This window comes from Geotrypetes seraphini, chromosome 3, assembly GCF_902459505.1.
Source record: "Geotrypetes seraphini chromosome 3, aGeoSer1.1, whole genome shotgun sequence".
In the NCBI taxonomy this organism is placed as follows: Eukaryota; Metazoa; Chordata; class Amphibia; order Gymnophiona; family Dermophiidae; genus Geotrypetes; species Geotrypetes seraphini.
The window spans coordinates 22490564-22778921 of NC_047086.1; the positions used below are offsets into that span (position 1 = coordinate 22490564).

Consider the following 288358-nt stretch of genomic DNA (forward strand, 5'->3'; position numbering starts at 1 on the left):
GGGCTTCAGTATTTGGAAGTGTTCACAACTTTGAGAATACATAGTAACATAGTAAATGAAAGCAGAGAAAGACCTGAAAGGTCCATCCAGTCTGCCCAATGGTACACACTCTATCTAATATAATATAAGCCTAAGCCGCGCATGCGCACTCCCATCGCGTGTTCCATTTTCCGTGCGCTGTAGGGCACCGCAGATAAGAGTGTGCATGCGCACAAAACACTCTCTCTCCTCCCCCGAGGCGGCTGTCGGATGCGGCGGCTGTCGGCTGTGCTGTTCTTCGGTCTGCCCTGCTCCTTGCCTTAGTATATTTTTAAGATGAAAGACGAGGCAGCGGCTCCTCTCAGGATCCCCACCTGCGTCAGAAGTCCGATGCAGTCGGGGATCTTGAGAGGAGCTGCCGCCGCCGCATCTTTCAACTTAAAAATATACTAAGGCAAGGAGCAGGGCAGACCGATCTTCAAAATGGCCGCAACTCCTGCACAGAATGCCAATCCAGGGGAGTAGGCCAGCCAGCCATTTGGCCAGGGGACAGAAGCAGCAGAAGAAGAGTGGCTGGATTAGAAACTGTTTTCTTTTTAGTTCCAGTTCATAGCCTCCCTGCCCCTTTTCCTGCCTGGAAGGGAGGGGCAGGAGCAGATGACCCCTGCTGCTCCAGAGTCTGAAAAGTAGTGGGACTGTGTTCCAGACTGTTAGGAGCAGCGCTTTTGAATGCTATGGTTTCTCCATTGCTCTCTATGGAACTGAGCCCATGTAATGGACAGGGGGGAGGGGGGGCAGAAAAATGAAGGGAGGCCTACTGCTGGACAGGGGGAGCAGGAAGGAGATAATGATGTACAGGGGGGAGGTAAAACAAAGGGAGAAGGGCTGCTGCTGAATAAAGTGAGCAGTGATGGGGTGGTGGAGGACACAGGGGAGGTAAAAGGAAGGGAGAATGGACGGGGAGCAGGCAAGGGGTGGTTGTGGACAGCCAAGGAAAAAAAAAAAAAAAAAAGAAAAGACAGAAATACAGAAAGCGGCTAAGGGGAGAGAAAAAGAAATAAAGACAGACACACACACATATATTCTAGCACCCGTTAATGTAACGGGCTATAAGACTAGTAAATTTATAATTTAATTGATCCTTTTTCTTAGATATTTCTGTGCCAGAAACCCATAGCTCTGCCTGGTAGTGTGCTTAGGTTTTATCTACTGGAGTCTCTGTCAAAGCTCACTCCAGCCCATCTAAACCATCCCAGTCATCGAAACTCTCCCCAGCTCGTCTTCCACTGAATAACCATATATGGGACGCAGACCGTGCAAGTATGCTCAGTACTTGCCTTACTTCTTCAGTATATACCGTTATTTTCTGATTGGAGATTCTCTGTGTTCATATCCCATGCTTGTTTGAACTCTGTCACCATTTTCCTCTCTACCACCACCCTCGGGAGCGCATTCCTAGCATCAACCACCCTTTCCGTAAAGAAGTTCCTAACATTACTCTTGAGTCTACTACCCCTCAATCTCAATACTCTCCCCCCCACCCACCTCAATGACGTTTGAAGGTGGGCTGGTAGGAATGGATGTCATTAACAGAAAATGGTCTGCAATGGATGTCATTGACAGAAAATGGTCTGCAATGGATGTCATTGACAGAAAATGGTCTGCAATGTCATTCTCCCTGCATGGGAAGATATTTGGCAGCTTGCCTTCTGCTCTTTAAAATCCAAAATGGCCCCAGCTAAAAAATGAATGAAGTCGTTCTCTTATTATAATCAGCACTGCTACTACATATGTATTTACGATGTGATCTGTGACAAAGTTCTCAGCGAAGTTAAGGAAACTGCCCTGAGGAGTTGGAGCTTCTGTATATGTAATTAAGTTTATTGCCTGCTTCTGTGGAAGAAATGACTGTTAAATTTATCTGAAGCAATTCAGTACATAAGAGTGGTTCAATTCAAAGCGCATCTATCGTGTGGTCTCAATTATTCAAGAGGGCTGTGTGAACGGTAGCAGCCTCTCTCAGCCTCCTGGAACTGTCTCCAATCCTGGCTCACATATTATGTATTTGGCTCCCTTTCATGCTCTGAAGATAACACTAGATGAGCGCCTAGAGTGATCCTAAAATGCCAGGATGTACCCTTAAATTACTGCTTGCAACTACTGTCAATTGTCCTGAGAAGAATGGCAGTGACGTTTTATTACAGGGAGCTTCGTTGGCTCCCATTTGAGGCCCGTGTAACGTTCAAACTGGGAACACTCTGCTATAAAACCTTATATGAACCTTATATGGTCAAGCACCTGAGTACCTGTTAGAAATATTTACAACAAACCGTCCACTGCGTTATTTGTTTCTCCCCTGGTTCGAGGTTATGTGTACAAGAAGTTCCAGCAATGTCTAATTGCTTTTCATGCAACCAGCTGGGATAGGGAGTTAAAGTTCTTTATTTGGCAGGTCCTGTTCTTATATACATTACAGAAAATTACTGAAATTAGTCTTGCTTGTAAAATTTTTACAGAACTGAATTGATTGATGTCTACTTTGTAGTTCACTGGGAATGTCCAGTTTTCTATTTTAGAGAACCGCATCAATTCGCGAGGTTTGGCGGTCTAGAAATGTAATGGACTACCAAAGAGCCTACTTTTACAGAAGATGAAATACAAAAAATATAAGTGAACCCATAAAGCATTGAAGCAGGATGCTCCGTGTTAGAGAAGAAATCACTCAAATATGAAGTATCATATCACCTACATTTTATATATTTTATATATAACTTGCAAGATCTTCAGAGGCGCTTCTCATGAGCTGCATTCTGTGCCACAAAAGATTTGTGCATTACACCGTTCATATGATCAAGCGTTCTTATTTTTTGTATTATATTTTTTTGTTTTACTTTGTGAACTCACTCTATAAACTCGTAAATCTAAAAGACAATTTTTCAAAATTGCACTTAGCTTTATAAATCTTGAAAAATGCTGTCGGGTAGGGACATGTTGCGCCTCACGGCTTTATCAAGGAAGTCCCCCCCAACTCATTTTTGCACCGTCATCCCGATTCGCGTTCGAGAATGACACAGGAATGGGTACCCCCAGTTAACTGAGGGGTGGAGACAGAGCAGGGACAGAGCCTTCAGAGATGGGTACAAATTTTGTCACCCTGCTATTCTTTAGGTTGCCAGATTCTAACACGGTGGCTTAGTTAGGCTCACTAATTGAAGCTGCCTGGCGAAAGCTAACTAAAATCCACGCCTAACCTAAATTAAATCAATTAGCTTAAATGGCATGGTAATTGACTGTACCATTGAAGTTGAGACACTTTCCCACGCCTAATGATGTTTACTTGAAAAGTAGGGGTGCAGACTAGGCATGGTAGACTTAGGCGTCTCTAGATATCCGAGTTAGGTGCTGGTAAAACCTGGCCTAATATACCGGTGCCTACCTCCAGGATGCTTAGCTATGCTTAAGCACACCTAGGCACCACTAGCCAGGATTCTGTAAACGGTGCCTAACAGTTGATTGACAACCATACCAAGTGGTGCTTACAATGTAGGCTCCATTTATAGAATCTGTCCCTAAGAGTCTAGCCTTACTAGTTCCAGCTAGATGGAACAGCATCTATAATCATTGCCCCAGGAACATTTGATAGACTGTGAATCCACCGGGACAGGTATGGAAAAATGCTTGAGTACCTGATTTGTAACCTGTCCTGAGCTACCTTAGGAGGACGGGCGAAAAAAATCAAATAAATAAAATGCTAGTATCAATATGTAAAAACTTAACACATCTTAGACAACTGGCAACTGAATTCAATGTCATACAGTGAAAGGTTAGAGAAAATGGGCCTCTTCTCTCTTGAAAAGAGGAGATAGAGAGGAGACATGATCGAAACATTCAAAATACTTAGTAGATAAGGACAAGTTAACATAGAAACATAGAAACATAGAAATAGACGGCAGATAAGGGCCCACGGCCCATCTAGTCTGCCCACCTTAATGTCCCTCCCCTACCTTTGCCCTGTGAATAGATCCCATGTGCCGATCCCATTTGGCCTTAAAATCAGGCACGCTGCTGGCCTCAATCACCTGTAGTGGAAGACTATTCCAGCGATCAACCACTCTTTCAGTGAAAAAGAATTTCCTGGTGTCACCTCGTAGTTTCCCGCCCCTGATTTTCAACGGATGCCCTCTTGTTGTCGTGGGACCCTTGAAAAAGAAGATATCTTCCTCCGCCTCGATGCGGCCCGTAAGATACTTGAACGTCTCAATCATGTCTCCCCTCTCTCTGCGCTCCTCGAGCGAGTATAGCTGTAATTTGTCAAGCCGTTTTTCGTATGGTAGATCCTTGAGTCCCGAGACCATCCGGGTGGCCATTCTTTGCACCGACTCCAGTCTCAGCACATCCTTGCGATAATGCGGCCTCCAGAATTGCACACAGTATTCCAGGTGGGGCCTCACCATGGATCTATACAATGGCATAATGACTTCCGCCTTACGACTGACGAAACCCCTTCGTATGCAGCCCATGATTTGTCTTGCCTTGGACGAAGCCTGCTCCACTTGATTGGCAGACTTCATGTCCTCACTGACGATTATCCCCAAGTCACCCTCTCCAAGGTAGGAAGAACGAGAGGGCACTCTCTAAAGTTAAAAGGGGATAGATTCCATACAAACGTAAGTAACATATAGTAACATAGTAGATGACGGCAGATAAAGACCCGAATGGTCCATCTAGTCTGCCCAACCTGATTCAATTTAAATTTTTTCTTCTTAGCTATTTCGGGACAAGAATCCAAAGCTCTACCCGGTACTGTGCTTGGGTTCTAACTGCCAAAATCTTTGTTAAAACCTTCTCCAGCCCATCTACACCTTCCCAGCCATTGAAGCCCTCCCCAGCCCATCCTCCACCAAACGGCCATATATAGACACAGACCGTGCAAGTCTGCCCAGAACTGGCCTTAGTTCAATTTTTAATATTATTTTCTTATTCTAGATCCTCTGTGTTCATCCCACGCTTCTTTGAACTCAAGTCACAGTTTTACTCTCCACCACCTCTCTCAGGAGAACATTCCAGGCATCCACCAACCTCTCCGTAAAGTAGAATTTCCTAACATTGCCCCTGAATCTACCACCCCTCAACCTCAAATTATGTCCTCTGGTTTTACCATTTTTCTTTCTCTGGAAAAGATTTTGTTCTACGTTAATACCCTTCAAGTCTCTCCTCATACGTCTTTTGACGCAAGCCTCCTATCATTTTCGTCACCCTCCTCTGGACCGCTTCAAGTCTTCTTATGTCCTTCGCCAGATACGGTCTCCAAAACTGAACACAATACTCCAAGTGGGGCCTTACCAATGACCTGTACAGGGGCATCAACACCTTCTTCCTTCTACTGACTATGCCTCTCTTTATACAGCCCAGCATCCTTCTGACAGCAGCCACTGCTTTGTCACACTGTTTTTTCGCCTTTAGATCTTCAGACACTATCACCCCAAGGTCCCTCTCCCCATCCGTGCATATCAGCTTCTCTCCTCCCAGCATATACGGTTCCTTCCTATTATTAATCCCCAAATGCATTACTCTGCATTGAATTTTAGTTGCCAGGCATTAGACCATTCCTCTAACTTTTGCAGATCCTTTTTCATATTTTCCACTCCCCCTTCGGTGTCTACTCTGTTACAAATCTTGGTATCATCTGCAAAAAGGCACACTTTTCCTTCTAACCCTTCAGCAATGTCACTTACATACATATTGAACAGGATTGGCCCCAGCACCGAACCCTGAGGGACTCCACTACTCACCTTTCCTTCCTTCGAGCGACTTCCATTAACCACCACCCTCTGGCGTCTGTCCGACAGCCAGTTTCTGACCCAGTTCACCACTTTGGGTCCTAACTTCAGCCCTTCAAGTTTGTTCAACAGCCTCCTATGAGGAACTGTATCAAAGGCTTTGCTGAAATCCAAGTAAATTACATCTAGCATATGTCCTCGATCCAGCTCTCTGGTCACCCAATCAAAAAATTCAATCAGGTTCGTTTGGCATGATTTACCTTTTGTAAAGCCATGTTGCCTCGGATCCTGTAACCCATTAGATTCAAGGAAGTACACTATCCTTTCTTTCAGTTCTTCTTCACCCAGGGAGTGGTAGAAAACTGGAACATTCTTCCGGAGTCTGTCATAGGGGAAAACACCCTCCAGGGATTCAAGACAAAGTTAGACAAGTTCCTGCTGAACCAGAACGTACGCAGTTTAGGCTCGTCTCAGGGCGCTGGTCTTTGACCTAAGGGTCGCCACCTGAGCGGACTGCTAGGCATGATGGACCACTGGTCTGACCCAGCAGCGGCAATTCTTATGTTCTTATGATTAAAAAACCCTGCAGAAGCTGCTTTTGAATTTTAATGATATCATGTCTTGTCTGCCTTTGTGTGGCAATAAGACTGTTTTCTTCTTCTTTGTGACTCTGTACAGCGCTATAAAAATAATTAGTAGTAGTAGTCATCTTGTCTGCTGATCAAACTCCTACCATCTGCAATGTCCTGCCATCATGGGCTCAGCTGCACTATTACTGCAACACAGTCATTCATTGTTGCTGGTTTCAAGAAGCATTTCTAGCATTTAAAAAAAAAAACATATACCGTATTTGCCGGCGTATAAGACGACCCCCCAACTTTTACAGTTAAAATATAGAGTTTGTTATAAGACTACCCCTTCTTCCGCACACCTTCTGCACAACAAATAAAACTTAAAAGAACATCAGAATTTATTTCAACAATTTTAATTAATTCACTAAAGCTGAATAGAACAATAAACCCATGGGAGCTGCCATGCTATTTGTTTTCTAAACTGTTAACCAAACTGAAACTGTCAATGATAGAAGGAAGATAACACATAGAGGGAGAGAGCAAGTGCCGGGCAAGTCCCTAGCAAGTTTGCTGGCATGACAGTTTCCCTTTAAAAGCCTTCAAAAGCCTCCTGTTCGCCCCCGCAACTTCCTTAAGGGCTAGACTCCACACACGGCCGCATGTGCGAGAGACGTAGTAAAGAGAAAAGGGGTGGGGCCAGAGCGCCGCTGCTTCCCGCTGCGCAGGATGAAGGAGCTGGCACCCTTGTCACACTGATGTCCCGCCATGGCCCCGCTGATGTCCCGGCAGGTTTACTAGTACCGTAAGCACCGTAAGGAGGTAAGGAAGGAGATGTTAGGGCATGTAAAGTAAGGGCATGTAAACAGTACCCAGCGTATAAGACGACCCCCGACTTTGGGGAGGATTTTAAGGTACTGAAAAGTCGTCTTATACGCCAGCAAATACGGTAATTTCCTCTTCATCCACTACAGTGTAGGGCAGTGTTCTTCAACCGTCGGTCCGTGGACCGATGCTGGACCGCAGAAATTTCCTGCCAGTCCGTGGCCAGCATGTGCCTTGGGCCTGAGCTCAGTGCACAAAGCCGTGGGTGGCGGCTACTATGCGAGTCTTGCGCCAGAACCGGCAGCCTTCTCTCTGACGTCACGTCACAGGGAAGGCCTCCGGATGATGCGTGGGACGCGCGAGGAGCCGCTGCATGTGGCTTTGTGCAAACTGCGGCAGTGAGGAAGAGGGGAAGTGAGGAAGAGGGAGCCAGCCGCGGGCAGCATAAAACGGCCAGGTGGGAGTTTGTTGCAGAGGGGGAGGGAGATAAGAGAGACAGCTGGCTTTCTCAAGGCGTTGTTAGTAAACAAGAGAGGGCAGGACACCCAGCCTCATCCAACTGCCGTGATGAAGGGATGGCACATGGAGGGAGGGAGACAACAAAGGTAGGGAGAATGATTTTATTTTCAATTTAGTCATTGAATTGTGTCAATTTTGAGAATTCATCTGCTGTCTATATTTTGCACTGTTCAGAAAGAAATGTATTTGTTTCTTTTTCTCTGGGGTTGTACTGCATCGCAGGGTCTTGAATCTTAGGGTTTCCTTTGTATATATTTTAGTTTTTGGTCCCTTATTTGCATAGGGGATATTCTGTGTTCTGGTAGGAATGAATGTTGAGAAGCATACAGTGTGCTTTGTGTGGTTTAATTTTGTGGTTAACCATTATGTGTTGTTAATAAGATTATATTGTGTATATATATGAAAAATGAATGGAAAAAATAGTGTTACAATTAGGACTATTATGGCAAAGATGGGCGAGGTCTGGCTCACGACTTAGCCCAGTGCTCTTCAACCGCAGGTCTGCGGACCGGTGTCGGTCCACAAAATAACTCTTTTATTTCCGCCGGTCCATAGGTGTAAAAAGGTTGAAGAACTCTGGGTCTCTTCTATACCCATAACTGAAAGATAGAAACATGATGGCAGATAAAGGCCAAATGGCCCATCTACTCTGCCCACCCACAGTAACCATTATCTCTTTCTCTCTCTGAGAGATCCCACATGCCTATCCCAGGCCCTCTTGAATTCAGACACAATCTCTGTCTCCACCACCTCTTCTGGGAGACTGTTCCACACATCTACCACCCTTTCCGTAAAAAAGTATTTCCTTAGATTACTCCGGAGCCCATCACCTCTTAACTTCATCCTATGCCCTCTCATTGCAGAGTTTCCTTTCAAATGAAAGAGATTCAACTCATGCGTATTTACATTACGTAGGTATTTAAATGTTTGTAACTTCTGTTTAAATGACATCCGGTCAGCTAACTCTGTTTAACTGACTTCCTAACTTCCACGACTTCTTCATTTGTAACTTTGTTTAACTGATGTGAACCGCCTAGAACTCTCTGGGTATGGCGGTATACAAAATAAAAGTTATTATTATTATCTCCCCTCTCCCGCCTTTCCTTCAAAGTATACAGATTGAGATCTTTAAGTCTGTCCCCATACACCTTATGATGAAGATCACACACCATTTTAGTAGCCTTCCTCTGGACCGACCCCATCCTTTTCATATCTTTTTGAAGGTGCAGCCTCCAGAATTGTACACAATATTCTAAATGAGGTCTCACCAGAGTCTTATACAGTACAGGGGCATCAATACCTCCTTTTTCCTACTGGCCATACCTCTCCCTATGCAACCTAGCATCCTTCTAGCTTTCGCCATCACCTTTTCAACCTGTTTGGGCCACCTTAAGATCACATACCCAAGTCCCGCTCTTCTGTAGTGCACATAAGCTCTTCACTCCCTAATCTGTACTGTTCCCTCTGGTTTTTGCAGCCCAAATGCATGACCTTGCATTTCTTAGCATTAAATTGTAGCTGCCAAATTTCAGACCATTCTTCAAGCTTCGCCAGGTCTTTCTTCATGTTATTCACACCATCTGGCGTGTCTACTCTATTAACTTATAATAGAAGAAAACAATTTGTTCAAACGAACAGTAATTGCATAAGCCAGAGAACAAATTGATATCAAGTCAAATTGATTAACCAGACCTCAAAATACCCAAGGCACTACTTAATGATTTTTCAAGCCCTACTGGGGTGGTAATTCATCATTGGTCTGTGCGTGTGCTGGTTATTTTCACGTATTCAGAGCTTTTTACATTATTTTTGGTGCTCATATACATAGGAGGCATAGCCCCTGACGAAACATGGTGTGAAACGGTTGGGCAGCCGTTGGGCACAAAAGATAAGTGCCTTCCTTTCTTTAGCACCTTAAGCACTAAATGCACTTTATATTTATCAAATATTATCAAATTAAAAAGATTTGAGCACATGTCACTTTACCAAGACCAATGATGAATTACCACCCCAGTAAGGGCATGAAAAATCATGAAGTAGTGCTTTGGGTATTTCAGGTCTGGTTAATCAATTTGACTTGATATCAATTTGTTCTCTGGCTTGTGTCTACTCTATTGCAAATTTTAGTATCATCTGCAAAGAAGCAAATCATACCCGACAACTCTTCAGCAATATTATTTATAAAAATGTTTAAAAGAACAGGCCCAAGAACAGAACCTCGAGGCACACCACTGGTAACCTCCCTTTCCTCAGATTGATCTCTATTGCTCACTACCCTCTGTCGCCTTCCACTCAGCTAGTTCCTGACCCAGCCCGTCACTTTGGGACTCATCCCAAGGGCACTCAGTGTATTTATTAGACGTCTGTGTGGAACACTGTCAAAGGCTTTGCTAAAATCTACATACACCACATCTAACATACTCCCCTATCCAATTCTCTGGTCACCCAGTCAAAGAAATTGATCAAATTTGTCTGACAAGACCTACCTCTAGTGAATCCATGTTGCCTCCAGTCTTGTAATCCACAGGATTCCAGAAACTTGACCATTCTCTGTTTCAAAAGTGTTTCCATTAATTTGCTTACCACAGAAGTCAGACTTACTGGCTTGTAATTCCCTACTTCCACTTTTCTGGAAAGGGACCACATCCGCCCTTCTCCAGTTCTCTGGTACCACTCCCGACTCTAGAGACTCGTTGAAAAGGTCAGTCCTACATGATGTAGAAACACAGGTAACTGAATATTTGAAAAGGTTGTACCAAAACCACATCAAAATGGAAGAGACAGACTTTGTCCCCGTGTCATTCTCTATCAGATGTTTAAAAAAAATCTACAGACTTAATTGGCCACTGAAGTTAGAGGTGCTCATTATTTGACTATACCCTCTGTGAGAAAGTTTCACTTTTTCAGGAGCTGCACTTTTTCATTTGCAGATGTACAAGAATGGAATCCTCTTCTGGAATTTTTAAAACTTTTAACTGATACCACTGTAGTTATATACTATTTGTGAGAACATAAGAATTGCTGCTGTTGGGTCAGACCAGTGGTCCATCGGGCCCAGCAGTCCGCTCACGCGGCGGCCCTTAGGTCAAAGACCAGTGCCCTATTTGAGTCTAGCCTTACCTGCGTACGTTCTGGTTCAGCAGGAATTTGTCTAACCTTGTCTTGAATCCCTGAAGGGTGTTTTCCCCTACAAGAGCCTCCAGAAGAGTGTTCCAGATTTCTACCACTCTCTGGGTGAAGAACTTCCTTACGTTTGTACAGAATCTATCCCCTTTCAACTTTAGAGAGTGCCCTCTCGTTCTCCCTACCTTGGAGAGGGTGAACAACCTGTCTTTATCTACTAAGTCTATTCCCTTCATAACGTAGAACAAAATCTTTTCCAGAGAAAGGAAAATGGTAAAACCAGAGGACATAATTTGAGGTTGAGGGGTGGTAGATTCAGGGGCAATGTTAGGAAATTCTACTTTACGGAGAGGGTGGTAGATGCCTGGAATGCGCTTCCGAGAGAGGTGGTGGAGAGTAAAACTGTGACTGAGTTCAAAGAAGCGTGGGATGAACACAGACGATTCAGAATCAGAAAATAATATTAAATATTGAACTAAGGCCAGTTACTGGGCAGACTTGTACGGTCTGTGTCTGTGCATGGCCGTTTGGGGGAGGATGGGCAGGGGAGGGCTTCAATGGCTAGGAGGGTGTAGATGGGCTGGAGTAAGTCTTAACAGAGATTTCGGCAGTTGGAACCCAAGCACAGTACCGGGTAAAGCTTTGGATTCTCGCCCAGAAATAGCTAAGAAGAAAAAAAAAAAAAAAATTTAAATTGAATCAGGTTGGGCAGACTGGATGGACCATTCGGGTCTTTATCTGCCGTCATCTACTATGTTACTATGTTACTATGTATTATCTTGAATGTTTTGATCATGTCCCCTCTCAGTCTCCTCTTTTCAAGGGTGAAGAAGCCCAGTTTCTCTAGCCTCTCTCTGTACAGCAACTCCTCCAGCCCCTTAACCATTTTTGTCGCTCTTCTCTGGACCCTTTCGAATAGAACTATGTCCTTTTTCATGGCCCAGTACAGCGGCATGGTAACTGATCAGCCACTCAAAAATGTTTAAAGAAATATAGTTCACTAGTCTTTAAGCCCGTTACATTAACGGGTGCTAGAACATATGTATGTGTGTCTGTCTTTATTTCTTTCTCTCTCTCTCCTTAGCCGCTTTCTTTCTTTCCGCCTTTATTTTTCCTTGGCTGTCCTCTGTTCCTTTTTCTTCACCCCCCCTGTCCATCAGTATCTCTTTCCTTCTCCCCCTGTCCAGCAGTAGGCATCTCTTCCTTTTTTATCCCCCCTCCTCCTTCTTATCCCTATGATACTCTTACCTTGCTCTGTCCCTGATCAGAGGTTCCCGACAGCCGCCCAGTTGCACCCATTGGAAAAGTTCCCACTGCTGCATCCCGCACCCCTCCTGACGCGGCTCCCGCTGTCCTTTCTGTCTGTCTCTATCCCTGGCCCCCTTTGCCTGTCTGTCTTTCTGTGTATCTCCCTGCCCCTGTGTCTTTCTTCTTTCTCTCTCTGTCTGTCTGTCCAAAGCAGCATTCCATCCCCCTCCATTTCCCTCCCCCCACACCAGTTCCCTGTGCACCTGCCCCTGTGTCTTTCTTATTTTCTTTGTGTTTCCCTTCCTCTCTCTTTCTGTCCAAAGCAGCATTCCCTCCCCCTCCATTTCCCTCCCCCCACCAGTTCCCTGTGCAGCAGCATTAGCGTTTCCTCTACCCCTCCTTTCCCTTCCCGCGGTCTGGACTACAAATGTGGTGATTACAGCAGCGCTTGCATCAGTCTCCACACGCTGCTTCGGGTCCTTCTACTGCCCTGATTTACTCTGGCACGTCCCTGATGACATCATCAGAGACGCGGCAGAGCAAATCAGGGCAGTAGAAGGGCCCGAAGCAGCGTGTGAAGACTGATGCACATGCTGCTGGAATCGCCATTTGGGCCCGCGGGAAGAGAAGGGGGTGGGTGTCAAAGGAGGAACGGAGATCGGTGGCGGCAGGAGGAACGGAGATTGTCGTCTGGCTGCGGTCGGGCTTGTGTAGAGCAGGGAGGCTGTGACGTATTAAGCGAGCAGGTGGTGATGTAAAACCCGCGCATGCGCACTCGTGTTTTCACGACGGATCAGGGAACACGTTTTTTTTAGTGCGCATGCGCGGCCTATCATTTTATTATATTAGATTCTCATTCAGAAAAAGGCATTCCACTCAGTGTCCCCAAGCTCTGTTGAGTTCAATTTATAAATCCAATGCTGTTCATGTTGTCTCATAGTAGATGACAGCAGATAAAGACCCGAATGGTCCATCCATCTGCTTAACCTGATTCAATTTAAATTTTTTAAAATTTTTTCTTCTTAGCTATTTCTGGGCAAGAATCCAAAGCTCTACCCGGTATTGTGCTTGGGTTCCAACTGTCGAAATTTCCGTTAAAACCTACTCCAGCCCATCTACAGCCTCCCAGCCATTGAAGCCCTCTCCAGCCCATCCTCCCCCAAACGGCCATACACAGACAAAGACCGTGTAAGTCTGCCCAGTACTGGTCTTAGTTCAATCTATATATATAAAATCGGATGTATGTATGTATGTGTGTGTGTGTGTATGTGCCGCGATCACGCAAAAACGGCTTGACCGATTTGAACGAAACTTGGTATGCAGATCCCTCACTACCTGGGGTGATATGATCTGGGGGTCTCGCGGCCCACCTGCACACATGGGCGGAGCTACAAACAGAACATCAGATTTCACCCATTCATGTCAATGGAAAAAATGTAAAAAGCTGCCATTCTCACAGTAATTCAAAAACGGCTTGCCCGATTTGAACGAAACTTGGTATGCAGATCCCTCACTACCTGGGGTGATATGTTCTGGGGGTCTCACGGCCCACCTGCACATGTGTGCGGAGCTAAAAACAGAAAATTAGATTTCACCCATTCATGTCAATGGAAAAAATGTAAAAAGCTGCCATTCTCACAGTAATTCAAAAACGGCTTGCCCGATTTGAACGAAATTTGGTATGCTGATCCCTCACTACCTGGGGTGATATGTTCTGGGGGTCTCGCGGCCCACAACTCTATGTTGCTTGCTCAAGGGTGGGTTCACCCAAGAATTTATATGTTCTTGCTCCTGGAGGTGAAACTAAAAATGTTGTTTATAATCAAGTTTTGCGTTAGTTGTATTGTATTCATTTTGTCAAATATTTCACATTATAATTTGAATATATATGTGTGTGTGTGTGTATGTATGTATGTTCCAGCATAACTCTTCAATGCATGGACAGATTTCAACCAAACTTGACATACACATTACTTACTATCTGAGGACAAACACTGTGGGGGTGGGAAGGGGGGGGATATGTAAAAATGATTGAAAATGACAGATTTAATATCTACCCCATAGTGTTTTCGGGCTCACAGATGAATACTCAGCATAACTCTGAAACGCATGGAGAGATTTCAACCAAACTTGGTACACATATGACTTACTATCTGGGGAAAAATATTGTGCAGGTGGGACGGGGTAAAATACTGTGGGGGTGGGAAGGGGGTGATATGTTAAAATTATCAAAAGCGACAGATATTAATGTCCAACCCATAGTTTTCGGGCTCGCAGAGATGAATACCGACACTCCCGATGCCGTTTAAGTCTAAGTTCAGCCCCATAGAGAGGGACATTCCTTTGGGACATGTGGAGGGTAGGGGGGTTGGGACATGGGGGTGGGGCATATGGGACATGTGGGGGGGTAACGTGGGGGGTGGGACATAGTGGGGTGGGACATGTAGGGGGTTGGACATTTTGGGATAAATAAATATCCGGGCAACGCCGGGTAATCAACTAGTATTTAATATTATTTTCTGATTCTAGATCCTCTGTGTTCATCCCACATATGCATTGACTGTGGCAACGGAAGGTACTTCTGTTTTAAAAACTAGTAGACTGAGGTCGTTGATGATCGACTGGGACTATGTATTTTTTTTTTTAATTTATTTTATTTTAGGTATTTATATACCACCTATCAAAATTATCTAAGCGGTTTACAATCAGGTACTCGAGCGTTGTTCTCTATCTGTCCTGGTGGGCTTACAATCTATCTAACGTACCTGGGGCAATGGGTCACAAGGAACAGTGCAGGATTTGAACCCACAACCTCAGGGTGCTGAGGCTGTAGCTCTAATCTCTACACCACTCCTTCCTTGATTTATGTACTGTAATTTGTGTGTGTTACTGCTGCGCTCTACTTTGGATATAAAGCAGGTTATAAATGCAATGCAATAAACAGTAATAGGCCATGATTTCAATATTTCCTTTTATTTAATAAACTATCACTTCAGCAGGATCTATTGTTAAAAGCATTTCTATTGTCTTTCTGTACACTATACAAATCACATAGAACAATAAAAACAATTCCTGCTGAATCTTGAAGCACGTTTGCTGATAACACATTTCATCAGTGCTTATTCATTACAAATATCAGTTCTTTCAAAATTAAATATATTTAAATATTTCTATAAAATATGTGCAAATTTAATAGAACAGCGTGGATGGTAAAAAGGAAATAAAAGGAGCTTTGAGGTAGGAAAGTATTATATCTACCCTGTACTACAGAGTAAATTCTACAGTGCTCTTTAGGTTGTTTGGTTAATAAATAAATAATTTACACCCCCCCGCACCCTTTTTGCAAACAGCGCAAGAGGTTTTTAGTGCTGGCTGGCGCAAATGCTCTGCGCTGCTCCGGCGTGTTGGCCGGTGCTAAAAACCTCTTGCGAGGTTTTGTAAAAGGCGGAGCTTAATGTGACAATCCAAGGAAGTCCTGTGTAGTAATATACTGGACAAAATTCTTGTTGAGATTATCGCTCGTGAATCACACTTTTGGGAACATTTCTAATGGTTGGTTCTTCCAGCAACAGGTAGTGAAATCACAACTCCCTGTCTCTGTAACTCTCGCAGAACGTCCAATATGGAATCCAATTCTATTCTAAACCTCTCCAGCTCTTCGTTTTTCATCTGTGCAAGTCGTTTCCACTTCTCAGCTTCTTGAAGTTGCTCTGCCTCAGTGACAGATTGAGTTTGTTGTATTATCTATGTTTAAATACAAAGAATTTCACAATTACCTTATAAATTGTTTTGGAATTTCAATTTCTTGAACTCAAGCACAGGAAACAGCGTATGTGAGTAATTCTATAGGAGGCCATCTATAAAAAAAGTGAAAAAGATTTCTATACTATGCTTATTTTATAAAGGTGATGTGGAATGGCATTTTAGAAAGGATTTGAGATATCCAGGTTGTGACTTCTATAATTGTTCAAATATTTTTTTTAAAAAAAGGTCCTGCTGGCATAGATCATTTTCTAAGATATAAGCAGGATCGAGTATCTATGTTGTAGGTACGCCTGGTGTGCGACCCATGTCAGTAATACACATGTTGGGAAATTCAGTGGCAAACCAACCTGTCACTTAAATGTGTAAGGTTTGGGCTCCTAATCTGAGTCTCCACATCGATCCCTCGCAATTGCCCTGATCATAAAATAATCTGGGTTCTACCCCTGATCTTTGAGTCCCCTGAACCTCCCCTATGCTTTTCCCTGTTACAAAATTCCTTGCACATACTCAACCCAACATTCTCTCACTCCCCAGAACCTCTAAGCTGCCCCTGGAGGGTATCTGTGGTGATGTAGTGGAACAGGGCAGGAGCAGCCCCCCTGCTGCCTCACGTAGCTCTGGGTGGTAAGATAGCTGACCCCTAGTGGAAGTACTGTGAGACTACTGCTAGGGGTCATCAGTGTCATACTGACACCCGGAGCTAGATGGGGTGGCAGCAGAATCTTCCTTCACTGCTGAAGTACACCACCAGAGATTGTCTGCAGATGAATCCTAGGGGTGGCTGGAGTGTCTGGGGAAGTTGGGTTTGAGTACATGGGAGGGGTTTTGCATCAGGAGAAAGGGCATGGGGGATATTGAGGGAGGGGCTAGCCTGCTCAGAGGTGATCAGACCAGGGAAGTGGAAATGGTAGTGCCATCGTGGGTATGCATTTTGACCTACTCTAGATGTCCCTTAGAGCAGGTATAAAATTTATATTGGGGGTCAAATTTGCACTTCTCTTCTAGAAAGGGGTATGCACATTTATGTTGTATTCCCTCCAGTCCTGCTCAAGCTATACCACCTTCACATCTGCATATGTTGTTGATTTAGACATTTCAATCCTGGCTTACTAAAATTAGATGTTAAGACATTTAAACGTAGATGGAATTTAAATGTCTAAATCACAAATGGGGCTTTTAAAATAAGATGGATGGAGAACCCCAAATGGGGCTTTTAAAATAAGATGGATGGAGAACCCCAAATGGGGCTTTTAAAATAAGATGGATGGAGAACCCCAAATGGGGCTTTTAAAATAAGATGGATGGAGAACCCCAATTGGGGCTTTTAAAATAAGATGGATGGAGAACCCCAAATGGGGCTTTTAAAATAAGATGGATGGAGAACCCCAAATGGGGCTTTTAAAATAAGATGGATGGAGAACCCCAAATGGGGCTTTTAAAATAAGATGGATGGAGAACCCCAAATGGGGCTTTTAAAATAAGATGGATGGAGAACCCCAATTGGGGCTTTTAAAATAAGATGGATGGAGAACCCCAAATGGGGCTTTTAAAATAAGATGGATGGAGAACCCCAATTGGGGCTTTTAAAATAAGATGGATGGAGAACCCCAATTGGGGCTTTTAAAATAAGATGGATGGAGAACCCCAATTGGGGCTTTTAAAATAAGATGGATGGAGAACCCCAATTGGGGCTTTTAAAATAAGATGGATGGAGAACCCCAAATGGATCAAGACGTGATGAAAGAGTGAGGCAAAAAAGTCCAACACAGACAAATTGAATCGTAAAGTCAAGAACCTTTAATGTACATATGTAATACATCAGCTGTATCAGTAATGGGAAAGGCGACGCAAAACGGCCTTGTTTTAGAAAAAAAACAAATGGCTGCGTCAGTAGTCTTAAAACATCAACAATGTTAAACTGATAGGATTGAATGAGAACAGCAAATCTCAAAAATTCTGAACTGGTTGTCACTATGTGCGAACCACAATTGAACCGTAATGCCAACTTCACAGATTTGGAAAAAAATAAATCTGTGAAGTTGGTGCGAAATGGGCTACAAAATGGCAAATGAGGTTCAACGTGGATAAGTGCAAGGTGATGCATGTCGGTAACAAGAATCATATGCACGAATACAGGATGTCTGGTGCTATACTCGGGGAGAGCCCCCAGGAAAGAGACCTGGGAGTACTGTACTTGTAGATAAGTCAATGAAACCATCCGCACAATGTGCGGTGGTGGCGAAAAGAGCAAACAATGCTAGGACTGATTAAGAAGGGGATCACAAACAGATCTGAAAAAGGTTATCGTGACGTTATACCGGGCCATGATACGCCCCCACCTGGAGTACTGCGTCCAGCACTGGTTATCGTACATGAAAAAGGACATAGTACTACTCGAAAGGGTCCAGAGAAGAGTGACAAAAATGGTTAAGGGACTGGAGAAGTTGCCGTACAGCGAGAGATTAGAGAAACGGGTCTCTTCCCCCTCGAAAAGAGAAGACTGAGAGGGGACATGATTGAAACACTCAAGATATTGAAGGGAATTGACTTAGTAGAGAAAAAGAGATTGTTTACCCTCTTGAAGGTGAAGAGAACAAGAGGGCACTCGCTAAAGTTAAAAGGGGATAGTACAAACGTAAGGAAGTTCTTCTTCACCCAGAGAGTGGTAGAAAATTGGAACGCTCTTCCGGAATCTATCATGGAGGAAAACACTCTCCAGGGATTCAAGACAAAGTCGGACAAGTTCCTGCTAAACTGGAACATATGCAGGTGAGGTTGGATTCTTTTAGAGCACTGCTCTTTGACCTAAGGGCCGCCATGGAAGCGAACTGCTGGGCACGATGGACCACTGGTCTGACCCAGCAGTGGCAAGTCTTATTTATTATTTCTATAGCAGTACCAGATGCACACAGCGGTATACACTAAACATGCAAGAGACGGTCTCTGCTCGAAAGAGCTTACAATCTAATTATGACAGACACACTGGACAAAAATGGTGAATAAATATATGCTTTATGTAGGGAAATACAAAGGGATGAAGAGGTAGAGAGGGTAGGGACTACAGAGGGAATGAGAAACAGATATGTGTTTCAAGTTGGAAGTGTTGGGACCTAAACGCAGCTTTGAAAATGTGGGTTTTGTGCCTGGATTTGAATAGCACCAGAGATGGAGTCCAACATAACGAGTAAAGCAGGTTGTTCCAGGCATAAGGCGCAGCAAGTTGGAAAGGGTGGAGTCGGAAGTTGAGCGTAGACGAGAAGGGAACAGACAAGAGAGACTTGCCTGACGAACTGAGTTCCTGGGTCAGAGTATAGAGAGAAATAAGAGAGGAGAGATATTGAGGCGCCGAAGAGCAAATACACTTGTGGGTCAGTAAGAGGAACATAAGAATTGCCGCTGCTGGGTCAGACCAGTGTCCTAATTGAGACAAGCCTTACCTGCGTATGTTCTGGTTCAGCAGGAACTTGTCTAACTTGGTCTTGAATCCCTGGAGGGTGTTTTCCCCTATGACAGACTCCGGAAGAGCGTTCCAGTTCTCTACCACTCTCTGGGTGAAGAAGAACTTCCTTATGTTCCCATTTTAACTTTAGAGAGTGCCCTCTCGTTCTCCCTACCTTGGAGAGGGTGAACAACCTGTCCTTATCTACTAAGTCTATTCCCTTCAGTACCTTGAATGTTTCGATCATGTCCCCTCTCAATTTCCTCTGCTCGAGGGAGAAGAGGCCCAGTTTCTCTAATCTTTCGCTGTACGGCAGCTCCTCCAGCCCCTTAACCATCTTAGTCGCTCTTCTCTGGTCCCTTTTGAGTAGTACCGTGTCCTTCTTCATGTACAGCGACCAGTGCTCCAGGTGAAGGCACACCATGGCCCGGTACAGTTTGAACTGTATGCGGACAGGGAGTCATTGAAGCAACTTGAGGAGATGGGTAACGTGGGCATAACAACACTGGTGGAAAAAGAGGCCTGCAGCGGAATTCTGAACAGATTGCACAGAGTGAAAGCCACAAGTTCCGTTCTTTGTTTTGGGCCATTCTTCTCGCACAAGATTTAATATCGCTTCTCAGTTGTTTCCTGCAGCTCTGCACACATAAATGGTGAAAATTCTTTCATTTAGTTTGTGTTTTCTAAAGTTTGTTTATGCTCGGCTAATCGCCATGATTGTTTTTTTATAGTTTCCGTGTTGTCCCCATTTCTCTCCTTCCCCTTTTCCCCAACCCTTTTCTTTATTCTTTTTATCACTTGTTTTCCCCATACATAAGGGACTTTTCCATGACACAAAATAGCCAAAATGTTTTTATATAGAGGATCCCTTTTACAGAGACATAGGGCTCCTTTTACTAAGGTGCGTTAGGGCCTTAACGTGTGGAATAGCAAGCGCTAGCATGTTGTAATTTTGTGCGTGTGCTAAAAACGCTAGCGTACCTTAGTAAAAGGAGCCCATAGCAGCAAGACCTCCGTGGCAAATGCATCAAAACCCATTCAATTCCTATTTGCCACCATGGCTTTGCAAAAGGGGCCCATCATTCTTTCTAGATTATTCCTCCCATTTCAGTGAGCTATTCGGGTTTTTTGTTTTCTTTTAGTGACAGCTTGTTCAGCATTTTTGTAATTTACTGTTCTCATTTAATCCTATCAGTTTAAAATTAGGTAGTAAATAAAGGTTCCAATGTGAAAAACAATATAACTAGTTTTTGCTATTGGATAATACATTTTTAAGCATATCTAGCTGAGTCATAAGAGAATAGTTAGGTTTCTCAAATTTAGTAACATAGTAGATAACGGCAGATAAAGACTCGAATGGTCCATCCAGTCTGCCCAACCTGATTCAATTTAATTTTTTTTTCTTCTTCTTAGCTGCCCGGTACTGTTCTTAGGTTCCATCTACTTAAGTCTCCATCAAAGCTCACTCCAGCCTATCTAAACCATCCCAGCCATCGAAGCCCTCCCCAGCCCATCTGCAACCAAACGGCCATATACAGACAAAGACCGTTCAAGTCTGCCCAGTACTGGCCTTAATTTCTTCGGATTCTAGATCCTCTGTGTTCATCCCACGCTTTTTCTCTCCACCACCTCTCTCAGGAGCACATTCCAGGCATCCACCACCCTCTCCGTTTTCTTTATGTTTCTTTTTCAAGAAACACCGATATTCTAGAACACACATCTTTATTTATCATAAGATTTTGTCTCTTCACTTTTTATCGTTTTTAAAAAATATTTATACCTTTTTATATTTATAGTCACAGTTTTAATTTATAATTGTATTTTTTATAAATGGAATTTGCTTTGAGGTATTTATATAGGAAATATTTTTTTCACTCAGCTTTGGAAAGCATTGCCAGAGGATGTGGTAAGAGCAGTTAATGTAGCTGTTTTTGGGTTTTTTTTAAGTTTGGACAAGTTCCTGGAGGAAAAGTGCTTAGTCTGCTGTTGAGACAGATATGGGATGGTAGCATGGAATGCTGCTACTATTTGGGCTTTACCTGGTACTTGTGACTTGAATTGGCCTCCGTAAACATGGGATAGTGGGCTAGATTGTCCATTGGTCTGACCCAGTAAGGCTCTTCTTATATTCTTTATTTTTTCATATTGATTTTCAAATGTATTTTCATTTCTTGTCCATGTTTAGTCTTCCAGTTTTTATGTCAAACAGTCCAAGTTGATACATTTATAAATTGCATTTCATTTGTCGTGTTTTAAGACTCCTGACACAGGTATTTTTTTTTTTTTTTTTTGCCAAAACATGGATATGTCAAGTCATCCTTCTCATCTTGTCTCTACAATTCGATTTGGCTATAAATTGGACTTTTTTGCCTCACATTAAAAAAAGAGAGTGTGGCACAGTGGTTAAAGCTACAGCCTCGGCATCCTGGGGTTGTGGGTTCAGACCAACGCTACTCTTTGTGACCCCCATTGCTCAAGGTACATGAGATAGATTGTGAGCCCACCGGGACAGACAGGGAAAAATGCTTGAGTACCTGAATAAACTCATGTAAATTGTTCTGAGCTCTCCTGGGAGAATGATATAGAAAATTGAATAAATAAATAGCGTGACAAGCTTCAGCCTCTGATAACCAGAGCTGGTATTGTGATGTCATAATGCCTCATTCAACCAATGCCTAAGAGCCAACCTCATCAGTGATGTCACAATGGCTTGATTGTTCTATAGTTGGCTCACCTTTAATACACTTCAATTTCTAGAGTGGTGCAGTGGTTAAAGCTACAGCCTCAGCACCTTGATCCATGCTGTTCATTGTGACCCTGGGCAAGTCACTTAATCCCCCCATTGCCCCAGGTACATTAGATAGAATGTGAGCCCACCGGGACAGACAGGGAAAAATGCTTGAGTCCCTGAATAAATTAATGTAAACCGTTCTGAGCTCCCCTGGGAGAACGGTATAGAAAATTGAATAAGTAGTGTGAAAAGTTTCAGCCTCTGATAACCAGAGCTGGTATTGTGACATCTTAATGCCTCCTTCCACCAATAAGAGCCAACCTCATCAGTGATGTCACAATGGCTGGATTGTCCTATACTAGGCTCACTTTCACTACATTTTGATTTCTAGAGTGGTGCAGTGGTTAAAGCTACAGCCTCAGCACCTTGAGATTGTGGGTGCAGGTCCATGCTCCTCCTTGTTACCCTGGGCAAGTCACTTAATCCCCCCATTGCCCCAGGGACATTAGATAGATTGGGAGCCCACTAGCACAGACAGGGGAAAATGCTTGAGTACCTGAATAAATTAATGTAAACCGTTCTGAGCACCCCTGGGAGAATGGTATAGAAAACTGAATAATAAAATAAAAATAATAAATTTCACGCCTACCGACCAGCCGCCCTCTCCCCTCCACCTTGATTCGCCGCCGCATAGCGGCGGACCGCTGGACACGCCTACCGACCAGCCGGTACATGATTACAAATACTTCCTCACTTGCGGCGCACGCTCACCTTGCTAGGAAACTGTTTAATAACATATTTGCTTACTTTAGTCATTGGTACAGAATTGTTCTGCTGCATGCCTCAAAGTTTAATCCGATTCACCACGCTGTCACTGTAAGTCTATAGTATCTAGGAGACCACTTTGATTGTTTTACTATTTATTCTCCTCTCAACTGGATAGTTTCTTATTTGAATTGTTTTAAGATTTGTTTTAAACTCAATTTTAATATTTGTCAAGTCAGGTACCTTGTAGTCCTTTTGTCTAATTTGCATTTTGTTTTTATGGTTTTTACATTTTTTCCTTTTGTTTCCATTAGCCTTCTCCCCTCCACCTTGATTCGCCGCCGCATAGCGGCGGACCGCTGGACACGCCTACCGACCAGCCGGTACATGATTACAAATACTTCCTCACTTGCGGCGCACGCCAAAGGAGCGCGAACAAGGAGCAGGTCCTGCTGCTTAATGCTCTCCTTTGTGCGCAACTTTGGGTGCAAAGTTCGAGGAACCTATGGTACTTCCCTATTATTTTTTATTCTCATTTAATTATATCTACGATAGTCGCTTCTGCATTTTCCTTCGGTAAATCCCTCCTTAAAATTTTACCGCTTTTAATAGTACTATTATTTAATAGTATAATGGAACCCAAGTCTTTTCCAATACCCTCCCCAGTAGCTTCTACAACATTCAATAAGCCTCCGACCCGGATCATTTTAGATAAAAATAACACAAATAACTCAGCTGTCCCCCCAAATAACTCTCTTAATATTGCTATGATCAATGTCCGTTCACTGCGTAGCAAACATCATGTAATCAAGGATTTGATAATAGAACATTCCTTAGACATTCTCTGTATTACAGAGACATGGCTTTCAGAGGGAGATGAGGCCTATCTCTCCTATGCAAGTCCCTCAGGTTACAACTTCAATTATAATCACCGAATCGGAAAGAAAGGTGGAGGTTTAGCCATAATTTTTAAAACAAGTCTATCTCTAGTAGTAGAATCCTCTCTAACAACAATATTATCGAATCTCTTCAAGTTAAAGTTAACTCGAAGCCTAAAATAGATTATTACTATTATACATCCCTCCTCCAATTAATCAATCAGTGGTAACTCATTTACTATCCATAATTTCTGACTTTTCTACTACATCACAAATGTCTTTACTTTTAGGTGACTTCAATGTTCACTTTGACGATACCTCTAATTCAATTACATCTGATCTTTTAACTCATATCGATGATCTTAGTTTAGAAATACTAAATTCAGACCCAACTCATATCCACGGTCACACTTTAGATGCGATTCTTGTCCCTAGTATATTAAGTCCTAACTTCTCTCAACCTACTTCACTTCAAGTCCCCTGGTCTGATCATTATCTGATTCAAACCAATTTATCATTGCCACCTTTTAATGCTGCATATCATGCCCCCAAAACTATTACAGTAAGAGACTTTCAACACACAGATCATTCACTTGTTTCAACTACATTTGCCATAGACTCCGAAAAATTTAGTTCAGAACCTCTAACTGAACAAGTAAACATGTGGAACAAGGCTTGCAAATCTTTATTAGACAAGATAGCACCTCTTGTAACTAGAAAAATTTCTTCAAAAAAACAAAAAAATCCTTGGTTTAATGCTTCTTTAGGCCTCTTAAAGAAACAAACACGTTCAGCTGAACGTAAATGGCGATTCAAACCTACCCAGGAAAATTTAGATAACTATAACAAACAATCACAATACTATCGACAATCAATTAACAATACTAAGAAACAATACTACGCAAAAAAAATTTCTAATACTAATAACTCATCAGCCTTGTTTAAAATTCTTAAACAACTAACTACTTTCAAAAATAAAAAATTAACTCTGACCGACGAAACTCCAACAGCTCAAGCTTTAGCCAATTATTTTCAAGAAAAAATAAATCTGATCAGATCCAAAATCACTAATAAAATATCCACAAGTACCAACTTACCCAGCCCTTCAACAAGCGACAACATGATATCTAGGTCCCAGACATTTCACACCACATTATCAAATTTTCTATTGCCATCTTTGAAAGCCATAGAAAACACTTTACAATGCATCAACATTAAAGACTCTAAACTAGAGCCCATCCCTCCATTTTTTTTGAAACGTCACTTTACAGTTTTTGGGCCATATATTCTTCAAATTATCCACACCTGTCTATCTACAGCCAACATCCCGCCAAAGACCCCAAAAATCAAAGACCCAAAAAATAATTTGAATAATTGCTCTAACTATCGACCAATTGCAAATCTTCCTTTTTTGTCTAAATTAACTGAAAAAATTGTATTTCAACAATTGGCCGATTATGTCGAAAAAACACACGTACTTCACCCTAATCAAACTGGTTTCCGTATAAACCTTCTACAGAGCACTCATTACTCGGTCTCACCACATCCATAAATTATTATCTTGACCATCATAAATCTGTTCTTTTAATTTCCTTAGATCTCGCTGCAGCATTTGACACCATTGACCATCAACTCTTATTACAACGTCTTTTTTCTATAGGTGTAGCTGATCAAGCCCTAGAATGGTTTCATTCTTATTTTTCCGAAAGAGCCTCTACAGTTCAATTCAATAATTCAAAATCAAAACCCTTCCATTCTAACTTTGGTATCCCACAAGGTTCTATTTTATCACCTTTATTATTCAATGTTTACTTGGCGCCTCTTTTGACTCTTTGTCAATCAATAGGATTTACGGTGTACGCTTATGCGGATGATCTCCAAATATTGCACCCTATTGAATCAACTAACCAAAACGAGATCCAGGCAATCAATCAAAAACTAAGTAAAGTTCATGACTGGTTAAACAGCAATAAGCTATCATTAAGTATTTCAAAAACTAATATTCTCTTATTCCCCGGAAACGAAGGAGCACAACTAATTTCTCCAATCATCATTGATAATATTTCACTTTCACCAATTACAACTACAAAAATTTTAGGGGTCCTTATCGATAGTAAGCTAACATTCCGTCCTCAAATAAGCGCATTGGTCAAAAACTGCTTTTATAAATTAAGAATGATTCGATCATTGGCCCCCCTTCTTGACATTAGTTCCCTCAACGTTCTGATCCACTCGCTCGTAATATCAAAAATAGATTATTGTAATTCGCTGTTAAAAGGAATTTACCACAAGCTAAACTAAACTAAACTAAACCTTAGGTTTTTATACCGCACCATCTCCATGGTTGTGGAGCTCGGCACGGTTTACAGGGATTGTAATAAGAAAGGAACTCCAGGGAAAGGGTTAGGTGAAGGTCGGAGGGGAGAAGAATGTCTGAGAGAAGGGATGACAGAGAGGGGAGAAGTTAGATTTTGGAGAAAAGCCAGGTTTTCAGATGTTTGCGGAAGGGTTGGAGAGCACCCAGGTTCCGAAGGGGGGAGGTGAGGTTATTCCAGAGCTCGGTGAATCTGAAGAGGAGGGAAGTCCCCAGTTTACCTGGGTGGGAGATGCCTTTTAGTGAGGGGAAGGATAGTTTCGATTTTTGGGTATGTCTGGAGGTACTCAGATTCGAGGAATTCCAGGAGAGAGGAATTAATGGAGGAAGGATGCCGTGGAGGATCTTGAAGGTTAGGCTGATGCATTTGAAGTGGATTCTGGAAGTTATTGGAAGCCAGTGAAGCTTGGAAAGGAGTGGTGAGACGTGATCGAATTTGCTTTTAGAAAAGATAAGCTTGGCCGCGGCATTTTGGATCCGCTGGAGTCTGTGGAGGTTTTTCTTCGTTAGGCATATGAAGATGGAATTGCAATAGTCCAGTCTGGAGAGGATGATGGATTGGACGAGAATGGCAAAATGATTTTGATGGAAACAGGATCTTACTGATCTCAGCATATGAAGGTTGAAATAGCATTTTTTTTACCAGGGAGTTGAGGTGGTCGTTGAAGGACAGTGTAGAATCAATGATGACGCCCAGGACCTTGCTGGAGAATTCGAGCTGCAGAGAGGAGCCGGAAGGCAGTGGGATTGAGGGGGGTAGCTGAGCTAATTTTGGGCCAAGCCAAAGTAGTTTTGTCTTGGATTCGTTCAATTTCATTTGGACGGAATGGGCCCAAGATTGGAGGTTTGAGATACAGGAGGATATGTTCAATGGGAGATCGGTGAGGTTCGAGTCGGTCTCGAGAAGGACAAGGATGTCATCAGCATAGGTGTAGATTGTTTCAAGGGGGGATAGATGGAGGAGTTTTAGGGAGGACATATAAATGTTGAAGAGGATAGGGGAAAGAGGTGAACCTTGCGGGACTCCACAGAGTCCACAGAGAGGGAATAAGCAGTCGGGTGGACAATGGGGAACCCATAGACATCATTTACCTCGATTTTCAAAAGGCTTTTGACAAAGTGCCACATGAAAGGCTGCTTAGGAAGCTGTGGAACCACGGGGTGGGAGGGGATGTGCACAGATGGATCAAGCACTGGTTGTTGGGTAGACTGCAGAGGGTTGGAGTGAAGGGCCAATATTCTGACTGGCGGGGAGTCACGAGCGGTGTGCCACAGGGATCGGTGCTGGGGCCGTTACTCTTCAACATATTTATCAATGACCTGGAAAAGGAGGCAAAGTGCGAAGTTATAAAATTTGCAGACGATACCAAACTGTGCGGTAGAGTTAGGTCCAGGGAGGAGTGTGAGGACCTGCAAAGGGACCTGGACAAGCTGGAAGACTGGGCAAACAAATGGCAAATGTGCTTTAACGTGGAAAAATGCAAGGTCATGCATATAGGGAAAAAGAACCCGTTGTTCAACTACAAATTGGGGGGGGCATTGTTGGGAGACAGCAGACTTGAGAGAGACTTGGGTTTGCTGGTGGATGCATCACTGAAGCCATCTGCACAGTGCGCAGCAGCCTCGAAAAAAGCCAACAGGATGCTGGGCATCATAAAGAGGGGCATAACAACCAGGACGCGGGAAGTCATCATGCCATTGTATCGAGCGATGGTGCGTCCACATCTGGAATACTGCGTTCAGTATTGGTCACCACACCTCAAGAAGGACATGGCGGTACTTGAGAGAGTCCAAAGGAGAGCAACGAAACTGGTAAAAGGGCTGGAACACTGCCCATACGCCGAGAGGTTGGATAGGCTGGGGCTCTTCTCTCTGGAAAAAAGGAGGCTCAGGGGAGATATGATAGAGACCTTCAAGATCATGAGGGGCATAGAGAGGGTGGATAGGGACAGATTCTTCAGACTGAAGGGGACAACAAGTACGAGGGGGCATTCGGAGAAACTGAAGGGAGATAGGTTCAAAACAAATGCAAGGAAGTTTTTTTTCACCCAAAGGGTCGTGGACACTTGGAATGCGCTACCGGAGGAAGTGATCAGGCAGAGTACGGTACAGGGATTCAAACAGGGATTGGACAGATTCCTGAGGGATAAAGGGATCGTGGGATACTGAGAGAGGTGCTGGGATGTAACACAGGTATAGAAAGCTAACCAGGTAATAAGTATAGAAACCCAACAGGTCGTGCATGTGCAAGACCGGAGGGTTAGGACTACGATGGGATGATAGGACTTCAATGAGAAACCAAGGTGGCAAGGGAGCCCCTTCTGGTGATTCAGACAGGTCATGACCTGTTTGGGCCGCCGCGGGAGCGGACTGCCGGGCAGGATGGACCTATGGTCTGACCCGGCGGAGGCACTGCTTATGTTCTTATGTTCTTATTGGTGTCCAGGGGGAGGAAGAGGTGCCATTCATGTTGACAATGTAAGAGCGGGAACGAAGGAATTTTGAGAACCATTCAAGGACGGTGGAGGTGATGCCAATCTCGGAAAGCTGGTAAAGTAGAATGTCGTGATGAACGAAGTCGAAAGCGGCAGAGAGGTCAAATTGCAAGAGGACAGCGAACTTGTTGCGGGAGTGAAGTTGTTGGACCTTAGAGATTAGGGAGGTCAGTAGGGATTCGGTGCTGAAATTGGGACGAAAGCCGTATTGGACTTAAAACGCTTGCAGCTCATTCAAAACACGGCCATTAAGATAATTTCAGGAGCCTCAAAATATGATCACGTTACCCCTTTGCTTAAAAATGCCCACTGGCTGCCTATTTCACATAGGGTAACGTACAAAATAGCCCTCCTGACATTCAAAACTATCCAGACTAATTCCCCAGCTTTTATTGACAGACTTCTGATCCCATACGACCCTCCGAGATCTTTAAGATCAATATCCCAGTTCAATCTTAATATTCCCTCTTTAAAAATTATTGGCACACGCCGCACCTCAATCTTCTCCGTGACAGCCCCTACGATCTGGAATGCCCTGCCACTTTATTTAAAAATGGAAAAAAACTTAAAAAATTTTAAAAGCAACCTAAAATGCTTTCTTTTTAAAGACGCTTTTAATTGAAGTACTGTATTTTAGAGTGTAACTTAAATCAGTTTTTTTTTCTTTTTTAATTATTCCTAACCCTTTTGTGTTTACCTTAACCGTTTCTCTCATTTACTATTTCAATTGTATTTCACCCCCTTCCCAATTTGTGTCCAATGTAACTGTCCATTGTACGTTTGTCGATAATAATTTAGTTAGTATCGTGGTTAGCCTTGTAGTTTATAGAAAGTATGTTTTAACTAATGACATTGTTTGTTGAAATGTTATTTATACTCTGTACAACGCTTTGAAGAACCGAGAAAGCGTTTAATCAAAAACTAAATAAACAATAAACAAACAATAAACAATTATCATCGGTTAGCAAATAAAATATTCTAGCATGGGCAGATTTTTAGCCAACATTGCCTCTGTGTGCTCCAAGTCTACCTGCTGTAACTCTTGCTCTCTTTGTGCGTGCCTTATTTCCATATACTTTAGTTTATTTTCCAAGGTCAAAAAGTGCTTCATTTTCGGACTATGGCTCTCTTTGGCTTCCCTCAGTTCTTCCAATAGGTTTGCTACCTGAAAATTCCAAGTAATTAACAATTATTTAATAATTTCATGGCACATAGCACTTTGAGTGTGATTTATGAGGAGCAGCTCGGTTTAAGGCATCAGAATGTTTGTAAATGTACTATAATCATATCAATAACCTTTTATAACATGCCCGACTAGTAGAAAAGCACGCTAGTGGGGATGCGCACGAGCAGAACTCTCAACTAGGTTCATAGATAATTCTAGCATGTGTTGACATCTAAAGCTCAGTTTTAGTTTTCAGCAGGATAAGTATGAGGTATTAGGACAATGTAGGCTTGATTGGTTAAGATGGAACTCCATCACAACTTTAGGAAGGAACTTAGGTGCCTCCAGAGAACTACTCCGTTGTGATGAATTTTAGTGTAAGGTGGGTCCACTACTAGAGCCTGAAACTCAGTGACTGTGAGCTGAAGTGACCACCACCAGGAACACCATGTTCTTGGTGGAGGAGCAGCCTAGTGGTTAGTGCAATGGCCTGAGAACCTGTAAAACTGAATTAGATTCCCACTATATCTTCATGTGACTCTGGGCTAGAGAATGACATGGGGACAAATTTTTTCCCGTCCCCATGGGAACTCATTTTCCTGTCCAGTCCCTGTGAGTTCTTTTCCTGTCTCTTCCCCATTCCTGCAAGCTCCGTCCTCATCTGCACAAGCCTCAAACACTTTAAAATCACAAGTAGCAACATTCTAGAGCTCAGATTGTGATGTCATAATGCCTCATTCCACCAATGCCTAAGCTCCGTCCTCATCTGCTCAAGCCTCAAACAATTTAAAATCATAAGTATTTGAGGCTTGTACAGTTACTTAAGGCAGAGCTTATAGGAATGGGGCAGAGACAGGGACTGTGACAAAATTTGTGGGGATAGGATGGGGAAATTGAGTTCCTTGCGGGGACGGGGGAAAAATTTGTCCCTGTGTCATTCTCTGCTCTGAGCAAGTCACTTAACCCTCCATCGCCCCAGGTACAAAATAAGTGCCTGTATATAATAAGTAACCGTTTAGATTGTAACCACAAAACAGACGATACATCAAGTCCCCTTTCTCTTTGTAGGTCAAAAACTTCAGAAGGCAGGAATCAAGTAGCTTAAAAGAAACTTTCATCAGCTGGATGAGGACCACATTGAGTTTCAAACTAATACAGTGGAACCTTGGTTTACGAGCATAGTTCGTTTCAGAAGTATGCTCGTAAACCAAATTGCTCGTATAGCAAAGCGAATTTCCCCATAGGAAGTAAGGGAAACTCACTTTGATTGGTTCCACCTCCTCCTCCCCTCCCCCGAGGCTACCGGCGCTGCTCCATACCCCTCTCCACGATCCGGCAACCCCCCCTGTGAACTGGCATCCTCCCCGCCGCTCGCGTCGCCCCCCTACCCTGCGATCCTACATCCCCCCCCCCGAGCACCGCAACGACATCGCTTATCCCGATTGTGCACCGGCACCAGCACCAATGCACAGGAGGTGTCGGTGCCCGAAGATCCTCCCTCTTCGGGCCTGGGCTGGGCGGTGCGACGGAGATCCTCCTTCTTCGGGCCTGGGCTGGGCGGTGCGACGGAGATCCTCCCTCTTCGGGCCTGGGCTGGGCGGTGCGACGGAGATCCTCCCTCTTCGGGCCTGGGCTGGACGGTGCGACGGAGATCCTCCCTCTTCGGGCCTGGGCTGGGCGGTGCGACGGAGATCCTCCCTCTTCGGGCCTGGGCTGGGCGGTGCGACGGAGATCCTCCCTCTTCGGGCCTGGGCTGGGCGGTGCGACGGAGATCCTCCCTCTTCGGGCCTGGGCTGGGCGGTGCGACGGAGATCCTCCCTCTTCCCTGTGCTGGGCTGGACTGGGCTTTGAGCATTTGCGCATGCTCAAAGCCTTCTGGTCTCGCTCTCTCCGAGATTCTCAGATTCAGAATCTCGGAGAGAGCGAGACCAGAAGGCTTTGAGCATGCGCAAATGCTCAAAGCCCAGCCCAGCCCAGCACAGGGAAAAGGGAGGATCGCTGTCGCACCGCCCAGCCCAGCCCAGGCCAGAAGAGGGAGGATGTTTGGGCACCGGCACCTCCTGTGCATTGGTGATGGTGCCGGTACACAATCGGGGTAAGCGATGTCGTTGCGGTGCTCGGGGGGGTGCGAGCGGGGGGATGCTGGATTGCGGAGGGCGGGGTGGCACTCGTAAACCGAGTCAAACTTGGTTTCCGAGGTGCCGATTTTGTGAATGTTTTGCTCGTCTTGCAAAACACTCGCAAACCGGTGCACTCGTAAACTGAGGTTTGACTGTATCTTAAAAGATGGTATATGGGATAAAAAAATGGAAAAATCCACAGGGGAAACGAAATCCTCAAAATTGGAGCATAGAGTGTTATGACAAGAGTGGTTGACAATCTCAGAAACCATACTGGATAAATGAAATAAAAATTCTAAGCCAAGACTTACAAGTTCCACTGTTGCATCATCGATTCTCAAAACCTCCCCCAACCTGTATATAACACTCTAAAGCAGGGGTAGGGAACTCCGGTCCTCGAGAGCTGTATTCCAGTCGGGTTTTCAGGATTTCCCCAATGAATATGCATGAGATCTATTTGCATGCACTGCTTTCAATGCATATTCATTGGGGAAATCCTGAAAACCCGACTGGAATACGGCTCTCGAGGACCGGAGTTCCCTAACCCTGCTCTAAAATGATTAACTATAATCTTTATTACTTCTCTTGTAACGCTTCCTTATTTGTTAGAAGTTAATTCCAAGGATGGTTGCTTTCTTTAATATTCTTAATAACTTATCTTTCACCCAGCAAAGAAATTTGTGAACTTATCTTAAATAGATGCCAAATTCATAGCCCAAAACCATAAAATTAAATCAAAACATATTTCTAATTACCTCTTTTTGCAACGTTTCCTCTCGAACTTGAAATATTGCAAGAGCCTCTCGATCTCTCTGAAGTTCATTAACTTTTTCTTGCAGATGCTTTATGAGGATCTGGGGAAATGTTTCAGTTGGTCAAGTGAGGGAACTTAAGAATAATGGATTACAATACAAAGCACACTTTGCAGCTGATGTGAGTTTTAAACACTTACAGCACAGCTCTGTAAAAAGATGCTACTAAATCCACAAGTTATTGAATTTGAAAACCAATCGCTTTCTTATGGTGTCAGGTCAAAAGCGCGCCGGGACAAAGGCGCGCCCAGACAATTGAGCGCAGTGTGGAGGTGCGCGCTGCAGAAAATTACTGTTTTTAGGGGCTCTGACGGGGGTTTTTTTGTTGGGGAGCCCCCCCCCAGTTTACTTAATAGAGATCGCGCCGTGTTGTGGGGGCGTTGTGGGGGGTTGTAACCTCCCACATTTTACTGAAAACTTCACTTTTTCCCTGTTTTTAGGGAAAAAGTTAAGTTTACAGTAAAATGTGGGGGGTTACAACCCCCCAAGCCCCCCACAACGCCGGCGCGATCTCTATTAAGTAAACTGGGGGGGGGGCTCCCCAACAAAACCCCCCCGTCAGAGCCCCTAAAAACAGTAATTTTCTTTGGCGCGCGCCTACGTCTTGCGCTCAGTTGTCGGCGCACGCCTTTGTCTTTCGCGGTGTTGTCTATGAACCCTTTCTTACTGCGGTTTGATTTGCAAGATATTATTTAGGGGGTGGGGAGAATTTGGGGAATGCGCTTACCTAAATGAAACAAAACTCAATTCTTTGCCAGGCCTGGATACAGAAGCATAACGGGTTGTTGTTTCTTCATGAGGAAATAGTGGTGACAAACAAACACCAGGACAGCAAATTGCCAGGGAGGCCACTCAGTAAAATCTAAGGTTTATTTACCAAATCTGATAAAGCAAAGACCCAACATGGCTGTGTTTTGGGAAGTGTCGCCTGCCATCAAGGGTCTGCTGGTTCCAAAGAACGGGCATATGTAAACACCAAAACACAATATTGTACATTTTTCTTTTGGTCAAAAAATGCAGTCACTATAATGGAACTAAAGCTGTTTTGTTTTGTTAATTACAGGCTTGTATGAACAGCAAAAAAAAAAAGGCTACCTTGAGTACTTAAACCCACAAGAGTCCAGAGGGTCAGTGGGGGATTTTATCAGCTGGACTGGAACCATAAAGTCAGTTGTTACTACATCTTTTATTTTTTTCAAATTACTGGGGATTGTAAAAGGTATGCGGAGGAGGCGGAAGGGAGGTAAAGGAAGGCACACTCAGTTGGGAAAGAAGGCAGGAGGGATCCCTCCTATCCTGGCCCACCATTGGCCCAGTAGGCCCGGTGGAGGCCTGCAAGGCATCAGGAGGGAGGGAGAGGGCACAGGGAAGGGAGGAAGGGGGTTGGGTGCAGAACCTGGTAGGGAGGGAGGGGGGGGCTAGGTACAGAGCCTGGTAGGGCAGGAAGGGAGGGGGGACAGGATGCACAGCCAGGGAGGGAGGAGGGCTGGGAACAGAGCCTGGCAGGGCAGGGTACTTGAATATTAGCCCCCCCTCCTTGGTTTATATTTGAGTCAACCTTTTTTCCTCCTCTTTTGGGGGAAAAAGGTTACCTCAATTTATATTTGGGTCAGCTTATATTTGCGTATACACAGTATCTACACGATACTGATTCATAGACTTTAATGAGCAATCTCTTTGGTTAAAACCAACAGAAACATGATGGCAGATAAAGGCCAAATGGTCCATCCAGTCTGCCCATCCACAGTAACCATTATCTTTTCCTCTCTCTAAAGAGATCCCACGTGCCTACCCCATGCCTTCTTGAATTCAGACAGTCATTGTATCCATCACCTCTATCGGGAGACTACTCCACACATCTACCACCCTTTCTGTAAAAAAAGTATTTCCTTAAATTACTCCTGAGCCTATCATTTCTTAATTTCATCCTATGTCCTCTCATTCCTTTCAAATGAAAGAGACCTGCCTCACACACATTTATGCAACGTAGGTATTTAAATGTTTCTATCATATCTCCCCTTTTCCACCTTTCCTCCAAAATATGCAGATTGAGATTTTTAAAGTCTGTCCCTGTACACCTTGTGACGTAGACCACCGACCACCTCTGCTCCAATTCCATCACTAGAGTCTTATACAAAAATTCTTCACCCCTAAACTGTACCATTCCCTCAGACTTTTGAAGCCCAAAAGCATGTCCTTGCATTTCTTAGCATTAAATCTTATCTGCCAAATTTCAGACCATTCCTCAAGCTTCACTAGGTCCTTCCTCATGTTTTCTACACCATCACGGATGTCTACTCTCGTGCAGGTTTTGGTATCATTTGCAAAGAGGCAAATTTTACCAGTCTTTCACCAATGTCACTTACAAAATTGTTAAAAAGAACAAGGCCCAAGAACCTAACCTTGAGACACACCATTGGTAACATCCTTTTCCTCAGAGCGATCTCCATTGACCATTACCATTTGTTGCTCTCCACTCAACCTGGTTCTGACTCAGTCACTTTGGGGCCCATTCCTGGGGCACTCAGTTTATTTATTAGATGACTGTGTGGAACACTGTCAAAGGCTTTGCTATAATCTAAATACACTACATCTAGCACTCTCCCTATATCCAATTCTCTGGTCACCCAGTCAAAGAAATTGATTAGACTTGTCTGGCAAGACCTGTTGCTATTGTATCCATGTTGCCAAGAACAGGTCATTGAAACTTTAGTAAGGCAAGTTTCCATGGAATGCAGGGGGCGAAAGCCTGACTTAAGTGGATCCAGAATAGCATGGGATGAGAGGAAGTCCAGGCAATGGTGGATATGTTGGCTCAGAAGAAGAGGAGGGAAGTCTAGTGAGAGTTTCTTGAGGAGGGGTGTGACAACGGCATGTTTGAAGGCATCAGGGACAGCTGCAGTGGAGAGCAATAGGTTAAAGATGTGACTGATAGGAGGGATGACAGAGGGAGAGATAGCACCGAGTAGGTGAGTGGGAATCGGATCGGAGGAACAGGTAGTGGGTTTGGAGGATGAAAGAAGATGTGTGATTTACTCCTCAGTGATCTCAGAGAAAGAGGAGATGATGGCAGGTGTTGAGGGGAGGTTAGTAAAAGGGGCATATGGAGGGAGGGGAGGGGGAAGCCGCCTGGTTGAGAGCTCAAGGTGAATCTTCTGAATTTTATTGTAGAAGAAGTCTGCCATTCTCTGGGGAGAAACTGAATAGGAGCTAGGCAGCGAGGGTGCTTTGAGACAGACTTATTTGTTGGCCTCTCTTAAGAATATGATCAGTTTCTTGAAATCTCAGTAGGTTCGTTATCAGAGTCCTTGGGGCATATTAGAATCAAGTTATGGTTTTAACTCTTGGTGTGCTTTCAATTTCACACTAGAACTGCCTCCATCCCTGGAAAGTGAGTGCACATACTTGATTATGGTGTCTCTTTCAGCACCTTCTGCCTCTTTGCGGATGGTACCAAAATCTGCAATAGAGTAGGCACGCTGGATGGTGGGAATAACATGAAGAAAGACCTGGCAAAGCTTGAAGAATGGTCTGAAATTTGGCAGCTACAATTTAATGCTAAGAAATGCAAGGTCATGCATTTGGGCTGCAAAAACCAGAGGGAACAGTACAGATTAGGGAGTGAAGAGCTTATGTGCACTACAGAAGAGCGGGACTTGGGTGTGATTGTATGTGATGATCTTAAGGTGGCCAAACAGGTTGAAAAGGTGATGGCGAAAGCTAGAAGGATGCTAGGTTGCATAGGGAGAGGAATGGCCAGTAGGAAAAAGGAGGTATTGATGCCTCTGTATAAGATTCTGGTGAGGCCTCATTTAGAATATTGAGTACAATTCTGGAGGCTGCACCTTCAAAAAGATATAAAAAGGATGGAGTCTGTCCCGAGGAAGGCTACTAAAATGGTGTGTGGTCTTCGTGATAAGGCGTATGGGGACAGATTTAAAGATCTCAATCTGTATACTTTGAAGGAAAGGCGGGAGAGGGGAGATATGATAGAGACGTTTAAATACCTACGAAATGTAAATGCGCATGAGTCGAGTCTCTTTCATTTGAAAGGAAGCTCTGGAATGAGAGGATGAAGTTAAGAGGTGACAGGCTCCGGAGTAATCTGAGGAAATACTTTTTTACAGAAAGGGTGGTAGATGCGTGGAACAGTCTCCCGGAAGAGGTGGTGGAAGCAGAGACTGTCTGAATTCAAGAGGGCCTGGGATAGGCACGTGGGATCTCCTGAAGAGAGAAAGAGATAATGGCTACTGCGGTTGGGCAGACTAGATGGGCCATTTGGCCTTTATCTGCCAATATGTTTCTATGTAATTTATAGGTTGAGATGGTATAATCTTATGATTTTGCTGATGTATGGGATCTTTATGTTGTGCAAATTCTGAAATATGTATGTAATACTGTGAGCCGCCTTGGATAAAGGCGGCTTAAAAATGTTTTAAATAAAAAAAAAAAAAAATATGCCTCTGCAGAATTTCCTGGACTTTTTTTTTCACAGTCCCATTTTTCTTCATGATCAGAACTTTTCACTTCAGCACCTTCTATTTACTCTACAAAAAATTCCCACTTTTTCTCCAACCAGACTACCAAGTCAACTATCCAGATTTCCCTCAGTACTTTTCCTACACTGTCTCATTCCGGGAATCGACCCCAGCTGAGGTGAGTCCCCTGCACCACATGTGCTACTCTCTCACCCAGGCTTTGCGGCCTTCGCTGCATATAAGTCCAGTGGTTTATTCTTTACTATTTTTGGCATGGTCTGTGAAAATGAACTAGAAACTATTTCATCTTTACATGGGACTATATTCTGTATTGCTGGTTTAGAAAGTTGGAGGGGCTTTGGAGCTCAGTTAAGTGCATCCGTCCACCATTATTGGGGAGTGTGTGGCGCAGTGGTTAAACCTACAGCCTCAGCACCCTGGGGTTGTGGGTTCAAACCCACGCTGCACCTTGTGACCCTGGGTAAGTCACTTAATCCCCCCATTGCCCCGGGACAGACAGGGAAAAATGCTTGAGTACCTGAATAAATTCATGTAAACCATTCTGAGCTCTCCTAGAAAATTGAATAAATAAATAGCGTGACAAGCTTCAGCCTCTGATAACCAGAGCTGGTATTGTGACATCATAATGCCTCATTCCACCAATGCCTAAGAGCCAACCTCCTCAGTGATGTCACAATGGCTTGATTGTCCTATACTTGGCTCAATTTCTAGAGTGGTTCAAGCTACAGCATCAGCACCCTGGGGTTGTGGGTTCAAACCCACGCTGCTCCTTGTGACCCTGGGCAAGTCACTTAATCCCCCCGTTGCCCCAGGTACATTAGCTAGATGGTGAGCCCGCTGGGACAGACAGGGAGAAATGCTTGAGTACCTGAACAAATTCATGTAAACCGTTCTGAGCTCTCCTGGGAGAACGGTATAGAAAATTGAATGAATAAATAAATAAAAAATCCTTCACTATCCTGTTAACTTTATCCGTGTTCCTGGCTCCAGCCTCTCTATCTTTGCTCTATGATAGGAGGGTGGAAAATTCAAAAGGTAAGATTTGTTCCGGTAGCTTCTGGAGTTATCTGGTTAAGTCTTTTGAAAAGTTGCCTCAATGAGTATAGAAGTACCGGTACTTACCTCTTGGGTTGAGATTTTGCTACTTAGCTCTGCTGTTCTGGAAGAAGAATGCTCTATTGCCTGGTGGCAAAGAATTTTCTCTAATTCTTTCTGATGGGAAGCTTTCAGGGCTGCCAGGTGCTCTGCCGCATCATCTCTTATCCTGTAAGATAGTCACAATAAAATATAGATTTGTTCTAGAAAGACTCAAATTCATGACTTTGGAAAAAGTGTATTATTTTATAATTTAGTTATTCCAGCATTTATATGGTGCTCTTATTCTAGGCATTTTACCACAAACATCGGCATTTTTAACTGTGAAAGCCATGTAAGCATGTATTTTGAGTCTTATAGTGCTCATTTTCAAAGAAAATGGATGCCTCAAAGTGTCAAAAATACATCCATCTGCTAAAAGTGCCTTTCAAGATTATCACGGGAACTTTCAGCAATCATTTTTTACTACGGAGATTGCCAGGTAGGAGCCTAGAAGGATGCTCCTGCCCAGCCTCAATGGACATAGAAACATGATGGCAGATAAAGGCCAAATGGCCCATCTAGTCTGCTCATCCGCAGTAACCATTATCTCTTTCTCTCTCCGAGAGATCCCATGTGCCTATCCCAGCTCATTTTGAATTCAGACACAGGGACCTAAGGTAGGCCTGCAGGGTGGACCAGGAGGGGAGAGGGTGGGCTGGTTAGTTAGTTCTAGTCACCGTGAGGGAGGAATCAATCGGTAACTCCAGCTCTCTGCACTACCGGACCACCAGGGCAGTACTGGAGACCTATGGTGGGTCCAGGATGGGGGGTGGACCGGCTGTCTGACTGCAGATATGGCAGACAGGAAGCCAGGGAAGGGAGGAAGGATCGTTTATGCCCCAGTACCGGTACCTGAATATAAATCATCGGTTTATATTCAAATTAACATTTCCCCCCTTATTTGGGGGGAAAAACATATGACAATAAGATTCTCAAATCCTACAGGAATCAAATAAAAGACTATTCACTCTACAACCTTTTCATTCCTGGCAGCAAAATGGTGAAATCCTTTACCAGCACAACTAAAGAACACCCCCTCCTACCAAAACTTTTGTACAGGCCAAAAAACCTATCTATTTGGAAAAAGAGATTATGTGCTTACCCTGGGGTAAGGATCTAGAATCAAAAAATAATAGTAAATATTGAACTAAGGCCAGTACTGGGCGGACTTGCACGGTCTGTGTCTGTATATGGCCATTTGGTGGAGGATGGGCTGGGGAGGGCTTCAATGGCTGGGAGGGTGTAGATGGGCTGGAGTAGGTTTTAACGGAGATTTCGGAAGTAGGAACCCAAGCACAGTATCGGGTAGAGCTTTGGATTCTTGCCCAGAAATAGCTAAGAAGAAAAAATTTAAATTTAAAAAATGTAAATTGAATCAGGTTGGGCAGACTGGATGGACCATTCGGGTCTTTATCTGCCGTCATCTACTATGTTACTACGTAAGCTCTTTTCCAGTGGATAGGGTACTGTCCCCAAGGCCGCGTGCCATCTTCAGAAGGAATCCGGTTCGGATTTTTCCCCGTGCCTCTTCTCCCCGTGCCTCTTCTGTACTTCACTGAGCTCCTTAGCGTCACTCACAGTTTGCACCCAAGCACCAAAGGCCACCAATGTGAAAGAGACATCCAGAACAATCAAGGTCAGAAATAACTGTTCTGCTCAAAGGAGTAACATGAGACTATCAGCTTCAAACAGCTGGCAAAAGCCTCAAGGGAGCTCAGAAACTACTCCCGCATAGAGAATGACACGGGGAAAAAAATGTGTCAAATATTCCACTCAAATCAGAACCCTACACGGAAATAGATACACACTCTGCAACACTAAAAGGCCTTAATCACGCACATTAATCATCCAAACAGCACAACATAGAACAGCAGGAAAAAAACAAAAAGAAAAAAGAAGTGGAGAAAAAGCCTCAGTTCTGCTTCATCTGGCAAAAAACTCCACTTCTTCAAAATAAACACTCCTGCATATGAACAAAACGTATAGAAAAGGGGGGTTGCAACCCTCCACATTTTACTGTAAACTTAACTTTTTCCCTAAAAACAGGGAAAAAGTTAAGTTTTCAGTAAAATGTGGGGGGTTACAACCCCCCACACCCCCCACAACGCCCCCACAACGCGGCGCGATGTCTATTAAGAAAAGTGGGGGGTTCCCCCCCACACACCCCCGTCGGAGCCCTAAAAACAGTAATTTTGAGTGGCGCGCGCCTCCGCGCTGCGCTCAATTGTCTGGGCGCGCCTTTGTCCCGGCGCGCTTTTGACCTGACACCGTGATTGCCTGCAGAGTGATATCAAACAGCACGCTGGAGCACATCGCCCCAAAGCGTGATATTGTGGGCAAGTGAGCACTGCAGCACTACGGTCCAGGATCTTGCAAAGGAGGCAGATAAAAAAGAAGAAACCACTTAGCGGCTACTGGCATCCAGGCACTTCTCAGTCCAAAACTTCACCTCCTGGGCCTTGCAGCCAGTAAACCCAACGGGGAACCCTCCGTTTCGCTTCGTCTCGCTGCGTCAGGGGTATCGGTTCCACTGCTTCACATGCATACTTTCCAGACCCACCATGCTTCTCAGGCTCTCATTCCACTTCACAAATATGTCCCCGTCCCCACAAGCTCGGTTCCCGCCCCGTCCCCACAAACCGTCTGATCCCATCTGCACAAGCACTGAATAGTTATGATTTTATACGGAACTTATTTTATTAAAGTATAAAAAGCAACAATATTCTGTACAATTGTCATTTTATAAACTCAAATAATACACAGCAAGGATCAAGAAAGCCCTGTCTCCCCTCTTCTTCACAAATATCCCTCCACTAGTCAGAAAACGGAATAAGCCAAATTACTACAAAAAGCTACACAGAAAAATTATGCTAACAGAATACTGCAGTCACACACGACAGGAATAGTGTTAGGGGAGTGCAACTAGGGCACCTGCCCCCTGGTCAGAGAGAGCCCTAAGCCAGTTGGAGGCTAAAGAAACATGGCGGTAACAGCTCTGATGCTCATAGAATTCCCATGAGCGTCAGAGCTGTTACCGCCGCGGCCGGCGCTACAAACTAGAGAATGACACGGTAACAAAATTCATCACCGTCCCCGTCCCCGCGGAAAATAATCCCATGTCATTTTCTAGTGTCTATTTCAACCTCGGTCCTTCTACACCAGCATTCTTCAAAGCAAAGCTTGCGGGTCAGTGGTTGTGGCCATTCATACTCTGATTCTTATGGGAGCCAAGGATAATGAAGCCATTGTGACATCACTGATGTGATTGGCTCTTAGGCACTGGTGGAATGAGGCATTATGACATCACAATATCTGCTCTGGCTACCAGAGACTGCCATTCTGTAGTGTCTGTTTCAGCCTCAGTCCTTCTACACCAGCATTCTTCAAAGCAAAGCTTGAGGGTCAGTGGTTGTGGCCATTCATACTCTGATTCTTCCCTCTCTCCTTAAAGAATGACATGAAGATGGTTTCCCGCGGGGACGGGAACGGTGATGAATTTTGTCACCATGTCATTCTCTACTACAAACCACACTACGGTTTTGTAAAAGGGATGGGGGATACTTTTTCACAGAAAAGGATGGCTTATCATATTAAAACTAACTTTAGTCATGTTTTCCAAGGAACAGTCACATACAATGATATTTTGGTTAAAGTTGGTGTTTTTAATCTGTGAGTCTTACATCAATAATGTCCCCAAAGAAGTCACAGGGAAATACTTTTAAAGCCAATGGGATGAAATTTTTTTCATTCAGAGAACAGTTAAGCTGTGGAACGCGTTGCCAGAGCATGTGGTTAGAGCAGGTAGCGTAGCTGGTTTTAAGAAAGGTTTGGACAAGTTCCTGGAGGAAAAGTCCATAGTCTGTTATTGAGAAAGACATGGGGGAAGCCACTGCTTGCCCTGGATCAGTAACATGGAATGTTGCTACTTTTTGGGATTCTAGAATCTTGTTACTCTCTGGGATTCCGGAATCTTGCAATTCTTTGAGATTCTGTATGGAATGTTGCTGCTCTTTGGGATTCTAGAATCTTGTTACTCTCTGGGATTCCGGAATCTTGCTATTCTTTGAGATTCTGTATGGAATGTTGCAACTCCTTGGGTTTTGGCCAGGTACCAGTGACCTGGATTGACCACCGTGAGAACGGGCTACTGGGCTTGATGGACCACTGGTCTGACCCAGTAAGACTATTCTTATGTTCTTAATGATGTTAACATTATTATTCTTAATATGTTTTCTTTAAAATAATTGTACAGCAAATCATTTGATCTTCATCGGAGGCAAGTGCTCTGATAAACTGACCCTCATAGGTTGCATTTGCTCTAGGGAACTTTCCCTGCTTAATGCCTGTGCAATCAAATTCACGGTGAAAAGATTTTGATCTGCAACACTGTTAACATCTCTATGTGCCTGAAACCCATCATTTTAGGTCAGCACTTGCCAAGCATTCTGTGGCTACAACCCCATTATCATGGCCACAGAAAGGAGGCATGGACTGCTGATTTCTCGATGGAGGACCCATGTAGTGGCATAGCGAGGGTAGGAGGTGCCTCTGGCGGCAGTGCTGCCCTCCCCCTCAGCGTCCTCCTTTCTTACCCCCATGCCACACTCGCACCTTCCCTCCCCCCATACCTCTGTAACCCCCCTTTTAACAAAACCGTAGTGCGGTTTTTAGTGCCAGACGGGGCAGTAACAGCACCAACGTTCGTAGAATTCTTATGGTACCTGGCCCAAATCCCAAAGAGTAGCAACATTCCATGCTACCAATCCAGGGCAAGCAGTGGCTTCCTCCATGGCTTTCTCAATAACAGACTATGGACTTTTCCTCCAGGAACTTGTCCAAACCTTTCTTAAAACCAGCTACGCTACCTGCTCTAACCACATGCTCTGGCAACGCGTTCCACAGCTTAACTGTTCTCTGAATGAAAAAAATTTCCTCCCATTGGCTTTAAAAGTATTTCCCTGTGACTTCTTTGGGGACATTATTGATGTAAGACTCACAGATTAAAAAGACCAACTTTAACCAAAATATCATTGTATGTGACTGTTCCTTGGAAAAACATGACTAAAGTATTCGGACATCGACTGGCCCGCCTACTCCACAGGGCTTTAAACTAGGTAAGTCGGGGGAGGGTACATACTTATATCCCAGAGCAGTAAGAAACCACCCTGAGGAGGCAAGTCGCACTCACACTACCAAGTCTAAGGTAAGTACCAATGATACCCATGATAAGTCAGGGAAAAATATCACTGAATTTTTAGGAGCCACACTAACTAAGAAAGTAAACTCTTCACAGATATGGAGGGCTATGTATATTAATGCACACAGCTTGGGTAATAAGATTCTAGAATTAGAGACTGAGATAACAAACGCCGATCTTGACGTGATAGCGATATCCGAAACCTGGTTCACGGAATCGCATGGGTGGGATATGGTTATACCAGGGTACAACCTACTTCGTTGCGACCGAGTGGGTAAATTGGGAGGAGGAGTAGCGCTATACACTAAGGAAAGCATCAAAACCACCAGAATCACAGATGTTAGATACACCGGGGAATCCCTCTGGGTGAATCTGGCCAGAGGGAATGAAAAATGCCTATACCTTGGTGTGATATATAGACCTCCCAGGCAACAGGAAGATAAAGACATGGAATTAATCGAGGACATAGAGAATATCACACTGCGCGGGGACTCAGTAATGCTAGGAGACTTCAACATGCCAGATGCAGATTGGAACACACTCTCTGCGACTACGGGTAGCAGCAAAAGAATATTAAACTCCATAAAAGGTGCACATCTCAAGCAATTGGTATTGGAGCCCACCAGGGACCAGGCGTTACTAGACCTAGTCCTCACCAACGGAGATAGTGTCACGGAAGTCTCAGTAGGAGACACACTGGCCTCCAGCGACCATAATATGGTATGGCTCAACCTCAAGAAAGGATTCCCAAAAACAAACACAGCAACAAGGGTTCTCAAATTTAGAGGCACAGATTTCAACCGCATGGCAGATTTCGTCCATCAGGAACTACATAAACAAGCACAAACTGACAATGTGGAGGATATGTGGTCGTCTCTGAAGTCCATACTACATGAAGCAACAGACCGATACATAAAGACAGTAAGTAAACGCAGGAGAAACAAAAGACCCCAATGGTTCAGTAAAGAAATTTCAGACCTAGTTAAATAGAAAAAAGACGCATTTATCGCCTACAGACACTTAGGCAGAGAGGGGGCAAAAGAGGACTATATAGACAGATCCAAAGATGTCAAAAAAGCAGTCAGAGAGGCCAAACTCCAAATGGAGGAAGATCTAGCACGGAAAATCACGAAAGGGGATAAATCTTTCTTCAGCTATATCAGGGACAGGAAAAGAAACAAAGATGGGATAGTACGCTTGAAGCAATCGGATGGTAACTTTGCTGAATCAGACTCTGAGAAGGCAGAATTACTAAACCAATACTTCTGTTCAGTGTTCACCCGCGAAGCACCGGGAGCTGGTCCACAGCTTCAGACGGGAGATAACCGGAAAGACCCGTTTCAAGATTTCGAATTTACGCCCAGTAGTGTCTACAACGAACTATCAAGACTCAAAGTACAACCACCTCAATGTTTTCCTTCAATCTTCACCTCTGGGCAGCCAGCAGTCTCCGTATTCTTGCTTAATATCACAAATATCCAGGAAGCAAAAGCTCAGGTATGGCAGTAATTGCATTCGGAGTTACTATAGGAACCAAAACCACATCTAATTTCTTTTCTGAAAGCTTTCTAAGGGCAGCAACCCCAGACGGTGCCCTTCACAGAGCTGCTCCGCTATGAGTAACATCTCCTGGAACCAGATTCAAATATTCTTTTTTTTGTTAACTTTTACTCAATCACAAAATGGCGCGTTGGTGATCAAATGAAGCCAAGTTTGGACTTTATTTATCAGCCGCCTTTGACGAACTATCAAGACTCAAGGTAAACAAAGCCATGGGACCGGATAACCTACACCCCAGAATGCTCAGGGAGTTAAGGGAAGTCCTGGCAGAACCATTATCTGTTCTTTTCAATCTTTCCCTAAGCACAGGAAGGGTCCCCTTGGACTGGAAAACCGCCAATGTAATACCACTCCACAAAAAGGGCTGCAGGACAGAGACAGCAAACTACAGACCAGTGAGTCCCACGTCTATAGTGTGTAAACTCATGGAAACACTGATCAAACAGCATATTGACACAATCCTGGACGAAGAAAAACTCCATGATCCACACCAACACGGGTTCACCCAGGGTAGATCCTGCCAATCTAATCTGATTAGCTTTTTTGACTGGGTTACTAGACAACTGGACGCCAGAGAGTCACTGGACGTGGTATATTTAGACTTCAGTAAAGCATTTGATAGCGTCCCTCATCGAAGATTACTGAACAAGCTGAAATCGATAGGATTAGGAGACATTCTAACTACATGGGTTGGGGATTGGCTGAGCGGTAGACTTCAGAAGGTGATGGTGAACGGTACCCCATCCGAAGCGTCGGACGTGATCAGTGGAGTGCCGCAGGGATTGGTCCTGGGCCCGATTCTATTCAACTTATTCATAAGAGATATGACGCAAGGACTTAGAGGAAGGGTATCACTGTTCGCTGACGACGCCAAACTTTGCAATATAGTAGGCAGATGCTTATTACCTGATAATATGACACATGACCTACTGCTGCTGGAGCAATGGTCAAATACTTGGCAGCTGGGCTTCAATGCTAAAAAATGTAAGATAATGCACGTGGGAAACCCACGTAGAACTTATGTACTAAATGGTGAGATCTTGGTTAGGACCACGGAGGAACGCGATCTAGGAGTGATCATTAGCGAGGACATGAAAGTTGCCATTCAAGTGGAGAAGGCTTCCTCCAGGGCAAGACAAATGATGGGATGTATCCGCAGAAGTTTCGTCAGCAGGAGACCTGAAGTTAAGATGCCGTTGTACAGAGCCATGGTGAGGCCTCACTTAGAGTACTGTGTTCAGTTTTGGAGACCACACTACCGAAAGGATGTGCTGAGGATCGAGTCGGTTCAGAGAATGGCCACCAGGATGATCATGGGGTTCAAGGATCTCACGTATGAAGAAAGACTAAAGAAATTGCGGCTGTACTCACTTGAGGAAAGAAGAGAACGGGGAGATATGATTGAAACGTATAAGTACATCACGGGACGCATCGAGTCAGAAGATGATATCTTCGGGCTCGTGGGACCCTCGACCACCAGAGGACATCCGCTGAAAATCAGGGGAGGGAAGTTTCATGGCGACTCCAGGAAGTACTTCTTCACCGAAAGAGTGGTGGATCATTGGAACAGACTCCCACTCCAGGTGATAAAGGCCAGCAGCGTGACGGATTTTAAGAAAAAATGGGATACTCAGGGAGTAAATTCAGGGGGGGATACCTGGAATGGGCAGACTTGGTGGACTATAGCCCTTTTCTGCTGCTTTTTTCTATGTTTTTATGTTTCTAAAGTTAGTTTTAATATGATAAGCCATCTTTTTATGTGAAAAGTTACCCCCCCCCACCGTTTTACAAAACCGTAGCGTGGTTTTTAGCGCCGGTCGCAGCAGTAACATAGGAACATTAGATCATTTGCTATTTTATTGTCCTAAGATACTGATTTTTTGGAAATCAATTTGGGGACATATTTTAGAATCTGAGATTCCTTTAACTTATGAAGTAGTAATTTGTGGTACAATTTTGCATATCAAAGATCCTCTAGACAAATATAAAAGACGTCTTTTTTGAATTATGACAAATATAGCTATACAACTGATTACAAGGAACTGGAAAAACTGGGATCGTCTCAACTTTACATTCTGGTGGGCAAGTCTATGTCTAATCTGTAAATATGAGAAAATGAGAGCTGATTTGATAGGGAATATTATAAACTTTAAATTAATTTGGGGTCCATTGACATCTTTTGTAGAATTATTATAGTTATGTTTTTTTGTTGTTAGATAAAATGCACATACGGGGGGAGGAATATAAGTTTTTTAATTGATTATTTTTAAGGAAGGTAATTGGGGGGGAAGGTGGAATTTTTGAGGATTGATAAATAAGTCTGAATGGTTATATATGTGTGATTTATGTTTTAAAAATGTATAGTGTATTTCGGAAGCTAAGATAAAATTTTATAGATATCTTAATGATAGTGAATAAGGTGGGTGGGGGGAGGGTATTGATCTGCATTAATCCTGTAATATATTAAGTGATGTCTAAAGTGTACAATGTTTTTATTATCTCTATTTTCACTTGTTGAAAGTGTTTTTAAAAATAAATAAAGATTATTTAAAAAAAAAAAAAAACAACAACAAAAAAAAACATCTCTGACACTGATGGGAATTTTAGCAGCATTGGAGACTGTTACTGCCACGCTACAGTTTTGTAAAAAAGTGTTTGCGCGCGTGTGTGGGGGGGGGAGGGTAAAAAAGGCAAAAAAAAAAAGTTAAAACTTGAATTTTTTCTAACTATTTAGCGACCCAAGACATGAGAGTGCCCATTCTTGTTGGGAGTAAGACTAGAAGGTTTAACATTCTCTCAATCTAAACTTTTGGACCTGGCATTCATAACTGCTAGACTGACACTAGCTCAGCATTGGCGTATGTTAAGTGTACCTACACTAAAGGCTCCTTTTACAAAGGCACACTAGGGCGCTAAAATGCCCCTCGCGCTAGCCGCTACCACCTCCTTTTGAGCAAGCGGTAGATTTTTAACTAGCGCGCGCTAATCCGATGGGTGCGGTAAAACCCGTAGCTCACCTTTGTAAAAAGAGCCCTAAGAGATACGAGGGAACGTTTAGGAACAGTGTGTGAAAAATATAGACTTTCGGCCCTTTTAACAAATCAATGGGCAAAGTTTAATGATATATGGGAGAGTTATATTGAATTGGAAAAAGAAGCTTTATGAAAGAATTGAGATGTATATTATCCTACCCTTATGGATTGGGAATCCAGGTCTCCTGGGAGGGGGGGGGAGGTAGTGGAAGGGATAGTTTTAATTGTAATATAGATAAGATGCATTATCTTTATTAGTTTATTCATGCTGCGAATTACAGTGGTACCTCGGTTTACGAGTGCACTGGTTTGCGAGTGTTTTGCAAGACGAGCAAAACATTTGCAAAATCAGTGCCTTGGAAACCGAGCATGGCTGGATTTACGAGCACCCCCCCGCAATCCGGCACCCCCCCTGCCTCGAACCGGCACCCCCACGCCACGATCCGACCCCCCCCCCGACACGATTGGGCACCCCCCCGCCGCTTCTTACCCTCATCTGGGCACTCTTGAAGACCGGCCCTCATCTGCTGGGCCTTGAGCATCTGAGCATGCTCAAGGCCTGCGAGTTCACGTTCTGAACGTGAACGTGAACTCACAGGCCTTGAGCATGCTCAGATGCTCAAGGCCCAGCAGACGAGAAGTCTAATCTTCTAGAGTGCCCAGATGAGGGTAAGAAGCGGCGGGGGGGGGGTGCCCAATTGTGTCGGGGGGATGTCGGATCGTGTCGTGGGGGTGTCCAATCGTGTTGGTGGGGGGGGGGTCGGATCGTGTCGGGGGGGGGTGCCGGTTCGAGGCAGGGGGGGTGCCGGATCGCAGGGGGGGGCCTTCGAGGGGAGCAATACCGGTTCTCGGGGGGGGGAACGCATCAAAGCGAGTTTCCATTATTTCCTATGGGGAAACTCGCTTTGATAAACGAGCATTTTGGATTACGAGCATGCTCCTGGAACGGATTATACTCGTAATCCAAGGTACTACTGTATATCTAATATTAATTATGTGTTGTATTGAGATTATTGTATAAAAAAAGAAAAGCTCCCATTCTCAACATTTTGGATCCACAGTCGTCATGTTTTCCCTGAGACGGTCACACATTTCTTTAATTATAATGGCAGCTCCTTATGGAATTTAACTTACTGCATTAGTCGAGTCTGTGGTTTTCTTACCTTCTAATGATGTTTTCTTCTTGTGATAATTTAGCTTGAAATTCCTTTCTTTGCTGGCTATTTTCCCCAGACAGCCTTTCCATCTCGAGCTTTAACATTTCATTCTCACGCAAGACTTCAGAAATATGGATATCGGCAAATGTATGCGGCTGGTAGGTTTTTTCATCCAGAGTTCCTGGGAATGGTTCATTGTTCGTATAACTGGTTTTCTGAACAACTTCTTTCTTTCCCCTTTTGGCACTTTTTTGCTTATTTGCGGTCGAAGTCTGATTGGAGAGCAACGTCATTCTCTCCTTCTGAAGTCGCTCCATAGTTTTTGCGAACTCTTCTACTTCTTTGCTCTTAGCAGCAAACTCCTGGTTGAGCCGCGCAAATCTGGCTTTAGCGTGAGCGTGTTCCACCTGGTGCTCAATACATTGCAAATCGTTATCTTGGTATTCTTTTTTACAGAGTTCGAGTTTACTATTCTGATCCAGTAGAAGCTCTATTTCTCTCTGAAGTTTCGCTACTATGGACTTATGAGCTTCCTTAATGTCACACAGCTCCTGTTCTAGTGCTTTAAGACTGTCCATTTTTTCAGATAGCTTTTGTGGTTCATTTATTACTTTGTGGGCAAGCAGCTGTTCAAGTTCCATAATTCTGTGCTCATACTGAAACTGGAAGGAAAAACACATTTTATGGAAAAAATTATATACCCCCTATATTTTTCTCATTCCTAAACAAAACGTTACACATAACACAAATTAAACTATTTAATAAGCGAAACCTCTATAATATACAGTGGTATCTCGGTTTACGAGTGCACCGGTTTGCGAGTGTTTTGCAAGACGAGCAAAACATTCGCAAAATCGGTGCCTCGGAAACCGAGCGCGCCTCAATTTGCGAGTGCCCGCCCGCTAATCGGCACCCTCGAGAGAACGTGAACTCTCAGGCCTTGAGCATGCGCACATGCTCAAGGCCCAGTACAGGAGGCAGATCTTCGGGCACCGGCAGGTCATGCTGGTGCGGGTGCGGAGGCTACACTGAAGTAAGAAGAGGGTTCGGGTGGGTTGGGGGACCTCAGGTCGTGGCGGGGGGTGCCCGATGGCGGCGGGGGGGGGGGGGGGGTGCCGGATCGGGGGGGGGGGGCCTTCGGGGGAGCAATGCCGGTTCTCGTGGGGGGGGGGGTGGGGGGAACAGCGCTGCTGGCCTCAGGGGCGGGGGTGGGAACCTATCAAAGCGAGTTTCCATTATTTCCTATTTCATATGGGGAAACTCACTTTGATAAACGAGCATTTTGGATTACGAGCATGTTCCTGGAATGGAGTATGCTCATAATCCAAGGTACCACTGTACATAACATAAATTATATTGAAGAAAGGTAATACTAAATACATTTACCAGTACTAAAACTGCTTAGCATAAGAAAGAGAATAAGCTTACACCCACATACTACCGTGTTTCCCTGAAAATAAGACAGTGGGTCCTAAAAATGCAGTAGGACTTACTTTTGGGGATGTCTTATTTTTTTCGTGTACAACAATCATCTCTCCCTTCCTCTCCTCCACCCCAATTCTTCCTCTTTCCTTTTTCCCCTCCCCTCCCATGTGCAGCATCTTTTCTCCTCTCTTGCCCATCCCTTTGTGCAGCATCTTTCTATCCCTCCCTCCCATCCCCCTGTGCAGCAGAACCCCGCCAACCCTCCCAATGTGAGACTGACATACCTCCGCTCCGAGGCCTCCTAAAGCAGCAGGGGTGGGGATCGCTGAATCGATGAGTCCGATTGTTTCAGCAAATCAGGCAGCACTAGTGTCAAGGATGGAGTCAGGGAGGGTTGGAGACATTCGGGGGTCGATCTTAACTAGGGCTTATTTTCGGGGAAACAGGGTATGAGGCCGATATTTTAAAAAGCTGGGCTCCTAAATCAGGTGCTGAAAATGTACTAAAATGTAGGATTCTATATTAGCCCTACAAATCAGTGAGAACATGAAGACTGCCAATCAAGTGGAGTAAGCTTCATCCAAGGCAAGGCAAATCATAGGTTGCATACGCAGGAGTTCCGTCAGCCGTAAGCCTGAAGTCATTATGCCATTGTATAGATCCATGGTGAGGCCCCACCTGGAATACTGTGTGCAATTCTGGAGGCCGCATTACCGTAAGGATGTGCTGAGACTGGAGTCGGTCCAGAGAATGGCCACCCGGATGGTCTCGGGACTCAAGGATCTCCCGTACGAGGAACGGCTGGATAAGTTGCAGCTGTACTCACTCGAGGAACGCAGAGAGAGGGGTGACATGATCAAGACATTCAAGTATCTCACAGGCCGCATCGAGGTGGAAGAAGATATCTTCTTTTTCAAGGGTCCCGCGGCAACAAGGGGGCATCCGTGGAAAATCAGGGGCGTGGAAACTGCACGGGGACACCAGGAAATTCTTTTTCACTGAAAGGGTGGTTGATCGCTGGAATAGTCTTCCACTTCAGGTGACTGAGGCCAGCAGCGTGCCTGATTTTAAGGCCAAATGGGATCGACACGTGGGATCTATTCACAGAGAAAGGTAGGGGAGGGTCATTGGGGTGGGCAGACTAGATGGGCCGTGGCCCTTATCTGCCGTCTATTTCTATGTTTCTATGTTCAGAAATCCCAATAAATAAATTTGCCTAGTTAAATGGCTGGTATTAAAAAAAACAGCTGGATTTATTTCTTTGGATAGATTAATAATAATAATAATTTTATTTTTATATATCGCCTAACCAAAAAATGGTTCTAGGCGGTTTACAACAAATAAGCACAAGTCATACAGTGGAGAGTAATTTTAAAAGGAAAAACCAATTCCAAACAAAATATAATAAACAAGAATTGGTCCTACAGTAGAAAATATGATTTAAAAGAAAAATGCAATTTAAAAGAATGGTTCTAAGCAGATTACAACAAATAAGAACCGACCATACAGTAAAAATACAATTTAAAAGAAGATACATTGCATGACAGAAGCATAGAATTATTAATCACTTTTATGAAGAGATTCACCCAGCAGTTCAGCAGAAAAAGAGCAGTATGTGATCCTGGAAATAGCTTTTCCCCACGTGAAATTTAAGATACTTCCTGTGACTGGGAAATATCTCAACATGGGTACAGGCATCCTTTAAATCGTGGGGAGAAGGGTGCCCAAGGGAGACCATCCTGAATTTTCCCTTGAGCAGATGCTTGTTCAGGCTCCTCAGGTCTAGGATGGGACGAGATTCCCCTATTCTATGTGTTTGTAAGTCTAATTTTTTTCTTTTGTCCTTCCTATCATTTTACCTTTTTGCATTAACTACACCCCTCCATCTCCCTCTCCGATTTACCTTTTTCCCTGCCATCTTTAATCCATTCATGGGCACTGTGTGGTTTAGGAGTTACATAAACAACATTTATTCTTCTTCTTGTCTAATGCCAAGTGATACATCTTTAGGTAGGCCTTTTACTGTCATAATGTAATTAACATAATTTTTTAAATTTATAAGAACATAATAACATAAGCAATGCCTCCGCTGGGTCAGACCTGGGGTCCATCGTGCCCAGCAGCCCGCTCACGCGGCTGCCCAACAAGTCCAGGACCTGTGCAGTAATTCTCTATCTATACACTTGTATCCCCTTTTCCAGCAGGAAATTGTCCAATCCTTTCTTAAACCCCAGTACCGTACTCTGCCCTATTACGTCCTCTGGAAGCGCATTCCAGGTGTCCATCACACGTTGAGTAAAGAAGAACTTCCTAGCATTCGTTTTGAATCTGTCCCCTTTCAACTTTTCCGAATGCCCTCTTGTTCTTTTATTTTTTGAAATTTTGAAGAATCTGTCCCTCTCCACTCTCTCTATGCCCTTCATGATCTTGTAAGTCTCTATCATATCCCCTCTAAGTCTCCTCTTCTCCAGGGAAAAGAGACCCAGTTTCTCCAATCTCTCAGTGTATGAAAGGTTTTCCATCCCTTTTATCAGACGTGTCGCTCTCCTTTGAATCCTCCGAGTAACACCATAGCCTTCTTAAGGTACGGTGACCAATATTGGACGCAGTACTCCAAATACGGACGCACCATCGCCCGATACAACGGCAGGATAACTTCTTTTGTTCGGGTTGTAATACCCTTCTTGATTATACCCAGCATTCTATTCGCTCTCTTAGTGGCCACTGCGCACTGTGCTGTCGGCTTCATTGTCATGTCCATCATTACCCCTAAGTCCCTTTCTTGTGTACTCTCATTCAATAACATCCCTCCCATCGTATAGTTGTACCTCGAGTTTCTGCTTTCCACATGTAATACTTTACATTTCTCAACGTTGAATTTCATCTGCCATCTCGTCGCCCATTCCCCTAGTTTGTTCAAGTCCCTTTGCAATTCTTCGCAGTCCTCTTTAGTCCGAGCTCCACTGAATAGTTTGGTGTCATCCGCAAATTTTATTATCTCACACTTGGTCCCTGTTTCTAGATCATTTATGAATATATTAAATAGCAGCGGCCCGAGCACCGAGCCCTGTGGAACACCACTCGTGACCCTCCTTCAGTCCGACTAGTGGCCCTTCACCCCTACCCTTTGTTTCCTACCCGCCAACCAGTTTCTGATCCATCTATGTACATCTCCTTCTACCCCATGGTTCTTCAGTTTCCGGAGTAGACATTCATGAGGCACCTTGTCAAAGGCTTTTTGGAAATCTAGGTATATGATGTCTATGTGGTCTCCTCTGTCCATCCGTTTGTTAATTCCTTCGAAAAAGTGCAATAAGTTCGTTAGGCACGATCTCCCCTTGCAGAAACCATGTTGGCTGGTTATCAGAAGTTTGTTTCTTTCAAAATGCTCATCGATGTTCTCTTTTATCAGTGCTTCCGCCATTTTCCCCGGAGCCGAGGTCAGACTCACTGGTCTGTTGTTTCCCGGGTCACCTCTTGATCCCTTTTTAAAGATGGGCGTAACATTGGCTATCTTCCAATCCTCCGGGATCACGCCTGTTTTCAGGGATAGGTTGCAAATAGTGTATATAGATACTGCAGAACAGCAGCATCTGGTTTAGCTGGCGAGCTGTGGGGACAGTTTTGGATGCCTGTTCCGATTATTCTCCATCAGTTGTGTTTTACAAAGGAAAAAAAACCCATTAATTTGATGGTCCTGCTTGGCTATTCGTCAGACTGATTCTATGAGGGACTGCTCAGCCTATTTGTACTGCTGATAGAATGCCCCTCGATCTCTCCCTGCTCTTACTCTCTTTCTCCCCTCTGTTTCTCTCTCTCTGCTCCTTCCTCCTTCCTCGCTTGCTTCTTCCTACTGCTGGCTCCTGCTCGTGCTTCCGAGCCTTAGGTCGGCCGTTGGCTCCTCTCCTTTTAAGGGAGAGCTCGGGTAATGACTCCTCTGACGCGGTGGGTGTGGGCGGAGTCTTGTTTAAGAAACTGTCTATGAGCCAAGTGTGTGCTGTTTGGGCAAGTGTGTGCAGGGTCCCAGGAAACCAGACTAGGCCCTGCCACAGGGGGTTATTTCTGTTCATTCAAGAACACTACAGCTATCTCAGGGGTAGGCAACTCTCCTTGAATGCAAGAAGGAAGCTAGTCGGGCTTTAAAAAATATTCACAAGTAAATTTGCCTCCACTGCCTTCACTACATGCAAGCGCATCGTGCATATTCACTGCTGACTTGTACAACGCCAGGGCTGGAATTGCCTATTCCTGAGTGAGATGGGAAGGATCTGGAAGAAAAGTACATTTTTGCGAGGGGGTGGGGGGGGGTTTCATGGCTGGAGGTGGGACTTTAGCACTGTTACTCTATCTTTCCCAATTCAAAAGCAGAGTGGCTAAGAAGAGGGCAGCGACTTTGTGCCATGAGGAACTTTTCCACAGATAAATGGTAAAACCAGAGGACATAATTTGAGGTTGAGGGGTGGTAGATTCAGGGGCAATGTTAGGAAATTCTACTTTACGGAGAGGATGGTGGATGCCTGGAATGTGCTTCCGAGAGAGGTGGTGGAGAGGAAAACGGTGACTGAATTCAAATGGGATGAACACAGAAGATTTAGAATCAGAAAATAATATTAAATATTGAACTAGGCCAGTTACTGGGCAGACTTGCACGGTCTGTGTCTGTGCATGGCCGTTTGGTGGAGGATGGGCTGGGGAGGGCTTCAATGGCTGGGAGGGTGTAGATGGGCTGGAGTAAGTCTTAACAGAGATTTTGGCAGTTGGAACTCAAGCACAGTACCGGGTAAAGCTTTGGATTCTCGCCCAGAAATAGCTAAGAAGAAAAAAAAAAAAAAATAAAAAAAATTTAAATTGAATCAGGTTGGGCAGACTGGATGGACCATTCGGGTCTTTATCTGCCGTCATCTACTATGTTACTATGATAAAAAATAGTTTTTAAAAGGCTAGGCGGAGAGTGTGGCCTAGTGGTTAGAGGGACAGCCTCAGCACTCTAAGGTTGTGGGTTCAAACTCTGCACTGCTCCCTGCGACCCTGGGCAAGTAACTTAATCCTCCACTGCCCCAGGTACGTTAGATGGATTGGGATAGATAGGGAAAACGCTTGAGGTATCTGTATGTAAACCGCTTTGAATGTGGTTGCAAAACTACAAGATGGTATACAAATCCCAATTAGTTTCCCTTTTCCTCATCAACACACATTAATAACACGCGTTACTGGGTGGATTTTTACTGCAGATGGCTAATTAACCCAGCTAAAATACTATAGAGGTCAAAAGGTATGTAATTTTTGTCGCACTGAAAGGAGTCCTTCCAAGGAGCATGCTAATGCTGGAAGAAAAAGCATTTGCATAGATGGTATTTTCCAAATCATTGCAAAATACTATCTGCTGAAAAAGCACATGCCAGATAGTTCCAAAGTGAAAATTCAGGCCTACTTTTACTTTCTGACTTTGTGCAAATCCTGCAGATAAAAAAAAGGTATGTGTTATTCCAATATGGACATTGTGAACATCCTTCTCCGTATGAGCCATGTTTTTGTGAAGATATACGCAAATTAAATGAGTCTAATACATTGTTAAGTGATGCTGTCTTCTTAATGTGAATACACTACTTTCTCGAGTCTAGAAAGTAATTTAGCAAATAACAGGCGAGGTACCTTCATTTTTTGAAACTGTTGTTCCATGCTGCGGAGACTTTTTTTAGCTTCCTCATCTTTCCCTTCCAGATCTTCTTCTAACTTTTTTATTCTTCTTTCCAAAAATGCAACTGTGCTGGGCTTAGCTGATCCGCTGTCACACTCGTTGGCTGCTGCAGCAGCGTATATTAGAGCAGGCAAAGAGTTTGGGTGTCTTCTTTTTATAATTCCTTCCATCTTTTTCACCTGTTAGTTGAAAAAAGTTTCAAGTTTTATGAAAATTTGATAAAAATGTTTATAAAAAATTTCTAAGCGATTTACAATGAAAATATAGGCATCTTGAAACATAAACAACAGACAATAGGTTTAAAAATCTTTATTCATTTTCAAATCAAACAATAAGTGCAGAAAAATTTATCATAAAAGTAATTTCCATATAGCACTATAATATCTAACACATAAAATCTAGTAGTGTAAAATCCCCACCCACCCACCCTTCATCACATTCTCAACTAAAATAGAATCCTATATAATAAAACCCTAAGGGTTTCGTGTTCCCTGCCGCCGTGGTGTGTGATCGGTGGCCGTGTTCCATTTTAGAACCCGGCGGCAAGGAATACTCTGGCCACTCCCCTCCTCCCGCCCTCACTCACCAACCGCTGCTGCTGGAGGAAGCTGCAGGCAAGCTCTCTCTCAGCGGCGCCAGAGCCGCAGCATCGCCGCCCAGTACCGCTGCCGAAGCCGCTCTTCAAAGGAGCCTGGTGAGAATAGCGGCCGCCTGTAACAAACTTCGCAGGCCGCTCAGCACCTCAGTAGCACGTTTCCTCTGACGTATGCGATCGCGTCAGAAGGAACTTGCTACTGAGGTGCATAGCGGCCTGCAAGGTTCGCTACAACTGGCTGCTATCCTCACCAGGCTGCAAACGAACATGCTGGACAGGGGAGCAGGTAAGGGGCGCTGATGGGCCGGGGAGCAGGGAAGAGGGACAGGGGGAGCACGGAAGAGGTGCTGATGGACGGGGGAACAGGGAAGAGGGACAGGGGGAGCACAAAAGAGGTGCTGATGGACTGGTGAGCAGGGAAGAGGGACAGGGGGAGCACGGAAGAGGTGCTGATGGACGGGGGAACAGGAAAGAGGCTGCAAACGAACATGCTGGACAGGGGGAGCAGGTAAGGGGCGCTGATGGACCGGGGAGCAGGGAAGAGGGACAGGGGGAGCACAAAAGAGGTGCTGATGGACTGTGAGCAGGGAAGAGGGACAGGGGGAGCACGAAGAGGTGCTGATGGACTGGGGAGCAGGGAAGAGGGACAGGGGGAGCACGGAAGAGGTGCTGATGGACGGGGGAACAGGGAAGAGGGACAGGGGGAGCACAAAAGAGGTGCTGATGGACTGGTGAGCAGGGAAGAGGGACAGGGGGAGCACGGAAGAGGTGCTGATGGACGGGGGAACAGGAAAGAGGCTGCAAACGAACATGCTGGACAGGGGGAGCAGGTAAGGGGCGCTGATGGACCGGGGAGCAGGGAAGAGGGACAGGGGGAGCACAAAAGAGGTGCTGATGGACTGGTGAGCAGGGAAGAGGGACAGGGGGAGCACGGAAGAGGTGCTGATGGACGGGGGAACAGGAAAGAGGCTGCAAACGAACATGCTGGACAGGGGGAGCAGGTAAGGGGCGCTGATGGACCGGGGAGCAGGGAAGAGGGACAGGGGGAGCACAAAAGAGGTGCTGATGGACTGTGAGCAGGGAAGAGGGACAGGGGGAGCACGAAGAGGTGCTGATGGACTGGGGAGCAGGGAAGAGGGACAGGGGGAGCACGGAAGAGGTGCTGATGGACTGGGGAGCAGGGAAGAGGGACAGGGGGAACACAGAAGAGGTGCTGCTGGACACGGGGGACATAAAAGGAAGGGAGAAGGGCTACTGCTGGACAGGGGGAGCTGGCAAGGGGTGGTGGTGGACAGCAGAGGAAAAAGAGGCAGAAAGAAAGAAAGACAGAAAGAAAGCAGCCAAGGAGAGCGAGAGAGAGAAAGACACATCTATTCTAGCACCCATTAATGTAACGGGCTTAAAGACTAGTATACTATATTATACAACATATTATAACATATTGTATTAAATTACATCCCAAATCCACCCTCCCCCTTGAGTGTGCTAGATAAAACTAAAAATGAAAAAGAAAAGGAACAGAAAAGAAATGATGTCTATTCATCACAATACTTTTCCAATGACAGACAATATACCTGTCAAACTTGTTAGGGAGGATAAAAAGGAAGAACTACAATTTTCTTAGAAAAACACATAAATGGGGAAGAACATTAGGGAAGGGATTAAGAGCAGTCTAAGATATGACTGTATTTGTTCATGGCAGGACAAAAATTGTGAGGAGGTGGACCGATCAATCAAATTATTCTTGTTATTTTTCAAAAGCTTCTATATAGAGAAAGCTTTTGAGGGAGCCTTTAAATCTCTCCAGTATGGTTTCTTCTCTAAGGTAAAGTGGTAATTCCATGTTTGGGGAGCGGTAATTGAAAAAATTTCAGCACGCCTGGTATTTATAATTTTCAAAATGTGTATTGTGGTGCTGCTAATAGTCCTGGAGTCCAATAAACATTTTTACAAGGTGGCAGTCTGTAACACCTGGAAGACTTCCGAGTTCGTCAAGCCCTTTCCCTTGTTTAAAAGCAGTCTGAAAACCCACCTTTTTGATATAGCCTTCAATCCATAACCCTACGCCCCACTGCACACCAACCCAGCCAGCTGATTAACTGTTTCCCTTAACTGTCATCCTGTGGTGGATACATGGAACGCGCTACCAGAGGATGTGATAAACAGGAGCACGCTACAGAGGTTCAAAGAAGCTTTGGATAGGTACTTGGAAGACAAAGGGATTGAGGGGTACAGATAAGAGTAAAGGTAGATTATAGGGATGGGATTAGAGGTAAGTTACACAATTAATCAGGGACCACTGTTCAGGCACTAGGCCTGATGGGCCGCCGCGGGAGCGGACCGCTGAGCAAGATGGACCTCTGGTCTGACTCAGCGGGGGCAACTTCTTTCTTCTTCTTTCTTAGATTGTGAGCACAGCTGGTTTTAAGAAAGATTTGGACAAGTTCCTGGAGGAAAAGCCCAGAGTCTGTTATTGAGAATGACATGGGGGAAGCCACTACTTGCCCTGGATCAGTAGCATGGAATATTGCTACTCCTTGGGTTTTGGCCAGGTGCTAGAGACCTGGACTGGCCACCATGAGAATGGGCTACTGGGCCTGACCCAGTAAGGCTATTTTATGTTCTCTTTTGAGCAGGGGCTGTCTTCTTCATTGTGACTCTGTACAGCGCTGTGTACATCTGGTAGCGCTATAGAAATAATTAATAGCAGTGAAGAGTGTGAAGAATAGTGTGAAGAGTTTCAGTCTTTGGGAAGCAGAGCTGAGATTGTGATGTAATAATGCCTCATTCCACCAATAAGAGCCAACCTCATCAGTGATGTCACAATGACTTCATTGTCCTGTACTCCCCTCTGCCCTCCAACCCAGCCTGCTGATCCATTCCCCTTAACTGTATCCATGGCATCCTGTTTGTCTGTCTTGGCTGTTTAGATTGTAAGCTCTTTCGAGCAGGGACAATCTTCTTTGTGACTCTGCGTATGTCTGGTAGTGCTATAGAAATAATTAGTAATAGTAGCAGTAGAGTTCCCAGGAACCCTCTGATAAACTCGTTATATTACCCTGTGGCATCTCACTGGACATTAAGCAGTTGTTCTGAAATAACACAGCTAGAAGATCTTCCACTAACAAGAACTTTTTTGAAAGTATTATTATAGGACTAGTATTTTAGCCTGTTACATTAAAGGGTGCTAGAATAGATGTCTATTTTGGATTTTTTTTTTTCCTTTTGTCTCTTTCTCCTTGGACGCTGTCTGTCTGTCTGTCATTCTTTCTGTCTGTGTCTCTCCCTGGCCCCCTTTCTATCTTTATTTCTGTCTCTGTTTCCCTGGCTCCCTGTATTTCTCTGTTGTGCCATGCCTGCCTGTCTCTCAGTGGCCCCCTTCCTATGTCCATACTGTTCCATCCTATGTCCTTAGTGCCCTCAGTGCCTCCTATATCCTTAGTACCCCAGTTCGTCCTTCCCATGTCCTTAGTACCCCTTCCCATGTCCTTAGTGCCCCCAGTGCATCCGTCATGTGTCCTTAGTGCCCCCAGTGCCTTAGGCTACTGGGCTTGATGGACCATTGGTCTGACCCAGTAAGGCTATTCTTATAAAGCCATGTTGCCTCGGATCCTGTAACCCATTAGATTCAAGGAAATACACTATCCTTTCTTTCAGCAACACTTCCATTATTTTTCCAACAACTGAAGTGAGGCTCACCGGCCTGTAGTTTCCTGCTTCATCCCTGTGACCACTTTTATGAATAGGGACCACATCCGCTCTCCTCCAATCCCCAGGAATCACTCCCGTCTCCAGAGATTTATTGAAGAAGTCTTTAATAGGACCCGCCAGAACCTCTCTGAGCTCCCTCAGTATCCTGGAATACAACTAGTTACTGTTGATGAAACATGGTTACACCACTATGATCCTGAGACAAAATAACAGTCCAAGCAATGGTGGCACTCAGGTTCTCCAAGGCCAAGGAAATTCAAGACCCAAAAGTCAAAAGGAAAGGTCATGGATAGCCACAGTGGTTTGGGATCAGGAAGGTGTTGTAATGACAGACTATCTTCCAAGGGGCCAAATAGTTAATGTAGAATACTACTGCAACTTGCTATCTCGATTAAAGAAGGCATTGAAAGAAAAAAGGAGAGGGAAGCTGCAGAAAGGAGTTCTATTTTTGCAAGACATAAGAACATAAGAATTGCCACTGCTGGGTCAGACCAGTGGCCCATCGTGCCCAGCAGTCCGCTCACACGGTGGCCCTTAGGTCAAAGACCAGTGCCCTAACTGAGACTAGCCTTACCTGCATACGTTCTGGTTCAGCAGGAACTTGTCTAACTTTGTCTTGAATCCCTGGAGGGTGTTTTCCCCTATAACAACCTCTGGAAGAGCGTTCCAGATTTCTACCACTCACAAGGTTAGCAAAACAATGGATGTTTTGATGCAGTTGGGGTTTCAGTGCATAGACCAGCCATCCTACTCACTAGATCTTGCTCCATTTGGTCTTGGAGAATGAGTTGTACAATGTCAGCATCTATGAGACAAACTTGGTTTTTTCTGTTGCACCGAGCTTTCTGGACCCCTGTTTGATTACAAAAGTTAGATAGCTCTAAGTCAAATAAATGTTGGCATTGTCATCTCGAAGTAGGGACTTTAGATCATTTATTATTCTATTGTCCATTCATTTTGGCTTTTTGGAAATCGATATGGGGCCAAATAAATTGTTTCTTACAAAATCCTGTGGTTTTATCCTATGATACTATTTTATTTGGAATGACAATGAGGAAAAAAAGTAAAATTTCTGCAAATAATAATAAATTATTACTTATTATGACAGGAGTTGCCATTCAGCAGATTACATTCAATTGTAAAAACTGGAATAGATTAAATTTCAGTTTTTGGTGGAATTTACTGTCTCATATGTATAAGATGGAAAGAACGTTAGCGTTGCAGAAAGGAAATTTTAATAATTTTCAGGAGGTTTGGAGACCATTAATAAAGTATTGTAATGAATAAATTATCATTTTTCCTCAGCTAATATAATTGTACAGGGGTGTGGGAGGAAGTCTATTTATATATTGATGCGTTGGATTAAAAGAGAATAATTTCTATATGTAATCACATGTGTAATAACAGGGTTGGGAAGGAGGGATTTATATCTATTTTTAATTGTGATATTAATAAGAATAGATATTCAAGTGATATTGTATAAGTATTATTGTTATTTTCTGTTGCACTTGTTGTAAGATGAAAAAATGAATAAAGAATATTGGAAAAAAAAAAAAAAGATCTTGCTCCATCTGACTATTTTCTATTTCCAAACCTTAAAAAGCGTTTGAAAGGGCGATGATTTTCAACTGGTTCGGAGGTGATTGCAGTAGCGGAGCAGTATTTCAATGACAAGACATCTGGGTACCTTTTGGAACGGTTACAGAAACTTCAGACATGATGTGCCAAGTGTATTGAACTTAGGGGTGAATATGTGGACTAACTTGTAAGTTTCATGAAACATAGAAACATAGAAGATGATGGCAGAAAAGGGCTACAGCCCATCAAGTCTGCCCACTCTGTTTACCCACCCCCTGTCTATGCCCTAAAGTCCCAATTTCCTTATCTTGACCCTCGTAGGGATGCCACATGGGTATCCCATTTATTCTTAAAGTCTGGCACGCTGTCTGCCTCGATCACCTGCACTGGAAGCTTGTTCCAATGATCAACCACTCTCTCTGTGAAGAAATACTTTCTAGTGTCGCCATGAAATTTTCCGCCCCTGAGTTTGAGCGGGTGCCCTCTTGTGGCCGAGGGTCCCTTGAGAAAGAAAATATCATCTTCCACTTCGACACGTCCCGTGAGGTACTTAAATGTTTCAATCATGTCTCCCCTCTCCCTACGTTCCTCGAGAGTGTAGAGCTGAGAAATTTTAAGCACCCCCTCATATTCCTCAGAGTGTATTAGGTTTACAATTGTTAAACGAATCATTAAAAAAACTTTAAAAGTCACATACTTGACGTTCAAGGTCCTGAATTCTTTTAGCATCAGCAGCTCTGCCTTTGTGGCGTTTCTGTTGTTGTACAGACTGATTACCAGCTTCAGTTTTGAGCTTTTCAACCTATTCAGAAGAGAAGATAAAAACGATCAAAAATAGTAAGAATTTCATATTGGCTACTATGATAAAGCTGGTTTGCAAAACTAAAAACAAGAAAAATGGTCAAAGAAGAAAGTCCTTTCTTTTCTCAGGCAATCCTCTTGACAAAGGAATGGGCAGCCTAGAAAATAATTAGATAATAGTAACGTTGATTACTTGAAATTTTAAATGGAAGAAATCACATCAAATAAGGTCCATAAGTTAAAAATGTAACCCCCCCAAAAAAACAAAAAAAACAAAAACAGATTAAAGCATAACATTTAACTACAGAAAAACAAACAAGCTGGTACCATTAAGGTGATTATACTATGATCATGGCTCCTAGAGAATGACATGTGAATGGAATTTGTCCCCGTCCCCACGGTTAACTGCGGGAAACCATCCCTGTGCCATTCTTTAAGGAGCGAGGGAAGAATCAGGGTATGAACGGGCACAGCTACTGACCCTCAAGCCTTGAAGTGAAGAATGTTGGTGTAGGACTGAGGTTGAGAGACACTAAAGAATGACACCGGATGGTTAGAATTTAAGACCAAAAGCATTGCCATACTGGGACAGAGAGACGATCCATCAAGTCCAGTATCCTGTTTCCAAAAGTGGCCAATTCAGGTTCCAAGTACCTGCCAGAAACCCAAAGAGTAGCAACATTCCAGAGCCGAGATTGTGATGTCATAAAACCTCATTCCACCAATGCCTATAAGTCAATTTCATCAGTGATGTCACAATAATAATAACAACTTTATTTGAGGACCGCAATAACTCGCAGTTCAATGCGGTTACAACAAAAGAGAACTGCTTGACGCCCCGCGCTCTCCGCCCCCACTCTTGCTGGCTGCCCCGATTCTCTGCTCTGCTCTGCAGCGCGAGCCCGTGGTTTTAACCCGTTTTAAACCCTTGGGTTAAAACCACGGGCTCGCAAAAAGTAAAAAGCAGTCTACAGCCCTTTCACCTCTGAGTGCAAACACCCCCACCGGAGCCTAAAATTTGGGCAGCTGCTTCCTGCAAGCATAGGAAATGTGCTAATTCGGCAACACATTTTAGACAGAAGGCAGAGGGGAGTAAAAAATAAAAAGTTTCCATGCGCGGAGAGCATGCGCAGACCATCTACATGCATCAGGATCGCTCTTCAGCTTCGGTGGGGGGTGTTCCTCCAATCACCCCCATTTGAATATGGACCTGTCGTGAATTGGTCGGCCTGCCACAGATCGGATGCAATCGGGCAGGTTAGTGAATCCAGCCCATAGCTTTTACTGCTCTGACACCTTCATATCACCCTTTTTTATCTCCCTGTCTCCCACCCTCCCTTCCCTCTTCCTGTAAGACTATCATTTGAATATTTTTATGTTTTACTCTTATATACCGATAGCTGTCTTCATTTGCTTATCTCTGATCGAAGAACGATTACCTTCTCTATAGCTAATCTAATCATGCTTTATTTAATCCATTAAAAAAGGTATCACTTGGATTTCCTTTGTTTTATTGGATTCTATGAACTTCACTATCCTTTCCTTCAGCAACGTTTACATTATTTTTCCAATAACTGAATTGAGGCTTACCAGCCTATAGTTTCCACTTCATCTCTGCGACTACTTACACTAGTAGTTTATAAAGACAGACACCCAAATCTTTATAAAATAGGATCAATATAGTCACCTCAAAAGGCACTCTAACAAGGCTCCCTCTTCTAAAATGACCCTCTGAACACATACCGTATTTTTCGCTCCATAAGATGCACTTTCCCCCCCCAAAAAAAGTGGGTTAAAATAAGGGTGCGTCTTATGGAATGAATATAACAATCCCCCCCCCCCCAAAAAAAAACCCCAGTACCTTTTTTTAAATCCCGGTGGTCCAGCACGCTTTCCGCACTCCTGTCTCGCTGGACGGCTGCCTACTGACCTGTTCCCCTGCTCTCTTGCCGGCAGCAGCAGTGGCAGAGTGGCGCACGAGGCAAGCGCATGCTTTCTGTCTGCCTGGTCCCATGCTGCTCCCTGAATGACTGCCGTCAGTTGCAGCCATTCAGGGAGCGACGTGGGACCAGGCAGGCACGCAAAAAGCATGCGCCTGCCTTGTGCGCCGCTCTGCCATTGCTGGAAGAGAGCAGGGGAACAGATCAGGTTGCAGCCGTCCAGTGAGGCAGGAGCGCAGAAAGCGTGCTGGACAGCCGCGATTAAAAAAAAAAGGTACCCGGGGGGGGGGGCAGCTGCCTTCTAGACCTGCCTGGGGGGAGGGCTCTGCCTACAGCTGCCTACCATTAGACCTCCTACCACTAGACCTGTCCCGACCTACCACTAGATTACCAGATGGGGGACAGGGCACAGGAAAGGATGGTGGGCAGAATTTTTTTTACTTGGGTTTTCCTCCTCTACAGGGGGGTGCTTCTTATGGTCGGGTGCGTCTTATGGAGCGAAAAATACGGGTAAGTGCCAGATTTTACAGCAGAGCACTGACGTCTGGAAACAGTCTGTTAAAGAGCCCTAGTGAAAAAACTTGTTTGGGGGGAATTGTGAACTGGTGTCAAAGCACCAAAGAGAAGTGATCGCCATTGCTTGCTCGATCGCTCATGCCACCCTAGATACAAATGACCAGTGAGCTTACACTTATGTCTGCCTTTGAGAAGGTGTAAATGCAAGACGTCGGGGTTTTTTTTAAAGTGTGCATACATTGCAGTTGCAAACTTGGAAATACAGGCATAATTTTTGGCTGCCTAAAATATATTTATTTCTTCAATTTCCTATACCGTTCTCCCAGGGGGGAGGTCAGAACAGTTTTACATTTTTCTCCGTCTGCCCCAGCGGGCTCACGATCTATCTAATGTTCCTGGGGCAATGGAGGGGGGGGGATTAAGTGGCTTGCCTATGGTCACAAGGAGCCGTGTGGGTTTGAACCCATAACTTCAGGGGGCTGAGGCTGTAGCTTTAACCACTGCGCCACACTCTCCCCCTTGAAAATTGTGCAAGCCTTTTAAAAATGACGTTCCCACACTTTTACCTCTAGTTTGAGCTTCTGTATTTCTTCATTTGCATTCCTTAGTCGAACTGTATCTTTATCTAGAATCTCTTGGTTTTCTCCGTACCACTCTAGTCTCTTATTCAGACGACAGATTTCTTGTTTATATGATTCCTCCATAGCCTTCATCTCATATGATTTATCATCTACAAAGAAAACCACTCAATTGATGAGATGTGATGCATGAATGCACCCAGAAGAAGCATTCCACTCATTACAGATTCATATGCAGCCATATGAAAATATAAAACCATTCTGAATTTATGTGCAGATGTTTTTAATTACAGCGAGTATGTTTAGAGAATTCCTACAATTTACTATTCTGAATTAAACAAATTTGGACAATGTTTGCTTAACCCGCCACATATTAAATTCAGCATATAAAATGAATGCAATCTACACTGACTGTGTATTTGGATTTTCAAAAGGCATTTGAGAAATTAACTCATGAAAGACTTCTGAGGAAATCAAAAAATCAGAGAGTGGGTTTAAATGGTCAATATTCTCACAGGGGTCTGTGCTGGAACCACTTAAAAAAAACAAAAACATATTTAGCGATGATCTGAAGATGGAAATAACTATTGAGAATTACCGTATATGCTCAAATATAAACTGAGATTTTTGGGCCAGAAAAATGGCCCAAAAATGGGGGTCTCGCTATATATTCGAGCCACCACTCCCAATGCCAAGAAGTTTCAAGTTTAATAAAAATTTATCAGTCTTCTAAGCGGTTTGTACATAATAAAATAGTGTAACATACATTAAAACATACAGGACCTACTAGAACGACAGGATTAAGATAAAGAATTACATTATAAAAGTAAGCAGCTGCCACCGATGCTATATGGTCCTCTGGTGCGGGGCCTTGAGCATCTGCGTATGCTCAAGGCCTGCCAGCTCCCTCCCTCTCTGAGATTCCAATACAGATTCTCAAGGCCGCGCACTGGATCACCATACAGCGCCGGAGGCAGCTGCTTACTTCAGGTTCGGTGGCTGCAGCAACATCTTTCTTGGCATCAGGAGCAGTACCAGCTTTGTTCAATCGTAAGCGGCTGAGGGGGGTTATCCATGAAAGATGGTGGTGCCTTTATTAAGTTTGGTGGCTGCAGGAACAGCTTTCATCGGTGTTGGGAGCGGTAGAAGCAGCTTTCTTCAATGGTAAGCACGATGCAGGCTGAGGGGGAGGGCCTTTTTCTTTGAAGGACACGGAGGCCCCTAGTTCTCCTGGCTGCTCCACACTCAATTCACTCCTGCTAGGGCTACCACCTACTGTATCCCCTACTAAAGACTGTTGTACTGGTTGCCGCTGAAGGCATGAGTAATATTTAAGTTCTCTTGTATTTGCTTTAAACTGGTTTGGGGATTGGCCCCTACCTATCTTTTGTCTCATTTTGTGCTATACAACTCTACGAGGATAACCAGAAATTGTAATTTATTTGCCTATCCAAAAATTACTGGCTGTAGATACAGGTCTTTTCTGGATAGGACTTTTATCGTTTCAAGCACGTAAGCAGCAGTCCTGGTTAGGTAATTACATCAGTGGAGTCAGGCTGTCTTACGGCGCATTTGGGAAAGAAATTAAGACTGTACAGTTTGATAAATTCATTTCCTAAATAGAAGTTATATTAATAACAATAATTCTACTCTTGACCACTCTTAGGAAATTGTATCCTTGCTATTTGTATTTTGTAGTTCGCTGATTGTCCAGCTCTCTTCAGTGTAAACCGCACAGAAACCGTCTGATTGTGGCAGTATAGAAGAATAAAGTTATGTTATATTATGTTTTATTTCTCGTTCTGTTTACACTCTTCCTCATACTTCATCCTTCCAAACTACCTACATTTGTCCCAGCTCAGGGAGACTGGGTTGATGGATCGAGTTTTCAATGGCTGGCTGAGAAGTGGGGACATCCATGAAAGATAGTGGGCGGAGGTTTTCTGCCCTGTGTTGTGCTTGTTTAATACATTGAAGGCAAGGTGGGGATTATGGAGCTGTGCAGTTAGTATGGTTGGGTGAACTGGAGAGGGCATGAGTTTGTCAGGGTTTTTTTCCCCCCCTATTTATACCATCCTGTTCTACAGCACATTACTGCTTCTTACCTTCAGGCTCATGTAGCCATTAGGGAACCTTCATGGGCAGACCCCAAAATACATTTTTCTCAAAGGTTTCTCAAGCTACTAGGGGATGTAGGAACAAAAACCTAAAATCAGAGGAACTGTTTAAACTCCTGTTATTGTAAATGTGTGGTTCTGTGCCAATAAAAATATTTAAAGTTTAAAAAATTGTGTTAAAACTTATGGCAAGGATCTTTGTAGACTCTCTTACCAGGATCACCCAAATTTCTAATCTCGGTTTATATTCGAGCCAACCTTTTTTTTCCTCATTTTTTGGAGGATAAAGGGTAAACTTGGTTTATATTCGGATTGGTTTATATTCAAGTATATATGGTAAATTTGCTGATGGCACAAAGTTGTTCAAGGTTGTTAAATCGCAAGAGAACGGTGAAAAATTTCAGGAGGACCTTGTGAGACGGGGCATCAAAAAGGCAGATGATGTTTAATGTGAGCAAGTGCAAAGTGATGCATGAGGGGAAAAAGGAACCCAAACTATGGTTACTTAATGCAGGGTTCCACATTAGGAATCACCACCCAGGAAAAGGAATGAGGATCATCGTTGAGGATACATTGAATCCATCAGCTCAGTGTGCAGCGACAGCTAAGAAAGCGTAGAACGTTAGGAATTATCAGGAATGGAATGGAAAACAAAAATGAGAATGTTATAAAAAAAAAGGGACATGTTAGTCCAAGATTATGGGGGAAAACGTTTTTCTGAGGGGAGAGAAAGAGCCACTGATGAAGAAAGGTCAGGTCGGCAGAACTGATGAAAACATTGCAAACATTCATCGAACTGTGCGTTAAAATTGCCAGCTGATTGCAAGAAGCATAGCAGACCAAGTAACATCGATAGGGAAACAGGAAAATCTTAACTGAAAATCTTGGCATGAGAAAGGCATGTGTCAAAATGGTCCCGAAAGAGCTCACCAATGAACAAAAGCAAAGGAGAGACGAAGTTTGCCAAAACCTTTTGGAGAGGCAAGACGATGCTTTAGGCTGTGTTATCACTGGTGATGAAACATGGGTGTACAAATACGACCCTGAAACAAAGTGCACAATGAAAGTCAGCCTATTCTTCACGGCTAAAAAAGTTCTGCCAGTCCAAATCAAGAGTCAAAACGATGTTGCTAACCCTTTTTGATATCAGAGAAATTGTTCATTATGAATTTGTACCAACTGGGCAAACAGTTAACCAAATTTACTTTTTGGAAGTGCTGAAAAGGCTACATGAAAAAGTTAGATGAAGACAACCTGAACTTTTTGCCAACAACTCATGGCTCTTAGATCACGACAGTGCACCAGCTCACACGGCACAGTCTGTGAGGGAGGTTTTAGCCAGAAATCAAATTCAAGTTTCAAGTTTAATATGTTTTTGATTAATCGCTTCATCTAAATTCGAAGCAATGTACAATATGATAAAATACAATGTAAAAACAGAATCATAAAAGATAATACTAACAAGGTTAAAAAACAAATTTGACGAAACTGGAGACAAGAGGAAAGTATGGGGGAAAAGTTACATTTTAAATAAAAAGAATAAACATAAAGGGAAAGCACATAAGGGAGGGATAATGATAATAATTTTAAAAAGATAAAATTTGGTAGGAGAGTAAAATTGGAAATGAGACTTGAATGAAAACTTTATGAAATTCTCATGATTATTTAAAAAAAACACTTAGAAGCATAGTTAGTTTAAGAATGCGTCATTAAACAGGAATGTTTTTAGTTTACATTTAAATTTTCCTAAATTAGATTCTTCCCTTATAAAGCTCGGTAGAGAATTCCATGTCTGGGGTGCAGTGACTGAAAAAATAAACTGACGACGCGTATTTATTATTTTTAGCGATGGAATCGTTAGAAGATGCTGTGCAGCAGATCTTAAAGTTCTATTAGCTGTATAAGGGATAAGCAGTTTGTGAATGAAAGCCGGAGTTTTATAGAGAAGTGATTTAAAGGTGAGCAAGCAGAGTTTATATATTATTCGATGACCCACCGGAAGCCAATAACTGTAGTGGAACACCTACTCTATTCACCTGATCTGGCCCCCAATGACTCTTTTCTTTACTTGAAGGAAATATTGAAAGGAAGACATTTTGATGACATTCAGGACACCAAGGATAATACGACAACAGCTCTGATGAGCATTCTAGAAAAAGAGTTCCAAAATTGCTTTGAAGGGCGGACCAGGTGATGGCGTCGGCACAGAGCTTCCTAAGGGGAATCCTTCGAAGGTGACCATCGTGACATTCAGCAATGAGGAATGTAGCACGTTTTCTAGAATGAGTTTGCAAACTTAATTGCCAGGCCTCATATGTCTAGTAGCTCTATAGAACTGCATTCTCGAGAGAGGTGGTGGAGATGAAAATGGTGACGGAGTTCAAAAAAGCACGGGATGAACAAAGATGATCTAGAATCAGAAAATAATAGTAAATATTGAAGGACTAAGGCCAGTACTGGGCAGACTTGCACGGTTTAGGTGGACTGGAGTGAGCTTTGACGGAGACTTCATTAGATGGAACCCAAGTACAGTACTGGGCAGAGCTTTGGGTTCTGGCCCAGAAAGAGCTAAGAAGAAGGAAAATTTAAATTAAATCAGTAATTTAACGAGAGGGTAAGGTTGGGTCTTTATCTGCCGTCATCTATTATGTTACTATTGGTAGTAGTAGTAAAATAGGATCTTTGCTAAAATAACACATTAGCGGTAAAATCCAGAGCGGCAATGTTATCTGTGGCAAGGGTAAAATTTTGGAACTCCCTCCATGACATCCTGAGGACCTGTTCTGACCGTTTACAGATTAGAAAGATGTTGAAGACACAATTGTTTGTGGAGGCTTTTCTCTGAAATTATGTTGGTAGGCATATGTATATATATATATATTTTTTTTTTTAAATCTTTATTGAGTTTTCAAAGCTGCCAAAAAGTGCAATACAATATTCATACAAATAATAATCATCAAATAAGCACTTATAATCCATCAGTATCAATACAACCTCCCCACCCAACCGACATTTTCATCAGAGAATAAAATCACACAAAAGATATATCCCCTCCCCCTCCCTGGATGTTTGTGTATTATACCACCAGAAATAAGGATAAAAGACAATTATAACGAATCCACAAAAGACGTCAATGGGCCCCAAACTAACTTGAATATCTTAGAATGCCCCAGCATATCAACGTTCATCTTCTCATACTTATAGCTTAAGCATAGATTCACCCACCAAAAAGTAAAACTATGCTGATCCCAATTTTTCCAGTTACGTGTAACCATTTACATGGCTATCCCAGTCATAATAAGGAAAAGCTGACATTTATATCTATCCAATGAGAGTTTGAGATGCAATATCATCCCGCATATGACTACCTCAAATGTCAATGGAATCGAGGATTCCGGTATGGTATTAATCTGTCCCCATATTGACTTCGAAAAGTTGAGTATCAAAGGACAATAGAACAGCAGATGATCCAGTGTCCCTATGTCTAGATGACAGTGCCAGCAGCTATTAGATTTAGAACTATCTAATTTCTGTAAATGAACAGGGGTCCAGAAACTTTTGTGTAACAAAAAAAACCATGTTTGTCTCATAGATGCTGACACCGTACATCCATTCTCCAAGTCCCAATTTGTGGCCATTGAGACGCAGAAATCTGTCGCTTTATCTCAATGCTCCAAATATCTCTAAGATAAGTTTTTGGTCTCCTATTCATATAACCAGATGTTAATTTATACCACTGAGCGGCCTGATGCCCTAGGACAGGGGTAGGCAATTCCGGTTCTCAAAAGCTGGAGTCAGGTCAGGTTTTTAGGATATCCACAATAAATATGCATGAGATAGATTTGTATCTCAAGGAGGCAGTGCATGCAAATCCATCTTACACATATTCATTGTGGATATCCTGAAAACCTGACCTGGCTCCAGCTCTTGAGGACCGGAATTGCCTACCCCTGTCCTAGGGCATCAGGCCGCTCAGTGGTACCCCTGCCCTAGGAAAACCGTCTGGAAGCACAGGACCTGCAATGATTTTTTTTAGATTACGCCGATCTTCACAAAAGGTTCAAGGAGAGATCTGGGAAACTAAAGACCAGTGAGTCTGACCTCGGTACTGGGAAAGATGGTAGAGGCGCTGATAAAGGATCGCATCATTGATCACCTTGATGGACACGGTTTAATGAGGATCAGCCAGCACGGTTTCAGCAAAGGCAGATCTTGCCTGACGAACCTGCTGCATTTCTTCGAGGGAGTAAACAGGCGGATAGACAAGGGCGACCTGGTCGACATTATATGTCTAGATTTTCAGAAGGTGTTCGACAAGGTTCCACATGAACGACTACTTCGGAAAATTGCAAGCCATGGAATCGAGGGTGAAGTACTCACGTGGATTAAAAACTGGCTGGAGTATAGGAAACAGAGAGTGGAGGTAAATGGACAATGCTCAGACTGGAAAAGTGTCATCAGCAGGGTGCCGCAGGGCTCGGTGCTTGGACCCGTGCTCTTTAATCTACTATAACAAAACCCTAAGTGCACATGCGCACTCCTACTTCCGTGTTCTGTTTTCCGTGATCAGTAGGTCTCCGGCAGGTAGGAGTGTGCATGCACGCTTAGGGTTCTGTTTTCCGTGCTGTTGTTCGGTCTGGCCTGTTCTCTGCTCACCTTGCTGTAGTGTATTTTTAAGTTGAAAGATGCGGCGGCGGCTCATCTTACGATCCCCACCTGCGTCGGAAGTCCGACGCAGGCGGGGATAGTGAGAGGAGCTGCCGCCGCGTCTTTCAACTTAAAAATACACTACAGCAAGGCGCGCAGGGAGCAGGCCAGACCAAAGCTTCAAAAATCCCAAGGCTTTACAAAGGTGAGCAAATCCACAGCCCGACAGAGGGCTCCGTTTTGAAGCTGTGGCTCTCATTGAACTTCCAATTGGCTGGCTCCCTTGCCGGAGTTAATTTTCAGTTTACAAGTGACGCAGCGGCTCCTCTCACGAGCCGCACCTGCGTTGGAGAAGATTTCCAATGCAGGCGGGGAGCCGGCCAGACCGCGGGAAGAGAAGGGGAGATGGAGAAATCCTGCTGCTGCACAGGAAAATGGAGGGGGAGGGAATGCTGCTTCGGCTTCTGCACAGGGAAGTGGGGGAGAGGGAAAAAATGCTGCTGCACAGGGAAATGGAGGGGGAGGGAATGCTGCTTTGGCTTCTGCACAGGGAAGTGGGGGGGAGGGGGAGGGAAAAAAATGCTGCTGCACAGGGAAATGGAGGAAGAGGGAATGCTGCGGCTGCTGCACAGGGAAGTAGGGAGGGAGAAAGAAAGTAAGAAAGACACAGGGGCAGGGAGAGAGACAGAAAGACAGACAGACAGACAGACAAAGGGGGCCAGGGAGAGAAACAGACAGAAAGAAAGACAGCGGGAGGGAGAGAGACAGAAAGAAAAAAACAGGGGTAGGGAGAGAGACAGAAAGAAAGACAGACAGACATATATTCTAGCACCCGTTAATGTAACAGGCTTTATAAATGATCTGGACATTGGTACAATGAGTGAGGTGATTAAATTTGCGGACGATATGAAATTATTCAGAGTAGTGAAGACACAGGGGGATTGCGAAGATCTATAAAGTGACATAATCAAGCTCGAGAAATGGGCAGCGACATGGCAAATGAAGTTCAACATGGATAAGTGCAAAGTGATGCATGTTGGTAACAAAAATCTCATGCACGAATACAGGATGTCCGGGGTGGTACTTGGAGAGACCTCCCAGGAAAGAGACTTGGGAGTTCTAATCAACAAGTCTATGAAGCCGTCTGCATAATGTGCTGCGGCAGCAAATAGGGCAAACAGAATGCTAGGAATGATCAAGAAGGGGATCACGAACAGATCAGAGGTTATCATGCCGATGTACCGGGCCATGGTGCACCCTCAGCTGGAGTAATGCGTCCAGCACTGGTCGCCTTACATGAAGGACACGGTACTACTCAAAACGGTCCAAAGAAGAGCGACTAAAATGGTTAAGGGGCTGGAGGAGTTGCTGTACAGTGAGAGATTAGAGAAACTAGGCCTCTTCTCCCTTGAAAAGAGGAGACTGAGAGGAGACATGATCAAAACATTCAAAATACTGAAGGGAATAGACTTAGTAGACAAAGACAGACTGTTTACACTCTCCAAGGTAAGGAGAACGAGAGGGCACTCTCTAAAGTTAAAAGGGGATAGATTCTGTACAAACGTAAGGAAGTTCTTCTTCACCCAGAGAGTGGAGAGCTGGGACGCTCTTCCGGAGTCTGTTGTAGGGGAAAACACCCTCCAGGGTTTCAAGATTAAGCTGGACAAATTCCTGCTAAACTGGGACGTACGCAGGTGAGGCTGGACTCATTTAGAGCACTGGTCTTTGACCTGGGGGCCGCCGCATGAGCGGACAGCCGGGCAGGATGGACCACTGGTCTGACCCAGCAGCGGCAACTCTTATGTTCTTATGTATGGCTTGCTTCAACTGCAACCACTTATAAATTTGAGACTTTGCAACGCCAAAAGATTGTTGCAGTCGTGAAAAGTCAAGCCTTTTCCCTTTTGATAAAATCTCATCTAGTGCTTCCAGAAGATTCCAGACTCGCCAATTTGAATCTTGGAGTTTAGCCATCAGGATTGATAAGTAGATTTCTCTACTAGAAATAAATTTAGAAATAAATAACCCATCTTAACTTTTTAGCTCATGATAATAACTTCTGCCCTTAACCCTTTCAGGACCAAGGGACCTATGTGTCCCATAACTTTAAAATCCTATAAATTTTGATTGGGATAGTCTACAGTTCTAAATTTGATATGTACGGATTCCATAGGATACTGCCTTTATGTAAACAAACTGGTTCCGACATTCATTCATTAGCGTCGTTGCCAGATTGACGAGAAGATTCACTTGCCACACTGTCCATAAGCCAGAAGTTGGATTTTTTAAATAAAAATAATGATATTTCACAAAAAAAAATCAATTTTTTGGCATCTGCAAGCCCTTTTTACCATAAAAATGTCGTCAAAACCACAAAAATTGGCCTACGATCCTTATGGTCCTGAAAGGGTTAAGGAGGCAACTAATTTGTTATCCAGGCAAATTATCTTGGAAATTTATTATATAAGAGGGCAATTTTCCATCCCCACGGAGAGCTTCCATGTCTGTGGATTCAAAGTAACATTAGAGTTTGAACTGTATTCTGTTAAATCCTGCAACAAGAAGATTGGGGTAAACAACCACTGACATAGAACCATAGAGTATGACGGCAGAAAAAGGACCCAACAAGTCTGCCCACTCAAGAACCCTCCCTGACCTGAAGTGTGAGCAGCATTTGTCTTTGCAAGATCTCTCTCTTTCCTCAGCTGTGCCATATCTACTTCAAGAACAGATTTGTCTTGCTTGAGTTGCTTCACCTCTTCCAACAGATTGGTTTCTACCCTCTTTAAAAGAGAAAAGATGGTATTAAATATGATATTTAAAAAACATTTTTCACAATATTTTCAACAATTCTAGGAATGACCAATTATGAAAATATATTTTAAAGCTATTTACCTGTAGCAGGTGTTCTCTCAGGCAGTAGGCACATAGTCTCACAAGTGGGCAGAAGCTGCTAAGGACACTGCCAAGTGCACTGTCACTTTTAATCTTTAGGCAGTGCCCATACTGTGCACGCATGCCAGTGCCTTCCTGCCCAACACTGGCTTGCAGGACTATCAGTTCAGTAACAAAGCTAAAAAGTCAAATAGGGGAGGTGGGTCGGTTGTGAGAATATATGCCTGCTATCCTCAGAGAACACCTGCTATAGGTAAGTATCTTTGCTTTCTCCAAGGACAAGCAGGCATAATATTTTCTTATGTTGAACTCTCAAGCTGCCAGAATCATGTCTCTGGAAGAGGTTAAACATTGAATACATAGGAGCCGGGAGAATCCCTAAGGGGTTGGAGGGAAAGTTGGCTTTAAGTAGAGAACAGATTTTGCAGAACTGCTTGCCCAAACTGACTGCCTCATCTGGAGCTGTGTTCTAAACAGTAGTGAGTATTAAACATATGGATTGAGGACCAAGTAGCCATTAAAGCCTGTACGTTGTGGGCTGTCACGCAGCATGATAGCGTCAACTAAGCCTATGCAAAGGAGATACAGTCCACTAGCCAAGTGGAGATGATTTTTTTGCATACCGAAACTCCTAGCCTATTAAGATCAAAGGTGGCAAAGAACCTCTATGTACCTTAGAATGTTATAATGCTCCATGGTGCGACCTCACCTGGAGTATTGCGTTCAATTCTGGTCTCCTTATCTCAAGAAAGATATAGCGGCACTAGAAAAGGTTCAAAGAAGAGCAACCAAGATGATAAAGGGGATGGAACTCCTCTCGTATGAGGAAAGACTAAAACAGTTAGGGCTCTTTAGCTTGGAAAAAAGAAGGCTGAGGGAGATATGATTGAAGTCTACAAAATCCTGAGTGGAGTAGAACGGGTACAAGTGGATCGATTTTTCACTCTGCCAAAAATTACAAAGACTAGAGGACACTCGATGAAGTTACAGGGAAATACTTTTAAAACCAATAAGAGGAAATATTTTTTCCTCCAGAGAATAGTTAAGCTCTGGAACACATTGCCACGATCGGTAGCATGACATGTTGCTACTCTTTGGGTTTTGGCCAGGTACTAGTGACATGGATTGGCCACCTTGAGAACTGGCTTGATGTACCTTTGGTCTGACCCACTAAGGTTATTCTTATGTTCTTATGTTGTGATAGAATCTTGTATAGGGAGGATTCGATACAAGGGCTAGGAACTGGTTGACTAGAAGGCAACAGAGAATAGTGGTAAATGGAGCCCACTCAGAGAAGAGGGATGTTACCAGCTGTGTGCCACAGGTTTAATTCTTGGGCTGGAATAATAAAAAAAGGAAACATTTCCATAATGTAAATTAAATAATCTTTCTTCCAGTTCAATAATTTTTATTAAGTATTTTAAAGGATACAAGAATCATTTAAAGTACATAGAAACAAAATAAAGCTTTCTGTATATAGAGTATACAAATCTATGTTTAGCTATAGAGGAGCAAAGGCTCCAATTATTGAAGGTATATGTAAGGGATATGTAAGATAAAGATGAGAGAGAGCAGTAAAGGAAAAAGGAAAGAAAAATGAAAGAGAGAAGAGAAGAGAAGAAAAGGATAACAGGAGTGTCTAAGAAGATGAGCGCACATAGGAATCTAAGAATGACCATGGAGATTTGTTATATTTCAAGTTCATGCAGGTTTTTTATGCGAACGGGCACACCGTTTGGGCCAACGTACAAGTGATAACAACCACCTGCGAACAACTATTGCTAGATACATCAACTGGAAAGAAAAGGAGCTTATCATGCAAGCTTTTCGGAAATCTGGTCGGCTTGAATATGAAGGACAAAAACTGCTACTATTCAATGACTACTCTTTACATGTATCCTCCCTTCGTAAGGAGATGGCACCACTATGCTCCATACTTCATCATCGAGGAGTGCGATTTGCACTTATATATCCGGCATCCCTACGCATTTGGCGTGATGGGAAATCACACACCTTCACAGACAAAATAGCTGCTCAACAATTTGTAGATTCTATACCTGTGACAGTAGCTGGCGGCGCCCTGGCGAAGGATCCAACGGTTTAACTCTTATTATTTTTGCATCTTTTAAACCTACCTTAGATTGATCAACATAGAGATATGACATCCTGCTTGGATAGTTCCAAATTCACTGCCTATTTGTCTATTCATCTTCTTATAATTCGTAATGTATTGTATATACTATGTCGTATATTATGCTAAATTAAGCACACTAATCTCAAATTTTCTGTTATTGAATAGGTGTGGAATTTACTAGTTGTTCCATATGTGTTATTATTCCGTGATCACAGGATCACCTTTAAAATGTTTTAAAATATGTAGAATAGTGTGGTCCATTCTTTTTCTGACCATATACTATGCTGATGTTATTGATTTCTTTTCTTTTACTTTCACAATTTTTTTATCTCTCTTCTTAGACAGGAGTGTCTGCCTGAGCTTACAATTATATCAATTATTTTTTCTGGACAGAGGAGATATAATCTATGATTCAACAATATATATCATATATTATGGCTGATTTACATGTTTTTTCCTTTAATGTGAATGGTCTTAACCATCCCATTAAAAGGAAAAAGATAGCTAATTATGTTTCCAATAAACATCCTGATATAATTTATTTGCAGGAAACCCACCTCCTACCCGCTGCTGCCTCGAAATTTCAACTAAAGGGATTTTCAACTCACTTATATTCCCCTGCAACTCATCAAAAGAAAAATGGTGTGTCAATATTTCTTAATGATAAACTGTTTCCCGTTATTCACAATTCTAAAATAGACACGGAAGGAAGATGGTGTCTAGTACATGCTGCGATACACTCAACTAATTTTATTTTTCTTAATATATACGGCCCGGTCAATGACCACCCAGACTTTTTCAAAGAGCTTCAGCTGGCGATAGTTGAATTTGGTACTTGTTCTCTTATATTGGGAGGGGACTTTAATCAAATTCAAGATCTATATATTGACAGATCTTCTTCTTGTAAACCCTCCAAATCCAAGTCTTTCACAGCTCTTCATGCTTTAAAGGACGCCTTTTCTCTTGTGGATCCTTGGCGCCTGCTTTACCCGAAAGGTAGAGAATACACACATTTTTCACCTCCACATAATACATACTCGAGAATTGATTATTTTCTCCTATCCCCTTCTCTTATTCAAGATCTCACCAATACCATTATACATCCAATCTCTCTCACGGATCATGCTGCAATCTCTTTATATATATCCATCTCAGCCCCACAAAAGGAATCCCCCTCATGGCGGCTAAACAACGCCTTACTGCTAGACGAGGAAATTATTGAAAAAATCAATTCTTTCACTGCGGAGTTTTTTGAAAATAATTCTAAAGATCCTGAAATTTGCCCTTCCATTGTCTGGGAAGCATACAAGGTAACCCTTAGAGGTGAATTGATTAAAATTGCCTCTTGGAAAAAGAAACAATCCATGAAAAAGGAAAAAGATTTAGAAAACTCCATCAAAACCTTAGAATTACAACATATGTCTAATCACATACATGACCCAAATACTTTCCAACGTATTCAAAATCTTAAATATGAATATAATACTTTAATTTCATATGCAGCTAGGCGTGATATTTTTATCTCTAACTCTGGTCATTACATGGGAGATAATATAATGGGTCGTCCTTTGGCCAGATACCTCAAAAATAAATCTAAAAGACAACATATAACGGCTATTCAGAATCCATCAGGTCAATTAGTCAAAACCAGATCTCTAATTTCCTCTCAATTTGAAAAATTCTATACTTCTTTATACCAATCCGAATCTACTACTCCTGAAACAGATATAGACTCCTTTCTTACCTCATTAACTCATCCGACCATTCCAGAATCTGTTAAAATGGAACTTGATTCCCCAATAACTATATTAGAAATTGAAACTGCCATTTCTTCCTTACCTGCTGGGAAAGCCCCTGGCCCAGATGGCTTTACGAATGAATTCTTTAAGCAATTTCGCAACCTACTAGCTCCTCATCTCCTTAAATATTATGACTTCCTCCATTCCACTCCGGACATGCAATTCAATTTCACCGAGGCCACCATTGTAGTAATCCCTAAACCTGACAGAGATAACACTTTGGTTAAAAACTTTCGCCCCATCTCTCTCCTCAATTTAGACTACAAGATAATGGCAAAATTACTTGCATTAAGACTTACCAAAATAATCCCGTCGCTTATACATAAAGATCAAACAGGATTCATTAAACAAAGATACATAGGAGACAACCTGCGCCTATTTCACTATATCAACGCTCATGCTAAAACAATGTCAGACCCTGTAATAGGCCTAGCTCTCGATGCTGAAAAAGCCTTTGACCGAGTGGAGTGGCCTTTCCTTTTCCATGTCCTAAAGTGGTATAATTTTGGCCCATTTTTTTACAAACTGGATAAAAACGCTATATCATCAACCCACAGCTCGTATTAGGATTAACAATTCTTTATCCAATAAATTTCCCCTCCATAGAGGCACTCGACAGGGCTGTCCTCTCTCACCATTGCTATTTAATTTAGTGTTGGAGCCACTCCTTTCAGCTATACGACAAAATCCCTCAATTAAAGGTATTCCCTCTTCTGATCGAGACTTTAAATTAGCAGCTTATGCTGATGATGTTTTAATTTTTCTGAGGGACCCTTTACTCTCCCTTCCTAATCTTATTCATATTATCACTCAATACTCCCTCCTTTCCGGTTACTCTGTTAATTGGGAGAAAACATTCGTTGGGGTCACCAGGCCAAGTTGCTTTGGTAGCCAAACTTGGAAGAAATGATAGAGGTCTTGGTCTGCTTGGAGCTCAGTTAGCCCCACTACTCGTATATTATTACGACGCTGACGGTTCTCTTGAGCATCTAAACGTTCTGTTAATGTTGTCACTTGAGTCTGCAAATTAATCACACTCTCCCGTTCTTGTAGTACTGCGTCATCATTTTCAGATATCCTCTGTTCTACTGCTGTAATACGGCCAGCCTGTGTTTCAAAGCGGTCATTAATGCAGTCAACTGCTGATTGTATTTTATGAAGTTTATCTTCCAAGGATTTAATGACCATTTTTGAAATTTCTTGTGCCCATTCACTCCAGTGCATCGAGGTTGGAGTGGGAATCGGTGACGTCGCCATTTTGAGCACTGAGCAGTCAATTTTGTGTTTCGGTGTTTTCGCCGATTTTACTGGCATGTCGGGTTGTTGCGCACTAACAGGAGAGCTCACTCACCCACAACCGTCGACAGGGACCCCAGATGAGGTGATTTGATTTGTTTTGTTTATTAGGCAGAACGAGTTCAATAACTCCGGGACATTCGTGACTCCCAGGTCTCCCAGTGTTGAGCAGCGCATGCGAATTCAGGTTTTTCTTTTTTTTTTTTTTATCGGTTTCAGATACAAATTAAAGTTTCTTGCATCGAGTTCTCTCCGATTGTATAGAAATAAAAGATATAAAAGCACGGTTTAATTTAAAAATAGGTGCGGATGTAAGGAGCCGTTACACCATACGTGTAATCACCGTGGCAATCAGGCCACGCCCCATTTTTTTTCCTTTCTTTTCCCCTTTCCTTCTTCCTTCCTTCCCTCCTCCCTTTCTTCTTCCCCTTCGGGCTGAGAAAAGAGGAAAAAAAAAAAAAAGAAAAGAAAAAGTGAAGGGGAAGGAAGATCGAGGCGTCCCCCTTCACTGCACCGGAGGAGCCCGAAATCGGCGGTTTGCCCCGCCCCCAACAGCCACTTTCGGCACAGTCCCTCCTTCCTCCACCCCTCGAGCAAGAGAGATTTACCCTGCACTACTCATTTAGGAGCCTTGCTCTCCTCAGCTCATTCAAGTGCTACTAAAGATTAATCTTCCAGCCTAAATAATCTTTCTTAAGCCACAAAATTAGGTGGGAATAAGCCAGAAAAGATAAGGAGATCCCACAAATAAAAAACAGTTAGAAAGAAAGGCCTTCTTTACAAGCTATATAAAAATTAGCTATCAAGAGCTATAAATTTCTTCAAGTTAAGGAAGGCCCTCAACTGCTACAGAAGGAAACCCTCCCTCCAAAAAATTCTATCCCCAAATACTTTATCACACATTTACAGGAGTAAGCTAACATAAAAGTTCTACTCAGAGTCAGGAATTCCTGTCTCATAACTAACCAAACAGTTGTCTTTGTTCTTGCGTTTGAGAGAATGAGCTAGGGTATTCTTAGAAGAGGTCTCAGTGCTATGGAATGATCAGACAAATGCATGACTATGACACAGCCCATAGAAAGCTAAAGACCTGGCTTTTTCTAAGGTAGGGGGAGGTTCTGTATAAAAAGAGGGATTGAAAAGGGGTTGGAGTATAGATGGGGGAATATTTCCTTTAGTTTGCATGGTATTTTCTCTATCTAGGTGCTTGCATTTATGCCAGCCAAATAACTGGCTTATGTACTGTGACCTTAATGCAGCAAGGGCGCAGTAACTTACAGTATTATGTAGGATATGTGCATACATTAGAGCACATACTCCACTTTTGTGTATACCGCCCTTGCAAATATGTGCTATGTAAGATAACTTGAGTACCTGCAAAACAGCACTATGAAGAATATCAATATTTACATGTATATATGCATATATATGTCATTGTTTTAAACATTTACAAGCAGAAAACAAGGTGTGGTTAAGTGCAAAGTCGTACAGTAAATTCAGGGAGGTATGCCCAGCATGTGCTCCGCATTGGCTATATAGAGAAGACATCTACCCCAGGGACTTGTATTCCTTGCCTTGGCACACGGCACAGATGCACTCGCACTACCTGCTAGGGCATAGAACGGACATCTCAGTGTGTACCAAGATTCATCCCCCTCCCCCCACCAACCACGCTATCCCCCGAGGAGATTTATTATGGGCCTTGTTACAGGAGAGCTGGTAGTGAGGCTGAACTTAACACCACCTCTTGAACTGGCGTGATGTGCTGCTGTGTTATTGACGATCATGACAGCTAGTGTCCGGTAACATCCCATGTGCTAGCTGTCATGTCAGGCTACATCCCATCTCCACCCATGACCAGCCCATAATCACACTAAGCAGCTGTTGTGGAAATTTTACTACAGGGGCTGGTTTTAGCATGCAGGGGAGCATTAGTAAATAGGCCCCGATATGTTGACATATTCAGCTCAGCATGCAGTGCAGGTCTTCTATATATTTTTATTTGCATTTTTGGTTTTCAAATTAAGCAAAACAAACTTCTTGTTTTTACCTGGGCAGCTCGAAGTTCTGACATTAGGGTTGAAAAATTCCAGTTTTTAAACTGTTCAGAATCAGGACTTGTATGCTGCCGTACATTGCTTTCAATCATTTTTTCTCTAGTTGAAAAGAAAAAGAAAAAAAAAATCAGTTTAAAAATGGAAAGGTATTCTCTATAGTGGCCTCAACCTAGTGAAGAGGGGCAGGAATCGGCACTTACATGTGTATTAAGGAGGTGCACAGGGATTCTTCTTCAATTTCTTTTCAGATTTTGGGATTATTTTTCCCGATTTTCAAACTTTTTTCTGGCTTGCTTCAGTATGTTTCAGCTAATGCATTTTTTAAAAATGTGCACGAGTCAGCTTTACGCATTAATTTGTAGGTTAACACATTAAATTGGTTTTGGGTGAGCACATTAAATATTTTTAGACATGCTAAACCAAATGTATCCCTAGCATTTATCTTACAAAATACACACATAAGCTACTCAGGCCCATATGGAAGTTAGGGTATTCTGATAAAGAGGATGTAATGATGGCAAATTAGCCTCAGTATAGAAAGACCTCAGGAATTTGGGCACTGCCGAAATCTCTGTTAAGACTTACTCCAGCCCATCTACACCCTCCCAGCCATTGAAGCCCTCCCCAGCCCATCCTCCACCAAACGGCCATATACAGACACAGACCATGCAAGTCTGCCCAGTAACTGGCCTAGTTCAATATTTAATATTATTTTCTGATACTAAATCTTCTGTGTTCATCCCACGCTTCTTTGAACTCAGTCACAGTTTTACTCTCCACCACCTCTCTCGGGAGTGCATTCCAGGCATCCACTACCCTCTCCGTAAAGTAGAATTTCCTAACATTGCCCCTGAATCTACCACCCGTCAACCTCAAATTATGTCCTCTGGTTTTACCATTTTCCTTTCTCTGGAAAAGATTTTGTTCTACGTTAATACCCTTCAAGTATTTGAACGTCTGAATCATAGTTACTGGATGCTAGGGTCTACCTTAGGGGTTAGCACCCAAGAAAAACATCTAGGTGTCATCGAAGACAATATGCTGAAACCATCTGCCCAATGTGCAGCCAAAAAAGCAAACAGGGATGGTAAATAAAACCAAGATTATTATAATGCCTCTGTATCGCTCCATGGCGAGACCTCACCTTGAGTGTTGCATTCATTTCTGGTCTCTATATCTCAAAAAAATGTACCGGAATTAGAGAAGGTTCAAAGAAGAGCGACCAAAATGATAAAGGGGCTCACAATCTATCTAATGAACCTGGGGCAATGGGGGGAATGGGTGGTTCGCCCAGGGTCAAAAGGAGCAGGGTGGGTTTGAACCCACAACCTCGGGGTGCTGAGGCTGTAGCTTTAACCACTGCACCGCATACTCCCCCTTTTCCATTCCCCTTCCTTTTTTCCTCTTCTCCCCATCAAGTTCATGAATGCAGGACACCAAACTGCATCTGCCCCAAGGTCAGCATAGCCAGATGGGCTCAGTTGCTTATCACTAGTCTCTGCCTCTTGCAAGTGTGTGTGTGTGGGGGGGGGGGGGGGGGGGTAGAAGGGTGATAGTCAACCACGGTTACTGCTCTGTCTATTTTTGGGTGTGGATCCTGGACTCCCCGTGGCTGCTTTTTCTATTGCCACTGGCCCCTTTTTGCTCCTGTGCTCCTCCTCTGAATATTCCAAGTTATTAAAAAATACTAACTTCATAGATGATAACTCAGCCAACAGACACTGATTTTCTTTGAACATCCTCTCTTCATTTGTCTTGTTCTGTGCCTGGAGTCCTTTCACTTGCTTATATAATTTTTCATTTTCCTAGTAAAAATGAGAAATTCCACAATGATTAGGCCCTACCTAAGTTACAGAACAAGCTTACATTAGCAAAAGACAGAAAAGGCCCTACTATATTGTGATTTTAAAAAGTTGCTATGCCTCCAATATTAAAATTTCTACTGTAATTTAAGTCAGAGGTTAGCAATAACAAAAAAGTAGACCATCCAATTCAGCATTTTCACTGCATAAGCAAATACGATGTTAGGAATTATCAGGAAAAGAATGGAAAACAAAGATGAAAATGTTATAATGCCTATGGTATGGCTGCACCTTGAATACTGTCTGCAGTTCTGGTCACCATATCTCAAAAAAAATATAGTGCAATTAGAAAAGATACAGAGAAGGGTGACAAAAATGATAAGAGATGGGACGACTTCCCTATGAAGAAAGGCTAAAGCGGCTCGGGCTCTTCAGCTTGGAGAAGAGACGGCTCAGGTGATACGATAGATGTCTATAAAATAATGAGTGGAGTGGAAAGGGTCGATGTGAATCGCTTGTTCACTCTTTCCAAAAATACTAGGACTAGGGGACATGTGATGAAGCTACTAAGTAGTAGATTTAAAACAAACTGGAGAAAATATTTCTTCACACAACTTGTAATTCAATTCTGGAATTTGTTGCCGGAGAATGTGGTGAAAAATCAGTTAGTTTAGCGTGGTTTAAAAAAGATTTGGATAATGCCCTAAAAGAGAAATCCTTAGCCTATTATTGAGATGGCTTGGGGAAATCCACTGCTTATTCCTAGGAGAAGCAGCATAAAATCAGTTTTACTACTTGGGATCTAGCTAGGTACTTGGGACCTGGGTTGGCCACTGCTGGAAACAGGATACTGGGCCTGATGGACCTTCGGTCTGTCCCAGTACAGCAATTCTTATGCTCTTATATGAGCCAAGTATAGGACAATCAAATCCTTGTGACATCACTGGTGAGTTTGGCTCTTAGGCATTAGTGGAATGTGGCATTATGACATCACAATCTCAGCTCTGGAATGTTGCTACTCTCTGGGTTTCTGGCAGGTACTTGGGACCTGGGTTGGCCACTGCTGGAAACAGGATACTGGGCTTGATAGACCTTTTGTCTGTCCCAGAATGGCAATTCTTACGTTTATGTTTATTATACAAAGATTCAAAATATCACTCCAAAAGAAAAGCACCACCCAAGCCAAGAAAGCTGTTTTATTACTTAAGCGAAAGAAAAGCCTCAGACAAACGGAGAGGTGGACCCACTCTCTTCCACCCAAGCATCATAGGCAAAAAACCTTCTCAGAAGTTTAAAGTTAGCAGGTGGGAGCAAAAAAATAGCCGAGAATGATTAATGGTAAAAACCACTGAACACAAAAAGGCCAGTCCGATGATCGTTTCGTGGCTGGTAACCACTGCTTCAGGGCCTTAGTGCCAAATCCAGGCTATCAGTACGCCTTAAATTACTTCCACAATCATTCTCCTTATGGGCTTGGCTTACCCTGTTTCAGTAGAGACCAGTTACCCCTGGAGGTTCTTGCACACGTCCCAAATCTTTCCAAGGCTCCCTCAGCCTACAGCTAGGAAAGGGGAAGTTTCTCTCTCTCCTCAGGACTCCTTCCATCCTCAGAGATTTTTCTCTCTTGTGGGGACCTCTCCACAATGATTCTCCTCTGTGGTATATAAACACCTCCCTGCTGAACCCCGTCCCCTGACTCAGCAGGGTTATCTTGTTAAGGTGGCTTAGCACTGAGCTGTAAAGCTCAGTGCGGTCTGGGTCATGTAGTCCGCTCAGTCTTGGGCTTGCAGCCCCTGCTGTATGGAGGTGGAATAGTAGCATTAGTGGAAGATAACCCCTCACTCTTTCACACCCCTCCCCCTCAGCTCAACACTACTGGGGACTCTTCTCTTTGGGGAGCCTCCCCAAAGGGCCGAGGGATACTTATTCTAAGGGTACCTAGGACCCCCACCCACAAAGGGAATCTCCGTGTATATTATTCAGAGTGAAGAAGGATGCTATTTTGTAGAAACAGGCCAAATGCTAAGATGCATTTATGTCAGCACCACATTAAACACCATAGTGCTAACCAGGGAGACACCTCTTAAGCAGTGTTCTTCAACCTTTTTACACCTATGGACTAGCAGAAATAAAATAATTATTTTGTGGACCGGCAAACTATTAAGACTGAAATTAAAAAAACCTATTTCTGCCCCGTCTCCACAAGCTCGGTCCCTGCAAACCATCTGATCCCATCCGCACAAGCCTCAGTTATGATTTTATATTGAATGTATTTTATTCAAGTATAAAAAGAAACAATATTCTGTACAATTGTCATTTTATAAATACAAATATACAGAACAAGGACCAACAAAACCCCTGTCTCCCCTCCCCTTCACATATATCCCCTCTATCAAGAAAATTGAACAATCCAAATTATTACAGAATGCTACACAGAAATATCATGATAACAGAATACCACAGTTACACATGACAGGAATATTGTCAGGGGAGTGCAACAGGGCGCCCACTGCTATATACCCGGCAGGAAATTTAATCGTGTGGATCTCGCCGGCCCTGCGCAGACTGGCAGGAATTTTCTGCGGACCAGCATCAGTTTGTGGACCGGTGGTTGAAGAACATTGCTCTAAAGGAAAGCAAATACTAATTTCAAAACCATCCAGGAGCATAAAACCTTTGAAGTTAAAATGATGAAATATTTTGACATGCACCAGACAGGGTTTTCTATCACATTATAAACCATAAAATGATACTCTTTATTACACTCTGATCATTCAACCGTCTGTCCCAGTTTCTCTACCTCCCCACGAGACTGTCATTGGCATGCTTTTATGTCTTATGCTTATTTCTGATCTGACAAAGATATTGCTTTTGAAACCTAATCAAAAAATGTATCTGAGTTTTCATGTCCCAGCACAGTGACTAAATTATGCCAGTTCTCATAGGACATCACCACTAAAGTTGCTCAACATGGGTACAAATTAAGTGAAGTGGAGAGCTGGCTTCCTAAAGTAGGCTCTTCTCATGACACTGCAAGCAGCTGCTGCTTCAAATATTGAAGATCAAAAACAAAAAATCCCTAGAATAACTATAAACAAATGGGGTTATAGGAAATTTACTATTAAGTTGTTTTTTTATATATTTATATTAGTCACACGTGTACTTTGTGCCATTCACTTCACTTCTTATAAACAAATTCATCATACCATTTTTATCAATTAAATAAAGCACTTGAATTAATTAACAGCCCCTCAATGAACTAGGAGGAAGGTATATCATACATGATGAACAGATCTTAGCGCATATGTTATCCCAGGAACCTATGGATGATGCACACTCCCTCCTGCCATCGGCTCATTCCCCACCGCCGAACTTCCCCTAAACCCCTCATCAGCCGAACTTATGGCAGGAGGGATGCCCACTCTCTCCTTCTATCAGCCCATTCCCCCCCTACAGAACTTATGGCAGGAGGGATGCCTACTCCCTCCTACCGTCGAGCCCCCACTGTCGGGTCATCCTCCTCCCACCATCACCGTCCCCGTCCCCCCGTACCTTTAAGTTGGGAGCAGGATGGGTGCTCACTCCCTCCTGCTCCTCCAGCCTCCTCCTGCACAATGCGAGCCTTAGGCCTTGCCTTGATGCATCCCGGTGTTAGCCTTAGGCTCCTCCCTAAGGAAATCCCTGATTGGCTCAGGCACCTACCAAGGGAGAAGCCTGAAGCGCCTGAGTCAATCAGGGCCTTAGGCCCCTCCCCATGTATAACATGATGCACCGGGGTGGGGCCTAAGGCTTGCATTGCACAGGAGGAGGCCGGGGGAGCAGGAGGGACTGAGCACCCTTCCTGCTCCCAACTTAAAGGTATGGGGGATGGGGACATCCGGTGGCAGGTGTCCGGAGGAAGTGGGCATCCCTCCTGCCGTTTGTTTCTGGGGGGGAGGGAAGGAGAGGGCCCAATGGCAGGAGGGAGTGGGCTTCCCTCCTGCCATATTTTTCAGCAAAGAGGGGTTTTTGGCCAGCGGGTGAGGGAGAAGGAGGCTGATGGCAGGAGGGACCGGGCATCCCTTCTGCCATATTTTTAAGCGTGGTGGGGGGAGCGTCGGTTGGCAGGAGGGAGTGGGCATCCCTCCTGTCATTTGTGGGTCGCCATGTGCTAGGGGGGTGAGTGTTTGTCAGGGGTGGGGGATGCATTTTTTTGACAGGTCTGCCTGTTTTTTTATTCATTTCTTTTTTATGGGGCAGATATTTTGCGTGTGTAATACATGCAAAATATCTGTGCCATGGAAGAAAAAAAGCAAAAAAAAAACACCCCCAGGCAGACCTGTCGTTAACAGTTACCGGCAGGTCTACAGCACATAAGCACCATAAAACCTGATGCAAAATAGCCAAGCAAATGTTAGTGAATCAATCACTTGGCTATTTTGCATGGGGTTTTACTCATTTGCATGGGTTAGATCGGATTGGATCGGAAAATGAAGAAAAACACGCGGTGGGCCTTTTAGTGAATTGGTTGGGTAGCAGTGATCATCGCTAAACCTGATTTACAACATGCACCGTGATCATTTGCATTGGCTGTTACCAGAGGGAAGCGACCTTATGCCGACTGAACGAGGATTCTCCATCTGCCGGACTAGACTAAGGCTCGCTGTATGTTTGTAGCCCATAGAAGATAATTCCATCCCCGGGGGGGGGGGGGGAACCGACGTCTGCTGGACCCAAGGGTGAAGCAGGAATTTATCTCTTAGTCTTGCTGGGCTAGAATAGTCTTGTTGGTAAGATAGGGTTTGTTCGGGACTCTTGGTGATTGTGCCAAGCCAATCATATTAGATTTGCAGCTATATTCTTATCAGGAATCATATTGTAAGGATATATATTGTATGATAATTAGTCATATTTTCTAATTATTTAGTGATTATACATATGTACTAGTTGTTTCCTGACATATCTATAAAGATATTTTGTGAATAATTATTAGTTTATTATTTACAGCTTGATACACACACACATATATAATTATTCTATTTCCATAATAAAATCAGTTTCAGATATTTTGGTCTCATCATTCCAATAAGATTGCGTAAACTTTTGTTAATACTGACGGGGGTTGCCATTCAACATATTACTGGAAATTGGAAGGACTATACTAAACTTAATTATACCTTTTGGTGGAATTCAGTTTGTCATATTTATAAAATGGAGCGAGTGCTTGCTATACAGCAAGGAAATTATAATAGTTTCAAAAAGATTTGGGGGCCATTGATTGCATATTCTAATGATTAGACACCTTGGACACCTTTTTATTACATAGGACTATATTTAATGTGGGGATGGGGAGGTTTGTTATGTGATTTCATGGGTTTATTCCTGACGAATGGGATGGGCGGGGGAGGGGTCTTTTTTATAGGCATTTGACAATAATTGTTAGAATGTCAAGTGATTTGTACGAATTATCTGATTGAATATTGTACACTTGTTGCAAGAGTTAAAACTGAATAAAGAATTAAAAAAAAAAAAAAAAGATTGCGTAAATCTGAACCTCCGTATTCGCTGTGATAGGGGATTAACAGACTCACAAATACAGAAAAACCGCAAATAACTTTTTCATAGGTTATTCGCTGTTTTCTATTAAAAACCACCGTGAATACGGTGAAACCGCGAATAACATGGCGGGAGACCCGGCCTGTTCCTGAAGGAGAGGCAAAACACGGTGAACAAAGTGCTGGCAAGCAGCGATTTTTCTCCGTAAACGCTTGGAATCGGCGATTTCTCTATGCAGGCCGATGTAATTTAGGGGGAGGAGCCAGCAAGCTAAAAACCGTGAATAATCGAAACCACGAATACAGAGGGAGAAGTGTAGTAGGTGTGCTTAGCCCTAGACAGGAGTTAGAGATGCCTGACGGTTTACACCCTAATTGTTTCTACATAGTGCTAATAGTAAGAGTAAATATATCCCCTATATATTACTAAGGGCTCCTTTTACAAAGCCGCGCAAGCAGTTTTATCGCGCGCACTGGATTAGCGCACGCTAGCCGGAAATCTACCGCCTGCTCAAAAGGAGGCGGTAGCGGCTAGCTCACGCGGCAAATTACCATGCACTATTCTGGGCATTAAGATCCTCGTGCGGCTTTGTAAAAGGAGCCCTAAATTCATCTTACCTGCTGGTAACCTTGCAATAGGGTTTCTTGCTCTTGAATTTCTTTATGTAGTTGTTTCAAATCTTCCTCGGTGACGGGATCTTTTACTTCTCCAAACAGCAACTTGGTTTTTTTACTTGCGTCTTCTCTGCTGTGCAGCTTAATACAGATAATAATCTCGGTATCTTTGTTAACACAGAAAGGCTTGCAAAACTGACAATAACAGCTGGTGATTTTCACTTAGAACAATGAAACAAACTCTCTATACATTTCCCCCTCCCCATTCGCGGTTTCGGGAAAAAGAAAAAAAAAAAAAAAAACATCGTTAAGTCTTCCCCCCGGCATCCCGGCCTTACCTGGTGGTCTAGCGGGCTTTCGGGGCAGGAGCGATCTTCCTACGGGAACTCAGAGCAGCCATTTCCTAATGGCGATCTGCACGGGGCAGGAGCGTAGGAAGATGGCTCCTGCCCCAAAAGCCCGCTAGACCACCAGGTAGGGCCGGGAAGGCGGGAGGGAGGCGGGGGTGGGTCAGAGTCGGATATTCGCGGTTTTTCGCCATTCGCGGTCCGGCTCTGCCCCTATCCCCCGCGAATCCGGAGGGAGAAGTGTAGTCATTTTTCTACAATATGACTATTATTAGATATTACAATAACCATTAATCACTCCAGTTTAATTCAGCAAAGCAGGGCACATATTTATTTTAATTCCATAAATAATTTATTTAATGAAAGCATGGTTCATATATGTGTGAGAAGCAGTTTGGTAATAATACAATAATGCAAAAGATTTATATGGACAAAACTGATTTCTGCAGCATATACTTACAATAGGCCCATTTATTGGGAAAATGCACTCAATTCACAAAAATTTTCATTTACAGAAAGGTAAAAAATATAAAACCAATAACCTCCCATCACTCTCTACCAGCTCCCTACCATTATCCCCCATCTAGAGGCAGAACCATAACATATTGCTAACAAGAACCCCAAAACTATCTCAAATGATCTCTCAAAGCCCCCGATATACAACTATTTGACCTTTGGCCATACTCGGGCAATCTTCTAGCTCTGTGGTTCCGCAGACAACCCTATCAAATCACCGTCAACAACATAGCTCTTCCTCCTCAAGGAAGTAAGGGAGTGAAAGTTCGTATTCAGTGTTTGCTGTGCTTGCAGGATTTGAGGCAGCATGATTTTACTAGAGGTGTGTCTTGTCATCCAAAGCCGATTCATAATTTTCAATGGGTGACAAGAGAATTGGATTGAGGGTGAGCTCTAGCTGTGGCGTGTGTAGATTTCAGTAAAGCCTCTGATGAAGTTCTATTCTATGCGCTGTATTTGCTAGTCACCAATCCCTAATTTTAGGTTCTAAGTGATGTAGAAGTAACAAAATTAATGCACACATCAAAAGCTACCGGTGGCGGGAAAAAAGCGCGCGGGACAAACGTGCCCCGACAAACACGAGCAGACAATTGAGCGCAAGAATTCAGCGTGCTGCCGTAAAAGCTTATTTTAAAGGGCTCCGACAGGGTGTGGGGGGGATCCTCCCCTTTACTTAATAGTGTTTGTGCTGCCGTGTTGGGAGGGGTGTGGGGGGTGTAACCCCCACATTATACAGAAAACTTAACTTTTCCTCTAAAAAATAGGGAAAAAGTTAAGTTTCCTCTATAATGGGGGGGTTACAACCCCTCAAAACCACCCCCAACGGCAGCGTGAACAATATTAAGTAAACTGGGGGGGTTCCCCCCCACACCCCCGGAGTCCTTTAAAATAAACTTTTACGGCAAAGTCTTGTGCTCAATTGTCTGCTTCCATTTGCCGGCGAGCGTTTGTCCCACGCACTTATGACTGTGATGGTCTCTATTATAACTGACTCCGTGACTTTTCACTAGAGTTTGGTTATGGGTCTGAGTGTTCACTTAGAAATCTAGAGTCACTGTGTGACCATAAAAGTATTTGGTTGTTTATTTATGTGGAAATAAGGTGATTATTTTTTGAATTATGAACCAAAGCTACCACATTAAAATAATCATCGACGTTCTGAGGTAATAAAACCGCATTTAACTGTCATTAATACTTAATAAAACTAAAATAAGAAATTTGCCTTAAATATAAATGAATATATAAATATATATATATAAAGGAATATATTTAATGTGGGGATGGGGAGGTATGTTATGTGATTTAATGGGTTTATTCCTGATGAATGGGATGGGTTGGGGAGGGGGTCTTTTTTTATATGCATTTGGCAATAATTGTTAGAATGTCAAGTGATTTGTACGAATTATCTGATTGAATATTGTTTACTTGTTGCAAGAGTTAAAACTGAATAAAGAATTTAAAAAAAAAAAATTCTTTTTTTTTTTTGTAAATCTTTATTCATTTTACGTCTTACAACAAGTGTAACAATAAATAACAATTAAAATTGAATACAACACTTGAATCTCTATTGTATTCAACATTAAGTTTGATACTTTTTCAGGCAAGATCTCTTCCCTTTAGGCTTACTGGTTCTTAATATCCCAGATTACCCTGGAAGCATGGATGTTTTATTGACAGGTTACAGATCACTGTTAAGTGGGTGGCACTGCGTCTTACAGTCAAAATGAAGGCAGTTACTGGGGGTGCCCGACATCAGAGTTTATAATCAGGCTTGCTTACTGCGTCATGTTAGTGATTGGGTGTTTGGCACCTCTTTCTACACTGATCTTTCTATGGAGCGGGATCATTTTTATCCTCTTCATCTTTTGTATCTCCTTCATGCCCCTCTATCTAAATTGCCGAGATCCTGTAAGCGTAGCCTTCTGTTTCGGTCCTTGTGGACAGCGTGGCACCAGACTCTTCGGTTGTGGAATCAGGACTCCCATACTAGTGCCCTTTTGCCATTGGTGGGGAACTTAGCTTTCCCTCCGGGGGTTGGACCCTCCGTTTTTGGTCGCTGGAGGGCACGGGGGGGTGGAGCAGTTAAGGCATGTTCTGCAGGATGATGGGTCTCTACTTTCTTGTGCCGCTTTGGAGGGGAGGGGGGTTCCTGAGCTTGGCCTTCCTTTCGCATATTGTCAACTCAGACATTATGTGGCTTCCCTCCCGGGGAGTTCCTTGAGGGGGGATTTTGGGACCCGGCTCTGTACTTTTTTGACAGCAGATCCAGATACTAGGGTCTCCATTTCTTATTTTCATTGCCAGATTATTGCTCTTCGCCCACCTAGGGTTTTTCCTGGGATTTTGGAGGCTTGGCAGCGTGACTTGGGCAGGGACTTGGGGGTCAATTTTTTGTTGAAGATCCTGAAACGTACAACGGGCCTGGTATATAGTGCTGAATTACGTGAATGTCACTATCGCACTGTCCTGCGGGCCTATGCTTCCCAAAGCCAGGCTTACTATATGGGTTGTATTGGCACTCAGTTATGTGTTCGATGTTCGGAGGAGGTTAATTCTTATTTTCATGGTTTCTGGAGTTGTGAGGGGATTCAGGCCTTTTGGAAGGCGCTGGCCTCCTTCTTACAGGGCTTGGTGCAGGCACCTGTGCCGGTCTCAGTGCTTTCTATGTTGTTGCCCAGTTTTCCTTCCTGTCCATGTATACTTCTTCTGAAAAATTATTTCTTAGTAAATGTTTTATTTTGGGGAAGAAATGTATCTTATGTTGCTGGCTTTCTCCTGAACCCCTCTCCTTTTGGCATTGGAGGAATCGACTTCACAAACTTATGGGCTGGGAGGCCCGTTTGGCCTGTTCTTCTCGTCGCCGGAGCAGAGACTTCGTTAACACTTGGACTCCATACTTGAACATTTTGTCCCCTGAGAGTCGTAGCCGTATCCTGAACAGACTCCACCTTTGATTCAGTGCATCTATTTGCCATTGATTTTCCCTGTTTGAGAGTTGTATGTTTCTCTGGGTGGGTGGGGTGGGGGGTTTCTCTCTGTGGGGTGGGGGTGTTGCTTTGATCATGGAGGACATCAGACTCCAGTCCTCCGCGGTTGTTGGGTGAAATTGTATACCCTGTTTTCTACTGCTATTGTACTTGCTTAATAAAATAGATTTGAACATTAAAAAAAAAAAAAAAAAATGAAGGCAGTTAACTCTACATAAAATGTTAACATAGCAGCAAATGTAGTGCAGTTAACACCCCCTGAATAAATAACTGCATCATGTAATCTCCAGTGGAGTAAATACGTGGTAAAGAACGATGCTGGGAACACCCTCAACAGTTACCCACCTTAACACCTTCCAATTAAACAAATACCATAAATAGATTGTAACCTACCCTCTCTAACTGAATTCCATATGTATTTTTCATACAGTTCTTCACTGTCAGTTTAATTTCCATCCTATAAATTCACATAGAATTTTTCTTTTTTCAACCATCTTTATTTTCTCTTCTTTATTAATTTCCAGGTACTTTAGTTAGATTGTGAGCCTTCGGGACAGTAAGGGAATTTTTTAAGTACCTTCTTACTTCTCATTTATAATCTTAATGTATATTTTCTTCAAACCGCTTAGAACCTAACGGATGTAGCGGTATATAAGAAATAAATTACATTACATTACATTAACACAGAGGCTTTGAAATGACCAAAGTTCAGTAAACAGAGCTCTCGGTCTTTCTTCTCCATATCAATTTATAACTTATTCATAATTTATTTACAGAAGTTAGATAGCTCTAAGTCTAATAGATGCTGCCACTGTCATCTTGAAGCTGGGACATTAGATCATTTGCTATTTTATTCTCCATTGATGCATGCTTTTTGGAAATCAATTTGGGGTCAAATAAATAGCTTGTTGGAAAATCCGGTGGCATTATCGTATGATACTGTGTTATTTGGTACATCAATGAGAGCTAGGAGCCAAATATCTTCTAAAAATAACAAGTTATTACTCATTATGACAGGGGTTGCCGTACAGCATATCATGAGAAATTGGAGAAATTGGGATCGTCTGAATTATAGCTTTTGGTGGAACTCTCTATGCCACATATTTAAAATGGAAAGGGTAATCTTTTTTTTTCTTTATTAAATTTCAATTTTTTATGACAATAATAATCATATGAAATCAACAGTATCCAACTGATATCAATAAAAAGGGAAATACAATAAAGGGGTAAATTGAACAAAAGTTTAACTGTTTATTAGTCCACAATAATATAAAGGAGGAGTTCCAAAAAAGATCGAAGACTATTTAATTCCCTCATTTATTAAGGAAAATAATGGTAGCCTGAAATGGACCTAGACTAAATTTCTTGAGCGTTCATTCCTGAATATTGACAGGGGTATTTGCAGACCTCACCTCATTTTCTAGAATATGGAAAGGGTAATTGCCATCCAGCAAGGGAATTTCTAAGAAATTTCAGGATATTTGGTAGCCATTATTATTAACAAAATACTGCAATGAATGAGCACCATTTTTTCCCCTTAAAAATGCACGTCCAAGGTGGGGGAGGGGGTATTTTGGTTTTCTTATGAGTGCAAATTGAGTATGGGGGAGGGAGGGATAAGGAATCTGAATTAAATTCTGATAGGCTATTAAGTGATGTATTTAAGTATAAAATGTTGTTATATGCTGTTACACTTATTGTAATTTTTAAAAATCAATAAAGAATTATAATTTATAACTTGATTGGCTTCAAATTCAAAAATCTTGTCTGTTAAGTAGAAAGAGAGCAAATCAAGATCGCATGGCATCTGGTTTCTGCATGCATTTGCTAGAAAAAAGAAGAAGAGGGGAAGGAGATGATTTCGAGATAAAGGAAAATGGCACCTTGGTTTGAAGTCAGAAAAATGTACTGTTAAAGCAAAAGAAAAGCCTCAGATGAACGGAGAGGTGTACCCACACTCTTCCACCCAAGGCTTTCCTTTCGTTTTAACAATGTTCCCCCGGTCGTTCGCGGTCTGCGGTTCCCGGTCCCAGTCATTCGCGGTATTTTCTGACCACGAACCGACGACAAGGAGAGGACAGCGGGAGAGGTAGGAGAGAGCAGCCGGAGCGCCGGAAATCACTTGCAGTATGCTCCGACCATCTCTTCCTGCACTAAGTCGGGCCTTATCCAATCAGGAGCTGCTTTGACACACAGCTCCTGATTGGATAAGGCCCGACTTAGTGCAGGAAGAGGTGGTCGTAGCATACCGCGAGTGATTTCCTGCACTCGCGGCGCTCCGGCTGCTCTCCCACTGCCCTCTTCAGTCTCCCCCATGAAAAAACGTATTCGCGGTTTTTCAAGATTCGCAGGGGTTCCTGGAATGGAACCCCCGCGAATATCGGGGGAGTACTGTACATTTTTCTGGCTTTTTGGTGTGGGTGGTTATAATATTGGAGTGATTTGTATTTTGGGGTTGGATTATTTCCCTCCATTCCTCCTATTTTTCTATTGTGATTTACCTTAGTTTGAAGAACATAGATTTCTCGTTTTAGCTGAAGGATTTCTTTCTCATGTTCTGCTTTCATCTCTTCCGTCTTGCACTCCAAGTCCTTCTCTCTTTGTGAGACTTCTGCTTGAAGCTGTTGAACCAGATTACGTTCTGCATTCCATTTTGCTTCAGCTTCTTGTAGTCTTTTCGGTAAAACAGATTCTCCTTGAATAGATTTGATAACATAGGATGAAGAATCTTGTTCTAGATGGAATTCAGTGGCATCGCTCACAGAGTTCACCTGCAAAATACCATTACCGTTCTGTTTTTTTTTTCTTGCAACAAATAACAGAGTACAGCTCCGAACCAAACTATCTTTTCCCGTCAATAAATAAGAAAAAGGATAACTACAAAGTAGTTTGAGAGAAACATGCATTGATGTCAGAGGGATGACTGCCTCAGATATCAATGGTCACAGAGTAATATAAAAATAGAGAATATAACAGTTTATAAGGCCCATTAAAATATGCTTATTTTCTATTCCTGTTGATTGCCCAGCTTTATTTACTTTGCTACAATTAAGGATTCTTTGTGATTTTTGCCAAATTTCTTGAATACTGTTTTTTTGGTTTTTTTTTACATCCACCATCACCTCTCCACTGAGAGGCTGTTCCATTTCAAGAAAAGAGTATATCATAACACTTCTACTTAACCCCTCCAAAACGGTATCATTCCCTTTCTCTAGAACTTTCCATTCGTTCACTGAATTTATGAAGAGATTACTCTTCTGGGGAAGGGGCTAGAAGTAAAAGAGGAAAGCAAGTTTGCATATCTGTAATGGGCGGTCTCCAAACCAGAATAAATCAGCCACACAAACGGAGGCAGATATGAAAAGAGTCCTCAAAAAAACCCCAAACTTCTGAGTATGTACCGAGGTTCTGGTTCACCTGCTTCTGCAAGTCTCCTCGGCAAAATTAAAGAGGGATACGGCATATGGACTTGTTTACCACCTTTTTGTAGTTACACAACCACATTCAAAGTGGTTTACATACAGCTACTCAAGCATTTTCCCTATCCGACCCACTGGGCTCACAATCTATCTAATGTACCTGGAGCAATGGAGGGATTAAGTGACTTGCCCAGTGTCACATGGAGCAGTGCAGGGTTTGAACCCACAACCTCAGGTTGCTGAGGCTGTAGCTTTAACCACTGCACCACTCTAGAAATCAAAATGTAGTGAAAGTGAGCCAAGTATGGGACAATCAAGCCATGTGACATCACTGATGAAGTTGGCTCTCAGGTACTGGTGGAATGAGGCATTATGACATCACAATGCCAGCTCAGGTTGTCACACTATTTATTCAATTTTCTATACCATTCTCCCAAGGGAGCTCAGAACAGTTTATATGAATTTATTCAGGTATTCATGCATTTTTCCCCTGTCTGTCCCTTCGGGTTCACAATCTATCTAATGTACCTGGGGCAATGGGGGGATTAAGTGACTTGCCCAGGGTCACAAGGAGCAGCGTGGGTTTGAACCCACAACCCCAGGGTGCTGAGGCTGTAGCTTTAACCACTGCACCACTCTAGAAATTGAAGTGTATTAAAGGTGAGCCAAGTATAGGACAATCAAGCTATTGTGACATCACTGAGGAGGTTGGCTCTTAGGCATTGGTGGAATGAGGCATTATGATGTCACAATACCAGCTCTGCTTATCAGAGGCTGAAGCTTGTCATGCTATTTATTTATTCAATTTTCTAGGCCATTCTCCCAGGGGAGCTAAGAATGGTTTACATGAATTTATTCAGGTACTCAAGCATTTTTCCCTGTCTGTCCCGGGGCAATGAGGGCATTAAGTGACTTGCCCAGGGTCACAGGGAGCAGCATGGGTTTGAACCCACAACCCCAGGGTGCTGAGGCTGTAGCTTTAACCACCGCACCACTCTAGAAATTGAAGTGTATTAAAGGTGAGCCAAGTATAGAACAATCAAGCTATTGTGACATCACTGAGGAGGTTGGCTCTTAGGCATTGGTGGAATGAGGCATTATGATGTCACAATACCAGCTCTGCTTATCAGAGGCTGAAGCTTGTCATGCTATTTATTTATTCAATTTTCTAGGCCATTCTCCCAGGGGAGCTAAGAATGGTTTACATGAATTTATTCAGGTACTCAAGCATTTTTCCCTGTCTGTCCCGGGGCAATGAGGGCATTAAGTGACTTGCCCAGGGTCACAGGGAGCAGCATGGGTTTGAACCCACAACCCCAGGGTGCTGAGGCTGTAGCTTTAACCACCGCACCACTCTAGAAATTGAAGTGTATTAAAGGTGAGCCAAGTATAGAACAATCAAGCTATTGTGACATCACTGAGGAGGTTGGCTCTTAGGCATTGGTGGAATGAGGCATTATGATGTCACAATACCAGCTCTGGTCACCAGAGGCTGAAACTTTTCATACTATTTATTTATTTATTCAATTTTCTATACCATTCTCCCAAGGGAGCTCAGAAAGTATATATGAATTTATTCAGGTATTCAGGCATTTTTCCCATCTATCCCTGTGAGCTCCCAATCTATCTAATGTACCTAGGGCAATGGGGGGATTAAGTGACTTGCCCAGGGTCACAAGGAGCAGTGTGGGTTTGAACCCACAACCTCAGGGTGCTGAGGCTGCAGCTTTAACCACATTCTCCCCTTTACATTACATTAGTGATTTCTATTCCGCCAATACCTTGCGGTTCAAGGCGGATTACAAAAGAAGTTATCTGGCCATTTCCAGAGGAATTGAAGAGAAGAGCGAGTTGTTTCCGAGAACTGGGAAGAGTCTTGAAATGCTCGTTTGTCTTCAAGGATTTCTTGAATATCAGGGTTTTTATTGATTTTCTGAACGATTTGTAGTCTGGGGTCGTTATCGCTAAATTGGAGAGTGGGTAGTCCAGTTTTGCTGCTTGTGCGACTAGAAGGCCATCGTACAGTTTTTTCGTTTGACGTCTCTGATTGGGGGATGCGTGAACGTTTTGTGGGTTCTCCTATGTCTGGTTGAGGCCCTTTAGATTAGGCAGTTGTTTAGGTAGGCTGGGCTGTCTCCGTTTATAAGATACCTATAAATAATGCACCTTATGAACTCAGAAGGAAGCTTTCACTGGCATGAAGTACTAAGGTAAACACCAGCAGTAAACTTCAGAGACTGAGATCATACCCAACACACTCTGGCTACCTCTTTGAGTCAATCGTTTAAACAATGAGGCAGCTGGACCTCCTAATGGTGGTAATGTGATACCAAATCCAATATAAAAGATAACAATAATAATAATAATAATAACTTTATTCTTATATACCGCCAACAATCTTGCGACTTCTAGGCGGTTCACAATAAAGAGAAACTGTACAGACAGCGAATTACAGAGTATAGCAGTGTACATCTGATAATGGGAACATTAATGATAATAACAACAGTTCGTATGCTGCAGGGCCTTGAAGTGCCCTGCGGCTTGCAAAGAATTAGAAAAATTCCATAAATTGAATGGGGTATTCATAGTTTGTGATTGGGGGTTAACGGTTTACAAATTCAGTTTTGGGAATGATATTGCGAAGGGGGCTATTGTCCTGGTTCGTTCCCTAGGTGTTTCGAGAACAGGTACGTTTTTAGGTGTTTCCTAAATTCTCCATAGTCATTTGTGTGAGTAATTAGTTTTTCTAAGTCTTTGCCCCATAAGGCTGCTTGATACGATAGAAGTTGTTGGTGGTATCTCTTATATTTGCATCCTCTAGCCGGTGGGGAGACGAATTTCAGGTGTGTTCTTCTCTCATGTCTGTTGGATGGGAATGAGAAGAGGTCTGTTATGTATTTAGGGGCTAGACCATATAATACCTTGAAGCAGAGACATCCCAGCTTGAACTTCGTGCGTGCCTCCATTGGCAGTCAGTGCAGGAGTTGGTAGGAAGGAAGGTGAAAAAACGTGAAAAAAAAAAAAGCCTCAAACTTAAATAGCAGCATAAATACAGAAACTCCTTGCTGCCTTCAGTCCTCCATAGCCCCAGGTACATTAGATAGATTGTGAGCCCACCGGGACAGATAGGGAAAATCCTTGAGTACCTGATTGTTAAAACCGCTTAGATAACCTTGATAGGCGGTATATAAATCCTAAGAAACTTAAAAAAAAACTTTTAAAACTTATCAATGGCATAATAAAACTCCACAGAGAACTTGTTCCAAATCTCAAAAAAGGTCCAAACCACTGTCTATGCACAGGAAAATTAGAGAATTTATCTTCATAGTTAGAGAATCAAACACTTTTTTCATAGTCACCAATTGTTCACAAAATCTTCATGTCTTTAAATCTTCAAACACTCCGGTAGCGCCAGAGGTTACACTGGCTTCATCAGGGGAAGTCCTTCATATCCATGCAACCCCAGTGGTAGTGTCTGTGTGATACTACCATTGGGATTGAGAGGCACTCTTTTGAATCCAGGCCATAGATTGTAAAAATAACTGGGGGACATTCCTGCTCTCTTTGTTACCAAATAGACCACCAGGGGATATCCCCAATAAGGTCTGGAGGCATCAGATGGTAGGAGGAATCTGGGGCTCCTTGACGTGTTCTGGGTGGGAGAGATCCAGGGCTATTTGACTGTTAGGGGGTATGGCACAGGGAATTACATTCCTTCTGTTGTAGGTGAAGGGGGGGGGGACCGATGACGACTGAGGTCTGGGGATTTTGACTGTCACAGGGGGAGGAAGTGAAAATGTGGCATTGTGAGACCTAAAGGTGAAGGGGAACAATACGTAGAAGTTGATAATGATAAAGTAAAATTGTTCAACAAATATTTCTGTTCTGTGTTCACAGATGAAGGACAAGGAGTAGGACCACAGAAGACAAATTTTAATTAAGAATGGAGGTGTGGTAGACCTTGACCAAATTTCAGAAGACTCAAAAGATGGTGCAAGATAGGAAGGATATGAGGATACTGAAGGAACTTAGGGAATTTCTGGCGAGTCTGTTGTCCGATGTTTTCAATGTTTCTGTAGAGTTGGGAGTGGTCCCAGAGGATCGGAAAAGGCCAGATGTCGTCCCTCTCTGCAAAAATGGAAGGCGAAGGTTGGGAACTACAGGCTGGTTAGTCTTACCTCAGTGTTGAATAAATTAATGACAACGCCACTTCTAAAATAGAGAACAGAGAAGTTTCTGGAATCAAATGGACTGCAGGACTTGAGGCAGCAGTATTTTACTAGAGGAAGGTCTTGTCAGACTAATCTGATTAACCTCTTTGACTGGGCGACCAAACAGATGAATTTAGGGTGTGTGCTAGATGTAGTGTGTGGAGGAGTGTGTGGTGCAGTGGTTGGAGCTACAGCTCAGCACCCTGAGGTTGTGGGTTCAAATCCAGCGCTGCTCTTTGTGATCCTGGGCAAGTCACTTAATCCTCCATAGCCCCAGGTACGTTAGATAGATTGTGAGCCCACCGGGACAGATAGGGAAAATGCTTGAGTACCTGATTGTAAAACCGCTTAGATAACCTTGATAGGCGGTATATAAAAAAAACCAAAAAAAAAAAACCTAGTGTACAGTAAAGCCTTTGACACAGTATCACATAGGCAACTGATGAATTAAACTGAGTGCCCTTGGTCTGGTAGCAAATTGAGTTATCTTAGAGAAAAAGATGTTACCAGTGGTGTACCACAGGGATTGGTCCTTGGCCCAGCTCTTTTTAACATCTTTGTGAGTGAAACTGTGGAAGGGCTGTTGCTGGCTAAGATTTACCTCTTTGCAAATGATATGATGGTGTGGATAGCATAAGGAGGGATCTAGTGAGGCTAAAAGAATGGTCCAGAAATTGGCAACTAAGATTTAATGCTAAAAAATGTAGGATCATGCATTTGGCTACAGAAATCCAAGGGAGTGAACATAAGAACTGCCATCTCCGGATCAGACCTTCGGTCCATCAAGTCCGGCGATCCGCACACGCGGAGGCCCTGCCAGGTGTACACCTGTCGTAATTTATAGTCCACCATATCCTTATATGCCTCTCTTAAGGAGATATGCATCTAGTTTGCTCTTGAAGCCTAGGACGGTCGATTCCGCAATAATCTCATCTGGGAGTGGTACCATTTAGGAGAAGTGTGGCACAGTGGTTAGAGCTACAGCTTCAGCACTCTGAGGTTATGGGATCAAACCCACGCTGCTCCCTGTGACCCTGGGCAAGTTACTTAATCCCCTTATTACCCCAGGTGCATTAGACAGATTGTGAGTCCAACAGGTCAGACAGGGAAAAATGCTTGAGTACCTGAATAAACTCATATAAACCGTTCTGAGCTCTCTTGGGAGAACAGCATAGAAAATTGAATTAATAAAATACATCAGTGCTCGAAAAAAAAGCAAGGGTTAGAAGGAAAAGTGTGCCTTTTTGCAGATGATACCAAGATTTGTAACAGAGTAGACACCGAAGAGGGAGTGGAAAATATGAAAAAGGATCTGCAAAAGTTAGAGGAATGGTCTAATGCCTGGCAACTAAAATTCAATGCAGAGTAATGCATTTGGGGATTAATAATAGGAAGGAACCGTATATGCTGGGAGGAGAGAAGCTGATATGCACGGACGGGGAGAGGGACCTTGGGGTGATAGTGTCCGAAGATCTAAAGGCGAAAAAACAGTGTGACAAGGCAGTGGCTGCTGCCAGAAGGTGTTGATGCCCCTGTACAGGTCATTGGTGAGGCCCCACTTGGAGTATTGTGTTCAGTTTTGGAGACCGTATCTGGCGAAAGACGTAAGAAGACTTGAAGCGGTCCAGAGGAGGGCGATGAAAATGATAGGAGGCTTGTGCCAGAAGACGTATGAGGAGAGACTGGAAGCCCTGAATATGTATACCCTAGAGGAAAGGAGAGACAGGGGAGATATGATTCAGACGTTCAAATACTTAAAGGGTATTATCGTAGAACAAAATCTTTTCCAGAGAAAGGAAAATGGTAAAACCAGAGGACATAATTTGAGGTTGAGGGGTGGTAGATTCAGGGGCAATGTTAGGAAATTCTACTTTACGGAGAGGGTGGTGGATGCCTGGAATGCGCTCCCGAGAGAGGTGGTGGAGAGTAAAACTGTGACTGAGTTCAAAGAAGCGTGGGATGAACACAGAGGATTTAGAATCAGAAAATAAGATTAAATATTGAACTAGGCCAGTACTGGGCAGACTTGCATGGTCTGTGTCTGTTTGGTGGAGGATGGGCAGGGGAGGGCTTCAATGGATGGGAGGGTGTAGATGGGCTGGAGTAAGTCTTAACAGAGATTTCGGCAGTTGGAACCCAACACAGTACCGGGTAAAGCTTTGGATTCTTGCCCAGAAATAGCTAAGAAGAAAAAAAAAAATATTTAAATTGAATCAGGTTGGGCAGACTGGATGGACCATTCGGGTCTTTATCTGCTGTCATCTACTATGTTACTATGTAAGACTTGGGAGAGGAGGGTGTGTGTGATTATTTTTGACAATATTAAGGTGGCCAGACAGGTAGAAAGGGCATTTGGAATTGGCCAAAGCAAGATGGATGCTTGAGTGAATAGGAAGAGGAATGGCCAGCAGGATAAAGGAGGTGATCATGCCTCTATATAAGTCTCTGGTGCAGTTCTGGAGACAGAACCTTCAAAAATATATAAGCAGGATGCAGTTGGTTCACAAGGCGGCTACTAAAAAGGTGAGACTCAAACAGAGTCATTTATATAAATCAGGGTGTAACTGCCAGATAAATTACTGTACAGTATACATTTTACTTACTGACAGATTATCGGTTCAACCAGAAAAGGGGCATACCATCAAATTAAATAAATGAGCCTCAGACAGCCATGAGGCACCCAAGTCCTTGCTGTATTTCAAAAGCTATAGCACATCTTATTGACTCCTCAATCATAGGCTTGTCTTGCCATTGGGGAAAGCGCAGTAAAAAACAACTCATCAGCAAACGCCAAATGAGAAAAACCTGCGCTTACCCACCTAATGGCAGAGCACAAATGTGCCCCCTTTCTTCAGGCAAACACAGCAACACAAGGATGTAGTGAAAAAAGGCTTGAAAAGCGTGAATGTAGTCAACCCTTTCACTTAGCTTGAAAGCTGGCTTCTTTGTACAGTTCCTTCTCTGTATTTGTGGGGGTTAGGAGCAGAGCCGGCCTGCAAATATGGAAAAACCGTGAATAATATTCAGGCCGGTTCTGCCCTTATCCCTGGCTTCCCACGGCTATTTTTAGCCCTGTAAGCCCCCCCCCCTTAAGCCTTACCTGGTGGTCTAGCGGGTTTTCAGGCAGGAACGATCTTCCCACGCTCCTGCCCCGTGCAGATCGCTCACAGGAAATGGCTGCCTTGAGCTCCCGTACTCTCTCGAGCCATTTCCTGTGAGTGATAGAAACATAGAAACATAGAAAGATGACGGCAGAAAAGGGCTACAGCCCATCAAGTCTGCCCACTCTTCTGACCCACCCCATCAAGTCTGAGTGCTAATGACCCAGATCCTTAGCTCGACCCCCATAGGGATCCCACGTGGATGTCCCATTTATTCTTAAAGTCTAGCACGCTGGTGGCCTTGACCACCTGCACCGGAAGTTTGTTCCAGTGATCTACAACCCTTTCTGTGAAGAAATACTTCCTGGTGTCACCATTAAATTTCCCTCCTCTGAGTTTGAGCGGGTGCCCCCTTGTGACCGAGGGTCCCCTGGGGAAGAATATATCGCTTTCCGCCTCGACACGACCTGTGATGTACTTAAATGTCTCAATCATGTCTCCCCTTTCTCTACGCTCCTCAAGAGTGTATAGCTGTAGTTTGCCCAGTCTTTCTTCGTATGTGAGACTCTTGAGTCCGGAGACCATTCTAGTGGCCATTCGCTGGACAGATTCAGCTCGAAGCACATCTTTTTGGTAGTGTGGTCTCCAAAATTGCACACAGTATTCCAGGTGAGGTCTCACCATGGCTCTGTAAAGCGGCATTATGACTTCAGGTTTGCGGCTGATGAAGCCTCTATTGATACATCCCAACATCTGCCTTGCCTTGGATGAGGCCTGCTCCATCTGTTTGGCAGCCTTCATATCAGCACTGACGATTACTCCCAAGTCCCGTTCTTCTGAAGTCCTAGCTAGTGTTTCCCCATTTAAGGTGTAAGTTTTGCATGGATTTCCGCAGCCGAGATGCATGACCTTACATTTCTTAGCGTTGAAGCCCAGCTGCCATGTCGAGGACCAGTTTTCCAACGTGATCAAATCCTGCGTCATATTATCCTTGAGATTGCTTTCACTTACTATATTACACAGTTTGGCGTCGTCGGCGAACAATGTTACTTTACCCTGAAGCCCTTGGGTCAAGTCCCTTATGAATATGTTGAAAAGGGATGGTCCCAGGACCGAGCCCTGCGGCACTCCGCTAGTCACTTCCGATGTCTCAGAGAGGGTGCCGTTGACCACCACCCTCTGAAGTCTTCCACTCAGCCAATCGTTGACCCATGCAGTTAGTTTCTCACCTAACCCCATCGACTTCATCTTGTGCAATAGTCTGCGGTGTGGGACACTGTCAAAAGCTTTACTGAAATCCAAGTACACTATGTCCAGAGACTCTCCCGAGTCTAACTTTCCCGTCACCCAATCAAAGAAGCTGATTAGATTGGATTGGCATGACCTACCCCTAGTGAATCCATGTTGACAGGGATCCCTTAGGTTCCCCTCGTCCAAAATCGTGTCTAGTTTACCTTTAAGTAAAGTTTCCATGAGTTTACATACTACTGATGTGAGACTTACTGGTCTGTAATTTGCAGCCTCTGCTCTGCAACCTTTTTTGTGCAGAGGAATGACGTTGGCTGTTTTCCAGTCCAGGGGGACTCTCCCCGTACTTAGGGAGAGATTGAAGAGTACTGCTAACGGTTTTGCCAAAACATCGCTTAGCTCTCTGAGCACTCTTGGGTGCAAATTGTCCGGTCCCATGGCTTTGTTCACCTTAAGTTTTGACAGTTCACTGTAGACATCAGCAGGTGTGAACTCAAAATTCTGAAATGGATCTTCCATGCTTTGCTTCATTTCCAGCCTTGGCCCGTGCCCTGGTGCCTCGCAGGTAAAGACCGAGCAGAAGTAATCATTCAGCAGTTTGGCTTTATCGGAATCTGTTTCCACATAATTCCCGTCTGGCGTTCTAAGGCGTACTATCCCATTTGTGTTCTTCTTCCTGTCACTAATGTACCTGAAGAAGGACTTGTCCCCTTTCTTAATGTTCTTCGCTAGAGTTTCTTCCATTCGAAGTTTGGCCTCCCTGACTGCTGTTTTGACCGCTGCAGACTTTGTCTTGTATTCAATGTTTGCTTCCTTCTCCCCGGTGCGTTTGTATAAGAGAAATGCTCTTTTCTTCTCCTTGACGCGGTTCGAGACCTCATCAGTGAACCATTTGGGTCTCTTGTTTCTTTGTTGTTTATTTACCGATTTAATGTAGCGGATAGATGCCTCATGAAGGGTCGACTTCAAGGTTGACCACATAGCTTCCACATTATTAGTTACTTCTTGAACCTGTAGTGTCTGATGAACGAAATCTCCCATGCGTGCGAAGTCAGTGCCCCGGAAATTGAGTACCCTTGTTCTTGTTTGAGATCTAGGGAAGCCTTTCCTAAGGTTAAACCATACCATGTTATGGTCACTGGTGGCTAGCGTTTCTCCCACCGAGACCTCCGAGACGCTTTCCCCGTTCGTAAGTACCAGGTCCAGGATGGCCTGGGCCCTAGTAGGCTCTAGCACCATTTGTTTGAGCTGTACTCCCTTCATGGACGCTAATATCCTCCTGCTATCACAAGTTGTTGCTGAGAGTGTGTTCCAGTCTACATCAGGCATATTGAAGTCTCCTGATAGAACAACATCCCCCCGCAAGGTGATATTCTCAATGTCTTCGATTAATTCTGCGTCTTTGTCCTCCGATTGTCTAGGAGGTCTATATACCACACCAAGGTATAGGCATTTTTCTCCGCCTCTGGCCAGGTTTACCCAGATAGATTCCCCAGTATACTTGACATCCGTGATCCTGGTTGTCTTAATGTGGGAAGATCGCTCCTGCCTGGAAACCCGCTAGACCACCAGGTAAGGCTTAAAGGGGGGGGGGGGGGGGGCTTACAGGGCTAAAAAAAAGCTCAAAAAATTAAAATTTATTTTTTGGTCAAAAATCACGAATAACTGAATCCGTAGATATGGAATTCGTGAATATGGAGGGGGAAGTGTAGTAGACTCTCTACATTGGGAAAACACTATGCTATGAACAGGCTAGCTTGCCCTAAAGGTCCATCACTGCCACGAGCCACTTCTGGATGAGCGGCAGCAGTCCATCCTTACTCAACAAGAGATGTCGCTCTTCCAGACATGGCGATGGGAGATTTATTACAAAAAAGAGTGATTAAAATGAACACAACTAAAATTATGAAGACTCAGGCTTTAAGATTTAAAAGCAGACTGAAAAAATATGCAGAAGTGGATCAAACACTTTCCTGCACACGAGTGTAGAATATAAAGCACTCTTATTACCCAAGCATCCATGTCGGGTCTTTTTATCTGTCGATAATAAAAAGAGTGTTTTATATTCTACACTCATGTGCAGGAAAGTGGTTTTTTGTTGTTTGTTTTGTTACATAGGGGTTTTCTCCTTTTGTTTTGTACTTTCAGAGGAACAGTGATCCACTGACTCCAGGGATTCAGTGCAGCAAGGTAGAAAACAAGGGATAAGGAATCAGTGATGGAAGAGACAACTCTCATTTTAATAATACTTTCTGCTATAAGCTGCAACATCCATATCCAAACCTAATTGCTCGATATCAGTGTTCCAACATTCATCAGGACCCTTGAAGAATGCAAAGTTGTGCCGAAACACGGCCCATGTAGGGTTCGGTCTTTATTGCCATTCCTGGGAGTAATTAGTATATTGTGCTAATGCTTGGTACTGTATATGGTTTTGGAGGGAATTTTTTGCATTAAAGATTTTTTTTTTAATTTTGCTGTTTTTACATGAGGATTCAGTCATAATACACTTTTACATCAGATGTCTCCTGTTCCATCCAGGGACTATTGTTCTACTTTTGTTGGGAATGTCTGACACATTAAACTCTACATTAGAGAGTTGCACGGGGACAGAAATCCCACCCATCCCCACCCATCCCCGTCAGGATCCTCTCCGTCCCCACCCATCCCCATCAGGATCCTCTACGTCCCCACCCGTCCCAGCCTGGATCCTCTCCATCCCCACCCGTCCCCGCCAGGATCCTCTCCGTCCCCACCCGTCCCCGCCAGGATCCTCTCCGTTCCCACCCGTCCCCGCCAGGATCCTCTCCGTCCCCACCCGTCCCCGTCAGGATCCTCTCCATCCCCACCCATCCCCGCCAGGATCCTCTCCGTCCCCACCAGGATCCTCTCCATCCCCACCCATCCCTGTCAGGATCCTCTCCGTCCCCACCCATCCCCGTCAGGATCCTCTCCGTCCCCACCCGTCCCAGCCAGGATCCTCTCCATCCCCACCCGTCCCCGCCAGGATCCTCTCCGTTCCCACCCGTCCCCACCAGGATCCTCTCCGTCCCCACCCGTCCCCGTCAGGATCCTCTCCGTCCCCACCCGTCCCCGCCAGGATCCTCTCCGTCCCCACCCATCCCTGTCAGGATCCTCTCCGTCCCCACCCATCCCCGTCAGGATGCTCTCCATCCCCACTCATCCCCGCAAGGAATTACCTCCATCCCTGCCCATCCCCATAAAAAGCAGCAATTACTTCTGACAGGATCATCAATTCCACAGTTTCTTTTGTGTTTGCGCTGCTGTTTTCCTTGTGGAATCTCTTTGGTGGAACCCTTTTATTGTTTTCTGTTCAGGTAATTAACTTATAAACCCCTTCTTTTACTAAGGCTGACGTGTCCATTATATTATATGGACGAACCTTGCTTCCAAAGCCTTCCATCCCCATGGGAATCCTGTTGGCTAGAGGGGGGTCCCCGTGGGAGTCCCGTGGGTCAGAGAGGGATCCCCATGGGAGTCCCGTGGGTTAGGGGGGGTTCCCACGGGAACCTCGCGGGATTCCCACGATCCCCGTTCCCGTGCAGATCTCTACTCTACATAGGACAGATGCAGGAGCTTGATTTAAAGGTCTCATGTACTTACATGTGGAATATGGTTGAGCACATATGTTGTCCGTTTAATCTTCTGTTCAGGGTTCTTAAGATTTGATTGGTCAGAGGCAACCACAGTATCTGTTTTAGAGGCTGAAGCACTTTTGGCCGTTTTTACAGTCCTAGTAGCAGACAATGTACCTTTATTTTGGAGACACATAAACAAGACAGTGTACCTGCTATCATAAATCACAAAATGGTTTATTAGCATCAGCCCAAACAAAAACTGGCCTCTCTTTTTTGTACTTCATTTTACAGGATAAAATGAGGAAATACAAACAACAGTGTTTACTGGCTTCTATAAGAGAACAATAATAAAACCCTTAGCCCATATGCGCACTTCAAACTCTGTGGGTCCGTGATCTGTGGAGCCGTGCTTGCACAGTACATCGCCGAGCGCCGGCAGTTGACCACTGGGGTTGATGTGCTTTGGGCTATAGGGAGCATGCGTGTGGAGCGGGTGGGGGGGAGGTGAGGGGAGAGGGCGTTTCTGCTCTTCCGATCTGGCTGCCGTATTATAGCGGGTGTGATGACCCCCTTCCTACACCAACACGGAAGATGAGACGACGAAAGGTAAAAAATGAGAACATGACCGCAGCTCTTCGGCGTTGTAAGGGGTGCTGCTGGACAGGGGGGAGGTAAAAGGAAGGGAGAAGGGCTACTGCTGGACAGGGGGAGCAGGGAAGGGGTGCTGCTGGACAGGGGGGAGAGACAGAAAGAAAGAAAGACAGACAGACAAACAGTGGGCAGGGAGAGAGACAGAAAGAAAGGGGGCAGGGAGAGAGAAAGACAGAAAGAAAGATAGAAAGAAAGAAATGTCTAAGTCTACATATCTGTTCTAGCACCTGTTAATGTAATGGGCTAAAAACTAGTTATATTAATAATGAAACAGCCCCCCAAGTTGTCTTTGGTCGATAAGATTTTGTAAAGAAATGGGTAAAATGAAATATGCTATAAGAGGCAGAATTTGCAAAATGGAAGCAAAAATGAGAGCTCTGGCAAAATATACTATATAAATTACTACCTGAACTATTTCAGGAGAAATACATTCATCTCTTTCAGTATAGTTTACTTGCAGCTCATCAATGCAGCTGTTCAAAGGATATACCCAGTTTATATCCTTTTGAAGGTGTGGTGTCCACTTGTATATGGTACTCCAAATGAAGTCTCGTCCTACTGAAACAGAACCAACATCCCAACCCTTTTGCTGATGGTCATTCCTGTCTCTAAGCACCCATGCGTTTGCTATCACCTTCTACCTGTGTGCTACGCACAACCCTTTGTAAGGTTAGACTTCAAAAAGAGATCGTGTCTTGAAAAAGATACAAAATGGATGAAGTCAGTCTAAAATGGTCAGTGTTATCTTACATACAGCAGATTTAAAAATCTAAACAGGTATGACTTGTATGAAAGGAGGTAAACAGAAGTAGGAGAGAAAGACATTTGAGTGTCTCCAAAGAACAAATGTACAGGAGGAAAGCCAAGGGAGCATGCCTCTTTCAATGGACAGAAAGCTCTAGAACAGTGTCTCTCAAACTGTGTGCCCCAAAGAGATTCTGAGTGCGACACGAGAGATTCCAGAATTTTACTTTATTTTTAAAAATTCTCTTCATAAGTATACACTAGAATAGATGACATGTATGTTGCATACACAAGAGTCTGTTACGAGCATCTGTGTGTGTAAGGATAACTGCCCAGACAAGCATCATTCTTTGACGTGATTGGTCCTTGAAAACTAATGGCAATTAATTTTAGTTTTACTTTTATGCACTCATTCTCTCAGTGGTCAGTTATGGATGTGAAAGCTGGGCACTAGGGAAACAACAGAAATATCATTTATCCTACACAACATACTTCACGGAAACTCAGCCACTCCCCTCATCCAACTATTCACAACGGCTTGGTCCACCTCTAGGAGAATCCTCAATAGAATGCAACTAAACATGCCATTCGCAAAAAATCTCCACTACAGGAGAATCTTCCACTCCATGTTTACCTTCCTGGGAATAAAGACTTGGAACGACCTCCCACATGCAATCTGATTGGAAACTAGCCACATCTTATTCTGGAAAAAGCTGAAAACTCTTCTCTTTGACAATTAAATCTTTATGCCCCTTCTTCCCCTCCTCTCTCATGCCTTTCCCTCAGTCCTCCCCTGCCCTTTTCCCCTTTCTAAGTAAGTCGCCTGCACAGGTTTGTATGACACACAAATGGAAGATTAGATAGATTAGAAAGAAGACCGACTCACTTGAGCTTTGGTGCTGGAGAAGGATTTTAGGCGTGCCATGGACCACTAGAAGAACTAACAAATTGATTCTGCAAGAGATCAAACTAGCTATGTCACTGGAAGCCCAAATAATGAAGCTACACTGTCTTATTTTCATCATACCATCAGAAGAGAGAGATCACTGGAGAAGGACATCGTGTTTGGGAAGATCGAAGGAACCAGGCGAAGAGGGCGACCTGCAATCAGATGGCTGGGCACGTTGAAATCAACCATGGGGATGATACTGGAAGATCTTTCTGGACTAGCACAAAACCAATTTCTTTTTAGATCCACCATTTATCAAGTTGCTAGGACTTGAACACGAGTCAATGGCAGCTAACAACAACAGTTATTCTAAATAGAGCAACAAAGCAATCGAGGCTTTGTTACCGTTTAGATCATCTTATCTTTGCAAACTTAGATTTTGAGCTCTGACAGAAATTAAATAATAAAAAAAAGAGAACTGCAGATGGTGGATGATGAAATGCATGTTTGCTTGTTGCTTATCAAGCCACGTTTTGAGTTAATTTGTAATAAAAAATAAGCACACCCATAGCGTTGATTAGCAATTCTATTCTATCTACTTTAGTTTCACCGTCGTTACAATTACCCATACTTAGCTTAAAGAACTTTAAATAAATAACTCTCAAATTCAATTTTTTGTTGGTTTTGCAATTTTACAAATTTCAATTATAATGTGTCATTAAAAACCATATGTTCCATTTAGTGTGCCGGAGCTAAAAAGGTTTGAGAGACTCTGGTCTAGAATGGGGAGGGGGGGGGGTCATATGATTAGAGTGATAGGCTCTTTCCAACAAAAGTGGTGGGTGAATGGAAAAGCCTTCCAGTGGAGGCGGCGGGCAAAACGGCATTTATCAGAATTCTAGAAAGCCTAGTCCAAGCCCATAGGATTTCTGAGGGAGAGAAAAGGATTATAAAGCTGAACATGGGGGTAGAGGGATAGACTAGATGAATCATAAGGTTTTTATCTGATATTGTGTCTTATGTTTCTATATACAGTGGTACCTTGGATTATGAGCATAATCCATTCCAGGAGCATGCTCGTAATCCAAAATGCTCGTTTATCAAAGCGAGTTTCCCCATAGGAAATAATGGAAACTTGCTTTGATGCGTTCCCCCCCCCGAGAACCGGCATTATTCCCCTCGAAGGCCCCCCCTGTGATCCGGCACCCCCCCCCACGATCCGGCACCCCCCCTGTAATCCGGCACCCCCCCTACGATCAGGCACCCCCCCTGTAATCTGGCACCACCCCCCCCCCGACGTGATTGGGCATCCCCCTGCCTGAACGTGAACTCACAGGCCTTGAGCATGCGCAGATGCTCAAGCCCAGCAGACGAGGAGGCCGATCTTCGGGGTGCCCAGATGAGGGTAAGAAGTGGCGGGGGCGTGCCCAATCGTGTCAGGGGGGTGTCGGATCATGGCGGGGGGGTGCCCAATCATGTCAGCGGGGTTTCGGATCGTGGCGGGGGAGTGCCCAATCGCGTCGGGGGAGGGGGGGTGCCAGATCGTGGCGGGGGGTGCCGGATTGCCGGGGGGGGGGGGGGCGCTCGTAAATCGAGCCATGCTCGGTTTTCGAGGCACCGAATTTGCAAATGTTTTGCTCGTCTTGCAAAACACTCGCAAACCAGTGCACTCGTAAACCGAGGTACCACTGTATGTAATAGAGAAAGAGAGAAATTCTAATAACTTAAGTATTTCTGTGAAAAAGTCTGTTTGGGGGGAGACTATGTTTAAGGGATTAATATAGATAAAGCAGGGAGGGGAGGCTTATGGATAAACAGAAAACGAGCCAATTGATGCTAACCCCAAAGTTATACTCTTAAATCCTTTGAAAATCAACTTTATTTATTAGCAGTATGCTTGCAAAATCCCATGTACATGGCATGTTAATTTGCATATTCCTTATTTGAACAAGAATATTTGGATTATCTCATACATATTAATGCTTGGATTTACTATCAAGTTTTCATACCTGAGTCTTAAAGGAAGCTAGGAGCGGATATAGATACTTCTGTTTTATAAACCTGAAAATTCAGCAAAATTTCAGCCATACTTAGATTTATGCTGACAATTCAAAAGACTTCCTTATTTTTAGCATGGCAAAAAATATAGTATTCAGAGCAATGTGCTCAATTTTGCCCTTCAAAATATACAAATTAAAATTGTAACATTGCAAGCTAACAGTAAAACAGCAACTCAAAATAATGTATCAGTTTTGTTCTTTATGCTTTTTTAATTATTTATTTAGATTTTATTTCCCTAAAATATTCAGCAGTTTTATTATAAAATCATATTAAAAATTGCTAGTTACTGCAACTGATTACTTCAATCATTACACTGGTCAACAAGCATTTTGCTACTGGAGTTCTGTCATCTGTACCTTAACAAGGGCCACTTGCTGACTCTAAATCTGAAAACAGTTTTCGCCTATCACATCCTGTTTTTAAGTTAGAAACATAGAAACAGACGACAGATAAGGGCCACGGCCCATCAAGTCTGCCCACCCCAATAACCCTCCCCTACCTTTTTCTGTGAAGAGATCCCACTGACGATCCCATTTTGTCTTAAAATCAGGCACGCTGCTGGCCTCGATTACCTGTGGTGGAAGATTATTCCAGCGATCAACCACCCTTTCGGTGAAGAAGTATTTCCTGGTGTCACCGTGTAGTTTCCCGCCCCTGATTTTCCATGGATGCCCTCTTGTTGCCGTGGGGCCTTTGAAAAAGAAGATATCCTCTTCCACCTCGATACGGCCCGTGAGATATTTGAACATCTCGATCTTGTCTCCCCTCTCTCTGCGTTCCTCAAGTGAGTATAGCTGCAATTTTTTCAGCCGTTCCTCATACGGGAGATCCTTGAATCCCGAGACCATCCGGGTGGCCATTTGCTGAACTGACTCAAGTCTCAGCACATCTTTGCGGTAATGCGGCCTCCAGAATTGTACACAGTATTACAGATGAGGTTTCACCATGGATCTATACAATGGCATAATGACTTCGGGTTTACGGCTGACAAAACTCCTACGTATACAACCTATGATTTGTCTAGCCTTAGATGAAGCTTTCTCCACTTGCTTGGCAGTCTTCATGTCCTCACTGATGATCATCCCTAAGTCACGTTCTGCTACAGTCCTCGCTAGGATCTCACCATTAAGGGTGTAAGTCTTGCATGGATTTTGGCTGCCAAGGTGCATGACTTTACATTTTTTGGTATTGAAACTTAGTTGCCAGGTCCTGGACAAGCGCTCCAGTAGGAGTAGGTTGTGCACCATACTGTCGGGTATTGAGTTTCCGTCTGGCACTGTGCTTTTGTCTGTTGTGTTCTTGCCTACTACACTGCATAGTTTGCGTCGTCGGTGAATAGCGCTATTTTACCTCTAAGCCCCTCAGCCAAGTCCTTTATGAAGATGTTGAATAGGATTGGGCCCAAGACCGAGCCCTGCGGCACTCCGTCGTTTCAGAGGGGGTGCCGTTCACCACCACCATCTGAAGCCTACCTCCAAGCCAGTCCCCAACCCATGCTGTCAATGTGTCTCCCAATCCTATAGAGCTCATCTTGCTCAACAACCTGCGGTGTGATACGCTATCGAATGAGTCAGTTTGTGTTTATATCATTTTTGTCAATAACACTACTTTAAAACATTGGAATTTACAGTATTTGTAACACAATATTACATTTTAGGACAGCTCATCGATCACGTATACCAGTAATTTGAAAGTTTATACTAAAAAGCAATTGTGCTGCTTTTTATACCTGTGAATTTTATATTTTGTTTGTTTTTGTCTAAGATATTATAATTATTATGAACAGATGAGATTGTGTTAACCATCCTGATCATTTCTGTTATGTCTGCGGACAATTTACCGCACAGGATCAGCGAAAGAATCTGTCCGGCAGACTTCAAAGTGCATTATTTTGGCTGTAAAGTTGGCGACCAAGATACAGCGTGGGCACCTCATGTGTGCTATTCCGGATTAAAACAGTGGCTGAATGGGAAACGGAAGAAGATGCCTTTCGCTGTACCCATGGTGTGGCGGGAACCAACAAATCATCACTCCGACTGTTATTCACAAAGAGGAATAAATGAAAAATGGTGCATCCCGATGGCCCGTCAGCAATTAAACCCGTTCCTCATGACTCGGAGAATCCAGTTCCAATTCCTCCTTCCACATCTGTAGCACAATGTGCCGAAAGTTCAGATGACGAATGTACCTCTGCTGCGGTGGAGGAGTTGCATGAACCTGAAGTGCTAACTCAAGAAGATCTTTAATGATCTGGTTAGAGACACGCAGAACTGTTAGGTTCAAGGCTGAAGCAATGGAATCTTTTAAGGCAGGAAACCAAAATATCTTTTTTTCTGTGATCGTCACACCATCCTGGCTTCCTTTTACCAAAAGGTACAAGCGTAAAGGCAAGTGTCTCAAACATTTCTGAATAAGCCGATGTCCCTTTTGCGTGAGTTAAGAGAGGCGTAAATAGATGCTGTAACATGTCTCCTTATTGTCTTCACAGTAAACTCCTTAACACAAGTTTGGTGCGACACAGTTCATACTCGCAATATTGTGCGAAAACTGTCTAAAAAATCAGTTAACGTGATCTCAGAAACCTGACGTGCTAGCTGAATTTCAATTACAGATCTGAAATCAGCGTCATTAAATAAACTAAGAACCCTTCTTAAGTTCTCAGTAGCAAAGAAAAACTTTTTTTTTGTTGTTGACCAGTGTTATACTAAATACACTACTTAATAAGTAAAAAACAAAAAAAGGTAAAATAATCCATACCTTTTTGCCTTGTATGATCCACAAGAGGCTTAGCTTTCCAGTTTGGCTTACGTATTGTCTCTTTTGAAGTGTCATTTTCAGTCACTGCTGAAAATGATCTTACAGGTGAACTGGTTTTACCATAACCAGAGCTCTTCACAGACGAATAACGACTTCTCTGAGGTTTCTTAATCAGAGAAGCTGGGATTCTGAACTTCTTATCCAGTGATTGCATCTCTACCTCGTTATTTAATGCACCGTCCCAGGAGTCACACTGTATGAAGAGACTATTACTAGTTACTACACTTGCTCAATAAACAAAGAATAAACTTCACAGGAATGTAGCATGTGGTAATTATTGAAACAATCTCTAAAGCAGGGGTGTCCAACCTGCGGCCCCGTGAAGTATTTTGTGCGGCCCCGGTCGAGGGCGATGCAGTGTTTTCCTCTGCTGCCCCCGGGTGTTTACCGTCTTGCCGGCTCCCTCCTCTGTCTTGCTGCAGCGTTTGCGCGTTCCCAGAAACATTTTTTTCGGCCAGTGCGGCCCAGGGAAGCCAAAAGGTTGGACACCCCTGCTCTAAAGTATTCTCTGGAAGAGCATCATGGCGCGATCAAAATCAATTATCCTGGCCAATACACTCATTTTAGCAGCAGCTATTCTCTCAAACCCTGAAATGTATACTATTACCAATATTTATCATTTTTATAGTGCTGCTAGATGTACCGGGTGAGGCACAAAAAGAGTACCGTATTTTCACGCATATAATACGCGCATTATACAAGATTTTACAAACCAAGCATAACCATGCGCTTTATATGCGTGAGCGCGTTATACAATTGTTTTCTGTCTTGCTGGCGTCCTCCTCCATCTTCCTGCAGCGTTCGCTGAAAGCCGCAGCAGCGGCTTCCATGCGCCTCCTGCGGCTGGGAAGCGTTCCCTCTGACGTCATAGAAACATAGAAATAGACGGCAGATAAGGGCCACGGCCCATCTAATCCGCCCACCCTAATGTCCCTCCCCTACCTTTGCCCTGTGAATAGATCCCATGTGCCGATCCCATTTGGCCTTAAAATCAGGCACGCTGCTGGCCTCAATCACCTGTAGTGGAAGACTATTCCAGCGATCAACCACTCTTTCAGTGAAAAATAATTTCCTGGTGTCACCTCGCAGTTTCCCGCCCCTGATTTTCAACGGATGTCCTCTTGTTGTCGTGGGACCCTTGAAAAAGAAGATATCTTCCTCCGCCTCGATGCGGCCCGTAAGATACTTGAACGTCTCGATCATGTCTCCCCTCTCTCTGCGCTCCTCGAGCGAGTATAGCTGTAATTTGTCAAGCCGTTCTTCGTGACATCAGAGGAACACTTCTGGGTCAGTCGCAAGAGGCACATAGGATCCGCTGTCCGCGGCTTTCAGCGAACGATGCAGGAAGATGGAGGAAGATGGAGGAGGGCGCCAGCAAGACAGAAAACACCGCATCACAATAGAATAGGCATTACAATAGAAAACCTGGGAAACAAAATGAGGAGCATGCGCGGTATACGCGTGGGCGCGCTATACCAAAATTTTCTTACATAAATTCCTTGTTCCCGCACGCTATACCCGTGTGCGCGTTATATTCGTGAAAATACGGTAACCCCCCTACAAATCTTTTTGCTGTTTTCTCAGCGACTGCTTGGGTTTTCAACGTGAAATTTTACTGCTTTATTTGTTGCTGTTATCTATGCTTATGTGCCGAGAGGAATGGGATTATTTTTAATTATGGTGAAGTTGCAGACTTTTTAGCCTGACCACCCAGCGATTTTTAAGTGTTCAAAAATGTTTGCATTGTGAAACCACCATTAAAAAAAAAAAGGGGGACCAGCTTACTGTTAGTGATGTCACAGTGACGTAGACTTTTGGCTGTGGAGCAACGTTGGAGACCTATCACAAGCATCCACCCAAAGCCGCAAACAATCACTGAACACAAGGAAGCGCTGCAGATGACCCTGGGATAGCCTGCCCCAGCGACTGATTGACAAGGCTGTTAAGGATGTCCCCAAGTGACTGAAAGCCTGTGTTATAGCTGGGGTTGGACACTTTGGCCCTGATTCTGGAAGCGGCACCAGAAGATAAGCAACTGCAGGCGTGCTACCGCCATTAAGGGGTCTTTTACTAAGGCGTGCTAGCCGATTTAGGGCACGCTAACTGATTTAGCATGTGCTATTCGATTTAGAACGTGCTAAAGTTTAGCGCGTGCTAAATGCTAACGCACCCGTTATATTCTATAGGCGCGTTAGCATGTAGCGTGCGCCAAATCGGCTAGCGTGCCTTAGTAAAAGACTCCTGGAATGCTCTCCCAGAGGAGGTTATTGCGGAATCCACCGTTCTAGGATTTAAAAGCAAACTAGATGCGCATCTCCTTACGAGAGGCATAGAGGGATACGGGTGACTAAAATTACGCCTGGCTGGGCCTCCGCGTGTGCGGATCGCCGGACTTGATGGACCGAAGGTCTGATCCGGAGATGGCAGTTCTTATGTTCTTAATTGGTTCAATTGCCTTTAAGCAACATGGTAATTAAACCATTGTTCAAAAACAATTAAAATTGCATTAAAAAAAAAAAAAAAAGATGGCCATCCACCAGTGCCTATATTTAAAATGTGGTAGCAAAAGATCAAACCTATTTCTGCTCAAGGAAATACAGAGTCAAAACAAAGAAAGATCAATCTGAAACCTGGAACAACCCCTGTGGAATCCCCCAAGGCTCGCCACTATCCCCAACACTCTTCAACCTCTACATAGCCACACTCGGCACATGCCTAGACAAATTAGACATAACCTCATACAGCTACTCAGATGATATCACCATCATCTTGCCTTTCAACCAATCCACCAATGACACAACAATCAAAATACATACAACATTAGAAACAATATCACAATGGATGAGAGACCACAAACTAAAATTGAACCAAGACAAAACCAAATTCCTACTTCTAGAAAAAAAACAAAACACCCTCCATAACAAACCTAGATTTAAACTCCATTCTATACCCCCTACAAACCAACCTAAAACTGCTGGGAATAGTAATAGACAAGGGCTGCACCATGCGACTTCAAATCAGCAAAATGGTTCAGAAGGGATTCACAACCATGTACAACCTAAGAAAAATCAGAAAATATTTCAATAAAGAACAATTCAGTCTCATGGTCCATGCGCTAATCCTGGGCTTCCTGAACTATTGCAACAGCCTATACCTGTCATGCCCCGCCTATACCTTAAAATAATTACAAACGGTGCAAAACACAGCTCTTAGATTGATATATTCATTGAAAAAATACGATCACATTACCACTGCATACCAAGACTCACACTGGCTCCAATATAAGCACGCATACAATATAAATTCTTTTGCATCCTCTTCAGAGCCCTAAATGCTACCTAAACAAACACCTGATCATAAATAACACATCAAGACCAAGGAGAACACAGGCTCTCTTCACCCATCCCCCAGCAAAAGGCATACAAAGCAAAAAACTATATGACAAACTACTAGTCACCAGAGCAGCGAAAATAGACGGCCACCTCTCCAAGCTCTGACCAAGATGACCAACTACAAAACATTCAGGAAAGATCTGAAAACTATACTTTTCAAACAATTTGTCAAATGAGCTCATCAAAAACCTTATAAACCCTCCTCCAAGACCCATCGCTCATGCTAGTCTTCAATTTGTGTAAGCTCACTCTATCTATCAACTCTTTAAGCTCCCTGGGAATGCCCAGGCCAACTTTTTTTGTAAACCGCCTTGAACTGAAAGGTATTGGCGGGATAGAAAACACTAATGTAATGTAAAACCATAATAGAAGAATAAATCTTAGATTTTTGAATTTTCCATGTGACTTGGCTATATTACTTCCAAATATGGTTTATTTATATCTCCCCTTTAACAAGGTGGGTTACAATACCACATTCACAATAAGCATTACAAACATCCGTTAAACACACATGTATAAATTTCATCAACATATCATACCATTTACCCAGTAAAAATGCTCAGCACCCATGCTTCATTTCCCCAAAAAAGATGTCTCTTCAAAAGTCTCCTATAAAAAAAAAATCACATCTTTTTGCTTTCTAATATACAATGGAATAGCATTCCACGCTTCTAGACCAGCACAAGAACAAGCTCCCATTCTTGTGACTTTCAACTTGCCTGCTGTATAGTAGGAACAAATAATTACGTGATATACACTTGATTAAACATCTCCGAGCCATTCCATGAAGGCGAAGGTAAGTTAGCAACAGCAGTTTATATCGTATTCTAAAATCAATCTTCAACCTGTAAAGTTTCACATAAAATTCAGAAATATGGTCAAATTTCCCAATACCAAACAGAACGTGAATAATCAAGTTTTGTGGAGCTTGTTGAAATACCTGAATGAGATACTACAGTACATTTTTCTTCTGATATAATTCCTCCTCTTAACAAGGTTTTATTATTTGAATATGACTAAGAAAAACGTTCAAAACAGAAATAAATACGATACCATCTGTAAAGCAGCAGAATTTGGACTTGAATAATATTTCTGCAATTTTGGAAGAGTCAGTTTCAGATACTTTGAGAGTCTCTTTTGTTTTCAAGCAAGATTTGAATAATGTATTGAAATTATATTTCCGCAATTTGAAGCCCTATTTTTTGGGACAGAGAGTTTGGATATATCCGGATGTTACTAAGATAACAAGAGCGAAGGAGGGCTTTTCTTTCCTATAGATCTAGGATCTATAATTGATCTAGGAGCTACATTTAGATTGTGCTATCCATGCAAATGTTTAGTAAGATTAGGAGGTTTAAAATATACCCTATAGTTTTTGATCCAGAGCAATTAAAAACCTTCATAGATCTAAAGAAGATCATTAAGGATTAGTTGGCTGATAGATAGAATACCGCTATACAAGTGCTCTGGCTTTGTTGTAATTATTATTTAATTTTCTTCTATTGACTCTTTTATTGTTTTGGGGTAACCCCCTTACTGTATTTGTGGACTAATGAGGAGATTTTGGAGAAATGTTTTCCTGATTTGTTTATGATATCCAGATTTCTGTAGCAAGTGGATACTTGTGTGTTTTATTTTAAAATGAAAATAAATAATTAAAAAAAAAAAATCCATTATACACAGCCAAGCCACATGATACCATCACATATTCTCTGACCCCACTTAGGCCTAGATGTACTAAAGATACCGAATGAATCGCTGTTGGCCGTTTCTCTGGCCAATTCTCAACAAGCGATCGATGCACTATCAAGTTTGCATGCAAATGTTTTACACGGAGGTGCAAATCATTTGCATGCAAACCCGACAGATCAATCGCTTAGTGAGTGATTAACAAATGCACAGAGCCCTAACAGCAGTGACAGGGGAAGCAGCCTCCTGTCACTGCTGTTAGGGCTTCTTTTTTTTTTTTTAAATGGCACAGATGTCAGAGTATTCCATAAAACAGGGCCTGCAATGGAGAAACAAGATTTAGTGGTCTTCACATAACGCACTGTATCTCTTTTACATGTGTCAAGCAACAAACGGTTCTCAGATCTCAATGTTCTGGATAGTCTATACAATATCAAGCACTTAGCCAAATAGTCTAGCAAGGTATCTTGTTTCCATCTTTGCTGATATGAGGAATACATCTGGTCTGGGCTTCCACCATGGTATTTTTAAACAAAATCTATGCCTGGTTTATAGTCCTAACCTGATCCTTCTAGCTTCTTTTTATCAATTTTCCTCATTTTATCATAGTCACCCTTTCGAAAATTAAATGCCTTCAGAGTAGATTTCCTTTGCGACATCACTCCCTTGTTCTTGAGGCAGTATGAGGAAGAAAGGGAAAATTTGTGCATCAGATTTTTTCAGCTGGCAGGGATTTGGCTACCCCACCAGCCATTGAACAGGTACTGCAGCTTTGGAGGAGGTCTGTACCAAAAATGGGGGGGGCCTAAGAAAACTCCCTCTTATTTTCAGCATCTCTCTCCCTCCCCTCTACCTTCAGGTCCATTATCCTCTTCTCTCTCTTCCCTCTCTCCCACCTACCCAAGTCCAATCTCTCTCTCTCTTTTCTCCCCACCATCTCAATCTCCAGGTCCATATCTTCCATCCTTCTGAGTCCAATATCTCTCACTTTCTTTTCTTCTCCCTCAGTGTAACATCTCCCCCCAACCACTGTGCAAGGCTGGAGGAGAATTTGATTGCCATCAGCACTAGATCGATATGAACAATCATAGGAGTAATTAAGGGTATCCAGGGAGTTAGTGAAGACAGAAAAATACAGTAGGTCAAACTCAAAGCCATATGAGACACATCTGAAAAGCCATAAAAGTGATTGGCAAGGACGTCAAGGATCAAACTCGGTAAAGCCCTCTGCAACAGTGAGCCAGAGAATTTCATTGCACTGTTTTAATAAGTGCCGGTTTAAATCTTCTTTATAAGAGATGCAACGTTTTTTTCATAACGTACCTTTAAAACAACCATTTGTTTCTTAATTTCACGACTCCTGAGGAAGGTACCCTGAGTACCAAAATGCACGCAGCGTTGGATCGCTGCTGAATGTTTTTATGGCACCGACAATAAAGACCCCTGACTGGAACATCTCGTCCTTCCCACTTTGATTTATTTTATTGCTTTCATGGGGATGTCCTGCTGCTTCTAGTGGTGCAAGGACGTCAAAGGTCATTTAGACAGGTAGGAAATAAATTAGGTAAGAATAAAATGCCAGTTCCCAGGCACAGTAAGGCTACATCAAAGAATAAAGACAAGTTGAGAACAAAAATAGTCTATATAGTATCAAGCACTTAGCCAAAGTCTGGCAAGGCATCTTCTTTCCATCTTTGCTGATATGAGGAATACATTTGGTCTGGGCTTCCACCATGGTATTTTTAAACAACATCTACGACAAAAGCTGCCATAGATCCTACCATTTTATCTGATCATGGTGGAGTATGGATTGAATTTCATTTTGATGAGCAAGATTATAGCAAATCTGTATGGAGAATTGATAATACATTGATTGCGGATGCAAATTTCCTAGAAGAATTTAAATTAAAAATGACTGAATTTTTTCAATTAATACTTCAGAAGATATTAACATAGAAACATTATGGGATGCATTTAAGGCTACCAAGAAAGGTAATATTATTTCATATTCGGCGTATATTAGAAAACAACTTAAAAAACAATTTTATAATTTGGAAAAAGAAATTAAACATTTGGAAACTAAATTAGTTGATAAATGGGAGCAAAGTACTCTACAGGCTTTATTAAAAGCAAAAAGTAAATTTAATGAGATATCTTCAAAATTTGTAAGGAAAGATTTGTTTTCCCAACAAACTCTGTATTATGGAAGCTCAAATAAGGCGGGAGGATTATTGGCAAATTATCTTAAAGCAAATAAAAGAAGAACAAAAATTATTGCAATAAAGGATGAGATTGGAGAGACACATACTAAAATTGGAAATATTTTAAGTCAATTTGTAAATTTTTATAAAGACCTATATTTTTCTGAGCCTTATAGAAATAGGGAAAAAGATGGTTTAGAATTTTTGAATCTAATTATTGGACCGAAGGTTCCTGAACATATAAAAAGAAGTTTGGAAGAGCCTTTATCACTAAAAGAATTAGAAACAGCGTTGAAATCTCTTAGAGTTGGATCCGCTCCAGGTGCTGATGGTTTCACAGTAGAGTTTTATAAATCATTTCAAATTACCCTATTACCTCATTTATTAAATTTATATCAGTCCCAACTAACTAAGGGTTGCATTACAGGTACTATGGCTGAATCATTAACAATCGTTTTGCCACAGCCAAACAAAGATCCCACTTTGATTTCAAACTACAGGCCTATCTTGCTAATCAATGTTGATGGAAAACTTTTAGCTAAGACATTAGCTTTACGCTTAGCTAAGGCTCTCCCTATTATTATTGATATGCACCAAACGGGTTTTGTTTGCTAAGAGACATTCCTCTAATAATACTAGATTGGCTTTTCATATGTTAAATTTAACAAAAGCCATGAATGATCCGGCTTTCTCTGTCTCTTTGGACACGGAGAAAGCCTTTGATCGGGTTGAGTAAACATAAGAACATAAGAAGTGCCATCTCCGGAACAGACCCTAGGTCCATCAAGTCCGGCGATCCGCACACGCGGAGGCCCCGCCAGGTGTACCCTGGCATAGTCTTGGTCCCCATATCGCTCCAAGCTTCTCGTAAAGAGAAGTGCATCTAGCCTACCCCTACCCATGTCACTTCATGCCACTCATAAGGAGATGTACATCTAACTTACCCTTAAATCCTAGAATGGTGGATTCCGCAATTACCTCTTCTGGGAGAGCATTCCAGGTGTCCACCACTCGTTGTGTGAAGCAGAACTTCCTGATATTTGTCTTGAACTTGTCCCCCCTTAGCTTCAGCCCATGTCCTCTTGTCTGTGCCACATTGGACATTGTAAATAACGTTTTTTCCTGCTCTATTTTGATGATTCCTTTCAGTATTTTGAATGTCTCGATCATATCCCCTCGTAGTCTCCTTTTCTCAAGGGAGAACAACCCCAGTCTCTTAAGTCTTTCCTCGTAATCCAGGTTCTCCAGCTTTGTTGCTCGTCACTGCACCCTCTCTAGCAGTATGATATCCTTCTTTAGGTATGGAGACCAATGCTGGACGCAGTATTCCAAGTGTGGTCTGACCATCGCTCTATAAAGCGGCATTATGACTTTCTCCGATCTACTCGTGATTCCCTTCTTTATCATGCCTAGCATTCTATTCGCGTTCTTCGCTGCCGCTGCACATTGCACCGACGGCTTCAGTGTCCTATCGATTAATACTCCCAGGTCCTTTTCCTGTTCAGATTTTCCCAGAGTTGCACCTGACATACTATACTTGTGTTCCTTATTTTTTCTGCCTAAGTGCATCACTTTGCATTTTTCTACATTAAACTTCATCTGCCATTTATCTGCCCAATTCTCCAATCGGCTCAAGTCACTCTGGAGTTCTTCACTGTCCTTCTGTGATTTGATGGCCCGGCATAGTTTTGTGTCATCTGCAAACTTGATGATCTCACTGGATGTTCCATCCTCTAGGTCATGGATGAAGATATTAAATAAGATGGGCCCAAGTACCGAGCCCTGGGGCACACCGCTAGTCACATTTTCCCAGTCCGAGAACTTCCCATTTATGCCCACTCTCTGCCTTCTGTTCTCCAGCCATTTGCCTATCCATCTTAGTATATCTCCTTCTATTCCATGGCCCTGCAGTTTCCTGAGGAGTTTTACATGTGGAACTTTGTCGAACGCTTTCTGAAAATCCAAGTATATAATATCCACCGGTTCTCCATTATCAATTTGTCTGTTCACTGTCTCAAAAAATTGAAGTAGGTTCGTCAAGCATGACTTCCCTTTCCTGAATCTATGTTGGCTGGCTTTCATCAGGTCGTGTGTGTCTAGGTGCCGGGTTATGCTATCCTTGATCAGCGCCTCAACCATCTTCCCAGGGACCGACGTGAGACTCACAGGTCTGTAGTTGCCCGGTACTCCTCTTGATCCTTTTTTGAATATCGGCGTGACGTTCGCTATCTTCCAGTCGTCTGGTATCTGCCCTGTTTTGATTGACAGATTGGCAAGTTTTTGGAATAGTTCTCCGATTTCCACTTTTAGCTCTTTCAAGACTCTCGGATGAATTCCATCCGGTCCAGGGGATTTGTCGCTTTTGAGTTTGTCGATCTGGCGGTCTATCTGGTCCAAGTCCACGTCTACTGTGGTTAGGCTGTCCTCTGTTACTCCTTTGAACACTTTCACTGCTTCTGGAATTGTTGCAATGTCTTCCTTTGTAAAGACAGACGCAAAGAATGAATTTAGTCTGTCTGCGATTTGTTTGTCTTTCTTGATGTACCCTTTCCTTCCCTGGTCGTCCAGCGGTCCCACCGCCTCATTTACGGGTTTTCTCCCTTTCACGTACTTGAAGAAGGGCTTGATGTTTTTGGCCTCCTGCGCTATTTTCTCCTCATAGTCCTTTTTGGCATCCCTCACTGCCCTGTGACACTTCTTCTGATCACCTTTGTGTTTGTTCCAAGTTTCGATTGTTTTCGTGCGTTTCCATGCTTTGAAGGAGTCCTTCTTTTCTTTTATGGCTTCCTTCACCTCTTTAGTAAGCCACGCCGGCTCTCTTTTGCCTTTGGTTTTCTTTGCTTTGGATATCCTCGGAATGTAGAGGCTTTGTGCTTCCGTGATAGTATTTTTCAGAAGGGACCATGCCTGTTCTACCATTTTGACTTTGCCCACTTTTTTCTTGATCTGTTGTTTCACCATGGCTCTCATGCTATCATATCTTCCCCTTTTGAAGTTTAAAGTTGTGGTTGAGGTTTTGGTACTTTTCCCCTTCCCGACATCGAGTCTGAAATTGATCATGTTGTGATCGCTCGTCCCCAGCGGGACCGTGACTTCTACTTCCTTTGCTGGCCCCATAATGCCGTTTAGAACCAAGACCAAGGTGACGTTTCCTCTTGTCGGCTCTCCCACCAATTGTTCCAGAAAGCAGTCCCCTAGCACTTCCAGGAACATTGCCTCCTTGCCACAATTTGAAATTCCCAGGTTCCAGTCTATTCCAGGAAAATTGAAATCCCCCAAAATTATGACATTACCTGTCTTACATTCGTGTTTAATTTCCTCTATCATTTCCACGTCTGTTTCTTCCATTTGTCCTGGCAGTCGATAGTAAAGGCCAATCTTTGTGTCAGCTCCGTTATGTCTGGGAATCTTTATCCAGAGGGATTCCAGCTTCTCTTTCTCTTCTGTCATAGTCTCTCTCACAGATTCTATTTCTTCACGAACATATAGTGCAACACCTCCACCTTTCTGCCCCACTCTATCTCTTCTGTACAGTTTGTATCCCTGAAGTACTGTATCCCATTTGTTTTCGTCATTCCACCAGGTTTCTGTTATGCCAATGATTTCCAGTTCTTCGTTCTTTGCTATTGCTTCTAATTCTCCCATTTTGTTTCTCAAACTTCTAGCGTTCGTATACATACATTTGCGTTCCCTTTGTGTTGCTTTCTTAGACTCCTTAAGCTTAGCAGTCTCCCCTGGTTCCTTCACGGTATCCTTCCTTGCTCTTGTATTGTCTCTCTTAAATGCTTTGTGGTCGTCCCCTCCTGTGTCTGAGTAGTTGTCCATAGTTCCTTCTTTGGGACATCCTGTCGCCCGGACCATCGACTGGTGGTCGACTGTCGGCTTTCCTCTGACCTTTAGTTTAAAGCCTTCTCGATGGCCTTCTTGAAGTTGCCTGCCAATACTCTTGCTCCTTCCTCGTTGAGGTGCAGTCCGTCCTTCCTGTAGTACTTGCTTCTTTTCCAGAATGTTGTCCAGTTGCGCACGAAGTCAAAGCCTTCCTCTTCGCACCATCATCTCATCCAGGCATTGATCGCTTGCAGTTCCCCTTGCCTCCTTCCATCCGCTCTTGGTACCGGGAGGATCTCAGAGAAGGCCACCTTCACCTCCCTGATCTTCAGTATTCTTCCGAGTGAGCGGAGCTGACCCTTCATTTCTTCCCTGTCATACTTCCGTCCGCTCACATTGTTAGTTCCCACGTGGATAAGCACAGCAGTGTCCTCTCCCCCTGCGCTGTCTATGATCCTGGAGATCCTGTTGGCCACATCCTTCACTCTTGCTCCTGGCAGGCAGGTGACGATTCTATCCTCTCTCCCTCCTGCGGTGTAGCTGTCCACATGCCGTACGATGGAGTCTCCCACGATGATCCCCATCTTCTTTATTCGGTGGTTCCTTGGGGGTCGTAAGTCTACATCCATGGTATAGGGCCGATCTTCTTCTTCCTGCGATACTCCTGAAGTCGTTTTCTGCTCTTCGGGTGGGGGGGTGTCCTCCTGCAGTCTCTCTCTTACTCCTGGTGTGTGATCGCCCCTTGTCTCCGCTTCCTTTTCTCCAGAATTTGCAGGGATGTCTTCTCTTCTCTCATCCAGGCCTTCTTCCAGAGTTGTTCGGGTACTGTTCTCCACATGCTGATGGTGTGCTTCCTCGATGTATCTTTCTAGTTCCTTGACCTCTTCGTTTGGACTGAACTGGACTAGAAGCTTCTCCTGTTCACGTATTTCCTCTTCATAGGTGAGGAATTCTTTTAGATTCAGCACTGTCTCCTCTAGTAGCCGAACTTGCCGTTTCAAGCTATCCAGCTATGCAGCGACTGCAAATGTATGCCCTAGTCCCCGAAGGGAGATAGTCATACATATTACAGCCGGTGCAGAAGACTGGAAAGCTCACCTTCTGGCTTCCCTGGGCATCCATCTCTTGTCCCCCTTCTGAGTTGTTTGGGCAAATTGGTTTTGGACCTTCTGTCTCTGTCGTCTGGATGTTTTCTGGCTTCCTGGTTTCTACCTTCCTTTTTGTGAGTCTGCTAGTGTTACTGTTTGATCTCAGTCCGCTAGTGTTACTGTGTTAGCGTCTGTGAGTGCCTTTTCCCCCTCTGGGTGTGTGGTATGTGAGGGAGTGTGTGCCCTGCTGTGTGACTAGATCAAGATTGTGTTTTGTGGCTACCTTCCTGCTTGTAGTGGGTCTCCTGGCTTATGTCGGTTCTGATTTTGCTTATGTTATGGTGTTGGAGTCAGTGGTGGAGTCAGTGAGTACTCTGTTCTTCCTCTGTTTCCCCTCTAGGTGTGTGGTATGTGAGGGAGTGTGCCCTACTGTGTAGCTAGCTAAAGTCTAGGATTTGTATCTACCTTCCTGCTTGGTGTGAGTTTGTTGGTGTTACTCCGCTGGTGTCCGAGTTTCCTGGCTCCTTCAACGGCTCCTTTGCAAAGGCTAGCTTGCTAAGGCGAGCTTTCGTCGCGCGCTGAACGGCTGCGCGCTGTTGGCTCCGCCCCTTTTAAGGCGGAGCTCCGAGGTCCGATGTTGGAGGGGTGGGCGGAGCTACCTCTCGCCGCTACCCCTCGCTCTGCACTCTCTCTGTGCCCTCCTGGCTCTCCTCCTCTCCTAACCCCTGCCTTCCGAGTCTCTCTCTTGCCTCTCTCCCTCTGTGGCTGCTTGCAGGCAAGCTGGACTCGATCGGCGTTGGCTCCGCCCCTTTTAAGGCGGAGCTCCGAGGTCCGATGTCGGAGGGGTGGGCGGAGCTACCTCTCGCCGCTACCCCTCGCTCTGCACTCTCTCTGTGCCCTCCTGGCTCTCCTCCTCTCCTAACCCCTGCCTTCCGAATCTCTCTCTTGCCTCTCTCCCTCTGTGGCTGCTTGCAGGCAAGCTGGACTCGATCGGTGTTGGCTCCGCCCCTTTTAAGGCGGAGCTCCGAGGTCCGACATTGGAGGGGTGGGCGGAGCTACCTCTCGCCGCTACCCCTCGCTCTGCACTCTCTCTGTGCCCTCCTGGCTCTCCTCCTCTCCTAACCCCTGCCTTCCGAGTCTCTCTCTTGCCTCTCTCCCTCTGTGGCTGCTTGCAGGACTTTTATGTATCAAGCATTAGAATTATAATAATTTTAAAATGATTTGGGGGCCATTGATAACTTATTGTAATGATTAGATGCCATTTTACACTGAAAGTACATTTATAATTATGGGGAAGGGGTGGTATATAGGTATATTAAAGGTTTAATCAATAATTATGAATGTAATATTTATATGATATTTTTGATTACAATATTTGTGGGAAGGATGGGTGGTGGAGAGAATAAATTTATATATTTAAGATGATAATAGAAGAAATTCAAGTGATGTGTATAAGTTCAAATGATGTAATATTGTGTACTTGATGTAAGATGGAAAAATGAATAAAGAATTGGGAAAAAAAAATAAACAACATCTACGCCTGGTTTATAGCTGAATGGAAAGCAAGATATAATAAAAACATACTCTATGCTGTTTTTAGCTTTTGATTGTGCGTCAACAAAAAAAGATGGTTAAATCTCCTCTTTTACCCCCCCCCCCCTTATTTATCAAGCTGCATTAGTTTTTTTTAATCAAGAATCACTGTGGTAAAAGCTCCGATACTCCTAGGAATTCTATGAGCGTTGAAGCTTTTATTGCAGCGGCCTGCGATAAAAAACCCTAACGCAACTTGATAAAAGGGGGCCTTCATCATTAAACTATCTCAAAGTTTATGCAAAGATCCTCAACCTTGAAACAACGGCCTAAATTAAGGGCTACTTTCATACATATTCAGAATAATTAGGTTTTTTAAAGCATGCTATTCTCAGCAGCTTATAAATGAGATTTTTACTTAGACCACATCTTACCTGCTGATGTATGTGAGTCTGAAGCAACGAGGTTGTGTCCTGCTGCTGCAAAACCTTTGCTGATGCTTTCTTGGCCCAAGGTTCTTTAGAGGTCAGAGCTGTCTTACCGCCATCACTGCTGTCATTTGCATCAAGTACTATGCCATCTCCTATCTTTTGGCATTCCTGCAAATGATCAATCCTTTGTTGCTTTTGAGCAAAAATATTTTGTGCCTCTTTAAGTTGCCCAGGGCTAGCAAATTCAGGAGGATTGCTGTCTAATTGCTTTACTGAACTGTAAGGAAAGATATAGCAAATACTATCAATAAACCTCTAATACTTATTTAACACATTTCAGAAAAATTGGAACGACCAATTTTGCGTTATAAACCATTTATAATGATTCTTTACATAAAGCACAGTCAGTAAAATATCACTTACTCTTAATTTGCATCTACTCAGTTGCATCTTTGGAGGGTTACATGAACTGTTTGCACATGGTATTTTAATATACACAACTTTTCAGAAAAAGCTATGAGCTTGTGCTTCTAGGGACCCCCCATGGCAATTATCAATGATAGTGGGGACAAAAACAAAAAACATCCAAAAATGAGAGGCAATGGCCTGCCTAACTCTACCGAGCAGTTATAATCACAGCACAAACACTATGGTAATTTCACTTTCTCCAACCAAAAGCCACCCCACTGGGCGTATACATATGGAAGCACTAAAAAAAGTATAGAAGATGAAGAGATGAGGCTAAATTGGAATCAACCACAATTCAGCAATCCTCACTCAACAGGATCCGATATAGGATGGCAATAAAGCCATTTACATCAATACAAAAAATCCAATGTAGATGTTTTGACTTGGCTCATATTATTGCCTCCTTTTCTAATGTAGCTTGTTTACTTACTTCTGTATAATTTTTTCAGAAATAAAAACTAATAAACAGCACCATTAATTTTTTACTTATCATTTTTAATGCAGTGTCTCTAGCATGCCCCAATGTGACCCGTTTTGCCCACAAGGGCTTTCTCAAGGGTCCTTCCTCATTTGGGGCTAGCTCCTCTATGAACCCTTGCACCTATTTGTTTCTTGTAAAAACTTAGCACCTATTGGTTTTATGTGGAAAACACCCCAACATAAAAACACACTTGCATAGACACACAAACATGTACACACACATATACCATAACAATTCCAATGGCATCCAAGATAGTAGCTAAAGGCTCTCCAACTTCTGGTTTAACCCAGAAAATATCCTATCCCTTGTTGTTCCAGTGTCATCCCCAAAATGTAAGCTCACACTCGCAGTTAAACGCAGAGGTGTTGGAAATAATTCTATGAGCCATGTTCCGCATGCTTTCCTCACTTGTTTATTTTTATACTAGTTTTTTTAGCCCGTTACATTAACGGGTGCTATAATAGATGTGTAGACTTAGGCATTTCTTTCTTCCTCTTTCTTTCTGTCTGTCTTTATCTCTCCCTGCCCCCTTTCTTTCTTCCTTTCTGTCTGTCTTTCTTTCTGTCTCTCTCCCTGGCCCCGTCTGTCTTTCTATCTTTCTGTCTCTCCCCCCGTCCAGCAGCACCCCTTCCCTGCTCCCCCTGTCCTGCAGTAGCCCTTCTCCCTTCCTTTTACCTCCGCCCTGTCCAGAAGCACCCATTCCCTGCTCCCCCTGTCCAGCAGTAGCCCTTCTCCCTTCCTTTTACCTCTCCCCTGTCCAGCAGCACACCTTCCCTGCTCCCCCTGTAAAGCAGTAGTCCTTCTCCCTTCCTTTTACCTCCCCCCTGCCCAGTAGTACTCCTTCTCTCTTCCCTGCTCCTCCTGTCCAGCATCCACTAGCCCGGATAGCCTCGGGGCTTTTGCTAGGCCGGCCTGCCTCGCATTATCAAAGTGGGCCGGCCTAGCAAATGTCCCACAGCTGCTTGATGAAACTGCGGCTGCTGCCGCTGCTGGTCCAGGAGTAAGAAGAAGAGGCATCTCGGCAGTGTAGTCAAAAGACAGAAAGTTAGCCGGTGTCAGAGATCGGGGCAGGAAATCAGCTGAGGCACTGCGCATGCGTGGCATGGAGTCACGGATCACAGACGCACGGAGTTTGAAGTGCGCATCCGCGCTATGGGTTTTATTATAGTGGATTACGTTTTTTCCTCTCTTTGTAGTGTTTTTATTTTCTTTTTTGTAAGAGGATAAATCTTAAATTAAACATCAAATTGTTTACTGTAAACAGTACCTTATGAAAGGTAAATCAAAGTCTCTGGCATGAGCTGAATCTTTTCCAATAGGTTTCATCAGTTCCTCTATGGTTGGCAAATCTACAAGACAAAACGTATCAGAAACAATAGTCAAACAAACGTTAAGGGAAGGATAAAAATTATGTGTACTCTAATGTTTATAATAAGATAGCAGAAGTTCCATGGAGTCACATGACTATCACTGAAGGACAGAGTTTTTAACACAATAGTTTAAGGAAGATTGGCGGAAGACTCGCATAAGACTTAATCATTTCAGTCTTTATCTTAAGAACATAGAATAGCCTTACTGGGTCAGACCAATGGTCCATCAAGCCCAGTAGCCCGTTCTCATGGTGGCCAATCCAAAACCCAAAGAGTAACAACATTCCATGCTACCGATCCAGGGCAAGCAGTGGCTTCCCCCATGTCTTTCTCAATAACAGACTATGGGCTTTTCCTCCAGGAAATTGTCCAAACCCTTCTTAAAACCAGCTATACTATCCGTTCTTACCATAACCTCTGGCAATACGTTCCAGAGCTTAACTATTCTCTGAGTGAAAAAAATATTTCTTTCTATTGGTTTTAAAAGTATTTCCCCTGTAACTTCATTGAGTGTCCCCTAGTCTTTGTAACTTTTGACGGAGTAAAAATCGATCCACTGGTACCCCGTTCTACTCCACTCAGGATTTTGTAGACTTCAATCATATCTCGCTTCAGCTGTATCTTTTCCAAGCTAAAGAGCCGTAACCTCTTTAGTCTTTCCTCATACGAGAGGAGTTCCATCCCCTTTATTATCTTGGTCGCTCTTCTTTGAACCTTTCCTAGTGCCGATATATCTTTCTTGAGATAAGGAGACCAGAATTGAATACAATACTCCAGGTGAGGTTGCACCATGGAGCGACATAGAGGCATTAGTCTTGTTAACCATCCCCTTTTTAAATAATTCCTAGCTTCTTGTTTGCTTTTCTGACCGCCGCCACACATTGGGCAGAAGGTTTCATCGTATTGTCTACAATGACACCCAGATCCTTTTCTTGGGCGCTAATCTCCAAGGTGGTCCCCTAGCATCCGGTAACTGTGATTCAGGTTATTCTTCCCAATGTGCATCACTTTGCATTTATCCACATTAAATTTCATCTACCACTTGGACGCTCAGTCTTCCAATTTCCTAATGTCTGCCCGCAATTTTTCCACAATCTGCATGCATTTTAACAACTCTGAACATTTAATCACCTCACTCATCATTCCAATTTTCAGATCATTTATAAATAAGGAACAAAGTTCTGCTTAAACACCTATCTGTAAAATTATTTTTAAATTCAAAAAAATTCTGACTTTTCCTGAGAGAATTATAATCAGAACCAAGAGATAGTTTTTGCATCAAAAACCCCTGAAGAGGTGGCTCTTTATGTAGAATTGAACAGGTGGAGGGGCATAATCGAAAGGGACGTCCATCTCGCAAGTCGTCCAAAGTAAAAAATAATAATAATAATAACAACTTTATTTTTGTATACCGCAAGTACCACAAACAGTTCAGAGCGGTTTATAGAGGAAGAGACTGTACACAGACAGCGATGTTACAGAAAATATTTTTAAATTACATTGGTAAGTCGAGAGAGGTTAGGTATATCCAGAAAAATATTAGGGATACAACAAAAAACAGCTTAAGACACATTTTCGAAAGATACGTCCAACTTTTTTTTCGTTTTGAAAATCGTCTAATTATTCATCCTGCCGATCTGATCATCCAAGCCACTAAATCGTCCATCTTTATACCACATTTCCGTCCAACTTTTCATCCAAGTCCAAAACGCCTAGAACAAGCCCTGTTGGATGTGGGAGGGGTCTGCAAAGTGATGGACTGCACACCCAGACATGCCACCTAAATACTGGGGTACCTTACAGGGCACTGCTGTGAACTTCACAAAAAGGGTGCCATGTCTTCTCCTCACTACAGCTCCCTTATAGGTCATGGTGAGACCCCCAAACCACCTCCAGAATCCCTAGACCCACTTATCTACCACCCCAATAGCCCTTATGGCTGCAGGAGCCACTTATATGCCAGTAAAAAAGAGTTTTGGGTGTGTATAGGGCAGAGCACAATTTTAAGTATCAATGCAGTGATTACAGGGGCTTATGGGCATGGGTTGTCCTCTCCATGGGTCCCTAACCCACCCCCAAGATGACTTAAGCCGCCTCTGTGCTGGACGACTAAGCTTTCCTATGCCAGGCGGCCAGGTGATGATGGTCTGGAGGCGGAATTTTAAAGTTATGATTAAAATTTTTATGGGGGTGGAGGGGGTTGGTGATCACTGGGGTAGTGTGTGGGGGTCTGTTTTATGTGTTTGCAGTGCTTATCTGGTGGGTTTTACATGGTCTAAGTCACAATGTCCAAGTTTCGTCTAGACTTTGTTGTAAAACTTTCGGTTATACATGCTGTACGACTAAGTCTAAGCCGGCCCATGTCCCGCCCAACTCCCGCCGCCCGAAAAGCCCCATTTAGCTTTGGTTGTTCAGCAGCACTATGAAGGCCTAGGTCGTTTAGAAATACGTCCAAAACCCGTTTTTATTATCGGTACTTGGACGTGTTTGAGAAATGTTCGTCCAAGTGCCGACTTAGGCCGGTGTTTGGACGTTTTTCTCTTTCAACTATGAGCCCCATATCTTTTAATACCAAAACCAGAAATATAACTTTCACAATCATTGTTTAAAATATACTTATCATATGCTCTAATTATAGAAATTATATTTTGATGAAAGAAATGCTCAGAACCATAAAACTCTTACAAATTTAGAGATGGTGTGATATTGTGAGAAGTTCTTGTTAATTGTATGAGTTTTTGTTGTTTGGCGTGTAGATAATATGATGAAACCTTCCACCCAATGTGTGGCATCGGTGGCCAAATAAACAAATAAGATGCTAGGAATTATTAGAAAAGGGATGGTAAACAAGACTAAGAATATTATAATTCTTCTGTATTGCTCCATGGTGCGACCTCACCTTGAGTATTGTGTTCAGTTTTGGTCACCATATCTCAAAAAAGATATAACAGAATTAGAAAAGGTTCAAAGAAGAGCGACCAAGATGATAAAGGGGATGGAACTCCTCTCGTATGAGGAAAGACTAAAGAGGTTACTGCTCTTCAGCTTGGAAAAGAAATGGCTGAGGGGGGGGTAGATATGATTGAAGTCTACAAATTCCTGAGAACGGGTACTAAAAAATTATAAAGGCTAGGAGTCACTCAATGAAGTTACTTTTAAAGCCAATAGGAGGGAATATTTTTTCACTTAGAGAATAGTTAAGCTCTGGAATGCGTTGCCAGAGGATGTGGTAAGAATGTTTAATGTAGCTGGTTTAAAAAAAAAGGTTTGGACAAGTTCCTGGAGGAAAAGTCCATAAACTGCTATTGAGACAGACATGGGAGAAGCCACTGCTTGCCCTGGATTGGCGGCATGAATGCTGCTACTATTTGGGTTTTTGTCAGGTACTTATGACCTGGATTGGCGTCCATGAAGACGGTATACTGAGCTAGATGGACCATTGTTCTGATCCAGTAATGCTGTTCTTATGTTCTTATGACAAGTTCCTGGAGGAATAAGTCCATAGTATACTATTGAGGTAGACATGGAGGAAGCTCTGGATCAGTAGCATGGAATGTTGCTACTATTTGGGGTTTTTGCAAGATACTTGTGGACCTGGATTGTCCACTGTGGAAACAGGATACTGGGCTAGATGGACCATTGGTCTGACCCAGTATGGCTATTCTTATATAACAATTACAGTTTGAATGGACAAGGTTATGTTTTGTTGGCTACTGGATTCTCCATTGACCAAACAGGTTGAAAAGGTGACAGTGAAAGCTAGAAGGATGGTAGGTTGATTAGGGAGAGGTATGGCCAGACGGAAAAAGGAGGTATTGATGCCTCTATATAAGATTCTGGCGAGACCTCATTTAGAATATTGTGTACAATTCTGGAGGCCGCTCCTTCAAAAAGATATAAAAAGGATGGAGTTGGTCCAGAGAAAGGCTACTAAAATGGTGTTTGGTCATCATAGGGCGTATGGGGATAGACTTAAAGATCTCAATCTGTATACTTTGAAGGAAAGGCAGGAGAGGGGAGATATGATAGAGACGTTTACATACCTCCATAATGTAAATGCGCATGAGTCGAGTCTCTTTCATTTGAAAAGAAACTTTGCAATGAGAGGGCATAGGATGAAGTTAAGAGGCGATAGGCTCCAGAGTAATCTGAGGAAATACTTTTTTACGGAAAGGGTGGTAGATGCGTGGAAGTCTTCCAGAAGAGGTGGTGGAGACAGAGACTGTGGCTGGATTCAAGAGGGCCTGGGATAGGCACGTGGGATCTCCCAGAGAGAGAAAGAGATAATGGTTACTGCGGATGGGCAGACTGGATGGGCCATTTGGCCTTTATCTGCCGTCATGTTTCTATGTTTCTAAATGAGCACCTCAGCAAAAGGGGTTCACTAAGTACAATTTTGGGAGGCACTGGATTGGTCATGCAATCACTCAATACTTATAGAAACTGAAGCTTTAATTAAACTTACTGCATTGGCCAAATACTCAGATTATTTTGAGGGTATTGGGCAAAATAGGTTCTCCCCCCACTGCTGTTTTCTCCAGATACATTTGAACACTACTTTCCATCATAACGGCCAGTAAAGTTCAAACCTGTAGTAAATATTTAGAAGTCTATTCGGAGAACCTATCAAGCTCTTTGAACTGTGCCTTTGCCCAACCTTTATTTTCAGAACCGTACTCTTCTGTATTACATGCCATTCAACAATTATTGGCTCTACTTTGTTCATTCTCAACTTGATTTTGTACAACTGCCCCAAGGTTATTTCCTACCCATTTGTGGTAAAATCCAATCATCCAAGTTTTGGCTCTTATTACAGATCCTAAGACATCTATTCTATTTGTAAGTTTCCCCTTGCTGAATCATGGCACAGCAGTCTCTCAATCCCTTATATATCCTGTGGTTCCCTAGCTTATTTTTATGCATAATGGATTCCTTGTTTGTACTCCTGGAAACTTCAACACTTGAAACTTATGCACTAGTTGTTTGCTTGACTCAAAAGCACCATGCTCCTATCCAGACAAATCTGAATTATTTTGAAAGCTGTACCCCTGCACTACTAGTGTGATTTGCTGTACAGGTCAGATCCTTTGTGGAAGGTCAGTGGAGACTGCACATTATTGGTAGACCAGAACGCAGAGGATAGCATTCTCGGAGATCCTGTCGGTACCCAGGGCTGATGAGAAGAGGCAGATGGAGCTGCAAGCAGTCAACATGTGGATGCGGCGCTGGTGTGAGGAAGGATTCCACTTTGTGCGCAACTGGACGACGTTCTGGGGGAAGAGCAAGCTATACAGGAAGGACGGACTCCACCTCAGCAGAGACGGAACGAGGCTACTTGAAAGCAACATCAAGAGAGAAGTTGAGAAGTTTTTAAACTAGGAAGAAGGGAAAAGCCAACAGTCAACCGAGAGAGAGAGAGCCAATGGTTTGGGAACCGGTATACCCAGAGGATACCGTGCAAGAAGATAGAGGGAAAGACTCACCGAATTACAGGCAAGACCAGTGTCATTGAACTGCCATACAGGTGGTGTAAATGTTCATACGTTACCTATTCACTCCACTCTGTTAAATTTTGGGGGAATTATTTTGCCCTAGATAAATTCTCAAACCCTCTTGTATAATTCTTCCTAATTCCCATTGTGTTGAAAGGATAGCAAAAGAGGCTTACCGGATTCAGCAGTGGTGATAACTTTTCCACATGTTTCAGTTGAGTTTAGAATATCTTGAACCAAATTAGACTCTTCCACTGCATTAAAACTTAGTTTTTCCTGATTTGTCTCCTCCAAGGACTGATTGATGTGATGATAAGCCTGATACAAGGCTTCAACGTCACTGTTTGTCTGCCCATGTGAAATACCTAATGGGAATTTAAATGATTACAAGACAAAGAACAATATTCATTTTTATTTGCAGCAACTTAAAAAAGGCAACTACCCTATATACTTGAATAAAAACTGAGGTAACCTTCCCCCCCCCCCCAAAAAAAAAAGGGGTGAAAAAAGGTTGACTCCGATATAAACTGAACTTTCAGCAGTCTCGAGAGCTTACTGTGGGAATCTGCATCAGCCATTTTGAGTAGTGAGATTGCATGGGGCAGGAGCATAGGAGGATCGCTCTTGCCCTGGCTCACCACTGGACCAGCAGGGCTTAAGGTAGTCCTGGGGAGAGGCCTGCGATGGGTCCATATCTGCTTTATCATTCCCTCTTTGAGAAATTCCCTCTTATTTGTCCCGATTGTCTGTTTTAATTAGATTGTAAGCTCTATTGAGCAGGGGTTGTCTCTTACATGTTTAATAGATAGCGCTGCATATGTCTAACAGTGCTATAGAAATGATAAGTAGTAATAGTAAGACTCAAATATAATTATTTTGGGGCTTTAATCATGTGATTAATCAAATTACAAGCTTTAATTGAAAATGCAACTTTAAAAAAAATAAAGAATAAAAAGTAATGAAAAGATACAAAACACAAATTGAAAAATTAAAGACTACATGCATTTTCTCTGTTACAGTTGTTGTTGTATGAAAAATGAATAAAAAATTAAAAAACAAAAAACATAATAGCTATAAACAATCTCAGAGTCTTTTTCAGAAAAGCAAGCCTAGCTCAAATACATTTTATCAGTAATATGCTTGCTGGAAACAAATGTGCTTTAAGTAACTTCCTGGTACAAAATGAACTGTGTCTGGAAGAACAATCCAAAGGATCAGTCCTGAATGTTAAAAAGACTCTTGCCAGATATCAAGTTATGGTAAATATATGTGAAAGAAGGCACCTCAAGCAAACCTCTATTTGCAGAATGTAATGAGAGGAAATGCAAAACGGGGCCTCTTCATACCAAAGTAAGAATCTGAAAATACCGTAAATCCTAAATTCAATAAGCAAGCCAATGAACTAAGACAGGTATAATACATAAAAGTGGGAAAATGTTACCTATCAGGCATGCGGTTACATTGTGCACAAACTGAAAGGCACGTAAAGATTTCTGAGGCAGTCCAAGAAAAAGTCTTGTTACAATAATTAAATAATAAAAACAAATAAAGGCCCGAACTACTGTTTAAAACTTGGCAGGATTCAAAACCTCACACAAATGACGCAACATCTTAAGTTCAATGGCCCAGAGAGATTGAGGTTTGTAACCAGATCTTATTGATACCAGGAAAGCTGAAAATTCTAGAAGTCTGGCGGATTGCATCCTTAGCGTGAAGGATCAAGTTTTGTCCATAGTAAAGTCTGCTTTTTTCCAGTTGCGATTGTTAAAGACGATTGAAACTGATGATATTGGTATATGATTTTTGTATAGCAGTAAAGATGATAGTCATATCAAAACTGGACAATTGTAATGCTCTTTATTTAAGGATTACAACAGTACAGTGTAAAGCCTTGCAGATGATTCAAAACGCTGCTGCAAGGTTAATTTGTGGTGTAAGAAAGTTCGAACACATTACATCTTGGTTGAAGAAATTCCACAGGCTACCTGTGCACTCACATATTATTTTCAAGACATTAGTACTGGTGTTCAAAGTCATTTACCGAGGGATTTCCAGGTATTTATCACAGGCTATGGCAATCTATCAGCTGTTTAGAACTCTGCAGTTTGAGGGCATGATACAATTGTTACTGATGGACTTCTCAAAAGTGCACTATGAGAACTTCTGCTATTTCTATCAAAGGAGTAACTTGTAAACTGCCTTGATTTTACTACAGAAAGACAGTAGATCAAATCCCATTACCCTTACACTTACATAACACCTGCTACCCAGGAGGGGAGGTGCCTTAGGCATTTGGGCCAATCAGAGCTTTAGGCTCCTCCCCAGTGCATCCCAGAATGCTCCTGGAAGGAGAAGGCCTGCCATTTTGGAGTGCCAGACTTCCACCTTAAAAGGTATGAAGGGGGTGTGTGTGAGGGGTATCAGGAGGGTCTATCAGTTAGGGGGGAGTGCCAGGGAGTCTACAAGTGGGTGGCTTTGGAGGGGGGTGTTGACATGATGGGGGGAGTTCTGGAGGGGTGGCAGCAGGAGGGAGTGGGTGTCCCTCTTGCTGGGGGATTTTTCAGGGGGTTTGGAGGTGGCAGCAGGAGAGGGTGGTCATTCCTCCTGCCGTGGACATTCACGGGGGGTTTGGGGTGGTGGCAGGAGGGAGTGGGCATCCCTCCTACCGGCCGACTTCACAGCAGGAGGGGTTTCCTGCCATGGCCACTCTGCTGATCGCAGCAGGGAGATTTCCTTGCTGCGATCAGCTCAGTGGCCGCGTCTATTTGAAATGTAGGCCAGCAATATTTATCATGACTATTTGGAAGACATTTTCAAAAAACACACCAAAAGGGGGTGTGGCTTGGCGGCGCACAAGATGGAGGAGTAATCGTGGCGCTCCTCTAACCCAGGCAACAATCAAAACTTTGAAAGTGTCTTGAGGCATTTTTTCTTTCCTGAAGTGGTTGTAATAGCTTCGGGAACATGGCAAGTATGTGAAAAGCGAAGATAGATGCGGCTTTTGCAGTAGCAGGGACGGCGAAGCGTGTCAAACATGATCAGATGACGCTGTCTTAAACATCTCTTCCTGAGGAAGTAATGGACGTACTGAACAAGAATGATGTAATGGAAGAAATGCGGAGCATTAAAAAAATGCTCTAAGACAACGCAAATAAAATTAATGAAGTAAAGGAAGAAGTGTTGATATAAATAGACAGATGGAAGTCGCTAATCAAAGAATGTCCCTATTGGAAAATAAAATGGATCAAATGGAACTTAACGCAAACCAATGTAAAGCTGACAGTCAAACTATTAAAGAAATGCAGAAACAACTTGAAGACTACAAAAACAGAGGAAAGAGAAAGAATGTGAAAATTATTGGATTAGCTGAAGATTTGGAAGGGGGAAATGTTATTCAATTTTTGGAAAACCTTTTACCAAAACTACTACAGTTAAATTTGAAACATCCCCTAGAAATAGAACGAGCACACAGGATTCCATCTAAACAGTCAGCAGATCAAGTGAGACCAAGGCCTTTAATTTTCAAACTCTTACGCTTCCAGCAGGCATTAGAGATATTAAATTTGGCCAAAGCTGATAGAAACTTAAATTATAAGGGCTCCAAGTTATTGTTCGTGCCAGATTTCGCAAAAAATATGGCGAACACATGAAAATAGTTCCTCATGTTAAGACCTCAAATGAAAGAAAAAGGGCTTACCTATGGATTATACTATCCTGCAAAAATGAGAATGACAAGTGGAAATAAGACCTTATATTTTGAAGATCCAGAAAAGTTAAAAGATTTCTTGTCAAACAATGAACCAATGTCTTTTTAAAGGAATTGGATTTAATAATCTGGATAGAGTGATATCTATTGTTTTCTGGACATGTTATTGGAAGTAGAAGATGGATTTTGAATATCTTATAAGAAGGGGGAAAGGAGTATGGGAATTCTAAATAATCACAATGAAAGAATTTTTGATAGTCAAGAAATGAGACTGGTGCACATGAATAGTCAGGCCTATACAACTGGATCTGTGTCAAATACAAATGTTGATTTTTGGATGCAACACAAAAATAATAATACTGCTTCTCAGAGCTATGTCATAAGCTACAAGGGAGTGGACCTGATGATGAAATGGGACTAGCAGGGAAATCAAACCCTGCTGACTCAAGAGGAGTTCAAAAAGAAGTAGCATTTAAGGATGAATGTTGTATCTTGACACAGCCTTTTAATTTTGTTAGTTGAAATATGCAGATGTACCATATGATACTTCCCCGTTTTACTGCAGTCTACAGTAGAAGAGAAGCTATTTTAAGGTGCTTTAGCTGACTGAGTTGATAGAAACTGCACACAGGTTCAGCATTGAGAATACCCTTTCCAATTCCAAGGGTAAAATGAATATGAATAATTGTGGCAGATTTAATGGAAAAAGAAAATACAAAGGATAGTTGTCACTTTTTACAAGATTTCAGCTTTTAACAGATTCTTGGCACCTGTCATCCCAAAATCACTAACATATTTTGTTAGTAAAGAAGCATGCCTGCAAAGTTTAATATGAAGATGATATAAAGAGCACACTATTGTATTATACTTCTTTTGGAGGCATCATCTTGTTTCTTTTTATATCACCGGCTTAATTCTACATTGGATGGTTTTATCTGCTGATCTTGTCATTGACTCTGTTTGACTTTCAAAAATTCTGCATTTGAGTAATAATTTTTAGAAAGTTGGGTTGGTGTTAAGAAGAGAGACAATGTTTCTTCATTCTGGATTGTCATTATATAAAAGAAAGATTAAATATGAATGGATTATGGGTTGTTATGAGTTGACTGTCATACTGGATATAGACGTATATATATTGAAACTAGTTAAAGGGTAAAGATTAATTGTGAATATATTGCTAATAACAAAATTTATGCGGGGTTTTAATTCTAGGCATATGCATAAGGATTAACTTATATTGGATATACTTGCTATTAATATAGGGAGGGAAAAGGGTAAAGTTATGAATTTTAAATAAGAAATATATAAATTGTTACTTATTGGTGATTAATTTCAGATTTTCTAAGGAAAATTTTAAATGGAGGATTTAGATCATAAATTCATTAATCTGTATATAAAAGTTCATATGGACAGTACTGTTATATAGAGAATTCTATTTACTGGAAATTGTTTTAGGTCTTGGAATATTAAATTTTAATTTATTGCGATGTTGGGCTAAAAATTAGGGTGGTATATTGGTATGGTTGGGTATAGTATTGGGAAAATAGGAAATTATTGGGGAAATTAATGCTCTATGACCTTATTTATTGATTTATTTTATTTATATAGATATAGATATAATGATTTTTGATGGTTATTAAGAAAGATTTAATAGGAAGAGGAATGGACAAGGTTTTTTAGAAAAACTTCTTAAAACTAGAGATTTCATTGTCATATGGATAGCTAATGAGGGAGTATGTTATTGTAATAAATTAATTTATAAGTCTATTAATTTTAAGTCTGGATAGGGGAAGGATGCGATAAAAGTTGCCTGGGGGAGGGGGTTTTGAGATTGTTAATCCTATGTGTGTTCCTGGCAGTCAATTTATGTGGGGGAGGGGGAGGGAGGGGGGTTTATTAAATAGGGGTTTGGATGTGCAAGGGGAAAATAAATTTACTGATTGGTTGGAGGATATGGTGATGCAGGGGAAATATGATTTAATCGAAGTATTTGTTGGTTTGTGGTATCACTTACACTCCCTTTTTACTACAATATTAAAATGGAGTTGAAAATTTTTTCATTAAATGTTAATGGCCTCAACCATCCAATAGAACTTCACGGTCCTGCGGTATATAAACTATTATTATTAATAAAGAAAAAGAAAATACTTACCTTTCTGAAACAACAAAATGCAGATATATACTATATTCAAGAGACACATTTGATAGCCATAGAAGCTAAGAAACTAGAAAATGGTTGGGTAAAGCATTGTTATTTTGCCCCGGCGATAGGGAAAAAGCAAGGGTTGTCATACTGGTAAATAAAAAATGTTCAGCTATTTTTAAAATGGTGGATTCAGATCCTTTAGGAAGATGGTACATGTAGAAATGAGGCTGGAAAATACTGTCTTGGCGCTTTTTAATGTATATGCCCTAAATTCGAAGCAAAGTAAATTTTTTAAAACTCTGCAACAGTTAATGCTACCACTGGCCACTTCTAATTTAGTGGTGGCAGGGGATTTTAACGCTGTTGTGGATCCTTTGATGGATAAAAAACCTAGTAAAACTATGAAATCATTAGGACTAGATAATTTTATACAATCTTGTGATTTAAATGATATATGGCGGAAACTTCATTTTAATGAGCGGGAATTTTCTTTTTGTTCTCAGGTTCACAAATCCTTTTCAAGAATAGACTATATTTTTGTTTCAAGTCAATTAAGTCAGCAAGTAACACAAGCCTCTATAGATCCAATTATTTTGTCTGATCATGGAGGGGTGTGGATTTGAATTTAATCTTGCTGAACAAGATAATGGCAAATCATTATGGAGATTCAATAATGCATTGTTAGAGGATTCAAATTTTCTTGAGAAATTTCAGTTAAAAATGAATTAATTTTTTCAAATTAATGATTCAAAAGAAATATCAGTGGTGACTTTATGGGATGCTTTTATGGCCACTATGAGAGGTCAAATTATTTCATATTCAGCATATGTTAGGAAACAGCTTAAAAAACAATTTTCTAATTTTGAACAGGAAATTAAGGTCTTAGAGTCAAAATTGGTTGAAAAATGGGAACAAACTACTCTACAGGCTCTTTTAAAATTAAAATGTAAATATAATGAGATTTCTTCACAATTTGTAACAACCACGTATTATGGAAACTCAAATAAGATGGGAAGATTATTAGCAAAATATCTTAAGGCAAAGAAAAGAAAATCAAAAATTATTGCAATAAAAGATGAAAAAGGTGATACCCATTCTCAAATTGGGCCTATTTTAAAGCAATTCTTAAATTTTTATAAAGTTTTGTATTCTTCCAAGCCTTATTTAGATAAAGAAAAAGATGGTTTAGAGTTTTTAAATTTAATTAATGGTCCAAAAATTCCTGATCATATAAAAAGAAGTTTAGAGGCGCCTATATCATTAAAAGAGTTACAATCAGCGTTGAAGTCCCTTAGAGCTGGATCCGCTCCAGGTGGAGATGGTTTTATGGTAGAGTTTTATAGAACATTTCAAAATACCCTTTTAGTTCATTTATTAAATTTATATCAGATCCAACTAACTAATGGTTGTAATACAGGTACTATTGCAGAATCTGTTACTATAGTCTTGCCGAAACCAAATAAAGATCCCACATTGGTTTCAAATTACAGGCCTATTTCTTTAATCAATGTAGATGGTAAACTTCTAGCTAAGACATTGGCCTTGCGCTTGGCTAAGGCTCTCCCTTTTATTATTGGTATGCACCAAACAGGATTTGTTGCTCAGAGACATTCTTCTAAAAACACTAGACTGGCTTTTCATATGTTAAATTTAACAAAAACCATGAATGATCCAGCCTTCTCTGTATCTTTAGATACAGAAAAAACTTTTGATCGGGTGGAATGGACCTTCATGTATCAAGCTATAGATTGGTTTGGAATAGATTCAGGTTTTATACAAATGATTCAATCCTTGTATGGTTCCCCTTTTGCTAGATTGCATATTAATAATAATCTTTCTGAAAGTTTTAGTTTGTGGAGGGTTGACCCTTGTCTCCTTTGCTTTTTGATATTGTATTAGAACCCTTGTTATTAGCTATTCAGCAGGTGAAGGAGATACAGGGTATTCCTTATTCAGATCGGGAATATAAGGTCTCTGTTTATGCAGACGATATATTGCTTCATTTGAGGAACCCTGAAACAACCATTCCTTGCTTACTCGATGTAATAGAGAAATTTGGAAAATTTTCTGGATACAAAATAAATTGGAGTAAATCAGAAGTTCTTCCTATTAATGTACATTGCACAAAAGGATTATTTGAAAAATTCTCTTTTCTATGGAAAGAGGATGGAATAAAATATTTAGGCATTTGGATAAAAAACACATTAGATGAAAGTGAATGAAAAATTGTTATTACAGAAGGTAACAGAAATGTGTGAGCAATGGAATCCTTTACATCTTTCTTGGTGGGGGAGAGTTCAGACTATTAAAATGATGATATTGCCTGTGGTTTGTTATCAAATGGGTATGTTATCAGTTGTTTTCCAAGGGTCCTTTTATAAAAAATTAAATAGCATTCTTACAAAATTTATTTGGCTGGGTAAAACTCCTAGAGTTGCTTTAGTATCTTTACAAAAACCAATTACAGAGGGAGGGGTAAATTTTCCCAATTTTTATAGGTATCATCAAGCCTATATTTTGTGCCAAGGTATGTATTGGGTCCTCCCTGAGCCCATTGAAAATATCCCAGATTGGCTCTGGTTGGAATGGCGACTCATGCTTCCTCTGTGACTATGCCATGTTCTCAGTATCAAAATGCCTAGATTATATAAAGAAAACAGAATTCTAGTAGAAATGTGGAAAACTTTAAGATATGTTAATAATTTAATATCTATTCCAATTCACAAATCAACAAATCAAACTATATGGCTAAACTCCAAGATTCAAATTGGCGGATTTAAGGTCATCTATAAGCATTGGATGATAGCAGGAATACGTATTTTAGATGATATAATATCTAATGGTAAGTTGCTTGAATTTTCACAGTTGCAACATAAATTTGGTCTTAATAAGTCACAGAGTTTTAGATGGTTGCAACTGAAGCAAGCCATTCAGGAGGGGTTCCTGAATGGAAAAATTTAAATAAATAATCAATATAGGTTGGAATTCCTATGCTTTCAGATAGACTTCATGGGACACCAGGCCGCACAGTGGTATAAATTGTTAGCTGGATTTGTAAATAAGAAGCCTAAAACTGGTCTTAGGGATATTTGGAGCATTGAGATTAAGCATCAAATTTCTGCATCTCAATGGCCACAAATATGGACTTGGAGGTTCAGATGTACAATGTCAGCATCTATGAGACAAACTTGTTTTTTTCTGTTACATAGAGCACTATGGACCCCTGTTAGATTACAAAAGTTAGATAGCTCTAAGTCAAATAAATGTTGGCATTGTCATCTCAAAGCAGGGACTTTAGATCATTTATTGTTCTATTGTCCATTTATTATGCTTTTTTGGAAATCAATTTGGGGCCAAATTAATTGTTTATTAGAAAACCCGGTGGCATTGACCTATGATACTATATTATTTGGTATGTCAATGAGAGCAAAAACCCAAATATCATCTAAGAACAACAGGCTTTTATTAAAAATGACAGGAGTCGCCATACAACAAATTACGAGCAATTGGAAGAATTGGACTAGGCTTAATTAAAGCTTTTGATGGAATTCATTGTGTCATATGTATAAAATGGAACGAATATTAGCCATCCAGAAAGGGAATTTTAAGAAATTTCAAGAGACTTGGGAGCCATTAGCAAAGTATTGTAGTGTCTAAGTACTATTTTCCCCTATAAACAAGCACATCCGGGAGGATGGAGGGTGGAAATCTGTTAGGATAATGAATTTAAATCTAATGTACTGAAGTTTATTATATAAATTTTATATGTTGGGCATTATGATTGTTTAAGAGGGAGGGGGAACTAATTCTGAAATGGATATTAATGATATAGTAAGTGTGATATTGAAGTATAAAATGTTGTATTTATTGTAACACTTACTGTAAGTTTGAAAATAAAGAATTGAGAAAAAAAAGCAGAAACAGAGGGGAAAAACAACAACAATATTTACTCAGAAATAAAACAAATTTGAATGTACATTTACTTACATATTTATTGCTTTAATTGGTCTAAAAGCCATCTCACCTGTCCCTGTCATTTCACTGGTCCCTTGTTGTATCTCACACTCTGTGGCTGTATCTCCCTGCTTTACCAAAAGCTTTTGGGTCTCATTTGTTGATTCTAATGATTCCAACAGCAAAACTAAAATCAATGAAAGAAAAACACCTTAAGTATTACACAGCAATACTCTGAGCCACACAAGAGTCAATATAAAACCTCTAGACTGGAAGAATGTAAACAGACAGGCCTTACATCATACATTTTAAAAATGTTATAAGCATTACAGTCATCTGGGAAATATATAAAGTTCAGGCTCCTATATATCCTTTTAAAATTAAATCAATATCTTAACCCAGCAATTTCATTGAGGGGATGGAAACTCTGACTTACTTTAACATTTCCCGTACTAGTTAGGAAGTTCATCCTATCAACAGGAAGAAATAAATTTCAAACTGCATTCTTTATTTTCTCAACTTAGAACCTAACAGATTAGCGGTATATAAGAAATAAATTACATTACATTACATTACATTAAAGAGGACTGCAGATCCACTAGCGCCACTTACATTGAATTAGTAATCCTAAAATGGCTGTATTAAATATCATTTTTATGGAGGCTTTATTGTAATGTACCTAGTTTTTAGGCCGAACATAAATCCTTTATAATAAAACCCTAAGTGCGCATGCGCACGGCAAGAGGCCGTGATCCCTGCTGCCGTGCTGTGTGCATCCTTGGCTGAATTCCATTTGCGGTGCGTGCGCGGGCTTGGGGAGGCTTGCGGCGCGTGCACGGACTTGGGGAGGCTTGCGGTGGTTTGTCTCAGCAACGGCAGGAGTTTGTCGTGCGGGCACTGCGAGGTGTCCCATGCTGGTAAGAAGTGCAGGGGGAAAGGGAAAGGGGACTTCTTTGGGGGGGAGGGGTGTGCTAGGGGGCAGATAGCAATCATGCTTTGCTCTGGGAAGGGGGGAAACAGAAGTGGGCCATAGAGAGACAGGCAGGCATGGCGCAACAGAGAAATACAGGGACAGGGGGAGGTAAAACGAAGGGAGAAGGGCTGCTTCTGGACAGGGGGGAGGTAAAACGAAGGGAGAAGAGCTGCTGCTGGACAGGGGGGAGCAATGAAGGGGTGCTGCTGGATAGGGGGGAGGTAAAAGGAAGGGAGAAGGGCTGCTGCTGGACAGGGAGAGCAGGCAAGGGGTGGTGGTGGACAGCCGAGGAAAGAGACAGAAAGAAAGACAGACAGCGGCCAAGGAGAGAGAAAGAGAGACAAAAAAAAGAAAGACAGACAGACAGACAGAAAGCGGTCAAGGAGAGAGAAAGAAAGAAAGACAGACACAGACATCTATTCTAGCACCCGTTAATGTAACGGGCTTAAAGACTAGTTAATAAAACAAAAAAAAAGTCAATTCTTCGTGCGCTTGTTATTTATTACCATGTTATATACAAAGGTGCATTGAATTTATTTTGACTCTTCTAAGGAGGTGCAATAGCAGTTAACTTGCGTAGAGAAGCAGTGTCCTAGAGCCCCACTTACCAGACCCTGACCATATAAAAATGAAAATCCTCCATTCCCCTTCTACATTAAGTCCAAACTTCATTCCTGGAATGAAGCTCAAACAACTCACCTAGACTTAGTCATCCTGCAGGGATAACTGAATGTTTCACAAAACTTCCTGGGTGAAACTTATAAGTTGTGAGTTAGACGATGTAAAAGCAGGTATAAGTGCCAAAAAAGTATCCAGTGACCAGATAACCACTGCAGAGACAATGTAAAGACCCCCACACACTCCCCCAGTGATCACTGACCCTCTCACACTACCACAAATATCAGAATAAACTTGTCTCCAGAACATTAGTGTCTGCTCTAGGAAAGCCTAGAAGAGCTGCGTACACCTGTACACCTGTCTTAAGTAGCCTTGGAGGTGGGCTAGTGAACCGAAGAGAAGAGGACCCAGGCCCGTAAGCCACTCTAATCACTACATTCATGATGGAAAATGTGAGCCCACTAAAAAAAAACCAAACCCACCTGTACTGCCTTGTAGACAGGTGGGTATAGTGTGTTTTGGGGGGCTCACCATATCCTATAAGGGAGTTCTGGTGAGATGTTTATGTAATACCCTTTTTGTGAAGTTCACAGCCGTGCCCTGTAAGATGTCCCACCACTCTGTTTTCATGTCTGGATGGCCAGCCCATTACAAGATCGGCCCCTCCCACATCCAAATGGTCTTGTTCTTGGCGTTTGGGACGTGCAGATAATGAGTTTCGAAAAAAAATTATTCTAGACGTATTTTTTTGAGAATGGGCATTTTCTCACTGCTAACTTTGGGTGTCTAGCGCCATATGACTAAATTAGTCTTTGATTAGGCCCTCTGGAATTACCTCACAGGAAATCTTTACCTTTGCGTTCTCAAATTACTAGACTCTTTTTCCGCTCATCTCTTGTTATTTGCATATGCACGTAACAAAATGCACATACTTCAAATGTTGTAAATTATTTTGTAGGGCTCCTTTTACAAAGGTGGGCTAAATATTTTAGCGCGCGCTAAATGCTAATGCATGCATGCTAGTCTATGTTAGAGTTAACGCGCGTGTAGATTTAGCGTGCGCTAAAAATGCTTAGCGCACCTTTGTAAAAGAGGGGGTTAGTTTTTAAAAAAAAGTTCTTACCTTTAGCAAGCATCCCAGGCTTCTCATTTTCCTAAAGAAATGGAAAAGGAACAAATATATATTTTAGTCACTTGTCAGGTTAGCTAATTCATAAAATAATTAAAAAAAGAAAATATTCTTCACTCTGCTTATGTGTTTGTCTTTATTGTGTTCCTGTACAACAGACCACAATGGTTCAAAAAACTGAAACAAAATAGAAGAGAAAAGAACGCCAATTAACTACTGCTACTACTCATCATTTCTATAGCACTGAAGAGATAATCCCTACTCAATAGAGCTTACAATCTACAGTAATTAAAACAGAAAAACAGGGGAATGAAGTAACAGACATGGATACTTCACAAGTGAGGAGGAATTAGGAGTTAAAAGCAATTTTCATTTAAATACTGCCAGAGACGGAGCTTGAATCGGAAAGCCTCATACAATTCAAGGATTAAACCCACACACTTAAAACAGCAGTCTCCATGCATCTTGCTCATTTCTCGTTAGTGCCCCCTTTTGTTGTATTTTTTAAATTGATTTTTGACAAATTGCACGCGCACTTATGAACTGCATTTTACTATGGGCTCCTTTTACGAAGCGTTAGCGGCTTTTAACGCACGCGACCTTTTAGCGCGCGCTAATCCCTGCGCTAGCCGAAAAACTACCTGCTCATGAGGTAGCGGCTAGCGCGGCCGGCAAATTAGCGCGCGTTATTATGCGCATAAACCGCTAATGCGGCTTCGTAAAAGGACCCCTATATTGTATTATTTGAGTTTTGTAAATTTATCATACTGTGCTTTATGATTTCTTTTCTTTGTGTTTTATATATATTTAGGAATTGAAGTAAAATGTATTTAGTACAAACTTTAGAACGCAGTTCTTATCCGTTGACAGCTTAAATAGCAAAACACATGCTCTTATTATAAGTGATTTTATACAGACACTATAGATACAATCATAGTAACATACATAGCAACACAGCAAATGACAGCTTTGGCCATTTAAATTCATGATTAAGGGCTCCTTTTACTAGGCCTCGTTAGGGTTTTAACGCGAGGAATAGAGCACGCTACATTGCCCCCCCCCCATAGACCTTAATAATAATAATTACATTACATTACATTAGAGATTTCTATTCTGCCATTACCTTGCGGTTCAAGGCGGATTACAAAAGAAATAAAAAACGGAGGGCTACTGCCAAAGCCGTAGTAGTTTGAGGCGGTTTACAACAAAGAAGGGCTGGATAATCAGCAAACGAGTACAATCAGCGAGTACAGATACAATTAATATATGTAAGCAGGGAATAGAAGCGATATAAAGGGTCAGAAGAAGGGAGAGTAAGAAGCAGAGGAAAGATAAAAGAGATTTGGGGGAACAGGGGTCGGGTAAGAGGTCTTAGGTTACAAATCGGTTAAATAGGTTAGTTTTTAATACTTTTCTGAAGTTTAGGTAGGATGAGGAGCGCGAGATAATATTGCTCAGCCAATCATTTAGATGACCTGCTTGGAAGGCAAGTGTTCTGTTCAGGGTAGCGCATGGTAATTTCCTGTGTGCGCTAAAAACGATAGCACACCTTAGAAAAAGGAGCCGAAAATCAAATTGTACCGGCCTTAGTTCTTCAATTTATACCTTTCATTTTCTGATTAGAGATCTTCTGTGTTTCTACGCTCTTTCGAATTCTGTCCCCGTTTTCATCTCCACCACCTCCCTCGGGAGGCCATTCCAGAAAACAACCACCCTCTTCGTGAAGAAGAATTTCCTACCATTGCTCCTAAGTCTTCCTCCCTGTAACCTAAAATGATGCCCTCTAGTTTTACCATTTTCCCTTCTCTGGAAAAGATTTGGTTCTATATTAATATCTTTCAAGTATTTAAATGTCTGTATCATATCTGCCCTATCCCTCCTTTCCTCTAAAGCAGTGGTTTTCAACCCTGTCCCGGGGACCCCCCAGCCAGTCGGGTTTTCAAGATATCCCTAATGAATATGCATGAGAGAGATTTGCATATAATGGAAGTGACAGGTATGCAAATGTCTCTCATGCATATTCATTAGGGATTTCTTGAAAACCCGACTGGCTGGGGGGTCCCCAGGACAGGGTTGAGAACTACTGCTCTAAAGTATACATATTTAGGTCTTCCAATATCTTCTTTGCCACAAACTAAACTAAACTAAACTAAACCTTAAGTTTATATACCGCATCATCTCCACGGGAGTGGAGCTCGACACAGTTTACAAAGCTAAAAATATAGGAAGAGAGAGGGGAAAGATTTACAAGGGATATATAAAGAGGGGATGAAACAGAGGAAGAGATGTTATATGTTAGAGAAAAGCCAGGTTTTCAGTTGTTTTCGGAATAGTTGGAGGGAGCCCAGGTTCCGTAGCGGGAAAGTGAGATCGTTCCAAAGGCCCGTGATTTTGGAGAGGAGGGATCTTCCCAGTTTTCCTGCATGGAGGATGCCGTGTAGAGAGGGGAAGGATAGTTTATGTCTTTGGGCTGATCTGGTGGTAGTTGGTGTCGGGGCGAGGAAGGATAGAGGGATTAGGGGCGGAAGGATGCCGTGAATGATCTTGAAAGCCAGGCAGGAGCATTTGAAATGAATTCTGGAAAGTACTGGGAGCCAGTGAAGATTGGTAAGTAGAGGGGAGACGTGGTCATATTTGCGTTTAGCAAAAATCAGTTTGGCTGCAGTGTTCTGGATAAGCTGGAGTCTGCGAAGACTTTTTTTTGTTAGGCATAAATAAATGGCATTACAGTAATCGAGTTTGGATAGGATAATGGATTGTACAAGGACGGTGAAATGTTTTTGGTGAAAGTAGGATCTAACTCTCCTCAGCATATGGAGGCTGAAAAAACATGATTTTGCCAGGAAATTCAGGTGATCGTTGAGGGAAAGGGAGGAGTCGATAGTGATGCCAAGGACCTTGCTTGAGAAATCAAGGTGCAGAGCAGGGCCTGTGGGTAGTGTGAAGAGGGCGGGCAGGTGAACTAATTTTGGGCCGAGCCAGAGTAATTTTGTTTTTGATTCATTTAATTTCATCTGTACAGAGAGGGACCAGGCATGAAGTGATGTTCTCTTGGAGGTTTGTATGGTTCTGATCTGTTTCGAGGAGGATAAGGATATCGTCTGCATATGTGTATAGTGTTTCAAGGGGGGATAGTTTGAGGAGCTTCAGGGAGGTCATATACATATTGAAGAGAATAGGAGATAGGGGAGAACCCTTTGGGACACCACAGGAAGGTGTCCACGAAGCAAATTTGGAGCCGTTTGCGTTGACAGTGTAGGAGCGAGCGCAAAGGAAGTTAGAGAACCACTTTAGGACAAAGGAGTCTATTCCTCTGGACTGCTTCAAGTTTTCTTATATCCGTTGCCCGATACGGTCTCCAAAATTGAACACAAAATTCCAAGGAGCCTCACCAATGACTTGTACAGGGACATCAATATCTCCTTTCTTCTGCTGGTTATGCCTCTCTCTATACAGCCTAGCATCTTTTTGAAGTTTTGTACTCTTTCCTCTCCCTTTCCAAAAGTAGGTAGTACTTCTGAAAAAACTACAGGTCTTTACAAAAGGTTTTAACCCCTCCCCCAGCTCCCGAAAAGCTTTCTGTACTGCAAGTGGGTTATTGTTGGCCGTCTCCAAATAGGAAGAAAAAAAAACCATTTAAAAACAATGTCTCCAAATAGGAAGAAAAAAAACATCTAAAAACAATGTCTAGTTTTGAAATGTTGTACCTGCTTTTCAGTATTTAAATCATCCTCAGTTTTTATCCTTTGTTCCTCTTGATTTTCTTCTTTTTCATCAGAAAGAGGAGCATTAGCTTCTACCTCATCCTCAAAGTCTTCGCTGTAATTTCCTAGAAACAAAACAGGGGACGGATTTAAACTGTGAAAGAGAGACGGGAGAGGAAAACCTAAAGACTGTTTGCGGGTTGTGATCCATTTTGACAACTATGAAAATTAGCCCCCTCTTTTACTAATGCCTTCTTTTACTAAGGTGCGCTAATCGAATTAGCGTGCGCTAAGTGCTAACGCGTGCGTGCTAGTCTATGAACGCACTAGCGATTAGCGCGTGCTAATTCGATTACAGCGCATGCTAATCAGTTAGCGCACCTTAGTAAAAGAGGGGGGTAAGGTGCGTTAGCATTTAGCGCGCGCTAGATCAGTTAATGCGCCTTAGTAAATGGACCCCTACATTAGGAATTTGTTGTAAGTACATTTTCAGGTGCAGCCTTTCTCTATCCATCTATTTCATGGCTCATGACTCTCCTTCCTCAATAGCAAAAAAACCCAACAAACCCCAACTCTCTTGTCCTGGTTTTTACATTCCCTTTATGGCCGCTTTGGAAGGAAGGAAGGAAGGAAGGGTATGGGAAAGAGAGAGTCTGTTCTCTTCCTCCCCCTAACCCCTGACTCAGCAACAGGTTGCCTTCTTTTATGGCAGGGGTGCCCAACACGTCGATCGCGATCGACCAGTAGCTCAGGAAGGCAACGCGAGTCGATCGCGGAACCCATCCCGGGCTCCGTGATAGACTCGTGCTGCCGTCCTGATCTACCGGGCCGATCAGCCTTCCTCTCCAGTGTTCTCTCTAGGGCCTTTTAGCTGGGCGGTCCGCCCAGCTGTCATCTGCTGCTGCCGCCGCTGCTGAACATTAAAAAAAAAAACGGCTTGGAGATTTCAGCCCGTAGCGAACTTATGCTCCGTGGCTCTAACGTGTGCGTGCCGGCTTCCCTTCTCTTCCCTCCGCACATGTTGAGAGCCCTGAAGCAAGCGTTCGCTATGGGCTAAGGCGGGAGACAGGTTAGTGAAGCATTTGCTCTTCTTGCTGCCGGGTCCTGCCTACTTTCTGTTTCCGCGAAGGCAGGACCCGACAGCATTTCCCCCAATAGGTCGATCGCGATCTTGGGCCAATCAGCCTTCCTCTCCCCGACGGCAGAATTGACGTCGGGGAGAGGATTGCTGGTCGGCCGAAGCAGGGAGAGCTTGGGGCGGCGTCGGCTTTCGGGCCTGTTATTGGTGGCGGTTTGGGTCCTGATCTCCGATGGCAGTGGCAGTGGCTTGGGGGAGGGCAGGGAGAAAGAAAGAAAAAGGGCAGGCAGGGAGACAGAAGGAAAGAAGAGAAACAGAAAAAAAAGAAAGGGAGGCAGAGAGAAAGAAAGGGCAGGGAGAGAGGAAGGAAAAGTTGGGGGAGGAAACGAGGTCTGGAGGAGAGGAAGCATACAGGCTAAAAGAAGGGAAGAAAGATTGGATGCACAGTCAGAAGAAGAAAGTACAACCAGAGACTCATGAAATCACCAGACAAGGTAGGAAAAATGATTTTATTTTAAATTTAGTGATCAAAATGTGTCTGAATTTATATCTGCTGTCTATATTTTACACTAAGGTCCCCTTTTACTAAACTGCAATAGAGTTTTTTAGCGCAGGGAGCCTATGAGCGTCGAGAACAGTGCTGGGCATTCAGCGCAGCTCCCTGCGCTCTAAAAACTGCTATGGTGGTTTAGTAAAAAGGGAGGGGGATATATTTGTCTATTTTTGTATGGTTGTTACTGAGGTGATAGTGCATAGAGTCATCTGCTTTGACCTCTTTGAAAAACCCTGGAATAGGAATGATAATTAACATTTTCTATGCGTACAGTGTGCGTTGTGTTTTTTTAAAATTTTATTGTTGGTAGATCATTTTGACTTGGTCATTTTAAAAGTAGCTCGCAAGCCCAAAAAGTGTGGGCTTGTTTTATGGGGTTTACTATCTTTTATTTCATTTCGTTCTCAATTTAGGTCATGTCTTACAAAGGAACATTCTGTAGTCAATGCATGCTACGAGAATATAAAATGAACAAACATGCAATAATTGACAATAAAAAATGCTCCGCTCTCCCACCAGCTCGCCTAGAGGTCTGCCATTTATTACTTCTTGAATCATGGGTTCCTGAGGAAGGGACATGTTCCCGAAACCAGGCTTGGTCGAACCTGGTGCTGTGGAATTCCATCTGCCTTGTCCTCGCTCCCTTGGATGCTGGATGAAGTTTAATTGAAGCTAAGTTGTTTGCTTTTGATTTTTCTGGGAGTTGGCTAGGGGGGTTCCCTGAGTGATTGCCGTGACTGAATTCACCTGTGTTCATTGTGCACTGTTTTTTGTGATGGTAGTGTTATTTTCATTTGAAGCACACCCTAGGTACCCGATGATGGTGGGCAGGCTTATTGGTCTCCACCTGACTGCGTGAAGCATTGGAGCATTGCTCCCGTTGCTGACCTTGTGCACTGAGGGTACCTAATTTCACTTTAAACATCTCTATGTTACTTATTGATTTGTATCTACTTTTGTCTGCTAGTTCTTCTGCGGTGTCTTCCTGTGTCCTGCAATCACTCACTGAACCTCGGACCGCTTTTTGCCTTGTTGTTGGTATCTTTGCAAGTTCTTTTGGCAAATATATTTTTCTTGGAGTTTGTTGCGCGAATGAAAAATGAATAACATTATATCAATATAAAACATAAATTATCATCAATACATAGCAATGTAACAAAAAAATAAAACCAAATCAAATGCAAAATAATTTTAAAAGATTAAAAGAAAAATGATGGCATAAGTGGGGCAGAATTTTTTTTAAATAAATAATTCTAATAATTTCTCCCAAACCATCTCATTTCTTAATTCCCCTCCTAAATCTTAAGCAGCTCAAAATAATGGCAATAGCCCATATTTCAACTTTCCAATAATTATTCATAACTCCCCTACCCAAGATGGGAAAAGCAAATTCCAACCCCTTCGTTCCAGTCACTTCTAAAAGAGCTCTTAAAGGGGATGATCACCTTAGGCTCACCTTTGAAAAGAAACTCATCCCTCTTATGGCCGAAGATGATGTCACAATTGGAAGCAGGAATACAGCAATGCCAAAAAGCAGACCATTGATACCAAGATCATCCATCCATAAATATCTGCAGCTCTCGTAGGCTACCAACCCTTTATCCCTACCCTCCATGACTGTGTTGTACTACATAACCTCTCTCCTAGGTTTTCTCCTCCTTTCTGTTTTCTTTAATCTCTTAAAGCAATACCTCTGCATTACACATTTAGTCAAATATTCCATAAATTTTGCCTGGGGACGAAACACTGATGTGGCCTTATACATGTAGGCTTTCCGTTTCCTAGAGCACTCTTCCTCGGAAAAGCAATTTGCTTCTTCTGCCTGATTTATACCTTTCTGATTTTTGTTCCCACCATACCCTTGATTTTTTTTCTCATCAAGAGCAGCCATATTTAGTTTCATATGTCTAGTCTGAAAGATTTTTAAGCAGATGCATTTTGGTAGCCTCTCTCTAGATCACCTCCAGACTACCTCTATCAGTGCTTACCAAATTTTCTGTGGCCATGGCCCCATTTTCTTTTTTAAATTTAAGAAAGTCTTTTATTAAATCCAGGAAATACATGCGCCTCCTGTGGCCATGCCCCCCTTTGAGTTATGCGTGATCCAATTTAAGAACCCATTGTTATAGAATATCATCAGTGGTGTAGTAAGGGGGGTGTCTTGGTGGGGGTGCTGGTATCCGTTTTCGTCTCCGCCTCCCTGCTGCTTCCCATTCGTCCCCTTGCCATGCGCATGCCTTCACTCTCCCTCCCCCACCCTAACTCTAGCTCTTTACCAGCGCGAGCAGCAACTCCAACCTGTTGCTTGTGCCAGCATCGGCTTTCCCTCTGACATCACTTCTGGGTCCCACGCTTAGGAAGTGACATCAGAGGGAGAGCCGATGTCAAAATGAGCAGCAAGTTGGTAATGCCCATGCCAGGAAAGTTAAAGAGGTATGGGGGAAGGGAAGGGATAGGCACAAGCGCGCGGGAGGGGTGGGAGGGACGGGGTGGGGGAGGCACCCCAGGCGCCTCTCACCCTTGCTACGCCACTGAATATCATGTAGCCAGATCAGTGCTCAAAGAATAATTAATACCAATTAAGGGCTTGTTAGCACCAATAATTAAATCACTGGAGCCCATTAACTAATTATCTGGGGGAAGTGCTTTAACTTTCATCTTTAGAAAGAAGGGGAGGGGAGCCTCAAAGCAAGAGTCGCAGAAAGCTCAACTAGAGTGGAGGTTTGCCAAAGGACCGCAAACCGTTGCCCATTTGTGCCATTTCCTCTGCTATACCAACAACTGTTCATAAGTATGTTGTTCTGCCCCCACTTTGTTTCTTAAATAAGAACAAGTTTGGTGTTTTATGTTAAGATATACGAGTGGTAGTGCTCTGTGGACCTGGTTTCCCAGAGGGCCTTGCTTCTCCCAGAGAGTTAGGCGGCCTCCCTAGAGCATAAGCCCACCCTCCTTCTTCAGTGCGGGAGAACTGTGGCCATATTTGGACACCGTGTGGCAACTTAATTTCTGTGTATAACTTTGCCCTCTCACCAGGTTCTTACCTTTATGTCTAACAATATAACACAGCTTAGGTTTATATCCAAGTCTGGAGAACGGTGTCATTTTCACAAGGTGGACACTCCCAGCTCAACTCTGATGTGCTGGTAGAGTAGAAGATTTGCGACAGGCTTGAACTGCATTGAATCCATCTAATTGCAAGTGTCTATTTTCGCTTCATTTATTAAAAGAAACTGTTCAATCACTTCCGAGTCTGGCTGATGACACTGAGATTACAGAAGCAAAGGTTAGCTGTATGGGGACCTCATACAAGTGCTAATAACTTCAGAGTGAGTTAGCAGTGTTTGGCATTTAGAGGAATCCTTGTATAACAGTACAGAATCTGAGGAGGTTCATTAAAGCTGTCGGCTGTACAAAGAGACATTTAGCCAGCAACAATGCAATCGTCTTTTTCTCCTTTATGACACAGGTAGTAAGGCACATTACTGTAGCTTCTGTATGTATAACCTTTGGTACATCATTTTTCTGTCTGTGTTTCAGAATATTGTTGATCCGAGAAGAACAGTTTTCTCCATGGAAACACGGCCAATGTCGTGTTATTTAAAAGACTGATGCTTTATTAAAAGAGATTTTTTTTATCCCTGGTTGCTGAAAATCATTTGGTCTACATCAGGGGTGCCCACACTTTTTGGGCTTGCGAGCTACTTTTTAAATGACCAAGTCAAAATGATCTATCAACAATAAAATAAAAAAAAAACCACAAAGCACACTGTATGCATAGAAAATGTTAATCATCATTCCTATTCCAGGGTTTTTCAAAGAGGTCAAAGCAGATGACTCTAAGCACTATCACCTCAGTAACAACCATACAAAAATAGACAAATATACCCCCTCCCTTTTTACTAAACCATGATAGCAGTTTTTAGCGCAGGGAGCTGCGCTGAATGCCCAGCGCTGCTCTCGACACTCAGGCTCCCTGCGCTAAAAACCTCTATTGCGGTTTAGTAAAAGGGGACCCTAGGGAGAACACTGGAGAGGAAGGCTGATCGGCCCGTAGACCAGGACGGCGATCGACTCGAGTTGCCTTCCTGAGCTACTGGTCGATCGCGATCGACGCGTTGGGCACCCCTGGTCTACATCATATAAATACCACAATTAACAGCCACCACCGACAAATGGGCACCCTTGCAGTCTTCCAAGCCCTAGCCTGCAACTCTGTTTTCATAACCACAGACAAGCATGTGACCCCCCCAGCACACTCAAGTTGTGGGTTCATACCCCACACTGCTCCTTGCGACCCTGGGCAAGTCACTTAATCCTCCACTGACCCAGGTACATTAGACAGATTGTGAGCTCACAGGGACAGATAGGGAAAATGCTTGAAGTACCTGTATACAAACCACTTTGAGTGTGGTTATAGAACTACAAAAAGGTGGTATACAAGTCCCAATCCCTTTTAATCTATACAAATTTTCCTACAGCATTATCTGCAATCCTGCTATCATGAGTGGAAGAGCCTAATGGTTAGAGCCACAGGTTGAGAACCAGGGAAACCAAGTTTAAATTTCACTATTGCTCCTAAGGATTTTGGACCCGATGCTCAAAATTTACCGTGCCTTTAACGTCTGAAGTTAAACCAGTTCTACTCAGTTTAGCCTACAAGCTTTTTAGCTTCTGATGCACAAAATGGCTACGCGCGGCCTTTTCCGTGTTTCGTAGCAGCCTCCAAGAACACTATGCAAATGTAGTACGAGCTCATTAATATTAAAATGAGCACTCTGGGCGATGCCCAGACATTGCCGAGTGATGCATGAAACACTGACCTTTAAGGTCTGGAGGTGCCGGTAGTGTTAAACATAATATACACGTGTGTTAAAAGTGCATCTCGGGAGGAGTGCCCACACACTGCTCGTCAACTTAGATGCCAAAAAGGCGTTTGATACAGTTTCTCTTTCATACCCTGAGAGCTTATGGGTTTCGGAACTTCATCTATCAAGCTATTCCGACGTTATAGGCTACTCCGGGGGCTTGAATGTGGGCCAATGGTGTGCTCTCAGGTCGGTTCCTGAAACAGAGGGGGACGAGGCAAAGATGTCTTTGTCTCTCTTCCTCTTTGTGCTAACATTGGACCCTTTGATTACAGAATTACAGTCTAATCCAGATATAAAAGGCATCCCCATAGGTAATCAAGTTTTCAAAATAGCGGCTTTTGCCGATGACGTTGGTGTTTATGCAAGACCTTCAGCACTCAGGAAAGCTTCCAGGAGTATGGGGATTTCTCGGCCCTAAAACTAAATTTATCTAAATCAGAAGCAATCACTACTGCTTTCAATGCATATTCATTGGGGGAATCCTGAAAAGCCGACTGGATTGCGACCCTCGAGGACCGATATTTGACACCCCTGGCCTATTTGGTGGGGAAAAACAGCATTCTAAACTATTGGTTGCAAGAGCAGCCTCCATCCTTTGGGTACTGGCACAACTAATTACACGCCTTGATGCTATGGAAATCCTATGGGGTAGAAAACAAAAGGCATTTTTACAGGTCTGGGATAAATATCTACAAACTCTTTCACCAAGAGCACAAAGGGCTAGATTCACTAAGTCCACCTTACCTTGCTGGTCCGTGTCCGGGGCTCCCTATTCACAAAGCATCCTTATGCTAATTAGGCTGATCGGAGGCATGTCCCCAATCAACCAAGAGGATCGCAGAAAAGCGATCCTGACGCATGCGCAGACCATCTTCTTTGCTTGTAGATGGTCTGCGCATGCGTCTAAGACCCCTCTGAGCCGCAACTTTTTTTTAAACTTTTACTTTTTTGTAGCCCAGCGAGCCCGTAGTTTTAACCTGTTTTAAACCCACGGGTTAAAACCACGGGCTCACAGAGCAGGGAAGGGTAGGAAAGATTCAGGGTGGCAGGCAGGAGAGATCCGGGGACAAGCAGGGCAGCGATTAGGTAGAGAGCAGAGCGGAGATTCGGGAGCAGGCAGGAGAGATCCAGGGAAGAGCATCGGGGCAGCAGGAAGGAGAGATTCGGGGCAGCAGAGAGCAGGGCGTCAATGGAACTGAAGAGTCAGAAAGACGTTTGTGACTGGTCCCCGGCAGTTGCTTCTTGGGTTGATCGGTCAGCCCAGTCGGTTTCAAAAATTTCTTTAGTGAATCGCGTCCCTGTCTACTTTGCATGCATTTCCTCTCATTTGCATGCACAGATTGGAAGCAGATCGCAGGAGAGGTTAGTGAATCGGGCTGGAGGGAAATCTGGTCACAAAGGGGTCGCAAACCGATCGGTTTGCTTAGTTAATCTAGCGCAAAGCCAAACACTGAATGGATTTAAGAAACATACACTGATCCTGCTAGACATATAAGAACATAAGAATTGCTGCTGCTGGGTCAGACCAGTGGTCCATCGTGACCAGCAGTCCGCTCACGCGGCGGTCCCCAGGTCAAAGACCAGTGCTCTAAATGAATCCATTATTAGAGGAGGAGAGGGGGTTGGGTTGAGGTTTGATTTCTTAGTGGGAATGCATATGGGACTTTTCTATACAGCTGGGGTGCCTAAGGGTATCGACACTCCAGTCATTAGGATCTTTTGAGGGAGGGAAGTTGGAACCTGGGCAGTAATTCTGAGGGGTTAAATGGGATTATATGATTAAATTTGTGTCTGTATATGGCCGTTTGGAGGAGGATGGGGTGGGGAGGGCTTCAATGGCTGGGAGGGTATAGATGGGCTGGAGTAAGTCTTAACAGAGATTTCGGCAGTTGGAACCCAAGCACAGTACAGGGTAAAGCTTTGGATTCTCGCCCAGAAATAGCTAAGAAGAAAAAATTAAAAAATTTTAAATTGAATCAGGTTGGGCAGACTGGATGGACCATTCGGGTCTTTATCTGCCGTCATCTACTATGTTACTATGTTACTATGTAAATTGTGTTTGATCCATTGGTGCACCATGTATTGTTGGTTTGTATTTTCTTGAGTGTTGTACAGTTTATGCGGATGTGGAAAAAGGACAAAACCGAGGAAAACTGGAAAGAGCACAGGAAGCATCAAAAAGAATGTCACCGAGCTGATAGAAGAGCAAAAAAAGAATACGTGGGACCGCTGGATGAAGGAGATAGGAAGGGAGTGGTGAAGGAGGAAAAATAAGTGGCGGATAGACTAAACAGGTTCTTTTCGTCAGTATTTACAAGAGAGGACACATCCAACGTGCCGGAACCTAAAAAAATCTTCAAAGGAGCTCAAGCAGAAAAATTAACATCCTTGGAAGTAAGCCTCGTACTCAAGCAGATAGACTAAAAACTGACAAATCTCCAGGCCCGGACGGAATCCACCCTAGGGTATTGAAAGAACTAAAGGAAGAAGTAGCGGAATTACTACAGCAGGTTTGTAATCTATCCCTAAAAACAGGGGTGATCCAAGAGGATTGGAAGATAGCAAATGTTACACCCATCTTTAAAAAAGGATCGAGAGGTGACCTGGGGAACTACAGACCGGTAAGTCTGACTTCGGTCCCGGGGAAGATGGCGGAAGTGCTGAAAAAATACAGCATCGATGAGCATCTAGAAAGGAACAAACTGATGAAAACAAGCCAACATGGCTTCTGCAAGTGAAAATCGTGCCTAATGAACTTACTGCACTTCTTCGATGGGATTAACAAACAAATGGACGAAGGGACCCCATAGACATCGTATACTTGGATTTCCAAAAAGCCTTCGACAAGGTACCCTCATGAACGCCTATTACGGAAACTGAAGAACCATGGGGTGGAAGGAGATGTACATAGATGGATCAAAAATTGGTTGGCGGGCAGGAAGCAAAGGGTAGGAGTGAAGGGCCACTACTAGGACTGGAGAAGGGTCACGAGTGGTGTTCCGCAGGGGTCGATACTCGGACCGCTACTGTTCAATATATTATTAATGACCTAGACACAGGTACGAAGTGTGAAGTTATAAAATTCGCAGATGACACAAAACTTTTTAGTGGGGTTAGGACTAAGGAGGATTGTGAATATTTACAAAGGGACCTGAACAAACTGGGAGAGTGGGCAAATAAATGGCAGATGAAGTTTAATGTAGAGAAATGTAAAGTCTTACATGTAGGAAACAGAAACCCGATGTACAGCTATACGATGGGAGGGCTGGTAATGGGTGAAAGTAGCCAAGAGAAAGACTTAGGGGTACTTGTGGACAAAACAATGAAGCCGTCGGCACAGTGCGCAGCGGCCTCTATGAAAGCAAACAGAATGCTAGGTATTATCAAGAAAGGTATTACAACCAGAATGAAGGACGTTATCCTGCCGTTGTATCGGGCGATGGTGCGCCCGCATCTTGAGTACTGCGTCCAATATTGGTCGCCGTACCTTAAGAAGGATATGGCGATGCTCGAGAGGGTTCAGAAAAGAGCAACGCGCTTGATAAAAGGAATGAAAAACCTTTCATAGGCTGAAAGATTGGAGAAACTAGGGCTCTTTTCCCTAGAAAAACGGAGACTTAGAGGGGACATGGTAGAGACTTACAAGATCATGAAGGGCATGGAGAAAGTGGAGAGGAACAGATTCTTCAAACTTTCGAAAACTACAAGAATGAGAGGGCATTCAGAAAAATTGAGAGGAGACAGATTCAGAACCAATGCTAGGAAGTTCTTCTTCACCTAAAGGGTGGTGGACATCTGGAATGCGCTTCCAGAAGGTGTGATAGGACAGAGTATGGTATTGGGGTTCAAGAAGGGATGAAGGAAAAAGGGATAGAAGGGTATAGATAGAGGATTATTATACAGGTCCTGGACCTGATGGACCACCGCATGAGCGGACTGCTGGGCGCGATGGACCTCCGGTCTGACTCAGCGGAGGCACTGCTTATGTTCTTATGGTTCTTAATAAAAAAGAATTTTGATAAAAGTGCATCTCAGGCGCGCGTGTGAATGACGTGTCTCACTTGCATTTGTTAAAAGCGTAACGGCAGGACTGCATGAGAGGTGAAAGTTAAAAAAATAAAAATAAAACGAGGTACATTCATCAGACACCATATAATATACACATGCGTTAAAGGCACATTTCATGCGTGTTCATTAAAAACTTATACTGGCACCTGGTACCTGGAGGACAAAGGGATTGAGGGGTACAGATAGGAGTGGAGGTAGGTTTAGGGATAGGATTAGAGGTAAGTTACAAAATTAGTCTGGGACCACTGTTCAGGCAATAGGCCTGATGGGCCGCCGCGGGAGCGGACCGCTGGGCAAGATGGACCTCTGGTCTGCCTCAGCGGAGGCAACTTCTTATGTTCAAATGTGGGGCTGCTGATTGCATATGTCTCGCCAAAGCAGTGTAGAAAAAAACAAGCATATATATCTTGCGTTTTCACATTTGCATGGTTTGTCGTAGTTCTCTGCTCCTCCCCTTCTCCACTGGCGTCCACGGACACAAGTATATAATGTTCATTGGCCTATGAAGTGCACCTATGATGCGGTACAATAAGACACATCTATTTGATGCCCATGCATGCGCACATTTATTCTTCATTCTGCACGTGTATCAGTCGCTTTCTCCAATGACTGATCTAATGGAATTTCTATAAATCTCATTTGCATGCAAAGGTTTTTGAGCATCACTTGTTTAGAAATTAAGAAAATTTACCAGCACTATAACAGCATTCAGGATTTTAACGGGGACTTTTGCGCATCAGAGCCTTAATCGTAAGCCCTCTGGGGACAAGAAAATACCTACTACGATACCCAGAGCGTGTAGGCTCCTTCACTCTCTTTACTGGTGGTGATCTTATTCTATGCCTTTATGGCGGCCATTTTTCATTTGTCATAGCTGGAGTGTCACATTTCTCTAAGCCAAAATCCATCGAAGTATCTTTAAGTCAATTGAATATTCATTGCTTTTCAGTTACATTTTCCGTAAAGTTTAATATATGTAAACTAAATATAAATCGCCTTGGGATACATCTGAAAAAGATATGAGCTAAATCCAAACTCCCATCCTTTCCCATCACCACAGGTGATTTAACAAATCTAAAGAAGGTTTTTGAATGCTTGGCATAAAAATACAATCATGCATATGGAATACAGAAATACAAGAGAATAGCGGTGGAAAAAGACACTGATAGGCATTAACAACTGAAAGATTCTGCAAGATCTCAAGGTGGCAAAAGAGAATGATACGACCTCAATATTTAGAGCACCAAAAGCATTTGACATGGTGTACAAAAACAGGAAATAATAATGAGGGTAGCTTGAAAACTGGCTGACAATTGGGAAGGTCTGTCTCCTACAAAAAGATCCAGCAAAATGGACTGTCCCAAACAACTACAGACTGATAGCCTGTCTGCCAACTGTGTTCAAACGGCTGACAGGAATAAATAGCAGATGCAGTCCGAGAAAATTTAGAATTAAGTAATTTGATTCCAATGGAACAAAAAAGGAACCCAATGAAAAGCACCAGAGGCAAGAAAGCTCAGATTCTGATGAAAAAACATGACTCATTTTGAAATGCCTGAAAATAATTGGAAAGCAACGAGTCAGTGTAAATCAGAACTGACAAGCTGATTATCAGGCGTCGAGCACAACATAGACACACACTCTCCCCCTTTGTTGTTTATGATTGCTATGATTCTTCTGTCAATTATACCGAGAAAGACAGCCTTGGGCTACCAGACTGAAGAGACATCTCCAGAAATGTTACATCTACTGTAAATGGAGAATTTAAACTCTATGGAAAATGTAACTGAAAAGCAATGATTATTCGAATGGTGTTCAGCAGTGATTTAGATAGAGGGGCCATTCTAAGGCTGTCCACTGGTGCCAAGTCACTTGAGAAAAAGTGCACCAGCCAGAGTCCAGCGGTGGAGGATTGGGATAGTCGTCGACACAGCCTCACTCGGTGGAGTCAAAGACATCCCCAGCTTCTCCCCAATGAGAGAGCTGATGCCTCTCTCTCCCTAGAGAAAAACTGACAGATCACCTTCTACCTTGCCTTTCAGTCTTCCCCCTCTTGTCACTGCGAGGTGATCAACGTTTGGGCCTGCCAAGAGGAGAGTGATGCTTCGTGTCAGAGGATGTGGCCTATGGGGGCATCCGGTGTGCTGGTGAGGATCGGCTGGCGTCTGCAGTTGATGCACTGAGGACAATTGTGGCAGAAGCCCAGATGACGCGGCATGCAGCCGGTGGAACAGCTCTGTCAAGGATAGCTGACTGCTGGGTCCCCCTTCCCTCCTTAGCCTGTTGCCTGCCTCTATGGACTTCTTCTCCAGTCTTGGGTTGCTTGCCTTCGGCTGCTTTGAGACCTGCCTGTCATGTCGCTGTCTTGGCAAATTGGCAGCCTAGTGAAGACACTTAAAGCTGGACTTCTGTTCAGAATGTTTGGATTTTGGATTTCAATTTTTTCCAGTTTATGAATTATTTTTATTTTCATTCCCTGTTTTTGCTCCTTTGTTTTTATTTTATCATTTAAATTTCCCCAGAATTCCATTGTTTAACGGTTCCTCCCTTCTACTTCTATTCCCTCTCTATTCCTTCCAACCTTCCAAAGTCAACCCTACCCTCATTGTTGCAGGGATTTTGGTCGGGCCAGTGTGGGAGGCGAGCTCCACCTCCCGACATCCCTAGCGGAGCACCGCCATTCAGAGCAACGTGCGCCTGTGCAACGTGACCGAGAGCAGCGACGTCCAGATAGAGAAACTAATCACCTAGCCCTCAGACATAACCTCATCATCCCTTTCAGTTAAACTCTCTCATCAGACCAGCGGTTCCTCCCTCTTCAAGCTTCTGGCAGTCCTCCACCTAGCTCCCTCTCTGTTCCCGACGCATCTTCACTCTCTCTTAATAAAAAAAAAAAAAGACTCTCTATCTCTTCTAGTCTCTGCCTAAGATCTTCATATCCTCAAAATGAAACTTCCACTCGCCCAATACCTCCCTATACTTTGCCTCTCCAGCCTAGTGGTAACACACTACTCTCTAATAATAACCCCCACTCCTTTTAGCAAGTTCAAAACCCCTAGACCCCCTCCCAACACACTTCGAAAAGCGTTGAAACTCACCGAAATGCTATCCCTATACTTTGGAACAAAAACAGCAACAACAAAAAACAAAGAAAACAAACCCCTCATCACACCTTATACAAAATCGCAATCTGCAACTCCATCGACAGCATCAAATAATAGGAAATCCCCCCCCCCCCACCTCCATTCACTGCATGTATATCAACGCAAGATCAGTAGTAAACAAATTACTCCTCCTAAATGATCTAATCACAACCAACAACCTTGACCTCTCATTTATAGAGGAAACATGGCTAAAGACCAAGACAGCCCAGAAATTTCCCACCTCTGCCCTCAAGGATATAACATACTTCAATTCTCAAGGAAGCACAAGAGAGAAGGTGGCCTAGCAATAATATACAAAAGCTCTTATATCATCACGGAATTAGGCTCTGCAACCTACCCAGAACTAGAATACCTTGTTTGCAAACTCGAAGACTTGCCCAACTCCACACAAAGCAACATTGTAATCCTACTAATATACAGACCTCCCAACTCTCCTTCAAGCGCTGTCCCCAAATTAGCTGAAATAATAACGAACCTGGCATGCCATTACGCCAAACTGCTCATCCTCGGAGATATCAATCTTCCTCTCAAATCCACCGAGAATAAAGATGTCTCCAAACTCAAAACACTGTTTGAAGATTGTGAAATCACAGTCATACCTTCGGGCCCCACACACGAGAAAAGACACACCCTTGACATACTTGCTTCTGCCCCTTCCAATCTTACTACTAACGTCAAATGGACTCTGGTGCCATGGACAGACCATTTCACCTGTTATGACAACTCACAACCCCACTGAAACAAGAATCCACTGGACACCCCACCAACATCACAGCTCAGGAACTAGCAGATTTCTTTCTCATCAAGATCATAAATGATCAGTCTGAGGTAACCAAAGCTCTCACCACCAGGACACACATCCTCGATGCATCTCAACTCCTCAATGAACCTGCCAAAGTAGATCAAATCTGGACTTCATTCTCCAACCTGTCCATCCCAGACACAAGAAAACTACTATCCAAATTGTCCATGTGCTGCAGCCCCCTAGACAACTACCCCTCTTATCTCCTCACTACCGTTCCTGAACAGATCGCCAGATGGATTATCAACCTCCTAAATAACACCCTAAATCAAGGCCACTTGCCAGAAACAATGGGTAAAAAAGCGCTCACCCCTATACTGAAATCACCAAAGGCAGATCTCTCCTCAGCCTTAAACTATAGACCCATCGCAGGCATACCCATCCTGACAAAAATCATCGAGACCCACATGTGCAAGCAGCTCACAACCTACATTGAACAGCACTCATGCCTCCACCCATCCCAATTCAGATTCTGTCAGCAGCACAGCACAGAACTTCTCCTCCTCACCTTGATCACAAAAAACAAACAACTACTCAGTACAAGAAGTCAAGCAATACTCCAATTTGACATCTCAGCAGCCTTTGATTCAGTAGACCACCACCTATTACTAACAAAACTGTCAGAAATTGGCATAACAGGCACAGTGCTAAGATGGTTCTCAGATTTCCTACAAAACAGGGAATACATCGTCAAACTGAACGGAGAGATCTCCAACCCCTGGAAAGCCATCTGTGGCGTGCCACAGGGCTCCCACTCTCCCCCATCCTATTCAATCTCTTCATAAGCTCTCTCGTTAACATCAAATTTGAAGACGAGAGCATATTATCCTATGCAGAAGACATCTTTCTCATTATTCCCATAACCAACAATTGCTCGGACATCACCAACAAAGTATCACATAATATAGAAAGAATCCAAATCTGGGCGACTACTAACAAACTAAAATTAAACTCAACTAAAACCAAAGTTTTATACTTCCATATACCCCAACAGACGGCACCAACAAGCATCACTCTTCGATCGGGCAAGACCCTCCCTTTAGAAGAATCCTCTAAAATCTTAGGTTGCATTCTGGACTCGACACTTACCATGGAACCACAAATCTCCAGTCTCCGAAAGAAATCCCTCTATACCTTGAGACAAGTAAGGCTAATAATAATAATAACTTTATTCTTCTATACCGCCATAGTCAGATGACTTCTAGGCGGTTCACACTGAAGAGGGCTGGACCATCAGCGAATTACAGAATGCATTTAGTGAAGGTACAACATATTACATAAGAAATAGACAGAAGGAAAATATAAATTTAATGTGGCATCTGTTTAGGAGATGAATCTGTGCGCTCAGACCATACTTTCACCAACACCACTTTGCCTTAGTTGTACAACTGATGATACTACCACAACTGGACTACTGCAACTCCATCTACATGGGAATCAACACCACTCTGATTCACAAAATGCAACTCATCCAAAACACCGCTGTCAGACTAATCTTCAACCTAAGAAAATATGACTCGATTACAGACTTCATCAGGCAACTGCACAGGCTACCTATCCCATCACGAATAACCTTCAAAACTGCATGCATCATTCACCGTTTACTGTATGAAAACTCTGCAGCTCCTCTCATTCAATTCTTCTCCAAGGCATGGTCTACTTCCCGCAGAACCCTCAACAGAATACTTCTAAATCTCCCACAAAAATAATCTGCAATACAAACGTGTTTTCCACTCCATGCTCACCTTTCTAGGTGTAAAAACTTGGAATGACCTTACTGAAATGACCAGGACGGAACCTAACTACACCATATTCCGGAAGAAACTGAAAACTCATCTATTTGACACTTAATCACCACCTCCCCACCTTAATCCTCTCCTCCCCCTTCCACCCCTCTCCCTACCCTCCTCTTCTCCCACCCATCCTCCCCCTTCCCCTTCCTCACTCCCCTCTTTAAGTCGCCTTGAGCCTACCTAGGTATGAGCGACTCAGAAATAGCAGATTAGATTAGATTAGATTTAAAGACACTGCAAAAGATTTTGGCTTAGAGAAATGTGCCAATCCAGCTTTGACAAATGGAAAATGGCCGACATCAAGGCATAGAATAAGATCATCACTGAACAAGAGCGTGAAGGAGCTTAAAAGCTCTGGATATCACACAGGCAGATAACATGAAAACACACCATGGAAAAGAACACAGTCACTACAGAAAAATCTCAGAAGTAGTAAGAAAATTCCAAAGGTTAAACTTAATGGTAGAAATACCATCAATACCAGGGTCGTACCTGCCATTAGATACAGTGAGAAAACTGTGAATTGGATTCAGGCAGAGGTAGAAATTTTGGTTCAAAAAATGCAAAAGATCATGACCAGTCAATTGTGTTCTGCGTTCCTTCAGTGATGTTGACGGGTGTTATTCTTCGCCACAGAATAGGTGAAAGAGGACTGCTACATGTACTACAAAGCGTGGAAAAGGAGAAATGAAGGCTAGCTGCCTTTATTAATAACAGAAAAGAGGATAAATTAAAGCTAGTGCATCAATAAGGCTTGCTTAAGACTAATAATAATAATAACTTTACTCTTCTATACCGCCACAGTCGAGAAGACTTCTAGGCGGTTCACATCGAAGAAGGCTGGACAATCAGTGAATTACAGAATGCAAGAAGAGGGGGTAAAACTTATTACATGAGAAATAGATAAGAGGACAACATATTACACTGAGGTTGAACAGAGGGAACATATAATTTAATAAGTGGTGAGGTTTCAGTTTAGGAGATGAATTTGTCAAACAGTGCGGTTTTAATTGCTTTTCGGAATGTGCCGTAGGTCAGCCTGGTTCCGTTAATGTAATTTTCCAGCCAGGACTGTGTTTGCTTGCTTGGTATATGAAGGACCTGTCCAAGAAGGATTTGTATTTGCAGCCTGTGATCTTTGGGTATGTAAATATGTTATGGTTTCTGGTTGGTTGTGAGGGGTTGTGTAATGTGGTAGTAGGTAAAAAGGCGCTAGTCCCCAGACCTGCTTGAAACAAATACAGGCAAATTTGAATAGTATTCACGCCTCCACTGGCAAACAGTGCAGTCTTCTGTAGTAAGGGCTAATGTGGTCATTTTTCCTTAATAAAGCAAAGCAGGTCTACAGACAAAGAACAGGTAAGAAATTAAAGAGAAAACCGGCACTATAAACCACTCCATGGGCAGTTTATAAAAGACTCTTAAGGAAAAGTTGATCAACAAAAATGTGGGGGTGGGTGGAGAAAGGAGATCTCAAGAAAGAAACTGAAGGACTAATCAAATGACTCGGGGACAAATTTTCCCCGTCCTCGTGAGCTCTGTCCCATTTCTGTTCCCATCTGCCCAAGTCTTGAACACTTTAAAATCATGTGTACGAGGCTTGTGCGGTTACAACAGAGCTTGCAGGAATGGGACGGGAATATTGAGATCCCACAGGGACGGGGAGAAATTTGTCCCCGTGTCATTCTCTAGGAGTGTTTCAAATGAATGAAGTGAAGGCTGAAATTGATAAAATATCCAATGACAGCAAATGCCACCCGGGCAAAGCACCCAAAGATACTGCGAACCACCTGGTCACTGGGTGCAAAAAGACTACCCAGACTAACTACAAGGACCCATCAATTCAGCGACCTCCACCCCGGTAAGACCTGCCATACCTCTGCTCCGAGGCCTCCTAAAGTAATAGTGGTGGCACAGGGGCATTCCCTGACATCATCAGTGACGGGGAAGGCCACAAAGTAGCCCATTCGCAATACTGCTGTTTTTGGAGGTCTCGGAGGTATGGTATGTCAGTCTCACAGTGGGAGAGTCAGTGGGGTTCTGCTGCACAAGGGGATGGGAGGGAGGGATAGAAAGTTGCTTCACAAGGGGATGGTGAGGGGGGTGAAAAAGTGCTGCACATGGGGTGGGTGGAGAAAGGAAAGAGGAAGAATTGGGGTGGAGAAGAAGGAAGAGATGATTGTTATAAATGAAAAAAAAATAAGACATCCCCGAAAATAAGCCCTAATGTGATTTTTGGAGCCAAAAGTAATATAAGACCCGGTCTTATTTTCAGGGCAACACGGTACAATATGCCCCTATATATCTATTCAGCAGCATCCACTATTCAGAAAGCAAATATACCTATGTAATTTAAGTGCCGAGGCTTTTCCTTACAAAACCACTGATCGCAGTGTTTAAAATATTAGACCTCAGGTTCTGAACAACAAAAGATCAATGTCAAGTTTAAAGAGTAAAAATTTGTCAAGAACGACTGCTGTCTAATAAGATCATTTGCTGCAAATGCTCATTCTTACCTGACATCTCCTCGTGTTCAAATTCATCCTTGTCCTCATCTTGTTTTATTTTGACATTTTGTTTCTCTCTTAAAAAAAGAAAGAGAGAGAGAACACTTCATTTCAGCAAGACACTCCCATGAACATCGCCCAACTGATAAGCAGCCAGCAGCGCTAAAACCGGAAATTCAATGCTGGGCCACGTGCGTGCCATGTGTTTTAGTTTTTTTTTTTTTTAAGTCAGCTAGTACACGACAGGTTAAGCTAATTTTCGGGCTTAATGGGCTATGAGTTAGCGTTTACTAACAGGGCAGCTATTTAAGTGCTAAACCTGGCCAGTTAATTCTGAATATCATAGAAACATAGAAAATGACGGCAGAAAAGGGCCACAGCCCATCAAGTCTGCCCACCTAACAGACCCACCCACCTAGGCTTATTTTCCTAGAGATCCCACTCCTAACGACCCTACACCTTAACTTGACCCTCTTAGGGATCCCACATGGGCATCCCATTTACTCTTAAAATCCGGCACACTGTTGGCCTTTATCACCTGCACCGGAAGCCCGTTCCAATGGTCAACCACTCTTTCGGTGAAGAAATACTTCCTGGTGTCACCATGAAATTTACCGCCTCTGATTTTGAGCGGATGCCCTCTAGTGGTCGTGGGTCCTTTAAGACAGAAAATATCCTCTTCCACTTCTATACGTCCAGTGATATATTTAAACGTCTCAATCATGTCTCCCCTCTCCCTACGCTCCTCGAGGGAGTATAGCCACAATTCGTTCAGCCTCTCTTGGTACAAGAGATCCTTGAGTCCTGAGACCATCTTGGTGGCCATCCGTTGAACCGACTCGACTCTCAGTACATCTTTACGGTAATGTGGCCTCCAGAATTGCACACAATATTCTGAAACGCCCCCATATAGCTGGCTTTAAGTTCAATGCTAACCAGTTATTTTCAGAACCCTGTCCTGGTGACCCCCCAGCCAGTCGGGTTTTCAAGATATCCCTAATGAATATGCATGAGAGAGATTTGCATACCTATCATTTCCATTATATGCAAATCTCTCTCATGCATATTTATTACGGATATCATGAAAACCCGACTGGCTGGGGGGGTCCCCAGGACAGGGTTGAGAACCACTTATTTATGGTATCTCAATTTCGACACAAGACTGGCTGGGGGGTCCCCAGGACAGGGTTGAGAACCACTTATTTATGGTATCTCAATTTCGACACAAGACTCCTTTATTTATATATTTATACAGGTATTATACTGCAAGATGTGTCTTCTTAGGATTTTGGTTTAATTTGTTTATCATTTTTGGTCAGCTATTATGTATTTACCATTTAGAAACATGGTGGCACATCAAGGCCAAATGGCCCATCTAGTCTGCCCATCCACAGTAACCGTTATCTCTTTCTCTCTCTGAGAGATCCCACGTGCCTATCCCAGGCCCTCTTGAATTCAGCCACAGTCTCTGTTTCCACCACCTTTTCCGGGAGACAGTTCCATGCATCTAACACTCTTTCCGTAAAAAAGTATTTCCTCAGATTACTCCGGAGCCTATCACCTCTTAACTTCATCCTATGTCCTCTCATAGCAGTTTCCTTTCAAATTAAAGAGACTCGACTCATGCGCATTTACATCACGTAGGTATTTAAACATCTCTCAAGAATACTAGTAATAACAACAGAATATAAATTCAAAAATTGTATAGGAATGTTATTAGCCAAGTGGTGGGGGTACCCCCTGAAAAATCATTTAAATTCAGTGGAGAAAAAGCCTCAACTACTAATGATATGCAGATGGCAACCCAATGAGTTTTTTAGCCGTTCTAATTCTGTATGATAGGCAAAAAAAAAAAAACTCCACAAACTTTCCGGAGCAGGAGAGAACGGGAACCTCCCTGATGCAGCCACTGGCTGGCGAAACAAGAGCCTTGTTGGACTTGATCAGCTAGCTCTTTATCTTCATTACAATGTTAAGTTCGCTATAGCAGGAAGATCGATTCGCTGGATTGAGCATGAAATGCTAATTGTTGGCATCGATGAAGATAAGTGGATTGTGTCTCTTGTTCTTTTTCCTTTGTTCCCTGTGCACAGTGGTGGGGTTTTTCCCATTTTGAAAAATTACATTGTGAAAGTTTGTGGAGTTTTTTTGCCTATGATACAGAATTAGAACCGCTAAAAAACATTAACAGACTTTTGTAATGACTGATAACATTTTCCCATAATAAGATATTTGTTAAGCGGGGATGTGGGTGGGTATTATTTTATTCATCTTATAATATGTATGAATTAATTAATATTTTTGATGTATTAGGTTGGATTTTCTGAAATGGGTAGGGAGGGATTGGGGGGTTTTCTATTTTAATTATAATTGTTATACATATTAAATGGATTACATAATATTTAAGATATTATAGAATATGAATATAAGAATGATATGTTGTACTTAAGGTGTTACATGAAGGAAAATCAAGTGTGTATTTATAAGATCATATGACTTTTTCTGATGCACTTGTTGTGATATGCAAAACTGAATAAAGAAATTTAAAAAAAAAATAAGAATGGCTAAAAAACTCATCTGCGTAGAGGCTTTTTCTCCACTGAATTTAAATGATTTTTCAGGGGGTACCCCCACCACTTGGCTAATAACATTCCTATACAATTTTAAAATTTAAACATCTCTATCATATCTCCCCTTTCCTGTGTCTGTTAGCAGGATTTTTCTACACAGTATTTTGTAGTAATTTGGCTTGTTGTCTTGATAGTGGAGGGGATATCTGTGAGGGGAGGGGAAATAGGGGGTTTGGTTGATCTTTGTTCTGTATTTGTGATTTATAAAATGACAGTTGTACAGAATATTGTTATTTTTTATACATTAAAAATGATTTCAATTTAAAATCATAACTATTCGAGGCATGTACGGATGGGATCAGACAGCGTTCACGGGGACGGGGACAAACTTCCCTAGGTGTTACTTTCACCAATATAAATATCATAAAATATATTACATTTTATAATCATCAAAAACTTGATATCAAAATATTTCTAAAAGTAAAACATACTGGAAAAAGAGGTTATCAAATTATTATCTGTGAAATAAGAAATTTAAGCATTATACTATTTGCATGACATACAATTTAACTTTTATGAGTCAGAGTTGCTTCCGACTTCAGTTACCCAAAAATTGCTTCCAACAGACTCCATAACTCCAACTAGACGGCCCTGCAGTTAAATGCCACTGAATATGATCGGATAGCCATGACTAAGGACTCCTTTTACAAAGGTGCGCTAGTGTTTTTAGCGCACACACCGGATTAGCGCGTGTTATAGTGCGCGCTAGCCGAAAAACTACCGCCTGCTCAAGAGGAGGCGGTAGCGGCTAGCACGCGTTAAGGCCCTTTGTAAAAGGAGCCCTAAGTGAGTTAACCGGTCGGCAGCTGTTTCCAGCTGGTTAAGTCACTTTGAATATATCAGCCAGCAACACCCAGTTAACCTTATCAACTAAAACAGTTTTTGTTAATCTGTTTGTACCCAATACATCTGCAAGAGAATCCCCCATTAGCTAATCTGGCAGGCCTCACCAAAGCTGCGGCTTCGGGAAGGCCTGATGACTCAGCTGATCAGGGAAAAATACCCCTGCCGTGATCAGTATCCTCAAAACCAGCAGGAGAGATGCCTACTCCCTTCCTGCCACCAGCCCCTTTGATCCCCTGACCCCCCCCCTCCAAAGTTGCCCGGCAGGAGGGATACCTACTCCTTCCTGCTGTCACTCCCCTAGAAACCCCAGAATCCCACTCCCCCCCCTCCTAATATGCCCAGCAGGAGGGATGCCCACTCTCTCCTGCTGCCACCCATGTGGAACCCCAAACCTCCCCCTACCAAAGTTGCCCAGCAGGAGGGATACCCACTCCCTCCTGCCGTCACCTGCCTGAACCCCCACCCCCACCCCCCAGAACCCCCATCATCCCCCTAACTGGCGACACCCTCCCAGCACCCCCCAAATATACAGACCCCTTACCACCTTGTCGGAAGCTTGGAAAATGTCGACAGGCAGTTGCGAGGCACATAGAAACATAGAAAAAAGCAGCAGAAAAGGGCTATAGCCCACCAAGTCTGCCCATTCCAAGTATCCCCTCCCCTGAATTTACTCCCTTAAAGATCCCACGTGAGTATCCCATTTTCTCTTAAAATCCGTCACGCTGCTGGCCTTTATCACCTGGAGTGGGAGTCTGTTCCAATGATCCACTACTCTTTCGGTGAAGAAGTACTTCCTGGAGTCGCCATGAAACTTCCCTCCCCTGATTTTCAGCGGATGCCCTCTGGTGGTCGAGGGTCCCATGAGCCAGAAGATATCATCTTCTGACTCGATGCGTCCCGTGATGTACTTATATGTTTCAATCATATCTCCCCGTTCTCTTCTTTCCTCAAGTGAGTACAGCCGCAATTTTTTTAATCATTCTTCATACGTGAGATCCTTGAGCTCCAAGACCATCCTGGTGGCCGTTCGCTGAACCGACTCGATCCTCAGCACGTCCTTTCGGTAGTGTGGTCTCCAAAACTGAACACAGTACTCCAAGTGAGGCCTCACCATGGCTCTGTACAACGGCATCATAACTTCAGGTCTCCTGCTGACGAAACCTCTGCGTTAGAAATGCTGAATCCGGACTGCAAAATTTTGTGAACCCCTGAGGAAGCTGAAAACAGTGAAATGGCTGAGCTCCCATTGGGTTAAGTGCTTTTGTTTACGATCTAATTATTGGGATTTGGCCAGCAACATTAATCAATGAGCCTGATACGGGTCCCTCTGTGAATTTGTGATGATATTCATACCCCATAAGCCATGTGCCAGTTTGGGTGTCTGGGTGTTGGTTCCTGTATTAAGCGATATCAGTATATCTGGTTTTGCTACACTTGTCACAGTACATACACATCATCCAGACTTGAGTTGAGCAAGTTTTTGTTCCAATTTGTTTTGTTGTGATTGGATAGATACCAACTGATTCCTATCCTGCTCAGCCAATCCAATAACCATATGTACATAGTGCTGCAGTAAGATCCTTTTGTGCCCACAGCCCTAGTCTACTTTGACTGTACGCTATCCACAACAGCCAGCGGAAATAATTTCTATAACCTAACTGATGACAGTGTAATATTTTATCTTTTCCCCAAAACTCTGATATAGCTGAAACAAAACTGCTTTCTCCAATATCTTAGATAAGAGTGAAGGATTAGTAATAGGATGAACATTCAATTATTAACCTCCCACGTGTTTTTCTTTCTTCAAAATTGGAAAGATTACAGCCTCCTTAAGATTATCAAGAACATTAGCATTCTGAAAAGACAGATTTATTAAGTTGAACTAGAGAGCACAATAATATCACAAAACAGGCAAATAACAGTGAAGAAAGACAAAACAAAGCAGGACACCGACATGGTTCTGGATTCTATGTAATCTTTAATTCACCAATGACAATGTCAAAGTCCATCAGAGTGCAAACACAATCATAAGTCAGTGAAGAACATGGTTTCGTAACATCGCCGATCTGCAGATCTTACACTTCTCCCTCTGTATTCGCGGTTTCAGCAATCGTGGGTTTTAGCTTGCTGGTTCCTCCCCCCAATTACATCAGCTTGCATAGAGAAATCGCCGATTCCAAGCGTTTACTGAGAAAAATCGCTGATTCCCAGCACTTTCTTCACCGTGTTTTGCCTCTCCTTCAGGAACAGGCCGGGTCTCCCACCATGTTATTTGCGGTTTCACCATATTCACGATGGTTTTTTAAAATAGAAAACAGCAAATAATATAGGAAAAAGTTATTGGCGGTTTTTCTGTATTTGTGGGTCTGTTAATCCCCTATCACAGCGAATATGGAGGAAGAAGTGTATATTAAATGGCTACTTTCAAAGTGCAACGTTCCCTAAGCTGCACTAAAAATAGGCCTTATGAAAGGTCTAGCTAGCTCTAGAGAGAAATGTGGTTTAGATTTTTCCCCTCTAGTTGCCTTTGATGCAGCCTTTTGGCAAAACGTGACCCTGTCAGGTGTAAGAGTTCATTTGATGAAATTAAAATTCTTCTATCTACTCTCTGCATTAAGTAGTCATTTTTAAAGATTACCACATGAGCACTTAGCAGGAAATTCCAAAACCAGGGCCTAAACTTAGGCACTGGTAGAGATGCCCTACCAGCGCTTAAGTTAATTGAAAAATGCCGTTAAAAAGCAGCAAAAAAATTACAAGGTTGAAGTGCTTAAGTAAAAGGCACCAGAATCACACCTACATAGCCGCTTTAGGACGCCGAATGCCAAAGTAGGTGTGGCCTAAAATGGCTACGAAGGCGCAATTCATATGTTATCCCAAGTCTACATTCTGTCCTTATTACACCATATAATCATTTATATCATTTATATCCCATCCCTTATAACAATGTAGCAAAACGTGTCTTTAATCTAGAAAATGGGAATAAATAACCCTTAGTGTCAAATAATAATAATAATTTTATTCTTATATACCGCCAAAGCCATAGAAGTTCACATTTTTTTGATAAGATTTATCTTTAAGAGCAACACTTATCTTATACGGCAAAAAATGCCAGTCCAACATTGGTTCTAATATAAGAAATTGCCCGACGCTCTGATTTTCTCGAGCGTTTAGTCTAAACTAGACCTTCATCGGGGGATACTGCTGTTGCTGAAATAAATTATTGTGTGGCCTACAGCAGTCGGGTTTTAGGATCGTAAAACCCACTGCAAAATAGCCAAGCAAATGTTAGTGAATCAATCGCTTGGCTATTTTGCATGGGGTTTTACAAATTTGCATGGCCGGATCGGAAAATGGGCGACTGAGGGCGGTGGGCCGTTTTGTGAATCGGGTCGGTTAGCAGCGATCGTCGCTAAACCTGTAAAAACAGGTTTAGCAACGATCGCAGGCTTTAGTGAATCGTGGCTCATGTATGGGATTCTACTTGGAAGGTGTTATAGACATTCACAGTAAGCAAACATTAAGTGGATTATCTACTAAGCTGTGTTAACAAGCTGGGATTGCCCGATCGGGCCCGATCTGGGTCCAATCCGGGCAATCGGAGGAACGCCCCCATCTGCCTGCATGGATCGCTCTACAGCAGGGGTCTCAAAGTCCCTCCTTGAGGGCCGCAATCCAGTCGGGTTTTCAGGATTTCTCCAATGAATGTGCATGAGATCTATGCGTATGCACTGCTTTCAATGCATATTCATTGGGGAAATCCTGAAAACCCGACTGGATTGCAGCCCTCAAGGAGGGACTTTGAGATCCCTGCTCTATAGTGATCCCCACGCATGGTCTGCGCATGCCCGACTGAGACGCGACCTTTTTTTTCTTTTTAACTTGAAAACTATTTTTTTGTTAGTTTTTAGCCCTGTGAGCCCGGGTTAAAACCATGGACTAGCTGGGCAGGGAAGGGCAGAACGGCGATGCGGCTGGAGAACTTCAGGGAAGGGCAGAAGAACAGGGATGCGGCAGAAGAGATTCGGGGAAGATCAAGGCAGAGCAGGGCAGCATTCGGGGCGAGCAGGCAGAACAGATTGCAGGGCAGAGAGCAGGACTTCTAGTCGGAAGGACGTTTTCGACTGGTCCCCAGCAGTTGCTTCTTCAGGTGATCAGCCAGCCCAGTCGGATAGGGAAATTTGGTGTTGTGAATCACGTCCCAGCCTACTTTGCATGCGTTTCACCTCATTTGCATGCACGGATTCGAAGCGGATCAGGCCAGATGGAAATTTGATAGTAAAGGAGTCGCAAACCGATCAGTTTGCTTTGTGAATCTAGACCTTAGATAGCTAACAGTTAATACAGAGAATGGCAGCAATTAACATATTTACGCATTCCTCATCCTACTTCAGTTTTAGAAAATTAGTAAAAACAAAATTATTTAATCGATTTGTAAGTTAAGGTTTTACTGTTTTTTTTACTTTCGCATTGTATGTATGTACTGTTGGTTTTATATTGTGTTTTATTCCCTGATTGTTCAGTTCTTCTTGTTGTAAACCGCCTCAAACTATTATGGCTTTGGCGGTATCAATAATAATAAAATGTTAAGCGCGCATGCGCACTCACGCCGTGTGTTCCCTGTTCCGTCGCGACGGCACGAGTGCGTATGCGCGCTTATACGTCACAGTCTCCTTTTTTTACAGCTCGACTCGCTGAGAGGGAGAGCGTTGCTGGCACCGGGGAGGGGTGGGGGACGCCAGTTCAGCTTGGCCGCTCCGTCTCTGCTGTCTCAGCAGCCCCCGAAGCTCCTCAGCAGTCTGTCCCGCTCCCTCGAGAAGGGCTCCCAATGGCGGCACTGCTCCCGCTGCTGTGCGTGAGCGACGCGCCGGAGCTGGACCCCGCGAATGGCAGACAGAGGTGAGGATGGATTGATGGGAGATGCTGGACTGTTGGGGGGGATAGACAGAGAGGAGATTCTGCTTTGGTGGGGGTTGGGGAAAGGAAGGGAGGTCTACTGCTGCAAAAGGGGAGCAGGAAGAGGTGCTAATGGACAGGGGGGAAAAAGGAAGGAAAGCCTACTGCTGGATAGGGGGATCAGGAAGAGGTGCTGATGGACAGGGGGTGGGGGGAAAGGAAGGAAGGGAGGCCTACTGCTGGACAGGGGGTTCAGGAAGAGGTGCTGATGGACAGGGGGGGGGAAAAGGAAGGGAGGCCTACTGCTGGACAGGGGAGTAGGGGGAGCAGGAAGAGGTGCTGATGGATGGGGGGAAGGAAGGGAGGCGTACTGCTGGACAGGGGGAGCAGGAAGAGGTGCTGATGGACAGAGGGGAGGTAAACAAGGGAGAAGGGCTGCTGCTGGATAAGGGGAGGTAAAAGGAAGGGAGAATGGACAGGGGGAGCACGCAAGGGGTGGTGATGGACAGCCAAAACAAAGAAAGACAGAAATACAGAAAGCGGCTAAGGAGACAGAGAGAGAAAAAAATAAAGACAGACACACACATACATTCTAGCACCCGTTAATGTAACGGGTTATAAAGCTAGTATAAGAATAAAATTATTATTATTATTAAGTGGAGTACTAGAACTCACCACACTTAAAATAATACAAACTTACCGAATCAAAGCTGCAAACCGTGCAGAATCAGCAGAATCCAATTCTTTGTTCAGTCTTGAATAATCAATAGTGGATGAAGCTCCTTGCTCAAGTCTGGCAAAAAATTGTTCTTTTTCTTCTTGTTCTTCCAATGTATCCATTCCAATTCCAAGAATGCTTTGATTGGGACCCGAGGCCACAACAGTATCTGTTTTTAGAAGGTAAAGATCTTCCTTAACATTACAGAATTTTCCCTGGACTATTTATGACATACTCGTATTAGAAAAGAACAAATTATTACATGTATTTCACTTGATGTAAGAATTTAAAAAAAGAATAAAAAATATTTATTTAAAAAAAAAAAAAAAAAATTGAAAAGAACAAATTTGGAAGTCAGCTGATCTTCTCAATATCACTTTTTGGTGGAACACAATTCTTTTAATCCACTTATACAAGTCTAAGGCGGCCGCCTTCTCCAACAGACATAATATCATAGAGAAAGTATGGGCCCCCATTTGAAACTTTTTGGGTTGATAATTAACATTCCTACATTTTTATATCATGGCTTGTTCCTTTTTGATAAACTTGTTTCTTTTTCTTTACATATTGTGCCCGCTATTTTATCTGGCTTTTGATTGAGTACGCCATGGGTCTATACTCCCTCCCTCCTTGCTAAATCCTAGTTCATAGACGAGATTCCTCTCATTGCAAATCTCCCCTGTGTTTCCCTCTCCAGGTTACCTGTTTGTTCTATGGAGGTTTGATCATATATGCTTCCTTAATTATTTGTAATCCAATTACTAGTGATAATATTGGGTTCATAGACAAAACCGCCGAAAATAAAGGTACGCGCCGACAACTGAGCGCAAGACGGAAGCACGCACCGCAAAAAGATTGTTTTTAGGGGTTCCGACGGTGGTTTTTGTTGGGGAACCCCCCCACTTTACTTAATACAGATTGCGGCAGCGTTTTGGGGGGTTGTAACTGCCCTCATTATACTGGAAACTTAACTGTTTCCCTGTTTTTTAGGGAAAAAGTGAAGTTTTCAGTAAAATGTGGGGGGTTACAACCCCCCAAATCCCACACAACGCCCCCCACAATGCGGCGCGATCTGTATAAAGTAAAGTGGGGGGGTTCCCCCCCAACAATCCCCGTCAGAGCCCTTTAAAACAGTCATTTTCTTCGGCGCGCGCCTCTGCGTTGCGCTCAGTTGTCTGCGCGCGCCTTTATCCCGGCGCGCTTTTGACCTGACACCATAATATTGTAGGATTGTGATGTTTATATCGATAACCTCCACTTTCATGGGATGTGGATTTTTGTCCCTTCTGTACTTCAATTTTTTCAATAAAATTTTATGAACTTAAAAAAAAAAAAAAAAGAAGAACAAATTAGGTCTGGTCCTAATACCTAGGTCAGAGGAGAGCATCCACAGTTCTCGAGAGCCACAATGCAGTCGGATTGTACTCAGTGGAGTAGTAAGGGAGGGGGCGGTCCATCCCAGGCACAACACCCCTCCTCCTCCCTCCCTCCCGCTCCTCTCCTTGCCTTCCCCCTTCCCTGGCGTGAGGTTGCTGCCCACATTGACATCAGCGTTCTCTCCGACGTCACTTCCGGGACCCATGCGTGCTGCTCACGCCGGAGAAGGTTACAGGGAAAGGGAAGGGGGCGTACACATGGTGGGGGTGGGGGAGAGGGCAGGAGAGGGATGCCGCTCATCCATACTACGCCATTGACTGTACTGTTTCCACTGTATGCAAATAGAAGTTGTGCATATTTACTATGGAAATCTTGAAAACTCAATTGGATTGTGGCCCTCACGGACTGTGGTTGCCCACCCTTGATCTAGGTAGGCTGAAGCGTTTTTGAATAGGATCTTGATGCCGACATTAAGATCACAGTGATATAGACGTTGGCTATTTTGAAAATTTCCCACGTGACTTGCTGACATTACTATCTAGCTTTAAGCGAAACAGATAGGCCTCTGTTAGGGCCACTTAAGATAAGTGTTCTTTTGCTTTGGGGGCTGTTCTTAAAGCATTTTGTTAGAGCCTCTCAAGTTGCAACTTCTTTTTCATCAGTCATCAGAAACAGCAAGATCATTGTGATCTGGTCACACAATTACCTTTAAGGAAAAGGTTTTGCATAACATTCAAGTTTGGTGTTAGGTTGGTGATTATTAAAAAACTATATAAAAAAATTTTCACACGCCTATGTCACAACGAGGTTTTTGATCTATGATAAGAATCCTAACCTCACTTGAAAGTCATTGCAAAAACTCTGGTTTTATAATAAAAGGGGCAGTTGAGGTCTTTTTTCCTCGTTGTGGTCATTGATATCAGGTGTACTATGTTATTTTGGATCACATATTTATTATGGAAATCTTGAAAACCTAACTGAATTGTGGCCTTCACGGACTGTGGTTGCCCACCCTTGATCTAGGTAGGCTGAAGTGGGTTTTCTTTATTGTAAAAAGCGACAGTATTCAGAAACAGCATCAAATTTAGGGATTGTCCTGGCAGTAGACATGCTGCCTACAACCATAACTGGACATCATACACTGAATTTAATATTAAATTTTGAATTCTTGGCATCACATCAGTAACTGCTATACAAACTTCCCTTCAGTGCCAATTCAATGCCATGAAATAATAAAATCCAGCACAAAAAGGGCAAAAGTGATTCTAACTCACACAACAGATCTGAAGGGAAAAAAATCTAAGTGACCCAAAACATCAATCCCACAGATCAAGACACACTGACATACAAACTTGTAATAGTAGCAATAAAAAATTTTTCCGTTTAATATTTTGAAAGCATTGCAAAGAGAACCTCCAGAGCCTATAGCAAACCTTCCATACCATAACAGCATCAACCCTACCTGGTGCAGACATCCATCCTGAGTATTTTGGATTACTGTAATATTATCTATTTGGGGACTTACAAAAAAATACTCAAAAAACTGAGACTGATTCAGAACATTGCGGTTCGCCTCATTTTTGGATTAAAAAAATGGGAGCACATCACCCCTTTTTATCAAAAACTTCATTGGTTGCCAGTAGAGTCCAGAGTTTTGTTCAAGTTTTCTTGTATCTGTTACAAAGCAGTCTTTGGGATGCTACCAGATTATCTTGCTTCTCAGCTTCCTTAGAACAACTCCAATAAGAATACACGTAGAATAAAATTATTTAATTATCCTGCTTTAAAATCATGTCAATATAAGAAGTTTTTCGATAGAATTCTATCATTCCAGGCCGCTAGACTGAATAAATGGCTTGGAAAACCTATATTAAGAGGCTACTTCTTACTTTGATTTTAGAAAATCACTAAAGACACGTCTGTTCGACATGCTTACATCTTAATTGTGGTCATTGTTTAACTTTCTATGCTTTTACCTTATGTATTCTTTTATTGATTGTTGTTATGTATTTTATATTCACCGATTGTATGTAATTTTCCCTTGTTGTGAACCACTTTGAACTCTTGGTATAGCGGTATACAAAAAATAAATAATTATTATTACCTATTAAAAGGTAGCATTGCAAATAATACTTGAGAATCTAGAACACAAACAAAACAGAATAAGCAGGACAAGCAGGACAGGTTCAATCACAGAAATGATAAAAACAGAAAACTGTGGAAAATGATGTTCTAAAAGATGATTTATTAATTACTTCTTCCAAAATATAAACAAGAGTAAACACAAATATATTAGTCCACATATGTAGTCCTACCAGACCCTACATGGTCCGTGTTTCGGCAAACACGTCTTCCTCAGGGGTCCAGTTGGGTACACAGATCTCAGAAAACAAATGTAGTCACATTTTTTTGCACCATTTTGTTTCAAATCACACTTTATTTGGAGAGTCATTTAAAGACAATCATTCTGTTTTTAGTCTACATTTGTTTTCTGAGATCTGTGCCGCTTCAACATTACCCCTCCAAACCTTACATTTGGGGGGGGGGCTAAACCTTACACTTGGCTCTAAGGAAGTTTATGGCTGTGAGTTCTGCTGGGATGTTTGGGGACTTTCAGTAGGGGAAAGTTTACTCCTTGAAACCTTGCAGTGAGTTGTTTTTTTTTTTCTGGAGGTTTTTCTTTTCCTTTCAAGGAACTCTGCTGCAGTTAAACAGGGTTAAGACTATCTTTGCCCGGAAAGTTTATTTTGCTTAATTGAATCTAAGGAGACATTTCGGTTGGCCCAGGCGCCTCAGGCCCCACCTGTGCGTGGGGTTTGAGGCGCCTGGGCCAATCAGGCCCTAAAGTCCACCATTCGACAGATGGCGGGCCTGCCGGACGCATGGGCTCGGGACCCGTCTGTCCGACCAACTGTTTTAAGATATAAGAACATATGAAGCGCCATCTCTGGAACAGACCCTAGGTCCATCAAGTCCGGCGATCCACACACCCGGGGAGAAGTGTTGAGGGGGGGGGTCGTGAGGTCATCCAGGGGGGGAGGGCGATGGGGGGAGGGGCGATTGGAGGTTCAGGGGTGTTGCGGTTAAGGGGGTGGGTGATCACCATCGCGGCAGGAAAGATGAGCCATTTCTCCTGCTGCGATCGTTGCAGTAGGGGATAGGCAGGTTGCTGGGGCCGCTAAGCTGCACTTTTTGCTGAGTTGCCCCTTTTCGGCACTTATACCTGTTTTGACTTGGTCTAAGTCAAAACGTATAAGTGCCGACTAGGCAACCTGCCTAAACTTTTGGTTATACCTGCTGTACGACTATGTCTAGGTCGGCCCACCTCCCGCCCTTTCCCCTCCTCTAAAAACCAGCTTTGGTTATGGGTACTTGGACGATCAGGCTTTTTGATCATCCAAGTACCCATTTGGCCACTTTTTAGACGTTTTTTTGTTTTGATTATGAGCCCCACAGCTTTCATATAAATTCAAGATTTCTGCATTCATGCTTCAATTAACTAAAAAAAAAAATCTGCCTGAAATAGATGTATATCTTACATACACTCATTCAGACACATTTTAGATAAATGTTTTGTATTAAGATATTTTAATTAAAAATGTATATGAAAGATGTAAACGGATAATAGCTATAGCTGAAGGCTTGAGAACTGGCAGGACTACTCATATAGGGAGTAATTTGTAAAAGTTTTGTATTCCATTGCATCTCTTTGGGAAAATGTTTAGTAAACGGGGCCAGTAGAATTGCCATAATTTTACCCACTTTCAAAATTAACCCCCTCTTTTGGGCCATTTGGCCTTTACCGGCCGTCATGTTTCTGTTTCTATATGGTTACTGCGGATGGACAGACTAGATGGGCCATTTGGCCTTTATGTTTCTATATTTACGAACGCATAGCGCGGGTTTTAGCACCGGCAGTAACTGCTCCGATGCTCATTGGAATTCTATGAGTGTCGGAGCATTTACCGCTGCTGCAGGCAGTAAAACCTGCTCCATGAGTTCGTAAAAGAGGGTTTAAATTAACCGCACTGTAGTTCACTGCTACCTCGATCTTTTGAAACCACTCCAATTACCAAAGATAGATGAACAGAGTGCAAGGCTTGAACTTTAAAAAAAAAACCCAAAAAACTATAGAGACAGAACTTACCATCAGATTCCAGACTGTCCCTAGTGATAGAGCCAGAAACATTGCCCTTTTTCTGAAAGGGAGACTTTCCTGTCTGACCCGCCTCATCTTCTTCCTCAATGGCCTGGGAAACTCTTTGAGACTTGAGAAAGCTTTGGTTTGTCCCGGCCATTCCTAAGGGGAAAAATAATTGGTAAAATACCTTCTTTCTAACGTCAGAAGCTTTCCTTATGCAGTGCAGATTCTGCAGGCTAATGTGGTTGAATGTATGAGTGAACAACAGAATTCATTTTTATTCACCATTATATCTTTTATTTTAAATTTATACAATTCAGTTTATTTTTCCCTTTCATATTTACTCTTTGTAAACCATTAAAAGTTAAGGTCAAACGTAAAGTCAGACTTGGAAAAGGACCATCTTGCAATGTCAACAGGAGTAATAAATCAATAATTTTTTATTAACTTTTGCTAGAGGAATTCTAGCATTAGTGACTCAGATTTGAATAAAGCACATTATCTGCTGTAGGTCACACTCGTTCTTGGAAATTTTATTTCATGTTAGATCCATGACACCAACTACCCATAATACTGATCTATTAAAACAGAAAAAGCTATCAAGCTAGTTTTGAATATATTCAGGCAAGAAAACAGATGTTCTTATAGTCATGTGAACAAATTAGGACACCCATGAAATAGTCAGTTCTTTCTTAAGAAATGTTCACATATTGATGTCAAATCTTTTTTTTTTTTTTTTTTTAATTTATCTCTGGAAAAGAAAGTGATGTAACTGCAGTTAAACAAAAATTTTCCTTGATTTATTCATTTAAAAAAAAAGATATCCACAAAAATGTATATTTTAACTGAAGAATAAATTAGAACACCCCCACATATCCTCCCACTTAAAGTGGCTCAAATCACACACAGGTGTATCACATCAGGTGCACAGGATTAGAACATCGTTACTCAGCATTTTGAAGGAGATTTGCCCTACTTAAACCTCAGACATTTAGTTTGGTGTGCTCATGACTGCTGCGGTGAGAGTGAACACCATGGTGAGATCAAAAGAGCTGTCCGAGGCCTTCAGAAGGAAGATTGTAGCAGCTTATAAATCTGGTAAGAGATTTAAAAAGATCTCAAAAGAATCTGACATTAGCCATGCCACCGTCCGGAAAATAGTGTACAAGTGGAGGACTTTCCAAACAACCGCCAACAAGCCCAGGTCTGGCCGTCCAAGCAAGTTGAGCCCCAGAGCAGATTGCAAGATGCTAAAAAAGTCTCCAAAAACCCTAAAATGTCATCACGGGACCTACAACAGGCTCTTACTACTGTTGATGTGAAACTGCATGCCTCTACAATCAGAAAGAAACCATCTGCATAATGGAAACATATCGGCAAAAAATTCAGCAGCTGGTTTAGAACAAACTGTAGAATAGATGCTTACAATAAAGTCCTCAAATTGCTCCACAAGAGGGTAATTTATAACAAGAAGTACTCATATACTTTTATTCTGGACATGACAGAATTTTCAAAAAACAAAAGTATGTACATCCTTCCACTTTGAAGATTACCCCAAGCTCATATTTGCATCACTATTCCGACAGATATGCATTTGAATTTTCAAAATCTACATGGTAATATGTAGAAATAATAAAACAAAAACATAAAAGGGAAAAAATATTTTTTTTATTGAACTAACTTACCCCCACCCTTTTACAAAACCACGATAGCGGTTTCTAGCGCAGGCCAGCGCGCTGAATGCTCTGCACTGCTCCCGACACTCCGTGATAGCATTTTTTAGTGCAGGCTGGTGCGCTGAATGCTCTGTGCTGCTCCCGACGCTCATTAGGAACTCTATGGCTATCAGGAGCAGCGTAGCGCATTCAGCGAGCTGGCATGCGCTAAAAACCGCTTTTTCAGTTTTGTAAAAAAAAAAAAAAAAAATAGGGGGGGGGGGGGTTAATGTAGTTTATGATTACAAATACGCTTCCCTCTCCCGATTCACAGTTTTAGGGCTCGCAATTTCGATTATTTGTGATTTCCTAAAACTGGAATCATCCCCATCTCCCTCCCACCTCCCCAGACCTTAGCTGGTGGTCTAGCGGTCTTTTGAGGCACGAGCAATCTTCCTACGCTCCTGCCCCTTGCAGATCACTCTTCCAAAATGGCTGCCGTGAGTTCCTGTCATAGTCTCGAGAGACTACAGGAACTCAAGGTAGCTATTTTGGATGAGTGATCTGCATGGGGCAGGAGCGTAGGAAGATCGCTCCTGCCCCGAAAGACTGCTAGACCACCAGGTAAGGTCTGGAATTCCGGGGGGAAGGCGGGAGGGAGGTGGTGGTGGTGGTGGAGAGGGGTGTGTCAGAGTTGGCCCAAAAGTTATTCATGAATTTTCAATATTCACGGGCCGGCTCTGCCCCTAATCTCCACGAATATTGAGGGAGGAGCGTAAGCAAATGTGGGCAATATAAAAGGAAAATATGAAAGCATTCTCACCTCTTTGTCTCCAACTACCACTGAAGTGCTTTCATGTTTCTTTTTTACCAATTTAAACAAAAACAAGAGCACAATCCAACTAGTCTGCAGTGAAGCACAATCAGAGCAAACAAAGAAAAAACTGCAGACAGGAGTATGAGATGCAGGCAAAATTTATTAAACATATAGACCACAAATGATTTCTTTGTACAAACCAGGGGACCCGATATGGTCCGTGTTTCAGTTAACACGCCTTTGTCAGGGGTCCCGTTTCTAAAGGTCTCAAATCAAACCACAACAGAAATAAAGGTGAACATGTGTAAAGCCAAATTACACGTCTCCCTCCGTATTCGCTGTGATAGGGGATTAACAGACCCGCGAATACAGAAAAACCGCAAATAACTTTTTCATATGTTATTCGCTGTTTTCTATTAAAAACCATCGTGAATATGGTGAAACCGCGAATAACATGGTGGGAGACCCGGCCTGTTCTGAAGGAGAGGCAAAACACGGTGAAGAAAGTGCCGGGAATCAGCGATTTTCTCTATAAACGCTTGGAATCGGCGATTTCTCTATGCAAGCTGATGTAATTTAGGGGTAGGAGTCAGCAAGCTAAAAACCGTGAATAATCGAAACCACGATTGCTGAAACTGTGAATACGGAGGGAGAAGTGTAATCACAGGAAAAGTTTCTCCGTACAGCAATTTTTCTATGGAGAGACTTTTCCTGCAATTAATTTGGTTTTACACAGGCTCAGGTTTAATTCTATTGCGGTTTGATGTGAGACCTTTAGAAATTAGGGACCCCTGACAAAGGCGTGTTAACTGAAACACGGACCGTGTTGTGTCTCCTGGTTTGTACAAAGGTGGTGACACTAACCACAATATATATTTGCTTCAGTAAACTTTGCCTACATCTCGTACTCCTGGTCTGCGGTTTTTTCTTTGTTTGTTCTCTTTCACAAATTTGCCAACATTTGCTTATTTCTGATCTGAGGAAGAAGGGGTTACTTTTGAAAGCTAATCATAAACTATATTAAGTTAGGCCAAGAAAAAGGTATTACACTTCTCCCTCCGAATCCGCGGTTTCAGTATCTGTGGATTCGTGATTTTTTTAACAAAAAATCTATTTTAATTTTTTGGCTATTTTTAAGCTGTCCAAGCCTCCCCGGAACCTTACCTGGTGGTCTAGCAGTGAAGTCTCGAGATACTTAAGGTTTAGATTAGATTAGATTAGATTACAACGGGAACCCACGGCAGCCATTCTGATGACGGCTTTGCACGGGGCAGGAGCAAAGGAAGATCGCTCCTGCCCTACTTCACCGCTACACCACCAGGCAAGGCTCCGGGGACGCAGGAGGGAGGCGGGGTGTGTCAGAGCCGGCTGAGAAGTTATTAGCGATTTTTCAGACTTCGCGGTCCTGCTCTGCACCTAACCCCAACGAATACCGAGGGAGAAGTATACTTTAAGTCCTTTATGCTGTTGTTTTATTTCTACATATTACCTTGAAGAGTGGATTAACACGGCCACCACACCTTTTCACTCAAAATAAGGAACCCAAATTCAAACAGCGTCAACTTACACACGTACAGCCTGTATGAGCTAATTTTACCTCCTTGTAAAATTGTAAGAAGCTATGTCTGTTGGTAAAGCACTGCTTTCTCTGTGGAAATGACTTTGAAAATTACACTCAATAAGAGCAATTCTTAAATAAGCACTTGTGATTACAGGACGCTTCAGTATGTAAATGAATTAAAATAAAGACGCGGGACCCACAGTAATCCACGGTAAATCCACAGTAACGATAATAATTTTAACAGAATTTGCAGTGACAGGGTGGGGTCAAAGGTTACGGGGAGGGCAGGGTGAGGAGAGACTTTTGTGCGGATGAAATGGGGTCAGTCTTTGTCCTCGTGTGATTCTCTAATGATATTTCATAATTATGTACCTAGAATAGTCTCCTAACATCTAACTCAGTAATTCTTAAACCGGTTCTGCCAAGTGCAGTTTCTACTAAAAGCCAGTCACAGGACCTTATTCACAAGGACGTTATTTTCTAATTGTCTACTGATGCAGAAAGCTACTGTGGGTAGAAGCATGTGGTACAAGAGAGCTCAATGCACACATTAGCAGGTGAACGATGCAGAAAGGGATTCAGCATCTGAATTAACTTAGGTTTGTTACCATCCTGTGTGCCATCCACAGCACATTATCTACTCTACAGCAAGGCCGAAAAGTCCACAGAACATTCTAACATGAGCACAACATGAGAAGTTTGCCACAAGGTCTGAGGTGGCATAGAAGGGTTGATCGCCCTGGCAGTCCAGCAGCCCCCCTCCAAAAGAACGCAAAATGGCTGCTAGCCGTTTTCTGAGCAACTTTTATGGACGTCTCCTCTGAAGGCTGCTGTCCATGAATAGCAGAGATGCCAAGGGTGGCCCATCCCAAAGCTGGAGATTTAGCACCGAGGCAGAAGGTCAATGAGTGGCGTTTTCTCACAACCCAGGCAGATCTAACACCTGTTCTGGCATACGTACATTCCAAAAACTAATTTAGTCTAATCGATACTTACAAAATAACTTTCATTTTTTAAAACTTGTAGTCTGGTCATTTTCTGTTTCTAATCGTGTTGGTCCCAATCTCTGGCATCTGCCTTCCTACGTCTTCTCTTAACTTTTAACATAACATAAAATCAAATTTCTAGACCGCATAACCATAGAGTTCAATGCGGTTTCCAAAAATTAAATAATAACAAAGGGAGGAGGCAGTGAAGGTCTAATCAACAAGACATTTTGAGAAAAGTTAAGTTGTACTTGGGACCGAGATGAAAACAGTAAGGGCTGCTTTTACAAACCGCACTAGGGCCTTAATGCGCGGAATAGCGCACGCTAAATTGCTGCGGTAGATTTCCGGCTAGCGCACGCTAATCTGGTGTGTGCAATAAAACCACTAGCGCGGCTTTGTAAAAGAAGCCCTAAATGTCGAAAATCCTTATCACAGAAAGCTGCCTACAATGTAAGAGTATGATCAGGATTATTTCTTACTTTTACATCACCTGGTCCATCTAGCATGTCTTCCCCCTGTGTCCTGGCCCCTTACCTTCTTCCCCCCTTTATTTTTGCCTTGTCCAGCAACATTTCTCTGGGTCCCTATCCCTCTGTCTCCCCTCCTCATACCCAATATCACATCTCCATTTCTCATTCTCTCATATTCAGTTTCAACCTTTATTTCTCCTTTTCTTGTCTTCTCTTCCCCCTTCCATTCAACATCTGGCCTCTCTCCCCGCCTTCCTCTAGTCTCTGCCCTCCTTTTCTCCATTCCTTCTGGCATTCATTCCTTCTCTCTCTCCCTCTTCCATCCAGTGTGTTTCTTCCTCTCCCCTTTCCATCCAGCATCTGCTTCTTCCATCAATCTGCTCTCCTTCTTTCCCCCTTCCATCCAGCATCCAGATGCTAGTATCCACCTTGGGGGTTAGCGCCCAAGAAAAAGATCTGGGTATCATTGTAGACAATACGCATAAACCTTCCGCCCAATGTGTGGTGAGGGCCAAAAAAGCAAACAAGATGCTAGGAATTATTTTTAAAAAAAGGATGGTTAACAAGACTAAGAATGTTATAATGCCTCTGTATCGCTCCATGGTGTGACCTCACCTGGAATATTGCATTCAGTTTTGGTGCCTTATCTCAAGAAATATATAGCGGAACTAGAAAAGGTTCAAAGAAGAGTGACCAAGATGAAAGGGATGGAACTCTTTTCATAAGAGGGGTAGGGCTCTTCAGCTTGGAAAAGAGACGGCTGAGGGGAGATATGATTGAAGTCTACAAAATCCTGAGTGGAGTGGAACAGGTACAAGTGGATCGATTTTTCACTCCGTCAAAAGTACAAAGACTAGGGGACACTCGATGAAGTTACAGGGAAATACTAAATTTAAACCAATAGAAGGAAATATTTTTTCACTCAGAAAATAGTCTGGAACACGTTGCCAGAGGTTATGGTAAGAGCGGTTAACTTAGTTGGTTTTAAGAAAAGTTAGGACAATTTCCTAAAGGGAAAGTCTGTAGTCTGTTATTGAGTCATACACGGAGGAAGCCATTGCTTTCCCTGGATAGCTAGAATGGAATAATGCTACTATTTGGGCTTTTGCCAGGTACTAGTGACTTGGATTGGCCACCATGAAGACAGGCTACTGGGTTAGATGGACCATTGGTCTGACTTAGTAAAGCTATTCTTATGTTATGCTCTTATCTGCCCTCCTTCCCTCTCCCTTTTCCATCCAGGGTGTGTCCTTTCTCTTCCTCCATCTAGACCACCCTCCTCTCCTTCCTTCCATCCAGCATCTGCCCTCCTCACCCCTTCCATCCAGCATCTGTCCCCCCACCCTCATTTCCATTCAGCATCTGCTCTCCTTCTCCCCCCTTCCATCCAGCTTCTGTCTCTTTCCTGTTCCCCCCCCCACAACCCCTGCTGCTGCTGCACATCTGCAGTTATGCCAGGTCTATGGCTAGTGTTTACTGCAGATGCCTAAATGTTATGTGCACTGATACTGGGCCCTGTTACATAATTGCCCCATTAAGATCAAAAGGGCAGTGAACAGAATGGTTATCTTTACTTTCAAATTTTTATATCATAAGGGTGAATAGCAGATCATATTTGGGTTTTGCTGAACAATTGATCTTTTTATACGTTTTAAGCTCGAAAGTGCCATTTCAAACAACTTTAATTTTATTTCAAGGCTCTCCAATCTTCCTCCTCAAACAATGAGTGCTCTTAACATCTTCAGTTCACTCATCATTCTTTGCCCTGAGAAAATTCAAGGTGGATGTGACACAAAAATCGTCAATATAGAAAAACATGAATGTGGACAAAGAACATATGACTTATCCAGTCTGCCCATCCATGCAACTACTATCCCTTCCTCTTCCTTAGAGATTCTAAGTTCTTGTCCCAAGCTTTATAGAATTCAGACAGTTTTCATCTCTACCACTTCCATCAGCAGACCATTCAATGAATTCACCACCATGGATGAAGCTTTTAGAATGGTATGAAATTTGGCAGCTAAAATTTAATGCTAAGAAATGCAAGGTCATGCATTTGGGCTGCAAAAACTCGAGGGAAGGGTATAGTTTAGAGGGTGAAGAACTTATGTGAATGACATAAGAGTGGGACTTGGGTGCGATTGTATGTGATGATCTTAAGGTGGCCAAACAGGTTGAAAAGATGACGACAAAAGCATAGGGAGAGGTATGGCCAGTAGGAAAAAGGAGGTATTGATGCCCCTGTATAAGACTCTGGTGAGATCTCATTTAGAATATTGTGTACAATTCTGGAGGCCGCACTTTCAAAAAGATATAAAATGGATGGAGTCGGACCAGAGGAAGGCTACTAAAATGGGGTGTGGCTTTCGTGATAAGGCATATGGGGAAAGACTTAAAGATCTCAATCTGTATACTTTGGAGGAAAGGCGGGAGAGGTGAGATATGATAGAGACGTTTAAATACCTACATGAGGCAGCTCCAAGGTTTAATGCAATCATTCATTTATATAACTTTGTACTATTTTGCACACATTTTCATATCTCATTATTTAATGTGCATTATTGGAAAATAACACATGTAGCTTAGTAACTAGGGCCCTAAACTTGAGTTCCAGGCCCAGATTCAAAACAAATTAGAGAAGTTTTCTGATTTAAAGGGTTAATTTCATAATTGCCTGCACTGGCATGTACATTTCACATGCAAACTTTGTGGGATTTTTCAAATAAAAGTACAGGAAAAGCACCTGCATACATTTATACTTGCTTTTTTCTAAGAAACCAGATGCACTTCCAAATCCCAGTCCTCCTACCCCCACCCTTGCTTCTGAAATTGGCCACACGTTTGACCAGAGGAGAGGCCAAAGCATCCCAAATTGTTGGTCAAGACCTCAAATGCGGTCACAAAATCTACATTTGGGGTTGCGATCTGAGTGGGCTCTCCCACAAGTGATTCATTATTTTGTACCTCTAAGGTGTGTGGTGGGGAAGGGGTTCACACAATTTCATCTGGCTGTAATTATGGCGTCGCAGCCACAAAACGATTGGGAAGCACTGGGATAGGCAATATTTTTAAAAGCCATTTTCATGGGTAAACCGCCATTTTACTAATGAAAATAGTTTGTAAAATTGCCGTCTAAAAGGAAAGAAAAATGCACACTCTCTTTTCGGTGACCCATCAAAAGCGTGCTGGACATTGGCGCACAGGGATGAATGTGCGTCACCGCCTGAAGCCGTTTAGACCGTTCCTGTTAGCGTTGTGAGGGGGGACCCCTACCAGAAAGATGAAGATGATGAAGTGAGATTAAATGAAATCTTCCACAAATATAGATGAACCCACTTCTGAGTGGACTGTATACAGAAGGGGCAGCATATGCAGATTGAAATTAAGGGCTCCTTTTATTAAGCCGCGTCAGGACCTTAGCGCGCGCCAAATCTCCACGTACGCTAGACCTTAACGCCAGTATTGAGCTGGCGTTAGTTCTAGCCGCATAGCGCCGGTTTAGCGCGTGCTAAAAAAGCTGCATGAGCTGAAAAGGCTAACGCGGCTTAGTAAAAGGAACCCTTAATCTTTAACCCTTACGGCCACCTCCTCCTTGATGTTATGCAAAAATCTTACTGTTGCTGGTTTACTTTACAGTTGAATTTTACTGGCATAGTCACAGTAGCCCTCGAGAGAATGGACGCTTAAAAATAGCTCCTGTTGAACCCTTGAGAAAGCCATCATATGGCGAAACGGTTCCCGTTGGGCTGGCTAGTAATGCTGCATAATAAATATAAATGACAAAACTTACTGTGACTATGTCTTATTAAAATTTCAACTGTAAAGTAAACCAGCAACAGTAAGATTTTTGCCCAACATCAAGGAGGAAGTGGCAATAACGGTTAAAGATTAAGATATTAACCCCCTTAAATTGATTATTGAAATGCATTATTCAAGGGAATGGCTCAAAAAGAAATTAGAAGATTACAGATAATCCAGAATGCCTCCATCAAATTAATTATGGGAGCAAAGAAGTTTGACCATGTAACTCCTTTACTTCAAAATGCGCATTGGCTTCCGGTCTCCCATCGTATTCTATACAAATTATCTTTACTTACACTTAAATCTCTATTATAAAAAACTCCAGCTTTTATTTATAAAGCATTGATACCTTATAATTCTCCTAAATTTCTGAGATCAAACGTCCAACTCTTGTTGGTCTTCCCCTCTCTTAAAATTATCAATACTCGAAGGCAATTTATTTTTACTGTTACGGCGCCTCAGACTTGGAATTCACTCCCACTATACTTAAGAGAGGAGAAGAATTTGGAAAAATTTAAGAGCCAACTTAAGAGCTTTCTTTTTAAAGATGCGTTCAATACTTAATTGAAATGTTAATTTGCTCTTTCGTTAATTGCTCTTTTGTTTACTTTTATCTTACCTATTTATTTGTCTTTCCATTCCTGTTGTGTTTAACCTTTAATTGTTGACTCTTTCCTTTCCAAGATTGTATTTCTATCCTACCTTCCCTATTGTATTCATGTCTTAACTTAATTAGGTTTTTTTTGTAACTTATCCCCTTGTTAATTATGTAGGTCTATTTTATGTATATTTTAGATAATGTATTTTACCAATTTGTACATCGCTTAGAATTTGGAATAGGCGATTAATCAAATAATAAATAAACTTGAAACTTAATTTCAATATCACATATGCATATGTTGCCCCCCTTCTGTATACAGTCCACTCAGAACTGGATTCATCTATATTTGTGTGTGGGGGGGAGAACCCCCTCACTACACTGAGAAATACTCACGCTCTCCTCCCGAACACGCTCTTCCGCTTTGAGGGGTGGTGTGTAGGGGAACCCCCCACACCCCCCCTCAACATAAGTACGAGTATTTCTCAGTGTACTTGGGAGGGGGGTTCCCCCCAAACCCCCCTCACAGCACTAACAGGAACAGTCAGAGTGGCTTCAGGCGGCGGCGCGTATTCAGCACTGAGTATAGTTGTCGGCGCTGCTTTGTCGGAGCGCTTTTGTCGGTGTACTCCGTTTCTAAGTTGAAAAATGCACTATTGGGGTTTTTTATTACGTATACCTAAAAATATCAAGTTGCTCAGGCTAAGCCATCTACCAAACAAAATGAACAGAACAGTGAGCTTGTTACCATCAAAATTATCTGCTCTCTCAAAATAGCTGCCTTTATCTTCTTTAATTGATACTGCCTCTTTCTTAGCCTGATGATATTGTTCCAACATGCTGAATTTTTCTAGCGTCTTGCTCCGAGATGCACTGGAGGGTTTGTATGGAATTACGTCTTGTTTATATAGAACAGTTATGATAATGCAAATATGAAAGGGGGAAACAGAAAGAAAAGCATTAAAATACCAAGAAGATATTTTAAAAAATGATAGTGTATGCTACATTTCAATCTTAAGTATTGTTAAAATATCATATAAATGGTACTTATAATGGAAATTATAAATGAGACCTTTATAGATGTTACATTTTTCTATTAGTCATACACCATATAGTATTGGGAGGGGGGAGGGATACAAATATAGGTTTCTTATTATGAATAAAGGGCTTTGAGGGAGGGTGGGGAGAGGGTTACATTTGTATGTTTAGATTATAATGATAAGATATGCAAGTGCTCTGATTAATTGTGTTTATTATGATTGTTGTACACTTGATGAAAGTTTTAAAAATGAATAAAGAATTATATAAAAAAAAAGGTAACACAAAGAATAAAAGTGAACAATATCCTAGATTATAAAACTAGAAAAAATGACTGACAACACTGATAAAGGTTGGGATTAAATGGCAAAAACCAATTTCAATAAATGTTACTATAAATGGTGGCCCTTAAGTCAAAGACCAGTGCCTATTTGAATATATCGACACAATCAAAAAAATGCTACCTAAATGTTCCAAAATTATAAACAAATAGATCATTTGAACTTTATAGAAAATAATTATAAAAGCTATTAAATCTTATAAATGCTATACCTTTCCCCAAACTTCTGTTATCAGCATGTGATTTTACGTACTGAGCAAGGAATCAAATCCTTTTTACTACCCATACGCTATAGTAGGAAACTGGTAAAATATAGGCACCGTTGAAAGGAATATGTATCAAAATAAGTACCAGAAATAGAATCTGAGAGGACCTTCTTGCTATTCTCTTCAGAAACCTCATTAGGCTGAGTAACTTTCTGCTTTTTCTTCCGTTTTAAAAATGTTCTTGTCTGAGGCTCTTGGAAAAGTAGAAACAAAGAAAGAAAATCTAAACAGAAGCAAAAGGACAGGCACTAATGCTATTCTTAGTCTATAAGTAAAGGTACAGTGGTAAAAGCGGGCTGAGAAGCAGTCTTAGCGCACTCTTTCACTATATTTATGGAACGTGCGGTAGCTCGAGGAAAATGGAAGGAATGAGGGTTAGTGTTAGCTGAAACAGAAAGACAGCTTCTTCACCTACAATTAGAAAACGTCATTAGAAATACATTATATAATCGAATTACTTTAGAATATTAGTGTTTGAATTAGTTCTTAAGATAAAATATCTAAATACTCTACTTTTAGAAATACCGTATTTTTCACGCCATAAGACGCACCCAAGATTTAGAGGAGGAAAACAAGAAAAAAAAACCATCTGAACCAAATTCTCCCTGCCAAGCTCTGCACCCAACTCCACACTCCTTGCTAGGCTCTCACTCTGTCCTCCTCCCTGCCAGGCTCTGTGTGAATGGCGGTCCAGCGCTGTAAGGCAGGAGCTTTCAGCCTCCTGCCCTTCTCTCTTACTTTCTCCCCCCGAGCAGCACCAGCAGCGCAAAGCAGCTAGCAGGCAGGTGCAAGTTTTTCGCTTCCTGCCTTGTCCCGTGCTGCTATGTGAATGGCTGTCCCAGTTCTCGTGAAAAACTTGCGCCTGTCTTCTTGCCGCTCCAACTCTGCCGCTGCCGCTGGGGAGAAAGCCGGATGGAAGGGCAGGAGGCTGAAAGCTCCTGCCCTACAGCGCTGGACCGCCAGAGAAATTAAGGTAGGGGAGGGGGGTTTAGTTAGTATTCGATCCATAAGACGCACCCTTATTTCCACCCATTTTTGGGGGGGGGAAAAAGTGCATCATATAGAGCGAAAAATATGGTAGTAGGGTTACCAGATTTACCCGAAGGAAAATCTGGACCCATGGTCACACCCGCCCCCAAATGGCATCTGCGCATGCAACGCAATGACATCAAGTGCATGTGATGTCACCACATTGCATCTGTGTGGATGTCCGTTCCCGATGTGATTTTCACAGGAAGGGACAAAGTGCCAGGTTTTGAAGAGCCATCCGGACCCCAGGGGACTTTTGGAAGTGAATGAAGCATTTAGGATCCTGCTCCATATGGTAACGCCAAAACAAACAATATTTGGAAATATACATATTCAATGATTTTCACAAAGTGTTCCTGATAAAGCAGTGAATTTGTGAAACAGTTGAGCCGCTGTCCAACTGGACTTATTGATTTATAAAAGGACTACACAGCTGATTCAAACAAGGATCTCTTTGGGTTTTTTTGTCCCATTCCAACATAAAGCTAAGTGCCTTTTTTTGGATTCCTATGAATATGTGGATACAGTTTTAAATTTTGGTGATAAATTCACTTGATTTTTTGCATTTAATAAATTAAATTGACAAAATAGTTAAAAATAGCTAAACAAAAAAATTAACAAGTTTTTTTTGGACCAATGAAAAAAATCATACCCTAGTAAGCCCTTCATTGGAGGGTGAGTGTTGGGTGTTTGAGGTCCTTTATTCCTTGTTTTTGTAATTACACAACACCAATTATACATTAACTTTCTCTCCTTTTCTGGGTGACATTTTCTGCATAACTGTCAAAACTTGGCCTTTATTTGCCATCATATTTCTATGTTTCAATAAAATTTGAGATATATCATGCTGAATAAATTTGGAATAACCTAAAATCAAACCAGCCACGTCACCTACCTAGTTCTTCAACTGTCGCAATGCTTACTTCAAAGTGAACCGATCAGGCCCTGCCACTTCCTGACTGTGGATTAGAGAATGACACGGTGTCAAAATTCATCACCATTCCTGTCCCTGCGGATAATCCCATGTCATTTTCTAGTGTCTATTTCAACCTCAGTCCTTCTACGCCAGCATTCTTCAGAGCAAAGCTTGAGGGTCAGTGGTTGTGGCCATTCATACTCTGATTCTTATGTGAGCCAAGGATAATGAAGCCATTGTGACATCACTGATGTGATTGGCTCTTAGGCACTGGTGGAATGAGGCATTATGACATCACAATATCTGCTCTGGAGACCAGAGACTGTCATTCTTCAGTGTCTGTTTCAACCTCAGTCCTTCTACACCAGCATTCTTCAAAGCAAAGCTTGAGGGTCAGTAGTTGTGGCCATTCATACTCTGATTCTTCCCTCTCTCCTTAAAGAATGACATGAAGATGGTTTCCCACGGTTATCCGCGGGGATGGGAACGATGATGAATTTTGTCACCGTGTCATTCTCTACTGTGGATCAGTTGAAGAACCATAACCAAACTTTGAATAAGGATCAGATGATCCTGACTGAAAACCTTGGTAACTGTTTATGTTTAAAGCAAAATAGCATCTGAATGTATCATGCCATAATTGCTAGGTAGTGGTACATAAGCACATAAGCACATAAGCATGGCCTCTGCCGAGTCAGACCATAGGTCCATCATGCCCAGCAGTCCGCTCCCGCGGAGGCCCCCCAGGTCAATGACCTGTAGTGATCTATTACTCAAGAGCATTTTGTCTTGTATAGTAACCCTCTAATTGTGGCATCCTTTAAGTGGCATCCTTTAAGTGGTGGCATCCTTTAAGTGAGGTGGCAGGCATGACTGTAGGCTTATTGCAAATTTAGGGTCCCTGAGTGGAAGAATGGCCTAGTGGTTAAAGCAGCTGTCTCAGCACCCTGCGGTTCTGTGCTTGATTCTCACTGCAGCTCCTTGGGACTCTGGGCAAGTCACTCAACGCTTCATTAGCCCAGATACCAAGGTAAGTACCTGTCTAAAATATGTAACCACACAGAAAAAGTGGTAGATCATGTCCCATCCTCTTTACCCTTTTACAAAGCCACGGTAGCGATGTTTCCGCAGTAAATGCACTGAAGCCCATAGGAATTAAATGTGCTTTGGTGCTACTGCGCCCTTATTTGGAATAATATATTCCAAATTTTATTGAAATTGTTCAAATTTTGACAGGGTTAGGCAGAAAATAAGCTTTGTATGTTTTGTTTTTTAAACACAGTACAATGGAAAAGAAAAGTGCCATGCAAGACATTTCAATATATTTATGAAAAAATTTTGTTGTCAAAATAAATTAAATTGGAAACATTATTTTCATATTTCCTAAGCTTATCAAAATGTAATAAAATAAATTAAGGGCTAGATTTACTAACCTGCTATTTCATTTATTTTATTAGTAAATAGGCTCCATTGACAACAATGGTGCCTATGCTAAATGCATCTGTCAATATATTAATGCAGCTTATTAAATCTATCCCAAAAACTGATAAACTACCCACCAGCCCCAGACATTCTCCTGAGGTATCTCAGACAGTGAGGCTTCCAACCCAATCACACACTGGCCAAATGCCCCCCCCCACCCCTCACCCCCCTCCTGTGGCACCGATGCTGCAACCCTTATTGGGAATACCAGAATGAAGTGGGAAATCCCTCTCCTTCAACAGCCCCTTACCTCGGTCAACTTAACTGCCACATGATCCCCACTTCACTGCCTAGCACAAATGCTAAAAGCACCAATTTGGCCTACTCATCCGACAAGGACCCTTTCCTTTGGGCAAAGGTCCCTTGAAGCCCCACTGGTCTAAGGTTCCAGCTCCCTCCAGACCAGCCTGCAGGGTTGGCACCTGGCATCTAGGCAAATCCCGCACTCAGTGAGGGAAAGGTTCTTGGTTCAACTGATCCCCAGAAGCTGCAGTGGGGTCCCATGCAACATACCACAGAACAACTGTTCACTCTAAGCTGAACATGAATCCTTTACCTACAGTCCTGGGTGGTACTATTTCACTATCACATTTTCAATAGCAAGGGACAGGCAGAATCTACAAGGCCTCCAGGATTAAAAAATAATTTATGTATTTAAGATGATAACAATAGAAAGAAATTCAAGTGATGTGTATAAATTTAAATGTTGTAATATTGTGCACTTGATGTAAGATGAAAAATGAATAAAGATTTTGAAAAAAAAAAAAATACTGAAGTACCCCTCCACTAACAGCAATGCAGTTGGAGGACTCTCTTTCAGCTTAGAGGGAACAGTGCACTGGACTGACTGTAGCCCAAGTCTTGGAAAACGCTTGAAATTACTCCTGCTATACCAATCTGACTGTGACCATTTGCTGGAGGCAGAGAATACTGGCAGGATTCAGGTATTCACCAATCCTTAAAGGAGCAACTATGTTACCAAAATTCAGTGCCCTCCGCCTCCATCTGCTGGTTGGGGAGCACAACCCACTTGTCTCAACTGGTCTAGAAAGATAAGACATTTTATTTAATTTTCTTTTTACTTTTCTCATTTTAATCTCAGCTCTTATGCTTTATAAGTTATTATTTGGTTTTTAATTCATTGTCTTTTGTCTCCTCATTTTTTATATATCATGAATCAAATTACTCTATATCTGGATTTTTTTCTCATAGAAAACCTGAATGCTAATGAGTTGTTATTCCATTACCCAGAAGTAACATCATAAAGATTTACTAGATTCAAACATTAACACACACCCCCCTTTACAAAACCGAAGTGCGGTTTTTAGTCTTGGAAATAACAGCTCAGACGCTCATAAGAATTCTATGAGTGTTGGAGCTGTTACCGCTGCGGCAGACGCAAAAAAATGCACTACGGTTTTGTAAAATGGGGGGGGGGGGGTAAATAATCATTTCTACATACACTTCTCTCTTCATATTCGCTGTGATAGTGGATTAACAGACCCATGAATACAGACAAACCTCAAATAACTTTTTTGAATGTTATTTGCTGTTTTCTATTAAAAACCATTGTGAATAGGGTGAAACCGCAAATAACATGGTGGGAGGCCTGGCCTGTTTCTGAAGGAGAGGCAAAACACGGTAAAGAAAGTGCTGGGAACCAGCGATTTTTCTCTGTAAATGCGTGGAATCAGTGATTTTTCTATGCAAGCTGATATAATTTTGGGGGAGGAGCCAGCAAGCTAAAAATGGCGAATAATCGAAACCGCGATTGCTGAAACCGCGAATACGAAGGAAGAAGTGTACAGTATATTCTTCCAAGAAAAACTACAGCATGCAAAGATCTTTACTAACAAAGACTGCAAAATTATAGACAAATAATACTTACCACCATCATCTGAACTATCATCCATTATCCACCAGGGCGCATGTTGTTCATTCCGATGTTCTTTCTTTTTCGGTTGTCCAAGTGTTTTCGGTTGTCCAAGTGTTTCGAGAACACTAGATTTCTTTGGACTGCTAAATGAATCATCTGAAAGAGACTAATTCAAATGATAATATTTATTATCACAAAAATAATTCAAATTCATTTGCAATTATACTTTTATCGTTTAGCTGATTAAACCTCAATATACCACATATACCGGACTGTGGGTTTAAGCGGTAAACAAACACAAGCAAAAATCCCAACGAAACTGCAGTAATACGTCAAACAACAACCAAAAGGAAAAGAACTTTAGGAAATGGTGTACAAGATGCCAAGTCTTTAATCAACAAACATAAAAACGAACGTGAAACAGTTTATATCCAAAGTATGGTTCAAGAAGGACCTGACACGGTCCGTGTTTCGAAGAAACACTTCTTCCTCAGGGGTTCCCCCAAATTCTTAAGGATTGGTGAATACCTGAATCCTGCCAGTATTCTATGCCTCCAGCATATGGATGACAACTGGACAAAGCAGTTGTGAAGGCAAGTAAACAGGCTGGATAGGCTCCTGTGCGGCGCAGATGCAAACGCGAAAGTGAAAAAGCGGCAAACAATCAGATTAAAAGCAAAGAGAAATTATGAAAGGAACTCCATTTAAATAAAGGTCAGCACGCGTCCTTTTACTAAGCTGCGCTAGCGGTTTTAGCAAGCGCTAAATTGCCCCGCGCGCTAGACACTAACGCCTCCATTGAGCTGGTGTTAGTTTTTGGCACGTAGCATGGGGTTAGCACATGCTAAAAACACTAGCACACTTTAGTAAAAGGAGCCCTTAGTCTTTACTTCGCCAATTGTTTGCTTGTAATAATTACTACGTTTCTCTATAATCATGGCTTTATATTCTTTAAGCTTCATTCTCCAACTAATTCTATCTTCTATTTTACCTGATTTAATCCAAACCTTCTCTATCCTTCTAAGTGCCCTTTTTTGTTCCAATAATTCTGTATCAAACCAAATATTATTTGCTCTTTCTCTCCTAAAATTTGTGCACATTTACCCAATCTGCAGCGGTAACAGCTCCTTTAACAGAATTCCTATGAGCATCGGAGCTGTTACTGCCACGGCTGGCGCTATAAAACGCTAGCAAGGTTTTATAAAAGGGGGGTAAATGTTGTGACCGACTGTTTACCGCGTATAATCAGGGGTAGATCATTCCAGGTTTTAGATAACAAAAAACAGAAGGCAGAGATCAAATGTGCCTGCCTAGGATTCGATAAAACTAACAGATGTTGGCATTGTCATCTTGAGGCAGGGAGTCTAGATCATTTATTATTCTACTGTCCATTCATTTTGGCTTTTTCGATATGGGGCCAAATAAATTCTTTATTAGAAAATCTGGTGGCTTTATCATATGATACTATATTATTTGGAATGTCAATGAGGAAAAAAAGTCAAATTTCGGCAACAAATAATAAGTTATTACTTATTATGACAGGAGTAGCCATTCAACAAATTACGTTTAATTGGAAAAATTGGAGTAGATTTAACTACAGTTTCTGGTGGAACTCTCTGTGTCATATATATAAGATGGAAAGAACGCTAGCTACGCATAAAGGAAATTTCAATAAATTTTGGGAGGTATGGGGTCCATTAATAGAATATTGTGATGAGTAAATATCATTTTTCCCTTATTGGTACAATTGTAAAGTGAGAGATGGGGATATTAAATGTTTAGATTAATAGAAAGATTATATAATATATTATATGATATATGAAATAGTAGAGATGGGAGGGTGGGTTTAAATATTATAATTTAAGTGTTATTGTATAAGTTCAAATTATATTTTCTGAAACACTTGTTTTAAGATGTAAAAATGAATAAAGAATAAAAAAAGAAACCACCTAACTTATTAGAGTCCAGTGAACGCAGATGGCAGGCTGTGTCATGAGGAATGACAAGAGCAGAGAGATAGGATGGAGTACCCGGATAAAAAGCTGCGTGTGTCAATATCAAAACCTTGACAAGAATCCTAAATTTGATCAGAAGCCAGTGAAGGCAGACAAAAAAGCGGAGAGATTTGATCACACTTATTATTTTACAAAGAAATTGATCTGCGCAGTTTTGAAGAGTTTGAAGTCTTTTGGTTTGTGAAGATGGAAGACCAGCATAAATGGAGTTGAAATAGACTAACCGAGGTACAAAAAAAAAAAAGCCTGCCTACTGGAATGCAGTGAAGTCAAATCCAGGACATTTCATCAAAACTGAAGGGTTTGTAAAACAGAAAAGTCTGATTTGAGGACTGTAGAAGTCTGCTTAGAGGAGAATAGCCGTAAATTGAATCAAATTCCTAAATAATGAAAAGCAGTTACTGGTGATATAAGAAGAGCAAAAATGTATTGGAGTAAAAGCAGGTTGGGACAACAAGCCTTTGGCCCAACATGACACTGTTTTGTCTGGGTTTAACCTTATATTTATTAGTAGCCAGGAAAAAGGAAGAAAAAAGACATTCCTACCAAGATTGAAACTTGATTTTTAATGGAGAAACTGGGAAAAAAAAAAATCAACAAAATGTCATATAAAAACCTAACATTGTAAAGACTGAATAAGAGTACTGTACTAATAAAGATATTAAAGAGTAATGGTGATAAGACTGAACCCTGTGGATAGAAAATGGCACGGGGACGGGTTCCCATGGTAAACTGCGGCAAACCATGGTAAATCTGCAGGAACAGGAAACTTTGCTGCCGGTTTACTGCGAGAATGGGAGCAAGGCCTTTTCCTGCCCTGAAGGAGTGCTAAAAAGCCTTGCTCCTTTGGTAAAAATAAAATTACGCTTGGGTCAGACTCGACATCTCCGCCCTAACTCCATTCGCACCTATTTTACCTTCAGGAGCCATGAAGAAGAATCTTCAGCTTCAATTCTCTCAGAGAGGCGGAAATAATGCTGGAAAGTGCAGCGGTTTTGAAAAGCTGGCACACTGTGGGGTCATCTCCCTGGGTCAGGGGCCACTGTCGCTTCTGGACAGCTGCTGTCCTGCACTGAGTCAGACTCTGCCAGGGAAACTTCATCCTGGGGCAACAGTGGCTGGAATCAGATTTTCCATCCTCCCAGTTTATATCAGGCTGAACCCCCTTGGTCCAAGCCTGTGTCCTCGACTGGCCAGGGAACCTGCTGAGGGAAACTCCCCTGCACCACTGCCTCTGGTGCGCTGCAAGCAGACGCTGAGGACCCTCAGCAGTTCAAATAGGCATTCCAAATGAGACTCGCAAAATTTGAGGCAAAGCCTTTTACTGGTGGTCTCGAGGACCCTTGGAGGGATCCCCCACCAGTCCTCCTGGGCCCCACTCACGTCTACGCTTGGGTAATGCACCTTAGCAGGGCTCTAGAAAGGGTCTCTTCCCCTGGAAATGCACCTCCTGTGTATACCCAGCCCTGAAGGACTCAGATGAGGCTGAGCTTGAGGTTCCTGCCTCTCTGCAGCAGGTGGGACATAGAAGGCCGACCAAGGAGTAAAAAGGTCTGAGGGGTCCATCCCTGTTGATTTTAAGCAAAATTGAGGGGTTTTGAGGTAGATGGAGGCTTTAGAAATAAAGATCATTTAAAATCCAAGATGGTTGACATTGGGAAAATCGCACCAAAAATGGCCTGTGGAGACATCCCTGATGGCAAAAAACAAAAACCCAAAAGGAATTTTAGAGGAGAGGGACCTAGGCTCTGGTTACAAAAACCTTCTAAATCAAATTTTGAAGTCCCCCCTCCCCCCGATATTCCCCATAGGCTTACTCACTTTACCATGTGGTTCCTGCCTGCTTTAGTACAGGAACTCACCTGGAAGAAATGGAGAAGAGATCTGCCTCACAGATTCACAGGACAAACCTGGTCTTCAGGCTGCCAGTCAGTCTGAGCCTCAACCCCCCCCCCCCCCGAAAAACCTCATCATGAAGGAGGGGGAGGGAAGACCACCCAGCTGACCCACTATTAAACTTGGCTGAAACGAGAAGGAGCCCAAACAGCCTGTGCTCAAGCTCCTGACTAAATCAGGGATGTGAGCACAAGGGATGGCCCCTGAGCTATAAAAAATACCAGCAGGCTGGCTAGCGAGGGGCTGATCCTGCTGGCAGCAGACTTCCATGGCGTGATCCTGTGTCTTCTCTCAGGCAGCGGTCCCAATGAGTGGAAACCTCTGGGCACCTAGACTCCAAACAAATACTGAGGAAAAAAATAACCCAAAATACTAAAACCGCAGATCAGATCAAAAACACTGTTTTCTGCAAGCAAGTTGCTCAGAAAACTGAGAGAGCAGCAGCAGCTCCCTGGAAAGGAGGTGGAGTTGAAAACATGATTGACAGTTTTCTGCAAGCAACTTGCGGGTTCAGATACAGGACCAAGTTTCAAGTTTATTTAAGATTTCATATACAGCCCAATCAGCCTTCTAGGCGGTGTACAATGTCATAAAAGCATGTATTGACTAAAAAATATATTTAAAATCACAGCACATTATTAAAAACAATAATAGTTATTAAAAGCATTTAAAAACAAACAGGAACAAAAGGAAAAAGGGCAAGAACTATAATGATCAAGTAGAAAGAAAAACATATAGGGAAGAAAACAAAAGGATGGGTGGCAAAAATTAAAATAAAACTATGTAGCCCTGAAAAGGACATTTAGGTCTCGAAAGCGTCAAGGAAAATAAATGTTTTTAGCTTCGTCTTAAAATGGTGAAGAATTGATTCTTCCCTTAAATGGGCCGCAATATTATTCCAAAGAGATGGAGCACTGACAGAGAAGATGGTAGACCTCATTGTGTTGATATACTTCAGAGATGGAATAGATAGAAGATTTTTGGCAGACAATCTTAGAGTCTTAGAAGGATTATAGGGAATAAGAAGATTATTAATCAATTCGGGTTGGCTATTTTGTCTAGTTTTAAAAGTTAGCAAAAGAATTTTGTGAGTGATTCTGTGTTCTACTGGCAACCAATGAGCTTTATGAAGGAGGGGGGTAACATGGTCTAACTTCTTTGCACAATGCATTACAAGACTGAATCTCTCAGGTGATCTTTAAGTTGGGACGTTTATACTATAAAGTCGTTTTTGGTGCCGCTCCCCTTTACCTTGTTGATAGATTTGTTACTATGATTCACGGGAACAGTAGACAATCCCATGCCCTATTTATGTTCCCTTCTGTTAAGGGCTGTAAAAATAAGAAATATCGTGGGCACTGTCTTTCCTAACAAGCAGCTCAATTCGATAAATAATTCCGCCCATTACTGACCAGGTCAGTATCTTATAAACATTACAGAAAACTTTTGAAAACTTTTCTTTTTTTAAAATTTGTAGCCAGCCAATTCTTGCGTACTGCATTATCTCTGTATTCACTCATAACATAATCTTTTGTAAACCGCATTGAACTAAGGGTTATGCGGTATAGAAATCTGTCATTACGTTATGTTATGTTACTTTATAGAGCTTAAATATTTGAAAGAGCCTCATCAAAATGCTTGACATAACATAACATAAAACTCACTTGTATACCACAAATATCATTAAGTTCTAGGAGGTTCACAAAGACTAATAATACAGATGGATAGACATCCAGTTTCTAATTTCCGAAGTGTTCCCTGAAAAGATACCTTTTTAAGGCGCGTCAAAATTGTTGATATGAAGTTGGGAATGTAAATATATAAGTTAAATCCCTAGTCCATGAGGCTGCCTGAAAGGATAGTAGTCGTTCCTGAAATTTCTTGTATTTACTTTCTCTATTTTTTAACCATTAGAACACATAAATATCTTATTTATTAGGATTTAATAACGGCCTTTATGAAGAGATTTAATCAAGGTAGTGTACAAGTCGTACATAGCTTCATATAAATAACCCGCACTATGGGCTCCATTTATTAAGCCGCTTTAGGGCTTTAACGCGTGGAAAAGTGCACGCTATATGGCCCCACGCGCTAGACCTGAACACCAGCATTGAGCTGGCGTTAATTCTAGAAGCGTAGTGCGTGGTCATTTCCTGCGTGCAATAAAAACGCTAGCGCACCTTAGTAAAAGGAACCCTATGTTAAAGAGTAGTCGTTGGCAGAACCACCACACGTTTAGCGTACAACGCAATACGGCAAATTTGGAGAAGACAACTTAAATCCTAGTGATTGCAATAACATGATACAGTCTCAGAAAAAGGCACATTAAGAGGCCCTTTTACCAAACAGCGGTAAAAAGTGGTCTTAGCGCGCCCTTACGCAGGTCTTGTTCCAATGGTAAAAATGGCCTTAGTGCATAGGAAAAATGTATTTTTTTGTTGTTGTTGTTAATCTTTATTGAGTTTCTAAAGCTAACAAAAATGCAATACAGTATCTATACAAATAATATTAATCATATATGTATTTATAATCAATCAAAAATCCATACAACATTTAAAAAATAACCCAACCAACCAATATTTCATAGGGGAATAGAACCATACAATGGCCACATGCTAATTCTGCCCTTAAAACCGATTAGCAGGTGAGCCCATTGAGCAGGCTCATGCACTAAGCGTGCTCTATTTGGTTAGCATGTGGCAGTGCAGTTGAACTAACTGACTAGCACATAATGTGGTCACTCTCCGCCCCCATTGGGACTGTTCCACAGTCACACCAAAAGGTGTAGGGAGGAAGAACCCCCTTCCCCCGATACCCGAGGAGAATGGAGAACCTTCCTCGTGCAGAAAACCAACACCAGTCTGACCTAAAATGGCCATTGTTCTCGCTGAAGACATTGGGACCGTAGGTCCTGATACCTCAGCAGAGGGAGAAGTAAGGCCAGACCCTCCAGTCCCCCTTCCACTCCCAGCCATTTCCAAAGCTGGAAATGGCCCATTGCACTGGGGATAGATAGCTGGCAATTATACACTTCCCCCTCCCCATTCGCGGTTTCAGTAATCGCAATTTCACATATTCGCAATTTTTTGGGGAGGGGGAAAAAACCCCAAAACATTCTTAAGTCTTCCCCCCGGCATCCCGGCCTTACCTGGTGGTCTAGCGGGCTTTCAGGGCAGGAGCGATCTTCCTACGCTCCTGCCCCGTGCAGATCGCCATTAGGAAATGGCTGTAGGGAGTTCCCGTCAATGTCTCGAGAGACTACAGGAACTCACAGCAGCCATTTCCTAATGGCGATCTGCACAGGGCAGGAGCATAGGAAGATCGCTCCTGCCCCGAAAGCCCGCTAGACCACCAGGTAATGCCGGGAAGGCGGGAGGGAGGCGGGGGTGAGTCAGAGCCGGATATTCGCGGTTTTTCGCCATTCGCGGTCCGACTCTGCCCCTATTCCTCGCGAATCCGGAGGGAGAAGTGTACTCAGCTACAGAAGGCCTTCTGGCATGCCTGACCTCACAGCAGGTGCACATGGGCTTGCTCAATCATTTGGGCATCTCCACCATTCTCCAGCTAAGGGTGTGAATGCAGGGAAACAGGGAATAAGACTATCCAGGCCAAATCAAACCAAAATTTATTTAAATCCGGGGGCTGCAAGGGAGTCCAGGGTAACTACACCCAAACAGGATGCATGGGGAAAAGGGATGGGAGGATTGAGACCTACATAGGCAAGGTCCCATGGGACTGAGTCAAAGCCTCACCTAGTCGCACCAAGGAATGTGACCGGAGGGCTGTGGAGCCAAGCTTCACAATTAACCAGGTATGGTCCTGAGGCCATGAGCCTGGGAGCGGCCGTTAGGCTTGAACTCACTGTCAGTTGCAGTCAACAAAATGGAGAGCTAGTCCAGGGACAGGAGCACTTAGACCCTACCCTCCTGCTGAAAGTAAAAATGTTAATTGCATAATCAAATATAGCACTCTTTTTTAATCAGCATAACACACCTCTCTCAAAAACTGTTCAAATTGTTCATCCAGGTCTTCTTTTGAAATCCGATGAGCCATTCTTCAGAAATGTAAGGTCAACCTCAAATACTTTCAGATCTGGAAAGTACTAAATAAAACAAAATTTTGTAAATGAATTGACACTTTAAGATGTTCCTTATGATGTGTGTTTAATCGTTTTTGAGCCAAATTCTATAAACAAACTGAGGGGGCAGGAGCAGCTCCCTGGGAAGGAGGTGGAGTTGAAAATATGATTGACAGTTTTCTGCAAGCAACTTGCGGGTTCAGATACAGGACTATATGGTTCAGGACCATTAGACACATTGCACTAGAAGACTGAATTTCTCAGCCCAGGTACTATAGAGAGCTTAAATATTTGAAGAAACCTCATCTAAATGCTCTTTTTTAACCATTAGAACAGCAGCCATTCAGCAAGCAGTGCGAGGCCAGGCTTGTATGCAGAAAAGATCGCTTGCTGCGAGATTCGAGGAGGCAGCCGGCAGCAGGTAATGTACCGGTAAGATAAGCCGTGGCTAATACAATGGGATGGCTTATCTACCGGTTTTAAAACATAGAAAGCTGTTTGCTGCGGCCTATACATGGGGGCAGCCTATATGTGGGGAAATACAATAGCTCAGTTTCTATAATCTGCATTAGGTCTGGAGTAGATAACATAAGAACATAAGCAATGCCTCTGCTGGGTCAGACCTGAGGTCCATCGTGCCCAGCAGCCCGCTCACGCGGTGGCCCCAACAGGTCCAGGACCTGTGCAGTGATCCTCTATTTATACCCTTCTATCCCCCTTTCCAGCAGGAAATTGTCCAATCCTTTCTTAAACCCCAATACCATACTCTGCCCTATTACGTCCTCTGGAAGCTCATTCCAGGTGTCCACCACACGCTGGGTAATGAAGAACTTCCTAGCATTTGTTTTGAATCTGTCCCCTTTCAGTTTTTCCAAATGCCCTCTTGTTCTTATATTTTTTGAAAGTTTGAAGAATCTGTCCCTCTCTACTATCTCTTTGCCCCTAATGATCTTATAAGTCTCTATCATATCCCTTCTAAGTCTCCTCTTCTCCAGGGAAAAGAGACCCAGTTTCTCCAATCTCTCAGCGTATGAAAGGTTTTCCATCCCTTTTATCAGACGTGTCGCTCTCCTCTGAACCCTCCCGAGTAACATCATATCCTTCTTAAGGTACATAAGAACATAAGCAAAAATGACTTCATTGAAGTCATTTTTTTGCTATATTTAATTGTCTTTTGACTTCCTATTTTTGTTAAATATTATCCCTGAATTTTACATAAGGAAACGGCCAATGTAGTTCTTGGCCATAATTTTAGGACATGAGAGATAAAGAATAGCAAATCAATCACAAGTATCTTCAAAACAACACAATCATAAAACAACCAAATGTGTAGAAAAAAAAAAAAAAAAGCCAATTACATGAACATAGAAAACTAACTAAGGCACAAGCGCCTAGTATAAGAGGGTTGAGAAGGATAAGCCTCCCCGACCCCAACCTTGACCTTTCCCCTCCTCTGCTGCTATTAAGATCAGCAACAGCGGTTGAAAAACAACAGAAAACAAGTGATGAGCGACAGCCTGCATGTGCGAAGTTGCCAGCGGTGTTAATCTGCCCCCTCCGATGTCAACTTCCTGTGGGGCGGAGGGGAATACGTTTCACGTTTTTTGCATTTGATATACCGCCTAAGTACCTATGAAATGAAAACCATTTGTACAAATGCTTCAAAGGTAATAATATAAATAATAAAAAGAACAGGAGACAATCAAAAAGGACATACTCTAGGGCAGTGATGGATACAAAAGGAAAAACGGTAAGAGGATAGATAGATCATTTAAATTTAGGGTGGGGGGAGGGACAAACCAAGAGGGTGGGAAAGGAACGTGAAGGAGTAGAGGGTGCAGCAAAGGGGATGGTGGGAAAGGAGAAATGCTGACGGTAATTATTCATGGCTTGAAGACATACTTTAAATAAATGAATGCAGCTTCAGGAAAGTTTTTAGGCCGGATTTGAATTTAGACACACAGAGTGGCATAATTAAAAAAAAAACCCATCTAAGTCTGCTTTGGGCCTTAGTCGCCCAAACATGTCCAAAGTCCATTCTCGAAAAATACATCCAAAATTTTTTTTTCCTGAGAATCATCTGCTTCTACGTACAATGTTTGATCGCCCAAACCGCTAAGTCGTCTATCTTTATATACCATTCTCGCCAAAAAAAATCATCCAAGTCAAAAACGCCTAGAACAAGACCTTTTGAACGTGGGAGCGACTAGTAAAGTGAGGGACTGGACATCCAGACATGGCAACAGAGTAGTGGGGTACCTTACAGGGCATTGCTGTGAAATTCATAAAAAAGGTGCCACATAAACATCTCACCACAACTCCCTTATAGGTCATGGTGAGCCCCTCAAAACATCCCCAAAACCTGTCTACCACCCCAATAGCCCTTATGACTACAGGTGCAACTCATCGTATATACTCAAATATAAGTCGATCTGAATATAAGTCGAGACCCCCTTCCCCCCAAAAGGAGAAAAAAAAAATAATATATATATATATATATGGTTGACTCGAATATAAGTCGGGAGGCTTAATATTCAAGTGACCTGCCCTGTCAGGCTCTGCACCCAGCCCCCTTCCTTCCTTCCCTTGTCAGGCTCTGCACCCAGCACCCTTCCTTCCATCCCCTGTCAGGCTCTGGACTCTCCCTCCCAGGCTCTACCTTCTGTCCCCCCTCCCCACCCTATCTTCATACCTCTGCCGATCCCTGGTGGAGGTGCAGTGGGCAGGAGTAAGCGTTCTGAACTCCTGCCCTGCTGCTAACCGGCTGTGCGGATCCAGTTTGTTCATCTGAGCGGCACAAGCAGTAGTGCGATTTGGCGCTGCTTCTTGGTACTGAGCGGCTTCCTTACTGGCTCCCGCACCTCCACAAGGGATCGGCAGAGGTATGATAGGAGGAGGGGGCAGAGCCTGTCAGCGGCCTTAAAAAATTCTGGGAGGGGGCATTGACCTGAATATAATAAACTGGGACCCCCATTTTTGGACCAATTTTTTGGCCCAAAAATCCCGGTTTATATTCGAGTAGATACGGTTTATGGCAGTGGTGAGGGGGAGCTCAGTGATCACTAAGGGAGTGTGTGTGGGTCTGTACTTTGTGTCTACAGTTGTTATTGGTCACTTTAGATACACCTTCTGGGCACTTATACCTGTTTTTAGATCGCCTAAGTCACAACGTATAAGTTCCGTCTAAGAAGTCTTGTTGAACTTTCGATTATCACTGCAGGACGATTAAGGGCTCCTTTTACTAAGGTTCACTAAATATTAGCACGCGCTAACCATACGCTAAATGCTAATGCATACATGTTAGTCTATGGACATGTTAGCGGTTAGCGCATGTGTAGATTTAGCGTGCGCTAAACCGCTTAGCATATCTTAGTAAAACAGGGGGTATGTCTAGGTCAGCCCACATCCCGCCTACCTCTCGCCCTCACCACTCCTTCAAAAATGCCCCTTTTCACTCTGGGTGTACAGCAGCACTGAAAAGGCCTAAGCTGTTTTTAGATACGTCTAAAACCCATTTCGATTATCGGCACTTGGACGACCTGTCTTTTTGATCGTCCAAGTGCCGATTTAGGCGGGTTTTTAGACGTATTTCCATTTCGATGATGTACCTCATAGAGCTCTTGTCTTAAATTGACAGGAAGGGAGTTCCACAGTGAAGATGCAACAATGGAGAAAATGGTATTACAGGTAGTGTTGTACACAATTTGATGCATGGAGGGGATTGCAAGATGAGACTGCTGGGTTGAGCGGAGCATCCTTGAGGTGGTATGGGAATCAAAATCTGTCAATAAATGCGGGCGAGTGAACAGATTGAACTTTAAATGCACCCTTCTAATTTCCTTTTGTGTAATGCCCTGGTAGAGCGAGTTACAGTAATCCAAATGCGAGATTACTAGCCAATGAGTGAGAATTGTAAGGGATTTGGTATGTAAAAGAGATTGCGAATCGGAGCAGGCTCACAGGCGATGCCATTGACGAAGGGACTGCCTCTGAGGGGTTCGCATCATGTGCGGCAGTGGTGGTGATTGTCTTGCCTGAGATGTCGCCTGTTCTTGGAGGAATCTCGGGACCCCAGATGATAGCCATCGGAACTGGGGTTGATGGCGGTTGAACGTTTTTTTCACTCTTTGGCTTGTAATTATTATGATCATTTAACATCAGATCCTAATGCTTTTGGAATATATTTTATTTTATTTCTATTTATACTTATTTTTTATCTCTATTTTTATTTATTTTACTTATTATTTTAATTCTATCGTTAACTTATTTATTTATTACTTGTTGGAATATTCATTTCTATCTCTACCTCTGTCTTTATATTTTTTATCTTTACTTTTCATAAATTGTTTCCTCAGTTACTTTAGTTAGATTGTGAGCCTTTGGGACAGTAAGGGAACTTCCAAGTACCTATCTTTATTTATTTTATTTATTGTATCTTTTAATGCAACATTTTTGTAAACCGCTTAGAACCTCACGGTATTAGCGGTATATAAGAATTAAATTAAATTAAAAATTAAATTAAAATTAAATTGTAAGGAACGGATGGAAGAGAGGTGAAAGAGATGGTGGATATAAGGAAGGAGAGAAAGGGGGAGCCACTAGATGGAAGGAGGAAACGTTGGGATGTAAAGGAGAGAGAGGGAAGATGGCAGATGGAAGAGGGGAGAGAGATAGATGGGGGGAAGATATCAGTTGGAAAAATGGACAGAACAGCAAATTAGTGAAAGACTAGGGAATAAGAGGAAGGGTTATTAGAAGCCGTAGTGAGGGAAAGATGGAAAGCTGTAGGTAGATGCAGTAAAACAAGGGAAATTGAAGACTGGATTGTAAGAATGAAGGAAATCTGGGTGGGGGGACGGCAAAAAAAATAATGAAGAAAACTGAAAGGACAAGAGCAATGTTAGAGATGGATGTAGTGGAGAAAATAAAAACAGAATAAAACCAGTGAGAGAAAACTGATGAAAGGAGAGGAAAGCTTGAACAAAAAAAAAGATAAAGGGAAATAGAAATTAGACACAATAAAAAAAAAAAAATTATCAGACAACAAAGATAGAAAATATCATTTTTATTTTAAATTTACGTTAAAGTAAAACACAGAAATATGATGGCAGAGAGTGTAGTAGCCGTGATATTCCGCACCGTGGCCTAGCAAGGGTGAGAGGCATCCCTCCCCACCCTGGTGTCTGCCACACGGATCCTTCCCTACCCCCCCATGCAGCATGTACCTCCCTTCCCCTGTACCTGTAGCTCTTCACCGCCACGAGCAGCCACTTCAATATGCTGCCTGCGCCGGCTCGCCCTCTGATGTCACTTCCTAGGCGTGGGACACGGAAGTAACGTCAGAGGAAGCAGCTAAGCTGGCACAAGCAGCACGTTGAAATAAAGAGCTACAGGTACGGTGGGGGGGAAGTGAAGGCATGCGCAGCGGGGGGAAGAGTGGGAAGGAGCAGGGGGGCGGAGAGAAAGAGGGTTGCCGGTGCCTCCACGAAGACAGGACCCCAGGCGGACCGATCCCTCTTACTACGCCACTGATTCAACACGCTCTCATACGTTCCTCCAAAGTCACCTAATCTTGTCTGTCTCTCTCAGACCATGCATCGACAATAGTTGCCTCCGCCAACTAAAGTGTATTCATGCCTATTTTTCAGAAAGCGATTTTGCTCAGCTACTATACGCGTTTGTATTATCCCGCCTAGATTACTGCAACGCTCTACTAGTGGGTCTACCAGCAATAAACACTCGTCTGTCTCCAAGGGGTGAAAAACACCACAACCCGACTCCTAAAAAACCTGGACTTCCATGAACCACGTCACCCCTGCAATAACTTCCATGCACTGGCTGCCTATCCAAAAATGATGCGCCTTCAAAGCCTTAGTGTTAGCCTTCAAGACTTTCCACCAAGATGACACCAAACTACATAGCATCAAAACTACAAATTTATGTCCCCCCCCAACTGATCACTGAGATCTCAAACAGAAAAACAGCTGATCCTGCAACCTGGCTGCTCGCTCACGTCTGAGACACCCTGAAGATGCTCTTATTCTCAGGACATACCCAGATTATGGCACATCATCCCCCCATCCATTAGTTCACGAGATAGTCTTTGGAACTTCAGGAAATCCGTGAAAACCTTCCTCTTTACAAACCCAGCTCCTCGACAACTTGCATCTACATCCCGGACGGATGGATCTCAAAGGCACCACCTAATACACCAAACGACATCTCTAAACTTGCAGGCCACCGCAAATATAACCTGAATTACCACCACATTTCTCCGACAACAAAGATACACCCACTTGCTAGAAAAGCAAGTTATATCTAGAAAACCATGTTATATCTAGACTGTAAACGCTGCAATTTAATCCACCCTATGTCTACTAAGTCTGTATGTTATGTCTTCACTGTAAATGCTGTAATCTAAACCCCCTTGTCTACACACTTCTCCCTCCGTATTCATGGTTTCAGCATTCGCGGTTTGGATTATTCACGGTTTTTAGCTTGCTGGCTCCTCCCCTCCAAATTACATCAGCTTGCATAGAGAAATCACTGATTCTATGCATTTACTGAGAAAATCACCGATTCCCAGCACTTTCTTCACCATGTTTTGCCTCTCCTTCAGGAACAGGCCAGGTCTCCCACCATGGTTTCACCATATTCACAATGGTTTTTAATAGAAAACAGCAGATAACATATGAAAAAGTTATTTGCGGTTTTGTTAATCCCCTATCACAGCGAATACGGAGGGAGAAGTTATATTACATTACATTAGTGATTTCTATTCCACCATTACCTTGCGGTTCAAGGTGACTTACATCCATCCTAAAACAAAAATTACATTCAAAATTTGAAGGAATAGAATAAGCGATGACATAGAATTTTTACGGTAATATATGTTGGGTAAAGAGTTACCAAAGGGAAGTGGAGGTCTTTAGGAGATAAGAATAGGGTGAAATTATGGGTTTTAGATAACGTTTGGTAGATAAAAGAGTATTAAAGAGATCTAAGGGTAAATAGAGTGTTGGATATTGGGTTGGGATTGGTTGTGCTGGATAGGTTTTATGTGTTTTTTGAAGAGTATTGTTTTAATGTCTCTCCTGAAGGCTTTGTAGTCTGTAGTCGAAGATAACAGAGTGGTGATTTGTCTGTCCATTTTAGCTGCTTTGGAGGCTATTAGGTTATCATAAAGTTTTTTTCATTTGACATCTTTGGATGATGGGTGAGTGAATAGTGAAGTGTACTGTAAATGCTGTAAAGTCTATATTTCTCACTAAAGTTTGTCCTACCCATAGTATGAATGTATTCTTGTAACCCGTTCTGGGCTCCTTTGGGAAGACAAGCTAAATAAATGTCTCAATAAATAAATATTCCCCCATCTGTCACCAAATGTCTCTCACCCCCACCTCCAAACTGTCACCAGTCTCACATCCTCCCCCAGCTTTCACTCACTCTCTCTCTCCCCTCCCCAGGCTTTCACCCAGTGTGCATTTCAGTCTGTCTCATACCCACCTCTCTTTTTACCCAATATCTCTCTCTCGGAGCCTTCATCTAGTCCCCTCACTGTCTGCAGACATAGAGAAAAGCAGCAAATTTCTTATCTCCTTGCTCTCATTGGTTTCTCTATAACCTTGAGCCGAGCGCAACAAGAGGTTTGAGCCAGTCTTTCCATTTCAAGTCTCGGAAACAGGGTCGCCAAATGGTAAAAAAAAGTTTCTAGCCCAATTCACATTAAAAAAAAAAACGGCATGCGAATTTAAACTATTCTTGGAAATGCACCAATGCATACAAGTTCATACAAATATGAAAGTCAATTCTATAAACTGGCACCTAAAGTTAGGCATTGATTACTTATATCAAAGGCATAAAAAAAAACAAAAAAAAACCCACAGCAAATACCTTCCAATTTTTATAATCATCTCAGGATTATATAGCTAACCGAGCTACTCTGATTAAATCAGAATTTGAAGAACAAGCTATTCTCAAATTATTCCCTCCCATTTTTTTTTTTTTTTTAAATAAATCTTTATTCATTTTACATCTTACAACAAGTGTAACAATAAATACCAGTTAAATGGAATTGAATTATCCCCCTTTTTTTACGAACACATAGCGCGGGTTTTAACTCCGGCAGCGGCGGTAACTGCTCCGATGCTTATAGGAATTCTATGAGCATTGGAACAGTTACCGCCGCTGCTGGCGCTAAAACCCACACTATGCGTTCGTAAAAGAGGGGGGTGTATTTTGTTAAGAAACAGGCCTCTGTTTTGTGGTCAGCAATTAAAAGTGTTTCCAGATGTAGCCAGACAGATGCAATTTTGGAGGAGGTAATTCCTACAGCTTAAGGCTGAGGTTTTGGATGTGGGAGTTACTTTCATCCTCAGTTTTCCTTGTGTTCAGAACCCTATGGAAATAACAAGTATATATTTGTGGATCCAGCCCAATTAGAGATTTTTCTTAAAGAAAAACCTTTACTTGAGAATGTTTCAGAAACTAATATAGCGGTTGATGATAAAAAGTGACTCTAAATAAAACCTTTTTTTTTTAATGCCTGTCTGTTGAAATAGCATTATTAAGGTTTACCTAGTAATAATTCTTTACCTGTTAAGGAACAAGATAGCCCTAATAATGTGGACTAAAATAATGAAAAATTTCCTGTATGGATGTGTTTTCTTTGTTTATATTAACAATTATCATTTTCTCTTTTGCTTGTATTTTGTTATGGTATGTAACAAATGGAAATAACAATAATTAAAAAAACCCAAAAACAAACAGTGAACATAAGAATAGCCTTACTTGGTCAGACTAAAGGTCCATCAAGCCCAGTAGCCCGTTCTCACAGTGGCCAATCCAGGTCCCTAGTACCCGGTCAAAACCCAAAGAGTAGAAACATTCCCTGCTACCGATCCAGTGCATGCAGTGGCTTCCCCCATGCTTTCTCAATAACAGACTATGGACTTTTCCTCCAGGAACTTGTCCAAACATTTCTTAAAACCAGCTACGCTATATGCTCTTACCACAAGTTCTAGCAATGCTATTCTCTGAGTGAAAAAAAATTTCCAACTATTGGTTTTAAAAGTATTTCCCTGTAACTTCATCGAGTGTCCCCTAGTCTTTGTCATTTTTGACGGAGTGAAAAATCGATCCACTTGTACCCATTCTACTCCACTCAGGATTTTGTAGACGTCAATCATATCTCCCTCAGCCGTCTCTTTTCCAAGCTGAAGAGCCCTAACGTGAATGTGCATGTAATTGCTATGCGCTATTTTATAACAGACACATATAATTACTACAGCATGCAAATATAAAGGGGGGCGGCGTGCTCATGGGTGGAACATAGGCAGGCTATGGGCATGTCCCCAAGCAATGCCCACAACTTACAGAATACCATCAGTTGCACATCCTGTAAGTTGGTATATTTAAGAGCACCATACACCAGCCATTGATATAAGCTGGCATGCCACTATAAAATTGGTGCCAAGCATGTCCCATTGTGGTACCAAGTTATAGAACGGCCTCCTTGCTGTCTTGGATGCTCTTCTATCTCCAAGGAAGATGGGGATTTTTAGTAATTTCTTTAGCAAAGAGATCTTTAGCAAAGAGAGTACCGTATATGGGTGCTGCTGACCACAAAGATAGGGACAGACTTACCTGCTCCAATGAAAAGCAACTACAAAGAAAATGTATCTTGGGATTTTCTAAGATCACAAACCAATATTATTGGGAAAATGACAGTAACCTACTCCAGCACAGCTGTTTTTCAGCATATGACTGAACAGACAAATAGTAGAGCTGCCTCTGGCACTAGCAGCCAGGGCTGGAGCAAAAGAACTGAACATCCTAAATGAATGTTTGTCTTAATGCCCACCCCAGTTAACTTTCAGACTTCTAATCTGCCCTCTCTCAATAATACATATTTTTTTTAACATAACACAGTAACATAATAGATGACAATAAAACAGACCTGCACAGAAATATTACATTTTATTGTGTATTTTAAGCAAGCATAAAAATTAACTACCATATTAACCTGTGTTTTATTTAGTAGCTGGGACAACTATTTTAAGGTCTTATCCTCCTCCTTTAATTACTTTGTACTCATGTTTAGAACTTAAAGAGATGCCAAATTAACTAGTTCCAGGCTGGAGATTTTGAAACAACCCTAATCCCTGCCCACTGAAGTCAATGCTGCAAGTCCCAAAATGCACCCTGATGCGGTTGTCAGGCATCCAGGACTATCTCAAAATCTGCAGCCTGGATCTGGATAACTTGACATCTCTAGATATTTTGACTTTTTTTTTTTTTTTTTTGGGGGGGAGGAGTGGGATTTTTGATATGCCCAAATGCTGGAGCAGAGATAGTAGATGATAGGAGGAAGAAAGACAAAGGAAATGGATGCAGGAAACGGGAAAATATGGGGAAGCAGACAAGAAAACAGATACTGGAGATACAGGGTTGAAACCTGAGCAGAGTTAGCTTATTCTTACATCTTGTTGTATTTCCAAACTCGCTTCTAGATGGTCAGCTGCAGTCCACACGTTGTCAAGGAAGGGCAATCAGCTACCAGATGGGGACACCAGAATGAGGCCTGGAACGCATTAAGAGAAACTATTGGAGAACCAATATGAGGCTTGAACACAGTAAGATATACTATTGGAGCCCCAGAATGAGGCTTGAAATGCACAGAGAGCGAGAGTGAGCGGAACAGCCAGACTGAAACGTGAATAGCACTTTGAGAAGAAGCCATTGGAAGACCAGAACGAGGCTTGAACACAGTACAAGCTACTACTGGAGCCCCAGGATGAAGTTTGGGAAATGCAAAGAGAGAGAAAACAAGAACGGCAAGACTGAGGCTTGGATCGCTTATTGGTTGAATACCGTCCGAAAAAAAAGCCGCATCCAATGCAAGAAAGTAGCTCCCTACCCACTCAAAAAAAAAAAAAAAAAGAGAATCGCAACCCGCCCAAACCATACGTTTCCCGCTGCCGGCTTCCCAAAACTAGCCCAACTGGCAACTCCTTGCGAGATTTGAAAGCGCGAGACTTCCCGCACAGCGCGTGTGAGAGGCGAAACCCCGCGCGCGCCAGGGTGTAGTTGCCCGGTGTCATGGCAACCTGGCGCCCTGGATTTGTGGAGGCCGCCTGGTGTCCTGTGTGCTTCTACCCCAAGACAGACCGACAGGGAAGAGTCATCGTTAGTAATCCGTCATGGGGGGGGGGGGGATTTTTCCAACTGAATTCATTATATATTTGCTCATATAGTCATGTATAAAGGAGGGATTTAAAGATAAAAACAACAGACTGGATGTTCTGAAAGATGATTTTATTCACTCTTCACAATAAAAATACAAATAAAAGTCTGAATTAGTAATACACGTATGATTGTCCTGACGGTTCATAGTTATTCGTGCGCCGACAATCGAGCGCAGACAATTCGGCGTAAGACACCAGCGCGCCGCAGAAAAACTTACTTTTAAAGAGCTCCGAAGCGGGGTGTGAGTAGGGAACCCCCCCCCCCCACTTTACTTCATACTGTTCGTGCTGCCTTGTGTGTGGTGTGTGTGTGTGTGGGGGGGGGGTTTGGAACCCTCCATTATAGAGAAAACTGAACTTTTTCTGATTTTTTAAGGAAAAGTTCAGTTTTCTCTATAATGGGGGTTGCACCCCCCCCCCCAACAGCAGCACGAACAGTATGAAGTAAAGTGGGGGGTTCTCTACTCACACCCCGCTTCGGAGCTCTTTAAAAGTAAGTTTTCCCGCGGCGCGCTGGTGTCTTGCGCCGAATTGTCTGCACTCGATTGTCAGCGCGCTGGTGTCTCACGCGATTTTGTCCCGTAACCATCCTGACGGACCCCACACGGTCAGTGTTTCGGCAAGACCGCCCTCCAAAGGGGTCCAGATGATGTAGGGTACAAAGATAAAAATATGAGCAAAAAATGTACATGTCTGAGCATAAAACCTGAAAATGGCTTGAAACAAGCAGAGTGGTACGTAAAATTGCAGTGAGGAGGGATTTACCAACAAGATAGCTGGGACTGCTATGGATGTCACAAGGGTGTATCACTATGGCTCATTTTGAATTAAGAATTTTTAAACCACTTTAGCAGGCAATGGACAGTTGCTTGTGATCTTTTTCAAACAGTTCCTTTTAAAGTAGCATGCATCATTGCTTAATATAGAATCTAAAATTGTTTGTGTTTTCAACACAAGCGTTGGAACGGCGGGAGGCCAAGGGCCATGACTAATGTGACCATTTATTTATTTCATCAAAAAGGGACATCTATTAATATCCAGTCCCGCCCTAGCCCCACCCCCAATTTCTTCCATTCAATTTCATGTACACACAATATCTTATTAATTCATAATGGTAAACAAAATATTTTTTAAAAACCACAAAGCACACTGTACGCAGAGAAAATGTTAATTATCATTTACGAGTTTCAGGGTTTTTCAAAGATGTCAAGGCAGATTACTTTAAAATATGCAATGTCACCTCAGTAACTAGAAAAATAGACAAATATAGTGCAAAATATAGATAGCAGATATAAATTCTCAAAACAGACACATTTTGATCACTAAATTGATAATAAAATCATTTTTCCTACCTTTGTTGTCTGGTGATTTCATGAGTCTCTGGTTGCACTTCCTTCTGACTGTGCATCCAATCTTTCTTTCTTTTGCATTCAACATTTCTTTCACAATCCAGCCCCATCCCCTTTGGGTCCAGGTCTCTCTCTCTCTTTTCCTTCTGTTACCCTCCCCAGATTCAGTGTCAGTTCTCCTTTCTACCTTTGTTCCAGGTCTCCCTCTCTCTCCCCCTCTGTTTGAACCTCCCATAGTCCTGCATCTGCCTCCTATCTTTCCCCTTTCATCCAAGCCTTTTTCTCTGTAGTCTTTCTAATGTGCTTACAACCCCCCCTTTCTCTGCCTCGTTCTCTCTTTCTTTCCTTCCTCCCTCCTTCCCTCCCAGCAGATTTTAACATCTCTCTCTCCTCTTTTCCCCTCAGATCTAATATCTGTCTCCTTCCTCTTTTCCTCCTCCCAGGTCTGGTATCTGTCTCCTCTCCTTCCCCCCTGCTCTGGCATCTCTCTCTCTACTCCCTTCCTCTTGTTCTTCTCTGGTCTTCCTTCTCAATTTATTTTCTGCCTGTCTAAATTCTTTTTTACTATTCAGTCCTCAATTTCCCTCTTTCACTGTGTCTACCTATAGCTTGCCACCTCTTTCCCTCACCCCATCCAGTAACTAACTCTATCCTCTTCCCTCAATCCTGCATGTGCCATTTTTTCTTTTTCCTCCCCACTTCCTTCCAGCGTCTGCTCCTCCTGTACCTCACACTTCCATTCAGTGGCTGTCCCTCCTCTCCCCCACACTTCCATTCAGTGTTTGTTTCCCTCTCTCTACCCTTTCTATCTACTGTTCACCCTCTGTCTCGCCCCTTCCATTCACTGCCCTCTGTGCTCTTTCCATTCAGTGTTCGCCCTCTCTCTCTCTCTCTCTTCCATATGGCATTTTCCATCTTTCTATGCTCCTTCCATAAACTATCTATCCCATACCCCTTCTCTCATTTGTACATGATTGATTTCAGCTCTATCACCTCTCCGTTTTTCTTTCTCTGTCACCACCCCTCCCCTATGCTCTGGCATCTCTCTCCTTTCCTTTTCTTCCATCTCTCCCTCCCCCTCCATGCTCTGACATCTCCTCCTTCCTTTCCCCCTTCCTTTTCCCTTGGTCTGGCATACCTTCCTCCTTCCCTCCATGCCCTGACATCTCCTTTCATTCCCTCCAGTTGGGTACAGTAACACTCTCCCCAAATCTCTTCCCCTCTGCTCCCTTTCCTCCTTCTGTCACCTGAGGCCTGGTGTCCTGAACTTCATCGGGCAGCAGCAGCATTCACAATTCACTGCTGTTGCCGGCTTCAGGCCTTCCTCTCTGTCGGGTCCTGTCTTCATGAAAACAGGAAGTAGGGAGGACCCGGCAGAGAGGAAGGCCTGAAGCCGGCAACAGCAGTGAATTGTAAACGCTGCTGCTGCCTGAAGAAGGTAATGGCGCCAGGCCTTGGAGTACCAAGGCAGACCGCTTCTTCCCCCTCCCAGCCGAACCCCCGCTTACCCTCCTATCTCTCCCCCCCCCCAAGCGAACCCTTCAAACCCTCCCAGCGAGATGACCGAGCAGCAAATCTCCCTCCAATAGCGTCTGCAGCCACAACACGTTAAACAGGCTGCTTCGCAGCTTTCTCCTGCCGGTGAAGCATCACTGATGGCGTCATCAGTGACACGGCAGAGGGACTCACTGAAAGGAGAAAGCCGCGAAGCAGCCTGTTTAGTGTGCTGAGGCTGCCGACCCTACTGGAGGGAGGGTTGCTGCTCGGTCATCTCGCTGGGAGGGTCAGCAGGATTCGCATGGGAGGGTGGGTCAGCGGGGCCTGAGCGATGATGTTGCCGCTGCCGAATCCAGGCTATGATCCCCTGTCCCGTTGTCACCACACACAGCTTCGGGACGCCCTCTCTGAAAATGGGACATTTCGACGTTCCGAAGCTGTGAGTGGGGACAACGGGACAGGGGATCTGAAAAAGGGACTGTCTCGTTCAAAACGGGACGTATGTTCACCTTAGCCATGACCTCCCCCAAAACTGGCAGCCAGGGGAGTCTGGGGAGAGTATGATGCAGTGTTTAAAGCTACAGCCTCAGCGGCCTGAGGTTGTAGGTTCAAACCCATGCTGCTCCTTGTGACCCTGGGCAAGTCACCTAATCCCCCCTTGCCCCAGGTACATTAGACAGATTGTGAGCCCACCAAGACAGACTGGGAAAAATGCTCGAGTACTGTACCTGAATAAAGTTATGTAAACCATTCTGAGCTCCCTTGGCAGAACGGTATAGAAATTTGAATGAATGAATAAATAAAGTTATGGCTCTACTCCCCCGCTCACCACCTTTTCCAGGCTGCTGTAATTTTAAATCTTCGGGCAGTTGCTGTGCAGTGTTGCTACAGAATGAAGACTTCCAAGTTAGGCCTGCTTGTTGATGCTGCATGGCAGCTGCCCGAAGATAGGTGGGGGAGTCGGGAGCTAGAGAGAGGTCATACCACAGGATCCTGCTGGGGCTAGGGTGGAGCCTTTGGACCAGCCCCCCCCCCCAAAAAAAATAATAAAGCGTTTCATTGCCTATGACTTTCAAGCCAATGAAAAAAGCCTTCAGACCGTAATATTTCCAGGTGTGTCATTCTTAACGTGACCATTTATTTTTTTCATCAAAAGGGGACTTCTATTAATAGTCCCGCCCCCAATCTGCCCTAGCCCCACCCCAATCCCGCCCTAGCCCTGCCCCAATCTCGCCTTAGCTCTGCCCCAATCCCGCCCTCAATTTCTTCCATTCATTTTTCATGTACACATAGGGGTCCTTTTATCAAGCCGCGGTAGGGGTTTAACGTGTGTAATACCGCGTGTTAAACCGCCTGCTGCGCTAGCCGCTAATGCCTGCATTGAGTAGGCGTTAGTTTTTTAGCCGGTTGTGGGGGTTAGCGCGTGATGAAATGTCTGACGCACTAACCCCGCTAGCGCATAATATCTTATTAATTCATAATGGTAACCATAAAATTCAAAAAACTACAAAGCTCACTATATGCAGAGAAAATGTTAATTATCATTTATATTTACGGGGTTTCAAAGATGTCAAAAGGCAGATGACTTTAAAATATGCAATGTCACCTCAGTAACTATAGAAAAATAGACAAATATAGTGCAAAATTCTCAAAACTGACACATTTTGATCACTAAATTGAAAATAAAATTATATTTCTTACCTTTGCTGTCTGGTGATTTCATGAGTCTCTGGTTGCGTTTCCTTCTGACTGTGCATCCTTTCTTTCATTTCTTTCTTTCTCCACTCAGGCCCAAGAATTGTCCCTTTCTATTCCCTCCCTCTTTCCTTCCTATGTCCTTAGTGCCCCAGTGCCTCCTTCCTATGTCCTTAGTGCACCCGGTGCCTCCTTCCTATGTCCTTAGTGCCCCCAGTGCCTCCTTCCCATGTCCTTAGTGCCCCCAGTGCCTCCTTCCTATGTCCCTCACTGCCTTCCAGACTTTGTCCCACCCCCACCCCCAAAGCCAGCTTGCCTGCCTGTCTACCTCCTTCCCTCCCTGTCATGCAAAAAAACCCCAAACAACCCTCCCTCCTTCCTTTCCCCCGGTCCGCTGCTATCTTACTGCCCTGCTGCTGCTAACGCCGACACAAAGTCTTCTTTCCGACATTAATTCTGACATCGGAGAGGACGTACTGGGCCAGCCAGGCAGCGATTGGCTAGTCCAGAACGTTCTCTCCGATGTCAGAATTGACGTTGGAAAGAAGACTTTGTGTAGGTGTTAGCAGCAGCAGCAGGGTGGTAAGATAGCAGCGGACTGGGGGAAAGGAAGGAGGGAGGCTTTTTTTTTTTGCATGGCAGGTAGGGACAGGAAGTGATCGCCTGTCTCATTGTCTCTGAACACAGCTTCAGGACGCTGTCCCTGAAAACGGGACATTTCGGCATCCTGAAGCTGTGTGTGGGGACAACGGGACAGGGGGTCTGAAAACGGGACGGTCCCATTCAAAACGGGACATTCTGGATAAATGGGTCATTCTGGATAAGCGGGTAATTTCCCCATTGTTTTGAACTCTGCAGAAGGAAGGAATCGACTCTGGATTTTTTTCTATAACCCTCTTAACTTCACTGAGAGCTCTACTGCCACCTACAGTCTTTTCCTTCTGCACGCAAGGCTGAAGGAGTGTTTCTGTTCTGCTCTCCCTTTTTCTTTATTGTACTCAGCGATTTTTAGTGTATTTTTGCCAGTTTTGGTGCTCGGAGCTTTCCAATTTCGAAGTCAGCTCTGCCTATGTGGAGGAGAAGCAGACTGAGGTCTGCAACTGACAGGCCAATTCCTGTTTGCTAGTCTCCAAAAGTATTTTTAGAGTTTGGGGCCGTCCCTGCTTCTATTCCTCACCTGCTGCTGAGCAGGGGTTTGAGCGCAGGCTGTCGAGCATCTGTAGTAGACTCAGTGGTATCCCTCAGGGTGTTGGCTACATTTTCACCTCCCCTCTTCTTTTGGCGCATCCGCCAGTCAGTGGGAGTGGGTGTTCAGTTAGACATAAGGTCTGACTCAGCCCAAAGATTAGCAGTAGAAAGGAACTTTCAGTTTAAGGCAGTGATTTCTTTTCTTCCAGCTATTGTAAAGAGCTGAGGTAGGCTGCAGCACATTTCCAGTACAGGTTAAAGTGAGTAAGGCTGCTAGCCTATGAGAGGAATCTGGGAGGAGGGTTCCTGAACTTTCAATTTTGGGTGGTTTTTGCATGTTCCTTTGTGTTACCCCTCCTGAAAAATCCTTAATTAGCTGGGTTTTCACTTTGTTTTAGTGAAGATTGTTTAGTGATTTTTGGCGCCAAAATCGGACTTTAGCCATCTTGGATTTTTAGCTGTCTTTTCTTTCAAAACTTCCCTGCTGCTCCAATTGATTTCTTTAGTCTCAGAACTTGTTGGGAAGGAGTCCTTGGGCTCTTTTGCCACTAATCAATGCCAGGATTGTGCAAATTGTACACCTCAGGAGCATCCATGTGCCACGTGTTGTGCTACACGAGAAGGAGAAGCGGGATCTTCGGGCTTAGCCTCTCCTGGGCATTCTCAGCCTAAGAAAAGGCAGTTTCTCTTCTCGGGTCCCGGAAACAACGACCGTCCCACATGAAAAAGCATGGAAGCCACAGAGCCCAAGAAATGCAGATTAAAGTCATCGCAGGCTTTCTGGTTTCACTTTCTTCTTGGAATTCATTAATTTAATGGAAAGCCTGTCAGAATAACTGTTCTCCCAAAGTGTAGACCTCCTGCTCTTCAGACTCTACAAGTCAGGATGCAGCTTCTCAGGGAGTTTTGGCCTCATAGTCTAACATTGCTCAGCCCTTAGGAGCCCTGTTTGTAGGGGATACAGATGAGGATGATGATCTATCTCTCTCTGTGCCATTACTGTCCAGGGATGCGCCTCCCAAAGTGGGGGAGACTGGCAAACAGATTGGTACTTTGGATCCTATTCTGGCATTGGATCCTGGGGATGATGCCATGGTCCTGCGCTTGTTTAAGCCCTCTGCCCAGCTGGATCTCGTTTTGGAGTTCTTATAGGAATTAGATTTGAACTCCCAGCCAGTTCCTGCTATTTCCTCCTCCATTAGGAGTGGAGTGAGAGTTCAAACAGCTGCATTTCCCTGGCATCTGAACATTAAAGTTTTTGTTTCGGAACAGTTGGACTCTCCTGAGGGGTCTCAATGTATCGAGAGCTGTGTCTCGCCTGTATCCTATGGCACAGTAACACCAGCAGCTGTTTGCTCAGCCTAAAGTGGATTCTTTGGTGGCACAGGTTACGAAGCGCACCTCCCTGCCATTTGAGGGAGGTGTGGTGCTCAAAGATATGCAAGACCGCCGTGTTGATGTAGTTTTCAAATGAGTTTTCGAGGCATTGACTTTCGGGGTCAAAGCAGCCTCAGCGGCGTCCTTTGTGACTTGTGCCTCTCTTTCCAGGCTTCATACTTTGGAGAGTGAAGATGATGAGCTGGTTCCTCAACTCCTTTTATGTAGAGTGGATTATGTGGCTGATGCTCTCTATGACATCATTTGTGTCATAAATAAGGCATCAGTTTATTCTGTTTCTGCTCACAGAATACTCTGGATCAGACAATGGGCTGTAGATTCCACCTCTAAAGCTACTCAGTAGACTCCCTTTCAAAGGGCAGTTGTTATTTGGTAAAGGTCTAGATCAGGGGTGCCCACACTTTTTTGACTCGCGAGCTACTTTTAAAATGACCAAGTCAAAATGATCTACCAACAATAAAATTTAAAAAAAACACTGTACGCATAGAATTGTTAATTATCATTCCTATTCCGGGGGTTTTTCAAAGAGGTCAAAGCAGATGACTATGCACTGTCACCTCAGTAACAACCATACAAAAATAGACAAATACCCACCCTCTCCCTTTTTACTAAACCACAATAGCAGTTTTTAGCGCAGGGAGCTGCGCTGAATGCCCAGCGCTGCTCTCGACGCTCATAGGCTCCCTGCGCTAAAAACCACTATTGCGGTTTAGTAAAAGGTGACCATATTGTAAAATATAGACAGCAGATATAAATTCAGACACATTTTGATCACTAAATTTAAAATAAAATCATTTTTCCTACCTTGTCTGGTGATTTCATGAGTCTCTGGTTGCACTTTCTTCTTCTGACTGTGCATCCAATCTTTCTTTCAGCCTGTATGCTTCTTCTCCTCCACACCTCATTCCCTCCCCCAACTTTTTCTTCCTCTCTCCCTGACCTTTCTTTCTTTCTCTCTTCATGCCCCCTTTCATTTTTTTCTGTTTCTCTTCTTTCCTTCTGTCTCCCTGCCTGCCCCCTTTCTTTTTTTCTGTTTCTCTTCTTTCCTTCTGTCTCCCTGCCTGCCCCCTTTCTTTCTTTCTCCCTGCCCTTCCCCAAGCCACTGCCACTGCTGCTGCCATCGGGGAACAGGAGCCAAAACACCACCAATGGATAACAGGCCCCAACGCCAACACCGACGCCGCCCCATGCTCTCCCTGCTTCGGGCCGATCAGCATTCCTCTCCCCGACGTCAATTCTGCCGTTGGAGAGGAAGTTCCGCCCAGCCAGGCAGCGATTGGCTGGCCCAAACTTCCTCTCCGACGGCAGAATTGACGATAGATCGCCAATGCAAAGTGAGTGCTGGGTGATCGACTCACTTTGCCTTGGCGAGCTACCGGTCGATCGCGATCGACCTATTGGGCACCCCTGGTCTAGATGATCTCATGAACTGCATGGTGGACTGTTGTCCCAAGACTTTGCCTAACAGCAGACCCAGAACCTCTAGAGGCTCAGGGTGCTCTAATTTTCATGGCTCCCAGCAGTCTTAACAATATTCCAGTTCCACAGCCCAGAGGTTCTTCCAGAGATTTTCAGGATCCAGATGTAACCAGCCCTCAGCACCCCGTGCTACTTCCTCAGTCAAGAAATCACAATGATGCCAAGTCGGAGGAGGTCCCCCTCAAAATTGGGGGCTGCCTCTCAGCATTTCCCCTGGCCTGGATTCAGATTTCGGCCGATTGTTTGGTTCTGGATATCATCCAGACTGGCTATAAGCTGGAATTTGCCAAACCTCTAATGGATTGGTTTGTGGACTCTCCTGCAGGACACCTGGAAAAGGTGGTCAGGGTACAAGCCACTGTAAGTAGGTTGCTGGATATCAGGCCATAGAGCCTGTGCCGCCTGAAGACTCCAGCTCCGACATACTCCATATACTTTATCATGCCAAAGAAAGGCTCCGACGATTGGGGACCTATTCTGGACCTTATGTAAATGCAGCACTCAGAATTCTGTGCTTTCGCATGGAGACAGTATGATCTGTCATAGCCTTCAATCCATAACCCTACTCCACCAACTCAGCCAGCAGATTAACCGTTCCCCTTAACTGTGTCTATGACATCTTGTTTGTCAGTCTTGGCTGTTTAGATTGTAAACTCTTTTGAGCAGGGACTGTCTTCTTTGTGACTCTGTACAGCACTACGCACATCTGGTAGCGCTCTAGAAATAATTCATAGTAGTAGTAGTAGTGTGAAGAGTGTCAGTCTTTGGGAAGCAGAGCTGAGATTGTGATGTCATAATGCCTCCTTCCACCAATAAGAGCCAACCTCATCAGTGATGTCACAATGGCTTCATTGTCCTGTACTCCTCTCTGCCCTCCAACCCAGACAGCAGATTAACCGTTCCCCTTAACTGTATCTATGACATCCTGTTTTTCTGTCTTTTCTGTTTAAATTGCAAGCTCTTTCGAGCAGGGACGTCTTTGTTGTGACTACAGCGCTGCTTATGTCTGGTATCAGGCGATGGTGCGCCCCCATCTGGAGTACTGTGTCCAGTATTGGTCACCGTACCTAAAGAAGGATATGGCGATACTTGAGAGGGTTCAGAAAAGAGCAACATGATTGATAAAAGGTATGGAAAACCTTTCATATGCTGAAAGATTGAAGAAACTGGGGCTCTTTTCCCTAGAAAAGCGGAGACTTAGAGGGGACATGATAGAGACTTACAAGATCATGAAGGGCATGGAGAAAGTGGAGAGGGACAGATTCTTCAAACTTTTGATAAATACAAGAACGAGAGGGCATTTGGAAAAATTAAGAGGGGACAGATTCAGAACCAATGCTAGGAAGATCTTCATCACCCAAAGGGTGGTGGACACCTGGAATGAGCTTCTGGAGGGTGTGATAGGACAGAGTACGGTATTGGGGTTCAAGAAGGGATTATATAATTTCCTGAAGGAAAAGGGGATAGAGGGGTATGGATAGAGGATCACTATACAGGTCCTGGACCTGATGGGCCGCCGCGTGAGCGGACTGCTGGGCACGATGGACCTATGTTCTGACCCATCAGAGGCACTGCTTATGTTCTTAAGTGCTATAGAAATAATTAATAGTAGTAGTAGATCTGTCCATGCTCCTCCCCTGGCCATGCTTCCTTTTGAGATTCACGTTGTGGGCATGTTTATTTTTGTTCATTTTTTGAATTTTTCTTTTTGTTTCTTAGTATTCGCCTTGAACCGCAAGGTAATGGCGGAATAGAAATCTCTAATGTAAGTATTATTTTATATGCTTCATTTAGTATTCTTTTGTTTCTTTCATTTGGTTTTCTTTATTAGTAGCTATAGCATTAGTAAAGGAGGGGGGTAATTATTGATTTTATTTGGTCCTTTTTATTTTATTAGTAAGTAACCAATTGTTTATTGAGGTGCTTTAGTTAGATTGTGAGCCTTATTGGACAGCTAGGGTTGTTTTTCCAAGTACCTTATATTAGTTTGTTTGTGAACTGCTCTGAACTTCAAAGAGGTATTGTCTTGTACTAGAACTGACGTGCTCCACTTTATAGAATGCGCCTACCAAGTTCTGTGAGTAACTTTGAATTGGTTAGACTTACATCAGTTATGATGTGTTAATTTCCAATTATTGGTGCCAGTTAAGAACATAAGAACATAAGCAGTGCCTCTGCTGGGTCAAACCTGAGGTCCATCACGCCCAGAAGTCCGCTCACGCGGCGGCCCATCAGGTTCAGGACCTGTATACTAGCCCTCTATCTATACCCTTCTATCCACTTTTCCTTCAGAAAATTGTCCAATCCCTTCTTGAACTCCAATACCGTACCCTGTCCTATCTTGTTAAACAATTAAGCTATGAGCACAAATTGCCTGTGCACACCGATTCACGTGCACATGTTATGGGCCTATATACAGAATTGGGAGGATAGCACATAATCGTTTTCTGGAATCATATTTTTAAAATTCACAAACCAAAACCTGCATGTGAGATGTTTTTTTTTTTTTTTTTTTTTCCAAAATGTGCCTTTTATTATTCTGTATTATATCAACTCTCTTTATATGAGACAGAAATATAGCACTGTTTTAACTCCCATTGTAAAGCTAATTTCACAATATTTCCTGGTTTAGTTTGGGAAACTATAGTTCATTTGATGTAATTTTACATGTCCACCAGCAGAGGTCAGGAAAGTATAATGCAAAACCAAGGGAATGTCGGCAGAAAGTTTTAGATGCATGGAACAAAAAAATTGCTAAAAAATGTTAAATATGTCTACTGTTACTTTGTTTTATTAATTTTTTTAAATTTTATATTTATAGAAACTTTTAACAAAGATCTACAAGCAAAAATCTTGATATAGAAAAATTAGAGATAGTCATAGTATATACAGTGAATACAGTGATAAATGAGCAGCATAATTATGTCCGCATGAGGGGGGAAAATAACTCCAATAGAAATCAAGAAGTGAATAACAAATTTGAAATTCTTAATAAAAGAAAAAGCAGGTGTATAAGCATAAATTCTTAATTCCTGATTTTCCAACCCTGAAAACAACCCCCCAAATTTATGAAAGTAATCTAATTTATAATAGAAACTTTTTTCTTTCTTTTTATTTACTGCAATTAATAACAACAATTCAAGCAGTGTAAACATGATAAATAGCAGAAGTTACAAGAAAATATAAAAGGAAAATAAAAAATTAACCCAAATAACTTTTGAGTGATAACTGATACCAGTCCACAATGCTTTTTTTGTGGTTACACATTCAAAGCAGTTTACATATATACTGGTTAGGGTTATCAGATGTCTGGATTTCCCTGGACAGCTTTTCAAAACCTGGCATTTTGTCCAACAAATTGTCGTCGGGCAGGAGGGCAACCGCACATAAGAGGGTTCTCCAATGATTCTTCTGAGGGCTGGCGCTGGCGTTAAGAACTTCTTCCCGGCAGCAGTGTTCATAATTCGCTGCTCTTGCTGGCCTTTTTCCCTGCTGGGTCCTGCCTTCATGGAAACAGGAAGTAGGCAAATTCTGAACGTTGCACTGCTGACTGGAGGGTGACAATGAGAGGGAGGGAGGGGAGGGGGCAAGACATGCTCAACCCAGTTTAGGAGAAGGAGGGAGAAGGAAGACCAGGGAAGGGAAAGGAGATGAAAGAGATGCCAGACCAAGGGGAAGGAAAGGAGGGAGGAAGGAAAGGAGATGTCAGACCATGGGGGGGGGAGAGAATCCAGGGCATGGGGGGAGGGAATGGAAGGAGACAGATGCCAGACCAGGGAGAAAGGTAGGAGGGAGGGAAAGGAAAGAGAGAGGAGATACCATAGCATGGAGATGGATCGATGGAAGGAGAGGAGAGAGATGCCAGGTTATAGGTGGAGGGAAGAGAAGGAGACTGAGATGCCAGTACATCAGGAAGGAATGGAGGGATGGAAAGGAAGGAAAGGAGATACCAGAGCATAGAGGGAGAGGAAGAGATGGAAGGAGAAGAGGGGAGAGAGACCCCAAGGCATGGGGGAAGGGAAGCAGATGCCAGACCATGGGGTGAGTTGGGGTGGGAAAGAGGGAAGGAAAGGAGAAGAGAGAGATGGCAGAGTGAGTGGAGACAGATAAAAATGGAAGGGACAGAGAAAGAGGGCAGATGCTGGATGGAATGGAGAGTGACGAGAAGATGAGGAAAGCAGAAACCAGCGATGACAAAAGGTAGAAAAATGTGAGGTTTTTTGTTGCTTTAGAATAAAGTAGTATTGTAGCTGTATTGATACACATTTATAAATAGAAAATGATTGGCCCCAGGTGTCACACACCCTTGGTACACCACTGCTGATACTCAGATTTTCTTTGAGCGTTGGAACATTTAGCTTGCTAGCCCATAGTAGAAAGCTCTACCGCCGTTTAGTAAAAGGAGCCCTAAATGTAGTAGATTGCTGAGGCAAGATTCCCCTTGACTAAATTCATGTTGGCTTTGTCTCATTAATCCACTTATGTATATGCTCTGTAATTTTGTTCTTTATAATAGTCACTACGATTTTGCCTGGCATTGAAGTCAAGACTATCCTGGAATATTGGAGACAAACCATCTACTCCTTCTGAAATAGGCTTTCTCTTACTGGACACAGGAGGGAGAGATTATGCTGGTATCTTGAGATGTTCCAACATAAATTTATAGAACATCTCTTGTGGAGAAATATCAGGAATCTTGGGAAAATTAAACGCAAATTACATCATCTTACAATATTTTCAGGTTCTCACATTTATTTTCTATTACCTTTGACTAAAGATGCCATTAAATTCTCCATTGTTTTACTCCCTTCAAGTTTATAAAGAGTATTTTGTTCTACCAACAAATCTGATTCTTGTGTATCCACACACTGTTCAGCTCAAGTCTATTTCTACTTTTATGATTGATTGCCCTAAGGCAACAATCATTTTCCATACTTCTTCTAAGGAAAAAAATTTCAGGCCTTACCGGAGCAAACTCAAAGGAAAAAGGTCTCTGGTTTAGTTCCCAGCAGGCAGACTGGAACCATAAGCTGGCATCTGAACTTGAGAGCTGACAACAATGCAATAAAATTCTCTGCAGGTCCTTCCAACAATCCCCTTCGTACCAGGGGTGATGTTATCTTCAGGCTACTGCTCTTTGGCAATATTACTGCTGCCCAGTTGAGTAGCTGGATTATCTGGTGGTTCTCATTGTTCTGTAGACAGCAAACTGCTGTGGTCCAGAAACTGGGATGATGCCACCGCTATCCCTCAGTGGACTCCCGTCTGATGACTGCACCACAAATTCATCCATTCTCATTTGTCTCATCACTGGAATGGAGGGAACACCAGTGCATTGTCATGATGAAGCATTGTCATGACTCCTGCAAAGTGATCATTGTGTTGGCGTAACTCTCCCGGTTATGGTTGTATTTTGTGGCATGAACTCCAGAAGCAAAAGTCCTTCCCAGAAGACAGTTGCCATGACTTTTCCTGCAGAATTTTGGTCTTGAACTTTTTTTTTATTTTTTTTTTTGACTTGTGTGTACACTGCATTGATTCCATTTTGGATTCAGGATCTCTGTGATAGACTCAAGTCTCATCCCCAGTCACCAAATGCTGAAAAAAATTCACTTGGTCTTCACGGAGCATCTCCAAGTTCTTCTGACAATAGTTGAGCCTCAAGGCCTTCTGACAGGGCATCAGCATTCTTGGAACCTATCTTGCACTAACCTTGGACATTCCCAACTTTTCATGAATTATTTTCCAAACTGTACCTGCCGAGATGCCCGTTTCTTCAGCTGTTCTGGAAACCTTAATTTGTCTGTCTGGCAAAATTAAATCCTCAACTTTCTTACACCATCATTCATTATTTCTTAGACCATCATCAATCAGTTCTTTTAGTTTCTTTAGATCTTTCGGCTGCCTTCGACACAATTGATCATGAGTTATTACTATCTAGGCTCCAATCAATTGGTATCACAGACCAAGTTTTATCTTGGTTTCAATCATACTTCTCTGATCATTCTTCATCTGTCTTTTTCAATAATACAACTTCTGATACTTTCTCTGCAACAAACGGCGTCCCTCAAGGTTCCATACTATCTCCACTTCTATTCAACATATTTCTTGCTCCTTTGTTGACTCTTTGTCAATCAATCGGCTTTAATGTATTCGCTTATGCCGACGACATTCAACTTTTGCATCCCATAGACACCAATAATCCCTCTGACATACCTGCGATCAATACAAAACTAGAACAAATACATAACTGGCTAAATAACAATAAACTTGCATTGAATATTAATAAATCCAATGTGTTACTTTTTCCTTGGAAGGACAATCCTAAACTCAACCATCCAATCTCTATTAAGGGTTATCCCTTACAAGAGGTACACAACATTAAAATTTTAGGAGTTATTTTTGACCATACTCTTTCCTTTCACGACCATATTAGTAGCGTCATTAAGTCTTCATTTTTCAGGCTCCGTCAAATCCGCTCTGTCTCACAATTTCTCAGTGTCAATTCTCTTAATATCCTTATTCATTCTCTTGTCATTTCAAAAATAGACTACTGTAATGCTTTGTTTAAAGGTATAACTCAAAAGGAAATTAAACGCTTACAAATCATACAAAACACATCCATCAGGCTTATTTGTAAAGCTAAAAAATTTGATCACATAACACCTCTCCTCAAGGAAGCCCATTGGCTTCCAGTAGCCCATAGAATAATATATAAACTTAGCTTACTCACCTTTAAATCTCTTCTGTTTAAAACTCCAGCTTTCATTCACAAATTGCTAATCCCATACACAGCTAATAGAACATTAAGATCTACTAAAATGCATTTATTAACGATTCCATCTCTTAAAATAATAAATACGCGTCGTCAATTTATTTTTTCAGTTACTGCACCCCAAACCTGGAATTCTTTACCTAGTTTCTTAAGGGAAGAAATTAACATAGAAAAATTTAAAAGTAAACTAAAAACTTTCCTTTTTAACGATGCCTTCATTAACTAACTAGCTACAATGTAACCTTTTTAACAATCAGGAGAATCTCTTAAAATCTTTTTTTTTTAAGTCTCACTTTCAATTTTTATCCTTCTTTTACATCTTATTATTATTATTCCCCTTTCCTTATGTGCCTTCCCTATACGTATGTTTCTTTAACTTAAAATGTAACTTTTTCCCTATACTTCCCTTTTGTTTCCGGTTCTGTCAAATTTGTCATTAGCCTTGTTTGTTTTATCTACTGATACTGTATTTATATTGTAATTTTATCTTTATGTACATCGCTTTGAATTTAGATAAAGCGATTAATCAAATTTGTATTAAACTTGAAACTTGAACTTGACACATTTCTGTGGAAATTGCTTCCACAGGCCATCCAGTGTGAGGGCCATCTTCAGTGGACTCTCTACCCCACTTAAACTACATGCTCACCATAAACTGCGGTCATGCATTCATTGTTTTTTTTTCCTTTTGTGAAAAATTTTATCACTCAACGTTACTTCAAATCTAGCAGTTTCTTACTTGATTCTCACGAGGACTCTCCTGACATCCTGTCTCTTGGAATGTTAGACTTGCACTGAGCCACAACTGTGCATGAGTAACCTTGAGACATGTCACAACATGCACAGACTTGTTTTAATAAGCTTGCTACTTTTTCATACTCAGATAAATTATTGAACACCCCTTGTACGAATGGCCAGGAAATGCCTGCAGCATTCCTGGGTTTCCTTGCATAGATCTGGAAAACAATACACCCTTTTCCCTAGAAATGTATCATATGATGTTTAAAATACAGACTTAGAACATTATTATTATCAGACTCAAGAGCAAATGATACAAATAGAGTAGTTCGGTCTTCCGCTGAATCCCAGTATTCAGATTCAGTATTCCAGTTTCTAGTATTTCAGATATATTAAGACAATCTGGTGACACCAGTGAAGAGGTTAATACCTCTTCTCCATCCCCTTGAGTCTCCTATAGGGGAGATAATACAACCTCACCAGCAGAGGAATAACTTCCTCTGGTAGTTTTCAAATCTCCCTCATATATTTATTTAATAAGCCTTTCACTGACAAATATGACACCCATGGGAAATTGAGAAATCTCAAGTTTTTCCTTCTCAAATTATTTTCAAGCTGTTCTTGTTGCCAGTGAAAGTTAATACAATCCTTTATAAGGGATTTCTGTGTTCTTTGCAAATCCCCTACTTGCTTCCTGTGTTCCCCACATTTATCCAATTCTGACCTTGAAGTTGATTCCAAGCTTTTAAGGTTATTGGAAACAGTTTTAAGCTCATCTTCTCTTTGGTTAATACGTGTACCCACTGCTACTTCCAAATTGTCTTCAGAATTACTGTGGAGAGAAAACACTCCTCCACCAGAAGCCACATCTGTAGTCCTTAAGTTGCTTGTCTGTTCAACTTGATAGAAACATAGAAGCAGACGGCAGATAAGGGCCACGGCCCATCTAGTCTGCCCACCCTAATGACCCTCCCCTGCCTTTGCCTAGTGAATAGATCCCACGTGTCGATCCCATTTGGCCTTAAAATCAGGCACGCTGCTGGTCTCAATCACCTGCAGTGGAAGACTATTCCAACGATCAACCACCCTTTCAGGGGTCCGAAATGGGATGCAAATACACAAAGAACCTGACGAACCAAAGGAAGCCTGTCCGTAAGCACTTTGAGCTGCTGCTGGATTAGAAGATCCACGCGCCTTACAGGCTTCCTTTGGTTTGTCAGGTTCTTTGCGTATTTGCTTCTGAGCTCCCCTGGGAGAACGATATAGAAAACTAAGTAACTAAATATTCTACAAATTAGGGGTGCAAAGTTGGCATCTAAATTTCAGCACCCCTTATAGAATTCCCCCTCAAAGCTTTTGAAATATACCTCTCAAATGCCTGTGCGCAGGTAAGTATACCAGCATTTTTGAAGAAGTCTTCCTGGCGAGGGGTTTGGAGAAGGGTTTGAACTTACATGCATATTTTGAATTTCCAAAACTGTGTACATATTTTGCCTCATTTAAAATATCCAAGTTCTAGATGCAGGCCTGGGTTGGTATTTTCGCTAGGGTTTCAATGAAAGCCCCACACATACTTTTTGCTAATTCAGACAACTATAAAGGTACCCCTTAACTGGATTTATAAAATCTGGCTGTATTATATATTATGTACTAGTCTTTAAGCCCGTTACATTAACAGGTGCTAGAATAGATGTGTGTGTCTGTCTTTCTTTCTCTCTCCCTGGCCCCCTGCCTGCCTATCTCTTTCTGTTGCGCCATGCCTGCCTGTATCTCCGTGGCCCCCTTCTGTCTTCCCCCCACCGAGTAAATCAAGATTTCTGCCTGCCCCCAGCACACCCCTCCCCCCAAAGCAGCCCCCTTTCCCTCTCCCTCTCCCCCTCCACTTCCCTGTCTGTCTTTCTTTCTCTCTGTCTCTCTCCCTGGCCCCCTGCCTGCCTATCTCTTTCTGTTGCACCATGCCTGCCTGTCTCTCCGTGGCCCCCTACTGTCTCCCCCCCACCGAGCAAATCAAGATTGCTGCCTGCCCCCAGCACACCCCTCCCCCCAAAACAGCCCCCTTTCCCTCTCTCCCTCCACTTCCCTGTCTGTCTTTCTTTCTCTCTGTCTCTCTCCCTGGCCCCCTGCCTGCCTATCTCTTTCTGTTGCGCCATGCCTGCCTGTCTCTCCGTGGCCCCCTTCTGTCTCCCCCCCGAGCAAACCAAGATTGCTGCCTGCCGCCCAGCATGCTCCTCCTCCAAAAGCAGCCCCTTTTCCCTCTCCCCCTCTACTTCCCTGTGCAGCAGTAGCAGCTGGACGCCTCGCAGTGCCCGCACCCTGTCCGCTTCGCCGAAGGACACCTTCCTGCCGTTGCTCTCCACGCCGCAAGCCGACACACGCCACACGCCGCACGCGCGCCACATGCACTGCAAATCGAACACAGCCACAGAGTCACAAATCACAGCGGCAGGGATCATGAAATCGTAAGTGCGCATGCGCGCTTAGGGTTTTATTATAGAGGATGTTAACCTGTAACCCACTCTGAGCTCTTTGGGGAGGATGGAATAGAAAACAAATTAATAGAACCCAAGCGTTGCCGGAAGTTATTTTTTATTTGATGAAGCAGGAGGCCTCCATGCTTGGACTGAATGCCTGGCTATATTCTGAGGCTTCCTGTTTGTATATTTATTCAGAATAAAGAGATCTTGTTATGAAAAGCACTGAAACTGTCCATCCATAACTGTTTGTTTCCGTGAAGGAAATAAAACCATTTTCTTGCTCTTCCCAGTCAGAGCAGTGTGTGCGTAAAGCCAGAAGCAGCAGCTAATCCTGAGCTCGAATAAAGCGAAGCTTGAATACACACACGTGGTCGTGATTGTATTTTTCAATTCCGTTGCTGGTGGTCCTCTGTGGAAGAAGCTCGCTGTGGGTTTTTTTTGTTTGTTTTATTCCCCCGCCGCGGCTTGCTGGTTGTAGAAGCAGCAAAACCTTGAGGTGGGAGTTTGGAGTCAGGAACAGAGCAGCTTAGCTGGGTCACATTTCCACGTCCACGAGGTTGCTTGCTATTCTGGGCTTCCCAAAATGAAATGCCGGCAGCAACACAAAGAAGAGGGCCCATAGAAGAAAGAATCACATTAATACGAGGGGACGATGTGTGCAGTTTTAATTTCTGAACTGCTACTGTAAATGAACTCTGCAGCTACTTATTCTGATTTTTGGGAGTGACATTTGGTTTGGCAGTCTCTGTGGCAACAAGTAGGCACGTGCCTAGGGTCCGAAATGGTCAGGGGGGCCCAATTAAGGAGGGTATCAACATTGTTTTTTCCAAAAGGCGATGGGCCCCTCCAGCATCGATCGACAATGCGGGCGCGGGCGCCCCCCGCCCCCCCCCCCATTGACGGAAAGTAAGACAAGCAAGCAATGCGGGTAAGAAAGGCAATGGGAACTGTAATTGTGCAAGCGGTGCTGTTTGCCCAAAGCTTCCTGTTTCTGCCTGGGCGCATGGTGGGGTGGGGCGGGGCAGGGGACCCTGTGTACTTGGGTGCCTAGGGGCCCTCGACGAATTAATCCTGCCCTGAACATAAGAACATAATATTGAGCCACCCTATGTACTGTGTTTCCGTCATAATTTAGATTGTAAGCTCTTCGAGCAGGGGCCGTCTCTTGAGTGCTTAATGTATAGCGCTGCATGCACCTGGTAGCGCTATAGAAATAGTAAACCCATATCTCTGCGTCCCTCGTTCTCCATCTCTATGGACAACACTCTCATCCTTCCTGTTTTGTCTGCTCGTTATCTCGGGGGTCATCTTTGATTCCTCTCTCACCTTCACCGCCCTGATACGACATATTGCTAAATCCTGCCGCTTCTTGCTTTATGATATTACCAAAATCTGACCTTTCCTCTCTGAGCACGCTACCAAAACACTTATCGATGCCCTCATCACCTCATGCGTAGACCATAGTACTGCAACTCGCTACTCTCGGGCCTTCCCTTCCGCTTGGCCATCTCGTTCCCCTCCAATCCGTCCAGAATTCGGTTGCACGACTCATATTCATTCACGTGACCCCTCCCCTAAAGTCACTCCACTGGCTTCCCATCCGTTTCCAAATACAACTTAAACTCATCTTACTGACCTACAAACGCACTCACTCAGCTGCCCCTCACTATCTCTCTTCACTTATCTGCCCCTATGATTCCCCCCCTCCCCCGTGAGCTCCACTCGGGAGGTAAGTCCCTCCTTTCTGTGCCCTTCGGCTGTCAACTCCAGACTCCGTCCCCTCTGCCTTGCTGCACCGTGTGTTTGGAACAAGCTGTCCGAATCCCTATGGCGGACTCTGTCTCTGGTAATGTTCAAAACCCAGCTAAAAGCCCACCTCTTTGAGAGTGCTTTCGACTCCTAACTCCTCTCACCTTGGGTTCTGCATGCCCAACCCTATATGTCATATCTGCCTGTCCAAGTTAGATTATATGCTCTTCTGAGCAGGGACCGTCTATAAATGTCAAAATGTACAGCGCTACATACACCTTTCTGCGCTATATAAGTGATAAGTAGTAGTAGTTTGATGGTCCATCTGGCTCAGTCTCCTGCTTCCATCAGTGGCCAATCACAAGTACCTGGCAAAATCCCAAAAAGTAGCAGAATTTCATGCTACCAATTCCTGGAATAAGTAATGACTTTCTTTATGGCTCCCACAATAGCAGATTATGGACACACTGGGAATAGGCAGATTAACGGGCCTTGTGACACAACTTCCTCAGAGGTTTTGGCCAGGTACTAGGGACCTGGATTGGCCACCGTGAGAACGGGCTACTGGACTTGATGGACCATTGATCTGACCCAGTAAGGCTATTCTTAGGAAACGTCTAAAAACACACTTGTTCCTAAAACATCTAGACAACTGATCCTCTCTTCTCTCTCCCCTCTATAGCGATTAACTTCTCCTTTTGATCTCTCTCTCCTCAACAATGAATTTCCTGTCCTATTAATTCTTTCTTCCTCCCTTCTTAAAGTCAATTCAATTTGTTACCTTTGCTTAATCTTCTGTAAACCACATAGAACTTCACGCTATTGCGGTATATAAGCTGTTATTATTATTATTATTCTTATGTTCTTCCGTGAGCCAAGTATAAGACAATTAAGCCATTGTGACATCACTGATGAGGTTGGCTCTGAGGCACTGTGGAATGAGGCATTATGACATCACAATCTCAGCTCTGAAATGTTGCTCTCATTGGGGTTTCGAAATCTTGCTATTCTTTGAGATGCTGGAATGTTGCTACTCTTTGGGTTTTGGCCAGTTACTAGTGACCTGGATTGGCCACCGTGAGAACAGGCTACTGGGCTTGATGGACCATTGGTCTGACCCAGTATGGCTATTCTTATGTTCTTACGTGAGCCAAGTATAGGACAATTAAGCCATTGTAACATCACTGATGAGGTTGGCTCTGAGGCACTGTGGAATGAGGCATTATGACATCACAATCTCAGCTCTGAAATGTTGCTCTCATTGGGGTTTCGAAATCTTGCTATTCTTTGAGATGCTGGAATGTTGCTACTCTTTGGGTTTTGGCCAGTTACTAGTGACCTGGATTGGCCACCGTGAGAACGGGCTACTGGGCTGGATGGACCATTAAGGCTATTCTTATGTTCTTAGGTGAGCCAAGTACAGGACAATTAAGCCATTGTGACGTCACTGATGAGGTTGGCTCTGAGGCACTGTGGAATGAGGCACTATGAATTTTAATGTGATGTTCACTGCAGTGTCCCCTAGACTGCCCCTCTGCTCTGCTCAGCTGTTTGTGTGACCAGTTTGCTAAGAATGCTGGCTGCTTGGATGTCCCAATGGCTTTTTTCTTTTGTGTGTTTTTCATTTAGACATTTTCGTATCTGAAAATGGCCAAAATGTCTAGATAGGTCATTTTCAAAGGAAAAGATAATCACGGCTTTGAAAATGGACATTTTGGGCTCCTTTTATGAAGTTGCGGCAGCGGTTTTAGCACACGCTTAGTGCGTGCTACATTGCCGCACACGCTACACGCTAATGCCTCCATAGAGCTGGCGCTAGTATTTTCTGTGTAGCGCGGGGTTAGCGTGAGCGTCATTGTAGCACGCGCTAAAAATGCTAGCGCACCTTCGTATAAGGAGCCCTTTATCTACTAGATTTTTGGATGTCTTTCCCAAAACATCCAAACTGAGACTTTGACGTCCTATCGAAAATGCCCCTCTATGTGTACAAGTGGCAATCTCGCCTTCGTGACAATAATGTCATGGTGCCCCCCCCCCCCCCAGTTTTTTTTTACATACAGCTCCTCTGGCATCACTCCACTTTAGAATGGATACGGTGGAGGGGGGGGGGGCGGCGCCCCTCTGCATCTTCGTGTTTTGATGAGAGGCTTCCCCCCACCAACTTATGGGCTGGGAGAGGATATTCAGTGGCATTTAATCGGGTAGTGATGGCACTGTCCAGTTACACTTTGCAGGCAAATGGTCTTATCGAGGCTTGACTATTGCAAATGCCCTGTATCTTGGGGTAACCAAGGCAAGGTCCAGCCCACCTGACTTCTAGTTCCCTATGGCCTTCTGGGAATTGTAGTTTAAAACCTTTTAGAGACATATTTGCTTTCAGTTGCTTAAATTTACTGAAGGAATATTTCCTTGCTTCTATGCTTTCCTCTCACATGACAGATGGCCTCCCGGCTGCCTATCATACATTATCAGCATTATTATTATTATTTTGTAAAGCTGGGTGAGCTGCTTTCGATTTTATATTAGAGTTTCTTTCTTTTTATTGAATTTTATGATTGTACATCACTATAACCTGTAAAGTCAAGATGAATATCAGATTTTAATGAAGATAAATATAAGCACAGGGAGAGGAATGGCCAGTAAGAAAAAGGAAGTGATGGTACCTCTGTATTAGACACTGGTGAGACCTCATTTAGAATATTGTGAACAATTCTGGAGACCGCACCTCCCAAAAAATATAAACAGGATGGAATCAGTCCAGAGAGCAAAAACCAAAAACAACTGCAGACTATGTACAAGATGCAGGCACTGTTTATTTCAAACTCTAATGGTATATACAACCTTATTACCAACCGAGGGACCTGACACGGTCCGTGTTTCGGACAACAAACCGGTTCATAGACAAGTCGGCGAAAGACAAAGGCGCGCGCTGACAACTGAGCGCAAGAAGGAGATGCGCGCCGAAGAAAATTACAGTTTTTAGGGGGCTCCGATGGGGGTTTTTGTTGGGGAGCCCCCCCCCAGTTTACTTAATAGAGATCGTGCCGGCGTTGTGGGGGGTTTGGGGGGTTGTAACCCTCCACATTTTACTGTAAACTTAACTTTTTCCCTAAAAACAGGGAAAAAGTGAAGTTTTCAGTAAAATGTGGGGGGTTAAAACCCCCCACACCCCCCACAACGCGGCGCGATCTCTATTAAGTAAAGTGGGGGGTTCCCCCCCACACACCCCCTTCGGAGCCGTAAACAGTAATTTTGTGCGGCACACGCCTCCGCGCTGCGCTCAATTGTCTGCGTGCGCCTTTGTCCCGGCGTGCTTTTGACCTGACACCCAACAAACCTTCCTCAGGGGTCCGTGGTAGATAAGGTTTTGCAACAAACAGCATTAAAGGATAAAACAAGTGCCCGAACGAGTATAGTGCTGGATTGTAAAAAGCATCGTTCGGGCACTTGTTTTTTCCTTTAATGCTGTTTGTTGCAAAACCTTTTCTACCACGGACCCCTAAGGTTTGTTGTCCGAAACACGGACCGTGTCGGGTCCCTCGGTTGGTAATAAGGTTGTATCTACTATTAGAGTTTGAAATAAACAGTGCCTGCGTCTTGTACATAGTCTGCAGTTGTTTTTGGTTTTTGCTTTTCGCTTGGTTTTGCTGCAGTTCCTGTTGGATTTTTCTCTTGTTTATCAGTCCAGAGAGCGGCTGCTAAAATGGTCAGTGTTCTTTGTCATATAGCGTATGGGAACAGACTTAAAGATCTCAATATATATTCTTTGGAAGAAAGATGGAAGAGGGGAGATATGATAGAGATGTTTAAATATCTATGTGGCCTAATTCACAGGACAGGATTACCAGACATCCAGGAAAACCTGGACATGTCCTCTTTGGGTTTTGGCCAGGTACTAGTGACCTGGATTGGCCACCGTGAGAACGAGCTACTGGGCTTGATGGACCATTGGTCTGACCCAGTAAGGCTATTCTTATGTTCCCAGACGGACTTTCCAAAGCCCAGCAGTTTGTCTGGGTTTTGGAAAGCCCTGAGCTCCGGCCGCATCTGGAGGGCCTTCAATAAGCATGCATGGATGATGTCACAGGGGGGGTGGGGCTGAAAGTGGAACAGGGCGGGTTGGATGCAGAACAAGGCGGGGCTGTGTGCGGAATGAGGCGGGGGCCACGTGTCCGTGTTTTTCCATCGTCAAATATGGTAACCCTACCACAGGAGGAGAGTCTCTTTCAATTGAAAGGAAATGCTGGAATGAAGGGGCGTAAGATGAAGGCGAAAGGAGATAGAATCAGAAGTAACCTGAAGAAATACTTCTTCATGGAAAGGGTAGTGAATTCATGGAACAGCCTCCTGGTGGAAGCGGCAGAGACAAAAATGAATTGAATTCAAGAAAGCCCAGTGTCTTACATTCATTTGGGGCCCAAAAAAGGCACTAGGTCTTATTTTCGGGGTATGTTCGTGATCATCTCTCCCTCCCTCTCCTTCACCCCAATTCTTCCTCTTTCCTTTCTCTCCCCTACATGTACAACATCTTTCCTCTGCTCCCTGCCATACCCCTGTGCAGCAGAAATTTGCCCAGCTTCTATCCTTCCTTCCCTCCCTCCCATCCCTTGTGCAGCAGAACCCTTGAGCACCCCCTGCCCCCCAAGGCGCAACCGAACCCCTACTGACCCTCCACCCTTCCCTCCCTGCTGAACGAAAGTGAGCCCTACCTTCAGCCGAAGGAGTGTCGGGCCGGCAGCACTCTAAACAGGCTGCATCAGCCTTGTCCGTCGGGGATTTCGCCTTGCCGCGTTACTCTGCCCGCTTAGAGTGCTGCCGGCCTGAAGCTGTTTCGGTTGAAGGTAGGGCTCACTCGCGGTCGGTAGGGAGGGACGGATGGAAGGTTAGCAGGGGTTTGGCTGCGTATTGGTGGTGGTGGTGGGGGGGATGGAACAGGTTGAAGAGTTGCCGGCGAATCCCAGGACTAGGGCTTATTTTTGGGGTAGGTCTTATTTTCGGGGAAACACGGTAGGATCCTTAGAGGAGAAGGGACAGTAAATGGCACAGATGGGCAGACTAGATAGGCCCACATGGTCTTTATCTGCCTTCATTGATATATGTTTGCGAACTTCCCCTGTGCTTTGCTCAGACTCCATCCCTGTATTTATTTAATTCACTTTCTCTCATGCACACCATCATGTTATCACGTATACTTTTGCGCCAGCTGAAAATCATAACAGGCCATTTCCATGCATAGGTGGCCACATACGCATGAAAGCGCCTTTATAAAATTAACTCCAAGCTGCTGTTTTCCCACACCGAAATGGTGTACATAATTATCCCCAAAGTTTGTTTTGTTAAGAAAACTGCGGTGGTTAGAATTTTCCAGAAAGAACATTAGCCCAATGGGAGGAGCTTAGGAATACTGCACTTGTGAACGAACTATTCTATCCTGATAAAAAAAAAATCAGACTGAGTCCGACTGTTCCACTTCTCAACGACCCAGCAGAAGATCCTTCCGTGGTGCTGGCAAAGCCGTTAGCTTTGCGTTTCAGATCTTGGCTTGGGTTATTTTTAGCTCTTCCGAAGCCTGGGAAATAAGCAATCTAACCTCGCTGAATGTTCTGAAAGGGCCAACCATAGCAGAGTCTCTGAATCTGATTAGATAAAACAACAAAGAGGTTCTGTTAGGGCAGAGGCAGGAAGAGCTAAGGTGGGTGGCGAGATCTGTCATAACGGAGGGAAAATGTAGCCTCAAAGCGCTCAGAAGTGGGTGAAAAAACAACATCAGCTATACAAAACTTTCCCACATATTAGGTCATTTTCCAAGTGCAGTCAAAATGATATTTTTTTTTTCTTTACTGCACATTAAAGAAACGCACCCATTATAGTCTGAAAGGAAAAAATAAAGGAAGAACCAAATAGTTCCAAGAAAGAAGCAAACTGATTGAAAATTCTTTACTGGCAAAGTTATATATCTCACTAAGGCCCTCCATTACAAAACTGCAGTAGTGCTTTTAGCGCCAGCTGGGGCGGTAAGAACTCCGACGCTCTGAGCGTCGGAGTTCTTACTGCCGCGGCCGGCACTAAAAACCCTGGTATGGCTTTGTAAAGGAGGGGGAGGGGGGGGGGGTAAGCCTTCTGGTCCCATTTCCTGTAATAATTGATATGCAAGTATAACCAGCTTAAAATTCAATCCTCAACCAACGTACTGTATATATGAAAATATTTCAAGAGCAGCCAATTTGGGAGATTATAGAACTTTCCAGTGCCCCATTTTCTCTCTCCTAGGGAATTATTCAAAATAAATGTAAAAGAAGTACTACAATTGGTTCTAGATGGCAAGAATATTATTATTATTATTTTTTTCCTTTATTTAATTTTTTAATTAAGTACAAAAAAATTGTGCTTAACAGGAAATATTCTATTAGGATAAACAAGAAAAGGTAATAATGCAAATTAATAAATCCCATTTAGTATTGGGTTAAACAAGATAAATAAGCAAGGATATTATTAATGCTTATTATATTCCACGTGGTGCCTGTGAAATTGTTCAAGAGGGTGGGATTGATAATATGAACTCTCCTGATAGTTTAGATTTTACAAAATTCCTGGGAACTACCGTACTCATAAATCCATAGCCAAGAGGTCTACTCTGTTAGTTACTCTTTCATCAGTGGGGGGGAAAAAAAGGATTATCACAAAACTTATTTTCCAAATAAATCGTTATTATTTTATGATCAATCAATTTCTGTTTTTCCAGAGTTCCAGACAGACTCAAATTTGACGCAAAGCCTTCCTCCTCCTGAGAGGTCCTGGCAGTTTGTAAGTTTCTGGTCACATGGGAAACTGAATCTTACGTTGTCTTGGATCTGACTCATTTAGAAACTTTTCTTTTGAATAAAGCTGAGAAGAATTTAAAATAATGTAACTTTCTCCTGCAGGTTTTCTGTTGGGGTTAAGTATTTAGCAGTCAGGGATCTCAAAGTCCCTCCTTGAGGGCCGCAATCCAGTCGGGTTTTCAGGATTTCCTCAATGAATATGTATGAGATCTATATGCGTACACTGCTTTCAATGCATATTTATTGGGGAAATCCTGAAAACCCGACTGGATTCCGGCCCTCGAGGACCGGAGTTTCCCATGTCTGGTATAGAAAGAGAATAGGACAGGGATCTCAAAGCCCCTCCTTGAGGGCCGCAATCCAGTCGGGTTTTCAGGATTTCCCCAATGAATATGCATTGAAAGCAGTGCATGCACATAGATCTCATGCATATTCATTGGGGAAATCCTGAAAACCCGACTGGATTGCGGCCCTCAAGGAGGGACTTTGAGACCCTTGATTTAGCTTGTCTGTAAATGACGTGATATATTTCTTAATGTTTTCAGCTGTGCTCCTTTGCTCCTCATGATGTGGGCTCGATTGGATGATTGTTTTTGCTTGTCTTTTTTTATGTTTTAATTTCTATATTGCCAATTAGTTGATGATTTTTAATATTGTAATGTATGAAGAAATCTTATTAAACATTAAAAAAAGAGTGCTCCGAGCTGAGCACTCTTTATAGAATATAGCACATAGGGCCAGATTCTATATAGGACACCTACATTACATGCCTTAATCAAGGATAATAATAATAATAACAACTTTATTTTTGTATGCTGCAATACCACAAGCAGTTCAGAGTGGTTTACAGAGGAAGAGACAGTACACAGACAGCGATGTTACAGAAAAAGACTTTCACATTACATTAGCAAGCCAAGAGTAGTCAAGGTTTATCTAGAAGCATTTCAGAGATACAAGAAGGCAGGAAAGGAGTCAGAGAAATTTATCAAAGAGATAGGTTTTAATTGATTTCCTGAAGGTTTGGTAGGAGGGTGCATTTGAAACCTAGTGACGCCTAATTGTGGAATCCACGTGCAACTTTTTAAAAAAATTACTCATTTAATTATGAATTTTTGGAAATCAATTTGGGACCAAATTAATAATTTATTAGATAACCCAGTGGCATTATCCTATGATACTGTGATATTTGGTATGGAAATGAGAGCAAAGAGTCAGATTTCTGCGAATAATAATAAATTACTACTTATAATGACCGGTGTTGCCATTCAGCAAATTACATATAATTGGAAGGATTGGAGGAGATTAAATTATAACTTCTGGTGGAACTCTATACCATATTTATAAAATGGAAAGGTTTATTGCATTGCAACGGGGTTACTTTAAGAAGTTTCAGGATGTGTGGAAACCATTAACAAAGTATTGTAAAGATTAATTAGAAATTATTTCCCTTATACTTATCGATTTAAGGGGTAGGGAGGGGGGAATTTTATTATTACATGTTTTATATGATAATGGAATATAAGGGTGGGTGGGGTGGGAAAAGGGAAGGGATATGTTTTTATGTAATATATCAATGATTGTTTGTAAGTGATGTAGTTAATGTTAATCTGAATGAATATATTTAACACTTAATTTAACATTTAATGTAATTTTTAAAATGAATAAAGAATATAAAAAAAAAAAAAAAAAATTGGCTAATGCCGTGTCTCTCAAACTGTGGTGTGTCCCGAAGAGATTCCTGGTGTGCCAAGAGAGAATCCAGATTGTACTTTATTTTTTTTAAATTCCCTTCATAAGTATACACTAGAATGTTCTGAGTGCGTAAGGATACAACCACCCAGACAAGCATCATTCTTTGACGTGATTGGTCCTTGAAAACTAACGGCACGTAATTTTAGTTTAATTTTTTTTAAGCAGTAGTTATTCTAACTTGAGCAACAAAGCAATCAAGGCTTTGATACCGCTTTGCATAGGCAGCGGAACGCTTTTTTTGTTTGGGGGGGGCCCGCAAGATTTGCGAGAATTTGCGGGACCCAAACAAAGAAGCTGCTGAGCGCCGAGCAGGAGCGCCAAAGTGCGCTTCTGCTCATTGCTGCTCAGCGGCCGAAGAAACCAGCCTCGACCGGCCGGGTTAGCAGCAGGAGAGGAGCCGGAAAGCTCGCTCCTGCCCGCTGCACCTCTGGACCACCAGGGATGATGAAAGTGGCAATTTGGGGGGAGGCCCCGGCCCCTGTGGCCTCTCCCGTTCTGATGCCTATGACGCTTTGATCTTCTTATCTGTGCAAACGTGGATTTTCAGCTCTGACAGAAATTAAATGGAAAAAAAGAGAACAACTGCAGATGGTGGATGATGAAATGTGTGTTTGCTTGTCGACTATCAAGCCACATTTTGAGTTCATTTGCTTAGGTGCTGTTTATAGAATCCATCCCTTAGGGCCAGATTATGTATAGGAAGGGTCATGGGCGTGTCTCCAACATACAATACATGCATAACTTCTAGAATATTATAAATTACATGTGGCATTTCCGTGCCTGTTTACATAGAAACATGATGGCAGATAAAGGCCAAATGGCCCATCTGCAGCATCCACTGTCTCCTCCTTTTCCTATTGGCTAAGGCTCTTTACACCTGCATTGTGATGTCATAGAGATTTATGGTTATAGAAACATAGAAAAATGATGGCAGATAAAGGCCAAATGGCCCATCTGCAGCATCCACTATCTCCTCATCTCCCCATTGGCTAAGGCTCTAAACATTTGCATCTCCTCTCCCTATTGGCTAAGGCTCTTTACACCTGCATTGTGATGTCATAGAGATTTATGGTTATAGAAACATAGAAACATGATGGCAGTTAAAGGCCAAACGACCCATCCAGTCTGCCCATCCCTAGTAACCATTTTCTTTCTCTCTCCGAGAGATCCCATATGCCTATCCCAGGCTTTCTTGAATCAGCCAGAGTCTCTGTCTCCACCACCTCTACTGGGAGACTGTTCCACGCGTCTACCACCCTTTCTGTAAAAAAAAAGTATTTCCTTAGATTACGCCTGAGCCTGTCACCTCTTAACTTCGTCCTATGCCCTCTCATTGCAGAGCTTCCTTTCAAACGAAAGAGACTCGACTCACATATATATTTTTCTTGTTTATGTTTTAAGGAACTTTTTCATAATGTGGACTGGATGCACAGTTGTGGGAGGGAAATTATTCTTTTGTTACAAGTATTTTCTTGCCTTTTCTTTTAGATTTCTTGTAACATATTAATAATTAATATGTTAGAAAAAAAAAACCAAAACCCCCAAACAAACCAATGATGCCTGGTGCACTTAGATGGAGCCATTTACACCAGCCATAGATAGAGTGCAAGTGGGAACCCAGATAACAGTTATAAAATAGATCTGGGGAAATTCATCAACAGGTGTTACCGTGTTGTGAGATCAAACCCCAGTGCTACTCCTTGTGACCCTGGGCAAGTCACTTAATCCTCCAGTGCCCACCGCTTTGAATGCCAAAGCCCCAAAAAGGAAGTATGCAAGTTCCCTTTCATCATGCCCAGTATCCTCTTTCCAACAGTGGCCAACTCAGGTCACAAGTACCTGGCATAAACCCAAAGAGTAGCAACATTCCAGACCTTAGATTGTGATGTCATAAAGCCTCATTCCACCAATGCTTAAGAGCCAAAGTCATCCGTGAGGTCACAATGGTTTGACTATTCTACACTTGGCTCACATAAGAACATAAGAATTGCCATACTGGGACAGATTGAAGGTGTGGCTCACTGGTAGAGCTGCTGCCTCTGCACCCAGAGGTTCTGAGATCAAATCCCAGTGCTGCTCCTTGTGACCTTGGGCCAGTCACTTAATCCTCCAGTGCCCACTGCTTTGAATGTCAGCTTTGAAATGCCAAAGCACCAAAAGTGTGGTATGCAAGTCCCCATTCCCTTTCATCAAGCCCAGTATCCTGTGGCCTACTCAGGTCACAAATACCTGGCATAAACTCAAAGAGTAGCAACATTCCAGAGCTCAGATTGTGATGTCATAAAGCCTCATTCCACCAATGCTTAAGAGCCAAAGTCATCCGTGAGGTCACAATGGTTTCACTATCTTATACTTGGCTCACATAAGAACATAAGAATTGCCATACTGGGACAGATTGAAGGTGTGGCTCACTGCTAGAGCTGCTGCTTCTCCATCCAAAGGTTCTGAGATCAAATCCCAGTGCTGCTCCTTGTTACCTTGGGCCAGTCACTTAATCCTCCAGTGCCCACTGTTTTGAATGTCAGCTTTGAAATGCCAAAGCACCAAAAGTGTGGTATGCAAGTCCTCATTCCCTTTCATCAAGCCCAGTATCCTGTGGCCTACTCAGGTCACAAATACCTGGCATAAACCCAAAGAGTAGCAACATTCCAGAGCTGAGACTATGATGTCATAAAGCCTCATTCCACCAATGCTTAAAAGCCAAAGTCATCCGTGAGGTCACAATGGTTTCACTATCTTATACTTGGCTCACATAAGAACATAAGAATTGCCATACTGGGACAGATTGAAGGTGTGGCTCACTGCTAGAGCTGCTGCTTCTCCATCCAGAGGTTCTGAGATCAAATCCCAGTGCTGCTCCTTGTGACCTTGGGCCAGTCACTTAATCCTCCAGTGCCCACTGCTTTGAATGTCAGCTTTGAAATGCCAAAGCACCAAAAGTGTGGTATGCAAGTCCTCATTCCCTTTCATCAAGCCCAGTATCCTGTGGCCTACTCAGGTCACAAATACCTGGCATAAACCCAAAGAGTAGCAACATTCCAGAGCTGAGACTGTGATGTCATAAAGCCTCATTCCACCAATGCTTAAGAGCCAAAGTCATCCGTGAGGTCACAATGGTTTCACTATCTTATACTTGGCTCACATAAGAACATAAGAATTGCCATACTGGGACAGATTGAAGGTGTGGTTCACTGGTAGAGCTGCTGCCTCTGCACCCAGATCAAATCTCAGTGCTGCTCCCTGTGACCCTGGGCAAGTAATAATAACTTTATTTTTGTATACCGCATTACCATGGAAGTTCTATGTGGTTAACAGATGAAGAGACTGTACATTACAGCGAAGTTACACTTTTTTTATTTTTTTTTTTGGCATAGCTACATTTACATTTTCGGCGACGCTACATTTGCGGTGAAGTTATTTTTCAGGTCGGTTACTATTGCAGAGAAGTTACATTTGTTGTAAGTTGCATATATATAGCGGAGTTCATACAGTAGTGTTACATACGGCGGTGATATATACTGCGGAGTTCGATAAAGCCGAGCAGAGGCATTAAGTAAGGGAGGTAACGAAGAAGGGGTGATTAGTCGGATAGGGTGATCCATTTTGTTAAGCCATTTGGTGGCTGACAGGATTGGAGGAGTCGAGAGTCTGAGGTAAGTCAAGTCACTTAATCCTCCAGTGCCCGCCACTTTGAATGACAGTTTTGAGTGCCAAAGACACAAAAAAGGCGGTATACAAGTCTCACATTCCTTCCCTTTCCTTATGAATAGCATATGCTAAATACTAACGATACCCATCGGACTATAATGGGCATCTTTAGCGTTTAATGTGCTCTAACGTGGTTTGTACCCATTGATGAACTCCCTCTATATCTCTTATAGTGGCCAAAATCTTTAAATGCGGGAGAGTAATAACTACATTTCATATACAGTGGTGCCTCACACAACGAACTTAATTGGTTCCAGGAGCAAGTTTGTTATGCGAAAAGTTCGTTATGTGAAACGCGTTTTCCCATAACAATACATGTTAAAAAAAATAATTCGTTCTGTAGCATAAAATATGCTAAGATGACATAAAAAAAGATAAATTTTTGGTTATTATTTTTATTTAGATACATCTAACAGCATAATTGTTTTTTAAAACAACACACATTTTTTAAATTTAAAGACAGACTAAGTAGAGTCTAATTTTACAGTGAGAGAGGGCAGAGTCTCAGCGGCAAAAACTGGGACTTAACTGTTAATTTTTTTTTTCTAGCATCGGGGAAGCGGCGAGAGTAGCTCCGCCCCCCCAACGCATCAGCAGTAGGCGCCGGGCCCCTGCGAGCCGACGGTCCGCCACTGCACAGGGAGCCAGGCGGAGAGAGGGCAGTTAAGCGCAGTGCCTGCGCGGAAGGATGCAGCTCGGGCGACTTCGTTGTGTGAAACGAAGTTCGTTGTAGGAAGCAAGACATGAAGTTCGTTGTGCGCAGCGTTCGCTGTGTGAGGCGTTCGTTATGCGAGGCACCACTGTAATACGAAAAGGCCGCTGAAAAGTTCTCAGCCCAACCAACAAAGTTGAGGCTATACACTCACCTCCTCTTCTACGAAACCGCGTTCCTATGAGCGTCGGGAACAGCGCGGCTCTCTGCGCTAAATACCACTAGCGCGGTTTTGTAGACGAGGGGATTAGTCCAGTGATTATCCACTTGTTATGTTCCATTTATCCGGCACAACGACAACAAAAAAGTGGAAAATGTATTTATTTATTTAAAAAAAAAATGTATATCCCGCAGTATCCCTCGATGGAAATTGCCCCAACTTTGTAGGCTGGGCTGAGAACTTTTCAGTGGCCCCCTCGTATCTCACTGCAGGTATATTTTAAAGATTATTTGTAGGTCTAAGCTATAGAAATTAAGGCCCTTTTTGACTTACGTCGCAGTAGAGGTTTCTACCGTGGTCCAGGATACTAAATGCTCCGCTGTGTGTGAGAGAACAAGGCCGTGCCTCCAGCTCCAGCTCATTAGATGACAGCACAAACGGATGGTGATTAGGAGATTTTGATTGCTTCACTATAAGAGAGTAATTGGGTAAGACCCCCCCCCCCCCCCCGAAGCAGGCCTTACAGCCGAAACACGTACGTGCCGGGTCTTGAGTGAATAAAAGAACTGAGCACTCACAGGTCGGCCTCTTTTGTTTTACTCTAATTTAGCACCACCAGAGGTGAAATATTTCACACACGCATTAACACTGTATATGCTCAAGGTCCAAAGCAGCTGTAGAATTTTTTCTTTGCATATAAAAAAACCCACTCATTTACCCCCCTTTTTATGAAGCTATATTAGGGTTTTTATCGCAGGCTGCAGCGGGAAAAGCTCTGATGTTCCTAAAAATTATATGAGCATCGGCACTTATACTGCCATGGCCGGCAAGAAAAAACCCTAACGAGGCTTCATAAAAGGGGAGGGGGTTTAAATAGTATTGATGTCAGGAAAGATTAAGAACATAAGACTAGCTTTACTGAGTCAGACCAATAGTCCATCAAGCCCAGTAGCCCATTCTCATGGTGGCCAATCTAGGAGACTAAACTAAACTAAACCTTAGGTTTGTATACCGCTCCATCTCCACAAGCGTAGAGCTCGGCACGGTTTACAGGGTTAGGTTGAAAAGGAGCTACAATGAAGAGTTATAGGAAAGGAGCTAGGAAGATAAAGAACCAAAGAGCGGGAGGTGTTAGATTTTTGAAAAGAGCCAAGTTTTCAGGTGTTTGCGGAAGGATTGGAGGGAACTTGAAACTCTGAGCGGGGATGTGAGATTGTTCCAGAGTTCTGTGGTTCTAAAGGGGAGGGATGTTCCTAATTTTCCTACGCGGGATATACTAGTACCTGGCCAAAACCCAAAGACTAGCAATATTCCAGCATCTCAAAGAATAGCAAGATTCTGGAATCCCAATCAGAGCGACATTCCAGGACTGAGATTGTGATGTCATAATGCCTCATTCCATAGTGCCTCAGAGCCAACCTCATCAGTATGTTGGAATGGTTTGATTGTCCTATACTTGGCTCACGTAAGAACATAAGAATAGCCATACTGGGTCATACCAGTGGTCCATCAAGCCCAGTAGCCCATTCTCACGGTGACCAATCCAGGTCTCTAGTAGAGAATGACACAGTGACAAAATTCATCACCGTTCCCGTCCCCGCGGATAACTGCGGTAAACCATCTTCATGTCATTCTTTAAGGAGAGAGGGAAGAATCAGAGTATGAATGGCCACAACCACTGACCCGCAAGCTTTGCTTTGAAGAATGCTGGTGTAGAAGGACTGAGGTTGAAATAGACACTAAAAAATGACATGGGATTATTTTCCGCAGTTATCCGTGGGGATGGGAACGGTGATGAATTTTGTCACCGTGTCATTCTCTAGTCTCTAGTACCTGGCCAAAACCCAAGGTATAGCAACATTCCATGCTACCAATCTAAGGCAAGCAGTGGCTTCCCCCATGTCTTTCTCAATAACAGACTATGGACTTTTCCTCCAGGAACTTGTCCAAACCTTTCTTAAAACCAGAAAGCACAGAACACTTATCTTGAAATCGAGGACTAGGTACCAACTTGGTCCATATTTTACTGACCTGTATCAGGGTAGTTGATCCATAAAAGTGTTTTGAAAAGCAATTTCATAGAGTGTTCGATGCCTTCTATTTAAATCAAGCCAACTCAAAAAGTTGTTTAAATTTTCCCGACATTGATACTGTTGAAATGTCAGGTTTTATATGCAAAGCTTTTTCATAGGGAATTTTTATTTGGGTAAATGAATGTTTTACCCACATCATAACTGGTAAAAATCACCTTCCTTTGAAAAAGTCTTCATTATGAAAGAAAGGACCTGTATGGCACTGAGATCTCGTGTACAGCATCGTTTCTGTATACGTTTCCCTTTGATCCAACCTTTTGACCTATAGGGTTGACAAGGCTTCCATAACTCATGAGGATATAAGAGTTGCCATTCTGGGACAGACCAAAGCCCGGTAATCTGTTTCCAACAATGACCAACCTAGGTTACAAATACCTGGCAAGATCCCAAAGCGTACAACAGATTTTTTGCTGCTTATCCTAGGGATAAGCAGTGGATTTCCCTAAGTCCGTCTTACGCCTAATAATGGCATATGAACTTTTCTATATGGAAGCAATCCAAACCTTTTTAAAACCCTGCTAAGCTAACTGCTTTCACCACATTCGATGCCAATGAACACACTATAGCAGTGTATCGCAAACTTTATTTATTTTATTTTAAATTATTTATAACCCGCCTGTCCACAAATCTAAGCGGGGAACAATAGTCACGTAAATCACACCCAAAAATACAAACAAATACAAAACAGCAGAAAAAAGGACTGCTCTAACTCAAACTATCACATGACACACATCCAAAAAGCACTCAAACACAATTTTCACCCCCTTTCTAAAATGCCAGAGCATTTTGATTGGCGCAAAGTCAGAGGTAAGGCATTCCACAGCGCCGGGCCCTGCACAGAAAGCGAACTGTGTCTTATGGCAAGATTCCGGGTGTGCTGCGAGACACCGGTGAGGAGGAGAGGTGCCGGCGCCAGCTGACTGCCATGACGAGAGGCGCGTCCTGTAGGCTGTCACCCTGCGCCGGCGTCTCTCTTCAGTGGCACCTCTCCTCCTCTCGCATCTCTGGCGTAGTAATAGCAAGCTCAGGGATCCATCTGGAGGGCGTGCGCGGATGTCGACATGATGACATCGCGCACGCATGTGACATCATAGTGTCGACGTCCGTGCCCTCCAGATGCGGACCTGAGTTCAGCGCGCCATGGTTTCAAAAGGTTTGCGAGACACGGCCCTATGGAGTCAAAAACACGTAACTCCTCTTCGGCGATGTGGCCTGCATATGTGAGATTGTGCTGTGGATCGACTTTTCAGACTGGCAAACTATCTGTCAAAAACACGGTTGTACACCTGTATTCTAAATGGCAGATTAAGGCAAAACATATGCCATCAAACTAAATTGGAAAAAGAAGGAATGCAATCTGTAACATCAAGAGCTCTGTAGTTGACGAGATGGATTTTCTCAACTGCTCTCAAAATGATTGATATCCTCACTAAGCCACATTTGAATTTGGGTGATGCTGATGCAGAGACTGGACTGAGATCATATCAAAACACACACGTGGTGTATGCTTGATCTTAAACTCTAAACCGAAACAAAGCACAGCGTCGCCTCCTCTCTTATTCCTAGTGAGTTTTTGGCTGCCGAGATATTTAAATTTCACGACAAAGCATTTTGGACGAGCCATGAACGATACATATAGAATGGGACACACAGCGGGGGGGGGGAGGGGAGGAGGAGTGGGGGGGGAAAGCCTGAGAGAATGGGTGAACTTAATTCCAAAAAACCCCCAAAACTTTGCACTAACTCCTAGCGTCGTAAAATCAGACTACACTGTTCTTCCTGGGTTTTCTGCGCTAGCGTTTTCATCGCCGGCTGTGGCGGTTAACTCCTCGCGCCGTAAAATCAGATTACACTGTTCTTCCTGGGTTTTCTGCGCTAGCGTTTTCAGTGCCGGCTGTGGCGGTTAACTCCTAGCGTCGTAAAATCAGACTACACTGTTCTTCCTGGGTTTTCTGCGCTAGCGTTTTCATCGCCGGCTGTGGCGGTTAACTCCTAGCGTCGTAAAATCAGATTACACTGTTCTTCCTGGGTTTTCTGCGCTAGCGTTTTCAGTGCTGGCCGTGGCGGTTAACTCCTAGCGTCGTAAAATCAGATTACACTGTTCTTCCTGGGTTTTCTGCGCTAGCGTTTTCATCGCCGGCTGTGGCGGTTAACTCCTAGCGTCGTAAAATCAGATTACACTGTTCTTCCTGGGTTTTCTGCGCTAGCGTTTTCAGTGCCGGCCGTGGCGGTTAACTCCTAGCGTTGTAAAATCAGATTACACTGTTCTTCCTGGGTTTTCTGCGCTAGCGTTTTCAGTGCCGGCTGTGACGGTTAACTCCTAGCGTCGTAAAATCAGATTACACTGTTCTTCCTGGGTTTTCTGCGCTAGCGTTTTCATCGCCGGCTGTGGCGGTTAACTCCTAGCGTCGTAAAATCAGATTACACTGTTCTTCCTGGGTTTTCTGCGCTAGCGTTTTCAGTGCCGGCTGTGACGGTTAACTCCTAGCATCGTAAAATCAGATTACACTGTTCTTCCTGGGTTTTCTGCACTAGCGTTTTCAGTGCCGGCTGTGGCGGTTAACTCCTAGCGTCGTAAAATCAGACTACACTGTTCTTCCTGGGTTTTCTGCGCTAGCGTTTTCAGTGCCGGCTGTGACGGTTAACTCCTAGCGTCGTAAAATCAGATTACACTGTTCTTCCTGGGTTTTCTGCGCTAGCGTTTTCAGTGCCGGCTGTGGCGGTTAACTCCTAGCGTCGTAAAATCAGATTACACTGTTCTTCCTGGGTTTTCTGCGCTAGCGTTTTCAGTGCCGGCTGTGGCGGTTAACTCCTAGCATCGTAAAATCAGATTACACTGTTCTTCCTGGGTTTTCTGCGCTAGCGTTTTCAGTGCCGGCTGTGACGGTTAACTCCTAGCGTCGTAAAATCAGATTACACTGTTCTTCCTGGGTTTTCTGCGCTAGCGTTTTCAGTGCCGGCTGTGGCGGTTAACTCCTAGCGTCGTAAAATCAGATTACACTGTTCTTCCTGGGTTTTCTGCGCTAGCGTTTTCATCGCCGGCTGTGGCGGTTAACTCCTAGCGTCGTAAAATCAGATTACACTGTTCTTCCTGGGTTTTCTGCACTAGCGTTTTCAGTGCCGGCTGTGGCGGTTAACTCCTAGCGTCGTAAAATCAGACTACACTGTTCTTCCTGGGTTTTCTGCGCTAGCGTTTTCATCGCCGGCTGTGGCGGTTAACACCTAGCGTCGTAAAATCAGATTACACTGTTCTTCCTGGGTTTTCTGCGCTAGCGTTTTCAGTGCCGGCTGTGACGGTTAACTCCTAGCGTCCTAAAATCAGATTACACTGTTCTTCCTGGGTTTTCTGCACTAGCGTTTTCAGTGCCGGCTGTGGCGGTTAACTCCTAGCGTCGTAAAATCAGATTACACTGTTCTTCCTGGGTTTTCTGCGCTAGCGTTTTCAGTGCCGGCTGTGGCGGTTATCTCCTAGCGTCGTAAAATCAGATTACACTGTTCTTCCTGGGTTTTCTGCGCTAGCGTTTTCATCGCCGGCTGTGGCAGTTAACTCCTAGCGTCGTAAAATCAGATTACACTGTTCTTCCTGGGTTTTCTGCGCTAGCGTTTTCAGTGCCGGCTGTGACGGTTAACTCCTAGCGTCCTAAAATCAGATTACACTGTTCTTCCTGGGTTTTCTGCGCTAGCGTTTTCAGTGCCGGCTGTGACGGTTAACTCCTAGCGTCGTAAAATCAGACTACACTGTTCTTCCTGGGTTTTCTGCGCTAGCGTTTTCAGTGCCGGCTGTGGCGGTTAACTCCTCGCGCCGTAAAATCAGACTACACTGTTCTTCCTGGGTTTTCTGCGCTAGCGTTTTCAGTGTCGGCTGTGGCGGTTAACTCCTAGCGTCGTAAAATCAGATTACACTGTTCTTCCTGGGTTTTCTGCGCTAGCGTTTTCATCGCCGGCTGTGGCGGTTAACACCTAGCGTCGTAAAATCAGATTACACTGTTCTTCCTGGGTTTTCTGCGCTAGCGTTTTCAGTGCCGGCTGTGACGGTTAACTCCTAGCGTCGTAAAATCAGATTACACTGTTCTTCCTGGGTTTTCTGCGCTAGCGTTTTCAGTGCCGGCTGTGGCGGTTAACTCCTAGCGTCGTAAAATCAGACTACACTGTTCTTCCTGGGTTTTCTGCGCTAGCGTTTTCAGTGCCGGCTGTGACGGTTAACTCCTAGCGTCGTAAAATCAGATTACACTGTTCTTCCTGGGTTTTCTGCGCTAGCGTTTTCATCGTCGGCTGTGACGGTTAACTCCTAGCGTCGTAAAATCAGACTACACTGTTCTTCCTGGGTTTTCTGCGCTAGCGTTTTCAGTGCTGGCTGTGGCGGTTAACTCCTAGCGTCGTAAAATCAGACTACACTGTTCTTCCTGGGTTTTCTGCGCTAGCGTTTTCAGTGCCGGCTGTGACGGTTAACTCCTAGCGTCGTAAAATCAGATTACACTGTTCTTCCTGGGTTTTCTGCGCTAGCATTTTCATCGTCGGCTGTGACGGTTAACTCCTAGCGTCGTAAAATCAGATTACACTGTTCTTCCTGGGTTTTCTGCGCTAGCGTTTTCAGTGCCGGCTGTGGCGGTTATCTCCTAGCGTCGTAAAATCAGATTACACTGTTCTTCCTGGGTTTTCTGCGCTAGCGTTTTCATCGCCGGCTGTGGCGGTTAACTCCTAGCGTCGTAAAATCAGATTACACTGTTCTTCCTGGGTTTTCTGCGCTAGCGTTTTCAGTGCCGGCTGTGACGGTTAACTCCTAGCGTCGTAAAATCAGATTACACTGTTCTTCCTGGGTTTTCTGCACTAGCGTTTTCAGTGCCGGCTGTGGCGGTTAACTCCTAGCGTCGTAAAATCAGACTACACTGTTCTTCCTGGGTTTTCTGCGCTAGCGTTTTCAGTGCCGGCTGTGACGGTTAACTCCTAGCGTCGTAAAATCAGATTACACTGTTCTTCCTGGGTTTTCTGCGCTAGCGTTTTCAGTGCCGGCTGTGACGGTTAACTCCTAGCGTCGTAAAATCAGACTACACTGTTCTTCCTGGGTTTTCTGCGCTAGCGTTTTCAGTGCCGGCTGTGGCGGTTAACTCCTCGCGCCGTAAAATCAGACTACACTGTTCTTCCTGGGTTTTCTGCGCTAGCGTTTTCAGTGTCGGCTGTGGCGGTTAACTCCTAGCGTCGTAAAATCAGATTACACTGTTCTTCCTGGGTTTTCTGCGCTAGCGTTTTCATCGCCGGCTGTGACGGTTAACTCCTAGCGTCGTAAAATCAGACTACACTGTTCTTCCTGGGTTTTCTGCGCTAGCGTTTTCAGTGCCGGCCGTGGCGGTAACAGCTCTTACAGCTTTTACAAAGCCCGGCTCCTATGGGCTTTGGTGTGTTGACCGTGCCAGCCTCCCTTCCGTGGCTTTGTAAAAGGGGCCCCCTACAGGCATGCTGCCTTTTTTTTTCTTTCCCGCCCCGGCACTGTGGAATTCCCTACCTCTATCCCTGCACCTGTTTCATTCTTACCTTTTTTTTTTTTTCTTGTATTGCTACCTACCTTGTTCTGTCTGTGTTTTGAATCTAGTATGAGTGATTTTTTTCTTATTTGGAAATTGTACTTCCTTTCTCGGTTTCTATTTTTAGATTGTACACCGCCTTGTTCAGTTTTGATCCTGTTTCTAACAGTGGCCAACCCAGGTCCCAAGTACCTGGCCAAAACCCAAGGAGTAGCAACATTCCAGAATCTCAGAGTAGCAAGATTCCGGAACCCCAGAGAGTAGCAAGATTCTAGAATCTCAAAGAGCAGCAACATTCCATGCTACCGATCCAGGGCAAACAGTGGCTTCCCCCATGGCTTTCTCAATAACAGACTATGGACTTTTCCTCCAGGAACTTGTCCAAATCTTTCTTAAAACCAGCTCCGCTAAAGGTGGTATAGTAAATCTGACTGGAAGAAAATAAATAATCAATACATTTGTGATAGCATACACTGTTTGCAGCCTGCAGATGGCTATTTGCAGTGTCCCTCCTCCTCTCTTTGCTGTGCTAAGAAGTTGCCAGTGCTCTCCTTAGTGTGGGGTTTCCCCATGCACTGAGGCGGTAAAATGGCCCCATTTTCCCTATTAATGGCCACACGCTAATTTAAGAACATAAGAATTGCCAAACTGAGACGGACCAAAGGTCTATCAAGCCCAGTATCCTGTTTCCAAGCGGGGCCAACTCAAGTACCTGGCAGAACGCAAAGAGTAGCAACATTCCAGAGCAGAGATTGTGATGTCATAATGCCTCATTCCGCCAATGCCTAAGAGCCAAATTCTCCAGTGATGTCACAAGGGTTTGATTGTGACTTGGCTCATATAAGAGCATAAGAATTGCTGTACTGGGACAGACTGCAGGTCCATCAGGCCCAGTATCCTGTTTCCAGTAGTGGCCAACCCAGGTCCCAAGTCCCTAGCTAGATCCCAAGTAGTAAAACTGATTTTATGCTGCTTCTCCTAGAAATAAGCAGTGGATTTCTCCAAATCCATCTCAATAATGGCCTACGGACTTCTCTTTTAGGAAATTACCCAAACCTTTTTTAAACCCCGATAGGTTCACACGTTGTGTGAATAAATATTTTCTCCGGTTTGTTTTAAATCTATTCCTTGGTAGCTTCACCGCATACCGCCTAGTCTACTATTTTTGGAAAGAACGAACAAGCGTTTCACACCTACCCTTTCCACTCCACTCAGTATTTTATAGACCTCTATCTTATCCCTCCCCCTCCCCCCCCCCCCGAGCCGTCTTTTCTCCAAGCTGGAAAGTCCTTGCTGCTTTAGCCTTTCCGCAGAAGGAAGTCGTCCCATCCCTTTTATCATTTTTGTTGCCCTTCTCTGTACCTTTTCTAATTCCGCGATATCTTTTTTAAGGCACGGCCACCAGAACTGCACGCTACTGTGAGAGCCCCTACGTCCGCCTGTTTTGTAGGTGGTAAAGGTTTTCGTGCTAACCGGCTGGCATGCAGCGATGTAGCTGTACTTACTCTCTATCTCAGACACCACCCCCCCCCCCCAAACCTTGATCTTCCCTCTGCCACGCCCTTAACCTTCGTCAACAAGTCTTAGATATAAGGAGTTACGTTTCAGGTGTGATATCCATATAACTGAATGGTTTTGATGGATAATCACTCCTCCATCTTCTACGAAACTTCTCAGTTAGTTCTTTTTGGAGGGGTAAAGTTTAACTGTTAATGGAGTTTAACTCACACTCTTAGTGAGCCATTTTCAGACACTGGTTTCTGGTTGCTATTTTGCTTTGACTGCCTTATTTTTTTAAAAAAATAGATCATCTTCCTCTGGTGATTGTGACCTCTTGGTTGTCTCTCGTTGTGGACCATATATGAGCTATTTGATCTTCTGTTAGTTATGTTATCTGTTTTTTTAATTTACGTTTGGAGGCCCAGTATCCTAATCAAAGTTATCGTTGATATAGTATTTCAAATGCATAATACATTCTGATCCTGTATGGAGCGACTTGTTAGGGGAGGGTGTGGCGCAGTGGTTTAAGCTAAAGCCTCAGCACCCTGAGGTTGTGGGTTCAAACCCACGCTGCTCCTTGTGATCCTGGGCAAGTCACTTAGTACCCTTTTGCCCCAACTGCATTAGATAGACTGTGAGCCCCCCCCCCCCCCAGGACAGACAGGGAAAAATTCTTGAGTACCTGAATAAATCCATGTAAACTGAGGGATAAAGGGATCGTGGGATACTGAGGGAGGAGCTGGGATGTAACACAAGTATAGAAAGCTAACCAGGTAATAAGTATAGAAACCCAACCAGGTCGTGCATGTGCAAGACCGGAGGGTTAGGACTTCGATGGGAAGATAGGACTTCAATGAGAAACCAAGGTGGCAAGGGAGCCCCTTCTGGTGATTCAGACAGGTCGTGACCTGTTTGGGCCGCCGCGGGAGCGGACTGCCGGGCAGGATGGACCTATGGTCTGACCCGGCGGAGGCACTGCTTATGCTCTTATGTAACTGTTCTGAGCTCCCTTCTGAGAATGGTATAGAACATTGACAAGCTTCAGCCTCTGATAACCAGAGCTGGTATTGTGACATCATAATGCCTCATTCAACCAGTAAGAGCCAACTTCATCAGTGATGTCAGAATAGCTTGATTGTCTTATACTTGGCTCACTTTTACTACATTTTGATTTCTAGAGTTACATCCTCAGCACCCTACAGTTGTGGGTTTAAACCCACACTGCTCCTTGTGACCCTGGGCAAGTCACTTAATCCCTTCCATTGACCTAGGCACATTAGATAGACTGTGAGCCTGCTGGAACAGACAGAGAAAAATGCTTGAGTACCTGACTAGAGAATGAAATGGGGACAAATTTGTCCCCGTCCCCACAGGAACTCAATTTCCCTCTCTTGTCCCTGCGAGTTATATCGCTGTCCCTGCCCCATTCCTGTAAACTCTGCCTTAACTGCACAAGCCTCAAACACTTAGGATTTTAGGACGGAGCTTAGGCATTGGTGGAATGAGGCATTATGACATCACAATCTGAGCTCTAGAATGTTGCTACTTGTGATTTTAAAGGGTTTGAGGCTTGTGCAGATGAGGACGGAGCTTAGGCATTGGTGGAATGAGGCCTTATGACATCACAATCTGAGCTCTAGAATGTTGCTACTTAAGATTTTAAAGTGTTTGAGGCTTGCGCAGATGAGGACAGAGCTTGCAGGACAGGTAAAGAACTTGCCGGGATGGGATGGGAAAATGAGTTCTCGTGAGGACTGGGGAAAATTTGTCCCCGTGTCTTTCTCTATACCTGAATAAATTCACGTAAACCATTCTGAGCTCCCCTGAGAAAATGGTATATAAAATTGAATAAATAAATATGTATTACTGTCTGCCTCTTAATTTATTTCTAGAAGAAATAGCATATTCATATCTCAAAGCTAATCATTCTTATTTCCTTTTATGAATAACTAACACAATTTTTCATATAATCAAGGGTTAAGTGTGTTGCGAGTTTATTTCCTATCAAAGATGTTTTCCCTATTACATGTTATTTCAGTTGCTTTTCCCTCCGACCCCTCCTTAGATAAGTGCGATGACATAAAATTTGGCTCCGGCTTTTGGAAATGATATGGTTCAAAAGACAAGATCCAGTCATTAAGAAGCTCTGAAACTGAGCTGACAACAAAACTCAGATTCAGGAAACAACGTGATTTCTTTTTCTTTTATTCGCACATTTGTCATGACAGTCTTGTGGTAAATTCCTGGAGCCAGCGCAAGGCTGGATGAGGTCATAGCTGCACAACTGAGGGATAAGATAGAAGTCAACGGCTTTGTAGTCTTTTTGCTATATAATAGTCGAGGTTCTTGGCGTCATCGGCCGATGTCAAGTAACGTGTGGAAAGCAGCAGATTGGAGTGATTCTAAAATATGGTGTTGATGGATTTCTGATGGGTTCATTTTGGATACCTTCCAAATGTATGTTACGTATTAATGTAAACTGAAAGAAGCACTGGCCAAGTTACTTAGCATATAGACTGCAGGGCATGGTAATATCAGTTTTGTTCAGGTTGTCAACCAGCACTAGCTAATTCTTCAAGGTGTTAACTTTGTCCATTTCTTGGCTCGGTTGCCTACATTTTGTAGGTCTCACAATGGCTGTAGTGCAGAGCAAGTGGACGTGTCTGATGCAGAATCTTGACATCATTGTGACATCATCAATATGCATCTAGATGGCAGAATGCCACTAAAAAATAATAGGAACCGCTGTCTAGCCAAAAGCTCCTGTGGCTCAGTGGTTAAAGGCACTTCTTCCATAAGAACATAAGAACTGCAGCTGCTGGGTCAGACCAGTGGTCCATCTTGCCCAGCAGTCCGCTCCCGCGGCGGCCCTTAGATCAAAGACCAGCGCCCTAACTGAGTCTAGTCTTACCTGCGTACGTTCTGGTCTAGCAGGAACTTGTCTAACTTTCTCTTGAATCCCTGGAGGGTGTTTCCCCCTATAACAGCCTCCGGAAGAGCGTTCCAGTTTTCCACCACTCTCTGTGTGAAGAAGAATTTCCTTACGTTTGTACGGAATCTATCCCCTTTTAACTTCACAGAGTGCCCTCTCGTTCTCTCTACCTTGCAGAGGATGAGCAACCTGTCCTTATCTGCTAAGTCTATTCCCTTCATTATCTTGAATGTTTCGATCATGTCCCCTCTCAGTCTCCTTTTTTCAAGGGGGAAGAGGCCCAGTTTCTCTAATCTCTCATTGTACGGCAACTCCTCCAGCCCTTAACCATTTTAGTTGCTCTTCTCTGGACCCTTTCCAGTCGAGTAGTACTGTGTCCTTCTTCATGTATGGCGACCAGTGCTGTACGCAGTACCCAGGGGAGGGCATACCATGGTCCAGTACAGCAGCATGATAACCTTCTCCGATCTGTTCGTGATCCCCTTCTTAATCATTCCTAGCATTCTGTTCGCCCTTTTCGCCACCGCCGCGCATTGAACGGAAGGCTTCATCGACTTGTTGCCCATCTTCCACAGGTCATGGGTTCGCAACCATCACAGTACCTTAACAGCTTCTTTTTGGTCTCCAAAGAGAGTATGGATTGTGGACGTTGCCATTTATATTAGCACTCTGCCCTTTCCAGGGTCCAGAGGGAAACTTATTTTTACCCTGAGGTGCCTATGATCTCCTAAGGTATCATCTCACATGGAAGGAACACTTGTCTAAAAGGAAGCACCTATGGCTCAGTAGTTAACGGCACTTCTTCCATTTTCCAAAGGTCAAGGGTTCAAGTACAGTCAGATACCCCAGCACATATTCCTATCTTTTTTAGTGGCATTCTGCCATCTAGGTGCATCTTGAAGATGTCAAGATTGTGCATCAGACACGTCCATTTGCTCTGAACCACAGCCATTGTGTGAGTAGTGTATTTCTTTTTATGTTCTTAATATCAACCTGGAGTCTTCCTAAGCCCCCAAAATAGAACCTTTAGTATGCAATATATTTTTTTTTCATGGCGACTTGATATAAAATCTTTATACATGTCGATACCTCAAGAAGAAGCTTTAGACATGATAGTGAATATTTTGGAATTGAGATTGAGACCACAAAAGATTCTCACTGAATTTTTATTAAATTTGGCCCAGTTAGCCCTTACCAGGAATTTTTTCTTTTTTCAAGACTGTTTGAGGCTCATAATCGAAACTTAAACATGTGTAAAAACCCGCCCACTTGGTCATCCTAGAAGACAGGTCATCCAAGTGTTGATAATTGAAACTGCTTTTTGGAAATATCCAGGGACTTTTTAGGCCTCTGAATCCCGCTGTGCTCCCAGAGCTGAAAGGGGTGTTTCTAAAGGAGTGGTTAGGGCAGGATGTGGGCCGACCTAGACATAGTCATCCTGCAGGGATAATCGAAGGTTTGACGAGACTTGCTAGGCAAAACTTGTATGTTGTGAGTTAGACAATATAAAGGCAGGTATAAGTGCCAAAAAAGGTATCCAACATGACCAGATAACCACTGCAGGGACAAAGTAAAGACCCCCACACACTCCCCCCTGTTCACTGACCCTGTTGCAGCCCCCACAAAGTTCATAATAAAAACGTACATACCTGCCTCCGGAACATTAGTATCTGCTATAGGAAAGCCTAGTACAGCTGCACAGAGAAGTCTTAAGCCATCTTAAGCCTTAAGTAATCTAGGGGTTGGGCTAGTCAGTGAACCATAGAGAGGAGGACCCAGGCCTATAAGCCACTCTAACCATTACATTCATGGTGGAAAATGTGAGCCCACCAAAAAACAAAAAACCCAAACCCTACTCTACTGCCATATAGGTGCCACCTGTAGCCATAAGAGCTATTGGGGTTGTAGACAGGTGGGTATAGTTGGTTTTGGAGAGCTTATCATAACATATAAGGGAGTTCTGGTGAGATATTTAGCTAGTACCCTTTTTGTGAAGTTCACAGCAGTGCCCTATAAGGTGCCCCACTGCTCTGTTGCAATGTCTGGATGGCCAGTCCATCACAATGCTGGCCCCTCCCACGTCCAAATGGTCTTGTTCTGGGCTTTTGGGACTTGGACGAATATTTGGTCGAGAATGTGGAATAAAGATAGACATAGTGGTGGTCTGGACAATCAAAAGCCTGGACATACAGAGAGACAATTAAAAAATATATATATACTAGTCTTATAGCCCGTTACATTAACGGGTATTAGAATATATGTGTGTGTGTCTGTCTTTATTTCTTTCTTTATTTCTCCTTAGCCGCTTTCTTTCTTTCTGTCTTTCTTTTTCCTTGGCTGTCCATCACCACCCCTTGCCTGCTCCCCCTGTCCATTCTCCCTTCCTTTTACCTCCCCTGTGTCCACCACCACCCCTTCACTGCTCTCCTTATGCAGCAGCAGCCTTTCTCCCTTTGTTTTACCCCCCCTGTCCATCAGCACCTCTTTCCTTCTCCCCCTGTCCAGCAGTAGGCGTCCCTTCCTTTTTCTCCTCCCCCCTTCCTCCTTATCCCTATGATACACTTACCTTGCTCTGCCCCTGATCAGAGCTCCCGACAGCCGCCCAGTTGCACCCATTGGAAAAGTTCCCTCTGCCGCATCCCGCACCCCTCCTGACGCGACTCCCGCTGTCTTTCTTTCTATCTGTCTCTGTCCCTGGCCCCCTTTGTCTGTCTGTCTTTTTGTGTATCTCCCTGCCCTGTGTCTTTCTTCTTTTCTTTCTGTCTCCCTTACTCCCTCTGTCTGTCTGTCCGAAGCAGCATTCCCTCCCCCTCCATTTCCCTCCCCCCACACCAGTTCCCTGTGCACCTGCCCCTGTGTCTTTCTTCTTTTCTTTCTGTCTCCTTTCCTCCCTCTGTCTGTCTGTCCAAAGCAGCATTCCCTCCCTCTCCATTTCCCCCCCCACACCAGTTCCCTGTGCAGCAGCATTAGTGTTTCCTCTACCCCCCTTTCCCTTCCCGCGTGCCCGACTACACATGGCGATTCAAGCAGCGTGTGCAGCAGTCTTCACACGCTGCTTCGGGTCCTTCTACTGCCCTGATTTACTCTGGCACGTCCCTGATGACATCATCAGAGACGTGGCAGAGCAAATCAGGGCAGTAGAAGGCCCCGAAGCAGCATGTAAAGACTGCTGCACACGCTGCTTGAATCGCCGGGTAGGTAGTCGGGCCCGTGGGAAGGGAAGGGGGGAAGCGGCAAAGGACTCGGGTCAGTTTAAGAGCCGGGGCGGAATGTTGCTGGGCTCCTCGGTGGGGGTGCTGAGCGGCCGCGATCCCTCTCCTCCGAGACACCCCCCTGCCCGCCCGCTGGAGGAACGGAGATCGGCAGCTGGCTGCGGTCGGCTTGTGGAGGCATCAGCATCTGTTGACGTAAGCGCGCATGCGCACTCCTACCTAAGGTGCCCTACATCTCACGGAAAACGGATGCACGCAGGTGGGAGTGCGCATGCGCGGCTTAGCGTTTTATTATATTAGATTGGACATACTTTTCGAGAATGGACATTTTTCGCTGCTGACTTTGGGCAACTAGTACCCTACGTCCGAACTTAGAAGTTTCTTTTGATTATGCCCCACTTTGTATTTACTGATTTCAGGGGTAACAATGGGTGCAACATTTGCGCCAACATAGCCAATTTATTCATGACTAGGTTTGACGATAAACGGGTGTATAAATTTCCTTTGTTTCAACATAAAGCCTTATGGCTCAGATACTATATACAGTAAAACCTTGGTTTGCGAGCATAATTCGTTCCAGAAGCGTGCTTGTAATCCAAAGCACTCGTATATCAAAGCGAATTTCCCCATAGGAAATAATGGAATCTCAGACGATTCGTTCCAAAGCCCAAAAACTTTAAACACTATACGTACTTGTATTGCAAGACCTTGCTCATTTAGAACATTCATTACACTCGCGCAGTGTCAGTTGTGATGATATGATGATGTATTCGTATTTGCTCATTTAGAACACTCGTGCAGTATGAGAGAGAGAAGAACCATCGTCTCAGCTGCGATGTGTGCATACTGTATGTACTTGTATTGCAAGACATTGCTTGTATAGCAAGTAAAAATCTAATAAAATGCTTTGCTTGTCTTGCAAAACACTTGCAAACCAATTTACTTGCAATCCAAGGTTCTACTGTACTATGGAAATTTAAATTACCCAACGGTGATAAACTAACAACTCTGTCACTGATCACCTTAAATAAATAATAATAAATAGAATAAAAATGACACTATCAAAACTGGCTTCAAAAAGTGCTATTAAGTGAACGCTCAGACCCACAACCTGAGCTCTAGTGATTTTTCACGGAGCCAGTTGCATATGAGACCATCATTGCATGTTCACTGTCTCTGCCACCTGCTTCCAATTACACCTAAAAACTCCACATAGGTCTGAGTGTTCACTTAATAGCACTTTTTGAAGCCAGTTTTGATAGTGTAATTTTTATGGCATTTATTATTACTTTACATAAGGTGGTCAGTGATAGAGTTGTCAGATACATCGATGACATATTTATGACTTGGACTGACAGTGTACCAACATTACATGATTTTACAAGTTGGTTAAATTCATGTGATGACCATATTCAGTTTACTTGCAGTCATTCGTAGGAGTCCATTGGTTTATGGGATGTTGACAATCACATTACATCAAGATGGGTTTGACGCCAAGGTTTTTACGATGTCATTAGGATGGTGATTTGACTTTTGAGTATGTCCACCTGGGGTGGGAGGATATTTCTAATCTGAATAGGGTAAGGTTATTGGGATAGTCTATGTTCCTGTGTTGTATTGAATAATCATTGGGTCGGGGTGGGGTGGGAGAAATAATAATAATAATAATAATAATAATTTTATTTTTGTATACCGCAATACCATAAGCAGTTCAGAGCGGTTTACAGAGGAAGAGACTGTACACAGACAGCGATGTTACAGAAAAAAAACTTCCAAATTACATTGGTAAACCGAGAGTAGTTAGGTATATCCAGAAGTGTTTCAGAGATATTACAAGGCAGGATTTGTAAGTTGAATGTGCTTTTATTAACTTATTATTTGATATAGATTTGTGTATTGCACTTTTGAAGTTTTGGAAAATCAATAAAGAATTTAAAAAAAAATAAGAATGGCGATTTTATGCTTTTTCATTAAAATTTGTAAGCAGTGAAATGCTGGCGCTACTATTATACGTTATTATTTGATTTTTTTAAATCCTTTTTTATTTTATTTCTGTCCTGTGACATGGAGCCATGAGAGATTTGAACCAACAATGTCAGAGTGCTAAGGCTGTAGCTCTAACCATTGCACCACACACATTCAGATAGGAAGTTGTATGTCAATTCAAAAGCCAAGCTTATATTCTCTTGATTTACAAGCAGTAATTTCTCTAGGATAAATATCAAACTTCTACCTTCAACATTTGCCCAATTCTTCTTTTGGCCTCTATGTTACTCAAAGTAGATGGAAAAAGTATATACAGTATCTAATATAATAAAACGCTAGACGCGCATGCGCACTCAGATCTGCGTGATCTGAAATCCCTGAGATGTATGTCCGTGGCTTTGCAGACGTGCGCATGCGCGAGTCCCCAGCCTTACTGCTTGCCAGCCGCAACCGTTGCACTCCCTGCTCTCCAGATCGCGGTGTACAGACCAGTAGGGCACTGGGAGCTAGGGAGAAAGCAAGGGCTCAGTCTTCGTCGTCGTCTTCGCCCCTCCCCCCCCAATCCCCATTGACCCTCCCACCCGATTTTCTCTTCTCGCAGTCTGGCCGGCTACCTTAGTCCCTTGCCGCCGCCGCCGCCGCCACCCCCTTCCCTTCTCTTCCCTTGGTCGACAAATCTCTTGACTCGAGCAGCGGCCACAGCACTGTAAACACGCTGCTTCGCGGCCTCTACTGCCCTGATTTGCTCTTCCATGTCTCTGATGACGTCATCAGAGACACGGAAGAGCAAATCGGGGCACTAGAAGCCGCGAAGCAGCGTGTTTACAGTGCTGCGGCCGCTGCTGGAGCCAAGAGGTTTGTCTACCGCGGGAAGGGAAGGGGGGGTGGCGGCGGCGGCAAGGGACTAGGGGAGCTGGCCAGACCGCGAGAAGATAAAATCGGGTGGGCCACAAAGAGACAGGGAGGAACTGGAGCGGAAGAGGGAAAGGGGCCTGCTTTGGGGGAGGGGTGTGCTTGGAGGCACACAGCTTTGCTTGGGGGGGAGACAGAAGGGGGGCCACGGAGACACAGTCAGGGAGGAAGTGGAGGGGCAGAGGGAAAGGGGTCTGCTTTGGGGGGAAGGGGTGTGCTGGGAGACATACAGCTTTGCTTGGGAGGGGAGACAGAAGAGGGGCCACGGAGACACTGTCAGGGAGGAATTGGAGGGGTAGAGGGAAAGGGGGCTGCTTCGGGGGGAGGGGTGTGCTGGGAAGATCATTTTGCATAGGGGGGAAGACAGAAGGGGGGCTACGGAGAGACAGTTAGGGAGGAACTGAAGGGGGAGAGGGAAAGGGGGCTGCTTTCTAACACACGTTAATGTAACGGGCTTAAAGACTAGTATATATATATATATATATATATATATATATACAGTATATATTGCATACTAAATCCTCTATTTTTAGTAAGAGGATTGCATGTAAAAGCAGGTCTACTTTTGAGCATGATGTGGGTGCTAGATAGGCTTCAGTTAGGTGGACGCGACTTAGGCATCTCCTTAGCGTGCCAGAGTCATCCGCTTATAGGTAAACAGGGCTTCTATTTTTTATGTTTAATAGTGCATTACTTAAGCAAAGCACATGAAAAAAATATGTATATATTGCATACTAAACTTTTATTTTGGGGCTACAGAGGACTCCTATTTGATAGTAATAGGGCACTTTTGATTTCTAGAGTGGTGCAGTGGTTAAAGCTACAGCCTCAGCACCCTGAGGTTGTGAGCTCAAACCCATACTGCTCCTTGTGACCCTAGACGAGTCACTTATTCCCCCCACCATTGCCCCAGGTACATTAGACAGATTGTGAGCCCACCAGGACAGACAGGGAAAAATGCTTGAGCATCTGAATATATTCATGTAAACTGCTCTGAGCTCCCCTTGGAGAATGGTATAGAAAATTGAATAAAATAATTCTCTATGATGTGTGTGTAATTATATACAGTTGTCCCTTGGCATCAATTGGGGGTTGATTTCAGGACCCCTTGTGGATGCTTATACATAGTAATATAGTAGATGACGGCAGATGAAGACCCAAATGGTCCATCCATCTGCTCAACCTGATTCAATTTAAATTTTTTTAAATTTTTCATCTTAGCTGTTTCTGGGCAAGAATCTAAAGCTCTACCTGGTACTGTGCTTGGGTTCCTACTGCCAAAATCTCCGTCAAAACCTTCTTCTGCCCATCTACACCCTCCCAACCATTGAAGCCCTCCCCAGCCCATCCTCCACCAAGTAGCCATATACAGACTCAGACTGTGCAAGTCTGCCCACTACTGGCCTTAGTTCAATATTTAATATTATTTTCTGATTCTAAATCTTCTGTGTTCATCCCACGCTTCTTTGAACTCAGTCACCGTTTTCCTCTCCACCACCTCTGTCGGGAGCGCATTCCAGGCATCCACTACCCTCTCCGTAAAGTAGAATTTCCTAACATTGCCCCTGAATCTACCACCCCTCAACCTCAAATTATGTCCCCTGGTTTTCTTAATTCCCTCCCCTTTTCTCCCTCCCCCCATCCCCAGTATGGGCTAGCATCTCACAGCTTGCTTTCTCTCTAAGGTCCCCCAAACCTGGTGTACCTTTGGAGCTAGGCCCCGCAGCAGTCGTACTCAGTCTGTCTGAAGCCTGCATGGGGCCTTTCCCTTTGACCAAGTTGCATCAGAAGGGGCGGGCTGGATTAGAGGGGCATGCCCAATGCAGGCCGCAGGCAGACCGAGTACGACTGCTGCCGTTGCTGCAGAGCCAAAGACTGGCTGCAAAGGAACACCGGGTGCAGGTGACCTGAGAGACAGCTGCAGTCGAGCCAGCAGTTGCTTGAATCTGCAGATGCAGAACTCATTGATACATGCATACATGTGCTATGTTTTTAAATTCTATATTCCAATCTCTGTTTTTGTTAACAGCACAAACGAAAAGCTATTACAAATGGCTGTATATCTTGACATAGTTTCAGCAGCTAGACCAGTGGTCTGAAATGCGTGGCCCGGGAGCCATATGCGGCCCGCCAGGTCCTATTTTGCGGCCCTCGGTATGTTTATCATAATCACAAAAGTAAAATAAAACAGTTTCTTGATCGTCTGTCTCTTTAGCTATAAATTACAATATTATTATTAAGACTTAGCCAAAAGGAAATACTTATAAACTATAAAGAGTTTTATCTCATACAAAATTGTTATTTCTTTAATAAGACATTAACTATTTTTTCTGAGGCCCTCCAAGTACCTACAAATCCAAAATGTGGCCCTGCAAAGGGTTTGAGTTTGAGACCACTGAGCTAGACCGATTCATGTGTTTTTAAATCTGTTAGTTGAAATAAGACATTAATGTATGTAGCAATAGTGTCAAAGGCTTTTTGGCAGCTGTAAATCTCATCAGTATTCCTGTAAAGTGCATTTCCACAGATCAAGTTACTGCCATGGAATATTTTAACAGTTTCCAAACTTATTTTCAACAAACCACAATTAGCATCAGTAAACAGTTCAGGCCGCTACCTGAAATCACATAATTTATATCCGAGAGAGAGACTTCCCCCCCCCCCCCAACCGCTGCTGCAAATTAACCCACAGTAAAATAATGAATCTGAAATCATTTGTCTCATGCATTTTAAAATCAGTGCCATACTTGAATTCTGCTTGGCTTGGCTATTTTCCCTTAGCTAGGATAACCATCTGGTAAGGGTGATGTTTGTAGCACGGATGTATGGGCCAAGATGTTATAGGAAGCCATTCTCCTTTTGTGTCTCTGGAATACCTTTTTTTTTTTTTTTAGCAATGGCTAAAACTCACCGAAACGTGACCAGGATTGTTTGGGGGGGAATTCCACACATGCCGTATGTTAACTTCCCCTCTCCTATTCTTAATATATTTCACAGCTAGAATGTGGTTTTAAAAACAATAGAACAGGCCATTAAAGATTATTGAAACAATTACATTCATACATTATACTGATGCCCAGTGTATACATCTCCTGTAATTAAAATGGAAAGCTTAAATTTTTAGTGTAGATAAAGCATTCACGGTGTATGCTTAAAATTTTAAGATTTTAAGGCCAAATGGGATAGACATGTGGGATCTATTCGCAGAGATAGATAGGGAGGGTCATTGGGGTGGGCAGACTGGATGGGCCGTGGCCCTTATCTGCCGTCTATTTCTATGTTTCTATGTTTCTAAAATAGGTCAGTGAATTTAGATGAAAATAAAAAACCCCAAACAATCAGCTGGTTTGCTTGCAAGATCACAGGGTCACAGTGTAACATTCTACAGCTATTTTGTTGAATTGCAATGAATTTCCAAGGGGGAGAGAAGGAATTTCTTGAACATAAGAATAGCCATACTGGGTCAGACCAATGGTCCATCAAGCCCAGTAGCCCGTTCTCATGGTGGCCAATCCAGGTCACTAGTACCTGGCCAAAACCCAAGGAGTAGCAATATTCCATGCTACCGATACAGGGCAAGCAGTGGCTTCCCCCATGTGTTTCTCAATAACAGACTATGAACTTTTCCTCCAGGAACTTGTCCAAACCTTTCTTAAAACCATCTACGCTATCCACTCTTACCACATCCTCTGGCAATGCGTTCCAGAGCTTAACTATTCTCTGAGTGAAAAAATATTGGTTTTAAAAGTATTTCCCTGTAACTTCATTGAGTGTTCCTTAGTCTTTGTAATTTTTGACGGAGCGAAAAATCAATCCACTTGTACCCCTTCTGCTCCACTCAGGATTTTGTAGACGCACGATACTTAAAGTCCTAGATTTCAAACGTACGGACTTTAATGCTATGGGAGAGTACCTGAAGAAAGAGCTGTTAGGATGGGAGGACATAAGAGAAGTGGAAAGACAGTGGTCTAAGCTGAAAGGAGCGATAAAAATGGCTACGGACCATGTGAAGAAAATCAATAAAAACAAGAGAAAAAGGAAGCCGATATGGTTCTCCAACCTAGTGGCTGAGAAAATAAAGGCGAAAGAGTTGGCGTTCGTGAAATATTAAAAAAAACAAGAAGAGGAGAGCAGAAAGGACTACAGGGTGAAACTGAAAGAAGCCAAGAGAGAGATATGTCTGGCGAAAGCACAGGCGGAAGAACAAATGGCTAAAATGTAAAAAAGGGAGACAAAAATTTTTTCTGATATATTAGTGAAAGGAGGAAGATGAAAAATGGAATTGCTAGGCTAAAAGATGCTGGGAACCAATATGTGGAAAGTGATGAGGAGAAAGCGAATGTGCTAAACAAATACTTCTGTTCTGTGTTCACAGAAGAAAATCCTGGTGAAGGACCGAGATTGTCTAGCAAAGTTACACGAGAAAATGGAGTAGATTCTGCGCCGTTCACGGAGGAGGGTGTTTATGAGCAACTTGAAAAACTGAAGGTGGACAAAGCGATGGGACCAGACGGGATCCATCCCAGGATACTAAGGGAGCTTAGAGAGGTTCTGGCGAGTCCTATTAAAGACTTGTTCAACAAATCTCTGGAGACGGGAGTGATTCCTGGGGATTGGAGGAGAGCGGATGTGGTCCCTATTCATAAAAGTGGTCACAGGGATGAAGCAGGAAACTACAGGCTGGTGAGCCTCACTTCAGTTTTTGGAAAAATAATGGAAGTTTGCTGAAAGAAAGGATAGTGTACTTCCTTGAATCTAATGGGTTACAGGATCCGAGGCAACTTGGCTTTACAAAAGGTAAATTGTGCCAAACGAACCTGATTAAATTTTTGATTGGGTGACCAGAGAGCTGGATCGAGGACATATGCTAGATGTAATTTACTTGGATTTCAGCAAAGCCTTTGATACAGTTCCTCATAGGAGGCTGTTGAACAAACTTGAAGGGCTGAAGTTAGGACCCAAAGTGGTGAACTGGGTCAGAAACTGGCTGTCGGACAGACGCCAGAGGGTGGTGGTTAATGGAAGTCGCTCGAAGGAAGGAAAGGTGACTAGTGGAGTCCCTCAGGGATCAGTGCTGGGGCCAATCCTGTTCAATATGTTTGTGAGTGACATTGCTGAAGGGTTAGCAGGAAAAGTGTGCCTTTTTGCAGATGATACCAAGATTTGTAACAGAGTAGACACTGAAGAGGAAGTGGAAAATATGAAAAAGGATCTGCAAAAGTTAGAGGAATGGTCTAATGCCTGGCAACTAAAATTCAATGCAAAGAAATGCAGAGTAATGCATTTGGGGATTAATAATAGGAAGGAACCATATATGCTGGGAGGAGAGAAGCTGATATGCACGGACGGGGAGAGGGACCTTGGGGTGATAGTGTCCGAAGATGTAAAGGTGAAAAAACAGTGTGACAAGGCAATGGCTGCTGCCAGAAGGATGCTGGGCTGTATAAAAAGAGGCGTAGTCAGTAGAAGGAAGAAGTTGTTGATGCCCCTGTACAGGTCATTGGTAAGGCCCCACTTGGAGTATTGTGTTCAATTTTGGAGACCGTATCTGGCGAAGGACTTAAGAAGACTTGAGGCGGTCCAGAGGAGAGCGACGAAAATGATAGGAGGCTTGCGCCAGAAGACGTACGAGGAGAGACTGGAAGCCCTGAATATGTATACCCTAGAGGAAAGGAGAGACAGGGGAGATATGATTCAGACGTTCAAATACTTGAAGGGTATTATCGTAGAACAAAATCTTTTTCAGAGAAAGGAAAATGGTAAAACCAGAGGACATCATTTGAGGTTGAGGGGTGGTAGATTCAAAGGCAATGTTAGGAAATTCTACTTTACAGATAGAGGTGGTGGAGAGTAAAACTGTGACTGAGTTCAAAGAAGCGTGGGATGAACACAGAGGATCTAGAATCAGAAAATAATATTAAATATTGAACTAAGGCCAGTACTGAGCAGACTTGCACGGTCTGTGTCTGTATATGGCCGTTTGGTGGAGGATGGGCTGGGGAGGGCTTCAATGGCTGGGAGGGTGTAAATGGGCTGGAGTAAGTCTTAACAAATAAATGAACAAATAAATAAACTAGGAGGATAGTATATCATATAATATGGGCAGTTTTCAATGCATAGGACCTCCCATAACATATGTTATCCAAAGTCCGCATTCTGTTCGATTCGTGTCAGATACTCATACCATTACCTCCATCCCATCCCTTATCTGCTATAATAAAATCCTTAGTGCACATGCACACTTCAAATTCTGTGGGTCCGTGATCCGTGGCGCTGTGCCCATGCATGCGCAGTACCTGCCTCTTCTGATTTCCTGCCCCGATCTCCAACGCCGGTTCACTTCCTGCCTTCTGACTAGCTGGCGCTGCCTGGACGCCTCTTCTTCTTACCTCTGGACCAGCAGCGGTAGCAGCCGCGGTTTCAACAAGCAGCCGCGGCACATTGGCTAGGCCAGCCTACTTCAATAATGCGATCTGAGCTGGCCTAGCAAAAGCCCCGAGGCTGCCCGACCTAGTGGATGCTGGACAAGGGGAGCAGGGAAGGGCAAAGGGGTACTACTGGACAGGGGGAGGTAAAAGTAAGGGACAAAGGCTACTGCTAGACAGGGGGAGCATGGAAGGGGTGCTGCTGGATAGGGGGAGGTAAAAGGAAGGGAGAAGGGTTATTGCAGGACAGAGGGAGCAGCGAAGGGGTGCTGCTGGACAGGGGGGAGGTAAAAGGAAGGGAGAAGAGCTACTGCTGGACAGGGGAGCAGCGAAGGGGTGCTGCTGGACAGGGAGGAATTAAAAGGAAGGGAGAAGGGGTGCTGCTGGACAGGGGGGGAGGTAAAAGAAAGGGAGAAGGGCTACTGCTGGACAGGGGGAGCAGGGAAGGGGTGCTACTAGACAGGGGGGAGAGACAAAAAGACAGACAGACAGCGGGCAGGGAGAGAGACAGACAGAAAGATAGAAAGACAGACAGACAGGGGGCCAGGGAGAGAGACAGAAAGAAAGAAAGACAGACAGACAGGGGGCCAGGGAGAGAGACAGAAAAAAAGACAGACAAAGAAAGAAAGAAAGAAATGCCTAAGTCTACATATCTATTTTATCACGAGTTAATGTAACGGGCTAAAAAACTATTATTTTAATAATTTTTTCTATGTATACCAGTGTGTATCTGTGCTTTATATCTTATTGAAAAAAATTTCCATCAACAGGCTATCCAACCAAACATATTGAAGCTATCAGTTATACCCTCCTAATTCATGTGCTCAATTGCTTAAATCAGCAACACTTATCTTATATGGCAGTATGCCAATCCAACGTTGGTTATATGAGCTTGAATTGCCCGACGCTCCGTTTTTGCATGAGTGTTTCAGTCACATGACCTTCACCGGGGAGGAGGGGGGGTTATAATTATGGCTGATTATATAATATTATGTGCTATCTGATGCACAACTACAGAAATTTTCACATCGGATAGCACATAATACCAGAATTTATCAAAAATTTACTTATACCATACTCTCCCCACAGGTCTCTTCGTTCTGCCTCACAAAATCTCCTTGTCATTCCATCACTGAGACACACAAACACTAGCAGGTGTCTTACTATGTGTCTTAGTATATTCTCAGTCAACTCCCCCCCCCCCCTTTTCCACCCCAGGTTACTTAAGATAAGAATTCACTTTTAACGATTTCAAGTCAAAATTAAACACTTTTAATTTAATGACACATTTGGAACAACAGGAAGATCAGTCTTCCCCCCCCCTTTGGTTTTTCCTTTTTTTGTTTGTTATCTTCAGATTATAGTTCTTTTCCATAGTCCACGTGTTTCTGTATGTCATGCGGGGAGTGTGTGGCGCAGTGGTTAAAGCTACAGCCTCCGCACCCTAGGGTTGTGGGTTCAAACCCATGCTGCTCCTTATGACCCTGGGCAAATCACTTAATCCACCCATTGCTCCAGGTACATTAGGTAGATTGTGAGCCCACAGGGACATACAGGGAAAAATGCTTGAGTACCTGAATAAATTCATGTAAATTATTCTGTGCTCCCTTGGAAAAATAATATAGAAAATTGAATAAATAAATAGTGTGAAAGGTTCCAGCCTCTGATAACCAGAGCTGGTATTGTGACATCATAGTACCTCATTCCACCAATGTGTGAGAGCCAACCTCATCAGTGATGTCACAATGGCTTGAATGCCCTATACTTGACTCACTTTTGCTACATTTTGATTTCAAGAGTGGTGCTGTGGTTAAAGCTACAACCTCAGCACCCTCCAGTTGTGGGTTCAAATCCATGCTGCTCCTTGTGACCTTGGCCAAGTCACTTAATCCCCCCATTACTCCAGGTACCTTAGGTAGATTGTGAGCCCTCCGGGACAGACAGGGGAAATATGCTTGAGTACCTGAATAAATTCATGTTAATCATTCTGCGCTCCCTTGGAAGAATGATATAGAAAATTGAATAAATAAATAGTGTGAAAGGTTTCAGCCTCTGATAACCAGAGCTGGTATTGTGACATCATAATACCTCATTCCACCAATGTGTGAGAGCCAACCTCATCAGTGATGTCACAATGGCTTGAATGCCCTATACTTGACTCACTTTTGCTACATTTTGATTTCAAGAGTGGTGCTGTGGTTAAAGCTACAACCTCAGCACCCTCCAGTTGTGGGTTCAAATCCATGCTGCTCCTTGTGACCTTGGCCAAGTCACTTAATCCCCCCATTACTCCAGGTACCTTAGGTAGATTGTGAGCCCTCCGGGACAGACAGGGGAAATATGCTTGAGTACCTGAATAAATTCATGTTAATCATTCTGCGCTCCCTTGGAAGAATGATATAGAAAATTGAATAAATAAATAGTGTGAAAGGTTTCAGCCTCTGATAACCAGAGCTGGTATTGTGACATCATAATACCTCATTCCACCAATGTGTGAGAGCCAACCTCATCAGTGATGTCACAATGGCTTGAATGCCCTATACTTGACTCACTTTTGCTACATTTTGATTTCTAGAGTGGTGCTGTGGTTAAAGCACAAAAGGGAGAAAGAAAGTCCAACGTAGTCTGCAGTAAACAACAGCAACCAGAAAACAACAAACAGACTGCAGACAATGTACAAGATGCAGGCGTTGTTTATTAGTAAATGCAGTAACATATACAACCTTATAGCCAACCAAGGGACCCGACACAGTCCGTGTTTCGGATGACACGCCTTCCTCAGGGGTCCATGGTGGCTAAGGTATAAAGCAAACTGCGTAAAAGATAACAAACACGCCAATCACGATCAATCACGACTGTGTCGGGCCCCTTGGTTGGCTATAAGGTTGTATATGTTACTGCATTTACTAATAAACAACGCCTGCATCTTGTACATTGTCTGCAGTCTGTTTGTTGTTTTCTGGTTAAAGCTACAACCTCAGCACCCTCCAGTTGTGGGTTCAAATCCATGCTGCTCCTTGTGACCTTGGCCAAGTCACTTAATCCCCCCATTACTCCAGGTACCTTAGGTAGATTGTGAGCCCACCGGGACAGACAGGGGAAAAATGCTTGAGGACCTGAATAAATTCATGTAAACCATTCTGAGCTCTCTTGGGAGAATGGTATAGAAAAATAAATTTTAAAAAATGTCTCGTGCCTAGACCCCCGAGTATTTGCATTTTGTTAATTTTATATACTTACATGTGTATTTTCTATTGTACACCACCTAGAATTTTGATTAGGTGGTTAATCAAATGGGGGATAAACATGGAACTTGAATCTTGTTTGCAGACCCTGTGCAGAAGGAGGCACGCTACAGAAGAAAATGAAAAATTTAAGATCTTGCATGGCACTCCTGCTCCTTGAACTCCTCTGTCTTGGAATTCTGCGAGACCTGAGATGACCAGATCTCTTCAAAAGCTCAAACGATCTCTCCCCTCGTTTAAAGGCGTTATCTATATTGGGGAAAATTAGGGAAATCGCTGTGCTTTAAAATCACTGAGCTGTGGAATAATTTTCCTGCCCAGCTCTGTAACTTAGAAACATAGAAACATAGAAAGATGACGGCAGAAAAGGGCTACAGCCCACCAAGTCTGCCCACTCTACTGACCCACCCCATTAAGTCTGAGTGCTAATGACCCAGCTCCTTAACTCGACCCTCGCAGGGATCCCACGTGGATGTCCCATTTATTCTTAAAGTCGAGCACGCTGGTGGCTCTGATCACCTGCTCCGGAAGTTTGTTCCACTGATCCACCACCCTTTCTGTGAAGAAATACTTCCTGGTGTCACCACTAAATTTCCCTCCTCTGAGTTTGAGCGGGTGCCCCCTTGTGACCGAGGGTCCCTTGGGAAAGAATATGTCATTTTCCACCTCGACACGACCTGTGACGTACTTAAATGTCTCTATCATGTCACCCCTTTCCCTGCGCTCTTCTAGAGTATAGAGCTGCAATTTGCCCAGTCTTTCTTCGTATGAGAGACCCTTGAGTCCGGAGACCATTCTAGTGGCCATCCGCTGGACCGACTCAGCTCGAAGCACATCTTTATGGTAATGTGGCCTCCAGAATTGCACACAGTATTCCAGATGAGGTCTCACCATGGTTCTGTAAAGTGGCATTATGACTTCAGGTTTGCGGCTAACGAAGCTTCTATTGATACATCCCATCATTTGCCTTGCCTTGGATGAGGCCTTCTCTACCTGTTTGGCAGCTTTCATGTCTACATTGATGATTACTCCCAAGTCCCGTTCTTCTGAAGTCATAGCTAGTGTTTCTCCATTCAAGGTGTATGTTCTGCATGGATTTCTGCTGCCGAGATGCATCACCTTACACTTCTTAGCATTGAAGCCCAGCTGCCATATCAAGGACCAGTTTTCCAACGTGATCAGATCATGCGTCATGCTATCCTTGAGATTGCTTTCGCTTACTGTATTACACAGTTTGGCATCGTCGGCAAATAGTGCTACTTTACCCTGAAGCCCTCGGGTCAAGTCCCTTATGAATATGTTGAAAAGACTTGCGCTCCTTCCAGTTATTTCGAAAACATCTGAAAACGTGGCTATTTTCAAAAATGTAAATTTTGCTGCTCTCTATACAATCACTAATTCTTATTATATTTTCCTTTCTTTAAAACTCTTGTAAACCGTGCCGAGCTCTATCTCTATAGAGAAGATGCCTTTACCAAAAAAACTAGATACATTAGGCAAGAAATATATAAATATTATTTTATAAATAAATCCTTTATTATAATTAACAATTTATATAAATCTCACATATTCTAACATCTCATGTGCACAGAGCCATTCCAGTTCATTCATTTAAAACAGTTCGTTGTCAAAATTATATTGTCACCGTTCAAGAGTAGAAACCAGCATTCGATATGCTTGGATTTTGAGTTCTCATGCAAAACTGACCAAAGGTATTCCAGATGCATGCGTGCAATTGATCTCACAATGGCAAACAACATCCCCTTCACATCCAAACTGAAATGCCGTCCAGCTCTACACGTGCCCGTGTTTCGCCATCAGGTGT

General features: G+C 43.1%; 1 protein-coding gene across 4 annotated transcripts; it reads right to left on the reverse strand.

Moving 5' to 3' along the window:
- Positions 1 to 15018: 15018 nt before the first annotated feature.
- Positions 15019 to 224953, reverse strand: CEP162 (centrosomal protein 162). 4 transcript variants are annotated; one of them, XM_033939253.1, is made up of 30 exons: positions 224937 to 224953; positions 224450 to 224550; positions 213884 to 213992; positions 205992 to 206145; positions 200762 to 200869; positions 199781 to 199930; positions 189148 to 189300; positions 183606 to 183792; positions 174543 to 174610; positions 155704 to 155825; positions 151991 to 152021; positions 149347 to 149463; positions 139647 to 139835; positions 133876 to 133957; positions 131663 to 131936; positions 117438 to 117690; positions 110361 to 110509; positions 97259 to 97528; positions 90911 to 91048; positions 84649 to 84761; positions 82950 to 83055; positions 75432 to 75558; positions 66000 to 66163; positions 62874 to 62978; positions 56247 to 56471; positions 49176 to 49831; positions 38209 to 38350; positions 32531 to 32629; positions 29521 to 29655; positions 15019 to 15787 (listed from the first exon to the last, which is right to left on the reverse strand). In XM_033939253.1, exons 3-30 carry the CDS (start codon positions 213941 to 213943, stop codon positions 15590 to 15592), a joined length of 4575 nt encoding a protein of 1524 aa, XP_033795144.1. In that variant the 5' UTR covers positions 213944 to 213992; positions 224450 to 224550; positions 224937 to 224953; the 3' UTR covers positions 15019 to 15589. The 4 variants fall into 4 exon arrangements, with proteins under 4 accessions (XP_033795144.1, XP_033795145.1, XP_033795146.1 ...); XM_033939254.1 differs by lacking the exons at positions 29521 to 29655; positions 224937 to 224953 and having other exon boundaries at positions 224450 to 224585; XM_033939255.1 differs by lacking the exons at positions 199781 to 199930; positions 224937 to 224953 and having other exon boundaries at positions 224450 to 224581.
- Positions 224954 to 288358: the final 63405 nt, after the last annotated feature.

Bases quoted from the DNA above. Each gene is read 5' to 3' on its own strand.
- CEP162 (XM_033939253.1), bottom strand. From the start codon at position 213,943: ATGGCTCATCGGATTTCAAAAGAAGACCTGGATGAACAATTTGAACAG. The intron at 155,826-174,542 runs GTAAGAATGAGC...TTTTGTTTCTAG, and splicing joins TGAACACGAGGAGATGTCAG to GAAATTACAGCGAAGACTTT. The intron at 117,691-131,662 runs GTAAGATGTGGT...CTCTTCATACAG, and splicing joins AGACTCACATACATCAGCAG to TGTGACTCCTGGGACGGTGC.